At 42.7% G+C, this 288,358-nt stretch overlaps 2 protein-coding genes, 1 long non-coding RNA gene and 1 pseudogene across 5 annotated transcripts; 1 reads left to right on the top strand and 3 right to left on the bottom strand.

Moving 5' to 3' along the window:
* Positions 1 to 9,302: 9,302 nt before the first annotated feature.
* On the bottom strand, positions 9,303 to 12,086 carry ASCL1 (achaete-scute family bHLH transcription factor 1). Its single transcript, XM_040415709.1, has 2 exons — positions 10,539 to 12,086; positions 9,303 to 10,289 (listed from the first exon to the last, which is right to left on the bottom strand). The coding sequence occupies exon 1, from the start codon at positions 11,138 to 11,140 to the stop codon at positions 10,553 to 10,555; it is 588 nt and encodes a 195-aa protein (XP_040271643.1). The 5' UTR covers positions 11,141 to 12,086; the 3' UTR covers positions 9,303 to 10,289; positions 10,539 to 10,552.
* A 33,996-nt stretch (positions 12,087 to 46,082) lies between these two features.
* Positions 46,083 to 47,734, bottom strand: LOC120982090 (annotated as a pseudogene).
* Positions 47,735 to 149,862: 102,128 nt separating this feature from the next.
* PAH (phenylalanine hydroxylase) lies at positions 149,863 to 254,812 on the top strand. Of its 2 annotated transcripts, XM_040407790.1 has the most exons (14): positions 149,863 to 150,014; positions 152,468 to 152,572; positions 184,208 to 184,391; positions 214,293 to 214,370; positions 219,606 to 219,694; positions 243,272 to 243,339; positions 244,822 to 245,018; positions 247,826 to 247,961; positions 248,140 to 248,209; positions 248,294 to 248,350; positions 249,889 to 249,984; positions 250,862 to 250,995; positions 252,592 to 252,707; positions 254,627 to 254,812. In XM_040407790.1, exons 1-14 carry the CDS (start codon positions 149,994 to 149,996, stop codon positions 254,668 to 254,670), a joined length of 1,395 nt encoding a protein of 464 aa, XP_040263724.1. In that variant the 5' UTR covers positions 149,863 to 149,993; the 3' UTR covers positions 254,671 to 254,812. The 2 variants fall into 2 exon arrangements, with proteins under 2 accessions (XP_040263724.1, XP_040263733.1); XM_040407799.1 differs by lacking the exon at positions 214,293 to 214,370.
* LOC120979207 lies at positions 167,610 to 175,061 on the bottom strand. Of its 2 annotated transcripts, XR_005774257.1 has the most exons (6): positions 174,962 to 175,061; positions 168,418 to 168,545; positions 168,208 to 168,335; positions 167,997 to 168,124; positions 167,786 to 167,913; positions 167,610 to 167,702 (listed from the first exon to the last, which is right to left on the bottom strand). It is a non-coding gene; the product is annotated as an uncharacterized LOC120979207 (long non-coding RNA). The 2 variants fall into 2 exon arrangements; XR_005774256.1 differs by lacking the exon at positions 174,962 to 175,061 and having other exon boundaries at positions 168,418 to 169,173.
* Positions 254,813 to 288,358: the final 33,546 nt, after the last annotated feature.

The following is a 288,358-nucleotide window of genomic DNA, read 5'->3' as shown; positions in this document are numbered from 1 at the left end:
GGTCCATGCAGTGCTTTAGATGCATAACAGCTCCTAGAGATAAAAGTAGATGTGTTGGTTCCTATGTATTATCTATGCTTATGTCTATGTGCACATATTTACGGTATTTATTTTTTATTTTATGCACTTACAGTTGCAAGAAAAAGTATGTGAACCCTTTGGAATGATATGGATTTCTGCACAGATTGGTCATAAAATGTGATCTGATCTTCATCTAAGGCTACTTTCACACTAGCGTTCGGAGCGGATCCGTCTGATGTTTCATCAGACGGATCCGCTCCGATAATGCAGACGTTCGCATCCGTTCAGAATGGATGCGTCTGCACAGGGCCGCTGATAGGCCAGTACAGCTGGCCCAGTTGTACCGGGCCCGGCTGGCAGGGGGGCCCGGGCTGCCGACTCCCGAGCCATTTTAATTTTTTTGCTGTCAGTGGGCTGGCTCCAGTAACAGCAGGCAGTGTGGGGGCGGCGCTCACTCACTGACGTCACACGCCTGCTCCTCCCACTAGGCGGCGCAGGCGCGTGACGTCAGTGAGTGAGCGCTGCCGCCCGCACTTGTTACTGGAGGCTGGAGGGTGGAGGGAGGAGGCAGGAGCTGAATGTAAGGTAGTATTTTAGTAAAGAGATGAGCGCTGTGCCTGTGCTAAAATTAAAGTTACTGTCTGCAGCCTGCACGGCTGCACCGATTTATTAATGTATACTACTGTGAGTGGCGGGGGGGGATCTATATGGATGACGTCATGACGGCACTGTTATAGGGAGGGCGGGGGATCCGTGGATGGCACTGTTATGGGGGGGGGTCTGTCATGTGGATGACACTTATGGGGGGGGCCGGGGGGTCTGTGGATGACACTTATGGGGGGGATCTGTGGATGGCACCATTATGGAGGGGGATCTGTGGATGACACTGTTATGGGGGGGATCTGTGGATGACACTGTTATGGGGGGATCTGTGGATGACTGTTATGAGGGGGATCTGTGGATGGCACTGTTATGGAGGGTATCTGTGAATGGCACTGTTATGGAGGGGTATCTGTGGATGACACATAGCATAAGATGCTATATACGGTATGTGTCATCCACAGATCCCCCTCTATAACAGTGCCATCCACAGATCCCCCCATAACAGTGCCATCCACAGATCCCCCCATAACAGTGCCATCCACAGATCCCCTCCATAACAGTGCCATCCACAGATCCTCTCCATAACAGTGCCATCCACAGATCCCCTCCATAACAGTGCCATCCACAGATCCCCTCCATAACAGTGCCATCCACAGATCCCCTCCATAACAGTGCCATCCACAGATCCCCTCCATAACAGTGCCATCCACAGATCCCCTCCATAACAGTGCCATCCACAGATCCCCTCCATAAAAGTGCCATTCACAGATCCCCTCCATAACAGTGCCATTCACAGATCCCCTCCATAACAGCGCCATTCACAGACGACCCCCCAGCGCCATAAATATCACTTGTAGACAAATCTGCATGGTGTTTCAAGGCGGCGTCTGGGGAGGGGCCAAGGGCGGGGCCAGGGGTGTGGCTGAAGGAGGGATCAGGGGGTGGAGCTGAAGGGGGCCCCGTCATGTATGCTGTACGGGGCCCCATGATTTCTATCAGCGGCCCTGCGTCTGCATTAAAACTTAGAAAATTTTCTAAGTGTGAAAGTTGTCTGAGCGGATCCGTTCAGACTTTACATTGAAAGTCAATGGGGAACGGATCCGCTTGAAGATTGAGCCATATTGTGTCATCTTCAAGCGGATCCGTCCCCATTGACTTACATTGTAAGTCTGGACGGATCCGCTCGCCTCCGCACGGCCAGGCGGACACCCGAACGCTGCAAGCAGCGTTCCGGTGTCCGCTCACTGAGCGGAGCGGAGGCTGAACGCTGGCAGGCGGATGCATTCTCAGTGGATCCGCCTCCACTGAGAATGCATTGGGGCCAGACGGATGCGTTCGGGGCCGCTCGTGAGCCCCTTCAAACGGTGCGCACGAGCGGACACCCGAACGCTAGTGTGAAAGTAGCCTAAGTCACAACAATAAACAATCACAGTCTGCTTAAACTAATAACACACAAAGAATTAAATGTTATCATGTTTTTATTGAACACACCATGTAAACATTCACAGTGCAGGTGGAAAAAGTATGTGAACCCTTGGATTTAACTGGTTGAACCTCCTTTTGGCAGCAATAACTTTAACCAAACGTTTCCTGTAGTTGCAGATCAGACGTGCACAACGGTCAGGAGTAATTCTTGACCATTCCTCTTTACAGAACTGTTTCAGTTCAGCAATATTCTTAGGATGTCTGGTGTGAATCGCTTTCTTGAGGTCATGCCACAGCATCTCAATCGGGTTGAGGTCAGGACTCTGACTGAACCACTCCAGAAGGCATATCTTCTTCTGTTTAAGCCATTCTGTTGTTGATTTACTTCTATGCTTTGGTTCGTTGTCCTGTTGCAACACCCATCTTCTGTTGAGCTTCAGCTGGTGAACAGATGGCCTTAAGTTCTCCTGAAAAATGTCTTGATAAACTTGGGAATTCCTTTTTCCTTCGATGATAGCAATCCGTCCAGACCCTGACGCAGCAAAGCAGCCCCAAACCATGATGCCCCCACCACCATACTTCACAGTTGGGATGAGGTTTTGATGTTGGTGTGCTGTGCCTCTTTTTCTCCACACATAGTGTTGTGTGTTTCTTCCAAACAACTCAACTTTGGTTTCATCTGTTCACAGAATATTTTGCCAGTACTGCTGTGGAACATCCAGGTGCTCTTGTGCAAACTGTAAACGTGCAGCAATGTTTTTTTTTGGACAGCAGTGGCTTCCTCTGTGGTATCCTCCCATGAAATCCATTCTTGTTTAGTGTTTTACGTACCGTAGATTCGCTAACAGAGATGTTAGCATATGCCAGATACTTTTGTCAGTCTTTAGCTGACACTCTAGGATTCTTCTTAACCACATTGAGCAGTCTGCGCTGTGCTCTTGCAGTCATCTTTACAGGATGGCCACTCCTAGGGAGAGTAGCAGCAGTGCGGAACTTTCTCCATTTATAGACAATTTGTCTTACTGTGATCTGATGAACAGCAAGGCTTTTGGAGATACTTTTATAACCCTTTCCAGCTTTATGCAAGTCAACAATTCTTGATTGTAGGTCTTCTGAGAGCTCTTTTGTGCAAGGCATCATTCACATAAGGCAATGCTTCTTGTGAAAAGCAAACCCAGAACTGGTGTGTGTTTTATATAGGGCAGGGCAGCTGTAACCAACACCTCCAATCTCATCTCATTGATTGGACTCCAGTTGGCTGACATTACACTCCAATTAGCTCTTGGAGATGTCATTAGTCTAGGGGTTCACATACTTTTTCCACCTGCACTGTGAATGTTCACATGGTGTGTTCAATAAAAACATGGTAACATTTAATTCTTTGTGTGTTATTAGTTTAGGCAGATTGTGATTGTCTATTGTTGTGACTTAGATGAAGATCAGATCCCATTTTATGACAAATTTGTGCAGAAATCCATATCATTCCAAAGGGTTCACATACTTTTTCTTGCAACTGTATATAGCGCCACTATATTCCGCAGCGCTTTACAGACATTAGCATCCAACAGTCCCCAATGGGGCTCACAATCTAAGGTCCCTTTCAGTATGTCTTCGGAGTGTGAAAGGAAACGGGAGAAAACCCACGCAAACATGGTGAGAACATACAAACTCCATGCAGATGTTGCCCTTGGTCAGATTCGAACCTACGACCCCAGCGCTGCAAGGCACCATGCTGCCCACATATCTTTACATATTCACCAGAACTGTAGATTTAAGTCAAATAGTCAACAAATGGCTTGATTATTACACGGGCCGACAATCAGGGCAATCATCGGGAACAAGTGTTCGAAAACCATTCATCAGGTTAAGGCATTATTAATGCAGACACCAGTGTCAACAAAAGGGATCTGCTGCCCAGAAACAATGAATCTGTATGGGGACAAGCGATTGCAGTAGCTGTGACTGCTTGTTCCTATACAGTTTAGGAGACTGCGACATGTAAATGTAGCTCTTACCTCTGCTTATTTATCAGGATCAAATGGTGTGTTCCCAATAATGCACTAGCATTGGAGTCTATGAGAAAATTACTAGTTTCCTATGGAGCCCTATTACAGACAAGGGCACCATAGAATATACTATACAGCAGCCTTCTGTCATTCAGAAAGACAGGGTCTGCTGCACACAAGCTCCGGCTCCACCAATCGCCGCACAGGGGAGTAGGAGCATCCGGTGTTTCGTGCGCTCAGATGCCGTGGTCAGGATTGAATTGTAAAATGTCTGTGGTAGGCATTACCACCGGTTGCAGACATTAGCCGCGGGTGTCTGCTGTAAGAAACAGCAGGCAGCCCGCAGCTATGACAGCAGGCACCCAGCGGCTATGCCCGCCCGCACCATCTTTAAAGACCCAGCCAGCGCTGTACTAGTACGGCACTGGTCGGGAAGGGGTTAAAGGGAATTGCCGGAATTCCTATGCTTTTTAACAGTTATGCTCATGTAGTTGCTTACCACATGTTCATTTTCCCCTACCTTTCCATTTTCATTTTGGATTTTTCTGACCTGTTTTCACTATGTAAACCAATAACTCTGGTTTGTTTCCATCCTGTATGTAGAACTTCCTGTTACTATATCCAACCAAGCCCATGATGCACTTCTCCGTTCTCTACCACAGCTCCAGCCCCACCCCTAACAAAGCCCAGATAATTTATAGCTCCTCCCACCCAGCTAGTTACATAGACACTCCCCTATGCTGCTTGCACATGCCCATGAACATAACATCACAGGAAATAAGAAAGATCTGCATGGATATGGCCATGTGACCACAGCCGAGAATGTGAGATAGGAGCAATAAAGGTGAAAAAAAACATTAAAATATTACAGCTGGCGGTCACTAACGGGTTAATGAAGAAATATCTGCCCTTCTAATAGTACCAGTTTTCCAATATACTTTCTTCCTCACGGTTAGGGTTCAGCGAATCGAAGTATTCGAAGTGGACTTCAAACCGAATTTCAGGGAAAATTTGATTTGTCACGAAGCAAAATTTTCTTGTGCTTCATGGTAACGAATCAATTTTACCAGAAACGGCGTTAAGAAAAAATATATACACATACTGACCTCATTGAGCGTAGAGAGGCCGCCACGGCCATCTAAATTGAAGATCCTGCACAAAATCTTGCGCATGGGGATATATGACGCCACCACGCCGGCCAGCGTGATGATGTCATCACGCACCAAGCAATATTTCTTGCTGGATCCTCAATCAAGATGGCCGCAGCGGCCTCTTCATGCTCAAATAGATTAAAAAAAAATTAACTGAACCCCTGAAAGCCCAAATTTTTTATCACAGATGCCGCGATCAGCAATGAACGCGGCATCTGACGGGTTCAATGACGGGAGTCGGCGCGATCACTGTTCCCCTTCATTGCGCTCGCTACTTTCAAAGAAATGCGCTTGTCATAAAGTGAATTTCTCTGTGAAATTCGGCGAAGCAGCTGAATAAAATGTTTTCAAACTTCGCTCAACACGGTGTTCAAGATGTCTACTAGCTGAAAAAATAGGGACCCTCATTTGTGACTTCCAGTGGATAAAAATACTAATCCCGGTCTTGTGATAGACCCCCAGATATACGGCAAACCAGTTACAGTACAGTTATCAGTTCTGTCTTGTAAAAAGGGCTTTGTACCCGACATGAGCGTGAGAGATGTATATCCACTAGAAGTAAACAATGAAAGTTCCTATTCAATGACTGCAAGCAGAATTCTTGAAAAATGATACAGAATGTATATAAGAAAATTATACATATTTTACTATACCGTACAATGAATGCATCTTTTTGTTGAAACCATTTATATGTATGCTTCCTACCATCTTAAAGGGAACCTATCATCAACTGAGGGCAGCATAAAGTAGTGACCGGCGCGCTGATTTCACCAGGGTTTCATGAGCTAAAAGTATTTGCTGAGTACCAGCAGTATATAGTGGGACATGTGCATGAACAGCACATGACCACTGAAGACGGTGCCGCAACCAGGACACCTGGAAAAGTTGTGTGTTTTTTTTCCTGGTCTCAGACAACCTCTCTAAGCTTTGGATGTAATTGAAAATCATTTTGTAATTTTGGAACTATTGCACATTCTAATTTTTAACATTGTTACATTATGAATTTATAAACAGAACTCTATAATTTTGCAGTATGCAGTACACTGAATGCCTGGATTCTACAAGAGCTTAGATCACTGCTGGTTAGAGGTGAGCTAAATTCAGCACCCAAGAACTCTGGTTAGCACTGCTGCTGGCTTCATGACCATCTATAGTTGCTGGATTTAAAGAGCCAGTTCCTCTTAGCAGACTTTCGAAAATATATATTTTACTGGGATAGAAAAGTAAGGAATATCATTCATAGCTACTTCTCAGGAATAGACAACTTGGCTCTTCGACTTTCATTTTGGGTCAGTCTTGCAGCTAAATAATAAGTGATTCAATTAGTGGGGATGTTTGTTTTTGTCAAAAGTCCCTTGACAATATGCTGATCTCAAAGTTTTCTGCTGCTGAGACCCCAAAGAATCATCTGAAAACTGTGGGGGAACCCAGCATCAAACGATCAGTTTCTCTGCAGCACAACCGGAGAAAGGAAAGCATTACATGGACATGCTGGGCCCTCCAGTGGGAGAAACACTTTGTATGGCTGCTCTCCACCCTGGCTAATAGATGGCAAGGGATGACGAACCTGAACCTGGAAGTCCGGGTTCGGCGTTTGGGTGATTTTATTATTTTCCGTTATAACATTAACAAAAAAAACAATGCTATTATTTTCCGATATAACCATGTTATAACGCAAAATAATAAAGTGAAGTTCGGGTCCCCATTGACTTCAGGTTTAGTGTCAAGTTCGGGTCTCGAACCCGAACTTTGACCTGAAATTCGTACGAGCCCACAGGTTCGCTCATCCCTAATGGCAACCTAAAAGGCTACCTGTGGTACCCACTCCTACCTCTAGAGGGAGTCCCCAAAGTGAAAGCAACCCCCCTTGCATGCTATGGTCGTTCTGAAAATAGCTGAGCAAGCACACTGGGCTGTTTTTAGAAGTCGAATGGAGAGTGGCGAATGGAGAGTGCACTGCGCAAGCGCGGTTACTACTCCATTCACCACTAAGACACTTCTCGGCTACTTTTGAAACTCACATAGAAGTGAAAGTAGGGTGACTGCACATGTATAACTGCTCTTTGTTCACTTCAGGTCCCTGTTCTAGAGATAGGAGCTGGTCCCAGAGGTGGGACCTACACCTTTCTGACATTGATAGCCTATCCTAGTGATATGTACCATCAACATCTGAGACGGACCAACCTCTTTAACATAGAATATCCTCAACTTTGGCTTTCCAAAACAGACATGCCTTTAATGATAATGTTCCCATAACGGTATTAAGAATCACTTTAAAATAATATACACATATTGACGGATTATTAATTAATTAACTCAGTATAACAATATAGCAACTCCCAGTGATCTCTATGTGATACTTGCGAATTATTTAACAAATTGTTTGAGGGAAAAAAAGAAAAATGGCTAATAAAGAGTTTAGCGCAGAGATAGAAATATTCCATCTGAAGAATAGTCGCAGCCGTGTAACTGTGCGGCACACATAGGAGAAGCCCTTGATTTATGGAGTTTACAAATGCTAAGTGCACACTGTCAGGGGCTGCCTCAATAGCCTTCCCTGCTCCTAGAAGAAAGGGCTTTGTGTTGCTAAGCGATTAGAGCAGATATAATGAGATTTACCCCAATCCTGCTTTGCCCTTTCCTATTTTAAGGAAAATTGTGTGTTTTTGTGAATTTCTCAGTGTGTCTTACACAATGTTGCAAACAACAGCTTAACTTTGCTTTTACTTTAATGAGTCTGGATATTTACAATTCAAGAGGCAGCAACAGGGGAACACCTGTCTACACAGGGAAGAACCCCCCCCCCCACCCACCCCCCTTTTGTGGAGGATGAAACATTATCCTAATGTTATATTCATAGGCATAAATGACATGTTACACTTGCTTCCCCCCCCCCCCCTGCTCGCTACGCAAACTGACAAAAGGGAAAAGTAACCTGCCCTCCAGAAAAAAAATCTATACATGTGACAGTAACAAACCATCAGACAAATATCTGCATGGAGCAGAGAAGAAAAATCATTGGCCTCATGGCGTCCGATTCCTAATTTGTAAACTTAAGAAATGTGTGCGGACTATCCCTGCAAGCGCAATGGAACTGTGCTTCCTGAATGCATGAGGGCCTCTGTACAAATCTATGTAAATAAGAGGAATGGATGTACAAACAGAGCCAGGACAGATTTGGAGCTGTGTAGGGCATGCTGCCTCTGTGTCTTTTGTTGGGTTTTCTAAGCTGCATTTTGCGCTTTGCTTTCCGCTTGGCTTGGCGCACGCAAACTGAATTTGCAAGTAATTTAGGAAGAGAGCGAGTATCCAGGCAAAGAGAATAGGGCTATCATTCTAGTCACGTCCTTGCTAACTGACAACAAGCTACCCTGCCAAAAAAAAAAAAAAAAACAGCACCAATTTCTTTTTGAATCTTAGTAATTGGGCACTTTTACAGGCAGATCACGCTTTTTGGATAGAATGACATGCTTATAGATCAGTGTCTCTGATCTCGCTGCCTCCTCCTCCCTTTTAAGCTGTCTATTTCTTGAAAACAGCATGAGGAGATTTAGAAAAGTTGGATTTATTGAGAAGGGGGGGGGAGTCTATGATACCTTTGAGTTATTAAGGTCAAATCTAAAATTGTGCGTTATATCTAGATGATGTATCTATTATGCTGCGGGGTCTTGAAGGAGGGAGAAGGGGGTTGCGCTAAGTCTTCACTGGTTGGTATAGAGCGCCCTCTCCTCAGACCCTTTTTTTTTCTTTTAGCCATTCTTCCTTGGGTGCTGGTTTAAAGGACAATAAACCCATTAATCAATCCTTTTGCACAGCAGCCTTTTCATGTATGGGACGGCCAACAATTGGCCCCCATCTTTATTGTGTCTGTCTTAAATAGATACATCAGCCAGGACCTAGCCATCCATCCCTAAGCAGCATCCTGACTCTTTACAAAGGACTGGAGGACAGAATGAAACATAAAGGCAGATCACTGAATTTGTTTTTGTTTTTTTCATATAAAATATTTTATTATGAAACTATTGTGTAAAAAAAAAACACATTTGTTATGCAGGACCTTTGTAAGTTTGTAATAAAACAGTAAGAAAAGGCAGTGGTGTAAGGTTCCAAAAGGCAGCATCGAAACGAAGGACCACTATTTTGCTTGTTTGGACAATAGCTGCATAAACTTTGTTCACTGTGAACATTGTTTAAGAACACAATTAATACATTATCAAAAGTTTCTATAAAGTAAGACACGTCGGTGCGCGGTGCTTAAGTACATCCGGAGGAATTCCAACCCCACCTTAAAGGAGTGTCCTTTCACAAAACCACATACAAAATGGCAGTTGCAAGGTAATTATAGCAGGGACGGGCAGCCTTGGCATCCCCAGCTGATGCTAAACTACATACCCCCATGATGGGGATGCAATTCACCAGCAGCCAGAGCTCCCCAGGGTGACTATCGCTGAAATATATAGACTACAAGTCTAAATATGCAGAGGTAATAAGCATTACATAATTAATGTATCAAGATATACACATTTGTAGAACATTTGTACAAAAACTTCTATAAATCTCTCTCTTATATACAAAAATAGCTTAATACATCCCTCACATGTGGGATAGATAGAAATAGATTTTTATAATAAAAAAAAAATCATAAAAAGATTGGAAGCATTTTAGATGAAAGTGGTATAAAAATAGTAGTAGAGGGTTCTCAAAGGGTTCTTTGAATATCAGCATAGGTTGAATGCAACAAACTCCACAATTCAAGATCCTGGAACTGAGAACATCCTTGAACACAGGACAGGTCTGTCTCTGAAGGGCTTGAGATGAGATTTTTATTTTTTTGTTGGGGGGGTGGGGAAGCCCCTGACTTGTTCTTGGGATCATTCAGGCCAGAAAGTCTCTTGGTTGTGTGAGTTGGATGGTGTAGGCTCCACCACCCATGTCCCACCACAGGTCTGAGTCTCTGTTAGTCCTGTAGACCCAGCTGGAGTGCAATGTAGTGCTTCAGTGTTCTTGGAGGGGCTGGTAGCTCCCATGTGCTTCACTTTCTCTTTCTGAGCAGAAAGTTGAACTTGTCATCTGAGCAACAGTCCTGAAATACAAAGAAGGTGATCAGTTACTCATTCAGACACTGGCAGGAGGAAACATCAAAGCATGGTTACACATTAACATCTTTATTGTCCTGGCGGTGTCTACCCTGACACGACATGAGAATGGGGACAGTCTACTACAAAACCTTTGGGACATCTAGACAAGTTAGTGTAAGGATGATGGTACAAAGTGTACAAGGTAGTCTGATTCTCAAGTGCCAAGGAGGGGAATGAGGGAGAAGACAACTCACCTGCTCCTTAAAGCTCAGAACCAGGTGGTGAAGTCTAGCAGGTCTTGTTCCTCCGGACTCAGGGGATCATATGAACCTTCATCGGAGGAGTAGGAGGAGACAGGAGACCCTGCCATAGAGTTCATGTCATGCCCATAGTTGGGTGAGATGGTGGGTGACAGCACCCCGGACTGGAAGGCAGCGCTGACAGCGTCATGTTCATCCAGCAGCTGCTGCAGCGCCCTGATGTACTCCACCGCCGAGCGCAGCGTCTCCACTTTGCTCATCTTCTTGTTGGCAGCGCCGTTGGGCACATGCTCCCGTAGGGTGGCAAAGCCCAGGTTGACCAGCTTGACTCTGTTCCTCTCGCGCTCGTTTCTCCGGGCTACCGCCGCCGGCTGCTGTTGGGGCAGACTGTAGCCAAAGCCGTTGAAGTTGAGCCTTCTCTTGCACCTCATAAGCTCCGGGGAGGACGAGAGCTGCCTCTTCACCTGCTTTGGCAGGGACTTGGCGCCGGGCTGCCCTGGGTCTCCCGGACTGAGCGGCAAGCTCTGGGCATAGTAGCAGGCTGGCTGCAGGAAGGGCTGGCTGGAGCCAATCTCTGCCTTGGCAGTGGCGTCCATGTGGCTGGCAGTGAGTGTCCGGGCAGCGGGGGAGACTCGTGTCACTCGCGTGTGTGTCGGGCAGCTCCGTGCCGCACGTTCCCTGGATCAGCGCTCAGTACTGGGGTCGCCCGGACGCCGCCGCCTTTTGAATGGGCACAAGCTGGACGTGCGCGCCTGGCCCCGCCCCTCTCCCCAGGCTCCATTCTAGGCGCTCTGTTGTTCCAGTGCGTGCGCCTGACGCGTGCCGCTCCGAGTCCTGAATAAACAGCTCACTGACACTGAGGGACGGGGCAGACGCTGCCAGCTGTACCACTCACTGCAGGCGCCTCTGCACCAACCTGGCATTATACCACATATCCACCTGGCATCATACCACATATCCACCTGTCATGTAACCAGGCCACGACCCCGACACTGCCCGCTGTGCCGTACTGAGCCTTACCAGCGGGGAGAGGCGCAGAGAGGGACTGGTACACTGCCAACTGTACCACCAAGGGCAGCCTCACAGGAACCTGTCCCGCCAGGGGGCTGTCATTACAGAACCAGTCACTGAAGCCACCAAACTTCCGAGCCCTCACTTCAGACTGCCGCGCCTGTCATGCCAGCCTCATACCTGACAATGGAATTCCCTCATATATCAGGCGCCTGTCTATCACTATACCCATAACTTGCCATGTCCAACCCCAACATGCCAGGCTTCAACGAACTTTACAACCTGCAGCCTCCTACCATAAGCAGTGGCACCTTGTCATTACTACATAGGCACCTGTCATATCACCATGTATAGCCATATTACACCCAGTCATTACCACATAGGCACCTGTCATATCACCATGTATATCCATATTACACCCAGTCAGTATTACCACATAGGCACCTGTCATATCACCATGTATATCCATATTACACCCTGTCATTACCACATAGGCACCTGTCATATCACCATGTATATCCATATTACACCCTGTCATTACCACATAGGCACCTGTCATATCACCATGTATATCCATATTACACCCAGTCATTACCACATAGGCACCTGTCATATCACCATGTATATCCATATTACACCCAGTCATTAGCACATAGGAACCTGTAATATCACCATGTATATCCATATTACACCCAGTCATTACCACATAGGAACCTGTAATATCACCATGTATAGCCATATTACACCCAGTCATTACCACATAGGCACCTGTCATATCACCATGTATATCCATATTACACCCAGTCATTACCACATAGGCACCTGTCATATCACCATGTATATCCATATTACACCCAGTCATTACCACATAGGCACCTGTCATATCACCATGTATATCCATATTACACCCTGTCATTACCACATAGGCACCTGTCATATCACCATGTATATCCATATTACACCCAGTCATTACCACATAGGCACCTGTCATATCACCATGTATATCCATATTACACCCAGTCATTAGCACATAGGAACCTGTAATATCACCATGTATATCCATATTACACCCAGTCATTACCACATAGGAACCTGTAATATCACCATGTATAGCCATATTACACCCAGTCATTACCACATAGGCACCTGTCATATCACCATGTATATCCATATTACACCCAGTCATTACCACATAGGCACCTGTCATATCACCATGTATATCCATATTACACCCAGTCATTACCACATAGGCACCTGTCATATCACCATGTATATCCATATTACACCCTGTCATTACCACATAGGCACCTGTCATATCACCATGTATATCCATATTACACCCAGTCATTACCACATAGGCACCTGTCATATCACCATGTATATCCATATTACACCCAGTCATTAGCACATAGGAACCTGTAATATCACCATGTATATCCATATTACACCCAGTCATTACCACATAGGAACCTGTAATATCACCATGTATAGCCATATTACACCCAGTCATTACCACATAGGCACCTGTCATATCACCATGTATATCCATATTACACCCAGTCATTACCACATAGGCACCTGTCATATCACCATGTATATCCATATTACACCCAGTCATTACCACATAGGCACCTGTCATATCACCATGTATATCCATATTACACCCTGTCATTACCACATAGGCACCTGTCATATCACCATGTATATCCATATTACACCCAGTCATTACCACATAGGCACCTGTCATATCACCATGTATATCCATATTACACCCAGTCATTAGCACATAGGAACCTGTAATATCACCATGTATATCCATATTACACCCAGTCATTACCACATAGGAACCTGTAATATCACCATGTATAGCCATATTACACCCAGTCATTACCACATAGGCACCTGTCATATCACCATGTATATCCATATTACACCCAGTCATTACCACATAGGCACCTGTCATATCACCATGTATATCCATATTACACCCAGTCATTACCACATAGGCACCTGTCATATCACCATGTATATCCATATTACACCCTGTCATTACCACATAGGCACCTGTCATATCACCATGTATATCCATATTACACCCAGTCATTACCACATAGGCACCTGTCATATCACCATGTATATCCATATTACACCCAGTCATTAGCACATAGGAACCTGTAATATCACCATGTATATCCATATTACACCCAGTCATTACCACATAGGAACCTGTAATATCACCATGTATATCCATATTACACCCTGTAAGTATTACCACATAGGAACCTGTAATATCACCATGTATATCCATATTACACCCTGTAAGTATTACCACATAGGCACCTGTCATATGATCATATCACCATGTATAGCCATATTACACTGTGTCAGTCATTAGCCCATAGGCATCTGTCATATCACCATGTATATCCATATTACACCCTGTAAGTATTACCACATAGGCACCTGTCATATCACCATGTATATCCATATTACACCCAGTCATTAGCACATAGGAACCTGTCATATCACCATGTATATCCATATTACACCCTGTCAGTATTACCACATAGGCACCTGTCATATGATCATATCACCATGTATATCCATATTACACCCAGTCATTACCACATAGACACCTGTCATATCACCATGTATATCCATATTACATCCAGTTAGTATTATCACATAGGCACCTGTCATATCACCATGCCTATCCATATTGCACCCTGTCAGTATTACCACATAGGCACCTGTCATATCACCATGTATATCCATATTACACCCAGTCAGTATTACCACATAGGCACCTGTCATATCACCATGCCTATCCATATTGCACCCTGTCAGTATTACCACATAGGCACCTGTCATATCACCATGCCTATCCATATTACACCCTGTAAGTATTACCACATAGGCATCTGTCATATCACCATGCCTATCCATATTGCACCCTGTCAGTCATTACCACATAGGCATATGTCATATCACCATGCCTATCCATATTACACCCTGTAAGTATTACCACATAGGCACCTGTCATATCACCATGCCTATCCATATTGCACCGTGTCAGTCATTACCAAATAGGTACCTGTCATATTACCATGCCTATCCATATTACACCCTGTCAGTATTACCACATAGGCACCTGTCATATTACCATGCCTATCCATATTGCACTGTGTCAGTATTACCATATATCATTATTTACAAATAGTCTTTTGGACTAATAATTGCCTTATTTTTAAAAATGCCTCAATGCCCGTGCCAATGTAACTGGCAAAACATGTCTGCGGGCAGAGTTTAAGGGATTTTAGGTATAAAGGTGCAGCATTCTATAGATTATAAGTGGTGGCCTAAACTTTATAGTAGCAGCGCACAGCAACCAGCCTGCCACAGCCCATTGCTACAATAGGAGCGCTGTGCCATTATATCTGACTAATGAGAAAAAAGAATGCAACATAACTGAGAGTTTTAAACCTATTTATTAGGTCTTAAAGGGAACCTGTCACCGGGATTTTGTGTATAGAGCTGAGGACATGGGTTGCTAGATGGCCGCTAGCACATCCGCAATACCCAGTCCCCATAGCTCTGTGTGCTTTTATTGTGTAAAAATACTGATTTGATACATATGCAAATTAACCTGAGATGAGTCCTCTAGGTGAGAGGAGTCAGGGACAGGACTCATCTCAGGTTAATTTGCATATGTATCAAAACGTTTTTTTTACACAATAAAAGCACACAGAGCTATGGGGACTGGGTATTGCGGATGTGCTAGCGGCCATCTAGCAACCCATGTCCTCAGCTCTATACACAAAATCCCGGTGACAGGTTCCCTTTAAAAGACATTTTCTATATTATGTATTAAAAGTTACGTCTTAGCAATAACAAACAAGAGGCATATGTAAAAATAAGGCAATTATTAGTCCAAAAGACTATTTGTAAATAATAATATAAAGTGCCTGTATGTATGCCCTGGATCTACTTTTGTAGCAGTATATAGGCACCTGTCATATTACATCCTGTAAGTCATTATTAGGTAAAGTGGTATTACCATGCCCAGATTCATATTATGCCTATTAGTTGTCACTACCATGCTCCTACCATGTGCTGCAGCCTCTCACTATAATGACCAACTTATTAGTGTAGTGCCCTCCTAATACCAATGAATGCAACACACCAGTACCATGCCCATACCAAGTACTATGAGTTAGCATTACAATTTATATACTGTACCTGGTACTCCAACAGCCCGGTTTATCAAGCTACTTATAACTGCCTCTCACACCACCCACACACTTTTCATTGCACCAGTGTATGACAGTGTACTGAGTATCAATACCAGCCCCCATCCACTTATCAATATAATGTACATAGTATCAATAATAGCCCCCTCATTCTAATCAATACAGTGTACTGACTATCAATAACATCCCCCCATCCATTTATCAATATAATGTACATAGTATCAATACCAGCCCCCATTCTAATCAATACAGTGTACTGACTATCAATAACAGCCCCCCATCCATTTATCAATATAATGTACATAGTATCAATACCAGCCCCCCATTATAATCAATACAGTGTACTGACTATCAATAACAGCCCCCCATTCTAATCAATACAGTGTACTGACTATCAATGACAGCCCCCCATCCATTTATCAATATAATGTACATAGTATCAATACCAGTCCCCCATTCTAATCAATACAGTGTACTGACTATCAATAACAGCCCCCCATCCATTTATCAATATAATGTACTTAGTATCAATACCAGCCCCATTCTAATCAATACAGTGTACTGACTATCAATAACAGCCCCCCATCCATTTATCAATATAATGTACATAGTATCAATACCAGTCCCCCATTCTAATCAATACAGTGTACTGACTATCAATACCAGCCCCCATCCATTTATCAATATAATGTACATAGTATAAATACCAGTCCCCCATTCTAATCAATTCAGTTTACTGACTATCAATAACAGCCCCCCATCCATTTATCAATATAATGTACTTAGTATCAATACCAGCCCCCCATTCTAATCAATACAGTGTACTGACTATCAATTCCAGCCCCCCATTCTAATCAATACAGTGTACTGACTATCAATACCAGCCCCCATCCACTTATCAATATAATGTTCTGACTATCAATACCAGCCCCCCATTCTAATCAATACAGTGTACTGACTATCAATACCAGCCCCCCATTCTAATCAATACAGTGTACTGACTATCAATACCAGCCCCCATCCACTTATCAATATAATGTTCTGACTATCAATACCAGCTCCCATCCACTTATCAATATAATGTACTTAGTATCAATACCAGCCCCCATCCATTTATCAATATAATGTACTTAGTATCAATACCAGCCCCCACATTCTCATCAATATAATGTACATAGTATCAATACCAGCCCCCCCCCCATTCTCAGCAATATAATGTACTTAGTATCAATACCAGCCCCCATTCTAATCAATATAATGTACTTAGTATCAATACCAGCCCCCATCCACTTATCAATATAATGTACTTAGTATCAATACCAGCCCCCATCCACTTATCAATATAATGTACATAGTATCAATACCAGCCCCCCATCCTAATCAATATAATGTACTGAGTATCAATACCAGCCCCCCCCCCATTCTCATCAATATAATGTACTGAGTATCAATACCATCCCCCCAATTCTCTTATCAATGTAATTTAATGAGCTTCGATGTCAGCCCCCATTCTCATCCATTTATCAATATAATGTACATAGTATCAATACCAGCCCCCATTCTAATCAATACAGTGTACTGACTATCAATACCAGCCCCCATCCACTTATCAATATAATGTACATAGTATCAATACCAGTGCCCCATTCTAATCAATTCAGTTTACTGACTATCAATAACAGCCCCCCATCCATTTATCAATATAATGTACTTAGTATCAATACCAGCCCCCCATTCTAATCAATGTAATGTACTGAGTATTCATACTAGCCCCCCATCCTCTTATCAATATAATGTACTGAGTATCAGTTCCAGCCCCCTTCCCCCCAATTCTTTTATCAATATAATTAAATGAGCATCAATACCAGCCCCCATTCCCCTATCAATGTAATGTACTGAGTATCAATACCAGCCCCCCCCCCCCCATCCTCTTACTAATATGGTGTGCACTGCAGCATATTCCTTACGTATGCTTCATTTCCATCAGATAGCACCTAGTAAGCTGCTAGCCCCAGTCACAATCCCATGTTTATCCCAGTATCAGATTGTTGTTATTTTGTGTATCGGGGAAACCCGCTTCTGTATTGTCCTCACCTGACTCCTGGTAACAGCAATCCAGTGTTCACAGAAGTTGTCACTGTGTGCGATAGCAGTGATATACTACAGGGAAGTATGTATACCATTAGCGTGGCACATATAGGGGAATGATATCACTGCTATGGAGAACACAGAATCTGCTGTACACCTATCATACATATCAGCACTGGAATAGTACTACAAGTCCCAGCCCATCTGTAATGCAAACTCTTGAAGCAAACAGCCACTTGTTCTTAGTTTGGAATATATTCATATCCAGAGGTCGCCACAGGTAACATGGAGTTGAAAATGTGATGATGTATGACCTGTGCCCTATGCACCTGTCAACTCCACAGTGCCTAGATAGATTATGGGGCAAGGGTGGAGGTATAAAGGCGCTGCCGGCCCATTAGTCACACAGCGATCTGTGATCAAGCGGCCCGAGTGCTGGCAGTGCCGCCAGTCTGAGCAGCATATCTAGATAGGACCTCACTTATCAGGAGATCACCCTGTGCCTGACCATGAGGTGTCAGTCTGATGGGGTAGTAACCCCCCCCCCCCTACCGCATGTCACACAGGAACAGTCCAGGGATTAACCCCTGCACTGCCAGCACGTCATTCAGAGGAAGGGACCTCTAAATACATGTTCCAGGCAGACTATTTACCTGGTGTATGCTAAATGCATCTATCTATCTATCTATCTATCTATCTATGATATGATATGATATGATTTATTTCCAAACAATGTCGATTTCTGCACCAGATTTTCCCATATATGCAACAAATTTGCATTTGACATGATATTGCTTAATATAGAGTTCTTGCAGAAGGAGATTACATCCATACAAGATGCTCTACAGAAAGTTACAGTGGCATTGAAGGAATTAATGTCAGCTGAAGATTATGCTTTATATATTGCGTCTTGTTCACCACACTTTGATAAATTAAGAAGTGAATTGCAAGACAAAAAACGTCAAAAATGGTGACGCGACATGGAGGACTATAAACGAGGTTTTGTATACGTATGGCAACGTGATCCTAGGAGCTCTAGAACTGGTGATAGAGGACAGACCCGAGAGTGATCCCTCAATTCCACGTATCCCTTTCATTTCCAGCTTTTCGACTGACAGCTCACAAATTGCGGGCGTCATTCGGAGACACTGGAAGTTGATTGGGAATAGTTTCCCCCTTGTCGCTGAATTCCAAACTCCCCCTTTATTCTCCTATCGGAGAGGGGGGAATTTGAGTGACAGATTGATAAGGGCAGACGTGGGTAGCACCAGGGCGAGTGTGAGAACAATGTGTGGCTCCACTCGCACTGGTTGCTACCCCTGTTACCACTGCATAAATTGTAAACTAATGATCAAAGGAGATACATTTTTCAATCCGGCATCGAATGGGATGATGAAAATCACACAATTTCTGACCTGTGATTCATCCTACGTGGTCTACCAGCTTACCTGCCCATGTGGGAAGTGGTATGTTGGTGAGACCACGTGGGATGTAAAAACACGGTTGAACCAACACCGTTATTCTATTAGGAAAGAAAAATTAGATCTACCCGTGTCTAAACATTTTAAGGAAGCGGGACACACCCAGAACGATTTGAGATTCCGCATTTTGGAGCAAATTGAACTAGGGAGACGGGGGGGAGACCGACAAGCTCGCCTTAAAAAACGAGAATTATATTGGATCTACACGTTGAAAACGTTGAGACCCAATGGGCTTAATGTGGACTTTAAGGTGTGACTAGTTTATTCTTTACTGTTCACAACTAGTGTCTCTTCGGTGTGATTGCTGTAATCCGATTTCTTGCTGTGGGTCTAAAGCACATGTACATACACATACATATTTATATGTTTAATCAAGTGTATCTGTTTATGAGAATCATGCTAAAATATTCTCTTTTGTTTTTAGGTTCTCTCCAACTCTACTGCCGTGATTGGGGCTCTGTATGACACGACATATATCGTGATTGCAATTGGTCATTCCTGTTCTGCCTATTTCTGTTATATATAATATATTTAGTTTTTGATATATCGTCTATGCGTGTTGTTGTCCATTACGCATCGGAGGTCCACCCTTCCAGTCTCTATACATCTATATTTTTTGACATTTTTTGATATTTGGATTCATTTTTCCTTTTTTTCCCTTTTTTTGACATTCTTGTGAATGTGAGAGATGGTGGCGCCCCCTGATGAGGGATTGATGATAGTCCGTGGGCACTTCCCGGTGACGTTCATCTCTCCCTCCTATACTGATGGCTCTTACTTTGATCCATCACTATTGGGTGATGCACCATCTCGCCAATTTTTGTATTCAATTGCGATCGCAGTGGTGCTCGGCGCTGTGCCCAGCGGTCTCACGGACTCTGTCCTGTGGACCGGTGGTCAGCATCGCCGATGCTCCTTTCTGATCGTATGATCTGCTACCAGCGTTCATTTATATTACTTTGTTATTACCTGTTTCTATGACTACGCTAGTGTAGTGATTGCTGGGCGGCACCGAGCACTTACCGGACATGCGCACATTACATGTGAGACCGCTATGGCCATTTTGGTATAGGCTGTTTTTCCATCTTTAGCCATCGCGGCTATCACGAGACTTACTGTTCTCGCGCATGCGCAGTGTGAGAACCGGGACGCCACCGCACACGATCCATGCAGCATACAGTTCCCCACCGGACAGTGAGTTTTTTAATTGACTATTAGCACTATCACCTGCACCAATTATGTTTTCTTTCACAGTAAACAGGATACAGTATATTTATGCTCTATTATCTTTTATGCACCATGTTTGCCAGATATTGGCGCTTTAATACATGTATAGTTTGTAATCACTCTCAGATTATAAGATATATATTTATACTACAATTTATATTTATACTACAAGGTATTTGATTGATGCTAATGTATTGTGGATTGACATCCCTATTTAAATCACGTTTGTGTCACATGTGCACTATGCTTGACAAAGACAGCAACAAGCTGTCGAAACGTCGCTTGACTTTGGGTCCAATAAACCACCGTTTGCCTTTGATTTCCTGGAGTGCTGCTGGTTATTTTTTTACTTCTATCTATCTATCTATCTATCTATCTATCTATCTTTACATACTGCAATGACTAATATCTCTGTCTATATAAAGATGGATGGACAGACAGATAGATATTGGCTGGTCTATGAACATTGCATGATACTTTGTAGTTGGCCATACACCTGAGCTGCTACTGTCAGTAGTATCATGGTACAACTATATTCTAGTTATACTGTAAATGAATGTTTCCTACATTGCTTGAATACAGATGATTATAGAGCACATACATTATATCTCCTAGTGATCAATGCCTTCTCAGCATACAGAGTAGCACTTGACGATTTGTATGCAGGTGGTACCTATTTTATTAAGTATATATATATAAAAATTTTTGCAAATAATTGAAATCATCTTGCCATCATGCTCAATCTAGAGGGGGCTACACAGTTTAGATGAAACTCAAAGATGCATTAAAGGGGTTGTTTAGAGAAGAATGCTTTGCGTACTGTAGGGGTCGCAACTGTATGCCACCAATGTCTGTGATGAGATACCAATATACTGTATATTAGTCACACTGAGAAACATCAGATAACTGATGAAAAATGGATTAGACAATGTTGGATGTTTTGGATCTCTAGCTGGCCCAGCCATAAACTTTAAAGGGGTTCTACAGTTTTTTTAACCTGCTGATCTATCCTCTGGATAGATCATTAGCATCTGACACCCGGGACCCCCACCGATCAGCTGTTTGAGAAGGCAGCGGCGCTCCAGTAGCGCCGCGGCCTTCTCACTGTTTTCCGCTGGCCCAGTGACGTCACGACTAGTATCAACTCGCCTTGGCGGGGCTAAGCTCCATTCAAGTGAACAGAGCTTAGTCCCGCCCAGGCCATTAATACAAATCGTGACGTCACTGGGCCTGCGGTAAATAGTGAGAAGGCCGCGGCACTCCATGTAATGAACGAAAGCAGGAGATGGATCTGTGGGGGAAAGATTTATCAATATATTTTTGGCGGTTGCCTGATAAATACATTGATAAATATGGTGTTCACAATGAGCGCCATATTTCTGAAGCACCTCTTCCAGTTTACTCACAAATTATTGCCCTTAGCTTCGTCATAAAAGGTGAACACAGGGAAGTAGTATGGGTAGTGGGCAGCATAGTGGGCAGTGGCTACCTTTTATTTTTTTATTCATTAAAAAATTGACTCTTTAGGGTGAACGCATGTAGCAACATATACAAAATAAGCAATTTCTAACAATGGTTTTTGGTGCGGATTTGATGCAGTTTTGCAGCAGATATTACCCTTCTTTGGAAAAGGGCAAAACTGCAAACAATCAACAATTTCTGCACAGAAAAAAAGGCAGTGTACATGAGATTTATGTAATCTCATACATTTTGCTGTTACTGTACTATGCTGAGGTTTTTCCGGATGGGAATCCGTGCAGAAAAAACACACATGTGCAGGTGGTGGCCTTATAGTGCTGACCACCTAAATTCTGCCCTCAGGTGCCTAGTAGCAAATACAGCTCTGCATTAGCCACCAGACTTTACTGCACTGCATACGTGGCTTAAAGGGTAATTCCCATCAGAGACCACCTCGCCAAGTGGGATAGGGGCTGGGAGACTCAATATCTATCTATGTCTTCACCATATTTTTTAAATGCCAGACAACCCCTTTAACTTTACTGGGAGTTGTGTAGCTGCAGGCAGCTAGAGGCATATCATTTTAAAGGGAATGCCTAGACAGAAACAGCTCCATTCATGTCCCCAGGATTTGTCTCATCCCCTCTTGTTTATGAATGTGGTGGCACTCTGCTGGCTTTGCTAATGTTTTTCCAGTTTTTAAGAAGATACTCTACTGGAGTGGAACTATGCTGGTACTTTTAATGGGGTTACTCGAGAGTTGTAGCTAAGGTTTTTTTTTTTTTATCTGAGGCAAAGATTTCATTTGCCAACGTAACGCAATATCTAAGTCTCCTGGTGAAGGTACTGTACTTAGCATCCAGCAGCAGCGGCATGTTCCCTTTAGGGTGGGATCTATATAGACAGAAAATCTTGAGTGATGGTTGTACCTTATTGATATCTCAGTCAGATCCCTCTGTTTATAGGTAGGGATCCCAGATGGAGGATTCCCATGGATGTTTTATGCTATAACTTTGGAAAAAGTCCTTTAATCCTGATAACCAAATAATAACAATATAATCAGTTTTTAACTTTTTTTGTGTGAACCGGACTGTAGTATTTTAATGCAGTTTTTCCATTCTGCCACGGTAGGCATTTTTATTTCCAGCAAATCATGTTCAGCACAATTGTTCTTATTGTATTTAGAACCTCCAAAAATGAAGCGTTGAGCAGGACTTGTGGGGACAATTGTACCTCATTTTACCAGCCAGGGGTGATCCTTTTTTTTTCTTCTAGTTAATCCTGAACTGTCACAATTTTATTAGCTTAGCACCCCCCTTACCAGCTACTCTCTGCAGTCCTTTTGATGTCCGTATAGACGGCTAAGCTGTGTGTTTTTTCTCCTCTTTCTTAAAGAGCCATTTACATTAAATACCTTTTCTTGAGGTCGCCGAATAAAGTCGTTCATCGCTACACAACTCGGATCCATTAGGAGCGCCTGTACATTTGTTACACATCATTTTGTTACAGTAGAAGCGGCCTGAGTTTTAGGACAGAATCTTTTTTCTACCAGGAGGAGAGAAAATAAAATACGGGTCTTTCATGGTAAACAAATCCAGCTGATTCTCTCCACACAACACATGAATAGCTGGAAGAAAGTTCCAATAAATGGTGCATTTTTTTCTTTCTCTGCTGGGTATAGCATTCAAGATCAGGGCTGTATTCAAGATGCAGTCCATTTTTTGCTCAGCAAGAGAGTTTAGAAAAGAAGCGTGGGGTCTATTCACAGGCCTCTTCCCCCTTTCACAATTGCCTGGCTGTATGAAACCTATCTTCCATGCCTTGTCAGACTATTTCTGCAGACCAATTAATGCTTTGTTGCAAGCCTTCCTTTTCTAAATCTTTGAGCACCAAGAAAGGACTCTCTTGAGTCCCCCCTACCCCCTCCTTATTTTGACTATTTCAGTCATTACCCTGTGTAATAATTAATATGACAACTGGACGCTGTAGTTTGTATAGAAACACCTCAGCTACAGGAGAAGGGATGCAGTGGGTGGCATCAAAAGTCTCCATCAGACAAGCCTCTATGTGTAATCATTTTCTTTTATTGATCTTGCACAGATTGCACTTGGGTGTATTGAGGATAAAAATAAACTGAAGTGAAGATGTTTTAACATGAAAATGTTTGTAGAAGTAAAGGTCACCCGGATATTGAATATCCAACAGCTTTCAGGACAATTAATACAAGTTAGCTTGAATTGATCAAGTTTAGGTAAGTAATAAGGCTTATGTATACAACAGATGGTGCCTAGGCAAGAATATTATACAGGCTCCTAGACCTTAAGAAGGTATTCCAGTTGTGATCCACAAGATGGATGGGAATCTTAAAGTGGTTGTCCGGGTTCAGAGCTGAACCCTGGACATGTCTCCTTTTTCACCCAGGTAGCCCCTCTGAGATGAGCATTGAAGCATTTCATGCTCTGATGCCCTCCCTTGTGCTGAATCGTGCAGGGCAAGGGCTTTTTCATTGCATCCGGTGAAGTACCCGGTCTCTGCTAGGTGGAGGCTTCCACCTAGCAGTGAGCCCAGTGACGTCACTGGAACTAATGGGTGAGCTTTAGCTCTGCCCTAGCCTGTAAAACAAAAGCCCTCCCATTAGTGCCGGTGTCGTCACCGGGAACACCGCTAGGCAGAAGCATCCTCCTAGCTGTGTAGAAATATAAACAAAACAGCCCTTGTCCTGTGCGATACAGTGCAGGGCAAGGGAGAGCATTGGACATGAAATGCTCCGATGCTCATATTAGAGGGGCTGTCTGGGTGAAAAAGGGGATATGTCCAGGTTCAGCTCTGAACCCGGACAACTCCTTTAACGCTGGGAGAATGTGGACCACGTACTTGGTGGGTCCTTCTAAAGTGAACAGAGTGGCAGGTCAACATCTGCACTGTCTCTCTGTGGGGCTCTATGAGAAAGCCAAGTACAGCACTGAGCTATTTCTGGAACACTCATAGAGAAGAATGGTACAGCAAGAGTAGCAGTGCACATGCCTGACCTGTTTCTCTGTTCCTTTTGGAGGGGGCCCTATGGGATAGGGGACCCACATTCTCATGATCAAACTCCCAACAATCTAGTTATCTCCTATCCTGTGGATAGCGTATAGCTTGCTAAAATGGAATACCCCTTCAGCTCAGAATATTACCCCCTCCGCAAGGTTACTGCACACAGTTTTTTTTTCCAAAAAAATGCCACTTTTTTGTCTGTATTTTCTCTTAGACCAAAAAAACGCCACAACTAGGTGACATAGTTGGGTATTTTTGGATAAGCTGATTTTTATGTATAGCTAGCGTTAAGAGACTGTCCCCTATAAAGAAACCTCTTTCCACATGCCTCATAGGCTTAGGTAGCTTTTTATTCACCTGGGGCAGTGATTCAGCTCACTGCCCTAGTCATGTAGATAAACAAATTAGACAAGGCAGAGTAAACTGTTGGTGAACCCATGCCTCTGTGGTGTTTTACAGTAAAAAGGAGTTGTTTGTAATAAGGAAGCCTGTAGGGATTTCATGCTGCTCTTGGTTAGTTTAAGTCTCCTGATGGGTTCCCTTTAAAAAATGTTATCAAATGATGTATTATTTAGTTAACTTGGTGTCGATAAAGCATTTTTAATTCATTATAACCATTTAGAGTATGGCCATGTGGTTGGGATGTGGCTGCCATGTGGCTGCCATGCGGCCAAGTAGCTGTACCAGATGTAACAGGATATTAACTAATTAGAACTGAGTTGTAATTACACATTGATCAGCATATCCAAAATCCATGTCTCATTGGTTTACTAAACACATATAATGGGGCTCCTGTGACCCAAAGCCAGGTCTTTGACTATGCACCATCTATAATATTGTCTTCTTTGTGGCAGAGGAGTCTTTGGCCCCCCTCAGGAACCAGAGCACAGGTCTGACTGCTACCTCTGCACCGCCATTGTTTCACCTCTAATCATGATTACCACCAACACTTAAATGTTGTAATATGTTCAAAAACATTTTGATATGTGTTAAATGATTTTGGCTGATGGCACCTGATCATTTTGGTACCATACATGAAGCCATGTAATCAGTGTCTTGATCAACTGTCTAGTGTTATGTCTATGGTCAGATTTATTGAATGGACAGTGGATAAAACCTCTTGGAGATGTCTGGACATTCCTGCTTGGGTTTTATCAGTTATGTGTGCGTCTAGTCTAGCAGGCAGAAAGCCAAGGAACTCAATATCCTTTCTTCAAGGAGTAGCCCAGGTGTTTGTTTACTGTTTTTTACTACCTTGTTCTTCCACCTCCTTAAGAACTGGAGATTGCTTTTAGACACAGCAGTCAGTGGCTGAGGCCAGTCGTGTGTCTCCATTGTGTGGTCATATGTTCCCTGTCCATCATCTCCCTAGATCCACAGGAGACCCACCCTTCTCCTCAAAGTACTGAGCACACAGGGAAAAAGACACTTCTGATCCATAAATCATTTCTCTCCTCTCTTTTAACCCCGTATGTCAACGAATAATGGATAAATATTGACTCATTGCGCTGGAAAGGAACTGTATAGAAATAATACTTAACCTCTGTACTTTGGGCTGAGGTCCTTCAGGTGGTTTCAAGTGTTAACCCCTTCTCTGCTTTTCTGGAAATCTATGCAAATAAATACCGTAGAAAAACCAAATCACTTACTGTACACCATTTTTGTAAATATGGGAGGCAATAAGTTAAATTATTAGATTATGAGTAACGATAAAAGAAATGAGACAAAGATAAATCATTTCAGAACTTTTTTCCACCTTTAATGTGACCTATAAACTGTACCACTCAGTTTATAGTGCACACCCTCTTATAAATGGGGATGTAGCTGTGTTCAGAATTAAGCAATCACATTAAAAAATCATGTTAAATAGGAGTCAGCATACACCTGCCATCATTTAAAGTGCCTCTGACTAACCCCAAATAAAGTTCAGCTGCTCTAGTTGGTCTTTCCTGAAACTTTCTTAGTCGTATCCCACAGCAAAAGCCATGGTCCACAGAGAGCTTCCAAAGCATCAGAGGGATCTCATTGTTAAAAGGTATCAGTCAGGAGAATGGCACAAAAGAATTTCCAAGGCATCAAGTGGAGAAAATATGGCACAACAGTGATATTACCAAGAACTGGACGTCTCTCCAAAATTGATGAAAAGACGAGAAGAAAACTGGTCTGGAAGGCTACCAAGAGGCCTACAGCAACTTTAAAGGAGCTGCAGGAATATCTGGCAAGTACTGGCTGTGTGGTACATGTGACAACAATCTCCTGTATTCTTCATATGTCTGGGCTATGGGGTAGATTGGCAAGACGAAAGCCTTTTCTTACGAAGAAAAACATCCAAGCCAGGCTACATTTTGCAAAAACACATCTGAAGTCTCTCAAAAGCATGTGGGAAAAGGTGTTATGGTCTGATGAAACCAAGGTTGAACTTTTTGGCCATAATTCCAAAAGATATGTTTGGCCCAAAAACAACACTGCACATCACCAAAAGAACACCATACCCACAGTGAAGCATGGTGCTGGCGGCATCATGCTTTGCGGCTGTTTTTCTTCAGCTGGAACTGGGGCCTTAGTTAAGATAGTGGGAATTATGAACAGTTCCAAATACCAGTCAATATTTGCACAAAACCTTCAGGCTTCTGCTAGAAAGCTGAACATGAAGAGGAACTTCATCTTTCAGCATGACAACGACCCAAAGCATACATCCAAATCAACAAAGGAATGGCTTCACCAGAAGAAGATTAAAGTTTTTGAATGGCCCAGCCAGAGCCCAGACCCGAATCCAATAAAAAAATCTGTGGGGTGATCTGAAGAGGGCTGTGCACAGGAGATGCCCTCACAATCTGACAGATTTGGAGTGTTTTTGCAAAGTAGAGTGGGCAAATCTTGCCAAGTCAAAATGTGCCATGCTGATAGACTCATACGCAAAAAGACTGAGTGCTGTAATAAAATCAAAAGGTGCTTCAACAAAGTATTAGTTTAAGGGTGTGCACACTTATGCAACCATATTATTTTATTTTTATATTTTTTCTTCCCTCTACCTAAAAGATTTCAGTTTGTTTTTGAGTTGTACAGTTTATAGGTCACATTAAAGGTGGAAAAAGTTCTGAAATGATTTATCTTTGTCTCATTTTTTTACATCACAGAAACCTGACATTTTAACAGGGGTCTGTAGACTTTTTTTTATATCCACTGTATATCCAGACACGACCACCATATATGTACCTTTTTTACCTATATTGTATTTTCAATTCTTACACTGAAATTGAGCATCTGTGGTGATTTACCTTAAAACCAAATAGCCAAATAATGGCTAATAAATTTGAATTTATAGTTTTTTATGGCCACTGAAATTGGCCTGGATAGAAGTGAGAGTAATTTGCTGCTTAAGCAATACACTCAGAAGTAGAAACCAGTTGTGACAGGCTGACACGTTCTTATTCTTTTATCATTAACCTCTTTACCCACAGAACATGAGACGGACAGGTGCTGCTTCCTGAGGTATAAACAAGAGGTTGACTTTCTAATCCCTCTTTTTTTTGTTTGTATTTGATGAGCATAGAGCACCCCCTAGGGGACAAAGATATATAACTCCAAGCACCTGCTATTAGGAAAGGCTTCCTGCTTTAAACACTGCAAAGACACAAGTCTTTGCTGATTCAGCTCTTAGTTTGCTACAGTATATCAGTTTTATAACTCAAGCTGTTTAGGTCTCAGGACACTGCTTACATAGGATGTGTCCACTTCTTAGCTAAGAGCAGTGTTAAAGTATGTATGAGTTTTCTGCCTCTAAGGCCTCATGGACACGACCGTTGTGTGTTTTGCGGTCCGCAAATTGCGGATCTGCAAAACACGGATGGCGTCCATGTGCGTTCCGCAATTTGCGGAATGGCACGGATAGCCATTGATATAACTGCCTATTCTTGTCCTCAAAACGGACAAGAATAGGACAGTTTATATTTTTTTTGCGGACCACGGAACGGAGCAACGGATGCGGACAGCACACAAAGTGCTGTCCGCATCTTTTGCGGCCCCATTGAAGTGAGTGGGTCCGCATCCAAGCCGCAAAAACTGCGGCTCGGATGCGGACCAAAACAACGGTCGTGTGCATGAGGCCTAAAAGTAAGAATAATCTCATTCACTGAGAGCAAAGGAAGACTTAAAACATAAAGGAGGACATTTATTAAGACTGCTGTATTAGGTGCCGATCTTTATCCCCCCCCCCCCCAATGGCAGCAGATGCACCACAATTATTAAAACGTGCACGCCACTTAATAATTGTAGCACATCTGTTTAGGTTTGTTGACCAAAATAGAAAGATACACCAGCAAGAGTAGATTTTTTCTATACTTTATGCCAGTTTCCTTCTGTAAATTATAATAAATGTTCCAGGCTGGCTATATCCGCCTCTATACCACCCACTGTGACTTTTTGACGCAAGTTTTCTAGCGTACAGTGGTAGTACAGAGTAGTATGCTCCAGCACCAGGTGAATGACCAAATCAAGCAGTATCGTCACAGATCCACATCCAAATAAAGATGAGAAAAGATCCAATGAGTAAATAAAATTACTTCTTTATCGGCTTTAAAGGGGTTCTGCAGTTCTTTTTAACTGATGATCTATTCGCTGGATAGATCATCAGCATCTGATCGGCGGGGGTCCGACACCCAGGAACAGCTTTCTGAGTAGACACAGTCGCTCTGTTTTCCTTAGGCCCAGAGACGTCACGACTAGTATCACTGGCCTGGGCGGGGCTAAGCTCCACTCACTTGATGGGGCTGAGCCCAGACCCAGGCCAGTGATACTAGTCGTAACGTCACTGCGCCTGAGGAAAACAGAGAGAAGGCTGCAGCACAACTGGATTGTCGCTGCTTTCTCAAACAGCTGATCGGCGGGGGTCACGGGTGTCGGACCCCCGCCTATCAGATGCTGATGATCTATGCAGAAGATAGATCATCAGTTAAAAAGAACTGCAGAACCCCTTTAATAATGGACTAAAATACATGAACGCAGTAGTCACTTATATGGGAAGATATCACCATTATCACCAGCTTTCCAAAATCATCCACATCTGTGGTATAATTGAATAATGAATAGACACTCCCTACACAAGAAATAAAATTACTAGCAAACAGTATATAATTAATTCAGCATGTGTAACTGTGAAAATACATAAGATGACTCCAATTTACAGCACTATACTTCATATAATGTTAATAATTCCTTGCGGTAGTTTACACTTGCTAGAAAGCAGGCGCTTCATGTCTCCTCCTCTATGAAAGAGCTCAACCCCATATGCAGTTGTGCATCTATACCCAGGGGAGCAGATCCTGTACTTGTGGCCCATTGCTAATGGCGATCCCCAGCAAAAATGCACACAGTTTAGGATGCCCGGAGCGGACCACAAGCACCACAAAAAGACATCCTACACAAGAAAGAAAAATGTGTGAATGTAAATAGTTATATGAAATAAACATTAATAAGGAAGGTGCACTACTGTGGATGAAAACAAACAATTCTGACTAAACCCTCAAACTGGTGTTAAAATTGAGAATTTAGCCAATATATCCTTATGAAGGACATATCTTAGCCTGAGCACCGCGCCAAGGTATCTCAAGTAGCTCGGGACCTAACGCTAACCTACCTGTGACGTATGTGCAATACCAGTTTGCTGTGAGTCGGACCTTATGCTCCTGTAATTTGCCCACTGGCTCTTGATATTGCCCATATGGCACAGGTAGGTTAGCGTTAGGTCCCGAGCTACTTGAGATACCTTGGCGCGGTGCTCGGGCTCAGATATGTCCTTCATATAAGGATGGTAAGGATGTCCTGTGTATTTCCGATCACCGCCGCGCGGTGAACACCGTACAACCCCTCAGATGAACACCGTAAAAAAAATAATTAAAAAAAACGGTTTCAAAAAAGCAATTTTTTGTCACCTTACATCACAAAAAGTGTAATAGCAAGCGATCAAAAAGTAATACGCACCCCAAAATTGTCACGTCCGTGACAACCTGCTCTATAAAAATACCACATGATCTAACCTGTCAGATGAATTTTGTAAATGACAAAAAATAAAATCGGTGCCAAAACAGCTATTTCTTGTTACCTTGCCTCACAAAAAGTGTAATATAGAGCAACCAAAAATCATATGTACTCTAAAATAGTACCAACAAAACTGCCACACTATCCCGTAGTTTCCAAAATGGGGTCACTTTTTTGGAGTTTCTACTCTAGGGGTGCATCAGGGGGGCTTTAAATGGGACATGGTGTCAAAAAACCAGTCCAGCAAAATCTGCCTTCCAAAAACTGTATGGCATTCCATTCCTTCTGTACCCTGCCGTGTGACCGTACAGTAGTTTACGACCACATATGGGGTGTTTCTGTAAACGACAGAATCAGGCCCATAAATATTGAGTTTTGTTTGGCTGTTAACCCTTGCTTTGTAACTGGAAAAAATTTAACCTAAAGGGTTAATGACGTTTGTAAAATCAGTTTTCAATACCTTGAGGGGTGTAGTTTGTAAAATGGGGTCAATTTTGAGTGGTTTCTATTATGTAAGCCTCACAAAGTGACTTCAGACCTGAACTGGTCCTGAAAAAGTGGGTTTTAGAAAAATTTCAAGATTTGCTTCTAAACTTCTAAGCCTTGTAACATCCCCAAAAAATAAAATGGCATTCCCAAAATGATCCAAACATAAAGTAGACATATTGGAAATGTAAAATAACTATTTTTGGAGGTATTACTATCTATTATAAAAGTAGAGAAATTGACATTTTGAAATTTTCAAAATTTTCAAAATTTTGATAAATTTGGTATTTTTTTAATAAATAAAAATGATTTTTTTTTTACTCCATTTTACCACTGTCATGAAGTACAATATGTGATGAAAAAACTATCTCAGAATCGCCTGGATAAGTAAAAGCGTTTTAAAGTTATTCACACATAAAGTGACACTGGTCAGATTTGCAAAAAATGGCCTGGTCCATAAGGTGAAATATGGCCGTCTCCTTAAGGAGTTAAGGGGATTGATATACCTGCTTCCACCAAATATTGATTGAGGCCTGCAATATACATGCTTCCGCAAAATACTGATTAATGGGTTTGATATACCTGCATACACAAAATACAGATTGAGGGGTGCGATATACCTGCTTCCAACAAATATTGATTCAGGTGTTCTATATACCTGCTTCCCCAAAATACTGATTAAGGGGTTCTATATACCTGCTTCTACAAAATACTGATTGAGAGGTGCGATATACCTGCTTCCACAAAATACAGATTGAGGGGATTGATATATCTGTTTCCACCAAATATTGATTGAGGCCTGCGATATACCTGCTTCCACAAAATACTGATTAAGGGGTTTGATATACCTGCTTCCACCATGTATTGATTGAGGCCTGTGAGATACCTGTTTCCACAAAATACTGATTAAGGGGCTTGATATACCTGCTTCCACAAAATACTGATTTAGGCCTGCGATATACCTGCTTCCACAAAATATTGATTAAGTGGTTTGATATACCTGTTTCCACAAAATATTGATTGAGGCCTGAGATATACCCGCTTCCACAAAATACTGATTAAAGGGTTTAATATACCTGCTTCCACAAAATATTGATTGAGGCCTGAGATATACCCGCTTCCACAAAATACTGATTAAGGGGATTGACATACCCGCTTCCACAAAATATTGATTGAGGCCTGTGAGATACCTGCTTCCACAAAATACTGATTAAGCGGTTTGATATACCTGCTTCCACTGAATATAGATTGAGGCCTGCGAGATACCTGCTTCCACAAAATACTGCTCTTCTCTAGGGACTTAGGCACAGGGTCATTTTGAAAATGACAGGCAGAGGAAGAGACAGACCGTTTCGCAGGCGTGGCATGGGTCGGGCAGGTGCACCAGGCTGGAGCCTAAGTGGGAAGTTGGAGAAGATGCGTGCGATTACTTCAAAGGACGCACCAGAGTTGGTTGAGTGGCTCATTCAGCCTTCCGCTTCTGCATCCTCCTCATCCTCTGTATCTGCACCCTCCTCACTCTCTGCTGTGTGCACCCCCAAAGACACCACCACCACCACCATATCCCGTCCACTTCAGTCAGAGGAATTATTTTCCCACCATTCCCATACCTTACCAATGCACAGCCATTCTTGACATCAGATGAAGAAGAGGTGGTAGCAACAGTCACCACCCAGCGATCTGACGACAGTACACAGATCAGCCCAAGGAGGGAGGTCCCCACTGTTGCTGCCTACTCCGAGATCTCAAATGTCAGTGGTGATGAAGGTGACGATGATGATGTGTCGATGGATGTCACGTGGGTGCCCACAAGAGAGGAAGAGGAGGGGAGTTCAGAGGGAGATACGGATTAGCAGAGAGGTAGGAGAAGCAGGCAGAGCTCGCAGGGCACAGGAGGCAAAAAGCATCTGGAGCAAGCCATTCACCATGCACGGTCACTTCTGGTGCTCCCAGGACGCCGGCACATGGCTCTGCAGTGTGGGCTTTTTGTAATGTGTCAGCTGCTGACAATACAGGGAGTGCAGAATTATTAGGCAAGTTGTATTTTCGAGGATTAATTTTATTATTGAACAACAACCATGTTCTCAATGAACCCAAAAAACTCATTAATATCAAAGCTGAATATTTTTGGAAGTAGTTTTTAGTTTGTTTTTAGTTTTAGCTATTTTAGGGGGATATCTGTGTGTGCAGGTGACTATTACTGTGCATAATTATTAGGCAACTTAACAAAAAACAAATATATACCCATTTCAATTATTTATTTTTACCAGTGAAACCAATATAACATCTCAACATTCACAAATATACATTTCTGACATTCAAAAACAAAACAAAAACAAATCAGTGACCAATATAGCCACCTTTCTTTGCAAGGACACTCAAAAGCCTGCCATCCATGGATTCTGTCAGTGTTTTGATCTGTTCACCATCAACATTGCGTGCAGCAGCAACCACAGCCTCCTAGACACTGTTTAGAGAGGTGTACTGTTTTCCCTCCTTGTAAATCTCACATTTGATGATGGACCACAGGTTCTCAATGGGGTTCAGATCAGGTGAACAAGGAGGCCATGTCATTAGATTTTCTTCTTTTATACCCTTTCTTGGCAGCCACGCTGTGGAGTACTTGGACGCGTGTGATGGAGCATTGTCCTGCATGAAAATCATGTTTTTCTTGAAGGATGCAGACTTCTTCCTGTACCACTGCTTGAAGAAGCTGTCTTCCAGAAACTGGCAGTAGGACTGGGAGTTGAGCTTGACTCCATCCTCAACCCGAAAAGGCCCCACAAGCTCATCTTTGATGATACCAGCCCAAACCAGTACTCCACCTCCACCTTGCTGGCGTCTGAGTCGGACTGGAGCTCTCTGCCCTTTACCAATCCAGCCACGGGCCCATCCATCTGGCCCATCAAGACTCACTCTCATTTCATCAGTCCATAAAACCTTAGAAAAATCAGTCTTGAGATATTTCTTGGCCCAGTCTTGACGTTTCAGCTTGTGTGTCTTGTTCAGTGGTGGTCGTCTTTCAGCCTTTCTTACCTTGGCCATGTCTCTGAGTATTGCACACCTTGTGCTTTTGGGCACTCCAGTGATGTTGCAGCTCTGAAATATGGCCAAACTGGTGGCAAGTGGCATCTTGGCAGCTGCACGCTTGACTTTTCTCAGTTCATGGGCAGTTATTTTGCGCCTTTGTTTTTCCACACGCTTCTTGCAACCCTGTTGACTATTTTGAATGAAACGCTTGATTGTTCGATGATCACGCTTCAGAAGCTTTGCAATTTTAAGAGTGCTGCATCCCTCTGCAAGATATCTCACTATTTTTGACTTTTCTGAGCCTGTCAAGTCCTTCTTTTGACCCATTTTGCCAAAGGAAAGGAAGTTGCCTAATAATTATGCACACCTAATATAGGGTGTTGATGTCATTAGACCACACCCCTTCTCATTACAGAGATGCACATCACCAACTATGCTTAATTGGTAGTAGGCTTTCGAGCCTATACAGCTTGGAGTAAGACAACATGCATAAAGAGGATGATGTGGTCAAAATACTCATTTGCCTAATAATTCTGCACACAGTGTAGTGTTGCCATCTGCAGCCTGTGCTGTCAACGCATAAGTCGTGGTAAGCCCAACACTCACCTAGGGACGACCGCCTTAAGAAGGCACCTGGCCTCCCATCACCGAGCCCAGTGGGAGCAATGCCGTCAGAACCCACAAAGCCACACTCCCGGCGCTCCACGTCCTGCCTCTTCTCCTTTTCCTCTCTCCTCCCATTTGTCCTCCACTCCACCGTGCCGCCATCGTGTTCATCTGGCAGAAGGCGGGCTTCCGTGGCCCAAATATTCGAGCTTAAAAAGTTAATGACACTTGATAACCCTCTTGCCCAACGGCTGAATGCTGGCTTGTCGGAACTGTTAGCCCGCCAACTACTGCCATATAAACTGGTGGACTCAGAGGCCTTTAGAAAATTTGTGGCCATTGGCACACCGCAATGGAAGCTCCCCGGAAGGAAATGTTTCACTCAGAAGGGCATCCCAGAACTATATGGCCACGATCAGCGGCAAGTGAATATATTTCTGGCACACAGTGTCAGTGCCAAGATACATCTCACCACAGACACGTGGTCTAGCAAACATGGGCAGGGAAGGTACATAACTTTTACTGCCCACTGGGTGAACCTTTTGACGGCTGTCAAGCATGTAACCCGTGGCTCCCATGTGGATTTGGTGTTACCACCACGGATTGCATGCAGGCCTGCCTCTTCTTTTCCTCCTACTTCATCCTCTGTCTCCTGTTCGGCTGACTCCTTCTTTTACACTGCTACCACCTCTTCCGCTGCGCCCCCCAAGCTCCCCAGAACCTATTCGACGTGCCAGGTGAGACGTTGCCATGCTGTTCTGCGGCTGTTGTGCCTGGAAGCCAAGAGCCACACCGGTCCTGCACTGCTTTCAGCTCTGCAGTCACAGGCCGATCAGTGGCTAACCCCGCTCAATTTGACAGTTGGTAAAGTGGAGTGCGACAACGGTGCCAATCTGCTGAGCGCGCTGAAACAGGGCAAAATTACACACGTGCTGTGCATGGCACACGTCCTGAACTTAGGCGTGCAGCGTTTTGTTGCAAATACCCCGGGGTCCAAGACGTCTTGTGGCAGGCCAGGAAAATCTCTGGCCATTTTAGGAGATCTTACACGGCCATGGTTTGCCTTGCTGACGTTCAGCAGCGACACCACCTGCCCGCCAGATGTCTGATTTGTGACAGCCCGACACACTGGAACTCCACCTTGTATATGCTTGATAGTAGGCTCCAGAAACAACGTGCCATTAACGACTATCTGTATGAACTCTGCAGCAGGACAGGTTCTGAGGAGCTTGGTTTATTTTCACCGCTCCAGTGGCTGCTCATGCGTGACGCATGCAGACTTCTGCGGCCATTTGATGAGATCACCAAACTAGTCAGTCGCAGCCAGGGCACCATCAGTGACATCGTACCTTACTCCTTTCTGGAGCGTGCATTGCGTCGTGTCATTGATCAAGCTGTTGAGGAGCAGGAGCTAGAAGATGAGGATGTCGCAATGCTGAATGAATTCCCGGGATGGGGGCTACTCCATCTGAGACAAGTCAACAGGAGTCTGGAGAGGAGTGAGAGGAGGATGGTGGCTGGTGGGAGGAAGAGGAGGAACAAGAAGAGCAGGCTTTGAGGGGGACTTTAAACATTTTGGGGATCCCTGGTGTTGGCCGAGGACGACATACTCCTGGGCAATGAGCAGGAGCCAGGGCGCTTCACCGCTTCCAATTTAGTGCAAATGGGGGCCTTCATACTTCAGTGTTTGAAGAGGGACCCCCGTATAAAAAGCATAAAAGGCAAGGACCAGTATTGGGTAACAACGTACTTAAACCCCCGGTGCAAACACAAAAGGAGGACATGTTACCAGCATCACAGAGGGCTGGCAAAATGCAGCATTTCCAGGCCTTGCTGGAAGAGATGCTACATTCTGCTGTTGCGGGCGCAGCTAAACAGGTGCGGGTACCAGTCCTACCGCGCCTGCAAGAAGAGGGCGGTTTGAAGATGTGTTGGTCACTTCAGATATAAGATCATTCTTTCAGACAACCCATCGACAGCCGCCCTCCGGATCCAGCCTCAGGGAATGCCTAGACCAACAGGTGTACAACTACATCAGTTTAACTGCCGATGTGGACGCCCTGAGAAGCGAGGAACCCCATGACTACTGGGTGTGCAGGCTTGACCTGTGGCCAGAGCTGGCACAATTTGCCATGGAACTCTTGGCTTGCCCTTGTCGAGTATCCTGTCTGAAAGGACGTTCAGCGCAGCAGGGAGATCGTGACCAATAAGCACACTCGCCTAGCTCACGACAGTGTGGACTACCTCACATTTCTAAAAATGAATGAGGCATGGATCTCTTAGGAATTCAACACCTGTGATGACCACGTGTAATTGAATTTCCTCATGCCAGCCCACACATGTCTGCCACAACACAGAACAAAGAATGGTTCTTGTCTTATGTATATACAGCGGCATAAAACACCTTTTCTGTCAGGTGAATGCCTAATTTATGGGGCCTGTACTGGCCGACAGTAAAATTTGTATCCAGTGACCGCCTAATGTACCTCCATCCACATCATTACAAGTTCTTTTCTGTCAGGTGAATGCCTAATTTTTGGGGTCTGTACTGGCCTACAGTAAATGTTGTATCCAGTGACCGCCTAATGTACCTCCAGCCACATCATCACAAGTTCTTTTCTGTTAGGTGAATGCCTCATTTTTGGGGCCTGTAGTGGCCTACAGTAAAATTTGTATCCAGTGACTGCCTAATGTACCTGCAGCCACATCATCACAAGTTCTTTTCTGTCAGGTGAATGCCTAATTTTTAAGGCCTGTACTCCCGTGGCCTAAAATAAAAATTCTCTAGGCTCCAGCAGGGCACATTTTTGAGAGTTTCTCTTTAAGATGCATAAAAATGGCCCCTGATTAACCACTTCAGCCCCCAGTGCTTAAACACCCTGAAAGACCAGGCCACTTTTTACACTTCTGACCTACACTACTTTCACCGTTTATTGCTCGGTCATGCAACTTACCACCCAAATGAATTTTACCTCCTTTTCTTCTCACTAATAGAGCTTTCATTTGGTGGTATTTCATTGCTGCTGACATTTTTACTTTTTTTGTTATTAATCGAAATTTAACGATTTTTTTGCAAAAAAATGACATTTTTCACTTTCAGTTGTAAAATTTTGCAAAAAAAAACGACATCCATATAGAAATTTTGCTCTAAATTTATAATTCTACATGTCTTTGATAAAAAAAAAATGTTTGGGTAAAAAAAAAAAATGGTTTGGGTAAAAGTTATAGCGTTTACAAACTATGGTACAAAAATGTGAATTTCCGCTTTTTGAAGCAGCTCTGACTTTCTGAGCACCTGTCATGTTTCCTGAGGTTCTACAATGCCCAGACAGTACAAACACCCCACAAATGACCCCATTTCTGAAAGTACACACCCTAAGGTATTCGCTGATGGGCATAGTGAGTTCATAGAACTTTTTATTTTTTGTCACAAGTTAGCGGAAAATTATGATTTATTTATTTATTTATTTTTTTCTTACAAAGTCTCATATTCCACTAACTTGTGACAAAAAATAAAAAGTTCTATGAACTCACTATGCCCATCAGCGAATACCTTGGGGTCTCTTCTTTCCAAAATGGGGTCACTTGTGGGGTAGTTATACTGCCCTGGCATTCTAGGGGCCCAAATGTGTGGTAAGGAGTTTGAAATTAAATTCTGTAAAAAATGACCTGTGAAATCCGAAAGGTGCTCTTTGGAATATGGGCCCCTTTGCCCACCTAGGCTGCAAAAAAGTGTCACACATCTGGTATCTCTGTATTCAGGAGAAGTTGGGGAATGTGTTTTGGGGTGTCATTTTATATATACCCATGCTGGGTGAGAGAAATATCTTGGCAAAAGACAACTTTTCCCATTTTTTTATACAAAGTTGTCATTTGACCAAGATATTTATCTCACCCAGCATGGGTATATGTAAAAAGACACCCCAAAACACATTCCTCAACTTCTCCTGAGTACGGGGATACCAGATGTGTGACACTTTTTTGCAGCCTAGGTGGGCAAAGGGGCCCATATTCCAAAGAGCACCTTTCGGATTTCACTCCTCATTTTTTCCTGAATTTGATTTCAAACTCCTTACCACACATTTGGGCCCCTAGAATACCAGGGCAGTATAACTACCCCACAAGTGACCCCATTTTGGAAAGAAGACACCCCAAGGTATTCCGTGAGGGGCATGGCGAGTTCCTAGAATTTTTTATTTTTTGTCACAAGTTAGTGGAAAATGATGATTTTTTTTTTTTTTTTTTTTTTTCATACAAAGTCTCATATTCCACAAACTTGTGACAAAAAATAAAAACTTCCATAAACTCACTATGCCCATCAGCGAATACCTTGGGGTCTCTTCTTTCCAAAATGGGGTCACTTGTGGGGTAGTTATACTGCCCTGGCATTCTAGGGGCCCAAATGTGTGGTAAGTAGGTAAATGACCTGTGAAATCCGAAAGGTGCTCTTTGGAATGTGGGCCCCTTTGCCCACCTAGGCTGCAAAAAAGTGTCACACATCTGGTATCTCTGTATTCAGGAGAAGTTGAGGAATGTGTTTTGGGGTGTCTTTTTACATATACCCATGCTGGGTGAGATAAATATCTTGGTCAAATGCCAACTTTGTATAAAAAAATGGGAAAAGTTGTCTTTTGCCAAGATATTTCTCTCACCCAGCATGGGTATATGTAAAATGACACCCCAAAACACATTCCCCAACTTCTCCCGATTACGGAGATACCAGATGTGTGACACTTTTTTGCAGCCTAGGTGGGCAAAGGGGCCCATATTCAAAAGAGCACCTTTCGGATTTCACAGGTCATTTTTTACAGAATTTGATTTCAAACTCCTTACCACACATTTGGGCCCCTAGAATGCCAGGGCAGTATAACTACCCCACAAGTGACCCCATTTTGGAAAGAAGAGACCCCAAGGTATTCGCTGATGGGCATAGTGAGTTCATGGAACTTTTTATTTTTTGTCACAAGTTAGTGGAATATGAGACTTTGTATGAAAAAAAAAAAAAAAAAAAAAATAAGCATTTTCCACTAACTTGTGACAAAAAATAAAAAATTCTAGGAACTCGCCATGCCCCTCACGGAATACCTTGGGGTGTCTTCTTTCCAAAATGGGGTCACTTGTGGGGTAGTTATACTGCCCTGGCATTTTCCAGGGGCCCTAATGTGTGGTAAGTAGGTAAATGACCTGTGAAATCCTAAAGGTGCTCTTTGGAATATGGGCCCCTTTGCCCACCTAGGCTGCAAAAAAGTGTCACACATGTGGTATCGCCGTATTCAGGAGAAGTTGGGGAATGTGTTTTGGGGTGTCATTTTACATATACCCATGCTGGGTGAGAGAAATATCTTGGCAAAAGACAACTTTTCCCATTTTTTTATACAAAGTTGGCATTTGACCAAGATATTTCTCTCACCCAGCATGGGTATATGTAAAATGACACCCCAAAACACATTCCCCAACTTCTCCTGAGTACGGCGATACCAGATGTGTGACACTTTTTTGCAGCCTAGATGCGCAAAGGTGCCCAAATTCCTTTTAGGAGGGCATTTTTAGACATTTGGATACCAGACTTCTTCTCACGCTTTGGGGCCCCTAGAATGCCAGGGCAGTATAAATACCCCACATGTGACCCCATTTTGGAAAGAAGACACCCCAAGGTATTCAATGAGGGGCATGGCGAGTTCATAGAAATTTTTTTTTTTTGGCACAAGTTAGCGGAAATTGATATTTTTAATTTTTTTCTCACAAAGTCTCCCGTTCCGCTAACTTGGGACAAAAATTTCAATCTTTCATGGACTCAATATGCCCCTCACGGAATACCTGGGGGTGTCTTCTTTCCGAAATGGGGTCACATGTGGGGTATTTATACTGCCCTGGCATTCTAGGGGCCCTAAAGCGTGAGAAGAAGTCTGGAATATAAATGTCTAAAAAATTTTACGCATTTGGATTCCGTGAGGGGTATGGTGAGTTCATGTGAGATTTTATTTTTTGACACAAGTTAGTGGAATATGAGACTTTGTAAGAAAAAAATAAATAAATTCCGCTAACTTGGGCCAAAAAAATATCTGAATGGAGCCTTACAGAGGGGTGATCAATGACAGGGGGGTGATTAATGACAGGGGGGTGATCAATGACAGGGGGGTTGATCAATGACAGGGGGGTTGATCAATGACAGGGGGGTGATCAGGGAGTCTATATGGGGTGATCACCACAGTCATTGATCACGCCCCTGTAAGGCTTCATTCAGACGTCCGGATGCGTTTTGCGGATCCGATCCATCTATCAGTGGATCCGTAAAAATCATGCGGACGTCTGAATGGAGCTTTACAGGGGGGTAATCAATGACAGGGGGGTAATCAATGACAGGGGGGTGATCAGGGAGTCTATATGGGGTGATCACCACAGTCATTGATCACGCCCCTGTAAGGCTTCATTCAGACGTCCGGATGCGTTTTGCGGATCCGATCCATCTATCAGTGCATCCGTAAAAATCATGCGGACATCTGAATGGAGCTTTACAGGGGGGTGATCAGGGAGTCTATATGGGGTGATCACCACAGTCATTGATCATGCCCCTGTAAGGCTTCATTCAGACGTCCGGATGCGTTTTGCGGATCGGATCCATCTATCAGTGCATCCGTAAAAATCATGCGGACATCTGAATGGAGCTTTACAGGGGGGTGATCAGGGAGTCTATATGGGGTGATCACCACAGTCATTGATCACGCCCCTGTAAGGCTTCATTCAGACGTCCGGATGCGTTTTGCGGATCCGATCCATCTATCAGTGGATCCGTAAAAATCATGCGGACATCTGAATGGAGCTTTACAGGGGGGTAATCAATGACAGGGGGGTGATCAATGACAGGGGGGTGATCAGGGAGTCTATATGGGGTGATCAGGGGTGATCAGGGGCTAATAAGGGGTTAATAAGTGACGGGGGGGGGTGTAGTGTAGTGTAGTGGTGCTTGGTGGGACTTTACTGAGCTACCTGTGTCCTCTGGTGGTCGATCCAAACAAAGGGGACCACCAGAGGACCAGGTAGCAGGTATATTAGACGCTGTTATCAAAACAGCGTCTAATATACCTGTTAGGGGTTAAAAAAAACACATCTCCAGCCTGCCAGCGAACGATCGCCGCTGGCAGGCTGGAGATCAACTCTCTTACCTTCCGTTCCTGTGAGCGCGCGCGCCTGTGTGCGCGCGTTCACAGGAAATCTCGGCCATCGCGAGATGACGCATATATGCGTGACTCTGCGCAGGGCTGCCACCTCCGGAACGCGATCCTGCGTTAGGCGGTCCGGAGGTGGTTAAAATACATATTTTTTGTGGGAATTTTTGCCAATGATCCCCCTGTGGTATGTCACTATCCATGTTGTGGGACTATTTGTGCACGTCTAGTAAGTATTTGGTGGCTGCAAATATGTCCTAAAGATCTTTCAGGTTCTCCTGCCATTCAAGTCAATGGGACCCGCCGCAAACGCGCTGTTCGGGAACATTTGATCGCGAATGCGTCCTGGCCGATGTTCGTCCATCATTAGCAGAGAGATCCTTTATTTTTTCCTATATTACTTGAAATGAGTGGCCTACCTAACCCTTAGGATACCGGAGGTTTTTTTCATTTAAATTTTTCTTTTCTGTCTTTTTAATTTTTAATTTTTCTGTTCACATATCCATATAAGGGCTTGTTTTTTGTGGAACAAATTTTACTTTCCAATGCCACAATTTAATGTGGCTTACAATGTAGTGGGAAGCGGGGAAAAAATCCAAATGGGGTGGAATTGAAAAAAAAAAACATAATTCCCCCACAGTTTTACAGGTTTTGTCTCTACAACGTTCCCTATGCAGCAAGACTGACCTATGATCTTCATTCTGTGGGTCAATATGATTACAACGATACCACATATGTATATGTTTTCTATGTTTAATTACTGAAAAAAAATAACAACTTTGAAAAAAACATATCAAATTATCATATTCTGACCCCCATAACTATGTCTACTGATCTGATTGGGGCGCATTTTAGAGTGTGTGTGTCTTTTTGATCACATTTTACTACATTTTTTGGGGAAAGAGAATAGATGAAAACAATTCTGAATCGTCCATTTTCATACTTTTTTCCGTTAAGCCATTTGGTGCATTCGAAAGATATTTTTATATTTTAATAGTATGGTCATTTTCAGACACGGTGATGCCCATAATGTTTATATTGTTTATTATTTATGTATTTATTTTTGTATTCTAAGGAAATTAAATTTGGGGTGATTTAAATTTTATATATTTTTATATTTATTTTACATTTTTTACTTTTTTTAGCCCCTCTAAATACCAAAATACCCAGAAGTGCCTCCCGCTACAATGTCCACAAATTATTAAATTTTTTTATGATCGTTACTATACTCTCACAGTATAATAAAATCTCTAATTGCTGATCTCCTATGTTGGCCTTCCACCTGCTGGCCAACATAGGAACTGCAGCTTTAATACACTGCGTCTCTTCAGAGAGAAATAGCTTATTAGAAAGAATGACCAGCATTCCCGATCGCCAGATGGGGGGTACCGGTCTTAACCCAGAAGCACTTCCAGGTATTTTGGTATTTAGATACCGTGATCACACTGGAACACGGCATCTAAAGGCTGTAATGACCGTGATCAGCATTATTGAAGTCGTGGATATTAGCTGCAGGCCTCTGCTGTTTGAAACAGCAGAGACCCACTGGCTATGGTGCTCGCTGCACATGTGAGCAGTTGCCAAGTTTAAAGACCCTACCAGCGCCGTACATGTAGAGCGCTGGTAGCAAAGGGGTTAATAATGTGGAACATCCTTCTTAAGTACTTTTCCTTTAACTAGGCTTACCTGGCAAACTAATTATCACAGGTGTTTAAGATTAATTTCAGTGATCCAAAGAACCCTGAGACACAAGGCCATTCATGAGTTTAATTGAAAAGCAAAAAATTACATCTTTATGACACTTAAATCCAATCTCTAATTATATAATCCTTCCTGTGATGTACCATAGAATGAGTGGAATCAGAGAAATCTTTGATGAGCATAACAAAAGAACAGTCGCTACATGGGTATGTGCCGCATTTAAAGAAACCTGTACAATTACTTTGTAATGTTTTTGAGACACTGGGTGCTATACATTGACCTAAGGTAGGCGCTTTTTTATATATAACCTTGCACCCTTGATATACTGTAGAATTTGCTACAATTTTTCTTCCTTATATAACTTAGGTAAATTTGGAAATATAAATATATAATATTATAATATATAATATTTGGAATTTGGAGAACTGTAATATTAGATTGTAAGCCCTCACGGGCAGGGCCCTCTCTCCTTCTGTACCAGTTTGTAACTTGTCTTGTTTATGATTAGTGCAATTGTCTGTATTATGTATGTGCACCGCTCATCATATGTACAGCGCTATGGAATGAATGGCGCTTTAATAATAAATAATAATAATAATAATAAGTATACAAGCTTTAGTATCATGATAGTTTTTGCACTTTACCCGTCGCTCGGTCTGACACCAAGCAGGATAACCTCTTTTGTGCAACCTTTGTTTGATATTTTTAATTTCCTGTTGGAAAGCAGAATCCGTGCTACAGTTGCATCTAGCACGCACTACTTCCCCCATAGGTATAGCTTTAACTGTATACTGAGGATGGTTCGTCCTCGCATGTAAAATGCTATCTCCTTCATGTGAGTGTGACTTTTGTACACCCTTCAATACCCTCCTACTTTGAATCCAAAAAATAATAAAAAATTTTTGCAAGTTAGAGGTAAAACGTAAATGCTATTCATCATTATTTAATTATGAAATAGAAGATGGCACGGCAGACACATCTCCCTGCCAAATAAATAGCAGATCATCGATGTATCTACATCTTACATGTTCCACAAATGGATTCTCAGCACTATAAAACTGTACTGTAATTTAGTTTGTGATACATCGGTAGAAATGCGTCAGACAGCTTGAGGGTATACGTTTTTTTATATGAACAATGCAATAAGAAGTGATTTTAATTACTCGCTGAATCCTTTCTCATCTTTATTTGTACAGGGGATAATAAATGTCCCCCAAAGATTATTAGAGAGTTGTATAACTTTACGTTGCATGCGGTTAGGAATCAGTTACATGAAACCAGAACACTCCTATAAACATGGTTGTCAATGTAGTAGAGCCTGTATATTTGTATTTTGCACATGTATCTGCAGTGAGCCCCTGTGGAGCTAGTGCATAGGATGGTAGCGGTAATGGCCCTGATGAGATGTTGCGTCACAGTGTACTTCCTCAGGCCGTCGTTCCTTGGGGTTCGGTGCAGTGAAAAGGTGGTGTGGGAGAATCAGGCAGATGTAAAACAGCAAGCATTTTTTTTATTTTATTTTTACACCAAACTTCTTTTATTTAAAACTATACATTACACATCCTTATATTTCTGATTTGTATTCACATCCCTCACCGTACAGTTTTAAATGATGGGTTCTCAAGCATGACCAGGCAAAATTTAACCCCCTCCTCCACACCCACAACTGCCATCCTCGCACCAGAACATGGGAAACTTAGCACATAACGAAGCGAGGATGATGCTAGAAATCTTAAATTACAAACGATTCTCCCCAGTTAACGGAAACGGAACCTCTGCAGAAGAATCAGACATGTGTAGAAATAAGTATCTTCCTCCCTCGGATTTACGGCTAGTGACAGTCAGGAGGCAGGTCCTGGCGAGCAGCTAAACCACATGTGCACGGGGTTGGGGGGGGAGGGGTACAGGCGTCGGGTCTCCTGAACTATTCCTTAAAGGGAAGCTCCAGTCAAGACTGAGAAATTATCTCTCGTGATGTTTGTATGTTCCAGTATGTTGCATGTTGACCGCTCTGTGAAGGGAAGGTTCGGACGCGCTGCGTTCTATTTTTGGGAAAGCTTGCTGCACCGGCTCAATAGAAGAAAGGATCTGTGGGAACAGAGGCCTCTCCTCTCCTTTGAACTTCAGGCAATCTGCTAGAAGCCTTTTCATGGCCTTGGGGCAGCTGTTAGAGACTTAAGTGAGGTCAGGGCTGAGGTATCCACGGCCAACCATGAAAATGATCTGGTCTCTGTTGCTGATATTTGCATATGGTAGTAGTCCGGCCATCAGCTCGTACAGCACCACCCCGTAGGCGTAGACGTCGGACTGGAAGCTGTACGGACTGTGCTCCTGCATCCTTATCACTTCTGGGGCCATCCATAGGATGGAACCACTCGGCTGCTTCACCTGCTGAGACCCGCTTCACCTTGTCTTCACCGTGGCCAACCCGAAATCGCCAATCTTCACAGTCAGCTCCTCGTGCAGGAAGATGTTATTGGATTTCAGATCACGATGTATGATATTCTTGGCATTGAGGTAGTCCATCCCCTGCGCCGTTTGCCGCGCGATGTCAATCAGCTGGAAAACATCAAACCGTGTCTTTATGACGTGTAGATGGCGGTAGAGGCTGCTCCACTCGCACCACTGCGTGATTATGGCGTAGGGATTTGTCATGAAGCCCATGAAGAGCAGGATGTTGACGTGACGTGTTTTCCTGAGAACCTTTCCCTTCAGGGACCCTTTGGACCTGGGATTTCAATTATTAAGGTTCAAATAGCCAAGCGGCTAATAGGTTCCCGTTTAAGGTCTGATTTAAAATATAACATTTACTTGGTATTATTTAAAAATTACGGGAAAATAGAAAAGAAAACAATGTATAAAAGTTCAAGTGCTCTGGTGCTTAGCAGCAGTGAATACCCTATTTGGTTAATAATTACTGCTTATGTTTGCAGTCTCTATCCTTCGTATATCTACAACTCTGTCCTGAGGAATTGATCCAACTGTATTTCCCTGCTCCGGTTTGATAAGAGTATGACGAGATGTAAATCTCTGTCAACCCTGCATCGGAGTGGATCGAGTGTATATAGCTCTATCCCTTAATTCCTCTTAAAGGATTGAGTGTAACTGTTTGTATTGGCTAGCCCAGTGTCTGCAGCGCACCGGGGGCCGAACTCCAAGCACACCGCACTGATCTAAAACCTAAACTTGCAGCTCCTGAGAACCTGCATCTCGTTCTTGAAGGCCTGGATTTGTTCTGCGGTGGGATTGATCACCTTGAGGATCTTGACGGCCACATCGCCGTGCCACTTGCCTCTGTACACCGTGCCGAAAGATCCCGTGCCGATGCGTTTCAGTATCATCACCTCACTGTAGTTGACCTCCCAGTAGTAGCTGGAGTCCTGGTAGCCCAGCACTTTCTGCTCATCATCAGAGAATGATGTCCTCTGGTCTCTCAGGGCCTCCACGATGGAGACGGTTTGGGGCGTTCCCTCCTCGGGGGAGGTGGTGGCGGTGATCCTTAAGGCCTCATCACTCTCCAAGCTCCCCGCTGCCGCCTCGCTCTGCTCCGGAGGGGAGGCCTCGGCCATAGACAGCCACCAGTCGCGGATGTGGTTCTTCAGCTCGGCCGCCATCGTGTCAGCAAGCATTTTTTTTACTGAGTGCAAAGGAGGAATTATAGTACATTCAGCTGTCGTCCGTACAAGGTGCAATGTCTCTATACCCAGCTGATGAGATCTGATGGTAGACAAGATGAAAGACAATAGCACTTTAGGGTAGATCTTCTCTCTCACCTGATTTTCCTTCACTATGGCTTTAAACTGGCACCTGTGGCTGTAGGAGTCCACTTGATAAGCAAAGGCCTTTGGTTTTGCCTGAGCTGTGCTATGGTAATGGGTGTATTAACATGTTCTCCCCTCATCTGCAAAGGGATCTGTGAAGCTTTAGTTGTTGGTTATCCCACTGACTGTAGTGCTGTAGCTACAAAGAATATCCACAGTCTTGGACCTTCAGTCTCCAAGAGCACTGTTCCTCACAGTTGAGCTGATTCTGTGGCCCTAAAGATCCTGGTAGTGGGAGTAGATGTTAATGCTTCCTCACTAGGCTAGCTAGGTCTCCCTCTCCCTAGAACTCTATAAAACTCTTCCTCCTGGCAGGAAGTAGGCCAGCTTAGAGGAATGGGATGATAAATTTCATTCCTAAAACTAACCGTACCGTATCATTGCTGATATAGATAACACCACAATATAAAGTATAAATAACATTACATTACATAGAACAATTGCAGATACCACAGGTACTTCACACCCCCTTTCTGAAAATCTAGACGTCCTCAGCTTGGGATTTTCCCTGGTAACCTGGCAGTAAATGCTCAAAAAGGCAGATCAAGCTGGCTCCCTTCTAATACTGTTGGATGTTAATCACATGTTAAGCACATTAGTGCATACATACATTCACAACGCCTGAAATAAATATTAGCTACCCAGGGTTAAACAATCAATGAGAGTCCCGAGGAGCAGTCCTTGATGGAGGTAAGGGTCAGGCCTCTCTACCTAAAATAACTAATGTCCTGGCCACAGAGCTCAGCTGCATTAGTGTCCATAGAAAACTGGAGCAGGAACAAATCAATCCTGGGTCTGAGGCTGTGATGTGAGTCTTAGTAGCACAGAAACCAGGCATACCACCACTCAGATATGTTAGAGCCTCTGGTGATGAGTCCAAGCTTTAAACCATTGCTGATAAACAGGTGCAATATGAGATCTCCAACTTGTGGCTCTGTCAGTCTAGAGTCCTGGAATAACAAATGGGATCACAAGGAGCTCAAGTAGTCTTTTGAGTACATTCCTTGGGCGCAGATCTTGTAACACTACAGACCTGTCATAATGTTGGCTTTACCTGAGAAGGGGAAAGGGTGCAACAAGTGCAACTTAGATTTTTTTTTTTCTGAGCGGAGGAGTCTGTTTCACCAATAGACTACAGGTTTGACTACATAGGGCCATCTTAACACAAAACATAATAAGGGCCTAAGTTCTCACCTATTATAGTCTATGGCTCCAGTTTGCTTAGATGAGGCAGTTCTCCTTTTCTCCTCTCAGATCTACGAGAAAGAACTCTGAAGACTTCCTTGTAGCTGTAGCTCTGCCTCTTGCATACATGGAGCTTTGGTGACCTCCTATGGCCACAGGCAGAATGCAGATGCTCTGGCTGCTTGAGATGGTTACCCACTTAGCCCAAATGGTACTGCTGGAGCCTAATAGTATAGAAGCTCTGGCTCCAGAGATGGTGGTAGGTATGCTTCAGGGGGCAGCCTGGTCTCTACTGCACTCTGTACCAAGCCTGCTGATCAGGTGGCAGCTCCCATGGGAGTATATACTGTACATGTGCTTGACCCCACAATTGATGGTAATGTTACAGCTCACTGTGACTGTAGCAGCAGCTGGTTTAACAGCATTGGGGGCTCCAGCTTTTTCTGTGTTAGTGGCCTATAGTGGAGAATCCCATGGGCAGACTCCTATAGATCTTGTGGTATGAAGGGCCCCACCTGGCTGGGTGACAATGCAGAAGCTCCAACTGAAACCGCAGCATCGTCTGGTGCAGGTCATGATGATAATACGCGTGGAAGAGCATGCGCTCCAGGAGCTCCAACAATTCAGCCCCACATCATGGTAGACCACCCCTTGCAGCTATGTTTGGTGGAGCACATGCAAAAACTCTCTCTCGATCCACAAGGCTTCCACTCTCCCTTCCTGTGAGCTGTAGGACAAGACCTTAGGAGCCAGATTTCCTTTTTCTTGCTTTTTTGTGTGGCGGAATAAAGTTTTCCCGTACAGTATTAGAATGTATTGGCTCTGATGAGACAAAGTTATTACTTCACGAAGTCTTGCAAGACTTTGGGTAATAACTTAGTAAACTAATTTCGACTGTAAAAAACCTTGCTACCAAACCTTGAAGTATCCGAAGTCGATTCACTCATCCCTAGTAAACACAGCTCATACAAGCAGGCAATGATCAGGAACTAACCCTTCATTCACAATAATTGACTTGTTTATTGGCCCATGTAAATTGGTTTCCGTTATGCAGAACGGAAAAAAAGTCCTGTCGACAGGACTTTGTTTTCCGTCCTGCATAACGGAAACCAGACGGATCAGTTATGCTTGCCTATATACTTCTATTATGACGGATCAAAACGGAATGCCTCTTAACCACTTCAGCCCCCCTACCTTAAACACCCCTAATGACCAGGCCACTTTTTACACTTCTGCACTACACTACTTTCACCGTTTATTGCTCGGTCATGCAACTTACCACCCAAATGAATTTTACCTCCTTTTCTTCTCACTAATAGAGCTTTAATTTGGTGGTATTTCATTGCTGCTGACATTTTAACTTTTTTTGTTATTAATCGAAATTTAACGATTTTTTTGCAAAAAAATGACATTTTTCACTTTCAGTTGTAAAATTTTCTGAGCACCTGTCATGTTTCCTGAGGTTCTACAATGGCCAGACAGTACAAACACCCCACAAATGACCCCATTTCGGAAAGTAGACACCCTAAGGTATTCGCTGATGGGCATAGTGAGTTCATAGAACTTTTTATTTTTTGTCACAAGTTAGCGGAAAATGATGATTTTTTTTTTTCTTACAAAGTCTCATATTCCACTAACTTGTGACAAAAAATAAAAACTTCCGAGAACTCACTATGCCCATCACGAAATACCTTGGGGTGTCTTCTTTCCAAAATGGGGTCACTTGTGGGGTAGTTATACTGCCCTGGCATTTTAGGTGCCCAAATGCGTGCAAAGTAGTTTGAAATCAAAATGTGTAAAAAATGGCCGGTGAAATCCGAAAGGTGCTCTTTGGAATGTGGGCCCCTTTGCCCACCTAGGCTGCAAAAAAGTGTCACACATGTGGTATCGCCGTATTCAGGAGAAGTTGGGCAATGTGTTTTGGGGTGTCTTTTTACATATACTCATGCTGGGTGAGAGAAATATCTCGGCAAAAGACAACTTTTCCCATTTTTTATACAAAGTTGGCATTTGACCAAGATATTTATCTCACCCAGCATGGGTATATGTAAAATGACACCCCAAAACACATTGCCCAACTTCTCCTGAGTACGGCGATACCAGATGTGTGACACTTTTTTGCAGCCTAGATGCACAAAGGGGCCCACATTCCTTTTATGAGGGCATTTTTAGACATTTGGATCCCAGACTTCTTCTCACGCTTTAGGGCCCCTAAAATGCCAGGGCAGTATAAATACCCCACATGTGACCCCATTTTGGAAAGAAGACACCCCAAGGTATTCAATGAGGGGCATGGCGAGTTCATATACATTTTTTTTTTTGGCACAAGTTAGCGGAAATTGATTATTAATTTTTTTTCTCACAAAGTCTCCCATTCCGCTAACTTGGGACAAAAATTTCAATCTTTCATGGACTCAATAGGCCCCTCACGGAATACCTTGGGGTGTCTTCTTTCCGAAATGGGGTCACATGTGGGGTATTTATACTGCCCTGGCATTCTAGGGGCCCTAAAGCGTGAGAAGAAGTCTGGAATATAAATGTCTAAAAAATTTTACGCATTTGGATTCCGTGAGGGGTATGGTGAGTTCATGTGAGATTTTTTTTTACTGACACAAGTTAGTGGAATATGAGACTTTGTAAGAAAAAAAATTATAATTTCTGCTAACTTGGGCCAAAAAAATGTCTGAATGGAGCCTTACAGGGGGGTGATCAATGACAGGGGGGTGATCAGGGAGTCTATATGGGGTGATCACCCCCCTGTCATTGATCACCCCCCTATAAGGCTCCATTCAGATGTCCGTATGTGTTTTGCGGATCCGATCCATGTATCCGTGGATCCGTAAAAAACATACGGACATCTGAATGGAGCCTTACAGGGGGTTGATCAATGACAGGGGGGGTGATCAATGACAGGGGGGTGATCAGGGAGTCTATATGGGGTGATCACCCCCCTGTCATTGATCACCCCCCTATAAGGCTCCATTCAGACATCCGTATGTGTTTTGCGGATCCTATCCATGTATCAGTGGATCCGTAAAAATCATACGGACGTCTGAATGGAGCCTTACAAGGGGGTGATCAATGACGGGGGGTGATCAATGACAGGGGGGTGATCAGGGAGTCTATATGGGGTGATCAGGGGTTAATAAGTGGTTAATAAGTGACAGGGCGGGTGTAGTGTAGTGGTGTTTGGTGCTACATATTACTGAGCTGCCTGTGTCCTCTGGTGGTCGATCCAAACAAAAGGGACCACCAGAGGACCAGGTAGCAGGTATATTAGATGCTGTTTTTAAAACAGCGTCTAATATACCTGTTAGGGGTTAAAAAAATCGCATCTCCAGCCTGCCAGCGAACGATCGCCGCTGGCAGGCTGGAGATCCACTCGCTTACCTTCCAATCCTGTGAACGCGCGCGCCTGTGTGCGCGCGTTCACAGGAAATCTCGCGTCTCGCGAGATGACGCATATATGCGTGACTGTGCGCAGGGCTGCCGCCTCCGGAACGCGATCCTGCGTTAGGCGGTCCGGAGGCGGTTAAAGGCTTCCGTTTTGATTTCTGTCTTATGGATTCCGTTATTTTCCATTATAACCATGTTACAACGGAAAACAATAACGGAATGCATAAAGGTCATGTGAACTCGGCCTAAGAATGAATTGCTAACAGTTTGTAATGAAGGTCCAGCTAGGAGTTACCATTGGGGATATGTCCCTTCACAGTCTAACATTATCCAGTCAGTGCTGCCAGTAATAGACTGTGCAGGAACACCCCCCCCCACCCCCCCCAACTGGTTACACCCACCTGGACCTAGATTGTATACTATCAATTTATTCAAAAGTTTTAAAAAGAATAATAAATGAATGATACAACAGATTCATAAGAATAGATTCACCAGAGTTGTTATTACATGGGTAATGCAAGTAGGTGAGCGGTGCAGGTCGTCTTTAAAATGTACTGTTCATGAGCGGCATTTGATCAAAAACAATATTGTCCATTTTATATTTCTCATTCCACTGTTCTTTCGTGTAGTATTTCATGGTGTGTTTGTATATATTATATTTTCTGAACAGGTAAATAATATATGTTTTAAAAAGCCATCTGGAACCATTAAAACCTTTGTGACATTGTCACAGTTGCATTTTAATCCTTCTATCTCTGTTTAAGCTTCCTTTCTTTGTTAAGGAATTCCAATTGGCTTGTTTACACAGTGCACATTAACTCTATGAGAATTTGCCTGTATAATGCTGCTGTATGCCATGGCATGTTGGCTATTGACATGCAAATATTCTACAATGGAGTCATTAATGTTAGTCATATGTTATTATAGAGAGGTGGGTTGAATAACTTCAAAGCTTCATATGTTAAATAATCGCCCTCCACTTTTTCCCATAGAGGAACTATGCATCATTTGCATGTCGAATGTAAAGCACATAAAACATTTGCCAGAGACTTCACCATAGCTTTTATTAGGATAGTAAAACTAGGAAGCTAACAATCACTGATAGACAACCTCTTTTCGTATGCACCATTAGGGCTTGCATAACTAATAGTGGGATTTACCCCATTCTCCCTTTCTCTCTGAATGACCACAGATATCCAAATATCAATGGAGACAACATTAAAACGGTTTTCCAGGACTTTATGACTAATGACTTATCCTCAGAATAGGTCATCAGTACCTGATCGGTCGGGGTCCAACACCCGGGATCCCCACCGATCAGCTGTTTGAGAAGGCACAGGTGCTCCTATTAGTGGGATTTACCACATTGCTTTGTCTCTGAATGACCACAGATATTCAAAATATCAATGGAGACAACATTAAAAGTTTTTTCCAAGATGTTATAACTATTATAACCTAACCTCAAAATAGATCATCAGTATCTGATCAGTGGGGGTTCGACATCCAGGACCCCGTGGTTCAGCTGTTTGAGAAGGCACAGGTGCTCCCGTGGGAGTCCCGAATGTTGGATCCCCAGCAATCAGACATTAATGATCTGTCCTGAAGATAGGTAATCAGTATGAAAATCTCGGAAAACCCCTTTAAGTTCTTACCTGAAACTGTGGTAATAAAAAAAATAAAAAAAACCCTACTAACTTCTTATAACTTCTTACATGTTGTGTGTCTCTTTACTGTTTATCAGTGAATTTATTATTTTATTCCTAATTTGTGAGAATCCTTATTATATCCATTTACATATACACTAAACAAGGGTTCTAAAACCTGTTCCTCTCCAGCTATAATAAAATTACAATCTCAGCATGCCTTGAGGATCATGCTCTTAGAAGCTGTAGATCTGAACACCATTTCCACAAAGTAATATTTATGCGTTGTGCATGAACGAGCTGTATAACTCTAGGTAGTATTCATTACCGCCACTAGGAGATGCTAATAAGGTTGTAAAAATGATTTTGAAAGAATGCTGTAGTTCTGTACCAGGAATGAGAAGATGATAAAACTTACTTTACTCAAGGAAGTAACAAAGTTTTCGGGTGGTGGAACTGTGGAAGGACTATATCACTGAATGTAGGGTAGTGCATTAGTGATGTCGCGAACATAAAATTTTCAGTTCGCGAACAGCGAACGAGAACTTCCGCAAATGTTCGCGAACTGGCGAACCGGGCGAACCGCCATAGACTTCAATAGACAGGCGAATTTTAAAACCCACAGGGACTCTTTCTGGCCACAATAGTGATGAGAAAGTTGTTTCAAGGGGTCTAACACCTGGACTGTGGCATGCCGGAGGGGGATCTATGGCAAAACTCCCATGGAAAATTACGTAGTGGACGCAGAGTCGGGTTTTAATCCATAAAGGGCATAAATCAACTAACATTCCTAAATTGTTTGGAATAACGTGCTTTAAAACATCCAGTGTGTGTATACGATCAGGTATGATGTTGTATCGATCAGGTAGTGTAAGGGTTACGCCCGCATCACAGACATTGACAGACCAAACTCCCCTTTTAATGCACCGCAAACAGTTCATTTGCACAACCGCAAACTCCCCATTTGCACAAGGTTGGATACCAAGCTAGCCACGTCCCGGTGATGTCATTGAAGGTTTCTTCCTCCACCCAGCCACGTACAACACCAAGGGTCCCCGAAAGGTCAATTGAATTGATTTTTCGAACGGGGAGATGGTTAAAAAAACGCTGGCTCCCTCCCCTTTGTTTTTATCCACGGTGACTGCGTCTGCGCCGTGCAATTTACTGTCACACCCGATATGAGTGGTATTTTCTGTAGTACTATTCTCATCAGTTTAATCCCTCTAACGTCCCCAATCTGGGTGCCATTTATTGAATAGATTTTTCGAACGGGGAGATGGTATCAGTGGTTGGCACTGGCAGTGGGCACACTACAGTCAGTAGAAGCGGGCCTGACACACACTGGCAGCAGGCAAGCAACTGAAATTACACTAAAGTGTAAAAATTAAATGCCTTATTTATCGGCAAGCTACTGTGCCACCCGGTATGAGTGGTTGGCACTGGCAGTGGGCACACTACAGTCAGTGGAAGAGGGCCTGACACACACTGGCAGCAGGCAAGCAACTGAATTTAGACTACTGTCTAAAAATTAAATGCCTTATTTATCGGCAAGCTACTGTGCCACCCGGTATCAGTGGTTGGCACTGGCAGTGGGCACACTACAGTCAGTGGAAGCGGGCCTGACACACACTGGCAGCAGGCAAGCAACTGAATTTAGACTACTGTCTAAAAATTAAATGCCTTATTTATCGGCAAGCTACTGTGCCACCCGGTATCAGTGGTTGGCACTGGCAGTGGGCACACTACAGTCAGTTGAAGTCGGCCTGACACACACTAGCAGCAGGCAAGCAGCTGAAATTACACTAAAGTGTAAAAATTAAATGCCTTTTTTATGCAAAGTCCTGTGCCAGCCGGTATGAGTGGTGGGCACTGGCAGTGGGCACACTACAGTCAGTGGAAGTCAGCCTGACACACACTGGCAGGCAACTAACCTTAGATTAAAGTGTAAAAATTAAGTGCCTTTTTTTTAAGCAAAGTCCTGTGCCACACGGGATGACAGGGGTGGGCACTGGCAGTGGGCACACTACAGTCAGTTGAAGTCGGCCTGACACACACTAGCAGCAGGCAAGCAGCTGAAATTACACTAAAGTGTAAAAATTAAATGCCTTTTTTATGCAAAGTCCTGTGCCAGCCGGTATGAGTGGTGGGCACTGGCAGTGGGCACACTACAGTCAGTGGAAGTCAGCCTGACACACACTGGCAGGCAACTAACCTTAGATTAAAGTGTAAAAATTAAGTGCCTTTTTTTAAGCAAAGTCCTGTGCCACACGGAATGACAGGGGTGAGCACTGGCAGTGGGCACACTACAGTCTGTGGGCCTGCAGCTCCTCACACACAGGCAGGCCAGGCAACTGCAATATGTATATAAAGGAAAAAAAAAAAGCAGACTAATGTTGCAGCCCTAAAAAGGGCTTTTTGGGGTGCTGTCAGGACGCTGTCCTTACAGCAGAGATCAGATGAGTCTTTCAGGACTGGAGTGGACACTGAATTCACTAGCCTAGCTATCGATTTCCCAATTAAATCAGCAGCAGTTACAGTCTCCCTCCTCTCACTAAGACTGCAGCTTCAGAATGAATCTAAAATGGATGCTGTGCAGGAGGTGGGAGGGTCTGGGAGGGAGGGTATGCTGCTGATTGGCTGGAATGTGTCTGCTGACTGTGAGGTACAGGGTCAAAGTTTGCTCAATGATGATGTATAGGGGGCGGACCGAACATCGCATGTGTTCGCCCGGCAGAGGCGAACGCGAACAAGCTATGTTCGCCGGGAACTGTTCGCCGTCGGATAGTTCGGGCCATCTCTATAGTGCATTTCAATTGTATTGATTTTTTTACTCATTATTTAGACCTCATGCACACGACCGTTGTTTTGGTCCGCATTCAAGCCGCAGTTTTTGTGGCTCGGATGCGGACACATTCACTTCAATGGGGCCGCAAAAGATGCGGACAGCAGTCCATGTGCTGTCCGCATCCGTTGCTCCGTTCCGTGGTCCACAAAAAAAATATTACCTCTCCTATTCTTGTCCGTTTTGCAGACAAGAATAGGCAGTTATATCAATGGCTGTCCGTGCCGCAAATTGCGGAACGCACACCGACACATCCGTATTTTGCAGATCCGCAATTTGCGGACCACAAAACACACAACGGTCGTGTGCATGTAGCCTTAGACTGTTGTAAAAATACAAGGTATTAATGTATTACAGAAAGGTAAAGAAAGACAATGGACTGACTACTCTAAAAAGCATTCAAAATGGATTTATATTGCAGAAATGTAGTCACAGCTATATGATGGCATCTTTTTTTACAAAACAAATTATATCATTAAGTGGTATAATTATAAGCTAGATATATTTACAGTGGTGCTTGAAAGTTTGTGAACCCTTCAAAATTGCCTTTTTTTCAGCATAAATTTGATCTAAAACTATAGCAGTTTCTTACACAAGTCCTAAAAGTAGATAAAGATAACCAGATCAAACAAATGAGTCAAAAATATTAGGTCTGGTCATTTATTTATTGAGGGAAATGATTCAATATCACATGACCGTGAATGGCAATAGTACTTGAACCTTCAGGATTAGTAGATAATATGAAAGTGAAATTCGAGTCAGTTGTTTTCAATCAAGGAGATGAGAATTAGGTGTGAGTGGATGACCTGTTTTATTTAAAGAACAGGGATCTATCAAAGTGTGATAGACATATTTGTGCAAATGTATCACGGCACCAGATTTCTAAGGACCCAAGAAGAAGAGTTGTTGATGCTCATCAGGCTGGAAAAGGTTACAAAACCATCATCACAGTTTAGACTCCAATCAATCCACAGTCAGATAGACTGTGTACAAATGGAGGAAATTCAAGGCCATTATTACCCTCCTTAGGAGTGACTGACCAACAAAGATCACGCCTTGAGGAAGACATATAATAGTCCAGATAGTCACAAAGAAACCCAAGGTAACCTCTAAGCAACTGAAGGCCTTTCTCATATTAGCTAATGTTAATGTTCATGAGACAACCACCAGGAGGATACTGAACAACAACAGTGATGTGCTTAGCTAAGATAGAATTTTTTGGTTTAAACCCTTCAAGGCCCTGCCATTTTTTACCTTCCTGATCTTGGCTATTTTTGCAAATCTAACATGTGTCACTTAATGTGGTAATAACTTTGGAATGCTTTTACATATCCAAGCCATTCTGTGTTTTCATGACACATCATACTTTATTTTAGTGGTATATTTGAATTTGCAATATACAATATTTGAATTTCTCTGCTTTTAAGATGGATAGTGATACATTATAAAATAGTTGAAGCTTGCATAATAGAAGCCACCGATATATGACCTAATTTTAGAAAAAATACCCCTCAAATTATTCAAAACTGATTTTACAACCTTTGTTAACCCGTTACGTGTTCAGAAGAAATTAATGGAAAAATAGAGGTGAAATTTCAAAATTTAACTTTTTTTTTGCAATTTTTCAATTTTTACCCCTTAAGGACTCAGCCCTATTTCACCTTAAGGACCAGGCCATATTTTGAAAATCTGACCAGTGTCACTTTAAGTGCTGATAACTTTAAAACGCTTTGACTTATCCAGGCCATTCTGAGATTGTTTTTTCGTCACATATTGTACTTCATGACACTGGTAAAATGAAGTAAAAAAAATTCATTTTTATTTATAAAAAAATACCAAATTTACCAAAAATTTGTAATAAATTGCAAATTTCTAAGTTTCAATTTCTCTACTTCTATAATACATAGTAATACCTCCAAAAATAGTTATTACTTTACATGCCCCATATGTCTACTTCATGTTTGGATCATTTTGGGAATGATATTACATTTTTTGGGGATGTTACAAGGCTTAGAAGTTTATAAGCAAATCTTGAAATTTTTCAGAAATTTTCAAAAACCCAATTTTTAGGGACCAGTTCAGGTCTGAAGTCACTTTGCGAGGCTTACATAATAGAAACCACCCAAAAATGACCCCATTCTATAAACTACACACCTCAAGGTATTCAAAACTGATTTTACAAACTTTGTTAACCCTTTAAGTGTTCCACAAGAATTAATGGAAAATAGAGATACAATTTCAAAATTTCACTTTTTTGGCAGATTTTCCATTTTAATAATTTTTTTCCGGTTACAAAGAAAGGGTTAACAGCCAAACCAAACTCAATATTTATGGCTCTGATTCTGTAGTTTACAGAAACACCCCATATGTGGTCGTAAACCACTGTACGGGCACACGGCAGGGCGCAGAAGGAAAGGAATGCCATACGGTTTTTGGAAGGCAGATTTTGCTGGACTGTTTTTTTTGACACCATGTCCCATTTGAAGCCCCCCTGATGCACCCCTAGAGTAGAAACTCCAAAAAAGTGGCCCCATTTTAGAAACTACGGGATAGGGTGGCAGTATTGTTGGTACTAGATTAGGGTACATATGATTTTTGGTTGCGCTATATTACACTTTTTGTGAGGCAAAATAACAAGAAATAGCTGTTTTGGCACCGTTTTTATTTTTTGTTATTTACAACATTCATCTGACAGGTTAGATCATGTGATATTTATATAGACCAGGTTGTCACGGATGCGGTGATACCTAATATGTATACTTTTTTTTTTATTTATGTAAGTTTTACACAATGATTTCATTTTTGAAGCCAAAAAAATCATGTTTTAGTGTTTCCATAGTCTGAGAGCCATAATTTTTCAGTTTTTGGGCGATTAACTTGGGTAGGGTATGATTTTTGCGGGATGAGATGACGGTTTTATTGGCACTATTTTGGGGTGCGTGTGACTTTATCGCTTGCTATTACACTTTTTGTGATGTAAGGTGACAAAAAATGGTTTATTTAGCAGAGTTTTTTTTTAAAATTTTTTACGGTGTTCATCTGAGGGGTTAGGTCATGTGATATTTTTAGAGCCAGTAGATATGGACGCGGCGATACCTAATATGTATACTTTTTATTTATTTATGGAAGTTTTACACAATAATATAATTAAAAAAATAAATAAAAAAAAACATGTTTTAGTGTCTCCATATTCTGAGAGCCATAGTTTTTTCAGTTTTTGGGCGATTACCTTAGATAGGGTCTCATTTTTTGCAGGATGATATGACTGTTTGATTGGCACTATTTTGGGGTGCATATGACTTTTTGATCGCTTGCTATTACACTTTTTGTGATGTAAGGTGACAAAAAATTGTTTATTTAGAACAGTTTTTATTTTTGATTTTTTACGGTGTTCATCTGAGAGGTTATGTCATGTGATATTTTTATAGAGCCGGTCGATACGAACGCGGCGATACCAAATATGTATATTTTTATTTATTTATGTAAGTTGTACACAATAACAGCTTTTTAAAAAAAAAAAAATGATGTTTTAGTGTCTCCATATTCTGACCCATAGTTTTTTTATTTTTTGGGCGATTGTCTCAGATAGGGGCTCAGTTTTTGCAGGATGAGGTGATGGTTAGATTGGTACTATTTTTGTGGGCAAACGCCTTTTTGATCGCTTGCTGTTGTACTTTTTGTGATGTAAGGTGACAAAAAAATTATTTAGCACAGTTTTTATTTTTTATTTTTTACGGTGTTCATCTGAGGGGTTAGGTCATGTGATATGTTTATAGAGCCGGTCTATACGGATGCAGCGATCCCTAATATGTATACTTTTTTTTTCCCCTACATTTTACCAATTTTTTTTAACTTTATTTGGGGAAATTGACGGTTTTTGTTTATTTTTACTTGAAACTTTTAATTTTTTGGTGGGAAAACTTTCTTTTTTAAACTTTATTTTTGACTTAATTTTTTGTCCCACTTTGGGACTTGAACTTTTGGGGGTCTAATCCTTTACAATGCATTCCAATACTTCTGTATTGGAATGCATTGGCTGTATGAGTAATACTGTGTGTATTACTCATACAGCTTCCGGGGCCTGTGAGATCCAGGGGGCTGGATCTCACAGGCTCCTCACCGGAAGGCAGCGCAGATGCCTCAGGAAGACATTGCGCTGCCTTCCATGCCATCGGGTCCCCCGCACATCCCCATGGGGACCCGATGGCACCGCCCCCGCCGCCGCAATAGATAAAAGCCGCAAACCGCAGGTCACGGGACCCCCCCGGGCATTTAGCCGAAGTGCCTGCTCAATGATTTGAGCAGGCAGCGGCTTCCGAACACCTCCCGCTGCGCGGCGGTGATCGGAAATACACAGCTCGTACAGGTACGCCCTGTGTCCTTAAGTACCAGGACATAAGGGCGTACCTGTACGCCCTATGTCCTGAAGAGGTTACGATATGCTCTGATTGTATTGGACTTTCTGCTGAGCATTAGGGTACCTACCACCCTCTGAGATAAACCGAGACCTAGGAGGATGGACTGTTCAGTAACCAGGCTGATAGTTTGAGAGCCTGGGGTTCGGATGACTGATTGGGCCCTGCAATAGGAAGTCCTCCATCGGGGCAAACAGGATTGGATCCTCCCAGCTGAGGGATCGCAGAAGATCGAACCAGCCCCTTCTGGGCCAAAAGTGTACCACCAGGATTATGGTACACTTCGAGACCCGATTTCCAATCATGAGTGAAAGCGTCTACTGCCATGCAGGAATCCCTTGTATTGAGGGAGAAGTAATGAGGGACTGCCCCACTGAACCTGGATCTTCCGAAAGGCTGTCTGAGAAAGAGACCATTCGCCTGGATCTAGTCTCTGCCGACTGAGAAAATCTGCCCTTAGATTGAGGGGGCCCTTTAGGTGTACCGCTGTAAGGGGTTTTAGATTCCTCTCTGCCTACGAGAATATCTGTCTTGAGAGACTCTTTAGATAACCGTGCCTTGTACCCCCTTGATGACAGATAAAAGCCACTGCTGTGGAGTTGTCCGAGTGGACCAATACATGCCAGTTTCTTGACTGGGTCTGTGTTGCTTTTAGACCTTCCCATATTGCCCGAAGCTCCTTGTAATTGGATGACATCCCCCTCTGAGATTCGGACCAAGTCCCCTGGAAAGAATTTCCGGCTGCCCCAGCCCCAGGAGCTGGCATCCGTTCATCAATAAGAAAACTTCCTCCTGATTCCAGCAGACCCCCGTCTGTAGATTCTTGTCTCTGAGCCACTACTGTAAAGAGATTTTTACGTCCCTGGGTAGATATATCTTCTGGTTCAGAGTTAGCTGAGACCTGTTCCATTTCCTGAGGATCAGATCTTGCAGGGGTCTCATGTGGTATTGAGCCCAGGCAACCGCAGGGATGCAGGACGAGAGACGACCCAGCATTTTCATGCCTTCTCTGATGGAGCAAATCAGACCCCTAAGGATTTGCTGGATTCTGACCTTCAGATCCTTGACCTTTAGGGAGGGTAGGAAAGATTTTTGGAGGATGGAATCTAGAAGGACGCCCAGAAAAACTCCCTGATTGGCTGGAAGAAGGCTTGACTTCTCCCAATTGACAATCCAGCCAAGATCCTGAAGATGAGAAAGGACCACCTGGATATGTGACTGAAGCAGATCTGTACTTTCTGCTATGACTAACAGATCGTTCAGATATGGAACTATTAGTATTCCCTTCCGGCTTAAGGAGGCCACTACTTCAGCCATGACAGAAGGTGCAGAAGATATTCCGAAAGGAAGGCAGTTAAACTGATAATGATGAACCATTCCTTCCAGCTGTACCGCAAATCTTAGATACTTCCTGGATTGAGGATGGATCGGGATGTGGAAGTAAGCATCCTTGAGGTCTATCGTGGCCATCATAGCTCCTGTCTTGATGAGTTTCACTGCAGACCTCACTGTTTCCATTTTGAATCTGCGATAAGTAATATGTTTGCTCAGTGGCTTCAAAGTTATTATAGTCCTGAACTTGCCGCTTGGTTTTTGAACTAAAAATAAAGGGGAATAGTTAGTGACCCCTTCCTACTTCCCAGATGGGAACACATTCTATTGACCCCAGGCATAATAACTCTCTTATGCCGTCAGATAGAAAGGATCTGAGATAAGGGGAGCTGGGTTAAGTTGAATTTTTGAGGGGGAAGAGATTCTAGTTCTATCGCATAACCTTCTCTTATAATGTTTACAATAAAAGGGTCTGCGATGACACGCTCCCAGGTGTCTAAGATGATGCTGGGTCCTCCCCCCACCCTGATGGAATCATTGCTTGGAGGAGGAAGGGGAGGGATCCCCTTTATTGGGATTGAAGAGGAAATTTCTTCCTTTCCCCTCTTTTGTATAGGTCCACCTCCCTATGATTTTCCTCTATCTGTTTTGGTATCCTGAGGTTGTGTTTTGTTACAAAAAAACTGCCTCCTGTTTTTAGACCTGTCTTCAGGAAAACCTTTTTTGCGGTCAGTGGCGTTTTCAAGGATTCTATGCAAGTCGGGACCGAATACATACTGGCCATTGAATGGAAGAGAGATCAACTTGGACATCATATCCCCCGAAAGGACTCTTCTGATTGTATTAGACAGAACCGCTGTACGGACAGATAGTCTTACGGACTCCGCTGATGCATCTGCTAGAAAGCTAGTGGCCATCTTTAGTAGGAGAAGCCTGTGCAAGATCTGTTCCCTCAGAGTTTTATTAACTAAGTGTAACTCTAACTGTTCCAGCCATACCTTTAGAGTATGGGCCACACATGTCGCGGCTACCCCCAGTTTTAAATGGACTGCCGTGGCTTCCCATGTCTTCTTAAGAAGGCTCTCCACCTTCCTGTCCATAGGGTCCTTCAGCTGCGTGGCATCCTCAAAAGGAAGGACCGTGTATTTCGCGACCTTGGCCACAGGAGCATCGACTCTAGGGATGGACTCCCAGTCTGTGCAATCTGCTTCGTCAAAGAGATACCTTCTCTTAATTCCCCAGGGAATGAAGGAACCCTTTTCAGGTTTATCCCATTCGGCTTTAATTAGCTTCTGTACGTTACCCGGCACCGGAAACACAGACCTCTGTCTTTCCCCCAGACCGCCGAATATCTCCTCCTGAACTGTTCTAAGCTTCTTGGGAATTTTCATCCTGATCGTGGCCCTTATAGCTCTTATTAACACTTCGATATTTGCAGGGTTAAACTGAAACCTCCTGTATTCGTTATCTTCATCGGACTCCTGGGTCATATCTAAAATCTCAGGATCCGAAAGATCAGGATTTACTGAATCGGAATCACTTCCCACACTAATAAGATCTCTAGAGATTCCCGGTCTAGGGGGAGGGGGCCTTGGGCTGGGGGAAGCATCCCTACTTTGTGAGGCCAGAGCAGATTTAACCTCATCCCTAACCATAGACTTGATGTCTTTCAACAGGCTAGAGGACTCAGATTTCACAACTGATGCAGTACACTCCTTGCACAGCGGTTTAGACCCAGAAGAGGGCAGACGCTTTAAACACAAGCCACACTTCCTGGCCTTAACTTTAACAGAGGAGGAAGACTCCTTTTCTCTCTGAAAATATATAAGGGAGGGAAGGGTCAACCACTACAGGGTAAGATATTACATGAAGGGTGCCTGACACAGGCTACTCACTGGACCCTGGGCAGTCAGGGGCTCTGATCCTAAGCCAGGTGTGGTAGGGCACTCATGCTGAACAAGTCCTATCCACCAGGAATGCCAGAGGCACAACAGGGGGTGAAGATCCGCTGCGCGCCATCTTACAGCTGGCATTGCCCTCTTTTTATCCACTGGGCATACACCGGACGAGCGCCTGCGTGACGTCACGATGCAAGCCACGCCTCCCATGCGTCTGACGTCATCACCCGGTGGCTAGAGGGAAGCATGTCCTAGCGTTGCTCCAGCCGCCATTACCACTCTGCATCTAGTCCTCCTGGACGGCCACAGGAGGGAACTTCACCGAGGCCACCATCGATCACCAGGGGCCCGGGACAGACCCTACTGGAGTAGGGAGAGCCGAACCCTCCGGTCTGTAAAGAATACATCCTGAAGAAAACGATACTGCCAGGAACCCCATAGAGCTCCCAGCACCTCTCTGGATCTTCCTTCCCTGGCAGGACAGGAAAAAACACTGGCGATGAGGGGAAGTGGTTTTTAACCTCTCAGTATTTTTTCCTGTCCTATCAGAGGAAGTCAATCTCTCTGAGTGTGCTGTCATGGAGACGACTGGGGAAATATATATATATATATATATATATATATATATATATATATATATGAACTGGGCACTCTCAGGATACAGGGATCACACAGATATTTATTAATATATACGGCAATAAAAACGACAATAAAAGAGAGAATATGGCCCTCCTGTAGGAAAGCTATGTATAAAACAGCACTTGCTCACTGTAACTGGCACTCTGACTCTAGATGGATATTATAAACTACACATGGCATATTCCTGCAATAAAACGACAATAAAAAGGTACATCATAAATTATTCACACAATAAAAAAAAATCGCACAGTTAAAACGCATACATATCGCAGATGCTGAATGTTCACTGGGAAAACTACAAATGTGAGTTGTTCCCCAATTCACTGGCAAAGTTCTGAAGCTCCAAGGTAACAGTTAGAGGCACCGTGACGTGATAGTCCCACAACAAACAGGTATAGCGGCGTCCCGCTCTATATTCAACCAGTAGCGTCCCACTGGGCTAATAGCATTTAAGTCTTGTTAAATCTCCTGTCAGCAAATATTTGATGAAAAAGATAGTCTTACCGGAAAGGTTCTCCTCACCACTTCGCTGCACACCGTCGCTCTGCTGGGTCGTGTTTTTAATTACCTCCATACTTTTTTGAGCGGTCAGGTTGTTGAAATCCCACGTAGGTAAAAGTTTGGCATGTGCAGCCCGGTCTCTGCTGTAGGCTGTCACGGATTCCTTATACTTGAACCTTATCGTGGTGTTGAGCAGTATGGTGCGAGGTTCCGGCACTATCTGTTGGTCCTCACTCCTTAAAAATTCGGGGTCCTGTTAGAGCTAGACGCGTTTCAGGGCTTAAGATTGCCCCTTCCTCAGTAGCTACCAGTCCCCCTAAAAATGCTTCCTTTTATAGTCCTAGACTACTTCTTCAAAACCCGGCATGGATCCTGACCGGAATCGGGACCCACAGTTTACTGGAGCTGATGTTTGCTCCTAGAACACATGGAGCTTTATTTCTTTTATGCTTCCAGCATATTGAGTTTATAAATAATAGTATTCAATAACCTACATCATGTTTATACAAACACTATTAAAAACACATCAAAGCAATATCAGTTTAAAAAAATATTCATACCAGTGACTTATCTCTCTCTGCTGGTTGTATTGCACCAAAAAACGTATCTGCACCCATTCGGTTTTGGTGCGTTTTTCATGCGTTTTTTGCACACCAATTATTATAAAAAAAAATTTATAAAATAAAATAGAATATAATAAAACATCTGTTCATGTTCCCTACTGTCTGTTGGGTAGTGGACAATACATAACAATTAAGTCTATAACTTCAAAGTGATAAAAAACAGTTGCTTGAGAACATACTTCTAAAAAATACAAAATTCATCAATCAATACTACTAATGAGCAGTTTCAATATAACTATTTGGGTCTTGCCATTCGATATTTCCAATATTTTCAATATTCCGTAAAGCTCCAGTAAACTGTGGGTCCCGATTCCGGTCAGGATCCATGCCGGGTTTTGAAGAAGTAGTCTAGGACTATAAAAGGAAGCATTTTTAGGGGGACTGGTAGCTACTGAGGAAGGGGCAATCTTAAGCCCCGAAACGCGTCTAGCTCTAACAGGACCCCGAATTTTTAAGGAGTGAGGACCAACAGATAGTGCCGGAACCTCGCACCATACTGCTCAACACCACGATAAGGTTCAAGTATAAGGAATTCCTGACAGCCTACAGCAGAGACCGGGCTGCACATGCCAAACTTTTACCTACGTGGGATTTCAACAACCTGACCGCTCAAAAAAGTCTGGAGGTAATTAAAAACACGACCCAGCAGAGCGACGGTGTGCAGCGAAGTGGTAAGGAGAACCTTTCCGGTAAGACTATCTTTTTCATCAAATATTTGCAGACAGGAGATTTAACAAGACTTAAATGCTATTAGCCCAGTGGGACGCTACTAGTTGAATATAGAGCGGGACGCCGCTATACCTGTTTGTTGTGGGACTATCACGTCACGGTGCCTCTAAGGGCTCATTCAGACGGCCGTATGCTGTCCGCAAGAATACTGAATGCTATCCGTTTTTTTGCGGATCCGCAAAAAAACGGATCTGCAAAAAAACGGATAGCATTCAGTATTTTTGCGGACCCATAGACTTCAATGGGGCCATGTCCTGATTTTCACGGACAAGTATAGGACATGTTTCATTTTTTTTGCGGATCCGCAAAAAAACGGATAGCATTCAGTATTTTTGCGGACAGCATACGGCCGTCTGAATGAGCCCTAACTGTTACCTTGGAGCTTCAGAACTTTGCCAGTGAATTGGGGAACAACTCACATTTGTAGTTTTCCCAGTGAACATTCAGCATCTGCGATATGTATGCGTTTTAACTGTGCGATTTTTTTTATTGTGTGAATAATTTATGATGTACCTTTTTATTGTCGTTTTATTGCAGGAATATGCCATGTGTAGTTTATAATATCCATCTAGAGTCAGAGTGCCATTTACAGTGAGCAAGTGCTGTTTTATACATAGCTTTCCTACAGGAGGGCCATATTCTCTCTTTTATTGTCGTTTTTATTGCCTTATATATTAATAAATATCTGTGTGATCCCTGTATCCTGAGAGTGCCCAGTTCATTTATCACAAGTTTCACGTTATTTTAGTGGACTGGGTGAGTCCACTTTACTGAGTGCACCTCTGCTTGGTCCTTGTGTGTTCCTGTGCGCCTCATTTACCTTTTTTATATACAGGGAGTGCAGAATTATTAGGCAAGTTGTATTTTTGAGGATTAATTTTATTATTGAACAACAACCATGTTCTCAATGAACCCAAAAAACTCATTAATATCAAAGCTGAATATTTTTGGAAGTAGTTTTTAGTTTTAGCTATTTTAGGGGGATATCTGTGTGTGCAGGTGACTATTACTGTGCATAATTATTAGGCAACTTAACAAAAAACAAATATATACCCATTTCAATTATTTATTTTTACCAGTGAAACCAATATAACATCTCAACATTCACAAATATACATTTCTGACATTCAAAAACAAAACAAAAACAAATCAGTGACCAATATAGCCACCTTTCTTTGCAAGGACACTCAAAAGCCTGCCATCCATGGATTCTGTCAGTGTTTTGATCTGTTCACCATCAACATTGCATGCAGCAGCAACCACAGCCTCCCAGACACTGTTCAGAGAGGTGTACTGTTTTCCCTCCTTGTAAATCTCACATTTGATGATGGACCACAGGTTCTCAATGGGGTTCAGATCAGGTGAACAAGGAGGCCATGTCATTAGATTTTCTTCTTTTATACCCTTTCTTGCCAGCCACGCTGTGGAGTACTTGGACGCGTGTGATAGAGCATTGTCCTGCATGAAAATCATGTTTTTCTTGAAGGATGCAGACTTCTTCCTGTACCACTGCTTGAAGAAGGTGTCTTCCAGAAACTGGCAGTAGGACTGGGAGTTGAGCTTGACTCCATCCTCAACCCGAAAAGGCCCCACAAGCTCATCTTTGATGATACCAGCCCAAACCAGTACTCCACCTCCACCTTGCTGGCGTCTGAGTCGGACTGGAGCTCTCTGCCCTTTACCAATCCAGCCACGGGCCCATCCATCTGGCCCATCAAGACTCACTCTCATTTCATCAGTCCATAAAACCTTAGAAAAATCAGTCTTGAGATATTTCTTGGCCCAGTCTTGACGTTTCAGTTTGTGTGTCTTGTTCAGTGGTGGTCGTCTTTCAGCCTTTATTACCTTGGCCATGTCTCTGAGTATTGCACACCTTGTGCTTTTGGGCACTCCAGTGATGTTGCAGCTCTGAAATATGGCCAAACTGGTGGCAAGTGGCATATTGGCAGCTGCACGCTTGACTTTTCTCAGTTCATGGGCAGTTATTTTGCGCCTTGGTTTTTCCACACGCTTCTTGCGACCCTGGTTACTATTTTGAATGAAACGCTTGATTGTTCGATGATCACGCTTCAGAAGCTTTGCAATTTTAAGAGTGCTGCATCCCTCTGCAAGATATCTCACTATTTTTGACTTTTCTGAGCCTGTCAAGTCCTTCTTTTGACCCATTTTGCCAAAGGAAAGGAAGTTGCCTAATAATTATGCACACCTAATATAGGGTGTTGATGTCATTAGACCACACCCCTTCTCATTACAGAGATGCACATCACCTAATATGCTTAATTGGTAGTAGGCTTTCGGGCCTATACAGCTTGGAGTAAGACAACATGCATAAAGAGGATGATGTGGTCAAAATACTCATTTGCCTAATAATTCTGCACGCAGTGTATATATATATATATATATATATATATATATAGTATCCAAAGGATGAGGCAGCACTCCAGTGGAGTGCTGCCTCATCCTTTGGATACTATACTCGTGTATAGCCGTTTGAGCCTGCGGCTGAGGGGACTTGCACCCGCAGTTTTGGTCTTGTGCTGCTGTGATTCTTTTTTGGTTTATATATATATATATATATATATATATATATATATATATATATATATATACACAGTGGATATAAAAAGTCTACACAGCCCTGTTAAAATGGCAGGTTTCTGTGATGTAAAAAAAATGAGACAAAGATAAATCATTTCAGAATTTTTCCACTTTTCATGTGACCTATAAACTGTACCACTCAAACAAACTGAAATTTTTTTAGGTGGAGGGAAGAAAACAAAAAAAAAAAAAATAATGTGGTTGCATAAGTGTGCACACCCTCTTAAAAATGCGGATGTAGCTGTGTTCATAATTAAGCAATCACATTCAAAATCATGTTAAATAGGAGTCCGCATACACCTGCCATCGTTTAAAATGCCTCTGATTAACCCCAAATAAAGTTCAGCTGCTCTAGTTGGTCTTTCCTTAAATTTTCTTAGTTGCATCCCACAGCAAAAGCCATGGTCCACAGATAGCTTCCAAAGCATCAGAGGGATCTCATTGTTAAAAGGTATCAGTCAGGAGAAGGGTGCAAAAGAATTTCCAAGGCATTAGATATACCATGGAACATCATTAAGTGGAGAAAATATGGCACAACAGTGACATTACCAAGAACTGGACGTCCCTCCAAAATTGATGAAAAGACAAAAAGAAAACTGGTCTGGGAGGCTACTAAGAGGCCTACAGCAACATTAAAGGAGCTGCAGGAATATCTGGCAAGTACTGGCTGTGTGGTACATGTGACAACAATCTCCCGTATTCTTCATATGTCTGGGCTATGGGGTAGAGTGGCAAGATGAAAGCCTTTTCTTACAAAGAAAAACATCCAAGCCAGGCTACATTCTGCAAATACATATCTAAAGTCTCCCAAAAGCATGTGGGAAAAGGTGTTATGGTCTGATGAAACCAAGGTTGAACTTTTTGGCCATAATTCCAAAAGATATGTTTGGCGCAAAAACACTGCACATCACCAAAGAATGCCATACCCACAGTGAAGCATGGTGCTGGCAGCATCATGCTTTGCGGCTGTTTTTCTTCAGCTGGAACTGGGGCCTTAGTTAAGCTAGAGGGAATTATGAACAGTTCCAAATACCAGTCAATATTGGCGCAAAACCTTCAGGCTTTTGCTAGAAAGCTGAACATGAAGAGGAACTTCATCTTTCAGCATGACAACAACCCAAAGCATACATCCAAATCAACAAAGGAATGGCTTCACCAGAAGAAGATTAAAGTTTTGGAATGGCCCAGCCAGAGCCCAGAACTGAATCCAATTGAAAATCTGTGGGGTGATCTGAAGAGGGCTGTGCACAGGAGGTGCCCTCGCAATCTTACAGATTTGGAGTGTTTTTGCAAAGAAGAATGGGCAAATCTTGCCAAGCCAAAATGTGCCATGCTGATAGACTCATACCCCAAAAGACTGCTGTAATAAAATCAAAAGGTGCTTCAACAAAGTATTAGTTTAAGGGTGTGCACACTTATGCAACCATATTATTTTATTTTTATATTTTTTTACCTAAAAGATTTCAGTTTGTTTTTCAATTGAGTTGTACGGTTTATAGGTCACATTAGAGGTGGAAAAAGTTCTGAAATGATTTATCTTTGTCTAATTTTTTTACATCACAAAAACCTGACATTTTAACAGGGGTGTGTAGACTTTTTATATCTACTGTATATATAGAGAAGAAAAAGTCCAGTGGGAGCACCAGCCAGCATGTGGGTGCAAGGTCCAACGTAGGGTAACGGCAATCCCCAATGGTATAGAGAACAAAGAAGTAGGACTGCACTCCAAGATAGTGATAAAATCAGCAAGTGGTTTATTCACCCATAATATGGCAAGTCTTGCGACGTTTCGGCTCACAAAAGCCTTCCTCAAGCATGGTAACAGTGAAAGTGAGAGCATTATAAAGGCATTTACAAAGTGTCCAACCCATAAGGGTGTGGTTACAATCAATTACAATTGCAAACATACGATGCATAGCAATACAAATAAAGTGCATGTGCATAAAGTGAGCAGTGGTATACAATTCATGACTAAGGGATGCCATCCCTACAAAGTGTATTAAAATGTATGTGATACTTCATCTAAGCTAAAATCACAATTATATAAGTGATAATATGATGAAGGTGGATAACAGAAGTCAAACCGTAGGAAGCAATGGGGCCCGCACATACCATGGCGCTCTTTGTGCGTCTCCAGGTCCTCATTGCGCATGACCACACTGACATCATCCGATGCATCACAGTGTAAAGGTCAAGCGCTCGCGCTCTGCCTGGGTCGACATGAGAGCGCCATTTTACATAAGGGAAAGACACCTAAAGGTTACGTACAGGTTATCTATTTAACTGTTGTCCACACGGAACAATCATATCTCCGACCGCTGCAGGGATCTCCTACATATATCAGCAAATGGACAGGGGTCCCGTCCAAATGGGCGGGACACCTGACCAAAGCGCCACTACAAGCACAATTGCCAAAAAAATAGCAGTCGTAGAGGGATGATCCCTCAATTGTACCAACAACCTTATCTTGTTAAAATATAATGACATATCTGGAGTAACGCATTAATAAAAGAACGCTGATGTCCACCTCGGGTCGCATAGCTTCCAAAGGGTCTGATTCTAGGATCCACATCCAATTTAGTGAAAATATAAAATCCTAAAAAGCAGAGAAAAAATATTTTAGTTTCAAAATAGATCGTTTTCATAATTGTAGATAAATCTTTCACGGTTATCAAGCACCAATATACAAAAATGAGAAAGACAAAGCGCAAACATGCCAAGGGACCGGGGGTCAGCCACAGATCCTAGGTCTCTCACCTAAACTCAATATTGAGACCCCTGGGATGCAGGCTATCCAGATCATATATCCAGCGTAACTCTCTTTTCTTCAAGAGTGTCAGGCGATCACCACCTCTTCTAGGAAGCCTGACCTGATCAATGATCCAGCATCTTAGATCACGCTCGGAGTGTCCGAGGGATCCAAAATGTCTGGACACTGGTAGGTCAGTACGTTTCTTCCTTATTGAATTCCTGTGGTTATTCAACCTTACTTTCAATTCTGTGGAAGTTTCCCCGACATATAATAGGTTACAGGGACAAGCCAACACATAAACTACATATGACGAGGAACAGTTTAGATGGAACTTTATCGGATACTCTTTGTTGGTAAGCGGGTGTGTGAAAGATCTAGTTTTACATATATATCGACAATTGACACAACCGAGACACGGATAACATCCAAGTCCCGGCTGTGTCAATGTCCGCTGTATGCTGGTTTTCTTTGGACCTGCATCCGCTCTGACCAAGTGGTCTTTAAGATTTTTGTTTTTACGGTACGATAAAAGGGGCGGAAGCTTAAACTCTGGTACATCTTTAATAGACCTGCTTAGGATACCCCAGTTGTCCTTCAGGATACGTCCTATCTCCATACTACATCCAGAATATGTGGACATAAATGGTATCCTCTGAGTTTTTTTAGAGGTGGTATGTGTTATTTCAGTATTCATATGTAGGATTTTGTTCTTATGTGCATCTAATAATCTGCGAGGATAACCCCGCTCCCTAAACTTATCTGACATCGTATCCAGTGTAGTCTCCAACTCAGTGTGGTCTGAAACAATGCGTTTCGTACGGAGGAACTGCGAATGGGGGAGGTGTTTAACCAGGCTGCGTGGATGATTACTTTCATAACGTAGGATAGTATTTCTATCTGTCGATTTGACATATAAGCCTGTGCCAACCATACCATCAATTAGCTTGACGTTCGTGTCTAGAAATGACAATTGCGTTTTAGAGTATGATATAGTATACTGAAGATCAGGATCTATATCATTCAAATATGTGTGAAACTCCCTCAATTGTAGTTCAGTGCCCGACCACAGGAGGAAGACATCATCTATGTACCGCCACCATCTAACAACATGTTGAAAGTGGTGGGATACATAGATAAAGTCCTCCTCCATGTGGCGCATATAAATATTTGCGTACGTTGGGGCCACATTGGACCCCATCGCAACGCCGCGTTTCTGATTAAAGAAGATATCTTGAAACAAGAAATAATTGTTTTCAAGAACCAATCTCAATAGGGTATTTATAAAACATTTTGCATTCTGTGTTATGGGTGAACCATCCAAGTATTCATTGACTGCAGAGATGCCCTTCTCATGCCCTATTGACGTCTATAAGGAAACAACGTCAAAGGACACGAGAGTGACACCGTGCAAGTCACCAGCTTCAACTGACCTCAGTTGTTGTAGAAAATCGCCTGTGTCTTTAATGTAAGACTTTCCGGCCATTGAAAAATCCCTCAATATCCTATCAAGAAAGATGGATTTATCTACAATTATGAAAAAGATCTATTTTGAAACTAAAATATTTTTTCTCTGCTTTTTAGGATTTTATATTTTCACTAAATTGGATGTGGATCCTAGAATCAGACCCTTTGGAAGCTATGCGACCCGAGGTGGACATCAGCGTTCTTTTATTAATGCGTTACTCCAGATATGTCATTATATTTTAACAAGATAAGGTTGTTGGTACAATTGAGGGATCATCCCTCTACGACTGCTATTTTTTTGGCAATTGTGCTTGTAGTGGCGCTTTGGTCAGGTGTCCCGCCCATTTGGACGGGACCCCTGTCCATTTGCTGATATATGTAGGAGATCCCTGCAGCGGTCGGAGATATGATTGTTCCGTGTGGACAACAGTTAAATAGATAACCTGTACGTAACCTTTAGGTGTCTTTCCCTTATGTAAAATGGCGCTCTCATGTCGACCCAGGCAGAGCGCGAGCGCTTGACCTATACACTGTGATGCATCGGATGATGTCAGTGTGGTCATGCGCAATGAGGACCTGGAGACGCACAAAGAGCGCCATGGTATGTGCGGGCCCCATTGCTTCCTACGGTTTGACTTCTGTTATCCACCTTCATCATATTATCACTTATATAATTGTGATTTTAGCTTAGATGAAGTATCACATACATTTTAATACACTTTGTAGGGATGGCATCCCTTAGTCATGAATTGTATACCACTGCTCACTTTATGCACATGCACTTTATTTGTATTGCTATGCATCGTATGTTTGCAATTGTAATTGATTGTAACCACACCCTTATGGGTTGGACACTTTGTAAATGCCTTTATAATGCTCTCACTTTTACTGTTACCATGCTTGAGGAAGGCTCTTGTGAGCCGAAACGTCGCAAGACTTGCCATATTATGGGTGAATAAACCACTTGCTGATTTTATCACTATCTTGGAGTGCAGTCCTACTTCTTTGTTCTCTACTGTATATATATATATATATATATATATATATATATATATGTGTAAATACAGACGCATATATATATATATATATATATATATATATATACACACACACACACACAACCTGGGGGCATAAATATACTGTGCAGCAACAGGACTTGGGTGTGACGGTCACATACACTACACACAGGGGGGAGAATAGTGACCACTGTGCTCCACCCTCACCCCTGGCCCTGCCTACTTGACTCGCAAGTCCTAATGACAGGGGACAACTAGACGGCAGTCCCTAACTTAGGATACGTGCTGGCAAGACAGACAAGACAATTAACGGAATGTGAACGGACCGGGTCACAACCAAGAGAGCTACGCAGTACAAAGGGTTAAGCAAAGAATGGGCAGGAGAAGCCAGGGTCAAATACCAGGAGAGTAGAGAAGTACCAGAGGAGTCGCAAAGAGTAGTCATGTGGGAGCCGAGGTCACAATACCAGGAGGGAGGAGCAGGCAAAGGATCATCAGGGAACAGGATCAGGTGAGTAATCAGTAGTCCAACAAATAGCCAGGAACCTAGAATTAACAGGCAACCTGTGGCCAGCAGGTTGCCTGTATTTATAGTGGGGTCTGAGGGTCATGTGACGTGGCCAGCGTCACATGACCGACAGACAGACAAGTCGAGCACCGAGTGATCAGCTCGGCGCTCAAGGCAGACCTAGGAGCAGGGAGCCTCCCAGCTAGCAAAGCTGCCCTGGGAACGAGGCCAAACACAGCTAAGCAGCAGGTCTGCGGCTGATGGGAGACCGAGTGCGGCTTTGGCGGCCCATGACATTGGGGGAAATATAAGCATATACAGTACAGACCAAAAGTTTGGACACACCTTCGCATTCTGAGAGTTTTCTTTATTTTCATGACTATGAAAATTGTAGATTCACACTGAAGGCATCAAAACTATGAATTAACACATGTGGAATTATATACATAACAAACAAGTGTGAAACAACTGAAAATATGTCATATTCTAGGTTCTTCAAAGTAGCCACCTTTTGCTTTGATTACGGCTTTGCTCACTCTTGGTATTCTGTTGATGAGCTTCAAGAGGTAGTCCCCTGAAATGGTTTTCACTTCACAGGTGTGCCCTGTCAGGTTTAATAAGTGGGATTTCTTGCCTTATAAATGGGGTTGGGACCATCAGTTGCGTTGAGGAGAAGTCAGGTGGATACACAGCTGATAGTCCTACTGAATAGACTGTTAGAATTTGTATTATGGCAAGAAAAAAGCAGCTAAGTAAAGAAAAACGAGTGGCCATCATTACTTTAAGAAATGAAGGTCAGTCAGTCAGCCGAAAAATTGGGAAAACGTTGAAAGTAAGGGCTATTTGACCATGAAGGAGAGTGATGGGGTGCTGCGCCAGATGACCTGGCCTCCACAGTCACTGGACCTGAACCCAATCGAGATGGTTTGGGGTGAGCTGGACCGCAGAGTGAAGGCAAAAGGGCCAACAAGTGCTAAGCATCTCTGGGAACTCGTTCAAGACTGTTGGAAGACCATTTCAGGGGACTACCTCTTGAAGCTCATCAAGAGAATGCCAAGAGTGTGCAAAGCAGTAATCAAAGCAAAAGGTGGCTACTTTGAAGAACCTAGAATATGACATATTTTCAGTTGTTTCACACTTGTTTGTTATGTATATAATTCCACATGTGTTAATTCATAGTTTTGATTCCTTCAAAGTCATGAAAATAAAGAAAACTCTTTGAATGAGAAGGTGTGACCAAATTTTTGGTCTGTACTGTATATATATATATATATATATATATAGACATGTAGATTACAGGGGCCTACATATCTATCTATCTATATATATATATATATATATATATATATATCCATATACTGGACACATTGGGGAATATATATGTGTATATATTGTAAGGGGTTACACTCTCAGGTAGGGCGGCGATGACAGATTCTCTTGCAGACCACAGGGTTAAAGTCCAAATGTTGCTTTATTTATAAGACTTCAGCAATACAGGCAACCCCAGTTATAATTCACTGGGTAAGGTGAAGGGCCAGCACCACAAAACATAAACCAAAATAAACACCTGCCCGTCTGGGCTCTGGCTAATACAATGAAGTTCCTAACTCACCTATTGAACACAGGTCACACAGAGAATTCGGCTTCTCTAGCCAGCAGGGCAGCCAGTTTCCCATACTTTCTCCAGGCATTACTCTCCCCAGACTGACAGCCTGGACTGTGCTTTATTTCCCCTTGACGATCCCAGCTGGCTTCAGCTGGGGATCCCTCAGGCTAGGGGAAAACCTGTCCCGGAATGGGGTGGACTGGGGAGGTCCCTCTACCAATCCTACCTTCTCCCAGTCCAATAAAATTCAGCCCATAAACTTAACAAAACTGTCTCAGCAACCTACACATTGCTGAGACCATTCTAACCTTCTGGATTTTATTTACCTCACCCAGTTGAGGAAGCTGGATGGGATATACACCCCTTCCAGGACTTTATCATACACTTTTCTGTTCACCTTACCACAATATATATATATATATATATATATATACACACACACACACCTGGTACTTCCCTCTACACGGTGATACCTAATAGGTCTATTTTTTTAATTGTTTGGTTTTACAGCGTTCCCTAAGCAGTAAAACTGACCTGCTACCTACATTCTCTTGGTAAGTATGATTACAGCAATACCACATTTATTTCTTGTGTTTTAATACAGAAAAACATTTTTTTATTGCTTTGCATCTGTATATTCTGACACCCATAACTTTTTTATAGTTACAGTACATCTACAGAGCTGTGTGAAAGTACAATTTTTGCGGAGTGATCTGTACTTTTTATTGGTACCACTTTGAAATGTGCATGACTTTTTGATTACTTTTCTTTTCAGTTTTTTTTTGTTAGGTGAAGTGGCAAAAAAAAAAAAAAGAAAATCGCCCATTTTGATTTTTGTGCTTTTACGTCGTTCACTATATGGGATGACGGCCACCTCAGATGCTGTAGTCACAATTGAGGGTTAATTGTCTGAGTTATTGCTGATTGAAGACTTTAGCCCAAGGTGTCTGCTGTGTAGCACCCACTCTACTCTGGCATGGGTGTCACCTTTAAGACCAGACTTCCACCATACATGTACTGTGAAGGTCCAGAAAAAGTTAAACAGTAACTCAAGTTTTAAACAACTTTATTTAAAAATATTGCAAATGTCCGAAAAGTAATTTTTCTATTATACTTTATTTGCCTTTTTACTAAGCAAACTTAAGCTCTCCTAAGCGATTTAGAATCAGTCCATTTGTACACTGTTGCCATGTCAGCTGTGTATGTGTGTACAGACTCCACTGTACTAGTGGAGTGGAGCTGCATCGAGTGCTGTATGGATCGCTGCTCCTGAGCTTGGCTAGGTCCTGGCACAGCACTTACCAATGTGAAATGCCAGAATCTCTCCTGTAGATCCAGCCTGCAGTCTCCAGCCTGCTAAATCCAGGTATAGCACATTGACAAGTGCTGTTACAGGATTTAGCCAAGCTCAGGGGACACAGGCAGGAGCAGCAATCTGTACAGCGCTATACATGTCAGCGGTGTATGAATGTACTGCTTCTAAAGCACTTAGGAGTGCTGACGTTCAGGTGCCTACTTCTTTACTAAAAAGGCAAAATCCATTAATAAAGTACAGTATATTAGAAAATTATTTTTAGGACATTTGCAACACTTCTAAATAAAGTTATTTAAAACAGAATCATGCTGACATAATGCTGTCAGTACGATTCTGTTACAGAAAGGTCAGGCAGAAGCACATAGCATTATCAATCATGATATTGCTGTGCCGTCCAGAATGCAGGATTGCTCTCCCACATGGAGCGTGATTCCCGCAAGGGACACGCTCGTGTGAAAGAGCCCCTAAGGCTTCTGTTTGCGGTAAGTCTTGGTGAGTGACTTTGGTGAACCATAGCAATAGCAGGGTGCTGAAGTGTACCCACTCTGCTTCTACACACACCAGCAGAGGGGGTGTAATCACATCCAGTGTCCTAAAGTTGTCTGAAATGCAGAGGCTATGTAATTTCATAGAAATACCACCAGATGGCAGTGGTAAGATTTTTTTTCCCCCATAGCGACTACAACATGAGTGATACACACAAGAGTACACACAAGTAGCAGTAGCTATATTGTAAATGAAATAAATACCACCAGGTTGTGTAGGAAAAGCATCTGCTTTGAGCTTGGATTTGTACTATGTTTACCAGTAGACTGAGTGGCTATACATTACCACAGAATCCCCTGGTGAGCCCGGAGACCAAGTAAGCAACTGGAATGTTTCTTATAAAAGAAAATCCTAAAAGAAATGAATTTAGGCTACTTTCACACTTGCGTTCAGAGCGGATCCGTCTGCTGTCTGCACAGACAGATCCGCTCCTATAATGCAGACGTTTGGATCCGTTCAGAACGGATCCGTCTGCATTATATTTTAGAAAAAATTCTAAGTGTGAAAGTTGTTCAAACGGATCCGTCCAGACTTTACATTGAAAGTCAATGGGGGATGGATCCGTTTGAAAATTGTGCCATATTCTGTCAACTTCAAACGGATCCGTCCCCATTGACTTACATTGTAAGTCTGGACGGATCCGTTTGCCTCCGCACGGCCAGGCGGACACCCGAACGCTGAAAGGTGCGTTCAGGGGTCCGCTTGCTGAGTGGAGCGGAGGCTGAACGCTGCCAGACTGATGCATTCTGAGCGGATCCGCATCCACTCAGAATGCATTGGGGCAGTACGGATGCGTTCGGGGCCGCTTGTGAGCCCCTTCAAACGGAACTCACAAGCGGAGCCCCAAACGCTAGTGTGAAAGTAGCCTTACTGTGTCTCTCGGTCAAAACTGAATTGAGGCTAGCTAAACTGAGGTGTATAGGCGATTCCATGGTCCCCACCCTTATAGAGCACAGCCACATGGTCAGAATTCATGCAGATGCAGTTTTGGAAGCCAAAATCTAGAGTAGATCATAAATGTAGAGAAAGTGTAAAGGACAGATAAGACTTCTCTTTTTTAAAATTCACTCCTGATTTTGGCATCCAAAACTGCATGCAGAAGCCTGACTGTGTGGCCTGAACCACAGTATGGAGAAGCTGTGTAGGGGAAGAGCGTTCCACATGTGAACGCCGAGTTCACATGTGGGACGCTCTTCCCCTACACAACTTCTCCATACTGCGATGAATTGAAAAAGGTCTGCACAGACCGAAACGTCTAGATTTCGGACATTGCAATCAAAGATTTCCTTTGAAACAATATATGGAGATATTTATGCTCAACTGGCACATATTTAGATATTTTTTTTTACACTACTTTATTATATGTTTGTGCATGGAGCTTCACATTAAAACCCCTTTTGCATAACATAACCACTTGAGAGTGCGTGGCTTCAATCTCTTCAATTCAGCAAATGGCATTTATCATGTAGAGAAAGTTAATACAAGGCACTTACTAATGTATTATGATTGTCCATATTGCTTCCTTTGCTGGCTGGATTCATTTTCCCATCACATTATACACTGCTTGTTTCCATGGTTACCAACACTCTGCTATCTATTAGCGGTGGCCGTTCTTGCACACTACAGGAAGAAGTGCTGGCCTCTCTAGTGGCCGGGACAATGGGAGCTCACATAGGCCAGTGCTTCTTTCTATAGTGTGCAAGCGCTGCTGGATTGCAGGGTGGTCTGTAGCCAAGCAGTGTATAATCTGATGGAAAAATGAATCCAGCCAGCAAAGGAAGAAATATGGACAATCACAATACATTAGTAAGTGGCTTGTAATTACTTCCTCTACATGATAAATGCCATTTGCTGAAGTGACAAAAACCATTTAACATATCTCTTACACAATAAAATGAAAGCCACAAAAACACAAACTGCAGTGATAGATATTTATTTTAACACCTTACAAAAAAGTAATAATAAAGCTACTAAATACATCAAATATGAACCAAAATAGTACAATTAAAAATACTATTTGTCCCCAAAAAAACAAGTCCACACGTGGATATGTTAATGGAGAAAAATAAAAAACTAACTATGGCTCTTGAAATTAGCAAAAAAACTAAAAGAAATGAAAAATCAAGGCAGCCTAACTAGACTGCGTCATTAAAGAGGATCTGTCATCACCTCTCCTGACATCCTGAAATTTCTCTTTATTATTTTTGTGACTACTTGCATTCCCTGTCCATTCTTATGACATTTTTGTGCCATTTCTCTATTATTCCTGCTAGACATGTAATTAAAAGGTACAACTGGGTGCTACCAGTAAGGGTTGTGTCTTTTCACAGTCTGACACTGGCAGCACTGATGTAATAGCATCAAACTATGCAGGGACATACCCCCAATCGGTAATCCCTAGTTATATATTTTTCATAAAGTTCTAGGAGTATCAGTGAGTAACTGGCCTTCATTGATAGGTAAATATATTATACAGATCTTTTTTTCTACCATAACATTCACATAAAGTAAAATGATACATTTTACAGTTCAGACCTAAGAGGCATTTCCCATAATTACCTACAAAAGAGATATAGTGTATTGACTTGATAGTTCTCTATGTAGCTGGTATGCAGTACCATCTTTACGTATATGCATACATCTGACTCATTGCTTTATACTGTAGCCTGAGAGGTTTTTACCTTCATTTTAATGAGCTTTTTATCATGTTTTCCTTCCTTTTTATATATTTTCTGGTTGAAACCTAGAACACATTGGGGGTGATATTGACACTAATGCTAGTTTAAATAGGATCTGGATTGGGCCCCCATGCCCTATCCTTGGCCCCTCCTACTACCTGCCATTGGCCCTCCCACTATTTGCCATGGCTTATCCTTGTCATGACCCTTTTCACCTACAAACAAGGCAAAAAAAATGTACCATTCAGTCTTATCAACCACCACCTAGCCATTCATGTACTCCAAGTCCGGGGGTGGAGTTCCGGCGGAGGCCCGGCAGCGCACGGCGAGAGGCTGCCGGAAGAAAAATACGACATGTCCCACATTTATTCCGGCAGCCTCTCGCCGTGCGCTGCCGTGCCTCCGCCGGAACTCCGCCACCGCCCCCATTATAGTCAATGGGGACGGAATGGCAGTCCGGGGGCACACGGTCACTAGCGGCAAGACGGATCCGACAGGCTGTTCACCCGAAAAATAGCCTTATTGGTAAAATACCCCCACTCCGTCATGGACTGCTACAAACTTACCAGCCACTTTCCCTCACTCAGCATCATGCACATCTTAAATGCTGCAGAACAGTATAATATTCCAAATAAACCTGCCAGGCTCCATGATGGAAACCGATCTCCTCTCATCATAGTCAGAGGGATCCGCCAGACGTCATCCGCGATGTGCCTGATCCGGCACTATCGTTATTTTCATTGTTGTGCTCCTATGACAAAGCTTAATAAACACCTCATATGCTTTAGAACATCATAAAAGTGACAAGAGAACTACAATTCTCATCGTGACCAGGTTGTTTTATTGGAAATTAGAGGGCACTACATGATGGGAGTAAAAAAAGAAGAAAACTGCAACACCCAGCATGTCAAGGCTTTTATTATGGGACACCAGTGGACATTACAGGGATGGAGTCTAAGAGAACTACAACTTCCAGTATGCCCAGACGGTTTTTATAGGGCATCAGTGGACATTGCATGGAGAAAGATATAATAGACGAGAACTACAACTCTCAGCATTTCTATGATGTTATTATGCTCTATCACAGGATAGTACAACTTATAGAGGAATAGAGACCGCAAACCCCTCCTCCACAAATCGCACAGGAACTCCGCCTCCTCACATCGTGACATCACACAAGCCCTTCACCACTTCTCCTCTGCACTGCTGAGCTCTGTCTCTTCCTACATTATTCACATGACATCGCACAGGCCCTTCTTCACCTGGTATCTTCTCCTCTGCACATAGCTTGCCAACTGTAATTAGGGGGTGGACCTTTCATCCGTGGTCGGGCCCACTTTCAGCTGTATGGTCTGCCTCCTTTAGAGGTACACCACTGAATTTAGCTGTCTGTCTATGGATTCTTCTTTCTAGGAATTCCAGTTCCAAATAAAATAAAATAAAATCACTGACGATAAGGTGAATATGTGACATACATTACACTTATGTTAGTAGCGGAGATGTTGCTGGCCTTCAGACAACTTCTTTTGTAATATTATTTTCAGGCACGAGATAGATCAGATCTTCGTTAGGCCACATGGTCAGTACTTGGCCAGTATTTTTCATCAGCATTTGTAAGCCAAAATCAGAAGGGGGTCCAAAACACAGAATAAGCACAAATCTTCCCATTATACATTTTCTCTGTATGGCTTACAAATATGATGCAAAATACTAACTATAGATGAACAAATTTTTGAATCTGTTTCATGTCCAGGTTTAACAAATCAGTCAGTAGATTCATTTCGGGTACAAATAGAATTGACTACAATTAAAAGTGCTCAGATTGCCCGGAAACGTTGTGCATAACACCTTGAGATCACCTAGGACTCTATCCAACCCCTTTTTAGCTCCGTAATGCCAAGATAGCATTAGTAATGTCACAGTGAAAGGGACATATATGACAATGGGTAAACGGATGGCAACCGGAGGTAACAAACAGTCTGTTTAATAACACACTACACTGTCGGATTGTATTCTTAAATTAAAACATAGGCCATGCCCATGAGTTATTCTTTTTTGATGACAAATGCTTTGTTCTCTGTCTTCTGACCGGTAAAATGGTGGCTGCCATTTTGAGACATTCGTACATATCAAATATCAAAAACATTCAGATTATACTGAAATCCATATTTTTGCCAATTGAGGACCTGACAAATTAGTAAATTTGGCAAATTTTGTTATCTCTGTGTAGGTTCCACACTTACTCTTGGCTTAGGCCTCTTTCACTTGGTCAGTATTTGTCATCAGTATTTGTAAGCCAAAACCAGAAGTGGGTTCAAAACAGGGAAGAGGTACAAATCTTTCCATTATACTTTTCTATATAGATTTTAATCCTGGTTTTGGCTTAGAAATACTCATGAAAATACCAACCAAATACTGACCATGTGAAATGGCCAAACTGCTGTAATACTGACCAAAATACTGTTGTGTGAAAAGAAGAATTGCTTACTGATTTATCTGAAGAATGGTTCAAAGTGGCTAGATGGGGGGCGGAGCTTGGCAGCAGAGAGAGATACTCATGGCGATGTGAGCTCTGCTCTGGGTTCAGTGGATTTGAGCACAAAAAAGCAATCCAAACCTGTCAAAGATGGGCAAAAGCACAAGGGATAGGTCCAGAGACACCTCCGGTCCACAGAAGACTGGCCCTGGCCAAGGAGAAATGGAAAAATTTGGATGAAAAGAAAGCGATACCGCTGGAAAGCATGGAACCAAGATGGCGCCGAAAGAAGATTTACCTGCAGCCTTTAGAAATGTCTGCAGACTCGGACAGAGAAAGTGAACAGGAGGCAGAAAAAGGAAGTGAAGACTTACTCATCTCCAGACAATTCATGAAAGATCTACTTACAAAATCTATAGCACCCCTCCATATGGATTTGCTGGACATTAAGCGCGACCTCAGGCAAATCAAAGAACGGGTAGACAAATTAGAGGGACAGCAGGACACAATTATAAATCATAATTCAGCAGTGGCACACAGTCTGGACAAAACCTAGGCCCACATTAACCATCTATGCAACTTGGCAGAAGACCAAGATAATCGCGGGCGACGCAACAACTTACGACTGAAAGGCCTGCTAGAGACGGTAGGACCAGATGCTTTGAGAGGCACAGTAGGAGAGATCTTCAATACGCTTCTAGGCCCTGATTTCGAGAAAGACCTCACCATGGACAGGGTACATAGAGCTTTAAGGCCTCCTCCAAAACAGGGAGAACCCCCTAGAGATGTGGTCTGCTGCCTCACGAGCTTTCTCACTAAAGACCAAATACTAAGGGCTGAAAGAGCCAAAAAATCTATTCAATTCGGGGATTCAGAAGTATTAATTTTTCAAGATTTATCACCAATTACCCTTCAGAAACGCAGGTCATTCAAGCCCTTACTAGACACCCTAAGGAGGAAAAATATAAATTACAGGTGGCTCCATCCATTTGGCTTACTCATTAATGCTCCGGGCCGCAAAATGGTGGTGCGCTCACCAGCAGATTTGCCGACAGTGTATGATGTTCTGGAGATCACTTCCTTAGATATTGGAACTCAGCAAAGGACTTAACTGATCTCCCGGCTTTTCCAGGAGTAGCCCAGTGGACAAAAGTTGATCGCTCAAAGGAACAACAAAGAAAGAAGAGAGCAGGAGATATATCACCAAAGAGACTGTCTGTTGATATGGAGTGACTTTGCACTTTTTGCTTATATTCCCAAGCAGTTTCCATGGTATTCCAGCCCGGGATTTACCAACTCACTTTAAATGGGCCTGGAGAAATAGGAGCTGCACAATTGTATAGACACTTGAGAGATAAGTTAACTGAAATTACTGTGAATTACTGTCACCTTTTCTCATATGTTCATCTCTCTCTCCTTTCCCTGTCTATTATGACTTTCTGAATAGAAGGGTGAACCCTTAGAAATCAGACGCAAAATAGATATATACATAGAAGAGGCAACCATGCTTTTATTCCCATCTCTATGTTACGGGCATTAGTTAACACTAGAGATGTCGCGAACATAAAATTTTCCGTTCGCGACCGGCTAACGCGAATTTCCGCAAGACTTCAATATTGGCCACAATTGTGATGGAAAAGTTGTTTCAAGGGGACGAACACCTGGACTGTGGCATGCCGGAGGGGGATCCATAGCAAAATTCCCATGGAAAATTACATAGTTGACGCAGAGTCGGGTTTTAATCCATAAAGGGCATAAATCACCTAACATTCCTAAATTGTTTGGAATAACGTGCTTTAAAACATCCAGTGTGTGTATACGATCAGGTATGATGTTGTATCGATCAGGTAGTGTAAGGGTTATGCCCGCTTCACAGTGACAGACCAAACTCCCCGTTTAACGCACCGCAAACAACCGCAAACAGTCCATTTGCACAACCGCAAACTCCCCATTTGCACAAGGTTGGATACCAAGCTAGCCATGTCCCGTTCCTTGTCCTCACTGACGTCATTGAAGGTCTCTTCCTCCACCTAGCCACGTACAACACCAAGGGTCCCCGAAAGGTGACAACAAGCCCCCTGGGACGCCTGCTGTGGTTGGTCTTCCACCTCCTCAAAGCCACCTTCCTCCTCTGACTCCTCTTCTTCAGACTCCTCTCTCTGCATTGCCGCAGGTCCAGCAATCGACGACGACAAGGCTGCTTCTGGTGGTGATGGTGACCACAACTCTTCTTCTTCATGCTCATCTACGGCCTGATCCAGCACTCTTCGCAGGGCATGCTCCAGAAAAAACGCATATGGGATGAGGTCGATGATGTTGCCTTGTGTTTGACTGACCAGGTTTGTCACCTCCGCAAAAAGGACGCATGAGCCTACAGCCATTGTGCATGAGCGTTCAGTAACGCACCCAAAAAATACCCAGCTCCGCAGAGGCTGTCCTCTTTTTTTTTAATTAAAAAAATCTGTTATTACCAGTTTAATCTCTGTTTTGTCCCCTATCAGGGGCCGGTGTATGGAATAGATTTTAGGAACTGGGAGATGGAAAAAGATGGTTGATCGGTCCTCTTACTTCCAATTTGGGGCACTGCACGTGCGCCGTGCAATGTACTGTGCCACCCTATATGAGTGGTGTGTTAAGTAGTACTATTCCTATCAGTTTAATCCCTGTTACGTCCCCTATCAGGGGCCAGTGTATGGAATAGATTTTAGGAACCGGGAGATGGAAAAAGATGGTTGGTCGGTCCTCTTACTTCCAATTTGGGGCACTGCGCGTGCGCCGTGCACTGTACTGTGCCACCCTATATGAGTGGTGTGTTAAGTAGTACTATTCTTATCAGTTTAATCCCTGTTACGTCCCCTATCAGGGGACGTGTATCGAATAGATTTTAGACAACCGCAAAGAGTTGTCAATAGTTGACACACTCATGACATAAATTTTATTCCTCTATGCGTCAACCTTGGTGTAGTGATGACTGTGCTCGTGCGCACGTTTGGGAGATTGCAGACGATGGTGGTTTTTCAAAGCCTATAGTCGTGCTGAGGTAGTTCAGTGACAGTTAAGTGACCCAGAAAACAATGATTCTGCAGTGTGGGCCCATTGTTGGCCTAGTAGGCTTTAATGATCACCTTAGATGATCAAAAAGAAAATTAATGTTTTTTCTGTGCAAAATTTTCCAGCCGATCGCTTTTGGTCTGTTCACAATGAAGCAACGACCTTATCATCTGGGGTGTGCCAACATTGCCAACACACTCATAGAGGTGATCGCTTCATTGTGATACGCAAGCCCCTTCACCACAACAAGGTAACGATCACGAAGGGGAATTGACACATGTATGTGCCTTTTTTTTGTTTTGTTTTTGCAGCCACAGTGCAGCACCAGAGGCCAGAAAAATTAGGCATGTACACATGCCTGAAAAATTTGTTATTGTTGCAGCCGCTGCTGTAGCAGCGGATGGAAAAATTGATGTTTTCCAGGCAGAAAGTGTACTAAAACATTGCGGCTTGAACCCTAGTTGGAGAGGAGAAGTCACGCAATTCATTCGGCATGCAGAGATTAAATACAACAGCGTGTGGACCATTTTTAGCCCAAGGCATCTCATCAGGCCTTTTTTAGTCAAATGCCTCCCCCACTGTCAGTCCCTTCGGGATCCATGCCTCATTCATCTTAATAAAGGTGAGGTAATCTAGACTTTTTTGACCTAGGCGACTTCTCTTCTCAGTGACAATATCTCCTGCTGCGCTGAAGGTCCTTTCTGACAGGACACTTGAAGCGGGGCAGGCCAGAAGTTCTATCGCAAATTGGGATAGCTCGGGCCACAGGTCAAGCCTGCACAACCAGTAGTCAAGGGGTTCATCGCTCCTCAGAGTGTCGATATCTGCAGTTAAGGCAAGGTAGTCTGCTACCTGTCGGTCGAGTAGTTCTCTGAGGGTGGACCCCGAAGGGCTGTGGCGATGCGTAGGACTTAAAAAGCTCTGCATGTCCTCCATCAACAACACGTCTGTAAAGCGTCCTGTCCTTGCCGCTGTGGTCGTGGTAGGAGGAGGATTAATTTCACCTCTTCCCCTGTTAGATTCCCGTTGTGCTGTGACATCACCCTTATACGCTGTGTAAAGCATACTTTTTTAACTTGTATTGAAACTGCTGCATCCTTTCCGACTTCCGGTAATTCGGTAACATTTCAGCCAGTTTCTGCTTATACCAGTGGTCTAGTAGCGTGGCCACCCAATACAGGTCGTTCTCCTTCAGCTTTTTTATACGAGGGTCCCTCAACAGGCATGACAGCATGAAAGACCCCATTTGCACAAGGTTGGATGCCGAGCTACTCATGTCCCGTTCCTCATCCTCACTGATCTCATTGAAGGTCTGTTCTTCCCCCCAGCCAAGTACAACACCACGGGTACCAGATAGGTGACAACGAGCACCCTGAGATGCCTGCTGTGGTTGGTCTTTCTCCTCCTCAAAGCCACATTCCTCCTCTGACTCCTCTTCCTCAGACTCCTCTTCCAGCATTGCCGCAGGTCCAGCAAGCGATGATGATAAGGCTGTTTCTGGTGGTGATGGTGACCACAACTCTTCCTCTTCACGCTCATCTACGGCCTGATCCAGCACTCTTTGCAGGGCACGCTCCAGGAAGAAAACAAATGGGATGATGTCGCTGATGGTGCCTTCGGTGCGACTGACTAGGTTTGTCACCTCCTCAAAAGGACGCATGAGCCTACAGGCATTGCGCATGAGCGTCCAGTAACGTGGCAAAAAAATTCACAGCTCTGCAGAGGCTGTCCTAGTACCCCGGTCATACAAATACTCGTTGATGGCCTTTTCTTGTTGGAGCAGGCGGTCGAACATTAGGAGTGTTGAATTCCAACGTGTCGGGCTGTCGCAAATCAAGCGCCTCACTGGCATGTTGTTTCGCCGCTGAATAGGAGTGTAGGAACGCCTGAAATGGCCACACACCTTCCTGGTCTGCTTGAGGACGTCCTGTAAGCCTGGGTACTTATGCAAAAAGCATTGTACGATCAGATTTAACACATGTGCCATGCACGGCACATGTGTCAACTTGCCCAAATTCAATGCCGCCAATTAATTGCTTCCGTTGTCACACACCACTTTGCCGATCTCCAGTTGGTGCGGGGTCAGCCACTGATCCACCTGTGCGTTCAGGGCGGACAGGAGTGCTGGTCCGGTGTGACTCTCTGCTTTCAGGCAAGTCAACCCCAAGACGGCGTGACACTGTCGTATCCGGGATGTGGAATAGCCCCTGGGGAGCTGGGGGGGCAAGGGGGGGTGCAGTTGATGTGGAGCAAGACGCAGCAGCAGAAGAGGACTCAGCCGAGGAGGTTATCGAAGAGGATGGAGTAGGAGGAGTAGAGGAGGTGGCAGCAGGCCTGCCTGCAAGTCGTGGCGGTGTCACCAACTCCTCTGCAGAGCCACGCATTCCATGCTTGGCAGCCGTCAGCAGGTTTACCCAATGCGCAGTGTACATGATATACCTGCCCTGACCATGCTTTTCAGACCAGGTATCAGTGGTCAGATGGACCCTTGCCCCAACACTGTGTGCCAGACATGCCATGACTTCCTTTTCCACAATAGAGTACAGGTTGGGGATTGCCTTTTGTGAAAAAAAAATTCGGCCGGGTACCTTCCACTGCGTTGTCCCAATAGCTACAAATTTTTTGAAGGCCTCAGACTCCACCAGCTTGTATGGTAAAAGCTGGCAGGCTAAGAGTTCCGACAAGCCAGCTGTCAGACGCCGGGCAAGGGGGTGACTCTGTGACATTGGCTTCTTACGCTCAAACATTTCCTTGACAGACACCTGACTGTGGGCAGATGAGCAGGAACTGCTGAAGGTGAGAGGCGGAGTGGCGGATGTTTGAGAGGGGGCAAGGAGTACAGCAGTGGTTGACATGGCTGAAGATGCTGGACCAGGAGGAGGATGGTGGCTTTGAGTTTCTGTGCTGCTTGTACTCATCATGTGTTGATCCCATAGGCATTTGTGATGTGAGATCATGTGCCTTCGCAAAGCAGTTGTACCTAGGTGGGTGTTGGACTTCCCATGACTCAGTTTCTTTTGGCACAGGTTGCAAATGGCATCGCTGTTATCAGAGGCAGACACACCAAAAAAATGCCACACTGCTGAGCTTTGCAATGACGGCATTCTTGTGGTGGCAACAGCATGCGTTGATTGGCGTGCTGTCTGGCTGACCCCGGGTGCCGATACATGCTGTCTGACTGTGCCACTAGATCCTTGCGACGATCTCCCCCTGCTTCCAACTCGTCTCCTCCTCCTCTCTGTCTCCCCATCTGAACTTTCCCCCTGTTCTTCTTCTCTTCGAGCGGGCACCCACGTGACATCCACGGACACATCGTCATCATCAACCGCTTCACTTGTATCTGACAACTCAGCAAAGGAAGCAGCAGCGGGTACAACATCATCATCATCACACCGTACGTCCATGTGTGTAATGCTGCCTGACTGAGACATATCCCTGTTATCTACATCCTCTGGCAATAATGGTTGCGCATCACTCATTTCTTCCAACTGATGTGTAAACAACTCCTCTGACAGATCAAGTGAAGCGGCTATGGTGCTAGTGTTGGTGGTGGCAGCGGGCTGGCGAGTGGTAACTTGAGAGGTGCCCGAAGCTGAGCTGGAGGAGGATGATGCGTCAAGGTTCCGAGCGGAAGCTGTAGAAGATTGGGTGTCCTGTGTAAGCCAGTCAACTATGTCCTCAGAACTTTTCGAGTTCAGGGTACATGGCCTCTGAACACTGGGTTTTATTCTAGGGCCAAAGGAAATCACAGCACCACGACCACGACGGCCCCTGCGGGGTGGCCTGCCTCTGCCTGTCATTTTTTTTTAGATCAGTGGTACTATGCGTGCAAGGTACTGTGCCACCCGATATGAGTGGTGGGCAGTGGGCATAGTACAGTCTGTGGGCCTGACACTCACTGGCAGGCAACTGCAATTATATTACAGAGAAAAAATTTTATGACTTTTTTATCTGCAAGGTACTGTGCCACCCGATATGAGTGGTGGGCACTGGCAGTGGTCCCAGTACAGTCAGTGGGCCTGACACACACTGGCAGGCAACTGCAATTATATTACAGAGAAAAAATGTTATGACTTTTTTATCTGCAAGGTACTGTGCCACCCGATATGAGTGGTGGGCACTGGCAGTGGGCACAGTACAGTCAGTGGGCCTGACACACACTGGCAGGCAACTGCAATTATATTACAGAGAAAAAATTAAATGACTTTTTTATCTGCAAGGTACTGTGCCACCCGATGTGAGTGGTGGGCAGTGGGCACAGTACAGTCTGTGGGCCTGACACTCACTGGCAGGCAACTGCAATTATATTACAGAGAAAAAATTAAATGACTTTTTTTATCTGCAAGGTACTGTGCCACCCGATATGACTGGTGGACAGTGGGCACAGTACAGTCTGTGGGCCTGACACACACTGGCAGGCAACTGCAATTATATTACAGAGAAAAAATTAAATTACTTTTTTATCTGCAAAGTACTGTGCCACCCGATATGAGTGGTGGGCAGTGAGCACAGTACAGTCTGTGGGCCTGACTCTCACTGGCAGGCAACTGCAATTATATTACAGAGAAAAAATTAAATGACTTTTTTTTATCTGCAAGGTACTGTGCCACCCGATATGAGTGGTGTGCACACAGTACAGTCTGTGGGCCTGTGGCATCTCACACACGGGTAGGCAACTGCAATATATATATATATATATATATATATATATATATAAAAAAAAAGTAGACTGATGTACCAGCCCTAAAAAGGGCTTTTTGGGGTGCTGTCAGGACGCTGTTCTTACAGCAGATGAGTATTTAAGGACTGGAGTGGACACAGAAAACTGGCCTAGCTAACGATTTCCCTATTAATTCAGCAGCAGCAGCACTCTCCCTGCTCTAACTAACACTGCAGCTTCAGAATGAATCTAAGATGGATGCTGTCCTTGCTTTTTGATAGCAGGTGGGAGGGTCTGGGAGGGCGGGGATGCTGATTGGCTGGAATGTGTCTGCTGACTGTGAGGTACAGGGTCAAAGTTTGCTCAATGATGACGTATAGGGGGAGGACCGAACATCGCATATGTTCGCCCGCCGCGGCGAACGCAAACAAGCGATGTTCGCTGGGAACTGTTCGCCGGTGAATAGTTCGGGACATCTTTAGTTAACACTTGTTTTTCACCTATCACCCCCCTCATTCCTAAAACCATACCCTTTTCTCAGTGTAGGTTACAGAAAGGGAGGATTATCAATGCCAAATGTAAGATGCCTTTATATATATTTCTATGGCTGACATAAAAATATGCACTTATAATGTTCGGGGGTTGAATGCGCCACATAAGCGTACTCAGATATGTCAATTTCTAAAAAAACTGAAAATAAACATTGCTTTCCTGCAGGAAACTCATTTCAGAAAGGGGCATGTCCCGTGGTTATCTCATATGGTGTATAACCAATGGATACATATTACATCACCATCGGGTGCCTCCAAATGAGTCTCAATTCAATACACAAAAATACCCCGCTAGTGATGCATTCAATGCTCACGTACGATGGTGGACGCTACTTGTTCCTCAAGGGGTCACTGGACACACAAAGAATTTACTCTGGGCAATATGTACACTCCAAATACATCACAAGTTGATTGGTTGGAAAACACATTGTCACTTTTTTAAGCATTTGCTGAGGGTATTGTAATCATAGGAGGGGACATAAATGTCGCTTTATATCCTTTAATGGATACGTCAACAGGGTCCTCCGCGATCTCCCAGACAGCATTAAGAAAGATAAAGCTAAAATTAGCTGATACAGGCCTGGTAGATGTCTGGAGAGCAATACAGGGAGTGCAGAATTATTAGGCAAGTTGTATTTTTGAGGATTAATTTTATTATTGAACAACAACCATGTTCTCAATGAACCCAAAAAACTCATTAGTATCAAAGCTGAATATTTTTGGAAGTAGTCTTTAGTTTGTTTTTAGTTTTAGCTATTTTAGGGGGATATCTGTGTGTGCAGGTGACTATTACTGTGCATAATTATTAGGCAACTTAACAAAAAACTAATATATACCCATTTCAATTATTTATTTTTACCAGTGAAACCAATATAACATCTCAACATTCACAAATATACATTTCTGACATTCAAAAACAAAACAAAAACAAATCAGTGACCAATATAGCCACCTTTCTTTGCAAGGACACTCAAAAGCCTGCCATCCATGGATTCTGTCAGTGTTTTGATCTGTTCACCATCAACATTGCGTGCAGCAGCAACCACAGCCTCCCAGACACTGTTCAGAGAGGTGTACTGTTTTCCCTCCTTGTAAATCTCACATTTGATGATGGACCACAGGTTCTCAATGGGGTTCAGATCAGGTGAACAAGGAGGCCGTGTCATTAGATTTTCTTCTTTTATACCCTTTCTTGCCAGCCACGCTGTGGAGTACTTGGACGCGTGTGATGGAGCATTGTCCTGCATGAAAATCATGTTTTTCTTGAAGGATGCAGACTTCTTCCTGTACCACTGCTTGAAAAAGGTGTCTTCCAGAAACTGGCAGTAGGACTGGGAGTTGAGCTTGACTCCATCCTCAACCCGAAAAGGCCCCACAAGCTCATCTTTGATGATACCAGCCCAAACCAGTACTCCACCTCCACCTTGCTGGCGTCTGAGTCGGACTGGAGCTCTCTGCCCTTTACCAATCCAGCCACGGGCTCATCCATCTGGCCCATCAAGACTCACTCTCATTTCATCAGTCCATAAAACCTTAGAAAAATCAGTCTTGAGATATTTCTTGGCCCAGTCTTGACGTTTCAGCTTGTGTGTCTTGTTCAGTGGTGGTCGTCCTTCAGCCTTTCTTACCTTGGCCATGTCTCTGAGTATTGCACACCTTGTGCTTTTGGGCACTCCAGTGATGTTGCAGCTCTGAAATATGGCCAAACTGGTGGCAAGTGGCATCTTGGCAGCTGCACGCTTGACTTTTCTCAGTTCATGGGCAGTTATTTTGCGCCTTGGTTTTTCCACACGCTTCTTGCGACCCTGTTGACTATTTTGAATGAAACGCTTGATTGTTCGATGATCACGCTTCAGAAGCTTTGCAATTTTAAGAGTGCTGCATCCCTCTGCAAGATATCTCACTATTTTTGACATTTCTGAGCCTGTCAAGTCCTTCTTTTGACCCATTTTGCCAAAGGAAAGGAAGTTGCCTAATAATTATGCACACCTAATATAGGGTGTTGATGTCATTAGACCACACCCCTTCTCATTACAGAGATGCACATCACCTAATATGCTTAATTGGTAGTAGGCTTTCGAGCCTATACAGCTTGGAGTAAGACAACATGCATAAAGAGGATGATGTGGTCAAAATACTCATTTGCCTAATAATTCTGCACGCAGTGTACACCCAACGTCAAAGGATTATACATTTTATTCTGTGGCACACGTTTCTTACCAGAGGTTGGATTATTTGTTTGTACCCCACAGTTGTTGGGTGAGTGCTCTCGGACCTCGATAGGCAACATATTATCTCTCCCCAAAACTCATTTTACTTGGAGACTGGATGGGACTCTGTTAAGCAACCCAGAGCATGTCAGAACTATACTTAACCATTTGGAAGAATATTTTGGACTTAATGAGAACGCTTGCGTGTCTCTGGGTCTGGTCTGGGAGGCTCACAAAGCGGTGGTTCGGGGCCATTTTTTACTGCTGGGTTCCCACATCAAAAAACATAAAGAGGCCTCAATGTTAGCTATACAGAGACAGATACAAGAATTGGAATCACTCCATAAAAAATATATTTCCCATGAAGTATTGGAAAACCTCAGTCAGTTGAGATCAGAACTAAAACACATTCTGAATTCTTGTACAAACACATTCTGAATTCCTGTACAACTAAACTTTATCTGTCAGCTAGATACAGATACTATGCCCACGGGGACAAAGCCTCAACATTTATGATGGCAAGTCTGAAAAAACATAAAATCAGATCATATATAGGGATGAGCGAACCCGAACTGTATAGTTCGGGTTCGTACCGAATTTTGGGGTGTCCGTGACACGGACCCGAACCCGAACATTTTCGTAAAAGTCCGGGTTCGGGTTCGGTGTTCGGCGCTTTCTTTTGGAAGGCTGCAAAGCAGCCAATCAACAAGCGTCATACTACTTGGCCCAAGAGGCCATCACAGCCATGCCTACTATTGGCATGGCTGTGATTGGCCAGTGCACCATGTGACCCAGCCTCTATTTAAGCTGGAGTCACGTAGCGCCGCACGTCACTCTGCTATGATCAGTATAGGGAGAGGTTGCAGCTGCGACGTTAGGGCGAGATTAGGCAGATTAACTCCTCCAAAAGACTTCATTCTGTGATCGATCTGCAGCTGTGGATCATTGAAGTGCTATTATTGACTTGCTCACTTTTTTGAGGCTGCCCAGAGCGTTTTTAGATCACTTTTTTTCTGGGGTGATCGGCGGCCATTTTGTGACTTGTGGTGCGCCAGCACGAGCTATCACCAAGTGTATTTAACCATCGATAGTGTGGTTATTTTGTGCTATATCCTACATCAGCTGCAGGCTGAGCCTGTGTCACCGAAGTGCATTTAACCATCAACAGTCTGGTTATTTTTTGGCCATATACTACATCAGCTGCAGGCTGAGCCTGTGTCACCCAAGTGCATTTAACCATCAACAGTCTGATTATTTTTTGGCCATATACTACATCAGCTGCAGGCTGAGCCTGTGTCACCCAAGTGTATTTAACCATCGATAGTGTGGTTATTTTGAGCTATATCCTACATCAGCAGCAGGCTGAGCTTGTGTCACCCAAGTGCATTTAACCATCAACAGTCTGATTATTTTTTGGCCATATACTACATCTGGTGCAGGCTGAGCCTGTGTCACCCAAGTGCATTTAACCATCAACAGTGTGGTTATTTTTTGGCCATATATTACATCAGGGGCAAGTTGAGCCTGTCACCCAGCGCCTAAAAAATAGACCTGACATTTCTATTCAACCAAATCTGTACTGTTTTAGCTGGTCAAGTTATTTGTAGTGACCGTAAAAGCACACTTTTTTTTCTGGGTTGAAAAAGCATTCCCAAATTTGCCATTCTCAAAATAACTAGTTTCTGGTATTTGAGGCCTACTTGAAATCTATCCCAAAAAGAAAATCTTACATTGAAGGTATTGATAGTGTCATTCAGAAAAACCTAAGACACACGCTAGCGTGCTGATAGAAGTGTGATTCTGTGATTAAACCTATACCTGTCACACAGCGCAAAAAAAAACAGGTCTCACATCTCTATTCAACCAAATCTGCACTGTTTTAGCTGGTCAAGTTATTTGTAGTGACCGTAAAAGCAGACTTTTTGTTCTGGGTTGAAAAAGCATTCCCAAATTTGCCATTCTCAAAATAACTAGTTTCTGGTATTTGAGGCCTACTTGAAATCTATCCCAAAAAGAAAATCTTACATTGAAGGTATTGATAGTGTCATTCAGAAAAACCTAAGACACACGCTAGCGTGCTGATAGAAGTGTGATTCTGTGATTAAACCTATACCTGTCACACAGCGCAAAAAAAAACAGGTCTCACATCTCTATTCAACCAAATCTGCACTGTTTTAGCTGGTCAAGTTATTTGTAGTGACCGTAAAAGCAGACTTTTTGTTCTGGGTTGAAAAAGCATTCCCAAATTTGCCATTCTCAAAATAACTAGTTTCTGGTATTTGAGGCCTACTTGAAATCTATCCCAAAAAGAAAATCTTACATTGAAGGTATTGATAGTGTCATTCAGAAAAACCTAAGACACACACTAGCGTGCTGATAGAAGTGTGATTCTGTGATTAAACCTATACCTGTCACACAGCGCAAAAAAAAACAGGTCTCACATCTCTATTCAACCAAATCTGCACTGTTTTAGCTGGTCAAGTTATTTGTAGTGACCGTAAAAGCAGACTTTTTGTTCTGGGTTAAAAAAGCATTCCCAAATTTGCCATTCTCAAAATAACTAGTTTCTGGTATTTGAGGCCTACTTGAAATCTATCCCAAAAAGAAAATCTTACATTGAAGGTATTGATAGTGTCATTCAGAAAAACCTAAGACACCCGCTAGCGTGCTGATAGAAGTGTGATTCTGTGATTAAACCTATACCTGTCACACAGCGCAAAAAAAAACAGGTCTCACATCTCTATTCAACCAAATCTGCACTGTTTTAGCTGGTCAAGTTATTTGTAGTGACCGTAAAAGCAGACTTTTTGTTCTGGGTTGAAAAAGAATTCCCAAATTTGCCATTCTCAAAATAACTAGTTTCTGGTATTTGAGGCCTACTTGAAATCTATCCCAAAAAGAAATCTTACATTGAAGGTATTGATAGTGTCATACAGAAAAACCTAAGACACACACTAGCGTGCTGATAGAAGTGTGATTCTGTGATTAAACCTATACCTGTCACACAGCGCAAAAAAAAACAGGTCTCACATCTCTATTCAACCAAATCTGCACTGTTTTAGCTGGTCAAGTTATTTGTAGTGACCGTAAAAGCAGACTTTTTGTTCTGGGTTGAAAAAGCATTCCCAAATTTGCCATTCTCAAAATAACTAGTTTCTGGTATTTGAGGCCTACTTGAAATCTATCCCAAAAAGAAAATCTTACATTGAAGGTATTGATAGTGTCATTCAGAAAAACCTAAGACACACGCTAGCGTGCTGATAGAAGTGTGATTCTGTGATTAAACCTATACCTGTCACACAGCGCAAAAAAAAACAGGTCTCACATCTCTATTCAACCAAATCTGCACTGTTTTAGCTGGTCAAGTTATTTGTAGTGACCGTAAAAGCAGACATTTTGTTCTGGGTTGAAAAAGCATTCCCAAATTTGCCATTCTCAAAATAACTAGTTTCTGGTATTTGAGGCCTACTTGAAATCTATCCCAAAAAGAAAATCTTACATTGAAGGTATTGATAGTGTCATTCAGAAAAACTTAAGACACACGCTAGCGTGCTGATAGAAGTGTGATTCTGTGATTAAACCTATACCTGTCACACAGCGCAAAAAAAAACAGGTCTCACATCTCTATTCAACCAAATCTGCACTGTTTTAGCTGGTCAAGTTATTTGTAGTGACCGTAAAAGCAGACTTTTTGTTCTGGGTTGAAAAAGCATTCCCAAATTTGCCATTCTCAAAATAACTAGTTTCTGGTATTTGAGGCCTACTTGAAATCTATCCCAAAAAGAAAATCTTACATTGAAGGTATTGATAGTGTCATTCAGAAAAACTTAAGACACACGCTAGCGTGCTGATAGAAGTGTGATTCTGTGATTAAACCTATACCTGTCACACAGCGCAAAAAAAAACAGGTCTCACATCTCTATTCAACCAAATCTGCACTGTTTTAGCTGGTCAAGTTATTTGTAGTGACCGTAAAAGCACACTTTTTTTTCTGGGTTGAAAAAGCATTCCCAAATTTGCCATTCTCAAAATTGTGGTGAACGGGAACAATGAGGAAAACATCTAATAAGGGACGCGGACGTGGACATGGTCGTGGTGGTGTTAGTGGACCCTCTGGTGCTGGGAGAGGACGTGGCCGTTCTGCCACAGCCACACGTCCTAGTGAACCAACTACCTCAGGTCCCAGTAGCCAGCAGAATTTACAGCGATATTTGGTGGGGCCCAATGCCAAGGATGGTAAGGCCTGAGCAGGTACAGGCATTAGTCAATTGGGTGGCCGACAGTGGATCCAGCACGTTCACATTATCTCCCACCCAGTCTTCTACAGAAAGCGCACAGATGGCGCATGAAAACCAAGCCCATCGGTCTGTCACATCACCCCCATGCATATCAGGGAAACTGTCTGAGCCTCAAGTTATGCAGCAGTCTCTTATGCTGTTTGAAGACTCTGCTGCCAGGGTTTCCCAAGGGCATCCGCCTAGCCCTTCCCCAGGGGTGGAAGAGATAGAATGCACTAACGCACAACCACTTATTTTTCCTGATGATGAGGACATGGGAATACCACCTCAGCACGTCTCTGATGATGACGAAACACAGGTGCCAACTGCTGCGTCTTTCTGCAGTGTGCAGACTGAACAGGAGGTCAGGGATCAAGACTGGGTGGAAGACGATGCAGGGGACGATGAGGTCCTAGACCCCACATGGAATGAAGGTCGTGCCACTGACTTTCACAGTTCGGAGGAAGAGGCAGTGGTGAGACCGAGCCAACAGCGTAGCAAAAGAGGGAGCAGTGGGCAAAATCAGAACACCCGCCGCCAAGAGACTCCGCCTGCAACTGACCGCCGCCATCTGGGACCGAGCACCCCAAAGGCAGATTCAAGGAGTTCCCTGGCATGGCACTTCTTCAAACAATGTGCTGACGACAAGACCCGAGTGGTTTGCACGCTGTGCCATCAGAGCCTGAAGCGAGGCATTAACGTTCTGAACCTTAGCACAACCTGCATGACCAGGCACCTGCATGCAAAGCATGAACTGCAGTGGAGTAAACACCTTAAAAACAAGGAAGTTACTCAGGCTCCCCCTGCTACCTCTTCTGCTGCTGCCGCCTCGGCCTCTTCTGCTGCTGCCGCCGCCTCGGCCTCTTCTGCTGCTGCTGCCGCCTCGGCCTCTTCCTCCGCCTCTGGAGGAACGTTGGCACCTGCCGTCCAGCAAACATGGGATGTACCACCAACACCACCACCTGCGTCACCAAGCATCTCAACCATGTCACACGGCAGCGTTCAGCTCTCCATCTCACAAACATTTGAGAGAAAGCGTAAATTCCTACCTAGCCACCCTCGATCCCTGGCCCTGAATGCCAGCATTTCTAAACTACTGGCCTATGAAATGCTGTCATTTAGGCTGGTGGACACACACAGCTTCAAACAGCTCATGTCACTTGCTGTCCCACAGTATGTTGTTCCCAGCCGCCACTACTTCTCTAAGAGAGCCGTGCCTTCCCTGCACAAACAAGTGTCCGATAAAATCAAGTGTGCACTGCGCAACGCCATCTGTGGCAAGGTCCACCTAACCACAGATACGTGGACCAGTAAGCACGGCCAGGGACGCTATATCTCCCTAACTGCACACTGGGTAAATGTAGTGGCGGCTGGGCCCCAGGCGGAGAGCTGTTTGGCGCACGTCCTTCCGCCGCCAAGGATCGCAGGGCAATATTCTTTGCCTCCTGTCTCCTCCTCCTCCTACTCAGCTTCCTCCTCCTCTTCTTCCACCTGCTCATCCAGTCAGCCACACACCTTCACCACCAACTTCAGCACAGCACGGGGTAAACGTCAGCAGGCCATTCTGAAACTCATATGTTTGGGGGACAGGCCCCACACCGCACAGGAGTTGTGGCGGGGTATAGAACAACAGACCAACGAGTGGTTGCTGCCGGTGAGCCTCAAGCCCGGCCTGGTGGTGTGCGATAATGGGCGAAATCTCGTTGCAGCTCTGGGACTAGCCGGTTTGACGCACATCCCTTGCCTGGCGCATGTGCTGAATTTGGTGGTGCAGAAGTTCATTCGCAACTACCCCGACATGTCAGAGCTGCTGCATAAAGTGCGGGCCGTCTGTTCGCGCTTCCGGCGTTCACACCCTGCCGCTGCTCGCCTGTCTGCGCTACAGCGTAACTTCGGCCTTCCCGCTCACCGCCTCATATGCGACGTGCCCACCAGGTGGAACTCCACCTTGCATATGCTGGACAGACTGTGCGAGCAGCAGCAGGCCATAGTGGAGTTTCAGCTGCAGCACGCACGGGTCAGTCGCACTGTGGATCAGACCCACTTCACCACCAATGATTGGGCCTCCATGCGAGACCTGTGTGCCCTGTTGCGCTGTTTCGAGTACTCCACCAACATGGCCAGTGGCGATGACGCCGTTATCAGCGTTACAATACCACTTCTATGTCTCCTTGAGAAAACACTTAGGGCGATGATGGAAGAGGAGGTGTCCCAGGAGGAAGAGGAGGAAGAGGGGTAATTTTTAGCACTTTCAGGCCAGTCTCTTCGAAGTGACTCAGAGGGAGGTTTTTTGCAACACCAGAGGCCAGGTACAAATGTGGCCAGAGAGGGCCCACTACTGGAGGACGAGGAGGACGAGGATGAGGAGGATGTGGAGGAGGATGAGGATGAAGCATGTTCACAGCGGGGTGGCACCCAAAGCAGCTCGGGCCCATCACTGGTGCGTGGCTGGGGGGAAACACAGGACGATGACGATACGCCTCCCACAGAGGACAGCTTGTCCTTACCTCTGGGCAGCCTGGCACACATGAGCGACTACATGCTGCAGTGCCTGCGCAACGACAGCAGAGTTGCCCACATTTTAACGTGTGCGGACTACTGGGTTGCCACCCTGCTGGATCCCCGGTACAAAGACAATGTGCCCACCTTACTTCCTACACTGGAGCGTGATAGGAAGATGCGTGAGTACAAGCGCACGTTGGTAGACGCGCTACTGAGAGCATTCCCAAATGTCACAGGGGAACCAGTGGAAGCCCAAGGCGAAGGCAGAGGAGGAGCAAGAGGTCGCCAACGCAGCTGTGTCACGCCCAGCTCCTCTGAGGGCAGGGTTAGCATGGCAGAGATGTGGAAAAGTTTTGTCAACACGCCACAGCTAAGTGCACCACCACCTGATACGGAACGTGTTAGCAGGAGGCAACATTTCACTAACATGGTGGAACAGTACCTGTGCACACCCCTCCACGTACTGACTGATGGTTCGGCCCCATTCAACTTCTGGGTCTCCAAATTGTCCACGTGGCTAGAGCTAGCCTTTTATGCCTTGGAGGTGCTGGCCTGCCCGGCGGCCAGCGTTTTGTCTGAACGTGTATTCAGCACGGCAGGGGGCGTCATTACAGACAAACGCAGCCGCCTGTCTACAGCCAATGTGGACAAGCTGACGTTCATAAAAATGAACCAGGCATGGATCCCACAGGACCTGTCCATCCCTTGTGCAGATTAGATATTAACTACCTCCCCTTAACAATATATTATTCTACTCCAGGGCACTTCCTCATTCAATACTATTTTTAATTTAATTTTACCATTATATTGCGGGGCAACCCAAAGTTGAATGAACCTCTCCTCTGTCTGGGTGCCGGGGCCTAAATGTGTGACAGTGGCCTGTTCCAGTGGTGGGTGACGTGAAGCCTGATTCTCTGCTATGACATGAATACAGATTCTGCGCTGACATAGGGCCAGATTCTCTGTTACGGGACCGCTCTCCTCTGTCTGGGTGCCGGGGCCTAAATGTGTGACAGTGGCCTGTTCCAGTGGTGGGTGACGTGAAGCCTGATTCTCTGCTATGACATGAATACAGATTCTGCGCTGATATAAGGCCAGATTCTCTGTTATGGGACCTCTCTCCTCTGCCTGGGTGCCTGGGCCTAAATGTGTGACAGTGGCCTGTTCCAGTAGTGGGTGACGTGAAGCCTGATTCTCTGCTATGACATGAAGACAGATTCTGCGCTGACATAAGGCCAGATTCTCTGTTACGGGACCGCTCTCCTCTGTCTGGGTGCCGGGGCCTAAATGTGTGACAGTGGCCTGTTCCAGTGGTGGGTGACGTGAAGCCTGATTCTCTGCTATGACATGAATACAGATTCTGCGCTGACATAAGGCCAGATTCTCTGTTACGGGACCTCTCTCCTCTGCCTGGGTGCCTGGGCCTAAATGTGTGACAGTGGCCTATTCCAGTGGTGGGTGATGTGAAGCCTGATTCTCTGCTATGACATGAATACAGATTCTGCGCTGACATAAGGCCAGATTCTCTGTTACGGGACCTCTCTCCTCTGCCTGGGTGCCTGGGCCTAAATGTGTGACAGTGGCCTGTTCCAGTGGTGTGTGACGTGAAGCCTGATTCTCTGCTATGACATGAATACAGATTCTGCGCTGACATAAGGCCAGATTCTCTGTTACGGGACCTCTCTCCTCTGCCTGGGTGCCTGGGCCTAAATGTGTGACAGTGGCCTGTTCCAGTGGTGGGTGACGTGAAGCCTGATACTCTGCTATGACATGAAGACAGATTCTGCGCTGACATAAGGCCAGATTCTCTGTTACGGGACCTCTCCTCTGCCTGGGTGCCTGGGCCTAAATGTGTGACAGTGGCCTGTTCCAGTGGTGGGTGACGTGAAGACTGATTCTCTGCTATGACATGAAGACTGATTCTGCGCTGACATGAAGCCAGATTCTCTGCTATGGCATGAAGAGACTGATTCTCTGCTGACATGAAGCCAGATTCTTTGCTATGGCATGAAGAGACTGATTCTCTGCTGACGTGAAGCCAGATTCTCTGCTATGGGACATCTGTCCAATTGATATTTGTTAATTTTTATTTTTTTAATTTTAATTTTAATTAATTTCCCTATCCACATTTGTTTGCAGGGGATTTACCTACATGTTGCTGCCTTTTGCAGCCCTCTAGCTCTTTCTTGGGCTGTTTTACAGCCTTTTTAGTGCCCAAAATTTAGGGTCCCCATTGACTTCAATGGGGTTCGGGACGAAGTTCGGATCGGGTTCGGATCCCGAACCCGAACATTTTTGGGAAGTTCGACCAAACTTCTCGAACCCGAACATCCAGGTGTTCGCTCAACTCTAATCATATATACACGCCATTAAAAACACACTCTCCCAGACATTAATGTCCACAGAACAAATAGCCAAAAGGTTCAGTGAATATTACCATTCACTCTATAATCTTAGAGAATCTGGAAGCCCACAAGAAATCAAAAAGAGGGTGGGAAAGTTGGAACAGTGGCTTTCCCAGATACATCTTCCCTCCCTCAATCGAGATCAGGCCGCATCCCTTGTTAAGCCTTTCTCCCTACAAGAATTGGAAAAAACTCTTAAAACAACTCCCATGCATAAATGTCCCGGTCCAGAAGGTTTACCTTCTAATTATTATATAATTTTTTCATCCTTACTACTGCCAAAACTATTAGCAGTTTATAACGGGGCGTTAAACAACAACCCTTTACTATCACAAATGTTATCGGCTTTTATTACTATTTTGCCAAAGGAGGGTAAGGACCCTACCTCTTGTGCCAGCTACAGACCCATTTCATTATTAAAGGGCTTCTGTCACCCCACAAAACTCTTTTTTTTTTTTTTGGATAGTTACATTCCTTATAGCGCGATATAGGAGAATATAATCTTATCACTTACGGCCGTTTCTTTAGAAAACAAAGTTTTATAAGATGTAAATCCGGTCTCTACCAGCAAGTAGGGCGTCTACTTGCTGGTAGCCGCAGCAGAAAACCGCCCCCTCGCCGTGTTGATTGACAGGGCCAGCCGTGATCTCCTCCTCCGGCCGGCCCTGTCAGTATTTCAAAAATCGCGCGCCTCTGTTCATTCGGCGCAGGCGCTCTGAGATGAGGAGGCTCGTCTCCTCAGAACTCCCTCAGTGCGCCTGCGCCGATGACGTCTTCTCTTTCGGTGATGTCATCGGTGCAGGCGCACTGAGGGAGTTCTGAGTAGACGAGCCTCCTCATCTCAGAGCGCCTGCGCCGAATGAACAGAGGCGCGCGATTTTTGAAATACTGACAGGGCCGGCCAGAGGAGGAGATCGCGGCTGGCCCTGTCAATCAACACGGCGAGGGGGCGGTTTTCTGCTGCGGCTACCAGCAAGTAGACGCCCTACTTGCTGGTAGAGACCGGATTTACATATTATAAAACTTCGTTTTCTAAAGAAACGGCCGCATGAAAGTAAGTGATAAGATTATATTCTCCTATATCGCGCTATAAGGAATGTAACTATCCAAAAAAAAAAAAAGAGTTTTGTGGGGTGACAGAAGCCCTTTAAATACTGATTTGAAACTATATGCCAAAATGCTCGCATTAAGACTACAACCACTCCTACCGCACCTCATTCATGCAGAACAGGTGGGTTTTGTGGCTGGCAGGGAGGGAAGGATGAATACTAATCGACTGGTGAGTCTTATACACCATGCTAGGAAAAAAGCAATTCCCTTGGTTCTTTTAGGAACCCATGCCGAAAAGGTATTCGACCGTATTGACTGGCTATTTATGCAACAAGCCTTATTAAAGTTTGGAGTGCCCTCCCACTTTATAAAGGCCATCATGGCTATGTACGATACTCCCACAGCTCAAGTGATGGTAACGGTACTTTATCCCCTTCATTTTCTATTAGAAATGGTACACGTCAAGGATGCCTTTTTTAAATGATAAGTCAAGATGGGAAAATTAAGGGTATACATCTTAGAGGTGCACATCACCAACTTGCTGCATTTGCTGATGACCTTCTAGTTATCATTACTAATCCTGATGAGGCATTTCTGACGATACATGCATTATTTCACAGATTTGGAGAATCGTCTAAGTTTTTAATTAATCCTAACAAGTCACAAGTACTAAATGTAACCAGATTTATGCAAGGAAAACTTCCAAAATCTTCCAAAGATCATTCAAAATACTATTGAATCATGGGAAATCCTTTTGACATCTTGGTTTGGGAGATATACATTAATCAAATCCATTCTAGTACCCAAAGTACTATACTATATGCAAATATTACCTATCCCACTTCCAAACAGTTTTTTTCCACAACTGAAACAATGCTTTTCTAAATTTCTCTGGAAAAAATCACATCCTCGTCTCCCTCGCTTCACACTAATCCAACCGAACAGACAAGGGGAAATGGGCTTGCCAGATATCGCACATTATTGTAGAGCAGTTCATGGAATGGCTCAGAAACATGGAAAACAGATTAGATATACAGGCGGAGGCAGAAGACGTAAGACTGCCCCTACGTACGTATTTATTTTCTCTACCAAAAGATATGACCCAGTATACGCTCTCACTGAATAATATGACAAGATCTACAATTAAGATATGACACACTAATCTGTCTAAAGTACTACTTTCTTCTATAGCTTTATCCCCTGTTTTACAAGTGGAAGATGTCCTATGGAATTCAACACCTGCCTTGATTCATCTCTACACAATCTGAAGTAAACTTAAAGATGTCCCGACCTATGGTGGATTTACTAGATGAAGCAGGTTATCTAAGGGAGAATTTGGAATCCCATCCTAAGCTATGTACACTTACTTTCCTACATAAAATGCGCATGAAAAAATACATAGGCAAGGGTAAGCCCGAGCCTTATACCCCCATAACACAATTTAAATAGATGACTTTATCTACTACAACACTGAAAAAAAAATATTGCTGTGATATACTGTATACTGACCTGATCTCCTAGTCCAGACCCGAGACATATAGCTTTATTCAAAAATGGGAGAAAGACATAAGCTCCCAACTCTCAACCACTGATATAGCACACCTTCTTTCACTAGCCCCAAAGATATCTAGATGTGTAAAATTACAGGAAAACTCCTACAAAATAATCACGAGATGGTATTATACTCCACAACAATTACACAGCATCTACCCTGAGTGTGACCCTAAGTGCTGGAGATGTCAAATTAATACAGGTAAATTTATACACATATGGCGGCAATGTCCCAATATCGCTGCCTATTGGCAACAAATGTGTACAACTCTTTCACACATAAGCAAAATGTGTATCATGCCCTCTGAGAGCTGTCTGCTAGGCTTACTAAGAGATATTAAATGCAATAGACAAATTAGGTCTTTACTTTCTATTTTGTTGGCCGCTGCCAGAATCTTGATAGCCTCTAAATGGAAATCTACAGAAGCCCCAACCCTCTCACAATGGCTTATAAAATGTAATGATATATATAAACTGGAACAAATAGCAAGTTGGGAAACGAAAAAGACTCACGGGTTTGAAGCTGTCTGGTCACCCTGGAAAAAGTTCTGAAACTTCTCTTAATGACTCCTCTTGCTCTCAAAAAATAATTCAATGATCAACGGTAAAAGACCTCTACTCCTCCCCCCCCCTCACCTTCCCTCTACCCCCCACCTATACTTTTTATGTTTATATCATCGGATCTTGGGTTGTATTGCAATACTGTATGTGCAACATTTTTGAAATGACTATCTACGCTATCTACTGCATTGTACTGTATTGAAAAATATTTAATAAACCGTTTAAAAAAAAAATAAGTGGCTAGACAGTTGTATTTACCTATAAGATGTTACTGTTAAAAAAATCCATGTCAGCCTGAAATTCAATGCGTTTGTTTCTTCAACCCCTCTGTGCCCCATGCTGTAACACATGGCAATTATTAGCTTAACGCACCATGTCATATATTTAGGGCATAGTGATGGCAGTGACTCAGGATCTGAGTTGCCTTCAACTGCTGCAGGTATCAGATGTAACATACAGCTGACACCTGCAATGGCCAAGATCAGTACTCATGGCGCTCCTGGCCTTTTAACACATTAGATGCTATGGTCAGTAGTAACCGCTGCATCTAAGGGGTTTACAGAGGGAGCGAGCTCTGTCTCTCGCCATCAGGCCGACCACAGGGTCACAATGGTTGCTATGGAAGCCGGTGGCCTTAGAAAGCCCACGGGGTCTGCTGTGCATAGAAGCCTGCCAGGCTCTGCCAGAGGCAATATCTCATAGGCTAAGTGTCAGTGTAAAACTGACATGTACAATACAATACAATAAATAACTATTGCAGTGTATAGTGATCAGACAACTGTACGTTCAAGTCCCCAAGTAAGACTTTAAAAAACAAACAAATAAAAGTAATGAAACCACCACTCCCCCCCCCAAAAAACAAAAAAAATTATTATAAAAACTACACAAGTTGGTTTTGCAGCATGCATTACAACCCGATCTATATCATGTTACTTATCCAGCATGGTGAATGCAGTAAAAAAAAAAAAAAAGAAGAAAAACAATGATGGTATTGCTGTTTTTGCCACTTCACCCTCCACAAAGTGATATAGAAAGCATCAAAAAGTCAATCCCAAAATGGCACCAACAAAAACTACAGCTTGTCCTGCAAACAAGCCTGACACAGCTGCCTCAACAGAAAAATAAAAAAATTATGGGTCTTAGATATGGACATACAAACTAAAAAAATGTTAATATAAAAGTAATTTTTATGATGCAGAAGTAGTAAAATATTAAATAAACTTATATACATTTGGTATCGCCGTATTTGTATAGATCCACGGAACAACGTTATCATATCATATATACAGCATGGCGAACCCCAATGACATAATAGTGATCAAAAAGTCATATGTATCCCAAAATGGTGCCAATAAAAAAAATGCAATCCTCCCCTACAAAGCTACATTGATGGAAAAATAAAACTTTTATGGATGTTAGTGTGTGTTAGTATATGCCAAATACAACAGATTTTAAATAAAAACATGATTTTATAATGGAAAAGTAGTAAAATGTGAAAAACCTAAATAAATATGGCTTCACCATAAGGCCTCATGCACACGACCATATGTATTTTGCAAATCTGCAAAATATGGATACCGTCCGTGTTGCATTTACATTTTTTGCAGATCCATTTACTTTTGCCGTTTGTGGACTGCAAAATGTATACAGTAGTGTGAGGCCTAACAGTATCAACTTGCAGAATAAAGTTATCATATATATACCTGTCAGGATTCTAACCCATGACCAGCCATGTCACAGGCAGTAGCTCTAGCCATTAGGCTACCAACCCTTCTGGACTTTTCCTTCTACTGAACTCTTTGATCTACCTTGTTCCAGCCTTGCCTTGTTAATCTCTGTGATTCCTTGCACCTGCTACTTCCTCTTTATAAGCCCAGCCTCTTGCACCTGACCCCTGCTGGTTATTGTTCTTCTAAACTTGATCCTGCTGTATCTACCGCTGTTCCTCTGTTGCTACTACTACCAACTCGACTGCTGCCAACCTCGGAATCGTCCCTGACTACTCTTTTGTCTGATCCTCTACTACCTGTCTGCTTCCAACCTCGGAATCGTCCCTGACTACTCTCTTGCCTGATCCTCTACTACCGTCTACCTGTCTGCTGTCGACCCGGACGCCTCCACCCCACCTCTCTCCTTGCGGTCTCCCGCTACTGGACTCCACCGGGTACACTGCCCGGTGCCCTCCCACGCAGGTAAGCTAGCACCCTTAACAATACCGTATGGTGAACCCTGTAAAAAAAAAAATTGCATAACAATATTTATGGCGCCTTTTCTCTTGTTTAACCCTTGTAAAAATTTACATTTTTTTGCAAAAACTATATATTATTGATAACATGTAATATTTGATTTTAATGCCCTAATTGTAGTAAATACTATAAAAACACCTGAGGGGGTCAAAATGCTTACTGCACCATTATGTTAATTCTTTTAGAGGCGTAGATTCCAAAATAGGGATTTTTAGGGTGTTTGATATGTTCTGGCACCTCAAGGCCTCTGCAACCTGAAGTGGTGCCTAAAAAACTTCCCCAAAAAATGGAGACCACAAAATTCACAAGGTGCTCCTTCAATTCTAAGGTAGCCCCCTTGGGACACATACAGTATGGGAAATGTCTAAAAACTGCTGAATCAGGGTAATACCTTTGGAGTATTAGTTCTATTTTATTACCTGCTGTGTGCCAAAAAATCTGTAAAAAAAGAAATTTTTAAATTTTACCTCCATTTTGCATTAGTTCCTATGAAACACCTAAAGGGTTAACAAACTTAACAAATGCTCCTTTGAATACTAAGAGGGGTGCAGTTTTTAAAATGGGGTGATTTGTGTGGGGTTCTAATATATAGTCCTCTCAAAGCCATTTCAGAGATCAATTAAGCCCTAAAAAATAGGATTTGGAAATGTTCTTGTAAACATGGTGCATGGGGTAGAATCCATAGAGCGAACATGATGATCAGGACCATCCCACAGATACTCAATTGGATTCAAGTCTGGGGAATTAGGGGGCAAGGTTAGTACTTGGAAGTCTTGATCCTACTCTACCAAACAATGTTGGACATTTCTAGACATGTCACATATTGCATTGTGGAAGATCCCATCTACCCCAGGCAAGGCAATCAGCATGTATGGGTGTACATCTGCAAGTATGGATTCATACCCAAATTGTCAGTGAGGACCTTCTACATTGATGACTGAGCCCAGATAATGCCACAAAAACATTCTCCAGATCATAACGCTGCCACCACCAACTTGTGTTCTTCTAGCAATGATCGCTGGGTGTTTGTTCTCTGATAGTGTTGATCGAGCACCAAAGTGCACAGAGCACAATGGAAGAACCCCAGGCACCCCCTGCTCTGAAGAGAAGAGGGTGTCTGGTTCACAAAAGAAAGTTAGAAATTGATGGAAATCCCTTCAAAATAGTTTGGAAACAGCATTGGAAGGATGTCTGGATGTATCTTGGACTCCCATTACCTATGACACACAATAGACAACCACACGAGGGCTATATGCCAAAAGCTGGGTATGTGCAAGCCAACAATCTATCTATGAGACATTCCAAACCAGCTTTCATCTGACTAAGAGCCAGTAAGCCTCAAAGTTGCTTCATATCTGTTGGATGGCTTGGGTGGACCTGCGCACCTAGATTAATATCATTAGGATGACAAAAAGTTTTCTAATTGTCCTAACATAATATTCAATAACAATTCTATACAGTTTTATCATGTAAACTCATTAAAATATTCGCAATCTAAACTTCTCATAAACCGCGCCATCTATTGGATTCATAGTCTTGTCAAAAGACTATGAAACCAATAGATGGCTGCTGTTCATGATTCATGTCTTGTGACAAGACTATTAGACTACAAGTCTTATGACAAGACTATTAGTCTTGTCATAAGACTATGAAACCAAAAGATGTCGCTGTTTATCTTGTTGGGGCGCTAGTAAGTGGGACACCCTGCTCAACAGAGTCCACACACTGTGTAGACTATGAAACCAATAGATGGCGCTATTCATGAGTCATTACAAACAGAGCAATAGTCCTCAGATACACCCTAGCAAGCTTATATTTCCGCAGATAAAGTGCTAGAAGATGTGTGAATGATAGCAGCAATCCAATATACACCTCAGTGTTAGCGCTACACGGTGTGTGGACTCTGTTGAGCAGGGTGCCCCACTTACTGGCGTCCCAACAAGATGAACAGCGCCATCTATTGGTTTCATAGTCTTATGACAAGTCTATGAATCCAGTAGATGGCGCTGTTCATGAGTAGTGTAGATCACGAATATTCTAATCGCTAATTTTTCATGCCTTTCCCATATGCCCATGTTTATGCAAATTAGTTTACATGACAAAACTGTATAGAAAGGTTATTGAATATTATGTTAGGACAATCAGAAAACTTTTTGTCACCCTAATGATATTGATCTAGGTGCGCAGGTCCACCCAAGCCTCCCAACGGATATGAAGCAACTTTGAGGCTTACCGGCTCTCAGTCAGATGAGAGCTGGTTTGGAATGTCTCATAGTGCACATGGCTACCATTGTAAGGTATGCTGACTGTTATTTGTCTCATGGATAGATTGTTGGCTTGCACATACTTGGCTATCGGCATGTAGCCTTTGTGTGGTTGTTAATTGTATGTCATAGGTAACGGGAGTCCAAGATGCTGTTTCCAAACCGTTTTGATGGGTTTTCCATCAATTTCTAACCTTTTTTTGGTGAACTAGACACCCTCTCTTCTTTAGAGCAGGGGGTGCCTGGTTTGATGCTTGGGTCTCCCATTGACTTTCATTGTATTAAATTGTACTCAAGCCCAAACCTAAAAAAGATCCCTTATCCCCCACTAACTATAGACCGATATCCCTGTTAAATTTGGATACTAAACTTTTTACATCTATACTAGCGAGGCGCCTTAATATTCTTCTCCCCGGCCTCATCCATAAAGATCAGGTGGGTTTCATACCAGACAGAGAGGCACCAGATAACATCAGAAAGGTACTCAACGTAATACAGGTAGCCAACACTAGTAGGACCACTCTGGCCATTTTGGCGCTGGATATAGAAAAGGCCTTTGATTCTGTTAGATGGGATTATTTGTATAATGTGTTGCACAACATGGGCATTACAGGTCCTTTTGTGAAAGCGATTCAGGCGATATACTCAGCCCCCAGTTGCATACCTTAAACTCCCAACAACTCATCCCTCACCAATCCAAATTTTTAGAGGCACTAGACAAGGCTGCCCACTTTCCCCTGCATTATTCGCCTTGGCCATGGAACCCCTCGCAATCTCTATCAGGAACGACCCCAACTTATCAGGCATTAAATTAGGAAACACTGAATATAAACTGAGCTTATTTGCTGATGACCTCCTGTTATCTCTGACTAACCCTCTCATCTCACTATCGAACCTCTTACAGCTATTAAACACCTTTTCCTCAGCCTCGGGACTCAAAATTAACCAAAAGTCAGAACTCCTGTTGTGCAATTCCCCATCGTCCCTCCAAACTTCACTTGCTCAAAATTTCCCTTTCACCCAACTAACCAATCACATCCAATATCTAGGAACCTTAATATCTGCGAAGTTGTCCTCAATCTACAAACTCAACTATATGCCACTCTACCGTAGAATTAGAGAAGATTACAAAACTTGGAGCTCACTACCAGTTTCATGGGTAGGGAGAATACATATTGTTAGGATGGTGGTACTGCCCCGCATTCTATACTTATTCAGAACCGTTCCGGTTCAGATTCCCACCAGGGACCTCCGAAATTTACAGGCGGACACCATGAAATTTATATGGGCTGGAAAGCGGGCTAGGATCTCCAGGTCCACAATGTATAGACACAAATCCCAGGGAGGTCTTTCTGTTCCAGACTTCATCAAGTATTACAAATCAGCAGGCTTAGCTCAATTATTCTTGACCCACTTAAAGCCAGAGGTCTTCCCTCTATGGGTATCTTTGGAACAGACCCTGTGCGCACCCTGGACCTGGAGATCCCTCCTCTGGAATACCATTCCCTTGCCTTCAGCTATACGAACAGCTTCACCATTGTCGTACCATTCTCTGATCCTTTGGCGATCTGTTAGATTTAAAGCAGGCTTTCAATCTAAACATACGCCGCTTTTTTACTTATTTGGGAATCCATTATTTCACCCTGGCCTCCGGATGGAGACTTTCCGGTGGTGGATTTCCAATAATTTCACCACCCTTTATAGGTTCCTGGTTAGGGGAAAGCTTATGTCCATAACTGACTTTAAAAACAAATACAATTTGCCGGATTGTGAATCATTTAATGCACTTCAGATTTTTATCGTGCCTCCAATCCCTGAAGATCAATGACACAACTGTGGAATTTACTCCTTTTGAAAGATCTCTTACTTACTCGCTATATAAGCAGGGGTTATTATCTAGGATTTATGGTTTACTTAATACCTTACCGGAGGGACTTAAATTGCCATATATGCTGGAGTGGGAGGGGGATATCCAGGAAGACCTTACGATTGCAAAATGGCATCAATGCTCACAGACTTTGAATAAGACCTCTTGGCAAATTACATTAGCGGAAACCTCAATCAAGGTTCTTCATAGGACATATTTAGTTTCTTATAGACTTCACCGCATCTACCCGGAGGTCTCTCCTCTGTGTTTCAGGGGGTGCGGGGTGGATGGCGCGGTCTATCACATTTGGTGGTCTTGCCCAGTGGTGCAGGGATTTGTGACCTGATCTCCTCTGTGCTGGGCTGTGCCTTTCCCCTGATACCCACTTTATGCCTTCTAGGCGATAAATCCTCTAGGATGCCATATTCCAAATTTAAGTTGTCTCAACATATGTTATTAGCAGCCAGGATCCACATTGCATATAAATGGCGGTCGGCCGACCTTAGCTTTCAAGCCGTAGTTGATAGAATTAATAAAATATTACTGTATGAGAGATTGAATGCTATCCGTCAAGATACATACGAGGCCTTTGAGAAGTTGTGGGAACCCTGGATGTCCTCCTCATATTTAACGGCTTCGCAGCATAGTCTGACTTATTATTGATCGTGATCCTTAGAGCACATGTCATGATAGTTTATATTTAAGGGTGGATGTGTGTATCTAAATATTTTTCAACATTGCATTGGTCTAATTTGGCTCATGGATGTGATCTCCATATGTTAATTTATTTTATTTTATTTAATTTTGCTTTATTTTTTTGTAATATTTTTGTTATTCTCATTATTTACTTTTCATCATATTCCATTTGGATGTAATGATACCTGCTTAGCATATATGACATGCCTATCGTGGTGCATTTTTCTCCTGTACCATTTTATGTATCCTATATGATGTGCACAATTACTTTCATTATGAATAAAATACTTTGAAACATAAATTGTACTCAAGCACGCTCAGTATTCGGCTGAACACCTCGATGTGCCGAGCATAGCGATGCTCGAGCCGAATGGCAGTTTGGCTGAGCATGCTCGCTCAACACTATTCTCTGATGTTTGCCCCCTGACATGCCAATGTCCATCAGTTTGATGAAGCAGAAAATGTGACTCATAGAAGAAGGCAACCCTTTGCCAATCAGTGGTGGTCCAATTACGATAATGCTGCAAAAATTGAAGCCTATTTTGCCAATGCAGCTTTGTTAGCAGAGGTGTAGTGACCATCCATCTGCTTTGGAGCCCCATACACAGTAGAGTTAACTTGTTTTAGACATACTTCTGGTAGCACCCTAATTCATTTTGGTGATCAGTTGCTCCACTAAAGCATGCCGTCTGCCCTTGTGCACCTTCGTAGCTGACGTTCACCTCTGACATTAATGGCATGCAGTTTCCACTTCGCTTTTTGGCCATGGGGCCAGTTGTACACTTTCACTACTGCAGCATGCAAACATTTCACAAACACTGACACCCTTGGACTGAAAGCTAATAATCATTCCTTTTTGCCTTTTTACCCATGACAGCAATAAAGGATACAGTATGTGTGCAGACTACCTATTGTACACCCTATATACTGTACCCATCAAGCCAGCTCTTGACACGTGACACATGAGTGTCTCGCTGCCGACATCAAAAGTAGGAATTGGTCATCAGAATGTGACTTCTGATTTCAGCCAGTGATAAAAAGGCCTATGTGAATGTTCAGTGTTTTAGGCTATACCCCAGGAGCTGGCATGCAGTCAGTAGGTGTTACCCATGCCATTAGAGTGATGCCTGTTGGAAAATTCAAATGGATAGCACTAATGAAGCATGCAGCATGTTTAATCACAAGTCATGGCTTAATGTGTTACTATTGTCAAGAATCTATGTATGGTAATTAAATGTTTAATTACTTTTCCTAGCCATTTACTTGTTAGATGATGTGTTCGCAAAATTTCTTCTACTGATTATCATAATTAGGACACATGGGAAAGTCAGTAAACAAGAAAGCTTGCTTTCTCCTTTGCTCCAGGGACGCCTTTAGATTAGTCACAATGGCGGCAAGGATATCCCTAAGGGCTTATTTCCTGAAGGCAGAAATGCAGACAGTAAAGAGAGATCCTTTATTGTGGGAATGATTTACTTGTGCCATTTAAGATCTGGCAGTAGGCATCGTTTCGTAATGGTGTATTTAACTGACTCAATAGACAAAATAATGTAGATGCTCACTCTGGGTTTAGATAATGAAGAAGGGATAAATAGGGCAAGTGGCTGCCAACACTTAATTTGCATATTATTTGCATCTCATCTTCACAAACATATTGTAATATGTCTTAGGATATAAGACCACAGATGAGGAATCTGGTCTACAAGCCCTGCACGTTGAATAGAACAAAGTTATTGGTGCAATAAATGTGGACTAAAATGTCAGATCACATAAAGAATGAAGTCTAATCTGCTGGGAGCTATTCTGTCTGGCAGTCATCTAACCAAACCCAATATGCTCAGTGTATGGTAGAAAGCAAACAATAAGGCACAGGACTGTAGAGCTGCATTTTGTATATATTTTTTGCATGCATATTTTGGCCCACATCTACTATAGCTGAGCTTCTAACAAGTTTTATTTCTTCACCCTCTGTACAGAAAAACTAGAAGCCGCGTGAGTTTCATCATATGTGTTGGATACTACATTACAAAATCAACAGTTCCTACAAGATGGAATTGGGACAAGATACACTCTCTAATAAATATCCTGTCCTAAACCTGCAGACAAGTGTGTGTCCATGATTGCTGGCTGTTATGCAAGCGGGTGTGGACCCACTGCGCCACTTACTGGGTATACTCCGGGGGGCGTAACTAAGCAGCTACCTGGTATTCACTAGAGCCCCTGATGGTGGGGATAGGCTTGGGCCGTAGGGTAGCTGCCAGGTGCCAATCCAGAGTAGTCCCCAAGTCAGTGGCAGCTGACCAGGGGGTCAGAGTGCTCGGTGCAAGCACCAAGGGGACGTACGAGGCCGGAGGTACAGGTCAGGACAGGCGGCAATCAAGCAAAGTCAGCAAACAAGATCCAAAGTCCGGGGCAGGCGGTAAACGGGCAAAGTCCATAAACGAAGTCCGAGGTCAGAGGCAGGTGGCAGAAAGCAAAGTCCAGGAGTACAATAGCAGAATTCGGTACACAGGAAGGCAGACAGATAAAAACCTTTGCACAGGGACTAGACAGGCTAGACACTGAGGTTGCTCAGGCAACTTCCTGTATTAGGAAGTGCCTTTAAATACCTGCTGCAATCCAGCCATAGGCTGCTGAGACAGAGGGCGTGTGTGTGTTGCCTCTTATGTAAAGAGAGACACACCCATGCAAGCTTCAACACTAATGCAAGTCTCCAGCAGGAAGGAAACTCTGGCATGGAACATATGTAGCAGAGTTAAGTTAGTTGCTGCCCGTGTTTGTCAGCTGGGCGGCAGGAGGGAAAAGAGGGAGCCCGGCGCCTGTGCCGCTGGGCTAACACTGGCATTCTCCTATATACATGGGAGTGATAATCCCACAATATAGGAACTTCTTGTACAGAGGAGATGAAATGTCTAGGATGTTCACTTGTTCCCAAGTTTTCATGTCTAATAACGTAACCTCTTGTATTCAACAGGTATAGGTTTTCTACCTGACATGTTTCTTCCTTTTTCTGTAATAGGGTTACAGTGGCTCACCAGAATATGAAGGGATCCACTTTAAGGCTCTTATACAGTTGCAAGAAAAAGTATGGGAACCCTTTGGAATGATATGGATTTCTGCACAAATTGGTCAGAAAATGTGATCTGATCTTCATCTAAGTCACAACAATAGACAATCACAGTCTGCTTAAACTAATAACACACAAATAATTAAATGTTACCATGTTATTATTAACCCCTTAAGGACCTAGGGCGTACCGGTACGCCTTGTTTCCCGAGTCCTTAAAGGGAACCTGTCATGTGGATATTTGATTATAATCTAACTAATTATATACAATCATTAACTACTAAAAAGTGCCTTAGATGTATTCACTTACTGGTGTGACAGATGGTTATCTCATAATATACACACAAAGATGCTGCATGCTAATGAGCTGATTGGAGTCCGGCGTGATGTCATTGAGTCCAGCGTATATTTAATTCAGAGCTATAGCCACTCCCATGCCCACCTGCTGCTGATTCATATGCTGATTCATACTGTCATTCAGCAGCAGGTGGGTGGGGAGAGTCAGGAGCTCATGAATATTCATGACTCATCATTATCAGCTGGAGCTTTTCAATACAAGATGTTGGCAGATTGACTGGGTCAATTAAAGAAAGTGACCCAGCATTGTGCTAAGAGAATCAGTCACTTATTTATGTTGCCCTTAGTTAGGACACCATAAAACTAGTGACAGGTTCTCTTTAAGGACCCAGGGCGAACCGGTACGTCCTGTGTAGTTTTGATCACTGCCGCACGGCCGGTAGTGATCGGAACAGGGTACCTGTTGAAATCATTCAGCAGGCACCCTGTGACAATGCCTAGGGGGGTCCTGTGACCCCCCCCCCCGCATTGCCGATCGCTACAAACCGCAGGTCAATTCAGACCTGCGGTTTTTAGCGCTTATGCAAGTTTTTAATCCCTGAGGTCCATGACCGCAGGGATCAGAAACCTCAAAGTGCCCATATTTTTTAAAGTTAACCCCCCCTGCAGCCCTCTGTGTTTTTGTGCCTGCGGGCGCAGCGGGGGGGGAGGTTTGCGGGCGTGTGCGGGAGGCGGGCGGGAGGCGTGCAGCAGTGTGGGGGGTGGGTGCGCGATCTTCCGCCCGCCCCCCGTTTATTTTCAGGATGGCCGAGCGGTTGAATCAGAGTGTCAGCTCATTGCTGACACTCTGATTCAAACGGCAGACATCTGTGCAGATGTCCGCCGTTTTAACCCCTTCCATGCCGCGGTCTGTAGGGACCGCTGTATGGAAGAGGTGAAGAGAGAGGGAGCTCCCCTTCCCCGTCTGCTCAGTTGTGGCAGACGGGGAAGGTTCCCATGGCAGCAGGACGCATTCTCAGGCATCCTGCTGTCCATAGGGCTGAACAGATCTGTGCTAAAGGCAGAGATCTGTTCAGACAAAGTGTACTGTACTGTATTATACAGACATCAGACCCACTGGATCTTCAAGAACCAAGAGGGTCTGGGTAAAAAAAAAAGTTAAAGTGAAAAAAAAGTAAAAATGAAAAAAACACATTTATCCCTGATTAAAAAAATAAATAAAAATTCCCTACACATGTTATATATCACCACGTCCGTAACGACCCGATCTATAAAATGGTCATGTTACATTTCCCGCACGGTAAACGCCATAAAAAATAAAAACTATGATGAAATTGAAATTTTGCTCACCTTCCTTCCAAAAAAAGTTAATAAAAGTGATCAAAAAAGTTGTATGTACGCCAAAATAGTACCATTGAAACCGTCGTCTCACCCCACAAAAAATGAGACCCTACCTAAGATAATCGCCCAAAAACTGAAAAAACTATGGCTCTCAGAATATGGAGAAACTAAAACATGATTTCTTTTTTGTTTCAAAAAATATATTATTGTGTAAAACTTACATAAATAAAAAAAAAGTATACATATTAGGTATCGCCGCGTCCGTATCGACCGGCTCTATAAAAATATCACATGATCTAATCCCTCAGATGAACACCGTAAAAAATAAAAACTGTGCTAAATAAACAATTTTTTGTCACCTTACATCACAAAAAGTGTAATAGCAAGTGATCAAAAAGTCACACGCACCCCAAAATAGTGGCAATAAAACCGTCATCTTATCCCGCAAAAATCATACCCTACCCAAGGCAATCGCCCAAAAACTGAAAAAATTATGGCTCTCAGACTATGGAAATACTAAATCATGATTTTTTTTGCTTCAAAAAAGAAATCATTGTGTAAAACTTACATAAATAAAAAAAAGTATACATATTAGGTATCGCCGCATCCGTGACAACCTGGTCTATAAAAATATCACATGATCTAACCTGTCAGATGAATGTTGTAAATAACAAAAAATAAAGACGGTGCCAAAACAGCTATTTCTTGTGGCCATGGGGCCACTTTTTTGGAGTTTCTACTCTAGGGGTGCATCAGGGGGGCTTCAAATGGGACATGGTGTCGAAAAAACCAGTCCAGCAAAATCTGCCTTCCAAAAACCGTATGGCATTCCTTTCCTTCTGCGCCCTGCCGTGTGCCCGTACAGTAGTTTACGACCACATATGTGGTGTTTCTGTAAACTACAGAATCAGGGCCATAAATATTGAGTTTGGTTTGGCTGTTAACCCTTGCTTTGTAACTGGAGAAAAAATTATTAAAATGGAAAATCTGCCAAAAAAGTGAAATTTTGAAATTATATCTCTATTTTCCATTAATTCTTGTGGAACATCTAAAGAGTTAACGATGTTTGTAAAATCAGTTTTGAATACCTTGAGGGGTGTAGTTTCTAGAATGGGGTCATTTTTCGGTGGTTTCTATTATGTAAGCCTCGCAAAGTGACTTCTGACCTGAACTGTTCCCTAAAAATTGGGTTTTTGAAAATTTCTGAGAAATTTCAAGATTTGCTTCTAAACTTCTAAGCCTTGTAACATCCCCAAAAAATAAATCTTTCCCAAAATGAGCCAAACATGAAGTAGACATATGGGGAATGTAAAGTAATAACTATTTTGGAGGTATTACTATGTATTATAGAAGTAGAGAAATTTAAACTTGGAAATTTGCAATTTTTTAAAAACTGTTGGTAAATTTGGTATTTTTTTTATAAATAAAAAAGCTTTTTTTGGGTAAGTCAAAGCGTTTTATAGTTATCAGCACTTAAAGTGATACTGGTCAGATTTGCAAAAAATGGCCAAGTCCTTAAGGTGAAATAGGGCTGAGTCCTTAAGGGGTTAAACACACCATGTAAACATTCACAGTGCAGGTGGAAAAAGTATGTAAACCCTTAGACTGACATCTCCAAGAGCTAATTGAAGTGAGGTATCAGCCAACTGGAGTCCAATTAATGAGATGAGATTGGAGGTGTTGGTTACAGCTGCCCTGCCCTATAAAAAACACACACCAGTTCTGGGTTTGCTTTTCACTAGAAGCATTGCCTGATGTGAATGATGCCTCACACAAAAGAGCTCTCAGAAGACTACGATTAAGAATTGTGGACTTGCATAAAGCTGGAAAGGGTTATAAAAGTATCTCCAAAAGCCTTGCTGTACATCAGTCCACGGTAAGACAAAATGTCTATAAATGGAGAAAGTTCAGCACTGCTGCTACTCTCCCTAGGAGTGGCCGTCCTGTAAATATGACTGCAAGAGCACAGCGCAGACTGCTCAATGAGGTGAAGAAGAATCCTAGAGTGTCAGCTAAAGACTTACAAAAGTCTCTGGTATATGCTAACATCCCTGTTAGCGAATCTACGATATGTAAAACACTGAACAAGAATGGATTTCATGGGAGGATACCACAGAGGAAGCCATTGCTGTCCAAAAAAACATTGCTGCACGTATACAGTTTGCACAAGAGCACCTGGATGTTCCACAGCAGCATTGGCAAAATATTCTGTGGACAGATGAAACCAAATTGGAGTTGTTTGGAAGAAACATTCAACACTATGTGTGGCGAAAAAGAGACACAGCACACCAACATCAAAACCTCATCCCAACTGTGAAGTATGGTAGTGGGGGCATCATGGTTTGGGGTTGCTTTGCTGCGTCAGGGCCTGCACGGATTGCTATCATCGAAGGAAAAATGAATTCCCAAGTTTATCAAGACATTTTGCAGGAGAACTTAAGGCCATCTGTCCACCAGCTGAAGCTCAACAGAAGATGGGTGTTGCAACAGGACAACGACCCAAAGCATAGAAGTAAATCAACAACAGAATGGCTTAAACAGAAGAAAATACGCCTTCTGGAGTGGCCCAGTCAGAGTCCTGACCTCAACCCGATTGAGATGCTGTGGCATAACCTCAAGAAAACTATTCACACCAGACATCCCAAGAATATTGCTGAACTGAAACAGTTCTGTAAAGAGGAATGGTCAAGAATTACTCCTGACCGTTGTGCACATCTGATCTGCAACTACAGGAAACGTTTGGTTGAAGTTATTGCTGCCAAAGGAGGTTCAACCAGTTATTAAATCCAAGGGTTCACATACTTTTTTCACCTGCACTGTGAATGTTTACATGGTGTGTTCAATAAAAACCTGGTAATATTTAATTATTTGTGTGTTGTTAAGTTTAAGCAGACTGTGATTGTCTATTGTTGTGACTTGTGAAGATCAGATCACATTTTATGACCAATTTGTGCAGAAATCCATATCATTCCAAAGGGTTCACATTCTTTTTCTTGCAACTGTAAGTATGAGATCTAGTCACTATAGGATCCATGAGGCTGATGAAAGGACTACTTCCGCATCAGTTGCTGCTGGGCTCTATTAGGATTATTTTATAGTTTATTAACCATTGTGATTGATTAGGCTAGGGCTACACGACAACAGTTTGTCGCACCAATGTTGAGCGACAATGTTTATAATGATAGTTTATGGTGTCGCCCTGCGACATGCGACACAGCTGCGACTGCGACACACCAGTCGCAAAAAATCCATTTGAAATGACAGTTGCAGTGTGACACCATAGACTATTATTATAAACATTGTCGCGTGACACATGTCGTTGTGTAGCCCAAGCCTAATATGACCTGTATGTACAGGATTTATAATGTAGTTTAAATGTTTCATGCATTTTGAAGCTGAAGGATAAGCCCTCATTTTCCCTGGGCCAAGGCACCAAAATCTTTACCTGGTCTGATAAGTGTATAGCTGTTTTCTATGTGCCAGACTGTAAAAAAACTGATATCAGAAGGTCATATTTTGGTGCACGTTGATTTAAAAAGACTTGAATGGTCACTAACCTTTCAACAAACTACATACATCAATAGTACAAACCTCATTAGTACATGTTAATATAAGAATCTTTGTAATATATATTATCAGAGAAAAATGCATTTTTCTCCATCTAGCACCTCATTTTTTCTCCACCTCTTCTCTCCCTAGACATCTATACGTCTATAGTGTGTAATCTGATCCTTCAACGAACTGACTGGCTCTTTCATTTCTCAAGTCTGACTTAGCATAGAATGTTAGTTTAGGGAGTGAAGGGGAAGACTGAGGAATTTTTCTCTGCTAAAATATATTACAAAGTTTTTAAAATTCACCTGCACCATTTATTTAAGAAAAGTTTGTTGAAAGTACAATGAGTTTAGTGCTGCACTATTTTATCTAGTAAAATGTTAGACCACATAATGGAAACCTGAAGGACCCAATGGAACCTGTTAGGTATTGTTGGTGTCCCTAATGTGCCACATAATGATTTTTGTTTCTCTGTTCTTATGACTGTATTTTCATAGAAGCATTATTTAAATTGACCAGGCACGGCTAGGAACAGAAAGTAATACATACTGCTATGTCAATGGCCCTTTCCAGCCATTGCCCTGCTACTTTGGGCAGGCACTGCACCACTTAGGCTACTTTCACACTTGCATTGTTGTTTTCTGGTATTAAGATCCGACAGAGGATCTCAATACCGTAAAAAAAAAATCTGTTTATTCCTCATGCACTCTGAACGGAAAGAGATCCGTTCAGGATGCATCAGGATATCGTCCGTTCTGGCAGCATTCCGTTTTGTGACCAGACACAAAACTGCTGCATAGCTTTGGTTTTGTGTCCGGTCATAAAAACAGAAAAAAACGGATCTGGCACTGAAAACCATGTCAATGTCAATGGTGAAGGATCTGTTTTTTTATGGAACCTAAAAAATCGGATCTGTCACCCATTGCCTTTCAATGTACCGTATTTAGTGACGGATTTTTTTTTACATTTTGATTTTACACAACTGCATCCTAACGGAACAGATGCATCCTGATGTGCAAAATCAAAACGGACCCGTTTAATTCTGGTATTGAGATCCTCTGCAAGATATCAATACCGGAATTAACAACACAAGTGGGAAAGTAGCCTTACTCTGTCTATCACAATTCCAGTGCTCCAGCATCAAACTGCTCATTTGTGCCAGTGATGTCACCGGGATTTCTGCTAGGCAGAGTCCTCTGCCTAGAATGGTGAGGATGTAAAAAAAAACAGACCTTGCCCTGTGCAATGCAGTGCAGGGCAAGGGGGAGCATCGGAGAAAGAAATGCTCTGATGCGCCGCTTAGCCATGCTAAGTGAGTGAAGAAGAGTTTTTTTTTGGGGTTCAGCTGAACCCAGACAACCCCTTTAATCAGTTCTGATATATATGCTGTGCTGTTTGTCTCACTTTCTGCTTGATTAATATGTTTGCTAGTGTGCCATCATCTGCTTGTCTGCCCATGTACTGACTTTTGCTTGATTCCTAGATTTTGGTTCTCTGCCACCTGACCTGGCCTGTGCTTCATGACTGCACTGACCCTGAGCTGCCTGCCCTGGTCTTTGGATTTGTTGCACAGATTTCCATGAACTCTAAATTCTAACCACAATGGACTACTCCAGGTGGTAGTGTCATGCCCTGCTCTGACTATGTGCGGAGGTCGGCCAGAATAGCAGCACGTGTTTAGTGTTTTGTTTTGGAGTCGTGCTGCGTCCGCCTCCCTTCAGGTGCACTGGGTGGGGTCATTGGTTTAAATCCCAGTGTTCTGTGCGGGTTATAGAAATCAGTCTGGCCTTGGAAGCAAGGAAGGAAGGATTGTCTGTTCCAGCTCAGATAAGATAAGTTTGGTTTCTGTTTTTGTTGTTTGCTGTCTAGGTTGTTTTGTGTGTCTTCTGTCCCCTCCAGGTTCTGAGGGAGCAGGCTGCTCCTATTCCCCTTTTCACCATCTCAGGGATTCTAGGGTATTTTAGCCCAGGCACGAGGACACATTATTCCTACCATCAAGGTCTGAATGTGGGCTTAGCAGTGTAGGGAGAGAAGTCAGGGATTTGCTAGGAGGTGACCCTTCCCCTGCTTCTCGCCTAGATACTGGTTTGTTGGTTTATCTGTGTATCTGAGATCCCGTCCGCTGTGACAGGTAGAGGCCTGTTGTCTCTCATGCAGCGAAGTTCAGCTCCCTGTATGGGAGTTAAAAGGTGAATATCAGGAAACTGTCAGGATAATGCCCTTAGGTTTACCCAAACTCAAATTGGTTGATTGACACAGTAGTTCAACACCCGCTGGTTGTTACACATACCTTTGTCACTGTTTTTAATCAATGGAGCACAGTTACTCCTGTAGTTAGTGATGACTGTAGCTTCCAAGCAGGAGATCGCTAAAGCAGGGCTGTGGAGCTGCTCATATACTGGGCCTGAAGCAATGCTTCCCTTCCTGGTTTTTAAATACATGCTGCTTTGGGTCCCATGGACTGGTTAGGTATAATTGAGGCTTGGCGATAAAGAGGTATTAACTCTGTTAAGGACATAATGAATAATGAGAAGGGACACTGGTTGTCTTCTGTGGAAATAAAATGCTAATTTTCCTTTGAAGATATTTGTATTTTTTGTATACTGCCGGTATTCAATTTTTTTTAATCCTGATTGCTAAATTGAGGTATGAGGTTCTGAACCACTCTGTGGACAATATGATAGGGCCAGATACACACAGGGTAACCGTGTCCCAGTTATATATTGGTCTTACAAATCGCTTTCTCAAAATAGATCCCAAGAAGTTATTTAGATGGCAAAAGTGGATGGCAGACCAAAATGTTCCAGACACAATGCTACAAGGTTGGCTACCATTATAAACCTGCTTTAATCTTATGAATTCTGCATTATTTGCCAGACATCTCACACTAACGTGTGGCATAAGGTATGTCCACTGCCTGTTTGCAAACTGGTTAGTCTTCGATCCTCCCAACATAGGGATGGTCATTTCCCAACAGAAACTATTAAGGTAGTTAGATTGCATCAAATGTGAAGGGCATTTAGGTAGGTTTTTAAAAAAATAAATAAAGAACTTTTATTGAAACATACAGTGGGATGCAAAAGTTTGGGCAACCTTGTTAATCGTCATGATTTTCCTGTATAAATCGTTGGTTTTTACGATAAAAAATGTCAGTTAAATATATCATATAGGAGACACACACAGTGATATTTGAGAAGTGAAATGAAGTTTATTGGATTTACAGAAAGTGTGCTATAATTGTTTAAACAAAATTAGGCAGGTGCATAAATTTGGGCACTGTTGTCATTTATTGATTCCAAAACCTTTAGAACTAATTATTGGAACTCAAATTGGCTTGGTAAGCTCAGTGTCCCCTGACCTACATACACAGGTGAATCCAGTTATGAGAAAGAGTATTTAAGGGGGTCAATTGTAAGTTTCCCTCCTCTTTTAATTTTCTCTGAAGAGTAGCAACATGGGGGTCTCAAAATAACTCTCAAATGACCTGAAGACAAAGATTGTTCACCATCATGGTTTAGGGGAAGGATACAGAAAGCTGTCTCAGAAATTTCAGCTGTCTGTTTCCACAGTTAGGAAAATATTGAGGAAATGGAGGACCACAGGCTCAGTTCAAGTTAGGGCTCGAAGTGGCAGACCAAGAAAAATCTCGGATAGACAGAAGCGACGAATGGTGAGAACAGTCAGAGTCAACCCACAGACCAGCACCAAAGACCTACAATATCATCTTGCTGCAGATGGAGTCACTGTGCATCGTTCAACCATTCGGCGCACTTTACACAAGGAGATGCTGTATGCGAGAGTGATGCAGAGGAAGACTTTTCTCCGCCCACAGCACAAAAAGTGCCGCTTGAGGTGGGCTAAAGCACATTTTGACAAGCCAGCTTCATTTTGGAATAAGGTGCTGTGGACTGATGAAACTAAAATTGAGTTATTTGGCCATAACAAGGGGCGTTATGCATGAAGGAAAAAGAACACAGCATTCCAAGAAAAACACCTGCTACCTACAGTAAAAATATGGTGGTGGTTCCATCATGCTGTGGGGCTGTGTGGCCAGTGCAGGGACTGGGAATCTTTTCAAAGTTGAAGGGCGCATGGATTCCACTCAGTATCAGCAGATTCTGGAGATCAATGTCCAGGAATCAGTGACAAAGCTGAAGCTGCGCCGGGGCTGGATCTTTCAACAAGACAACAACCCTAAACACTGCTCAAAATCCACTAAGGCATTTATGCAGAGGAACAAGTACAACGTTCTGGAATGGCCATCTCAGTCCCCAGACCTGAATATAATTGAAAATCTGTGGTATGACTTAAAGAGAGCTGTCCATGCTCAGAAGCCATTAAACCTGAATGAACTAAAAAAGTTTTGTAAAGAGTAATGGTCCAAAATACCTTCAACCAGAATCCAGACTCTCATTGGAACCTACAGAAAGCGTTTAGAGGCTGTAATTTCTGCAAAAGGAGGATCTACTAAATATTGATTTCATTTCTTTTTTGTGGTGCCCAAATTTATGCACCTGCCTAATTTTGTTTAAACAATTATAGCACACTTTCTGTAAATCCAATAAACTTCATTTCACTTCTCAAATATGACTGTGTGTGTCTCCTATATGATATATTTAACTGACATTTTTTATCGTAACAACCAACTATTTATACAGGAAAATCATGATGATTAACAAGGTTGCCCAAACTTTCGCATCCCACTGTATTACAAATGTCAGGAAATACTGTAGAACCGCTGATAAAACTATTTAGATAACTAAATGGCTGCCCATGGTTGCCATAGCAATCAATCATAGCCCCTTGGTTTCACGGTGGATGCTGTGGACAATAGCAACCGCAGTATCTGAGGGGATTGAAGTCATCTCCGATTCCAGTCACTGATAGCGAGTGTCAACTTGTGAGCCTGCTCCATATATCCGTTTAACGCAAATGACATACAGTATAAGTACCTGATTTTTTGTTAAGGGGTTAAGACTAGTGTTGAGCGAATCAAGCTTTGAATGATAGATCTGAAGTCCAATTATTCTAACACTTTATTGTCTCTATGGAGGCAAAATTAGTTTCACCCGAAGTTTAAAAACAAGTTTAAAAATATTTCAGATTCAGAATCTGAAGTCAATGTTTTTAAAGATGTAGAAATGATTACGGAATTCATTCACAAAGTCTTGTGAGACTCTGGGTGAAAATAATTTTGCCTCCACGAAGGCAATACAGGTCTCTGTACAGTATTAACACGAAGTGTTAGAACGAATCGACTTAGGATCTTTAATCCGAAGCTCAATTCACTCAACAATAGATCACATAGAATACAAATCTGCATCATTCTCCCTGTTAACCTGTGTCCAGCAGCCCCTCCCTTCTTCTTCTCTCCCCTCCCTCTCAGTGAGCAGGCAGCCCATCTTAACTGAATAGGAATCTGAACAGTGAATTGAGAGTTAGGAAAGAGGACGGGGGTGCAGGAGTAGAGCCTGATGTAATTAGAGCCTTATGCAAACTAAGGCTGGTTTCACATCACCGTTTCTTTTTCCTTTCTTCTGATTCATCAGAGGATCAGAAAAAAAACAGGATCATGCACATTTGGCATCCATTTGAGCCATTTCCGACTGAGATACGTTTTTGTAGTTTGCATGCAAGACTTTATTTCCATCTTAAAAAACGGAAGAAAATGGCTCAAACGGATGCCAAATGTGCATAACGGATGCACAGGACCAGTTTTTTTACAGGAACCATTTTTTTTTATGTTCTTCTGATGGATCAGAAGAACGGAAAAAGAAATGATGACCTTAAACCAGCCTAACTGTATTATTAAAGGGTTGCCCCATCACACACATTAGTGGCATATTGCTAGGATATCCCACCAATGTCTGTTACCACCGTTGTGACCTACACCTGTTTCTAGAACAGAGCCCACAAAGTGAAGGAGAGCGGACCTTGCATGGGCAGCCAGCCACCATTCATTTATTTCTATGGCACTGCCAAGATTAGCCCCATAGAAGTGGATGGAGTGCTGACGGATCTTACAAGGTGCGCTTCCCATTCATTTCTATGGGACCTCCGAAAATAGCCAAGCACGCTGCCCAGCTATATTCGGTATAGAAATGAATGGAGGGCTGCCGGGCATTCTAGATAGATGCAGGTCCCAGAGGTGGGACCCACACCTCTCAGACATTGGTGGCATATCCCAGCAGAGACTATTACACAAACCATTGTCCAGAGAAACATATCCTTGTATTCTTAGCAATTAAGTGATAATCGTTTACCTTTTGCTATAAAATCATAGGAAAATAAGTCACATATTATAACTTACAGTCACCACTGAAAGATACAAAACATTCCATGTGAAAGGAACATATTATACACAATTCTACAGCCTTCGGCAAAAGGAAGCAATCTGCACAACCATAATAGGTTCAATTTGTCGCTAACATTAATTACAACATGCAATATGTTTTTTCCCCCTTAAAATAATGCCTACGTTTGTCTTAGATTGCTCAACTTCCATGGAGCAAAGTGACTTGTGGCTAGTGCTGTAGACATCTGTCTCCTTGCTTATGTAACATTATGTAACTTTTTTTTTCATGTTTTAAGAACCATGAAAATATTTGAAAACCAGCTCTGTACTTATGTGATTTTTAAAGGGAAGCTGTCACATTGAACATGACGTCTAATGTGCACGCAGCATGGTATACAGTGGTGCATGAAAGTCCATGGACCCTTCAGAATTGTGTATATTTCTGCATAATCAATTTTACCTAAGGCTACATCAGATTTTCACACAAGTTCTAAAAGTTGATAAATAAATCAAACAAATAAGTTAAAAATATTAGACTTTTAGTCATTTATTATTGGAGGAATATGATCCAGTACCATTTCTGTGAGCGGTGAAAGTTTGTGAACCTTTAGAATTAGCAAATAAATGTGGTATTTTCAATCAACGGTATGATAATCAGGTGTGAGTGGCTGACCTGGTTTATTTAAAGAACAAGAATCTATCAAAGTCTGATCTTCGCCACATGTTTGTGAAAGTGTTTCATGGCAAAAACAAAGGAGATTTCTGAGGACCTCAGAAGATTTGTTGTATACTCAGACTGAAAAAAGATTACAAAACCATCTCTAAACAGTTTAGACTCCAACTCACAGTAAGACAGATTGTGTGCAAATGGAGGAAATTTAAGACCGTTATTACTCCCCAGGAGTACTCGACCAACAAAGATCATGCCAAGAGCAAGGCATGTAATAGTCCGCAAGGTCACAACAGAACCCAAGGTAACCTCTAAGCAACTAAAGGTCTTTCTCATATTACGTAATGTTAATGTTCATGAGTCCACCATCAAGAGGACACTGAAAAACAATGGTGTGCAGGGCAGGATTTCGATGAGAAAAACGCTGTCCTCCAAAAAGAACATTGCTGCCCATCTACTGTTTGCTAAAGATCACCTGGACAAGCCAGAAGGCTATTGAACCAATGTTTTGTGGATGGATAGGGCTAAAATATAACGTTTTGGTTCAAATAGTTTTTCTTGGATTTTGATACTGATGACCAGTCCTCATCAGTATCTGATTGATGGGGGTCCAACACCAGGGACCCCTGCCGATCAGCAGTTTGAAAAGGTACCGTCACTCCTGTAAGCGCCTTGGCCTTCTCCATTCTTACCAAGCACAAAGCCGTACATTGTATAGCGCTCAACCCTATTCACTTCAACATGTTGATAATTTCTTCATAGCCAGTGCCTGAGGAAAGGAAGAGATAGCAGTCTCAAGCATAGAATGGAGAGAGACTACTGTCCAGGGCAGCCTCTGTTATGTACCTGGCCCTGGTGCGTGTCATAAATGAAGATGGAAGAGCCTCTGGGAGTTTCTTGAGGACCCCTCTCTCTGGCCTTGGCACTGTTCAGAAGCCAGCAGTTGACACACTTGCGGCAGAGTGATCCGGCAAGCAGTTCCGTCACCGGAACTGCCTGGCAGATCAGGCAACCTGCATGCATACAGACAGTATTTGTAGACGGATCCGGATGCGGATCCATCTCACAAATGTATTGCAAGAACGTATCCGTCTCTCCGTTTGTCATCCGCACAAACGGATCCGTTTCAAAAATTTTTCTCATTTTTACCGCATTGCGGTATTTCTAATGCATTAATACATTTCAATGTAAATTAATGCTGGATCCAGCATTCCGGAAACTGATCCGGAATTTTGGATGGAGATAATACCGCAGCATGCTACGGTAATTCTTCCATCCAAAACGCCGTTCAGTCACTGAACTAATGATATCCTGATGTATCCTGAACGGATTTCTCTCCATTCAGAATGCATGGGGATAAAACTGATCAGCTATTTTCCGGTATTGAGTCCCTATGAGGGAACTCAGTGCCGGAAAAGAAAAAAGTGTGAAAGTACCCTTACATGTGGCCGGAGAGTTTTGTTTCATTTTCTGTCAGAGGACAGCTAAGGAGAGTGACTGAGAGGACACGCTCTAGAGCTATTAATGTTTCTAAAAATTTGCAGCAGAAGAAAATAAGTAGTTAGCTAAAAATGAAAGGCCAGTGCCACTCCCAGTAGTTGAGTAGAAGTCATACTAGGGAATAACACACACATGCAACAGTATATTATCTCCACAGAAAGGTTGATGCAAGTATATAGAAATTACCTCAGTTCAGATGTTTATAACCAAGTCTAACTCTGGATAAAAGTTCCTAATACCACAAAGCAGGGCTGCGGAGTCGGTAAGCCAAAGTTCTGACTCCAACTACAATTTCTGTGTTTTTACACAGTCTGACTCTGGCTCCAACTCATAAATGGCCAATAAGTTAGTAATTACTGTTGTAAAATGCTAACATCAGTTTTTTCTCACCATGTATAGAACATAAACCATATTTACTGGAATAAAAGTTTGGACATTTTTTAAAATTCCTGTAAGTAAATATGCAATGCATTACGCAGTTAATAACTCAAAACACTGTTATACACGTAATTATTATAAGAAATCTATTAACTTCTCCTCAGAAAAAGTTAGAAAAGATCTATGTATATATATGTTCTGGAAATGCAGAGAATCCTGTATAAGTCTAAATGGGAATAAAAGAAATATAAAAAGTGTAGCTGCTATATTCGGCGCTTGAAAGGGTTGTCCGGGAATAGATAACTTTTCACAGGCGCCCCCAGCATTGCCTTCATTATGGAAATATACATACTTAACTGCTCCCTGCAGCTCCAGTCCTACGCACTGGCTCTCATGTGTCTATATTCCGGTCGATGGCTTGTTTACTTCCTCTACGGCATGGGCATGATCATCTGCTTCACTGCAGCCAATGATTTAGCAGTGACGTGTCCACAATAGAAGCATCACCACTGAAGCCAATCATTGGCTGCAGCAGAGCAGATTATCATGTCTGTGACAGGGACGAATTAAGCAAACTGCAGACCAGAAGATGGACACGAGAGCCAGCGTGCAAGCTTCTGGAAAAGTTACCTTTTCCTGGACAACCCTTTTAATACTGTCTTCCTGTTCTGTCTATCAGTTTGGAGATGTCTGCAGGGATGCCTAGTAGTGAATTTCCTCCTCACTAAGCATCTTGGAGTAACATGAAGGCATGAAGTATAAAAGACAGGGGAGAACACAGGAGAGGCGAGAACTAATTCTCAATCACCAGTAGAACACCCTGCTTATCACTAATAAAGTTTCTGTGTGATACCAGGAATAAATGAGCAGCAGTCCCAAAAAGTCGGAGTGAGTCCCTTCCCTAATAAAATCCAAAATAGTGCATACATATGGGTCCGCGCTAAACTTGAATGGGGAGTGTTTCACAAACAGGAAGTCTTCACGGAGATTTCGCAGCTTCACAGATGCATCCCCGGTATATGGTCTCGATACCAACCAGCAAAGCGACTTCCTTCAAGAAGAACAGATCATAGTGCAATACCCAAATCTTTTTTAAAAGGTATAATTTATTGTACTTACAATAAAACAACTTGCATATAGCGTGTAAACTTGCCCTAGTTTACACGCTATATGCAAGTTGTTTTATTGTAAGTAAAATAAATTATACCTTTTAAAAAAGATTCGGGTATTGCACTATGATCTAATCTTCTTGAAGGAAGTCGCTTTTCTGGTTGGTATCGAGACCATATACCGGGAATGCATCTGTGAAGCTGCGAAATCTCAGTGAAGACTTCCTGTTTGTGAAACACTCCCCATTCAAGTTTAGCGCGGACCCATATGTATGTACCCTGCTTATCACTGTTTATGATAAATAGATGGTAATGGTGGATTTACACCGCACAATTGTGGCACCAATAATAGGCCCAAGTAAATGTGTAGCGGATGCTCATTCATCGGGTGAGTTCATCGTTCATGCAGCACACTAAATCATCATTTCTGAGCAGCAGATTGTGCTGTGTGAATGGAGATCTGCTGTCCAGAAACAATGAAACTGTATGAGTGTAACACCTGCTAGTGGTGTTGCTACTCCTACACCCTGCTACTGTCCTTAATGGTCTAACATAAAGTCATCTATGCATTATGTTCCAGGTCCTCTCCATAACGTGCATCTATAATAATGTTTGCAACTGTTTATAACATGTAATATGCCTGGTTCAGAGTGAAGCACAGCATTACTAAGAAAGCAAAGACACTAATTAAACTTGTCAGGAAAGCAGAGTCAGATATAGCAGAGTTGAGTTTGCCTGCCATTTTAATGCTAAAGCCTGCTGCAACCTAGATAAAGCCTGAAATCTGTTTTGGAAAAATGTCCACTCCGCCGCCCAGGAAGAGTGGTTCTTTCTCTCAATTGAACCCCATGGTCCCGCTGGAAGTTACAGCCCACGCCCAGACGATGTGGGATTACAAAAAAAGCATCGAAGACTGGGTGATCCACGTCCTAGACCACCCACGGCCGTGGGATCTGTATCTAGAGAGATGCCAGGGCACCGTCTTAGGGTTTTCGGTGAAACATGGCAGCGGATTCCTGGCCGATGACGAAGAAGGGGAGGAACTCTTTATGGGTCGTCGGTCTGTGAAACGCCTCTACCTCCCTCAGGCCCACCATAGCCTATATGTGAGGGACCACATTGAGTATACCCCCATGAACTCTCTCAAGGGACCCTTTGCCACTGGGGTGACCCTCCTCTCCAAACCACTTGTCCCTATGCCAGCAGCTGGGAGCTGGCAGGAGGATCCAGCAGCCGCAGGCCACGTTCGCTGCCTTCTAGAGACCGCGGAGGGAGTCCTCCACTTCCAAGAGCTACTCATCCCTGGTCTGCCACCGCCATCTACTTTCTAGCTGCGATACCAAGTGACCACCGCCTTATCCTACAACCCGATGGTGATCAATTACCAATTGCCCTGCAAGATGGCGTCGGTGGCAACAAAAGGTCCCCGGTTCCCGACACCATCAGCTGAGGCCCAACTACCACAGCCCCTGCAGCCGGAGATCCTTAGGCCCCTTGCTCTGGCAGGAGGTTTCGGCAACCTGCAGAAAAATGTGGCTGCCGCCATAGCCAGTGTGGCCACCCTGTCACTATCAGAGTCTTTCATTAGAGGTCAGCGGAGCACCACCATGGCAGCGAGCTTGGCGTACAAGAGGCAGGAGCGCCCTCTTATGTACTTCAGCAGCAGCAGTGAAGAGGACTTCAGGTTTCTCCTTCAAGGAGCCCCTCTACTGCATCCTTAAAGAAAGGGAAAATCGTGGACTAATGGGAGCCACAACATGGAATGGACCTGACGGGTGAGGACATGTTGGCCCGTTTGCTGTTTTGTTGCCCTGAGTTATCTCTCTCCCAGATAGACATGGATTGTCAGGAGTCCACCCATCTGAAGATTTTTCCCAAGTTACGCGCGTCTGGGCCCATTCCTTTTTTCCACCTTCTCAGGTTAAGTGGGAGCCCCCTTTGCAAAAAAAGCCACTCTTCTAGTTGTGGGCTTTCATTGCATAGTGGTGGGATTACAGAGTAAAGACACCCCCATGTTTCCTTTGGTATTCATGGCCAGTATACTCTAAAGGAAGCCAGGAATGATCACTTGGTGCATTCTTTTGGTACTCTGGTTACTACCGAGAGGGAAACTGTAAATGGACACCTTACTCATACGGGCAGAAACCTAGTGGTAGCCATTGCTATACCAGTATATGTATGCCATAATAGTAAAAGAGTCTTATGCAGCACTTTAACCTTACTTGGGTAACTTAGAGCACAATCTTAGCACAAGCCGATGGCGGCTTGGTTTTAAATAAGGGGGAATGTAACACCCCCAAGTGGTGTTGCCACTCCTTAATGGTCTTACATAGGGATGAGCGAACCCGAACTGTATATAGTTCGGGTTCGTACCGAATTTTGGGGTGTCCGTGACACGGACCCGAACCCGAACATTTTCGTAAAAGTCCGGGTTCGGGTTCAGTGTTCGGCGCTTTCTTGGCGCTTTTTGAAAGGCTGCAAAGCAGCCAATAAACAAGCGTCATACTACTTGCCCCAAGAGGCCATCACAGCCTTGCCTTCTATTGGCATGGCTGTGATTGGCCAGTGCAGAATGTGACCCAGCCTCTATATAAGCTTGGGTCACGTAGCGCTGCACGTCACTCTGCTGATTCAAGCATAGGGAGAGGTTGCTGCTGCGACGTTAGGGCGAGATTAGGCAGATTAACTCCTCCAAAAGACTTAATTCAGTGATCGATCTCCAGCTGTAGATCATTGAAGTGCTGATATTGAATTGCTCACTTTTTTTAGGCTGCCCAGAGCGTTTTTATATCACTTTTTTCTGGGGTGATCGGCGGCCATTTTGTGGCTTGTGGTGCGCCAGCACAAGCTACCACCAAGTGCATTTAACCATCAATAGTGTGGTTATTTTTTGCTATATCCTACATCAGCTGCAGGCTGAGCCTGTGTCACCCAAGTGCATTTAACCATCAACAGTGTGGTTATTTTTTGGCCATATACTACATCAGGTGCAGGCTGAGCCTGTGTCACCCAAGTGCATTTAACCATCAATAGTGTGGTTATTTTTTGCTATATCCTACATCAGGGTCAAGCTTTCATCAAGTGCATTTAACCATCAATAGTGTGGTTATTTTTTGGCCATATACTACATTAGGTGCAGGCTGAGCCTGTGTCACCCAAGTGCATTTAACCATCAACAGTGTGGTTATTTTTTGGCCATATACTACATCAGGGGCAAGTTGAGCCTGTCACCCAGCGCCTAAAAAATAGGCCTGACATTTCTATTCCTCCAAATCAGTACAGTTTTAGCTGGTCAAATTATTTGTAGTGACCGTAAAAGCACAGTTTTTGTTCTGGGTTGAAAAACTATTCCCAAATTTGACATTCTCAAAATTAGTAGTTTCTGCTATATCAGGCCTACTTTAAATCTATCCCAAAAAGGATATCTTAGATTGAAGGTGCTGATAGTGTCATTCTAAAAAACTTAACAGACACGCTACAGTGCAGATACAAGTCTAATTCTGTGATTAAAGGTATATCTGTCACACAGCGCGTAAAAAATAGGCCTAACATTTATATTCAACCAAATCTGTCATTACTTGTGTGACTGTATTAGTGTAATTACGGTACCTAAATAGATAGCCAGACAGTGTTAGGTGTCTGTAAAAAAAGGCCTGAATTTTAATTCAATACATTGGCCCGAATAATATTTTTCTTATTGTGGTGAATGGTAACAATGAGGAAAACAACTAGTAAGGGACGCGGACGTGGACATGGTCGTGGTAGTGTTAGTGGACCCTCTGGTGCTGGGAGAGGACGTGGCCGTTCTGCCACAGCCACACGTCCTAGTGTACCAACTACCTCAGGTCCCAGTAGCCGCCAGAATTTACAGGGATATTTGGTGGGGCCCAATGCCGTTCTAAGGATGGTAAGGCCTGAGCAGGTACAGGCATTAGTCAATTGGGTGGCCAACAGTGCATCCAGCACGTTCACATTATCTCCCACCCAGTCTTCTGCAGAAAGCGCACAGATGGCGCATGAAAACCAAGCCCATCAGTCTGTCACATCACCCCCATGCATATCAGGGAAACTGTCTGAGCCTCAAGTTATGCAGCAGTTTTTTATGCTGTTTGAAGACTCTGCTGCCAGGGTTTCCCAAGGGCATCCACCTAGCCCTTCACCAGGGGTGGAAGAGATAGAATGCACTAACGCACAACCACTTATGTTTCTTGATGATGAGGACATGGGAATACCACCTCAGCACGTCTCTGATGATGATGAAACACAGGTGCCAACTGCTGCGTCTTTCTGCAGTGTGCAGACTGAACAGGAGGTCAGGGATCAAGACTGGGTGGAAGACGATGCAGGGGACGATGAGGTCCTAGACCCCACATGGAATGAAGGTATTGCCACTGACTTTCACAGTTCGGAGGAAGAGGCAGTGGTGAGACCGAGCCAACAGCGTAGCAAAAGACAAAGAGGGAGCAGTGGGCAAAATCAGAACACCCGCCGCCAAGAGACTCCGCCTGCTACTGACCGCCGCCATCTGGGACCGAGCACCCCAAAGGCAGCTTCAAGGAGTTCCCTGGCATGGCACTTCTTTAAACAATGTGCTGACGACAAGACTCGAGTGGATTGCACGCTGTGCCATCAGAGCCTGAAGCGAGGCATTAACGTTCTGAACCTTAGCACAACCTGCATGACCAGGCACCTGCATGCAAAGCATGAACTGCAGTGGAGTAAACACCTTAAAAACAAAGAAGTCACTCAGGCTCCCCCTGCTACCTCTTCTGCTGCTGCCGCCTCGGCCTCTTCTGCTGCTGCCGCCGCCTCGGCCTCTTCCTCCGCCTCTGGAGGAACGTTGGCACCTGCCGCCCAGCAAACATGGGATGTACCACCAACACCACCACCTGCGTCACCAAGCATCCCAACCATGTCACACGGCAGCGTTCAGCTCTCCATCTCACAAACATTTGAGAGAAAGCGTAAATTCCCACCTAGCCACCCTCGATCCCTGGCCCTGAATGCCAGCATTTCTAAACTTCTGGCCTATGAAATGCTGTCATTTAGGCTGGTGGACACACACAGCTTCAAACAACTCATGTCGCTTGTTGTCCCATAGTATGTTGTTCTCAGCCGGCACTACTTCTCCAAGAGAGCCGTGCCTTCCCTGCACAACCAAGTGTCCGATAAAATCAAGTGTGCACTGCGCAACGCCATCTGTGGCAAGGTCCACCTAACCACAGATACGTGGACCAGTAAGCACGGCCAGGGACGCTATATCTCCCTAACTGCACACTGGGTAAATGTAGTGGCGGCTGGGCCCCAGGCGGAGAGCTGTTTGGCGCACGTCCTTCCGCCGCCAAGGATCGCAGGGCAACATTTTTTGCCTCCTGTCTCCTCCTCCTCCTACTCAGCTTCCTCCTCCTCTTCTTCCACCTGCTCATCCAGTCAGCCACACACCTTCACCACCAACTTCAGCACAGCCCGGGGTAAACGCCAGCAGGCCGTTCTGTAACTCATATGTTTGGGGGACAGGCCCCACACCGCACAGGAGTTGTGGCGGGGTATAGAACAACAGACCGACGAGTGGTTGCTGCCGGTGAGCCTCAAGCCCGGCCTGGTGGTGTGCGATAATGGGCGAAATCTCGTTGCAGCTCTGGGACTAGCCGGTTTGACGCACATCCCTTGCCTGGCGCATGTGCTGAATTTGGTGGTGCAGAAGTTCATTCGCAACTACCCCGACATGTCAGAGCTGCTGCATAAAGTGCGGGCCGTCTGTTCGCGCTTCCGGCGTTCACACCCTGCTGCTGCACGCCTGTCTGCGCTACAGCGTAACTTCGGCCTTCCCACTCACCGCCTCATATGCGATGTGCCCACCAGGTGGAACTCCACCTTGCACATGCTGGACAGACTGTGCGAGCAGCAGCAGGCCATAGTGGAGTTTCAGCTGCAGCACGCACGGGTCAGTCGCACTGCGGAACAGCACCACTTCACCACCAATGACTGGGCCTCCATGCGAGACCTGTGTGCCCTGTTGCGCTGTTTCGAGTACTCCACCAACATGGCCAGTGGCGATGACGCCGTTATCAGCGTTACAATACCACTTCTATGTCTCCTTGAGAAAACACTTAGGGCGATGATGGAAGAGGAGGTGGTCCAGGAGGAAGAGGGGTCATTTTTAGCACTTTCAGGCCAGTCTCTTCGAAGTGACTCAGAGGGAGGTTTTTTGCAACACCAGAGGCCAGGTACAAATGTGGAAACTAAGAAGACAGGTTGGCATCAGCAGGAGCTGCTCAAACCCACATGCAGTTGTGCATATATATAGGGGAGCAAATCCTGCACTTGTGGCCCGTTGCTAATGGCAATCCCCAGCAAAATGCATACAATGGAGGATGCCCGCGGCGAACCTCAAGTACCACAATAGACATCCTACACAAGGTAACAAGTGCGGATGTGATAATTAATATAACAATATAACAAAACAATAACAAACATAGGTGCACTCTGCAGTCTCACTAATTCTCAAACTGATTTTAAAATTGAGAGATTAGTCAACATGTCCTACGGTGTAGAACATGTCTTAAGCCCGGACACCACGACAAGGTTTCTCAAGTAGCCCGGGACCCTACACTCTCCTACCTGAGCCATATGGGCGATACCAGGAGCCAGTGGGCAAATTACAGGAGCATAGGGCCGACTCGCAAACAACTCACCAGTTACCTCCAGCATGTGGCCATGCTTGCAATGGGAGGAGGGAGGAGTCTGTGAGTCCCACTCAAGACTTGCTGATATAGCCCAGGCTTCACAGGTGCACCTAAATGTGACCTGTAGATGGAAAACAGGCACATTTAAATAGGAGTTTATACACCTCCAGGAATCTATATATACAAACTAAGAAGACAGGTTGGCATCAGCAGGAGCTGCTCAAACCCACATGCAGTTGTGCATATATATAGGGGAGCAAATCCTGCACTTGTGGCCCGTTGCTAATGGCAATCCCCAGCAAAATGCATACAATGGAGGATGCCCGCGGCGAACCTCAAGTACCACAATAGACATCCTACACAAGGTAACAAGTGCGGATGTGATAATTAATATAACAATATAACAAAACAATAACAAACATAGGTGCACTCTGCAGTCTCACTAATTCTCAAACTGATTTTAAAATTGAGAGATTAGTCAACATGTCCTACGGTGTAGAACATGTCTTAAGCCCGGACACCACGACAAGGTTTCATTTTGCTGGGGATTGCCATTAGCAACGGGCCACAAGTGCAGGATTTGCTCCCCTATATATATGCACAACTGCATGTGGGTTTGAGCAGCTCCTGCTGATGCCAACCTGTCTTCTTAGTTTGTATATATAGATTCCTGGAGGTGTATAAACTCCTATTTAAATGTGCCTGTTTTCCATCTACAGGTCACATTTAGGTGCACCTGTGAAGCCTGGGCTATATCAGCAAGTCTTGAGTGGGACTCACAGACTCCTCCCTCCTCCCATTGCAAGCATGGCCACATGCTGGAGGTAACTGGTGAGTTGTTTGCGAGTCGGCCCTATGCTCCTGTAATTTGCCCACTGGCTCCTGGTATCGCCCATATGGCTCAGGTAGGAGAGTGTAGGGTCCCGGGCTACTTGAGAAACCTTGTCGTGGTGTCCGGGCTTAAGACATGTTCTACACCGTAGGACATGTTGACTAATCTCTCAATTTTAAAATCAGTTTGAGAATTAGTGAGACTGCAGAGTGCACCTATGTTTGTTATTGTTTTGTTATACAGGTACAAATGTGGCTAGACAGGGCCCACTACTGGAGGACGAGGAGGACGAGGATGAGGAGGAGGTGGAGGAGGATAAGGATGAAGCATGTTCACAGCGGGGTGGCACCCAAAGCAGCTCGGGCCCATCACTGGTGCGTGGCTGGGGGGAAACACAGGACGATGACGATACGCCTCCCACAGAGGACAGCTTGTCCTTACCTCTGGGCAGCCTGGCACACATGAGCGACTACATGCTGCAGTGCCTGCGCAACGACAGCAGAGTTGCCCACATTTTAACGTGTGCGGACTACTGGGTTGCCACCCTGCTGGATCCCCGGTACAAAGACAATGTGCCCACCTTACTTCCTACACTGGAGCGTGATAGGAAGATGCGCGAGTACAAGCGCACGTTGGTAGACGCGCTACTGAGAGCATTCCCAAATGTCACAGGGGAACCAGTGGAAGCCCAAGGCGAAGGCAGAGGAGGAGCAAGAGGTCGCCAACGTAGCTGTGTCACGGCCAGCTCCTCTGAGGGCAGGGTTAGCATGGCAGAGATGTGGAAAAGTTTTGTCACCACGCCACAGCTAACTGCACCACCACCTGATACGGAACGTGTTAGCAGGAGGCAACATTTCACTAACATGGTGGAACAGTACCTGTGCACACCCCTCCACGTACTGACTGATGGTTCGGCCCCATTCAACTTCTGGGTCTCCAAATTGTCCACGTGGCCAGAGCTAGCCTTTTATGCCTTGGAGGTGCTGGCCTGCCCGGCGGCCAGCGTTTTGTCTGAACGTGTATTCAGCACGGCAGGGGGCGTCATTACAGACAAATGTGGACAAGCTGACGTTTATAAAAATTAACCAGGCATGGATCCCACAGGACCTGTCCATCCCTTGTGCAGATTAGACATTAACTACCTCCCCTTAACAATATATTATTGTACTCCAGGGCACTTCCTCATTCAATCCTATTTTTATTTTCATTTTACCATTATATTGCGGGGCAACCCAAAGTTGAATGAACCTCTCCTCTGTCTGGGTGCCGGGGCCTAAATGTGTGACAGTGGCCTGTTCCAGTGGTGGGTGACGTGAAGCCTGATTCTCTGCTATGACCTGAAGACTGATTCTCTGTTATGGGACCTCTCTCCTCTGCCTGGGTGCCTGGGCCTAAATATGTGACAGTGGCCTGTTCCAGTGGTGGGTGACGTGAAGCCTGATTCTCTGCTATGACATGAAGACTGATTCTGTGCTGACATGAAGCCAGATTCTCTGTTACAGGACCTCTCTCCTCTGCCTGGGTGCCGGGGCCTAAATATGTGACAGTGGCCTGTTCCAGTGGTGGGTGACGTGAAGCCTGATTCTCTGCTATGACATGAAGACTGATTCTCTGCTGACATGAAGCCAGATTCTCTGTTACGGGACCTCTCTCCTCTGTCTGGGTGCCTGGGCCTAAATATGTGACAGTGGCCTGTTCCAGTGGTGGGTGACGTGAAGCCTGATTCTCTGCTATGACATGAAGACTGATTCTGTGCTGACATGAAGCCAGATTCTCTGTTACGGGACCTCTCTCCTCTGTCTGGGTGCCTGGGCCTAAATATGTGACAGTGGCCTGTTCCAGTGGTGGGTGACGTGAAGCCTGATTCTCTGCTATGACATGAAGACTGATTCTGTGCTGACATGAAGCCAGATTCTCTGTTACGGGACCTCTCTCCTCTGTCTGGGTGCCTGGGCCTAAATATGTGACAGTGGCCTGTTCCAGTGGTGGGTGACGTGAAGTCTGATTCTCTGCTATGACATGAAGACTGATTCTCTGCTGACATGAAGCCTGAATTTCTGTTATGGGACCTCTCTCCTCTGCCTGGGTGCCTGGGCCTAAATATGTGACAGTGGCCTGTTCCGGTGGTGGGTGACGTGAAGCCTGATTCTCTGCTATGACATGCAGACTGATTCTCTGCTGACATGAAGCCAGATTCTCTGTTATGGGACCTCTCTCCTCTGCCTGGGTGCCTGGGCCTAAATATGTGACAGTGGCCTGTTCCAGTGGTGGGTGACGTAAAGCCTGATTCTCTGCTATGACATGCAGACTGATTCTCTGCTGACATGAAGCCAGATTCTCTATTACGTGACCTCTCTCCTCTGCCTGGGTGCCGGGGCCTAAATATATGACAATGGACTGTTACAGTGGTGGGTGACGTGAAGCCAGATTCTCTGCTATGGCATGAAGACTGATTCTCTGCTGACGTGAAGCCAGATTCTCTGCTATGGTACCTCTCTCCAATTGATATTGGTTTATTTTTATATATTTTATTTTTATTTTAATTCATTTCCCTATCCACATTTGTTTGCAGGGGATTTACCTACATGTTGCTGCCCTTTGCAGCCCTCTAGCTCTTTCCTGGGCTGTTTTACAGCCTTTTTAGTGCCGAAAAGTTCGGGTCCCCATTGACTTCAATGGGGTTCGGGTTCGGGACGAAGTTCGGGTCGGGTTCGGATCCCGAACCCGAACATTTCCGGGAAGTTCGGCCAAACTTCTCGAACCCGAACATCCAGGTGTTCGCTCAACTCTAGTCTTACATAAAGTAATATACGCATTATGTTTTAGGTCCTCTCCATAACGTGCATCTATAATAATGTTTGCAACTAGTTATAACATGTAATATGCCTGATTCACCACAGGTGGCAGCAAACGCGGCTGAGCTGTAATTATGTAGAATGGATCTGACCATTCCATTCTAACCCCCCTCTGGAGAGAAGTGGGCGAGTCCTATTTCATGGAGGAAGGGTAGGGACCAGTTAGAACTGGTTCTAGTGCTAGTGGTAGTGTGTGTGTGCTGGTAGGGCCCCCATGTTGGAGCTCACCGGATTCTACCACATCCCTTGACTGAACATAAGCCTGACCAAAGAGTGAAGCACAGCATCACGAAGAAAGCAAAGACACTAATTAAAGGATAACTGTCACATTTAGACCCTAATTTCAATTTTTATATATGTAGTTACTAATAACATGATATTCCAGAATCAGTTACTATTAGACTGACTTACCCCATATTTAATAAGATTCAGCCCTTAGCAACCAGTCTGCATAAAACTGCAATTTCACTATTCAGTTAAGATGGCCGCCACTGCCCTCACCCTGAGGCTAATCCCGCCTGCCCTCACTAGCCAGTAACAATAGCCCCCCAAAAGTGTCAGTAACCAGAGCCCCTCCCCCTAAAGGGTTAATCTCCTGCAGCACAAAGGGGTCCCCTTACCACATGTTGCTTTCATTTATACACTGAGCAGATGGCAGATCTCCCTTCCTTGTTCTGCGCTGGTTCAACTCTGCATGCTCCAAGTCTGCTGAGTGAGGGAGCGTCTGCCAAGCGCAGGGACAGGGAGAAGTGCACACAGCCCAGGCACTGTTATCAGCTGCTGGGAAGGACCTGGCTTTAATCATTTACTTACAGTCTCTGGCTGTCAGTAATGTGACCTTGCACGTAGCCTGCTTCTGCGTCCTCGGTCCTTCAACAAATAGACGGACCATGCCTAGCAACCCTATTTTAAGCACAGGTAAATGTAGGCAGTACAGGGAACAAAACTGTGGAATTAAGGGGTAATTGAATATACAGTGAAAAGTTTAAATTGGGCCACCAAGGTGATATTAATCACCACAATCCAATACTCCCCCCAAAAAATATACGACAGTTATCCTTTAAGCTTGTCAGGACAGCTATAGCAGGGTTGAGTTTGCCTGCCATTTTAATGCTAAAGCCTGCTGAAACCAAGATAAAGCCTGAAATCTGTTTGGGAAAAATGTTTATTTAAGTAAAGCTGCCATTGAACTTCATCTCAATGTCTGGACTCAAATTCTTCCTTAATCCCTCAATTATTCCCCCTATTTATTGCTTTGGAGCCAAAGCCTGGGGTCCAGCGGTATCCAGGTAGGAGCACCGTGACACACATAAAGAGACATTTGGGCCGCACCATTACACCACTCGGTATTTCCTACACCTGGAACGTGCGATATATGGAGGGCCCTGGAAGCGCTGGGGGAGGCGGCCAGGTGCATGAGTAGCGATCATAGTCCCCTTTACAGTGGAGGTGATCACTGCATCGGTCCCTTCCCTTATTGCCTGCTCAGTCTTAGCATGTAAATGCACCTTTAGATTGATAGAACATAACATATATTTATGGTTAACATTTCTAAACTTTTCTTAATTCCTATAAAAGTTATATTAATACACAATATTATTAGATAATAATTTTTAAAAACTGAAGAGTCAATACTTTTCTACCAACTCTGACTCCAGCTTCACCCTAAACTAGCTTTGACTCCAGCTCCATGACTCTGACTCCACAATCCTGCCACATAGTTGCCCTGTTTTGATAAAGATTCCATTTTATATTAGGCTACTTTCACACTAGCGTTTTTATTTTCCGATATTGACATCCGTCATAGGGTCTCAATACCAGAAAGAAATGCTTCCATTTTGTCCCCATTTATTGTCAATGGGGACAAAATGTAAGTGAAAAGAACGGAATGCTCCAAAATGCATTCCATTCCGTTTGGTTGCATTCTCATACCGGAGAGCAATCCATCATGACCCACAATGCAAGTCAATGGGGACGGATCCGGTTTCTTTGACACAATCTGACACAATAGAAAATGGATCCGTCCCCCATTGACTTTCAATAGAGTTAATGACGGATCCGTCTTGGCTATGTTAAAGATAATACAACCGGATCCGTTCATAACAGATGCAGATGGTTGAATTATCAGTAATGGAAGCGTTTTTGCTGAACCCTGCCGGATCCAGCAAAAACACTAGTGTGAAAGTAACCCTAGTTACATTTATTTACAACCATCTGCAAAGCCATTCCCTACTTAGAGGTTGGCTCTCCAGTGCACTTGTAACTTTCATTTGCAGCATAATTGCTAAGGATTGCCAATACATGATATGGCCTCGGCAACAGACTCTGCATGCATCTCACTGCTAATTGCCGAGCTCTACTGTATTTGCTCTTGTACATGCTATTTGCAATGAATAATATACAGGTGTCGGCTGACAATTACAGTGGTGCGCCGGATGAGGATCCTACTGCTGGGGTGCATTGTGTATGGGTAGCCTCATGCTTCCTAACTGAAGTTTAAGTGACTTGGGGTTATAATTTGGTGCTTAACCCTTAAGTGACCAGTTTGTTTTGGTTGTCAGTGACCAAAGCATTTTTTTTTTTCATTTTCTCATCTTCACATTCCTAGAGCTATAAAGTTTTTATTATTCCTTTGATGTACTTTATGAGGGCTTGTTTTTAGTCGGACAAGTTGTAGTTTTTGATGGCAACATTTTGAGGTACAGATAATTCATGTATTACATTTTATTTAATCTTTCTCTTGAAAAAAAAAAAACAGCAATTCCACCATTGTATTTTTAGGTTTGAAATTTTAGGATGTTCACTTTGTGGTGTAAATAGCATGATCACATTATTCTCTGGACTGGAGGTACGATTACAAATATGTATAATTTTTTAAAAGGAGGCCCTGACAATAAAATCTTTTGTTTCTCCTCCTGGGTGGGACCTTTCTGAGTTTGGGCCCCAAAGCAGCCGCTTCCCCTTCTTCCCCTATAGTTATACCCCTGCATAAGACTTTTTGATTGCTTTAATTTTGTTTTTGCGTACAAAAAACATAAATTCTGTCTTTTTTTTTTCAACGTACAGGATAAATTATGATATACAGTAGTTCAGGTTGCTACAGATATGGCAAATATGTGGAGGGGATTTTCTTCTTTCATCTTTTTAAATTGAAAAGCATTTTTTTAATGGAAAAGGTGGATTTTTTTGACTTGGAATTTTAGTTTTGTTTTTAACAAAACTATATTTAATTCTTACTTTGATCACTTTTTAGTCCCACAAGGGGACTTTGATATGTGATCTTGTTCGCTTACATAATGCATGTGTCACAGTGGGGAGTGGGGGAAACTCTCCACTGAACACAGTGGAGAAACGGGGATTACAACTAGGCCTGGACAGAGGGAAAAGGGAGCACTGATTTGTAGTTCCATAGACAGACCAGACATGGAACACCAAACAAGACATCACAAGACCCACCCATACATAAACAACACCATACCACAAAACGAATAGTGAAGGAAAGGAGAAAACGGGAAGACATCGGAGAGACATCGATGTCCCAGTAGGTGGCCCTCAAGGACTGCGCAGATGGAACACCCAGGAAAGGAGAAAATCTCCAGTACCAACAAAGGCTGGAGTACAACTGACTCCATCCTGAAAGCCACAGGCGATATAAACCCCCAGTGGCCACACCCAGCCAGGTAGTTAACCCCACCAGTACCAGACAGGGAAAGAACTAGGAGAAAGGAGGAAGGTAAAAACATGCTGCAACAACAACACATTGCCGCTGGCAACCAGTATGCATGGCACACGTGTCACAGCGAACAACAACAATACCGTGACACAGCCGTGACAGCATGGTGCTACTTATATAGTATAGTGTATTACGCTGATGGTGTAAAACTGGCAGGCAATCTATTCATCCTAATTGTCATACAATGAATGCAAACCTGGGGGCCTTCACTAGACCCCTGGCTGCCATGTAAAGACATTGATACCTCACAATCCCATTTGTGGGAGTGCTATTGGGTGACAGAGGGAGCCTGCTCCCTCTAAAACCACTTAAATGCCACAGTCACTATTGACTGCTAACTCCAGGTTGTTAGAGCAGAAGTCCAGCTGTCATAAGAGAGCTGAGCTCCTTCTCTTCTCTGTATGAGAGAGCTGTTCAGAGCTTAGACGAGGCCGTCATAAAAAAAATCTGCGACTTAGCTTAAAGCCCCTTAGTGACCACTGTAAAAAGGCATATTGGTGGTCACTAAGGGGCTAAGTATTCCCTTAATGTTTTTGAATCGTGTGAATATAGGCTTACAGTTGCATATTCCTGAACAAACGTTAAGCAGTCCAATACCAAATAGTCCCGCTGAAAGTAAACACCAAACAAGGGGTGAATTTAGCCTTATTAGAACTGTTACATGAAAACAGAAACTTGTCTGCATACCAAAAAGCCTGGTACAATACCTGAAAATGGCACTAGCGTGAATTTGGATGTTGTGGCTATGTCATAGATTGGTGGCGTACATTCCACACCAAAAGTCCACTACAATTGACAATAGATGAGGATGGTGCATTGTATAGGGTTAAAAAATCCAGACCTGATGTTCTCCAGGTGGAACCTACCATGTCCATGAAAACAAGTACAAAGAACAGCCGTAAACAACAGGCAAAAAATATTATACACCCCATATTTTCCCTATCATAACTCCCTGGACTGCTACAACTACTTCACTTTAATATATATTATTTAAGGTAATAAGGATAGCTATAGAGGCCATTTATAAATTACTTCTGTGTTTGGTTCTGTGTAAGTGTTCCTACATCCTACCCTATCTCCAGTCCAGTGCTATCTTAAATCCTGTTCCCTTCTTATATATCTATTCCACGTTACACCCCATACACATTAGAATAGTGTCCAATGAACCTGCCGTTTATCATAGGGCCAGCCAACAATCTAATGTGTATACAGTTGCAATAAAAAGTATGTGAACCCTTTGGAATGATATGGATTTCTGCACAAATTGGTCATAAAATGTGATCTGATCTTCATCTAAGTCACAACAATAGACAATCACAGTCTGCTTAAACTAATTACACACAAAGAATTAAATGTTACCATGTTTTTATTGAACACACCATGTAAACATTCACAGTGCAGGTGGAAAAATTATGTGAACCCCTAGACTAATGACATCTCCAAGAGCTAATTGGTGTGAGTTGTCAGCCAACTGGAGTCCAATCAATAAGATGAGATTGGATGTGTTGGTTACAGCTGCCCTGCCCTATAAAAAACACACACCAGTTCTGGGTTTGCTTTTCACAAGAAGCATTGCCTGATGTGAATGATGCCTCGCACAAAAGAGCTCTCAGAAGACCTACGATTAACAATTGTTGACTTGCATAAAGCTGGTAAGGATTATAAAAGTATCTCCAAAAGCCTTGCTGTTCATCAGTCCACGGTAAGACAAATTGTCTATAAATGGAGAAAGTTCAGCACTGCTGCTACTTTCCCTAGGAGTGGTCGTCCTGTAAAGATGACTGCAAGAGCACAGCGCAGACTGCTCAATGAGGTGAAGAAGAATCCTAGAGTGTCAGCTAAAGACTTACAAAAGTCTCTGGCATATGCTAACATCCCTGTTAGCGAATCTACGATATGTAAAACACTAAACAAGAATGGATTTCATGGGAGGAAACCACTGCTGTCCAAAAAAAACTTTTCTGCACGTTTACAGTTTGCCCAAGAGCACCTGGATGTTCCACAGCAGTACTGGCAAAATATTCTGTGGACAGATGAAACCAAAGTTGAGTTGTTTGGAAGAAACACACAACACTATGTATGGAGAAAAAGAGGCACAGCACACCAACATCAAAACCTCATCCCAACTGTGAAGTATGGTGGTGGGGGCATCATGGTTTGGGGCTGCTTTGCTGCGTCAGGGCCTGGACGGATTGCTATCATCGAAGGAAAAATGAATTCCCAAGTTTATCAAGACATTTTGCAGGAGAACTTAAGGCCATCTGTCCACCAGCTGAAGCTCAACAGAAGATGGGTGTTGCAACCGGACAACGACCCAAAGCATAGAAGTAAATCCCCAACAGAATGGCATAAAAACAGAAGAAAATAGGCCTTCTGGAGTGGCCCAGTCAGAGTCCTGACCTCAACCCGATTGAGATGCTGTGGCATGACCTCAAGAAAGCGATTCACACCAGACATCCCAAGAATATTACCGAACTGAAACAGTTCTGTAAAGAGGAATGGTCAAGAATTACTGCTGACCGTTGTGCACGTCTGATCTGCAACTACAGGAAACGTTTGGTTGAAGTTATTGCTGCCAAAGGAGGTTCAACCAGTTATTAAATCCAAGGGTTCACATACTTTTTCCACCTGCACTGTGAATGTTTACATGGTGTGCTCAATAAAAACATGGTAACATTTAATTCTTTGTGTGTTATTAGTTTAAGCAGACTGTGATTGTCTATTGTTGTGACTTAGATGAAGATCAGATCACATTTTATGACCAATTTGTGCAGAAATCCATATCATTCCAAAGGGTTCACATACTTTTTCTTGCAACTGTAGCTGTAAGGCTGTAATCACACATGCAGTATTTGTGGCGGTCTTTGAGTAAAACATAGGAATGAATTTTAAAGAGTAAAGCATAAGTCTTTCCTTTATTCGCGGGTGCACAACGTTTTCTAGTTGAGGGCCACATTGTCAGACTGAACCAATCCAAAGGGCCAAAAATATAAGTTAAACAGGTATTACCAACTGAAATAATTATGGTATATCAAACATACATACCATAAATGTCTAGTTACATTTCCAGGACTTTCATCTAATGGGAGAATGCATGAAAAATACAGGTGGGCAGCCACTAGACACAAACAGGTATATCTGTTACCAGATGGTTGGGGGCAGCACAGAATGACATTGGGGCTGCTGGTTGTGCACCCTTTATGCAGTCCTTCTTTTTGAATCCATTCCTGGCTTTTGGGTCAAAATACTGCATCAGAAAACCTTCATGTGTGATTCCAACCTAACAGTGTGGGCCATAGTGCTCCAAAGCCATGAGCATGTAAACATTTAACATGTTAGAGCAGCCTTAACGCAGACAGTAAATACTGGGGCCATTGACACACTTATCTATTACATATGTTTTGGATGAAAACCAGGCTACAGTGACTGCTGTTTGTTGGTTTATGAGAACCACATGTACATTTCCATGAAACTAGATAAGTACGGAGGCGATGGCTGGATCCAGCCACTCACATGATGGAAAAGCAGTGGTTTTATTGACATAGATGATTGCGATATTGAGAGAGGAGGAGGGCTTTAAATACACTCCTGTTGGCTTTGGCATCTCAACCTTCACATAGGTGACGTCTGCTCTGCTGAGTGAATCATTTCTCAAACAAGAATTAGTACAGATACCTGCAAAATGAATGGGACACACACATATGTAAGTAGGAATAACTATGGGTTTTTGCATGCAAAGTAGGAAGTTCTTATGTTTTAGTTTTATTTTTTTGTAGACAATTTGCAAAAACTTCTTATGTTACACTCAGTATCTGTACAATAGCATGTGTGTGTACTGTAATTTTATTTCACCTAATATGTACAAAAGGTTACATAACAATGAACAGAATGGATTCTGTGCTATAATTGTCACTATATTGGATACATTTTGCATGCTGTACACTGGATTGTCCATCATTTATTGAATATGAGGTAGTTGTTTTTGTGTTTTTACTAATACTGTCAGGTTTTAGTAGTTTTAGTAAGTTGAAATGTTTGTATGTGGGTTTAAAACGAGTACGAGCACAACTCTGTATAGCCCTCAGTAAATAGGTAGCCGCATATTTACTAATTAAACACAAACTGCAAGTTGACTGGTGTACTGAACTTTGTATTAAATAGCTGAAACCCAGTAAGAAAACTGATTTTTCTGTCCTTTATTTGTAGGTACAGATGAGTGAATTTCTTAAAATTTGATTTGCTCTGATGGTGCCAAATCAGCCTACTGATTTGATCTGGGTCCGAATAAATAAAACCCGAACTAAAAGTGTCCCAATTGCCTAGAAAACTCTCTAATATTTATTCGACCAATTTTAATCATGCAAAATTTGTGTTTGTTAGAATTAGAAATTTTTTAAAAATTTGGGTCGTTTCAGAATTTTTGATTCGATTTGCGGCTCATTTTGTTTGAAATGGTATACAAAACGTGTGCACAACATCTTCAAGTATTATGTTATCATTGTGCACATAGGTCATATGATTAACATCAGATGGATTTTCCAGTACTTTTATAGAGGGCCTGTCTTCACGATAGGTCATCAATATTTGTTCAGTTGGGGTCTGACAACCCGCAACCCGCCAATCAGCTGTTCTGTAGTAGCCCTAGTGGCAGAATTCAGTGGCAGAACTACACAAGTCCATCCACTGTGGAGCTGGTTACCGTAACGCTCCTTACATTAAGAGCATTGCTGTAATAACCAACTCCATGCACAATGGACTTGTGTAGTTTTGCCACCGATGTCCGCCACCAGAGCTACTGCAGAACAGCTCTTCAGTGGCGTGCAGAGTGTTGGATCCCTGCCAATTGGAAATTGATGGGCTATCCTGAGTGTATGCCATCAGTATAAAAATGCCAAAAACCCTCTTTAAGTAAAGTTTTATGTGTAGTCTTTTCTGAATGTACACATCACAATCATTGTTGGCTAGAGCTAGGAAATACTTTTATACTGGAAAATTGAAGAAAAGAGTCAGCTAAGTGTGATGACTTAGATCTTCTCATTAATTTACACAGTGTAAACGGTAACTATTGTTGGGTAGAGCTATGGAGCAGATATATATATTTTTTTTTTTTGATGTTTAAAGGAAATGTGTCAATGTGTCACCAGAAAACGACTTAGGGGGTCATTTACTAACAGATATACGCCACTTTTTGGCATATATCTATAACAGATTGCAGAGCAAAGGCTATGAAAAAAGCAACAATTTATTTGATTTGAAGCATTTTCTTAGGGTACTTAGATGCTACTTCTACTTACTACAGAGCACCTTCCATTACATACTTAAAAACTTTTACATATTAACTCTCTGCAGGTTATTTTCACCTTTAAGGTGTGACCACATGGCACAATTGTGTCATGGTTGCACTATTGCCGCTCTGGGATCGATTACCATGTGGCCATACAGGCTATAGCGAGCCCTAATTGTATGGGACACTAACAATACAGACTGACTAAACAGTGCGGTCCCAATTAGTTTAACTAGAGCCCACGTGGGCTATGTGAAACTTAAATGCAGAGAGCTTATGTCACAACCATGACACGACCATGCTGTGTGGTATGATCACTAACTTCTATGCAGTCTATCCTTTTCATATGAATAGCATCCATAAACGTGTATATTGATCGGAGACCTTACTTGTGGAAGGTTCTCCTATAGATTTCAAAACATGATTGTCTGAATATTGGTTTGTAAAAAAAATGGAGCAATATAGGGGTTTTCCAAGACTTTTCTACAGATTAGGTCATCTTTATCTGATAGGTGGGTGTCTGACACCCAGGACCCCCGGTAGTATTATGACCTTCTCTCAGCTCACAAAGCACAGCGTCGTACATTGTAGCACTGTACATTCACGTCAATAGGACTGAGCTGCGGTTAGGCTGATGACTGTGACTGATGAAGATGATGTCACATGGCTTAGGCTGAGCTGCCTTCTCAAATAGCTGATCGACGGGGGTCCTAGGTGTTGGACCTCAACGATCAGATACTGATTGTAATTATTGTAATTCTCCTATGTGAACCATGTTCAAATGTAACTTTCTAAGGAAATAAATATTAAACAGTTTCTTCTTACATTCATAAGGTCTTCCCAGTAGTTAATAAAGCATCCTCTTTACACAGGAGTCTAATTATATTGAAGAAAGTACTAAAGACAACAGGATCTCTTTGATCTTTTCCCTCAAGGAAGAGGTTGGAGCACTGGCCAGGGTGCTGCGCATATTTGAGGTATGGATACATGTGCTCTTCTTCTTGTCCATATGTATGTAATGCCTCTAGCTGCAGATTGACAGATACATTTACTGGTGAATGCCATCTAATTGTGGCTGATTACTACACTTCCAAATTGTGGTTGTTTGGATGGTAAATATGGAGAAATATTTTTTTTTTAAATCTCATTAATAAGTTCTGACAACTTTCCGGTCAAGTTTTGCTGATATGCAAATATCCTGTTATGCCATGAATTCCACCTATGGATCTGAATATTCCCAGCAACAAATACAGCTTTGCAGTGGGAAATTAGCTGATTGTCAAAATGCAGGTCATTTTTCCAATTTTTAGAAATCAAATATTTGTTTAATGTTGGAGGATATTATGCTGTGAATGCCATTTACTGTATTGTGTTATATGGATGTGCTGTCCCAGCTAATGGTTTTCAACTACAATTCATATTAGCTCTTGTGGTTAGGCCCAAATAGAAATATAGAAAACAAAATAAAGATATCACTAAAGAGTATCCTACAACTTAAATGTTATGTGGTTACTACAAAATACTGACTTGAAAAGAACATCTACCAGGGGTCAGCAACCTCTGGCACTTCATCTGTTGTGAAACCTCAAGCCCCCAGCATGCTCTACTGACTTCTGTGGAAGTTTCAAGAGCTGAGCAAGTGTGCATGCTGAGAGTTGAAATTTCACAACAACATGAGTGCCGGAGATTACTCATCCCTGGTATATACTATGAAGAATGTAGATTACTTTGGAGAAATTACATTGGCATTGAAGGCTCTGTTGCAGATCTGTTGCATGCTGCCCTGTTTTTCCCATCAAAACAACTGTCACCTTGGCAAAACCAAATGGAGTCAATGGGGTCCGTTGGCACCACAAGCTTTTGCAGCTAAAACATTTTATAAACAGAAGCACAGCGCTGATGTGAAGCAGGCCTTTGTTTTCCTTAGCGCTTTAAAAATAATGTGTCATACAGGTAAAGGGGTTGACTCTGATCAGAATAAAATCTAGCCAAGGGGAAGGGGGGAGGCATAAAATAATAAAAGACCCAATACTCATCTATCATTCCAGCAATGCTGCTCCCTGCTTGGCTCTGATTACGTGGCTGAGGCATTGACGTGATCAGTGTCGGACTGGGGTACTTAAGGCCCACCAGTATAACTGATTCTGGGGGCCCACCTTAGGGCTTCTGCACACAAACTTATTTTTTTCCATGTCCGTACTGTTCACTTCACTTCAATAGGGCTGTAGAAAAAGAAAAAAAAATATGACTCTGTGTGCATTCCGTGTCTGTATGTCCGCATGGCCGTTCTGCAAAATGATAGAACGTGTCCTATTATTTTCCACATTACACACAAGGATAGGACTGTTCTATTAGAGGCCGGCTGTTCTGTTCCGCATAATGTGGAATGCACACACCCGGTATCCATGTTTTGCGGATCCGCAATTTGCAGACTGCAAAACATCCAACGGTCTTGTTCATGAGCACTTACAGTGATAACAGAAATATTAAAGATGAAGTATGCTGGCAGACATTCACAGCAAAATGCACAAACATACATGTGGCAGAATTCACACATATATGGATATCCTGCACTTAAGTCAGTCAGAAACAAGACACATGCAGCGCACACCAATCACTCATTGGACTGATGTGGGACACAAGACACTTATACGTGGCTCACATGCCACTGATGCATACTGCACATACACCACTGATCCATAGATCATATATAGCACACACCAATCACACATAGGAAACACGCAATGCACACACCAGACATTTATGCCTAACCCTAATAAATGTAGCACATTTAAAGGGATTAAAGGGGTTAAAGGGGTTGTCTCACTTCAGCAATTGGCCTTTATCATGTAGAGAAATTTAATACAAGGCACTTACTACAATGTACTGTGATTGCCCATATTATCTCCTTTCCATCACATTATACACAGCACATATCTGTGGGTATTACCACAGTGTAATCCAGTGTAATACATTAGTAAGGTCCTTGTATTAACTGCATGATAAATGCAATTTACTGCAGTAAGACAAACCCTTTAACCCCTTTAAGCATAAATGTCTGGCATGAAATTTACCAAATCTTAACCTCATCAGATTGCACATAATCTACAGTATATTTAAAAGGGTTGTTCTACCATAATGACCTATTGCCTATCTACAGGATAGGTGATAAATATCAGATTGCTGGGGTCTGACTGCTGGAACACCCACTGATGATGAAAAAAGGGGTCCTGAAACATTCAATTACATTACCGCCAATCTATGTATACAAGGGTCTTAAGACCACGTTCCCTTGATCATGGGGTTCCCAGCAGTCAGACCCTCATCAATCAGACACTTATCACCTGTCATGTCATAGCTGTTGGACCTTTTCACATTCCCTATCCTTAAAGGTTTTCTTTGGGTGTAAAAAATATATAAATATCTAAATAAATAAAATAAAAATTTAAAATCTTGCCCAAAATATGTGTCAAACTAAAATAGAAATACTCGCCTGTTATAGAACCTGTGTCCACTTTTATAGTTATCCTCTATCCACAGGATCGGGGATAACTAAGTGATCCATGGGGGTCTGAACGCTGGAGCCCCCACTGATCCCCCTTCTTGATTGAATGGCAGGTCGAGCATATTCCCTGCCTCTCCATCCACTGGCTATTTCCAGTGGTCTCAAAGAGAATAAACGGAGCTGCAGGGCATATGTGTGGCCTGTCACACGATCAAAAAGGGGGAACAGGACCCGTTCCTGGGATCAGTGGGGGTTGCAGAATCGGACCGTACTAATCATATAGTTATGCCCTATGGTGTGGAGAGTATAACTTGAAAACCTAGACAACCCCTTTAAATCCTCCACCACTCCACCACCAGTATCTCTTTACATGGCAGCAGTGATGCCTGTCAATACGGAATATTATCAATGCCACCATGTAACCCATACGTGTCAATACTGGAGAATATGACGCACTGTGCAGAATTTTTCGGGCATAAGTCCAACCCCCTTTGCAGGTCACAACCTATAACAAAGCCCAAGCAAAGGTGCTAGAGGAGCAACGTGAGCAAAGGGCACAAATGGAGGGTCATAACTGAAGCAGAGACTTTAGGGTCACCCGAGGCAGGGTAATAGTGGGGATCCTGGAGCAGTGGTAACTGGAGAAGAGGCAATATTAGAGCAGGCTGTACTGCAGTCAGGATCCTGGAGCTGCTGGGGGTGACAAGGCCCAGCTACTTTGTAGCTGCAGCCTTATTAACATTCACTTCAGTGCAGTGAATATTAATTAAGTGGTGTGGCATGGGTTAGGCTTTTTTTCTTTTTTTTTTTTCTAAAGAAACAAACTTACAGGCTTCTGTTGGCATCACTAACCTAATCAATCACAGTTTTTGGTAGAAATGATATTTCTACATGGCAAATAATTGACTAGCAGGTGTAGTAGAGTAATAGAAACCCAACAGACCCAACAGTCATGACATGCATGCTGCTGATTCCCTGTAATTCAATCACTTATTGAAAGGGGCATGTTCAAAATAATAGCAGTGTGGAGTTCAATGAGTGATGTAATTCATTCTTTGAAAAACAGGTGGCAATTATTTCCCTTATTTAAGGAAGGAAGGCAGCAAATGTTGTACAGTGCATTTCTCTCTGAAATTCTGAGGAAAATGTGTCGTTTCAGACATTGTTCAGAAAAATAGCGTACCTTGATTAAAAAGTTGATTGGAGAGGGGAAAACATATAAAGAAGTGCAGAAAATGATAGGCTGCTCAGCCTATGGTTGCAAATTCTTTAAAATGGCAACCAAAACCTGAAAGAAGTGAAAGCGAAAAACTACCATTCGAATGGATAGAAGTATAGCCAAAATGGCAAGGACTCAGCCAACAATCAGCTCTGGGAATATCAAAGAAGGTCTAAAGTTACCTGTGAGTACTGTTACAATTAGAAGACGCCTATGTGAAGCCAAGCTATCTGCAAGAAGCCCCGGAAAAGTCCCACTGTTGAAAAAAAGACATGTGCTGAAGAGGTTACAATTTGCCAAAGAGCACATTGACTGGCCTAAAGAGACATTTTGTGGACTGATGAAAGTAAGATTGTTCTTTTTGGGTCTAGTGGCAGGAGACAGATGACACCCAAACACTGAATTCAAGCCACAGTACACTGTGAAGACAGTGAAGCATGGTGGCGCAAGCATCATGATATGGAGATGTTTCTCATACTACGGTGTTGGGCCTATTTATCGCATACCAGGGATCATGGATCAGTTTGAATACATCAGAATACTTGAAGAGGTCATCAGAATGCCCTTGAAATGGGTGTTCCAACAAGACACGACCCCAAACACACCAGTAAACGTGCAACATCTTGGTTCCAGACCAACAAGATTGACGTTATGGAGTGGTCAGCCCAATCCCTGGATCTTAATCCAATAGAAAACTTGTGGGGTGACATCAAAAATGCAGTTTCTGAGGCAAAAACAAGAAATAGAGAAGAACTGTGGAATGTAGTCCAATCATCCTGGGCTGGAATACCTGTTCACAGGTGCCAGAAGTTGGTTGACGTCATGCAACACAGATGTACAGCAGTTCTCAGAAACAGTGGTTATACAACTAAATATTAGTTAAGTGATTCAAAGGAAAGCAAAATCTTCTACAATTTTTCAGTTTAAATAGTGAATGTTTGAGTTTGTAAAGAAGAATACAAACACTGCAATTTTTTTGAACTGTCTAATATTCACTTTTCTTAAAAAAAATTTAGAGGAACAACACAAATGTTATATATTTTTCTTCATGTTTTGATTTGGAATAGAATGTGTAGTGTTCCCAATGGATTTGTGTGTATGGAAATAAAAGCTATTAGAAGGATTTTGAGCTTTATTCTCTTTTTTAAACACACTGCTATTATTTTGAACACAACTGTAGATCCATCCTCGTGCACCTTCATAGCTGATGTTCACTTTTCACATCAATGGCACATGGTGCGCCACAGTTTCCATATAGCTTATTCACAATGGTGACATTTGTCTACTCCCAATACACTTTCAGTACAGCAGCACACAACAGCTCACAAACTGCACAGTTTCAGAAATACTGCCTCTTCTGGCCTAAAAGTCAGTAATCATTCTTTTTTGCAACTCTGATAAATCAGCCCTTTTACCCATGACCGCAATGTGGGATATGTGTGCAGACAGCCTATCATACACCTTATACCTGTATACCCCCCAATCTAGGAAGTGATAAAAATTATAGTTATTATCAGGGGCGTAACGATTTTTATTTAATTTTTTCTCCCCCTTTTTTCCCCCTTTCACCCTTCTAGTATTAATACCCTTCCTTTTAAACAACTTACATCTTCCGGCTGTAGTATACGGGTGTGTTGAATTTGGTGGATAGTCATATTTAGGTTGTTGTATGTTATAGATTTAACCTTACATTTGTATACACGAGTAACGGTCGGGAAGGGTGGAGATTGTGCCCGGATAAGTGAGAGGAGGATAGGGGGGAGGGGAGGGATAGGGAAGAGAAGGAAAAAGGTAGTGGAGGAGGCAGTGAGGAAGAGGGAAGGGGAGGAAGGAGTATTGGAAAGGGAAAGAAAAAGATAACAGTAAGCTTAAAGATCCCCCCCAAGAAAAAGGAGGAACAATGTGCCCCTACCGGTGCTAGTGGTAGGAGGTCAGCGACAGGACTAGAGACTGGGCCCAAACAACAGGGATTAAGTAAATTTTTGGTTCCAAACTCCCCAGGTTTTAGCCCCCTACAGAAAGAAAAAAATATAGAGGTAGAGTCCCATGTTTTGACACAGGAGAATGGATTTTCGGGTGGAGTAGGTGAGCGGGGATCCACTGTAGTATTTAAAGAAATAGATGTAAAAATGATGAAGGATATATTTTGCACTGTCTCGAGGATGGAGAATCTAATGGGGAATATAGTGATACAGATCGGGGCAGTGCAAACTGATGTCAGTGTAATAAGGGATGAGATGGAGAAAATAAGGCAGAGACTGCAGGAAATGGAAATGAGGATTCCTGCTCTGGAGCTCTCTGTTCAGAATCTAGAGAAGCAGGTCGTATCTTTAAAACAGATGAATAGCAAAATGGAACAAAAAGTAATAAATCAAGAAGATAAAGCGAGAAGAATGAATATAAGATGTGTAGGGATCCCAGAACGGGCAGAAGGGGATAATTGTACCGAATTTATGGAGAGATGGATAAAGGAGATTTGTAGAGAGGGCACCCTTTCCCCTTTGTTCGCTATTGAGAGAGCACACAGGGTACCCACATAAAAAGGGCCACCAGGGGGATACCCCAGACACATGTTGATTAAATGCTTACTGGCTAAGGATACAATATTGTCGGATGCTCGAACTTCCGAAAAATATCAGATACATGGCGAAAAGATAAGACTCTTCCCGGATTACTCAGCTGATACTAATGCTTGCAGAAAAGAGTTTATAAGTGTTAAAAAGAGATTAAGAGAGGCAGGTCTGAAGTATAGTTTATTTTTTCTGGCAAAATTAAGGGTGGAACATAAAGGAAGGGTAGAATTCTTTCAGACGCCACTGGAGGTCAGTGAATGGGCGGATGGGTTGGGTCTTTGAGGGTGAGGTGTAATGGGGGGGGATAAGGAGCAATATGCATAGTAATGGAGTCGCCCCGACTGCTGATGAGCAGAGAGGGGGGCTATTCAGGGGAGGGGGAGGTAGTTTGGAGAGGAGGGAGAGAGGGGACGGGAATTATTATTTTTTTTTTCTCTCTTCCCTCTCTGCTAGATGGTTAGGATCCTTTCATTGAGCGTGAGAGGTTTAAGAGAGAGGGTAAAGAGATATGCTATCCTTGATTGGATGAAGAGGTTCTTGCCAGCCATTGTTTGCCTCCAAGAGACACACCTAGATAAAGAATCCCTAAGGTGGTTAGAGAAGAGATGGATAGTGGAGGGGTACCACTCGGTATATACTACTTATTCAAGAGGGGTCTCAATTCTGATACATGACAAGATCAAATTTGAGTGTGTCGCATATGAGGCTGACGACTGTGGCAGGTACCTCTTTTTGCAATGTAATATAGAAGGGGTGGTTAAAATAGTAATTGCAAATATATATATTCCACCACCATATAAGCCAGATGTTTTGTATGAATTACATAGATTTATGTTGAACAGACAAGAATGTATAATGGTAGCGATAGGAGACTATAATGCTGTAACGGACCCACTCAAGGATAGAATGTCTAGCAGAGGGGGAAGAACACAAAATGTAGATTTGTTTAAATTGGCCTCGGAATTCAAATGGATAAATGTGTGGCGTTATCAGAACCCGGAAGAAACCATGTATTCTTGCTATTCTAAAACGCATCAAACATGGTCAAGAATAGATATGGTCTTGGGAAATAAAAATCTAATGTCTCAAAATAGGATTAAGATAAAGTATTCACCCATGGCTCTATCTGACCATAGTGCAGTGGTAATGGAACTGGATTTGAATAGAAAGAACAATCTCCTATTGTTTAAGTTTAATGCTCATTTGTTATCATTGATTTCAGACAAAGAGAGTATAATGGAGGGACTAAAAAAAAATTTCCAGGAGAATAATAATTCCGCTAACAGATTGATAGTCTGGGATACCGCTAAGGCATACTTGAGAGGACTCTTGTTTAAAAAGGTGAACTACTGGAAAAAAGTAATAAGGAAAGAGGCAATCTATTGGAAAAGAAATTAGAAGAAGCAAGAATAGCATGGATAATGAACCCTACTGAACATAATAGGAAGGAATGGGAGGAGGAACAGGAAAAGCTAAAAATACATCAGCTAGAGAAAAGTAGGAAAGAATTGTTCTTCCAAGGGTTTCGGTTAGCTTCAAAGGGAGAAAAAGTTGGAAAAATTTTGGCAAGCATTGTAAAAAGTCAAAGAGGGAAATCTTGGATAGGGGCAATTAGAGATAATAGGGATAAAATAATTAGTTCACCGGAAGGAGTTAAAAATGTTTTTATGGATTATTTCCAGGAACTCTATAAATCTAGGGTACAATATTCAAAAACAGAGTTGGACTCATATTTAGACCAGATTGTCTGGAGAAAGATATCCCAGGCCCAAAAGGAATATTTGGATAGAGAAATATCAACCTCAGAAATTAATGAGGTTCTGGAGAAGGTAAACCCTGCAAAAACACCAGGGTGCTACGGCCTTCCCTTTGAAATATATAAGACCTTTGCCCAGGTGTTAATATCTGAATCAAAAATGACATTGAATGAGGCACAAAAAATAGGGGACTTACCAGATTCCATGAAAGAGGCAATTATTACATTAATTCCAAAAAAGGGCAAAGAACAATTAGATCCTGGGTCATATGGACCAATATCTTTGTTAAACACGGATGTTAAAATTTTGGCAAAAGTCCTGGCAGGGAGGCTCTCTAAGGTGATTAAAGGTATAATCCATGAAGACCAGACTGGCTTTATACCCGGTAGAACTATATATACAAATATAAGACTGCTGTACCTTAATATTGAGGCTAATCGAACAGAAACAGGGGAGAAAGCTATACTTTCATTGGATGCTCAAAATGCATTTGATTGTATTGAATGGGAGTATTTATGGGCAGTTTTAAAAAGGGTTGGTATAGGGGAGGGGTTTATAAGATGGATTCAGCTCATATATTCCAACCCAAGGGCAAGGGTGATGGTGGATGGGAGCCTGTCCCTGCCTCTTGCCCTCTATCGGAGCACTAGGCAGGGATGTCCTCTCTCCCCATTACTATTTGCTATAGCGATTGAGCCCCTTGCAAGTATAATAAGAACTGATAGGGAGTTTAAAGGTTTTCAATATGCGGAAGGAGATTAAAAATTATTAATGTATGCCGACGATATTTTATTATTTATGCACAATACGGGGGATCAGTTTAGTAGAGTAATAGATAAAATAGATAAGTTTGGTTCTTTTTCTGGTTTAAATATTAACTGGGGGAAATCCCATATGATGTTATTGGGAGATGGGCAATCACAGAGGGACTGAAGGGTGCATGTGCTTGAGAAACACGAGAGTTTCAAATATTTAAGTATACAAATATCCGGCAATATAGAAGAATATGAAAAATTAAAAGTACTTCCCGTAATAAAAGAATTTAGAATTAAAATACATATTTGGAAAATATTACCACTCGCAATTCAAGGTCGGGTAAATCTAATAAAAATTATTTTTCTCCCAAAAATACTTTATGTTTTACAAAATGCCCCAATAAGACTGCCACGTAAGACTTTTAGATTATTGGATCGCCTAATGGGGGAATTTATTTGGAAAGATGCTATCCCTAGGATACAAAAAGAAGTGCTCCAGCTCCCAGTAAGAGAGGGTGGTTTGGCGGTTCCTAATTGGTTCCTGTATTATTTGATAACACAATATAGTCAGATAAGAGATAGTTTGAACGGTTTAGTGGGAAGACAGGAATTAAATAAAATGGGTTGGAGAGGGGAATTCAATCACCTAGAGGTATTGGAATCCGGTATACTAGGGAAAAATATTATAGTAAATAGAATATTGAACTCACTGGATCACATATGGGTGCAGATTAAAAAATATTGGGGATTAAAGGTTTTTTGCAATATACCCCTATTTGGAAAAAATGTAATTTAAAGGAATTGAAATATCTAGGTCAAGTATTTGCAAAAGATAAATTGAAGGACTTTAATACACTTGCTAGGGAGTTTGGGATCCCCAAAAGGATATTTATAAATACCTCCAGCTTAACGCTTTGAGGACAGTGGTAAAGGTAGACAAATATAGGAAGGAACAATCAGACAGAATATATAAATTCACTAATGGAGGAGAAAAAAGAGGCATAACAAAAAAAAAAACATACGGGATATTGATGGAGGGAAAGAAAGAACGGATTACAATACTTGCTAGAAAAAAATGGGAAAAAGAACTTCAGTTTTTCTTCACGGAAGAGAAATGGAAAGATGCTCTTAGAAGCTATGCTATGGTGTCGGATAGGGGTTCACATAAAATGTCACAGTTTTTTATAGTACATAGATTACATCGATCTCCTATGATGCTAAAGAAAATGGGTGTGAGAACTTCAGATAAGTGCCCAAAATGTAGGGGAGAGAATGCAGATCTAATACACTGTTTTTGGAGATGCCCCAGACTTTTTAGATATTGGAAGGAGATAGCAGAGATTGTACTTGTATTCCTGGATGTTCAGGTGCTCGAAGATCCAGTAGTTTGTATATGGGAGCAACTGAACATTTGAAATTAAAGAAAGAAGTACGATTGGTTCTAGGTAAAGTACTATTTCAAGCTAGACTCCTTATACTTAGGAAATGGGTAAAGGAAGATCTGCCTACAGTGGGACAGTGGCGAGAAGCAGTCCTTAATCTCATTAAAATTCAACGGGTGACTATACAGTGCTATACAAAAAATTCAGAAGAAATGGATGAGATATGGAAAAAATAGCCATATTAGGTCTAGAACCTTTTTTTTTTTTTTCCCAGCTCCTCTCTCTCTCTCTCTCTCTCTCTTTCTCCAAGGGGTGGTGGGTGGGTATTCGGGTGATAAGGAATAAGGATAATATTTATTAAAGTTGTAATATGGATTTTTTGTAATGCGGTATTGATGTGATGATTGTGTATACGTTTTCAAAAAGAAAAGAATAAAGTAAAAAAAAAAAAGGCTCATGGGCCCTGGTGCAAGAGTTCAGTGCTTTGTGGCCAGGAGAAGAGAAGCACATAGCCTGCATGCTGCCTGAGGCATATATTGAAACGGCACCCCCCTATGCCAAATTCTTGACCTAACCCCTTCACTCCAGCCAGAGGTGTAACTTGACCACCATGTACTTTCTATAATTCTGGTGTGTTCTTATGCGGCACAAGGGTCTTTGGGACCCTCAGGCTCCTGGGCCCATTAGTGACTGCTACCTCTGCACCCCCTATAGCTAGGCCCATGGTTATAATAATCATAATAATTTGACTGGACTGTGCATTATGCCTGTAGAGTAAACAGTAATACTATTTATGCACAGAAAAGTAAATGTTTAGGATAGTAGTGGGTTAGCTGTTGCCTGCTATACAGAAAGTCTGAGGTTTTACTCCCAGAATATACTTGTGAAAGATTTTGTTTATTAAAAGTTATTGGCCAAAAATTGAACTTTTATTTAGTAGCTTTTGTACTACGGTAAAATTTACATTTTTCAGCAAAGTTAGTTGCTAAAATAATAGTGCAAAAAAAGTTAAATAAAATAAATTTGTAAATTAATTTATAAATTAATTAATTTGTAACTTACTATAAAATATTACAAAACAGTATTTGGTATTCCTGTAATCATAATACTCCATACAACATAGTAAGGACATCATTTTTGCAGCGTTTTTTTTTTTTTTTTTTTACGTGAAACACAGGGCTCTATTAATCCCTTTTGTAGATATTTTTTTTTCAAACTATAACTTTATTCTTTAAATCTCTAAATCTAAAATAAATGTTTACATAGTATATAGTTTTGTGTGAATGCAAGAGCTATAGTGCTATCAGGTTAACCCTTTAAGGACCCCAAACATGGCTCCCGCACGCACGTGCAGCGGGCGCCATAGCTGCCGGGTTTCTGCTATTTTACCCAAGGTGACTTAAAAAAAGTAAAAAAAGAAGTAAAAAAAAGTTCTTACAAATATAAATGTAATGTAAATGTAAAAAAAAGTTAAAAAAAAATTCTTACAAAAATAAAAAAATAAAAAACCTAAAAGTTCAAATCACCCCCCTTTTCTTAAAATAAAAATACTAGAACAATAAAAAAATAAACATCATGGCCTGGGCATTGCCGCGTGCGAAAAAATGCCCATACAATTAAAATATAACAATATTAATGGCATACGGCAAATGGCGTAACGGGGATAAAAATAAAAACAGCCAATTTGCCATTTTTTGTCACTCCAACTACCCAATAATTTTTTTATAAAAAGTGATCAAAAAGTCGCACACACTTCAAATTGTTATCACTGAAAAGAACAGATCATCCCACAAAAAATGAGCCCTCACACAGCTCCAGTCAGAATATGGTTATAAAATTATAATTTTTTCCTCAAAGGTTTTAATTTTTTTTCAATATTAAAACGCCTAAAAAATTATACAAGTGTGGTATCGTTGTAACCGTACTGACCTGGAGAATGAAGATAACAGGTCAATTTTATTGCATAGTGTACAGTGTAAAATAAATAAAAATAAAAACCTTTATCAGAATTGCATTTTTTGGAATTTTACACCATTTGGAATTTTTTCCCCGCTTCCTACTACATGGTATGCAACAGTAAATGGTGGCATTAGAAAGTACAACTTTTTCTGCCAAAAATAAGCCCTCATAAGGCTATGTGAATTGAAAAATAAAAAAGTTAGGACTATGGGAACGCGGGGAGTGAAAAACACGCAAAAACACATGGCCGAGCATTTGATTTTGAAATCAGTTCTGTTTATGTGCAATGAAGAAATTTCCTTTAGAAGAAAGTCTGCAAACTCTAAAGTAAATATTTGTGTTGTAAATCAGATATTTTTGAAGGACATTAAAAAGGTCATTCCACTATCTGCAGCACTCTCAAGTCTACTGACTGCATGGTAAAAAGTAACTTCAAAGCATGTCACACTTGAAATCTGGATATTAAATACATTATGCCCCAGTTGTGAGAACTGGTGCTAAATATTTTTAAAACTGCAAATTTTTCATGCAAAACCAGAACTAGATACAAAAAAAACAGAAATATAGTTCCCATTAGATACAGTAGTGCAACAATGCTGTAGTCATTTACAGTTAAAGACAAACTGTGACTACAAAATGTAGTGCAATCTGCATGTAGTATGTTGTACAGCAGGTGTCATGGTCCCGCCTCTGACAGGGACTAGAACATCGAGGAGACTGGCTGGATGTGATTGACAGCCTCTTTGGATTCACCTTTCTGTGATGTTGCTGTGGATGACCACACCTCTTGTCTCAGGTGTAGCTTAAGTGGTAATTCCTTCCCCTCTATTTAGTCCGGCCTCACCCATCATGCTATGCGGTTGATAGCTCCTTGTTTGTGCAAGTCCTGGTGTTGGTTCTGTCTGAGTTTCTGCTCATCCACATACTTCTGGAAGTTAAGTTTATCTTCTTTGTTGTTTGTTGTTTTCCCCTACCTGCTAATATTAGGCCTGAGGGGGAGTCTCTTATTCCTTCATTTGGGAAGAAATAGACCATCCGTGTCCTGACACTATCTGCAGGGCCCTGTTAGGGTTAGATAGGGCTTAGGTTCCTGCGTATGAACATTTCTACCTTCTAGGTCTGTTCATACTGATAGCAGTCATGGCTCGGCGTAGGGACTCACTAGGTGTGACCATTTCCCTTTCCCTCGGTTCCAGGCCTAATACCTTTTCCCTTCCCTTCTGTGTTCAGTGTAGAGTGTATTTAGCACACTGCGCCGTGACAGCAGGAGGAGCTGAGCAGATTGATATATAGCTTTCTAATTTATACATTTAAATCTCTTCTGAGATCAGTTTTACAGTTGTACTGCAGTTCAGTAACAGTCAAGAGAGCTACAGTACCATGCAGCACCCAACTCATATGTGCTGTCCCTTGTAAACAATGAAGGGACCACTCGTGCATCATCAGAAAATTAACTATTGTATTAATGGTAAATATATTATTTTAGAATTTGGTATTATCTTTTTTTACGGGACACATTTGTCAGCACTCCAGAATTCTGTCTTCAAAAAGTCACAAAATTGGGCTTCTGTTACTTTTGGGGGTCAATTGCACACAAAAGTTGCAACCTGCATTTTTTCACCACTCACTGCAGTTTTGAAAAGTGGGTTGGAAAGTAGGTGTGGTTAGCTATGTTAATTAGCTTAACTCCAGATTTATTACTAGGACTTTTTTTAAAAAAAAAAGTCCTATAGTCACTCCAGTAGGGTTCCAGTAGGGGGTGGTGTAGAAAACTGGAGTAATATTTCTAGACAAAAGTGTAAGACTTTCAGACTTATGCAGACTTAAGCAAAACTGACTTCAAATAGTCCCCCCATGATATCCCTCCCCCCCACACCACTATACATATAAAAATATAAAACATTTTTCTTAGAATTTTTGGATTTTCTTTTTTCATTTCCATAGTTCTCTACCACATAAAAGTATATGCAAAATATTGTCCTTCTGTAGCAGTCAGTACAGAGTGATAAAACTTTTCTATATGGTAGATACAGTTGGTAATCCATTGTCAGTTTACTGCTGTTGTGAAGGGAAGATGTTAAATGCTAGTATAAATAGCAGGTTTATCACCAAGCAAAAATGCCAACACAATGCAAATTGTAATCAAATCATAACTTTATTATATAGCCAGCCAGAAAAATACATTAGAGATGAGTAAATCAATTCTAAAAAAATTAATTTAAATCGAATATTCCAAAAATTCAGGTCAAATCCAAAAAAATCAGAAAACAGGAAACTTGAGGAAGGAGGATCACATGACTCTAGGCATCGGCAGGCATTTGTTGCTAAAGCAAAACTTTTCCAGACCACTTTTTAAGTAAAAAAATCCTATAGTGCAGAGGCTGTTTGTTACCACTAGCAGTCATGACTTTATCCATAGCCAGTGGCGTAACTAGAGTTCTATGGGCCCCAGGGCAAACTTTAAATTGGGGCCCCCCCGCCAAGACTCCACCCCCGCCAAGACTCCACCCCTGCCAAGACTCCACCCCCGCCAAGACTCCACCCCCGCCAAGACTCCACCCCCTCCCGGTTTGAAAGTGTTGTAGTTGAATATTAAATAGAAGGAGATAGGGGTTTTAATTTTTTTTTTTTAATGTTACCATATAAAATATAGAAAAAAATGTTAAAAGCGTTCCAGAACAAAGATTCTCCACATAAGGCATAAAGCTTCTTGACCCATATCTTGGTAAATCACCTACAATTAAAAAATATAATAATCACAGAATATTGGCTGTCAGTTTGGTGCCTAATTAGATAAGAATTTCAAATATAATAAATTTTTTTACTTACTGAAATTTGATTGTGAATAAGTAAGAGTCGTGCTTCTTAACAAGAACAGAAATCCAAATAAAACATCAAAATTAACCAGCCAGGTCCAACGAGGAGGCATCAAGTAGAAAGGAACCAATTTGTTCTCACTGTAAGAAAGGAGATGGTAGCATTTATTAAGTGACATAATTAGATATGTTAAATATAAAATTATATACATTTTTTTACTTACCAAAATTTGAATGTGAAAAGGAACGAGTCATGCTTCTTAACCAGAACAGAAATCCAAATGAAACATCAAAATTAACCAGCCAGGTCCAACGAGGAGGCATCAAGTAGAAAGGAACCAATTTGTTCTCACTGTAAGAAAGGAGATGGTAGCATTTATTAAGTGACATAATTAGATATGTTAAATATAAAATTATATACATTTTTTTACTTACCAAAATTTGAATGTGAAAAGGAACGAGTCATGCTTCTTAACCAGAACAGAAATCCAAATGAAACATCAAAATTAACCAGCCAGGTCCAACGAGGAGGCATCAAGTAGAAAGGAACCAATTTGTTCTCACTGTAAGAAAGGAGATGGTAGCATTTATTAAGTGACATAATTAGATATGTTAAATATAAAATTATATACATTTTTTTACTTACCAAAATTTGAATGTGAAAAGGAACGAGTCATGCTTCTTAACCAGAACAGAAATCCAAATGAAACATCAAAATTAACCAGCCAGGTCCAACGAGGAGGCATCAAGTAGAAAGGAACCAATTTGTTCTCACTGTAGGAAAGGAGATGGTAGCATTTATTAAGTTGCATAATTAGATATGTTAAATATAAAATTATATAAATTTTTTACTTACCAAAATTTGATTGTGAATAAGCACGAGTTGTGCTTCTCAACCAGAACAGAAATCCAAATGAAACATCAAAATTAACCAGCCAGGTCCAACGAGGAGGCATCAAGTAGAAAGGAACCAATTTGTTCTCACTGTAGGAAAGGAGATGGTAGCATTTAGTAATTATGTTAAGTATTTTTGATGTTGGTAACATCTGCCTTCTTTTTGATATTAAGCTTTTGTTGTGCAGAAACCAGTGCTGTATTCAAATAGTTCAAAGGCGGTCGTTGTGTTTTAGAGTCTAACAACATCAGAATTGTTTATTAATCTGCATCATTGTTACCAAAAAGAAGGCAGCTAAAATAGAACCAAACTAGTTAACTGTTTAGTACAACCAAAGTTGAATAAATTGAACTGGGTTAGTATGAACTTTGATAATATAACTCCCTGTACCCAACAAACTGCTCACTTACGCAAAATACATATTACTAGAAGTTGCGCCGTCTCGCTTTAGACTCAGCAAATTTGTCAACAATAGCTGGAATGTCCAGTTTTCTTGCTCTTTCATTCTCAATGCTTAGAAGGGCAAGGCCAGAAAGCCGTTGTTGTGACATGCTGTTTCTCAAGTAATTTTTAATCAGAGATAATTTGGAAAATGATCTTTCTGCAGATGCCACCGTCACTGGTAATGTGAGGAAAAGTATTAAAGCTGTACATACATCCGGTAGGGTAGATGACAAAGCAGCATTGTCAATTATAAGCAGGTGTGCCAAATCTTTAACTGTGTGGAGCTCAGAGATCTCATTTTGCAGTGCGCTCCGAAAACTAACCAATTGCCCTGCGAAATCGGAAGATATATCATCTTGGTAATAATGCTGAAATTGCAGTGCAGCTTGAAACAAGTTATCCTCTGATTCAGTCGCCAGCACACGTGGCTGAATGATCCGAAATCTTTCAACTACAGTGTTCATGCTACCAAATCTGCTTGATAACTGGGATGTTATTACATCTAAAGTAGCATAAAAAATAGTAGTTTTAAATCTCTTCTCTGGGTCTTGCAGTCTTTCGTCCAAACATAGCTCCCCACTATGGCGCTTTACTTTGGGCACTCTTTTAATTACAAACATTGCAGGAATTCCCCACTTCTCAGCAAGTTTGATAGCTGTTGTTTTAGCATCTTCAAATTGCTTCCTGTAGCTGCTAAGAGCTTCAATGGCATTATGAATTAAATGGGCTGCATTGCACAGATCCATATGTTCTGACTGCAGAACCTTTGATATTGCATTTATATGCTCCAGAACTTTACTCTGTAGAACAAGTAGGAAGACAAACTCAAAAGATTCAATTTTATTCCTAAGGACCCTGGCCTCTTCCCTCTCTTTACTTTTGGTCGAAGTCAATATTAATTTAGACAGTGCTTTAAGGACATCAACAAACCGAAAGCGTAGGGCAAGCAGCGAGTCATAACGGGATGACCATCGTGTTGGGCACAGTCTTTTTAGGGTCACAGAGGATTCAGTGGTTAGTGACTGAAGAACAGACCATCGGGTGATACTTTCTCCAAAAAAAACATACAAACTCTGTATCACCTCAAAAAATCTTGACACCTCAGGTACGTGGCTCACGGCATCTTGTAGAACTAAATTAAGGTTGTGGGCTGCACAGTGAATGTACAAGGCATTTCTTTCTTTCTTTTGAATGCGAGTTTGAACACCCGAGTATACTCCACTCATGGTGGCAGCACCATCATAACCCTGCCCCCGACATTTTGATAGCTGTAAACCTCTACTTTCTATACATTTTATAATGTCATTTTCAAGTCCTGCAGCACTAGGGTCTTCTACGACATGAAAACCTAAAAATGCTTCTTGTATAGCTATAGCAGTTGCCCTTTGGGTTTTGTCTCTGCTTACAGTCACATATCGGAATATTTGACTTAATTGGTCAACTTTAGAAACATCTTGTGTTGTGTCCATAATTATTGAATAAAAATTGGAGGCTTTAATTTCACTCACAATGCCTTCTTCTACTTTTTTTGAAAGGATATCTATTATTTCATTTTGTATTTTGGGGCTTAGGTATTTAGCTGTCCCCTGCGGTAACTGGAGTAGCTCCTTCAAAACATGGTCATATTCTGCGAGCAGCTCTACAATAGAGAGAAAGTTGCCATTATTACTCTCGCCTATTTTTTCGACATGACCACGGAAAGCTAGATTAGACATTGCCATGGTTAAGGTCACATTGGTTATTCGATGAAGGACTTGTCGCCAAAAGTTTTTCTCTTTTAAAATTTGTCTTTCAGTCTCTGCATCTATGTTTTTTTTTCTCCTCCATTGATCATACACAATACAAGCGTCCATGTGAGCTTGGGAAGCTTCATGAATCTGTATTTTTGCTGAGAGCCTTTGCCATTTTTTTATTCCTTTAGCCCATGCAGGTTCAAAGCCTAATCTTTTACGATCACCAAATAACCAGCATGGCTCGCAATAAGCAACGTTTAGCTTTGGAGAGTAGCATAACCACATGACAGGAATCTTATGGCCTGCTTTTGTAATTCTGTCATAGTACTTCTCAGAGAAACACCTGTTATCGTTATCTCTGGGAAATGGCCCGTTAGGTCTGCAGGGGCCATTAGAAAGAATAAATTTTTTTATGTTGGGGTCTTTTATTGTAATGGGAAAATGTCCCCTATCTGTAACATACTTTTCTCCAAGTAAAGTACGTTCTATACAGACAGTGCCAGCATCTTCACTTTCTAAACTTTCTTGTACTTCAGATATACTGGCACTTGTATGCGGCTCCACTTCTTCAATGCTAGGACTGAAGCTACATGTTTCACTGTGGATACTATCCTCCTCCATCAACGATTGAGAGCTTTCAATAACTGTACTATTAGAAGGTCTCTCAGTCTCACTTATGTCCTCACACTGACCAGTTATGGTCTCAGTAGTTGCAGAACCACCAGAAGCACCAGCAGCCTGTGAAAAATAGCTGCTTATTTTTGGGAGTTTCTGAGTTTTTTTCTCATCTTCCCTTTTTCTTTTGCGTTTTTGTGAGCCACTCATATGATGGTAAGACGACATTATGGTGGATTAGGTTAGTTGCTGCGACACAAATTTATTTAATCTGCAAATTAAATATGAAAATTGCCTGAGTTTTAAAGACTTTGAGATTGAAAAAACGGCAACAATGGCATAAAACAGTTCTTTTCCAACTGAAATACAAAACTCACTAGTGAGGCACACCCCAATTGTTGGGGAGACACTACTCCATTATTGGTACAGAAGAACGAAAAGGACAGATTTGTTACAAACCTGAGCCGAACTGAGCCTACAGACCCGTCACATGCCGGAGACCTAAGCGCACCTTTGTGACATCAGGCATAAAGAAAACAGGCGAAATGGATCAAGGGCCAGGGAATTTTAATACAAGGTAACAGACGTACAAGACAATAACAGGAGTGCCTCAGTTACTGTTACAGATCAGCGGGTGTGGACCCACTGCGCCACTGACTGGCTATACTCTGGAGGGGCGTGACTAAGCAACTACCTGGTCTTCACTAGAGCCTCTGATGGTGAGGATAGGCTTGGCTGCAGGTAGTTGCCAGGTGCCACTCCAGAGCAGTCCCCGAGTCAGTGGCAGCATTCATACAGTATAACGTGTCTCCTTGTGGCCTCAAGTGTCAAAATACCCATTTCTTTTAACCACCTCAGCCCCCAGTGCTTAAACACCCTGAAAGACCAGGCCACTTTTTACACTTCTGACCTACACTACTTTCACCATTTATTGCTCGGTCATGCAACTTACCACCCAAATGAATTTTACCTCCTTTTCTTCTCACTAATAGAGCTTTCATTTGGTGGTATTTCATTGCTGCTGACATTTTTACTTTTTTTGTTATTAATCCAAATTTAACGATTTTTTTTGCAAAAAAATGACATTTTTCACTTTCAGTTGTAAAATTTTGCAAAAAAAACGAGATCCATATATAAATTTTGCTCTAAATTTATTGTTCTACATGTCTTTGATAAAAAAAAAATGTTTGGGTAAAAAAAAAATGGTTTGGGTAAAAGTTATAGCGTTTACAAACTATGGTACAAAAATGTGAATTTCCGCTTTTTGAAGCAGCTCTGACTTTCTGAGCACCTGTCATGTTTCCTGAGGTTCTACAATGCCCAGACAGTACAAACACCCCACAAATGACCCCATTTCGGAAAGTACACACCCTAAGGTATTCGCTGATGGGCATAGTGAGTTCATAGAACTTTTTATTTTTTGTCACAAGTTAGCGGAAAATGATTTTTTTTTTTGTTTTTTTTTTCTTACAAAGTCTCATATTCCACTAACTTGTGACAAAAAATAAAAACTTCCATGAACTCACTATGCCCATCACGAAATACCTTGGGGTCTCTTCTTTCCAAAATGGGGTCACTTGTGGGGTAGTTATACTGCCCTGGCATTTTCCAGGGGCCCTAATGTGTGGTGAGTAGGTAAATGACCAGTGAAATCCGAAAGGTGCTCTTTGGAATATGGGCCCCTTTGCCCACCTAGGCTGCAAAAAAGTGTCACACATCTGGTATCTCCGTACTCAGGAGACGTTGGGGAATGTGTTTTGGGGTGTCTTTTTACATATACCCATGCTGGGTGAGAGAAATATCTTGGCAAAAGACAACTTTTCCCATTTTTTTATACAAAGTTGGCATTTGACCAAGATATTTATCTCACCCAGCATGGGTATATGTAAAATGACACCCCAAAACACATTCCCCAACTTCTCCTGAAAACGGAGATACCAGATGTGTGACACTTTTTTGCAGCCTAGATGCGCAAAGGGGCCCAAATTCCTTTTAGGAGGGCATTTTTAGACATTTGGATACCAGACTTCTTCTCACGCTTTGGGGCCCCTAGAATGCCAGGGCAGTATAAATACCCCACATGTGACCCCATTTTGGAAAGAAGACACCCCAAGGTATTCAATGAGGGGCATGGCGAGTTCATAGAAATTTTTTTTTTTTTGGCACAAGTTAGCGGAAATTGATATTTTTTATTTTTTTCTCACAAAGTCTCCCGTTCCGCTAACTTGGGACAAAAATTTCAATCTTTCATGGACTCAATATGCCCCTCACGGAATACCTGGGGGTGTCTTCTTTCCGAAATGGGGTCACATGTGGGGTATTTATACTGCCCTGGCATTCTAGGGGCCCTAAAGCGTGAGAAGAAGTCTGGAATATAAATGTCTAAAAAATTTTACGCATTTGGATTCCGTGAGGGGTATGGGGAGTTCATGTGAGATTTTATTTTTTGTCACAAGTTAGTGGAATATGAGACTTTGTAAGAAAAAAAAAAAAAAAATCCGCTAACTTGGGCCAAAAAAATGTCTGAATGGAGCCTTACAGAGGGTGATCAATGACAGGGGGGTGATCAATGACAGGGGGGTGATCAATGACAGGGGGGTGATCAATGACAGGTGGGGGGGTGATCAATGACAGGTGGGGGGGTGATCAATGACAGGTGGGGGGGTGATCAATGACAGGGGGGGGGGGGTGATCAATGACAGGGGGGGTGATCAATGACAGGGGGGTGATCAGGGAGTCTATATGGGTTGATCACCACAGTCATTGATCATGCCCCTGTAAGGCTTCATTCAGACGTCCGGATGCGTTTTGCGGATCCGATCCATCTATCAGTGCATCCGTAAAAATCATGCGGACGTCTGAATGGAGCTTTACAGGGGGGTAATCAATGACAGGGGGGTGATCAGGGAGTCTATATGGGGTGATAACCACAGTCATTGATCATGCCCCTGTAAGGCTTCATTCAGACGTCCGGATGCGTTTTGCGGATCCGATCCATCTATCAGTGGATCCGTAAAAATCATGCGGACATCTGAATGGAGCTTTACAGGGGGGTGATCAATGACAAGGGGGGGTGATCAGGGAGTCTATATGGGGTGATCAGGGAGTCTATATGGGGTGATCAGGGGCTAATAAGGGGTTAATAAGTGACGGGGGGGGTGTAGTGTAGTGGTGCTTGGTGCTACTTTACTGAGCTACCTGTGTCCTCTGGTGGTCGATCCAAACAAAGGGGACCACCAGAGGACCAGGTAGCAGGTATATTAGACGCTGTTATCAAAACAGCGTCTAATATACCTGTTAGGGGTTAAAAAAAACACATCTCCAGCCTGCCAGCGAACGATCGCCGCTGGCAGGCTGGAGATCAACTCTCTTACCTTCCGTTCCTGTGAGCGCGCGCGCCTGTGTGCGCGCGTTCACAGGAAATCTCGCGTCTCGCGAGATGACGCGTATATGCGTCCACTCGGAATGAATCAACCACCTCCAGGACGCGTCTGTGCGTACAGCGGTCCGGAGGTGGTTAAATGGGTATTTTTCATGATATACAGTGGGTACGGTACGGATAATTATTACCGTCCACTGATGATCCATCCATCGGCCCCACTCCAGCCCTGATTTCAGACGATAATAATGTCTGAATTCAGGGGGTGTGTGGCGGATGGATGGATGATCAGGGGACAACATGGATGAATCATTGCATTACTAATACTACCTACCAGTCTATAGACCAGTCCAGCAGGCAGTGAGGCAGGAGAAGATGGTCCTGGAGTGCAGTACTTCTGCTGCAATGCCCAGCGCTCGCCCTTGGTGTCTGTCTGTCGGTCGGTTGGTCGGTCGGTCCTCTTCTTTCTTCCTCGGAGAATCGCGCCCTGAGCCCTCTAATCTGTGCTGGCACAGGCACACACTGCTGGGGGGCGGGGCTCTGCCTCTTTTAAATCTGTTCTGGCGGGCTTTTGCGGCGCCTGTGCGCCTAGAGTCTACTCTCCTGAGTCCTCCTGACGTCAGACGGTCAGAGACTCTCATCTCGCGTGAGCGGAGGGACGGGTCACGCGGCCGTGGTCATGTGGGTGTATTGTGGGCGTATTGTGGGCGTGTGTAGCTTGAGGGAGGGCCCGGCAGAGGAGCGGCAGCAGCTGAGTGAGGGAGAACGGTGCACACAGGCAGCGCAGGTGAATCAAGCACAGTCGCACAGATCAGTTTCGCAGGGCCCGCCTGCCGCCGCAAGCACTCTGCAGCGGGCGGCGGGCCCCCCCTCCCGCCGGGCCCGGTCGCAGTCGCACTCTCTGCGACCGCGATCGTTACGCCCCTGTCCATAGCTGTATATATTGCTGTCACTTTAAGATAGCTAATGATGGCTTGGTATTAAAGCAGTTGAAATGAGTTGCATACAGTCCTAGGAGACCCCAGAATGCCATCCATAACTTTTTAGGGCAATTGGAGCACTTTGGATTGGGGTTGAATTTACTGCTCACTGCCTTGCCACTGCCTGGCCTTGTCAAAGCGGTGAGGGAGGGTCTGGCCACAGAAAGCTGTGGAGCTTGGGTGCAACAAAAGCAATGATGATGCCCTCACTGCACCAAAGGCCTAATTTGCATATCAAGAAAAAGTATAATTTGAGAATGAAGCAGTGGCTCAAAATAATGTTTTAATTAGGTAAACCATAGCTATGTTTATGCAAACAATTTAATAGGGAGGTGGTGAAAGATTTTGTTTAAGGGTCCCGCAAAAAAACCAAAAACTGATGACATCCTTGTGAGATCCGTGTTGCATCGTTTGTTTGTTTGTTGTGGATTCATTCTAACAATACCTGCCCTTGTCCACAAAACAGACAAGAATAAGACATGTAATTTTTTGCGGAACGGACATGCGGACATGCGGAAATGTCAGTTTTTATTTGCGGACTCATTGAAATGAATGGTTCCACATACGGACCTGTAAAAAAAAGAACATAAATGGAAAAAAATAGCAACGCCCCCCACACTGCCCCCATACAGTAATTTTCCACACACTGCCCACATACAGTAATTTCCCCCACACTGCCCCCATACAGTAATTTCCCCCACACTGCCCCACATAGTAATTTGCCCCACACTGCCCACATACAGCAATTTGCCCCACACTGTCCCCACACAGTAATTTCCCCCACACTGTCCCCACACAGTAATTTCCCCCATATAGTAATTTCCCTCACACTGCCCCATATAGTAATTTTCCCCACACTGCCCCCATATAGTTATTTCCCCCACACTGCCCCATATAGAAATTTTCCATAAACTGCCCTATATAGTAATTCCCCCCACACTGCCCCCACACAGTAATTTTCCCCACACTGCCCCATATAGTAATTGGCCCACACTCCCCTATATAATAATTTTCCACACACTGCCCCATATAGTAATTTCCCCCACACTGCCCCCATACAGTAATTTCCCCCACACTGCCCCACATAGTAATTTGCCCCACACTGCCCACATACAGCAATTTGCCCCACACTGTCCCCACACAGTAATTTCCCCCACACTGTCCCCACACAGTAATTTCCCCCATACAGTAATTTCCCTCACACTGCCCCATATAGTAATTTTCCCCACACTGCCCCCATATAGTTATTTCCCCCACACTGCCCCATATAGAAATTTTCCATAAACTGCCCTATATAGTAATTCCCCACACACTGCCCCCACACAGAAATTTTCCCCACACTGCCCCATATAGTTATTTGCCCCACACTGCCCTATATAGTAATTTCCCCCACACTGCCACCATATAGTAATTTCCCCCACACTGCCCCGACACAGTATCTTTCCCCACACTGCCCCATATAGTAATTTTCCCCACACTGCCCCCACACAGTAATTTTCCCCACACTGCCCCATATAGTAATTGGCCCCACACTCCCCTATATAATAATTTGCCCCACACTGCCCCATATAGTAATTTGCCCCACACCGCCCCCACATAGTAGTGCCCCTACACAGTAGTTTCCCCCACACAATTATTTTCCCACACACTGCCCCCACACAGAAATTTTCCCCACACTGCCCCATATAGTTATTTGCCCCACACTGCCCTATATAGTAATTTCCCCCACACTGCCACCATATAGTAATTTCCCCCACACTGCCCCGACACAGTATCTTTCCCCACACTGCCCCATATAGTCATTTTCCCCACACTGCCCCCACACAGTAATTTTCCCCACACTGCCCTATATAGTAATTTGCCCCACACTGCCCCATATAGTAATTTGCCCCACACTACCCCATATAGTAATTTGCCCCACACTGCCCCATACAGTAGTGTCCCCCACACTGCCCGCACACAGTAGTGCCCCCACACAGTAGTTTCCCCCACACTGCCCCATATAGTAATTTGCCCCACACTGCCCCCATATAGTAATTTGCCTCACACTGCCCCCATTTAGTAGTGTCCCCCACACTGCCCCCATACAGTAGTGTCCCCCACACAGTAGTGTCCCCCACAGTAGTTTTGCTGCTGCGTCCCGACACAGGTGCGTGCAATGATGTTTTGCGTATGCCTGCGCTGGGATTTCACTACCGCATAGGCCTCAGGCCTACTAGGCCTGAAGCCTATGGCGGTGATCGGCGCCAGGGCAGGCAGGGAACTATGCGCTCTATCTGCGCAGTATGTGGGCATCAGCGCTCTATCAATGAGCGCTTCCATCTGTATTGATAGAAGCGCTCATGGCTTCTGGGCCTGGCACCCCCGTGAGAGTCGCATCCCCCCCCCCCCCCCCGCCCCTCCCTGGGCACGCCACTGTGACCTTGGTTCAGTATTAGGGAATGCTGTGAGTGCTATCATACATTGTATCCTACAATACATTCATAACTGTCCATGTTTACTATGTCCAAAAATGGTTACTATAAGGGCTCATGCACACAAACGTGCGGTTTGTTTCTGTTCCGGTTTTATTGCGGCCCGTATGCAGAACCATTTATTTCAATTAGTTCGCAAAAATAAACGGAAGGTTCTCCGTGTGCATTCCGTTTCCGTAAGTCCATACTTCCGTTCCGCAAAAAAATAGAACATGTCCTATTATTGTCCGCATTACGGACAAGGATAGTACTGTTCTATCAGGGGCCAGCTGTTCCGTTCCACAAAATATGGAATGCACACGGACATCATCTGTATTTTTTGCGGATCCGGTCGTGTGCATGAGCCTTAATGCTGATGTCACAGCTAAATTTATATGAGAGTTTTGATATATTGGTAACAGTTGATATTTTTCATGGATATTACAACATTGTAATAAATGTTTTCCAGATGTAACAAATGGATATGAAAGATTAAAAATACAATGTGTTTTTGGCAAATATGTTACAGATGGACTTGAGCACAGCCCAGGGCTTAAGCAATTCATTAAAGGGGTTATCCCACTTTGCGTTTTTATACTTACCTGCTTCCACCGCGCGTTCACTTCCTGGACTCTGGCTGGGGGCGGGCTTCATCTTGATTGAAGTCTTCTCCCGGCCGCGCCGCGCGCTGGACTGAACGGGAAGAAGTCACCGTCGCGCATGCGCGGCAGCGTGCGCGTTCAGGACAGCGAGTGGCCCGGCCGGGAGAAAAGAAGAAGTCTTCTGGGCAAGCGCGACCATCGGGATTTTGCGGAAGAGCGGTGGTCGTAACCAGGGGAGACCGAGTCACAACAATAAGGTAAGTGGGGATGAATTTTCTCCTAATCGGTGGGAATTTGTTAATAAAGTATATTTACAAAAATGATCACTGTCAAATCATTAACAGATTTAACAGTGATCATTATGATGGGATAACCCCTTTAAGGGAGGTTCTTAGCTTTACCAAACATGCTGCTTGGGAGGCTGTTTGAATGATCCGAGTCTACTCACTGGCCTATGAGCGTTTGGAATGCACATCCACCCCTTTGTTTATTTGTAAGAAAGAAAACTCCAAATGTCATTCGCTTTCTGCACCCTCTTAACCAAGCTGAACATTGTCAACATTCTGATTAGCACTTGTTTGGATAAAGCCTGAGCATGTTCTGCTGTTTGCATTGGAAATTGCTTTGGATCAAGGGTCGGGTTTTAGTATAAAGCTACTTTCACACTTGCGTTTGGGGTTCCGCTTGTGAGATCCGTTTGAGGGCTCTCACAAGCGGCCCCGAACGGATCCGTTCATCCCCAATGCATTCTGAATGGATAAGGATCCGTTCAGAATGCATCAGTTTGGCTCCGTTCTGCCTCCATTCCGCTCTGGAGGCGGACACCAAAACGCAACTTGCAGCGTTTTGGTGTCCGCCTGTCACGACCATGGTCATGCTCGTGACTCAGGATCCGCATGCAGTTGCCTGCGGTTTGGTTTTATTGTCAACCACATGGTGAGGGCTGCTGGTAGGTTGCCTCATGTGTGGTTGCCGCTGGTAACATGGTTATACTTGGCAGTATAGCAGCCTGAGCTGTTGCTGGGCAGCTTGCTGTCAAGTGCATGCGGTAACTCCTGGTTGTGTGTGTGTATGTATGCACTTTGAATGTCTGGTATGCACGAGGTTTATGTAGGTGTGCACTGTGACACTTCCCTTCACTGTGGCTGCCCGTGGCAACGTTTGGTATGGTGTACATGTGCTGGCAGTGTCCCGGCCTTCAGGCTGACTCCTAGGACATGGTTGCCACGCATGTCGTTGCCTGCGGTAACAGCTGCAGTGTGATGTTCATTTGGACACTTTCCCCTTTAAGTTGAAGTCTTCCCTTCCCTGGTGTTGGAAGGGTTAACTTCCTTCCTAGTGTGTGTGCACTGGGTGTGTCTGTGTGGGTGTGGCTACATGGGCTATAAAGCCTCAGTGGAGACCTGAAGCTGAGAGGTACTCCAGCCTTGTTTGTAAGCTGGAGGGACCCTCCTGGTTTATACCATCTGCCACTGAGAGCCACCCTTGTGGTCATAAATCTAGTTTGATGTGATGAAGATGTGTCTGTTGTATGTTTATTATTGCAGCTTATGGTCCTGTGTTAGGACAGCAGCACTTGCGCATGGGTTCCAGGCTTTGTGTCTGTGGCAGGTGGGTGTTGTGCTTATGGCATTTACCTGCCACTGCCATGAGTTGTATATGTTCCCCTTTATTGTAGTCTGGCCTGTGAGACTCCTGTTACTCCGTGTCTAGGAGGAACAGGTCGTCTTACCCTGCTCCTAGCGTTAGGGATCTGCGGAGGGTTACTAGGGATCCGAGGTTCCGGAGCATGAGCCCTCCTACCTTCAAGGTCGGCTCATGCAGCTAGGAGTCAGGGTCAGATTAGGGATGCGTAAGGAGGTGACCTGCTCCCTAATTCTGTGCTCCTGGCCAAGCAGCGACCACCATCTTCCGTCATCGCACGGCTGAGGGTTTTCCCCATCCTCAGCCGTGACACCGCCTGGCCGTGCGGAGCCAAACGGATCCGTCCAGACTTACAATGCAAGTCAATGGGGACGGATCCGTTTGACGTTGACACAATATGGTGCAATTGCAAACGGATCCGTCCCCCATTGACTTTCAATGTAAAGTCAGGAGTCCCTATTAATATACCATCGGATTGGAGTTTTCTCCAATCCGATGGTATATTTTAACTTGAAGCGTCCCCATCACCATGGGAACGCCTCTATATTAGAATATACCATCGGATTTGAGTTAGATCGTGAAAACTCAGATCCCACAGTATATTCTAACACAGAGGCGTTCCCATAGTGATGGGGATGCTTCAAGTTAGAATATACTAAGAACTGTGTACATAACTGCCCCCTGCTGCCTGGCAGCACCCGATCTCTTACAGGGGGCTGTGATCCGCACAATTAACCCCTCAGGTGCCGCACCTGAGGGGTTAATTGTGTGTATCATAGCCCCCTGTAAGAGATCAGGTGCTGCCAGGCAGCAGGGGCCAGACCCCCCTCCCTCCCCAGTTTTAAATTCATTGGTGGCCAGTGCGCCCCCCTCCCTCCCTCCCCACTATTAAATTCATTGGTGGCCAGTGCGGCCCCCCCTCCCTCCCTCCCCAGTATTAAATTCATTGGTGGCAAGTGCGGCCTCCCCTCTCCCCCCCCTAATTAAAATCACACCCCCATCATTGGTGGCAGCGGAGAGTTCCCATCGGAGTCCCAGTTTAATCACTGGGGCTCCAATCGGTTACCATGGCAGCCAGGATGCTACTGCAGTCCTGGCTGCCATGGTTACTTAGCAACTTTAGAAGCATTATACTTACATGCGCTGTCTGTGGCCGGCCGGGCGCTCCTCCTACTGGTAAGTGACAGGTCTGTGCTATAAGCAATGCGCCGCACAGACCTTTCACTTACCAGTAAGAGGAGCGACCGGCCGGCCACAGACAGCGCAGGTAAGTATAATGCTTCTAAAATTGCTAAGTAACCATGGCAGCCAGGACTGCAGTAGCATCCTGGCTGCCATGGTAACCGATCAGAGCGATTAAACTGGGACTCCGATCGGAACTCTCCGCTGCCACCAATGATGGGGGGGTGATTTTAATTAGGGGGGAGAGGGGAGGCCGCACTGGCCACCAAGGAATTTAATACTGGGGAGGGAGGGGGGGCCGCACTGGCCACCAATGAATTTAATACTGGGGAGGGAGGGGGGGCCGCACTGGCCACCAATGAATTTAAAACTGGGAAGGGAGGGGGGTCTGGCCCCCTGCTGCCTGGCAGCACCTGATCTCTTACAGGGGGCTATGATACGCACGATCAACCCCTCAGGTGCAGCACCTGAGGGGTTAATTCTGCGGATCACAGCCCCCTGTAAGAGATCGGGTGCTGCCAGGCAGCAGGGGGCAGTTATGTACACAATTCTTAGTATATTCTAACTTGAAGCGTCCCCATCACCATGGGAACGCCTCTGTGTTAGAATATACTGTCGGATCTGAGTTTTCCCGATAGGGAAAACTCCGATCTGAAAAAGCTGTTATGCAGACGGATCCGCACTGAATGGATACCATCGTTTGCATTTATAGGTGCGGATCAGTCTGTGCAGATACCAGACGGATCCGCACCTAACGAAAGTGTGAAAGTAGCCTAACTCAACCATGTGTACAATAATCTGGAGTACTAAATAATAGCTATATAGCTAAAATAATCATGAAAGTAATCCAAACTGGAATAAACTACAGTATTCAATAACCATCAGGCGATGACATACTGCTAAAGAGGTTGTCACATCAGGTCAACCACATCTAAAAATCAGCAAACAGAGGCAAGTAGCATACTGCCATTCATTTTTCTTTCTACAGAAGAAGAGTAGTATAACATGGTGCCCATTATATTATTGAGCTGGTGTTGGTGGGGATGCCAGACGATGAGTGCTTACCATGCACAGTTGTCCGACCAAACATCAGTCCTGACCCCTCAGCCAATCAGAAGTTCTAGCTGGCCCACCAGTCAGGGAACTCAGCAGGTAGATCAGTCAGTGAGCTAATAGGGTGGCCAATCTAAATGCTCTATTTAAATTTGCTCTGTATAGTCATCTGCACCAATTATTGTGTCTCTACAACCTTGAGAGATTTTGAATGTAATTTTGATGTCTTTGATTACTGAGCCAACTGACTATTCTCCTGGATTAATGCTTCTTTGTATTGATTCTGACATCACAGTCACTGACCTTCCATGTGCCTTTTCGCTTATCACCACCTAGTTTTACCCTGCCCTGCCTCTGAGATTGGACTCTGTTAATGCTGAATATGTTCTCTGTTTACTTGCTTTCTACTGGACTTTGATCTAGTTTTTGTTTACCTGCTTGCACCACTGGCCTCCAACTGCTCTGCAGCAATCCCCCAGCAATGGAGTCCAGATCCTTGTATAGGAAATTCTAAAAACCTGGGGGCAGGAGTATATGGAAATGAGGAAGATTTACACCATTAAAACACTTCCCTTGCAACCATTATTGGATTTCTTTAATGCCCTGTTGGCTGGCTGAACACTGTAGACACACAGCTGGACAGACTGGAAAAGGCCCCTTGAAGAAGCTGATAAAATTTGCAGGATACTAGCTCAGCAGAATGATAGGGAGAGTACATTTGCAGCCAGAGGCTAGACTGGACTAATTCCATAAATAATACCCAGCCTGTGATGATAAATGGGGACATCCCTACAGAGATTCTCCCATGATCCCAAACTGCTGCTACTGCTTCCGTTAATAAGCACTTGCTGATTGGTATAATAAAGTGTTCAGTCTCAGCCGAGTGGTGCTAAAATCCAGGGGCATAATTAGGAAAGAATTGATCCCATAGCAAACTTTTGAATGGGTCACCTCGTAAGAAATGTGTTATTCTCTGGGTCAGTACAATTTGGCAATATCAAATATGTGTAGTTTATTTATGTTTTACTACTTTTGTACAATAATAGCACATTTCAAGGAAAAAAGGATCGGAACAGTGTACAATATAAACTTTATTGATGTTTGTGTGAGTGTGGTGCAAGTGTTTGGTGTGACTTATTTTACACTGTGATCTTGGCACTGGTAAACTTTTGGGTTATGGTATTAATAAACTAAGTAATTAGGCATAGAAGTGGTAATTAAAAGGGCAAGTGTTTTGAAACCAATGCTGTCTGAAGGGTTGGGTTGTTTTGACCTGTTTCTATCTCAGGCTCTATCACAGCTAAAGATATGAGCCAGATCTTGTTTTAAAGCTTACATTCTAAGCAGCCATACATTCAGAAACAAAACCTTTAGAAAACAAATTAGATTATACTGTCAACTTTGAAACAAGGTCTAGCTGCTATACAGCCTGAGATAGAGCAGATTAAAGCAGCTCCCCTTCAGCCAGTTATGGTCTCTGCTACTGAAAGGAAATTACTGCCTGCTATCCCCCTCCCCCCACCTCCAAAATATTCAGGCCCTGTAGCATCTACCGTGGCTTCTACAGTGGTAGTTGTGCTCCTGCTAAAATTCACTTACTAAAGTTTGCCTAGCTTTGACAAATAACCTCACTACTGTTAACGACATGCAATCTTTCACATTTTAGGAGAGAGGTGTTAGTCTGATCCACATAGAGTCCAGACCTTCCCGGCTCAACAAAGATGAGTACCAGTTCTTCATTGACTTGGACAATAAGAGCACTCCAGCTCTGGATGAAATTGTAAAATGTCTGAGGTTAAACATTGGGGCTACTGTGCATGAACTGTCCCGAGACAAGAAAAAAGATGCTGGTAAGGGCTTAGTTTTACTGCTCTTCTAATTGCTACTTATTGGCCTTACAAGCAATGTTTTTGAAGATTTTATACCTTTTACATGTGATTTTGGTGCAATCTGGTTTTCTTGGTCAGTATATGTGTAAACCAAGCCTTGCTATCACTAGCTGCAAGTTATTGCATGATGTTCATTATACCAAACGGTTGGATAGATTCAGGTTCCTGTTTACATATAAGGGTATCTATGCCATATATGGTGGTCACGGTATACTGCTGCTGTAAAAAAAGGAACTAGACATGTGGATTTCTTAAAGGGCAAGCATATATAGGTTAAGGATGCTACTTTATATAATTAATGATGTTGTAGTAACAAAATTACCAATCTAACCATAAAATGGCTTAAAAAATGTTATTCTCACCCCTTACACCACTGAGGGCAGTGATTGGCTGCAGCAGACACTTGCCTTATCCCATTATTTTGCCGATACTGTGACATGCAGAATGGAATGTCACCTCTACTGGCACGTCCATGCAGCAGTTTGTAAAAGAACAGTTGTAGGAGAACCAAACCAGCACAGCAGAGAAATACGCTGGAGAAAGGGGTGAGTATAAGCTGATTATTTTATTTTAAAGAGAATGTGTCTAGGGTTGAGCAAATCAAAGTATCTGAAGTGGACTTCAATACGAATTTAAGGGAAAATTTGATTCTCTGCGAAGCCTAATTTCCTTATGCTTTGTGGTAATTAATCCGTTTTCCCTGAAATGGCATTAAAAAAAAAAAAAACATACTCCAGAGGCCGCTGCCAAGGTGGAGCTTCACGCTCAAATGGAAAAGGTGAGTATTTTTTTATTTTTTTTCAACTGATTAACACCTGAAAGCCCTCATTTTTAATCTCAGATGCTGCAATCAGCTACTGTATGAATGCAGCCTCTGAGGGGTTCAATGATGGGGGGGGGGGGGGCGCTATTGCCGCTCTCTCTCATTGTTCCCGCTACTTACAAAGAAATGCACTTTGTCACAAAGTGATTCACCACAAAGTGAATTTCTTTGTGAAATTCAGCAAAGCAACTGAATTGAATTTTTGTAAACTTCCCTCAACATTAAATGTGTTATCATAAAATGACCTATTGTTTAAATCACATTTTTATATTTAATGTATTTTTAAAGAATTTTTGGTGCTGTTATTTTAAATTTTTTATTTAAATATCTTTATTTAAACAAAATACATAAATTCCAACAGTTTTTGCACTGGCCACTAAGGCTACTTTCACACTCGCATTTTGGGCGGATCCGTCATTTATCTACAAAAACGGATCTGTTACAATAATACAACTGCATGCATCCATCATTAATTGTAACATAGCCAAGACGGATCCGTCATGAACTCCACTGAAAGTCAATGGGAGACGGATCCGCTTTCTATTGTGCCAGATTGTGTAAGAGAAAATGGATCAGTACCCATTGACTTACATTGTGTGCCAGGACGGATCAGTTTGGCGGCAGCGTTTTGGTGTCCTCCTCCAGAGCGGAATGGAGACTGATCGGAGGCAAACTGATGCATTCTGAGCGGATCCTTATCTATTCAGAATGCATTAGGGCAAAACTGATCCGTTTTGGACCGCTTGTGAGAGCCCTGAACGGATCTCACAAATGGAAAGCCAAAACGCAAGTGTGAAAGTAGCCTAAGCCTAATAAATGGCACCACTTCTTGGTCTGTACAAATCACGTTACTGCAGTTATATATTATTCTAATCCTGCCTGAAATTATAAGGAGATATCACCTCTGTGTATAGATAAGACAGGATCCATCACTCACAATAGGTGATTGTCAGAGCTCATCTATTCTTTCCTTGTACAATGACCTCTGCACAGGTCACAGAGCATGCCCAGAAAACTCTCCCATAGAAGTCAATGAGGTCCCCTCCTGTCCATTGTGTCTATGGACCATGGGGCTGCTATAAATTAATAATTTGTTTAATGCTTTGTAAATGCTGTTAAGAACAGCTCAGGCAAGATGGCTGCCCAAAAATCATGTTCAGCAAAAAAAATAAAAATAAAAATTTGGTGACACATTTCCTTTCAGCTATTCTAGGGCTTCTCTGAAATGCTCTCTGCAGAGTCTGGTCTAGCAATGCATTCATTATTGATATATTCTACTGCATTGCTCACCTAATCGTACTCCACTTAAAGGGGTTATCCAAGCCTGGAAATGCCCCACCATGTGCCTGGGCCCCTCACACTGATTCTACTTACCTGGTATCCGCACCGCTGCCACTGCTTCTCCCCGTGCGCGGATTAAATCATCTGGTGTCGGCGGGGAGGCAGCCAATGGCAGACGGTGACGGGGATGAACTTCCCTATTGTCACTCGCGAAGAGTGCATGTAAAAGGGTAATATTAATTATTAATAGAGATGGCCTTGCGGTTCGCCTGGTGGTCATTTTGCAACGAACTTTGGGCGTTCGCAACTCGCCGAACATGCGAAGACATGGCGATGTCCGCCGGCGCCATATTCTTTTGCATTGCACCGAACTTTGACCCATGACACATCCATCAGGTGGGACAGGACAGCCAATTGACACGTTTCAGCACATGTACACCCCCCTATAATAGAACCCGATCTGGAAGCCATTTTACATTCTGTGTTTTGCCAGTGTAGGGAGAGGTTGGTTTGTGGAGCAGGGACAGGCTGTTAGGGACACCAAATTCTAGCAAATAGGGCCACAAAAGTCCTTTTAAGGACTGGTATAAGTGTGCTATTGAAAGGTGTGATATACTGAGGGGAGTGATAAAAGTATATTATAGTATTTGTATTGTGTGCAGTTGTGTGCGGTTCTGCCTTGATACCGTAGCTATATAGAGGGACAAGCACTATTGGAACAACTATTTGCGGGTGTGATATACCTGTTGCCACCAAAAAAACTGATTGAGGGGTGTGATATACCTGCTTCCAGAAAATGCTGATTGACGTCTGCGATATACCTGTTGCCCCAACTAAACAGGGTGGTGTGATATAACTGCTGTGGCAAAAAACAATAATTGAGGGGTGTGATATACCTGCTTCCACAAAATACTGGTTAAGGGGTTTGATATACCTGCTTCCACCAAATATTGATTGAGGCCTGCGATATACCTGCTTCCTCAAAATACTGATTAAGGGGTTTGATATACCTGTTTCCACCAAATATTGATTGAGGGCTGCGATATACCTGCTTCCACAAAATACTGATTAAGGAGTTTGATATACCTGTTTCCATCAAATATTGATTGAGGGCTGCGATATACCTGCTTCCACAAAATACTGATTAAGGGGATTGATATACCTGTTTCCACCAAATATTGATTGAGGGCTGTAATATACCTGCTTCCACAAAATACTGATTAAGGGGATTGATATACCTGCTTCCACCAATTATTGAGTGAGGCCTGCGAGATACCTGCTTCCACCAAATACTGATTGAGGGCTGCGATATACCTGCTTAGATAAAATACTGATTAATGGATTCGATATACCTGTTTTCACCAAATATTGATTGATGCCTGCGATATACAGTACAGACCAAAAGTTTGGACACACCTTCTCATTCAAAGAGTTTTCTTTATTTTCATGACTATGAAGGCATCAAAACTATGAATTAACACATGTGTAATTATATACATAACAAACAAGTGTGAAACAACTGAAAATATGTCATATTCTAGGTTCTTCAAAGAAGCCACCTTTTGCTTTGATTACTGCTTTGCACACTCTTGGCATTCTCTTGATGAGCTTCAAGAGGTAGTCACCTGAAATGGTCTTCCAACAGTCTTGAAGGAGTTCCCAGAGATGCTTAGCACTTGTTGGCCCTTTTGCCTTCACTCTGCGGTCCAGCTCACCCCAAACCATCTCGATTGGGTTCAGGTCCGGTGACTGTGGAGGCCAGGTCATCCGGCGCAGCACCCCATCACTCTCCTTCATGGTCAAATAGCCCTTACTTTCAAAGTTTTCCTAATTTTTCGGCTGACTGACCTTCATTTCTTAAAGTAATGATGGCCACTCGTTTTTCTTTACTTAGCTGCTTTTTTCTTGCCATAATACAAATTCTAACAGTCTATTCAGTAGGACTATCAGCTGTGTATCCACCTGACTTTTCCTCAACGCAACTGATGGTCCCAACCCCATTTATAAGGCAAGAAATCCCACTTATTAAACCTGACAGGGCACACCTGTGAAGTGAAAACCATTTAAGGGGACTACCTCTTGAAGCTCATCAAGAGAATGCCAAGAGTGTGCAAAGCAGTAATCAAAGCAAAAGGTGGCTACTTTGAAGAACCTAGAATATGACATATTTTCAGTTGTTTCACACTTGTTTGTTATGTATATAATTCCACATGTTTTAATTCATAGTTTTGATGCCTTCAGTGTGAATCTACAATTTTCATAGTCATGAGAATATATAGAAAACTCTTTGAATGAGAAGGTGTGTCCAAACTTTTAGTCTGTACTGTATATATATATATATATATCTAAAACACACCTATATACACCACCTGGGGGATATTATTGGGTCACATTAATTATATATATACAGTCAGGTCCATAAATATTGGGACATTGACACAATTCTAACATTTTTGGCTCTATACACCACCATAATGGATTTGAAATGAAACAAAAAAGATGTGCTTTAACTGCAGACTGTCAGCTTTAATTTGAGGGTATTTACATCCAAATCAGGTGAACGGTGTAGGAATTACAACAGTTTGCATATGTGCCGAAAGTAATGGGACAAGTGGCTTCTCAGCTGTTCCATGGCCAGGTGTTTGTTATTCCCTCATTATCCCAATTACAATGAGCAGATAAAAGGTCCAGAGTTTATTTCAAGTGTGCTATTTGCATTTGGAATCTGTAACTGTCAACTCTTAAGATGAGTCTCAAAGAGCTGTCACTATCAGTGAAGCAAGCCATCATTAGGCTGAAAAAACAAAACAAACAATAGCAAAAACATTAGGCGTGGCCAAAACAACTGTTTGGAACATTCTTAAAAAGAAGTAACGCACCGGTGAGCTCAGCAACACCAAAAGACCCGGAAGACCACGGAAAACAACTGTGGTGGATGACCGAAGAATTCTTTCCCTGTTGAAGAAAACACCCTTTACAACAGTTGGCCAGATCAAGAACACTCTCCAGGAGGTAGGTGTATGTGTGTCAAAGTCAACAATCAAGAGAAGACTTCACCAGAGTGAATACAGAGGGTTTACCACAAAATGTAAACCATTGGTGAGCCCTTAAAAACAGGAAGGCCAGATTAGAGTTTTCCAAACGACATCTAAAAAAGCCTTCACAGTTCTGGAACAACATCCTATGGACAGATGAGACCAAGATCAACTTGTACCAGAGTGATGGGAAGAGAAGAGTATGGAGAAGGAAAGGAACTGCTCATGATCCTAAGCATACCACCTCATCAGTGAAGCATGGTGGTGGTAGTGTCATGGCGTGGGCATGTATGGCTGCTCAATTTCACAGCCAACTGAATGCTTATATATTTACACCAAGCTGGCGGCCGTATAGTATGCTGGTTATCCGGACCTACGAAGTAAGTAGCGCGTCTCTTACCAGCCTCCCGATGTGCTGCGTCTCTTACCAGCCTCCCGATCTACAGCGTCTCTTGCCGGCATCCCGATGTGCAGCGTTTCCCGCTGTCATGCGCCTCACCATTCACGCGGCGTCCCACATGGTCCTAGCTAGTGAGCCAACTTTATTGATGTATACCTAAAGACTGTGATGTATAACACAAAATGACAGGCATGTTTGTGAACGACCACGGTACAATCCGGACACCAGGACCCCGACTATTACCAGCGCTATCAACATACCGGCGAGTAACTCCCCTTCCGGGTCACGTGAGACGACGCGCTGATGCCCGCAACACCACGTGGGACGCCGCGTGAATGGTGAGGCGCATGACAGCGGGAAACGCTGCACATCGGGAGGCCGGCAAGAGACAGTTTCCTTTATTTTCATGACTATGAAGGCATCAAAACTATGAATTAACACATGTGGAATTATATACATAACAAACAAGTGTGAAACAACTGAAAATATGTCATATTCTAGGTTCTTCAAAGTAGCCACCTTTTGCTTTGATTACTGCTTTGCACACTTGTTTCACACTTGTTTGTTATGTATATAATTCCACATGTGTTAATTCATAGTTGTGATGCCTTCAGTGTGAATCTACAATTTTCATAGTCATAAAAATAAAGAAAACTCTTTGAATGAGAAGGTGTGTCCAAACTTTTGGTCTGTACTGTATATATATAAATCTCCCCCTTCCCTCTACAGTGCATTAGGCCTCATGCACACGACCGTTGTGTGCATCCGCGGCTGTTGTTCCGCTTTCCATTTTTTTTCGCGGACCCATTGACTTTCAATGGGTCCGTGGAAAAATCGAAAAATGCACCGTTTGGCTTCCGCGTCCGTGATCCGTTTTTCCAGTCCATCAAAAAAATATGACCTGTCCTTTTTTTTTCACGGACCCATTCAAGTCACGGATGCACACAAGATAGTCATCCGCGTCCGTGATCCGTGTCCATGATCCGTGTCCGTTTTTCCTATCATTTTCAATGCAAACTTGACTTAGTTTTTTTTTTCACTTTTCATGTCCGTGGATCAAGGAAGACCCATGGATGAAAAAACGGACACGGATCACGGAACAACGGAAACCGTTTTTGCGGACCGCAAAAAAAAACGTCCGTGTGCATGAGGCCTTACCCTTTGAATTATTTCTGTGCTGTAACATCGATGTATTTCATGTTCTGAACTTGCTACTGAAGTTGGTCGTGGTGGAGTGGGGCCCCATTACAATTTTTGCTAGCAAACCCTATGAGTCGTTGCTATGCCCCTGAATAATGTGTATCTGTATCATATTAGGCTTTTTAAGCAAAATTGCTTGCAGACTTTTAACAGTCACTGTGCATTCCTTGCCTCTTGTCAGGTGCTGCCCATATTTAGTCATGATTAAAGACATATCTATCTATCTATCTATCTATCTATCTATCTATCTATCTATCTATTTATCTATCTATCCATATGAAGGTAGCTTTCTTTGCAATATTGCATTATAGTTCTTGCTTGAGAAAGCATGTAAATGGAAATGCTAGATTTTTATGGTTATAATATACCAGTTTTATGCACATCTGTACTTTATTCAACTTACAAATGAAAGTCATGGGTTATTGGAATAAATGGGATTCCTAGCAGTTTTTTTTAGCACCTTATAATTCCTAGTAGCCAAAAGGGTACAGTGCTTAACAGAGTTCCATATGCCCCTTCACTCTATTGGTAGGGGCTCGAATCAGTGATGTAATTGTAAATGTTTGACATGTCCTAAAACCAGGAAGGGCACTTTACACATACAGTTTAGTGGAAATACTCATGCTTAGTATTTATCTTCAGAATATGGCTTTTATGGAGTCTGTCATCAACATTTTTCATATGTAATCAAGCATGATGTCTGGTTGGGCCTAAATACAGTCTTAACTATATTCTAAGATAGAGCTTAAAAATAAAACAAAAAAAAACTTTATTTAAATCTCTGATAAAAACCAGTGTTCAAAGGGCTGACTGCCGATCTAAAATACATCAATGGGGAAACCCAGTACACCGCCAACCTTACAATTACCCCTTATTCAAATTAGGTGTAGGTTGGTGGTGTAATCCTTTTGGTTGTCCCTGTACTATAAGGGTAAGGGATAGTCAGCACACCCGACCAGAACATAGCCAGATACCAGAATATGCCCACTATTGATCACCTGTGCCTATCTCTGAGTCAATAGGCAACAAAGGTTTGCTACTTATAACAGGTGTGTCCTATGCTACATCCCTATTGCAAACCCCTAATGCACATCAGGCTACATATATAACTAATCTCCTATCCGCGTCATACTCAACGTTTCCTTGTTGGACCACGGCAGTAATTCATCAGGAGTAGGCGTGTGGAGAGGAACAAAATAACAAATCAAATGGATGCTGCACGCCTCAGATGTCGCGCGTGCAGCTAGTGTAGCCACCGGCACTATGACGTGTGCAGCTCCTAATAATAAAAAAGCCACTCCCTCCAGGCGGAGTTATCCAGCAAAACGTCCAACAGGACGAGTGTAGCGATGCTCCTCCCCCTTCTGTCTCTGTAAACGCTAGGTGCCTGAGGGTAGGAATAGATATGAAAATGATATAGTGATCAAAACTGTGGCTGTAAAATGTCATCTTAGGGACATGGTGCAATAACACGCCAGGTATTGGATCAATGTAAGCATTCGTCACCTGAAAGCCTGCCGCCCAATGAAAGATCAGTGATACCTTGTAATGACGGCATAGCTACATATGTTACCTCCAAAGAAAAGGGGACATTAAAGTAACATGGTGTATACCTCTAACCTAGTTTGCACATGTGGTGTATGCACATCTGGCATGGCCTAAGCATGACCTGTTACATAAAAAGAGGGAGTGAACATCAAATGTGGGGAAAATTAATAAATCAATGGTAATGACACTATGCATGATGCACCAATAACATGGTGAGTGCACATACTGTGTACAGATGGATCTAGTCAAGATGCAGACAAACATTGAAGCATAGTTGGCATCGAAGATAGATCATTTCATATCACACATTAGCATTGGGTAGGCAGATAGCGTGGCCAGATAGACAATAAGCCCACATCTGTGAATAAACACATAAAGAATATAATAAAGAGTAGAGATAAAAGATGTTAAGGAAGGGGGGGAGGGACCTAAATACAGCATTAAAACTGTAGCTGTATTGTGTTAGTTCATTGCTGCATTGTCCCAAAACTCCTTTTTAATCCAATAAGCAGATGAGCTCTTACATTCACACCCCAGTCCCTTGGTAGACCGAATCTCTACCCCAGGACTGATGAAGCCCATTCTTCCCTTTGTTAATTAACAGGGCCAGGTGTCTTCATTCTGCTCTCATCTGGCACTGTAATCTTGCACCAGCATCGACGCATGCGCAGTACATGAGCTGACTGACTCCTGCTTAGTTGAAAAGAACTATACTGAGCATGTGAACCAGGTTATGTAATGCTCCTGAGCTGAGGTTGTAATGTACAGAGCAAGTGCAAGATTACAGAGACAGACTCCAGAATTTAAATGGTGAAGCTTGGGTGCACCAAAGTGTTAGAGCAGGGATCTCAAACACATGGCCCACAGGCCACAGGCACTCCCAGAGGCAGTATTGTGTGGTCCACAATACATGAAAGGTCCCTAGTCATCTTCACCTGGCTCTGCCCTATGTTCTGAAAGCGTAGAGTTTCAGGATGTAGTATACATGGGCGCTCACTATGACCTGATGCTGTGTGATGACAGGACACAGTGCAGTGCTTGCACCAGAACATAGTGCTTGCAGCATCCGGAGGAATGGGGATCATTTTTTTTTTTTTGCTCTGAGGTCTGCATTTAGGGGACAGAGGGTTTGGATGGGGGTTATAGAGTCTGCAGTGGTCTGATTTGAAGTATGTATACATTTTGTGTCTGATCTGGGGTCTGTATGAATTTGGGGGCTGTTCTCATGGCTGTATAAATTTGAGGTCAGATCTGGAGCCTGTATGAATTGAGGGTCTGATCTGGGGGTCTGTATAAATTTGGTTTCTGATTTGGGGTCTGTATGAATTTGAGCTCTAATTTTGTGTGTAATGTGGGGTCTGTATACATTTGGGATCTGATCTGGGGTCTGTATAAAAGTGGGGGCTGATTTGGGGTATAATCATGAGGTCTGTATAAATGTGGTCTCTGATCTAGTGTCTGTAAGAATTTGGGGTTTTATCCGGGGTCTGTATAAATTTGGGTTCTGATCTGGGGTCTGTATGAATTTGGGGGCAGATTTAGGAAGCAGTCTAGAGTTTGTATGAATTTGAGGCTGATCTGGGATCTGTATTTATGTATTTAGGGGTCTGTATTAATTTTAGGGTCTTGTCTGGGAGTCTGTATTAATTCTGGGGTCTGGTCAAGGAGTCTCATCTGTGGTCTACATTAACAAGGGATTGTCCAGCCATGTGAAATTTATTTTTTAAAACTGATTAGAATGCCACAAAAAAAGTAGTGGTACCTCTCTCATCCCACTGTTCTCACCCTTAGGGGAGCTTTTGGCATCATTCCCAGGCACGGTCGGTTTAGATGAAGCTTGGGGTCATGAGCGTGACACACGTGTAATTGAAAAGCATGCGTCCCGTCTATGTGTGGCCCTTATTGCCCACCAAGTTTGAGACCCCTGGGTTTGCCCTTGTTGCCCTGAAGAGCTCAATTGGATTAAAAGGGTTTTTCATTCATAATCATAGACCACCATCTTCCTACATATACCTATCACATCAGAAGATTTTGCGACTGCATTTCTCCTACTTTGAACTTCACGTTACAATGGTAAAAATAAAACTACCTGCACCTTTAAAACATTATATTTTTTAATCTTAAACTTGGAAAGATATTTAAAATCACCATCAATACTTTTCTTGTATTGACCCACTAAAAAAGTGATTTTTACGAGGTTACTTATCTATTTGATGTAAAATATTATTCCTGGCACTCTGACCAACATATAGACAGTAGAAATGTCAAACAGTATTGTCTTTCAGGAACAAGAACACACATTCCATTTATTCACAATTGCCTCATGTTCTGCTTTAACTTGATTATTTGTAGGAGACAGAATTCATTACATCCACCCTACAACCATACTAGACAGTACTTCCAGGCTACACTTATATACCAGAGCAGTGACATTTAAAGCAGATCTATTTCAGCCAAACCAGAAAGTTTTTGCCTGGTTCAGGTGAACCATCCATGTGTATGGAAAGCTTTCGAGTCTCCCCCAATGGCTAATACAGAGGGAGATAAGGATTGGGCTTGTTAGATTTTAACAGCCCAATCCTTTATTTCTCAGGAAATAGGTATCTTTCTTCCCTCTGCCCATTCACTTGGCTAAGCAAAGCATGCATACAGTATGTATGGGAGAATTGTGAGAGATAGCTGTTGGCTGATAGTACCTTATGTGTATGTCCGGCTTAAATCTGTCTTAGGCCTCTTTCACACGGGAATCGAGTGTGAGGGCCGGACAAGATGTGGGTGTGTTGCGGGAAAATGCACAATTTTTCAGCGGGAGTGCAAAGCGTTTTAATGCGTTTGCACGCGCGTGAGAAAAATCGGCATGTTTGGTACCCAGACCCGAACTTCTTCACAGAAGTTCGGGGATCGGTGTTGTGTAGATTTTATTATTTTCCCTTATAACATGGTTATAAGGGAAAATAATATCATTCTTAATACAGAATGCTAAGTAAAATGTCCATTGAGGGATTAAAAATAATAAACAAATTTAACTCCCCAACCTATTTTCTTCAGGATCTGGCTAAAGGACCTTTGATGACGGCACTGCGCTCATCACATGGTCCATCTCATGGTGATGGACCATGTAATGGACCATGTAATAAGCGCAGTTATGTCACCACAGCTCCTTTTCATCAAAAAAGAAAGAAGACATGCCAGGCTGAGCGTTCAAGTGGATTAAGGTGAGTTTATTAATTGTTTTTAATTTTTTTAACCCCTCCATCACTATTTTACTAAGCATTCTGTATTAAGAATGCTATTACTTTCCCTTATACCCATGTTATAAGGGAAAATAATAAAGATCGGGTCCCCATCCCGATCGTTTCCTAGCAACTATGCGTGAAAATCGCATCGCATCCGCACTTGCAGGATAAATTCTGAAGTGTTTCGGGCAATATTATCTGCTCATATTCAGTCAAATGCTTCAGAACTCATTGGATGGCGCTTCACAGTGCAGATGGACAATGACCCAAAGCATACTGCAAAAGCAACCAAAGAGTTTTTTAAGGGAAAGAGGTGGAATGTTATGCAATGGCCAACTCAATCACCTGACCTGAATCCGATTGAGCATGCATTTCACTTGCTGAAGACAAAACTGAAGGGAAAATGCCCCAAGAACAAGCAGGAACTGAAGACCGTTGCATTAGAGGCCTGGCAGAGCATCACCAGGGATGAAACCCAGCGTCTGGTGATGTCTATGCGTTCCAGACTTCAGGCTGTAATTGACTGCAAAGGATTTGCAACTTAAGTGTTAAAAAGTGAAAGTTTGATTTATGATTATTATTCTGTTCCATTACTTTTGGTTCCTGAACAAGTGGGAGGCACATATGCAAACTGTTGTAATTCCTACACCGTTCACCTGATTTATATATAAATACTCTTAAATTAAAGCTGACAGTCTGCAGTTGAAGGACATCTTGTTTGTTTCATTTCAAATCCATTGTAGTGGTGTATAGAGCCAAAAATGTTAGAATTGTGATGATGTCCCAATATTTAAGGACCTGACTGTAGACATAGATTAAAGAGGTTTTCTGAGAGTTTAATATTGATGGCCTATACCCTCCCAATTAGCGGTTTGCAGAGGTCACGGCACTCCAGTGAACCTAGGCGCAGCTCTGTCCCATTCAAGTGAATGGGTCTGGGCTGCAATACAAAGCACAGCCACTATACAATGTATGGCACTGTGCTTGGTATGCTATAAAGAAGCCGTGATGCTCTTCGGAGTGTCACAGCCTCTTCAAACAGCTGACAGGTGGGGATATCTGGTGTTGGAATTCTACCAATCGGATATTAATTGCCTATCTTGAAGATAAGTCATCAATGTTTTCCACACGAAAAACCCCTTTAAAAGATAATATGCTGAGCACAGAAGCATACTATATACTAGGTCAGATTTACTAATGGCAACGGACAGTGGGTGTGGAACCAATATGCCAACTAACCTTTTTTTACTTTGGGCTAGACCTAAGGGTGTTGGGCTGACAGCCCTCTGGTTTTCATCCTTAGTATCTGGCCTTCACTGCAGTGGAACCACTAAGCCATTATGACTTGGAATAGTTCTAGTAGTTTGCAGCTGACTCTCAGGGGTTGTAGACACCTCTGACAGAGGCAGACAGAGTTCTAGTGAATTTGTAAAACAGGTCTGAGGGCAGGCAGCTGAGCATTAATACAGTAAACAGGCAGAAGTCAGGACAGGCAATAGAGAATCAGAGTCTGTAAACAGGCAGAGTTCGGTACCAGGAGCAGACAAACAGAAATGTACACGTTTACAAGGACTAGCAAACTAGAATATGTAAAGTTCAGACACCTCTCCCTTAGAAAAGGTGCCCAAAGCACCCACAGTTGTCCAGCCATTAGCTGGTGGACATTGGAGTAATTGTGTATTGGCCCTTTTAGGGGAATGAAGCACAGATGTGTCCTACAGGAGACAGGAAGAGATCTTGCAGCCTGGTGCAGACTGCAGACTCCAGCAAAGGACAGAAGATTTTGGCATCTGGCCGAGGACCGGCCGCTGAGCAAGGGCTAGGTTCCAGCTTGGTCTCCCCTGTTCTCCAGCAGTGCTAGGCCCAGAAAGAGGGGCAGCAGCTGGCACAGAACTCTGCCATTACAGTAATCCTACAGATGACATAATAAAGGCTGTCTAGACATGCAACAAATTTAACACAATGCCTGATGGTGAATGATAAATGGGGTGCAGAGCTAGACACCTTTGTCTAATGCTCTGTTGATGGGCTAGGGGGCAGATACTTTCTCTAAGCCTATTATGGCTTAATTTACACCAGAATATAATTGTAGGCACATTAGTAAAAGCGGACCTATGTGTTTTTATTAAGGGGTTGTCCCATGACAAACATTTATCTCCTTTCCACAGTATAGGGGATGAGTGTCTTATAGATCGGGGTCCAACAGCCGGGGCCCATGACAATCACAAAAACAGATGTCCTTTGTTCCACCTTTTGAAAAGAGCATCAGTTACACAGGCTTCACTGCACTAGACCACAAGAAATTCCTGACATTAATCTCTTTACTGATCTAGACCACCAGGGATCTGGATATTAATCCCTTCACTTCCCAAGACAGGGAATCTGCCATTAACCCTTTTCACTGATCTAGACAACCAGGGATCCTGACATTACATCACTGCAATAAAACACCAGTGATATTAACATTAAAACCTTCTAGGCCCTAAACCAGCTAATTATTAGGGCTCTATGCATTAATATGTATTTCATGCTCCATTTATTCTCCATTTCCGACTTAGGACTGGTTCACATCACATCAGAGCCTTCCATCAGAGCTACTGTATATGTGAGATATTGCATATCCTGATGTGTACCTAAAAGAGAAAGCTCCGTTATATGCCACTGTATAGATATACTGTACATGCAGAAGCATACGCCCTCCATAGACATCCCATTGTAAAAAAAAAAACGATTTGATCATTTACTGTATTAAGACCGGGGTCTTTATTAAGACCCAGCCTCTACATAACTTAGTCACATCCACCGCTGGCACCTAACAGCCTTAGGCTACATGCATACAAATGTTGTTTGTTTCCGTGTCCGTTATGTTTTTTTGTGGATAGGATGCAGACCTATTTATTTCCGCAACAGTATGTCCATTCCGTAGCCCCACAAAAAAAAAAGAACATGTCCTATTCTTGTCCGTTTTAGGCATTGTTACAATGGATCCGCCCCCCAAAAAATGGATGGCATACAGATTATTTTTTCGGATCTGTAATTTGCGGACCGCAAAACACATACGGTTGTGTGCTCGTAGCCTTAAATCTACACCAGTAGATTTAGATCATGTTCTATGCCAAAAACTGATGCAGAAAATGATAAATGAGATGGGCCTACAGGCCCGCCCTCTTACTCGCCTATGCCACACCCCCTCTTTTAGAACTGGCATAAGTGGCGTGGAAGGAGAAGATGTCACTGATTTGGCCACAAATCCCCATTGCGACTGAATCTGCGACAGATATATGCTAAAAAGTGGCGTATATCTAATCATAGTCTAAATGCTAATGACAGCCTCTATTATAGAAGGCATTATGGCAGTAGGCATGGGGAGGTGAGGGCAGCACTGCACTAGCTGTACTCACCTTCCCTGGTCTTCTTCCAGGTCCTGCTGTGGTGTCCTGACAGTGCACAGCGGTAGGACGTGGTGCATGTAGACACGTACTGTGACCTGATGCTGTGGGCCATCAGGTCACAGTACACAGCAGGAGCCGGAAGAAGCTATGGAACAGTGTGTCCTAGATCTGCAGTGCCATCCAGAGCAAACAAGGTAAGTTTAATTATTTATTTTTGGTAACGTCTGATCTGAGGTCTAATGGAGGTGCGATCTGAGGCTGATGGGGGCTGGGGAAGGGGTGTTATCTGAAGGTGATAGGGTCTGATTGGGGGTCTGATGTGAGTCTGATTGGGGCTGGGAGGTTCGATCTGAGGCCAATTGGGTCTGATCTGAGGCTTACTGGGGGTCTGATCTGAGTCTAATGGGGGCTGGGGGGGTTATGGGGGCTGATCTGAGGCTAATGGATTCTGGGGGGGTCTTATCTGAGGCTGTGAGAGGTTGGGTGTCTGATCGTAGGCTGATGGAGCTTGGGGGTCTTATTTTGGGGTCTGATCTGAGGTTTGAAGAAGAATGGGGGTCTGATTTGGGGGTCTGATGAGAATTGGCGGTCTGATGATGGTCTGATCCGAGGTCTGATAAAGAATGGGGATCCAATTTGAGGTTTGCTCTGAGGTCTGATGGAAAATATTTTTTTTCCTATTTTCCTACTCCAAATCCTAGGTGCGTCTTATAGTCTGAAAAATATGGTATTTCTAAACTTTGCTATCTATCTACATACATAAGAGAGAGACAAAAGAGTTTCTCTTGTTAACAATGGCACATTATACTTACTGGTAAAACCCATTAGTCATGCTGGTACATACAGGAAATTCAGCATGAAAGGGCAAATCTGTTTACCAACAATCATACTTATATGACATAGGAAGTTACACTGGAAGCAGTTCTCCAATATCACTTTAATTTGGAGATTCTATCCAGCTGTTCGCCATTCTTGTTCATAAAACTTAGAATGCAAATCTGTTATTTTACAGTTGAATCCTTGCTTTGGCTTTTACTACTACTGAACCAATAAGGTTTAAATGTGTGCAAAATGGCCTGCAAAATATTAGCATTGCATTCTATACAAAGAGGTTCATGCTAAGTCAAGAACTGCAGCCTTCAATAGGAGACATTAATGAATGATCTTTTTAACAAGATGCCATGGCCAATCACAATGAAAACTGAAAAGCATAAGTATTCTAAAAATTGGCACGCTTTGTCGAATAAAAAAAAAAAATCTTGCCTGTCCACATTTCTTCTATTTTATAACTGTTGGCACATTCCTACCCACTTCAGTCCCTGCCACTGCAAGTAGCTCTGGGCATTAAGGCCAGTAGTTGGCTGCAGCGGTAATGGGACTAAAGTGGCTGGGAATTAGGCGGCAACATAGTAATGGTGGGACTGTGAACAGGCAAGGTTTTTTTTTTTAAACTTGGCATAAGTTACTACTGTTGGGATTGTCAGCTCCTAGGCTGGGCAACCCCTTTAAGTTGGATCAATGCATGCAAATAATGTTATTCTCCGGAAAGGAAAAAAAACAATCTATTATTAGATATAATAAAATTGTTGTCTCAAGTGTAGAGGAGAGCTAATTTGCCTCCTTTTTCTCATGAAGCACTGCCAATAGCAATTCAACTCGATCACTTACCACCACGCTCCAGAGCTAAATTGGATCAAGAAATGTTTTCTTACTATTCCAATCAGGCTTTATTGCTCTTTAATGTTTTTGCGAGTTTATGGAAATCTTTAATATATATACACTACTCACGAAAGGTTAGGGATATTTGGCTTGTGGGTGAAATTTCAGGATGAACCTAAAATGCACTCTAACCTTTACAGGTGAACTTAATGTGACCTCCTCTAAGCTTTTAAATAAACATGTCCAACTGTCTAATGTTTCTAACAAGGACCTTAACGGCAAAAACAGGTGGTTAATCCATGAATCACCCAATAACTTTCCTGGTTCAATTAGAATTGGAATTTAAACAGTTCTCCTCATCATGCTGTTCACATTTTGACATCATGAGACCAAGAAGACCAAGAAGACACCTAACAATTGATCAACAGTACCTCGCCATTGGGATGCTTCAAGCAGGATGTTCTCTGACAGAAGGGGCCACTAAGCTTAGAGTGTCTCAGCAGGTTGCAACAGAGATACAGAGAGACTGGAAGAGTCACAGAAAGGCAAAGAGGTGGACATCCTTTGGCCACATGCCACGCTGATGACCGCTTCATTGTGAACAATGCCCCGAGGAAGAGGATGATGAATGCCACACAACTCCAGGCACATTTAAGGAAGGTGAGAGGCACCCAAGTGTGACAGCAGACCATTCAAAACCATTTACATCTGTGTGGTCTGCGTGCTAGATAACCTGCAAGGTTACCTGACCACACCACCAGGTACAGGCGTCATTGTCTTACATGGGCCAGGGTTTATCTACGCTGAACGAGGCACCAGTGGGCCTCAGTGCTGCGCACTGATAAAAGTCGATTCACGCTGAGCTTAAATGATGGCCACCAACGATGTTGGAGACGTCAAGGAGAGTGCAAAATGTCACCAGACGAGCCTTTGGTGATGCCGGTGTCACAGTATGGGCAGGTGTGTCTAGTCAAAACAGAATTGCCCTACACTTTGTGAATGGTACAGTGACAAGCCCATACTACTTGAATAAAATCATTAATCCAGTTGTTGTATCTCTGCCACAACACAGGCCTAATTTCATCTTCATGGACGACAATGTGCCAGCTTATTGAGGTCCCGTCATTAGGGAACGGCTGCTGGAGACTGGAGTACCTCAAATGGAGTGGCCTGCACTTTCTCGAGACCTGAATCCCATTGAAAACCTATGGGATCAGCTCAGTCGCCATGTAGAGGCTTGTAACTCTATACCCTCGAACCTCAATGACCTGAGGGCCGCCGTTTAAAAAGAGTGGGATGCCATGCCTCAGCAGACAATAAGTCAATTTGTAAACAGCATGAGACATCGTTGTCAAGCTGTAATTGATGCTCAAAGCCACATGACAAGTTATTGAGACATTGACATTTTTTGGGCCAGGTTTCATCTATGCTAAACGAGGCATTACTGTTGGCTTTTGTTTCAATAAATAGTTTGAGATGAGAAAATCACCATTGCATGCTTCGAATTAAATGCCCTACTTTCATGATATAATATGACAGTAACGTGAACTTCTTCCATTTTTGATAAATTTCACCCAAATGCCAAATATCCCTAACTTTCTGTGAGTAGTGTATATCTATCTATCTATCTATCTATCTATCTATCTATCTATCTATCTATACAGTATGTCACAAAAGTGAGTACATCCCTCACATTTTTGTAAATATTTTATTATATCTTTTCATGGGACAATACTGGATATGATACTTTGATACAATGTAAAGTAGTCAGTGTACAGCTTGCATAAAAACCTCATGTACACGACCGTTGTTTGTGGTCCGCATCTGAGCCCGCATTTTTTGCGACTCGGGTGCGGACCCATTCACTTGGGGCCGCAAAAAAGATGCGGACAGCACTCCGTGTGCTGTCCGCATCCATTGCTCCGTTCCGTGGCCCCACAAAAAAATATAGCATGTCCTAATCTTGTCCGTTTTGTGGACAAGAATAGGCATTTCTACAATGGGCCGCCCGTTCTGTTCCGCAAATTGCACAAGGCACACGGTGGCTTCCGTTTTTTGCGGATCCGCAGTTTGCAGACCGCAAGAAAACGGTCGTGTGCATGAAGCCTAACAGTGTAAATTTGGTGTGCCCTCAAAATAACTCAATAACAAAAGTGAGTACACCCCTAAGTGTAAATGGCCAAATTGAGCCCAAAGTGTCAATATTTTGTGTGGCCATAATTTTTTTCCAAAGAGAGATCTGCAGCACTCCTTCATTTCAAAGCAATGTTATTTGTTTATTAACCAAAAGGCATAATTACAGAACACAACCTTTTCGACTTTCCTGAGTCTTTTTCAAGTGAAACATTGCATTCTGTAATGATGCCTTTTCCTACTAATAGGATGTACCTACAGTATTTAGGTAACGTAGTGCTGCTCTACTGTGAACCATTATTTTCCAGCACTGCCTTATCTCACTTGGGCATGGAGTTCACTAGAGCTTCACAGGTTGCCACTAGAAACCTCTTCCACTCCTCCTGTAATGATCTAGGTTCAGGCTCGGAGTCCAGTAGCTGGAAGCAGCAATGCAACAGCAGAGGTAGATAGGCAGCAAACAGATGGAAGTCCGGACATGAAGTGAAGGAGCACGAGCAAGCGTAGTAGGATGATACAAGCCACGGGTCGGTGCATGGATGATAACGTCGATTTGACAGGAAGCAGCGAGGAGCAAGATATTGGCAGAGAGCACAATAATCTGGCAATGAAACAGAGCAAGGACATGGCTTTTAAAGGAAGTACATGGGAGGAGTTCAGAATTCAGCAATGAACTGGGAAGCAATGTATCTAGTACAAGAGATCCGACAAGGTAACAAGTCAGGAGTGAATGTGGCTCAGCAGACAGAGCTGCAGCCAGGCACTGAAGCATTACTGGGTTCAAATCCTGACATTACCCCCCTCCTTTCAGGACGGCCACTGGACTTCTGAGGACCTGGTTTGTGAGGAAACCTTTGATGGAATTCCCTTTTTAGCCTGGGGGCGTGCACATTTTCTTCGGGTTCCCAAGAATTTTCCTCTGGACCATATCCTTGCCATTTAACAAGATACTGAAGCTTGTTCCTATGAATACGAGAATCCAGAATATGTTCCACAATAAATTCCTCTTCACCCTGGACATCGACTGGTGGTGGGGGTGGCAGAATTTCTTCCAGAAATGGGTTTTCACAAAAGGTCTTGAGCAGGGAGACATGGAAGATGGGATGAATCCTCACACCGTTAGGGAGTTGCAGCCGGAAAGTTACTGGATTAATCCGAGCGGTAATTGGAAAAGGTCCCAAATACTTTTGTCCCAATTTAGATGAAGGACATGTGTCTTCAAATGCCGAGTAGACAGCCAGACTTTGTCACCAGTTTGAAAAGAAGGGGCTGCTCTGCGATGTCTATCAGCAGTCTTTTTGTCTTCCCGTAAATAACTCAATCAACTTTTCCTGAATTTCCTTTAGAGCTGTTATTCAATAGACACAGCTGGTATAGGGGTTTGAGACTGGCAGGTTAGGGGTAAAAACTGGATGATAACCAGAGTTCAAGAAAAATGGGGTCTGGGCAGTGGAGCTGTGCTTAGAGTTATTATAAGCGAACTCGGCAGTGGAGAGGTAATCCATCCAATCGTCTTGAAGGTAACTTATGAAACACCGCAAGTATTGCTCCAGAGTCTGATTTGTTCTTTCCGTCTGACTGTTAGCCTGGGGATAAAAAGCAGAAGACAGATTAACCTCTGCAGCAATGCTGGCAGCACTCATATGTCTATTTTGAAAATACAACCTCTGGATATGATGCTGAGCACATGCACTCAACTTCTTTGGTCGATCATAGCAAGGCCTGTTCTGAGTGGAACCTGTCTTGTTAAACCACTGTATGAGCTTGGCCATCATGCTGCATCTCAGTTGTTGCCAATCTTCTTATAGCATAGGCCATCTTTATGTAGAGCAACAATAATTTTTTTCAGATCCTCAGAGAGTCCATTTGCCCCGAGATGCCATATTGAAACGTCCAGTGACCAGTGTGAGAGAGCGTGAGATAACACCAAATTTAACACACCAGCTCCCCATTTATACCTGAGACCTTGTAACACTAACAAGTCACATGACATCGGCAGGAAAATGGCTAATTGGGCACAATTTGACATTTTCACTTAGGGGTGCAATCACTTTTGTTGCCAAGCAGTTTTAGACATTCATGGTTGTGTGTTGAATTATTTTGAGGGCAAAATTTACCCTGTTATACAAGCTGTACACTGACTACTTTACATTGTATCAAAGTGTCATATCTTCAGTGTTGTCCCATTCAAAGATATAATAAAATATTACAAAAATGTGAGGGGTGACTTACTTTTTGGAGATACTGTATATATCTATATACACAAAAGGCAAAATTGAAATTGATATGCTCAAAAAAATTATTTCAGCAGTGTTCAAGTAAACCTTTTTGTAGGTTTACTGAGATATACAACAAGCAGATATGATCAGATGTATGTAGAGGACATATTATGGGCTGTAAGCAAAAAGTTAATATTTTATATTTCCGAACAGGAAAGTCCCCAAAGAGAGGTGCCTTTCTAGCAAATAAAAAACAAAACAAAGCTAGGTCTCATGCCTCCAATCAGCCCTCACTTGCAGGAGAGAGGTATGCCAGCATTAATCTCATACCTCTTGATTTGTGGTAATAGTTGATGCTAGGAGTCCTCCTCCTCCTTTTTTTCCTTCTGCGATCTATACAGATAAGGCTAAACTGGAATCACACCATGTGTTTGGGTCTCATAGATGACTGGGGGCAACCCATGGGATTCAGGGGTCTCTTGGACAGTCGCACTACATTTCCCACGATAATTAATAATGCGTTACAGTGGAACTTGTAAGGAAATGGCCATATATCTGTATGAGGCATGCAAGTGAACAGTAAGATTCTTTAGGGGATGTGTTGGAAAAGTATAAAATGGACAAAGTGTAAGATCTGGATGGTTCTGACAAAAATGAATTGTGTGTAGGTCAGAAAATCTCAAAACACTGGGAGGAATTGTGTGTGTGGGTGGGGGGGGGTGTGGGGGGGGGGGGGGGGGGGGATGTCCCCAATATGTAGTGGGTTAGTACCAACACAGATAAGCATGTGAGCATCAGAACAGAAACATTTTGAAGCAGGACTGGTCCTGATGATCAACATTGGGGCATGGAGAAAGATTTAAACAGGCTGTCTAGACCTGCACCAGATTTATCGCAGTGGCCAGGCTGGATGAAAAATGTCGTACAGAAAGATACTTTAACTTTTATATCAACAATTGGTTGGTTTATTTTGAGTTAGAATTGTATGCAGAATTCTAGTGCAATTTTGGCACATCTTAGGCCGTGACCCCTCTCAGGCTAATAGCAGCATACTTTCTCTAAAGTTAGAGAAACATTTGGTGTTATTTGTGCCTAACTCTAGGGTGCAATACCATGGGTAAATGTGGGTCATTGTCTTGTACATCGAGTTATAGCTAATGTCAGTGTAATGCTTATGTGGAGAAGAGAGTTGGCACCATGATACACTATGAAGACAAGCCAGACAAGGAAGTGTGATGCTTCTGGACAATGCTCTGTGGGGAACCTTGTGTCCTGACATTCATGTGGATGTTTGATATGTACCACGGGAAATGGTATTTCCTAACCTCAGTGGTGTCTGTCAGAAGAAAATGCAACCTGTAACTGTCAAAAATTTCTTGGAAATTGTTTGAGAAATATAACATAGTTTAAGGTGTTGACAGATTGCTCAAACTTTAAGCTTGCTGAGTCCGTGGGATGTGCTGGAAAAATAATTCCAGTCCATGGAGGACCCCTGTCACACTCACAACTTTAGGACTCTCATAGCTATAAAAGTAGTCATTGTTGTTAATGTTAATGCTCTTATTACCAGGTTGAATCAGCTGAATCATTCTCACATACTTGATATTTAAAATCATGACTATCAATGCTAGAAAACAAACTAAATCAAATAAATAAATCAAATCTATATGGATAGATAAATAGATAGATAGAAAGATAGATAATAGAATATATAGATTAGATAAAATAGATAGATAGATAATAGATAGACATGAGATAGATAGATAGATAGATAATAGATAGACATGAGATAGATAGATTAGATGATATAAACAGATTCACTTCAATAAATGTTAACTGTGACCTTTACTAGAGTTCCTGACCAATGACAAGGACTTTTGATTAGTTGTCCAACATTTCCCAACAATAGCCAATGTTACCAATTATATTCATTTTGACCCTTGCATTAATTTGGTTACAATCTGCGGTGTTCAGCATGCCTTAAAATGAATCCTTTATTCTGAAAAAAAATACAAATCAATATTTATTGGTCAAGAGACACAAGACGTCCCTCAGTTTTCTCTGGGGGTTAATGTTAAACTAGCTCCTGTCTTTGATTTATAAGTAGGCAGGAAGACACCCAGTCTGTCTACATTCAATTAAGTATGTAGCAGGACCCCTGACAGAATGTCACTTAATGGAAATTTCAAATTATTTAGATTTATGGAGTGCGACCATAGGCTGCATGTCCTCATTTTATACTGGAGCTATTGCTCAGCGCTGTTTTTAGAAACAGAGAGAAAGGCTTCCTTGTCTCAATTGAGATAATGTTTAATGGTGGAATGTAGGTTCATAAATAGCAACTAAAAGCTAAGTGGATTTTGTTGGCGCATACATTATAATAATAGCAGCATAAAATATTTAAAGCCCAACAAAAGAAATAATATAGGCCACCAATTCATGTCATTCTCAGGAGGATAATCTCCCTCTCCTGCCAAAAATTTCACTTTACAGTGCTTGGGATTTTGCAACATGAAAGTCTCATGGGCCTTTACAGCATTACACATCACTATCTGCACTTTCTTAGAGTGATGTCTTGGCCCAACCAGGCCAGACCTCTGTGTATAGAAATAGTCCCTCTTCTAGACCTGTTTTCGATTGGAGGACAAGGCAGATCATAGCACAACTCTGTAAAGGAGGCAAGAAGTCCTGAGAACTTTGCAATGACTCAGTCTGGTAATTTAGATTAATACAGTGCTGCCCATAATTATTCATACCCCTGGCAAATTTTAAAATAAAGTTACTTTTATTCAACCAGCAAGTAATTTTTTGACGGGAAATGACATAGGTGTCTCCCAAAAGATAATAAGACGATGTACAAGAGAGATTATTGTGGAAAAAAAACATTTCTCAGCTTTTATTTACATTTGAGCAAAAAGTGTCCAGTCCAAAATTATTCATACCCTTCACAAACTGTCAGTCTGTGGGAAAATCAAAAGTTCTATACCATTCCAAATAGTCCAAGCTGTTCTAAAGCATCCTAATTACCCTGATTAATTGGGAACAGCTGTTTTAATCAACTTAACAGGTAAAAAACAGCAGCTCTCTGCATTTGGTTTGTGGACAGTCATGGTTAAGACAAAGGAGCTCAGCAGGGCCGGTGCAAGGATTTTTGCCAACACAAGCGAAGCTACATTTTGGCGCCCCCCCTCCCCATGGCACATCACCCCCCCCCCCATCCGGCCCTGGCACCATCCATTATCACCCCCTATTGTGCGGGGGGGGCGAATGATGTGCCATGGGGGGGGGGGGGGGAGAAATGTGACACAATAGGCTATTGTGTCACATTTCTCCCCCCCCCATGGCACTTAATCCACCCCCCCCGCCCGGACAGCCCTGGCCCCATCCATGATCACATCATTACCCCTTATTGTGTCACTTTTTCCCCCCCCCCCATGGCACATCATCCCCCCCCCCGGACGACCCTTCCTGGCGGCCTGGCCCCATTCCCATACTCAGAGTACTGTACAACTGTACAGACATTTATATTGTCCCCCCTCCCTCCATCATGTCACGGTCACACAAACTAGCGCCAGAGCAGAGGTGCTTAGGCTTAGCACAGCATTCAATGATGTGTTTAAAAAAGGTAATTACAAGAGAACAATCATTAATATTGGGGGGGGGCAGGGTGTGTGACACACCCCGCCCCCAATATTAATGATTGTTGTTTTGTGATTACTTTTTTTAAACACATCATTGAATGTCGTGCTAAGCCTGAGCGCCTCTGCTCTGGCGCTAGACTAGTCAGTGTGCGCTAGCCTAGCCTAGCGCTTATGCGCTCATTTTATCATTTTGAAATAATTTTAAATGATCATATTAATTATTATATACCATTTATTCAATTCGGAACAGTTCAAACTTCAAGTGACCTACCCTAACAAGTCCTGAGTCCACTCCTGACCTGTCCTGACTCCTGCTGCTGCTGGCTGCCAGTGTGTCTGGTGGTCTAATCTGGCTGACGGCTGTATTAGTCCCTGCGATACCCGCCGCCGCGGCTCACTACCAGTCAGGCCCCCGTGGCAGACTGAGCCTATGTGACCGTGTGTTGCCGTGACTCAGAGCGGCCGGTACAGGCAGGCTGGGGGTGGGCGGGCGCAAGTTCAAGAAAGTTAAAAAAAAAAAAGAAGGGCATTTAATTTTCCGCCCTGCGCAGGGCGTGCCCTAAGGCAGCCGCTTGGCCTGCCTTATGGTAGCGCCGGCTCTGGAGCTCAGTGAGGACCTGCGGCTGCGCATTGTGGCTGCTCACAAGTCAGGAAAGGGCTACAAGGCCATTTCTAAATGTTTTCAAGCTCCAGTGGCTACAGTGCAAAGTATTATTAAAAAATACAAGATGTTCAGCAGTGTGGAAAATCTCAGAGGACGTGGTCGGAAGCCAAAAGTGACACCTGTGCTGGCCAGGAGGATAGTTAGAGAGGTGAAAAAGGCCATCCTGGTGAATCTGGGCTCTGCTGGTGGCAATGTCTCAAGGCAGACAACCAACGAACACTGCACACTTCTGGGTTCCACTGTGCAGACCAAGGAGGACGCCACTTCTCTCAGATAAGGCACACAAAAGCTCGCTTGGCCTTTGCAAAAGCTCATCTGGACAAAGAAGAAGACTTCTGGTCTTCTGTGTTATGGTCAGATGAAACAAAAATTGAATTGTTTGGTCACAATGATGTTTCCTTCATTTGGCGTAAAAAGGAGAAAGCCTTCAACCTGAAGAACACCATCCCCACTGTCCAAACATGGTGTGGGAACCTAATGACTTTGGGGGTGTTTTTCCACCAATGGACCAGGGAACCTAATCGCAGGTAAACGGCACCATGAAAAAAGCCGCCAATACATGAGGATTCTCAACGACAACATCAAGCAGTCTGCAGAGAAACTTGGCCTTGGGCCCCAGTGGACATTTCAGCATGACAATGACCCAAAACACACGTCAAAAGTGGTGAAGAAATGGTTAGCAGACGACATTAACGTTTTGGAGTGGCCCAGCCAGAGTCCAGACTTGAATTCAATTGAGAATCTGTGGAGGGAGCTAAAGATCAGGGTGATGACAAGAAGACCCTCCAACCTGAAAGATTTGGAGCTCATTGCTAAAGATGAATGGTCAAAAATACCTGCGGAGACATGCAAAAAGCTGGTCTGCAATTATAGGAAGCGTTTGATTGCTGTAATAGCTAATAAAGGCTTTTCTATTGATTATTGAGAAGGGTATGAATAATTTTGGACTGGACACTTTTTGCTCAAATGTAAATAAAAGCTGAGAGAAATGGTTTTTTTTTCCACAATAATGCCTCTTGGTACATCATCTTATTATCTTTTGGGAGACACCTATGTCATTTCCCGTCAAAAAATTGCTTGCTGGTTGAATAAAAGTAACTTTAAGTCAAAATTTGCCAGGGGTATGAATAATTATGGGCAGCAATGTAACTACCATGCAAAAAGTTCACAAGACAAGGAAACCTCCAGGAATTGAAAATGACTGAGGTCTTACTTTGTGGTCCACTGGCGTCAGATGGGTCACAGTTTTTAAGAGGCACGTCTCGTAATAATTGTGCCAAATCTCAGGCCACCCATGTATTAGAGCTTAAATATACGTTAGCTAGGAGCTGATGTAGAATCATGTTACTGTACATGTGAAAGGAAAATGACACTTTAATTTATTATTAAAAGATATTTATATAGTGTATTCAACTTCCATAGTGCTTCACATAGCACAATATTGGGATTGTATCGTCTGCAGAAGACAGCATGGTACAGACATCAAAAGAGTGCTTACAAGATATATTATCTATCAGCAGATTTGTACCTATTACACTGACTGACCTGTTACATGTGCACTTGGCAGCTGAAGGCATCTGTGTTGGTCCCATGTTCATGTGCCCGCATTACTGAGAAAATGATGTTTTAATATATGTAAATTAGCCTCTAGGAGCAATGGGGGCATTGCCGTTACACCTAGAGGCTCTGCTCTCTCTGCAACTGCTGCACCCTCTGCACTTTTATTGACAGGGCCAAGAATGATGATGTCTTCACTGCCTGGCCCTGTCAAAGTGCAGGAGGCGCAGCAGTTGCAGAGAGAGCTGAGCTTCTAGGTGTAAGGGCAACACCCCCATTGCTCCTAGAGGTTTATTTTCATATATTAAAACATCATTTTTCTCAGCAATGTCTTCAGCTGATAGATGCCTTCAGCTGCCAAGTGCACATGCAACAGGTCAGTCAGTTTCATAGGCACAAATCTTCAGATGACTTTTAAATGGGTTTTCTGGGACTTAACTATTGATGACCTATCCATAAATATCAGATTGGCCTGGGACACTTGGTGATCAAGGTGTTTTCAGGAGATGCAGGGCTGGAACAAGACACTGGAACTGCACAGCTTCTTACACTGTCAGACCCCTGCCAATCTGATATTGATGACCTATCCAATAGCCAAGTTCCAGAAAACCACTTAAAGGGAACCTGTCATCAACTTTATGCTAACCTCACTGAGGGCAGCATAAAGTAGTGACAGAAATGCTGATTTCAGCTGAGTGTCACTCATGAGCTAAAAGTAAGTGGTTGCCGAGAACCAGCATCATAATCATTGCAGCCCGGGCCTTGGAAAGAGTCAAATCTACCTGAGAAGAGTCCTGGTTATTCCTAATCTCCTGCTCTCTCACCCATGTGCTGATGATTGGCAGTTCTCTCCTAGAGAGAAAGGGAGAAAACTAGGTAGAAGACTGTCAGTCATCAGCAGGTGGGCAGGGAGAGCAGGAATCCATGAATAACCAGGACTCTTCTCAGGTGGCCGTGACTCTTTTCCAGGCCCAGTCTACCATGATTGTGATGTTGGTTCTCGGCAACCACTTACTTTTAACTTATAAATAACAGACCGCTGAAATCAACTCACCTGTCTCTACTTTATACTGCCGTTAGTATGGGCAGCATAAGGTTGATGACAGGTTCCCTTTAAATGCTTATTGTTAAAACTGCAATAGCAAAGAGTTAAAAAGGAGCTTTTTCAAGCAAGTAATACCTTTCACTTTTTGCATGTATATAACTACAGTAGAAATGTAACTTCTGTGTGTGGGTGCCCATGCCTATTAATGTGTCTTATCCAGACATAGTTATGCACTTTCTGTTATGACACCAAAATCAATGCACTTTCATGACCCTTCTTGTCTTCTTCTTCACTACTACTGCTACTACTACTGGCTTTTATAATTCGTACAAGTAGAATATAAAGATAATGGCAATAATTGTTATAACAGCAATAATTAAGTAAAGCTGATAAACCATCTTTGCTTATTATTATTATCAAACTTAAAGGGGTTTTGTCACTTCAGCAAATGGCATTTAAGATTTAGAGAAAGTTAATACAAGGCACTTACTAATGTATTGTGACTGTCCATATTGCTTCCTTTGCTGGCTGGATTCATTTTTCCATCACATTATACACTGCTTGTTTCCATGGTTACAGACCACCCTGCAATCCAGCAGCGGTGGCCGTGTTTGCACACTATAGGAAAAACACTGGCCTATGCGTGCTCCCATGGACCCAGCCTTTTTCTACAGTGTGCAAGCATGAACACCGCTGCAGGATTGCAGGGTGGTCATAACCATGTATATAATGAGATGAAAAAATGAGTCCAGCCAGCAAAGGACACAATATGGACAATCACAATACATTAGTAAGTGTCTTGTATTAACTTTCTCTACATGATAAATGCCACTTTCAACCCCTTTAATAGTCAGTAGTGTCGATATAAAATCATCATTAAAAGATAGGTGAAGTTTTACACCCGGCACCCTTATCCATCAGCTTCTAGCAGGAGCTGCGGTCATTGGTACTAGCTGGAAGCATGGAAGGAGATTTCCAAAGGATAAATGGAGTTTAGAAAACTAATTTTTAAATAGTCAAACGAGGAAGGGTGTCCTTTATTCAGGATCAGTATCTATTACAGTGAAGAGCAGCTGAAAAGAGTGTACATCACTTTAGAGAAGCCATTTTTATTCAGTCCAATACACCTTAATAACAAGGCTTGAAAAACGTATATTGAAAAACGTATATAGTATACAACACTGTAGGTTTCAGAGTATTTATCTAGAGCTGTTTCTAGAATTATAGAGTCATAGGTTGTGTAACACATTGTAGTTTTGGAATAAAATTTCCCTTTCCTTTATGATCCACCCCTGCTTTTAGCTACAAAACTGGACAAAGTAGTGAAAACCGCTCTGCTAGAACATATAATAGATAAAATGTGGCTGGTAGATTCAGTCAATATATTCAGTGAATATACATTCACGCAGTGCCACCTTGTGGTGATATTTTGAAGTGACATCTCTAAGTATGGAGCAACTGAATAAACTGCACGCATGCTGGAGTTAGGCCTGTGTTAGTTGATATACCATGCACATTTATATACAAAAACTATTAAAGATTTGTTACTAAAAGAACAACAATAATTACATTGCAATTTTTAAGGGGATTTTCTGGATCTGATGATATTATGACTATCCTTAGATAAATTACAAAATGAGTAAAGAATATCAAACTGCTCGAACGCTGGATTCAGATACATACTACACCTAGTCCTTAGGCTAGTTAAAGCTGATTAATAAGGTTGTCTGTTAGCACAGAGGTTAACGCTTCATTGGGAATCTCAGTCTGAATCCAGCATGCATTATAATCCTTGAATATATTTTCTAAACCAAGCTGTGTCCTGCTGCCCAGGTTTTAATTCTTGCTTATATATGTTATGTATATGATAATATGCATATGATATATTATTGCACATTGTATCATTGCATATCTGTTTGTATTGATTGCTTTATTATGACTTGATAATTAACTTGATACATATTGCTCTGCTTTTCTTTTCTCATTTTTACCTGTGCTGCATTCTTCTTCTTCCATCACTTGATTTCAGGTCCCAGTTCTGCTTTTTTGCTTCATGACAGCTTGTCCTCCACAGCATCTGTGCTGAATGGGAAACATGTGATTGCTGGTGAGTGATCTAAAGGTGCAGCTGCCATAAGGGTGGGATCTTCTGTGAGGCCTGATTCACACGACATGCTGGTCTATGTGTCGGCCACATCTCCTGGACCGGACCGTGGCTTGCCCTCATCAGCACTGACGCATGACTACTGATTTATGATACAATCATTCCTATCTGATTGTAGTCTGTTGTAACCGTACTCACATCATCTTGAGTGAAGTGTCTAATATCAACCAATATTAGCTTTTACTGCAACATCAAACTCATAAAACTGATGGAACACTTTTACTATTGTGGCTACACTGAATTTTGGCAAAATATGGCACAATTTGGCGCTAAATTTAGACATATTTATGAAGTAGGTAAGTCAAAAGGAATAATCTACTATTCCTTGTCTGCCAGTGTGGCTTAGCAGGAAAAAAGACATGGCTTAAGAAGTGACATTTTGATCCCAAATTTTGCCACAATTTTTTTTTTTCAAAGTAAGTGAACCAATAGATGCTATAAGTTTAGATACAAGTTAAAAGTGTCTGTCCTTGCACCTAATTTATCATTCAGCATGAGCCACTGTGATAAATGAGGCACATATTTAGACTGCCTAAGTTTACACTATCTACCTTTTAGGCCCCTTTCACAAGTCAGTGAATCACAATTCACGGGCAGCACATGTACTACCGTATTTTTCGCCCATAAGACGCACCTAGTTTTAGAGGAGGACAATAAGAAAAAAATATATTTTTCATTAGACCTCAGATCAGCAATCAGACCCCCAATGTTAATCAGACCTCAGCTCACAGCCCCAATCAGATCTCCAATGTTAATAAGATCTCAGATTAGACCCCAATGTGAATGACCCCCAATGAGACCTCAGATCAGAGCCCAATATAAATAAGACCCCCAATCAGACCTCCGATGAGACCCCCATGCCTCATATCAGTCCCCAGCCATATGTGATCAGCCCCCAGTCATATAATCAGCCCCCAGCCGTTTGTACTCAGCCCCCAGCCTTATGTGAGCAGCCCCCAGCCATAATTCAGCCTCAGATCACAAAATAAAAAACCCACTTACCTCTCCTGCTCCAGGACGCCGCCGCTCCTCACATCGCGATCCTCTTCCTCTTGTGGTCGGCTGTCGGCTGTGAACTGGAGCGCACAGCGTGAGGTACCAGAGCGCCCTCACGCTGTGTGCAGCCTTCACAGCCGACAGCCAAGGACCAGGAAGCGGTGAGTACAGAGCCTTCACCGCTTCCTGCCTTCTCGGTACTAATGAGCGCTTCCACAATCGAAGCGCTCATTAGTATTCGCACTATAAGACGCAGGGGCATTTTACCCCCACTTTGGTGGCGAAAAATACGGTAATTGATTTTAATGTGTTTATTCACAAATCAGTGATTTTCCACTGACCATGAGTAAGTGGAAAAACCACGGAGACATGCTTGATTTTGTTCCGGAATGTGGACCAAACACATCCATTGAAGTCTATGAGTCCGCGAAAAACCATTGACACAACATGGATGGTGTCTGTGTTTTGCCTCTATTTCATGGATTGTTGGTAAAATAAGCTCTGGAAGTTAATTTTCAACCTAGCAGTGTACGTGGAATAAGAACGACACATGGAAGGCAAAAAACGGACACATGGACCAAACATGGATCCTTTACATACATCTTCATGAATGAATCACAATCTTGTCACTGATGTCACCACAGAAATGGATGTGTGAAAGAGGCCCTAGAGAGGATTAAGAAATCTTCCCATTTACAATAGATTCTTATATGTGATCTAATATAGAGAAGGAACCACTATTATTTTTTCACCCCTTTGCCTACAAGGCCCCGTGCATAGGGCTTTTTGAAATTACCAATATATTTGCTTGTCCTGCACACTGCTAAGTAGCGTGCGGTATTCTGCCAATCAAGTAAAGACACAAGCTGTCACAAAGCCTGACAGCTGTAATCTGCATCTGCAGTGCTTTTAGTCAGATTTAGATTACCATATGTACAGATGTGTCCACCGTTAACTGATCTCTGTAATTTGTCATGAAACCCATCCAGTACAATATCAAGACATCTTATCTAAACTCTGGACCTGCTGCAATTCACATCACAACCACTGGGTGTCCAGTATACCACATTCAGCTCAGTTAGGTTGAGTTCATACTTCAGTTATTTGGTCAGTTATTTCCATCAAATAGGGCTCATTCACATGACTGTATACACACTTACTTGACTGTTCTAGTAACTCCAAAGGCTACTTTCACACTTGCGGCAGAGTGATCCGGCAAGCAGTTCCGTCGTGGGAACTGCCTGCCGGATCCGGGAAAACGTATGCCAACTGATGGCATTAATAAGACTGATCAGGATCCTGATCAGTTTTAAAAATGCCTGAACAGTCCAAAAAATGTAATCCAGCAAAACGGATCCGGCATTTCTTTTTTTCACCTTTTTTTCACTTTTTTTTCGGTGTGCGCATGCGCAGACCGGAAGGACGGATCAAGCATTCCGGTATTTTGAATGCCGGATCCGATACATTCCTATGGAAAAAAATGCCGGATCCGGCATTCAGGCAAGTCTTCAGTTTTTTTCGCCTGAGATAAAACCGTAGCATGCTACGGTTTTATCTCTGTCCTGATCAGTCAAAATGACTGAACTGAAGACATCCTGATGCATCCTGAACGGAATGTCTCCATTCAGAATGCATGGGAATGAAACTGATCAGTTCTTTTCCAGAAGTGAAAGAAGGATTCTGGGAGTGTTTTGTGGACCTGCAAAAAGTGGAAATCGGCCCTTTACACAGGCCGACAGTTGAACAGATCATCGCTAACCAGTGTTAATAGTAATGCTCATTAGCGATGATCTGGCAGGGTAATCTGGTATTATATGCTACATAGTGGTATCGGATGCTGCTGGGAGGTATTATATGCTACATAGTCTTATCGGATGCTGCTAGCAGGTATTATATCCTACATAGTGTTATCGGATGCTGCTGGGAGGTATTATATGCTACACATAGTGTTATCGGATGCTGCTATGAGGTATTATATGCTACATAGTGTTATCGGATGCTGCTGGGAGGTATTATATGCTACATAGTGGTATCGGATGCTGCTGGGAGGTATTATATGCTACATAGTCTTATCGGATGCTGCTAGCAGGTATTATATGCTACATAGTGTTATCGGATGCTGCTGGGAGGTATTATATGCTACAAAGTGTTATCGGATGCTGCTAGCAGGTATTATATGCTACATAGTGTTATCGGATGCTGCTGGGAGGTATTATATGCTACATAGTGGTATCGGATGCTGCTGGGAGGTATTATATGCTACATAGTGGTATCGGATGCTGCTGGGAGGTATTATATGCTACATAGTGTTATCGGATGCTGCTGGGAGGTATTATATGCTACATAGTCTTATCGGATGCTGCTAGCAGGTATTATATGCTACATAGTGTTATCGGATGCTGCTGGGAGGTATTATATGCTACAAAGTGTTATCGGAATGCTGCTAGCAGGTATTATATGCTACATAGTGGTATCGGATGCCTGCTGGGAGGTATTATAGCTACAATAGTGGTATCGGATGCTGCTGGGAGGTATTATATGCTACATAGTGTTATCGGGATGCTGCGGGAGGTATTATAGCTACATTAGTCTTTATCGGATGCTGCTAGCAGGTATTATATGCTACATAGTGTTATCGGATGCTGCTGGGAGGTATTATATGCTACAAAGTGTTATCGGGATGCTGCTAGCAGGTATTATATGCTACATAGTGTTATCGATGCTGCTGGGAGGTATAAATGCTACATAGAGGTATCGGATGCTGCTGGGAGGTATATATGCTACATAGTCTTATCGGATGCTGCTGGAGGTATTATATGCTACATAGTTATATCGGATGCTGCTGGGAGGTATTATATGCTACATAGTCTTATCGGATGCTGCTAGCAGGTATTATATGCTACATAGTGTTATCGGATGCTGCTGGGAGGTATTATATGCTACAAAGTGGTTATCGGATGCTGCTAGCAGGTATTATATGCTACATAGTGTTATCGGATGCTGCTGGGAGGTATTTGAAATGAACAAAGCCTAAAAAGAAAATCTGTGGGCGGCCCATATATTTGACAATTTTGAGACTCCCGATCTACATGTACAGTATAAAATGTTTCTGCTAGGTCTTATGCTCATGTCTCAATTTACAGGTTTTAGCTAGAAACACAATGCGCCACCTGCTGTGTGACCTGTTGTATTGTAGGAACTTTTGGTATTGCAGAGAGTCACAAGATTGGATATTGTGTTGAAATTAGTTTGGTCATGTGTTGAGATAAATGAACAGTTAAGTGTGGACACATCTGTTACAGCTGGTATTCTGCTGCACATATTGTTAGGGCCCATTCACAAGGCATTTTTTGCCAGCAGAATTTCGGTGCCGACACCCCCGCCCAGATTTTTTCTGCGGCCGTGTGATTTCTGTCTCCCATTACAGCAGTAGCCACGCTGAGAACTGACATGTACCCTCTTGAAACTCTCACTCCACAATCTTCAGCGCAGCATCCCATTGAAATGAATGGGAGACAGAAACCACATAGCTGCTGGTGAAATTTCAGCGCGGGTGTTTGTGACAAAATTCCGTTGGCATAAAACACATGGTGCATGGGACCTAAGTTTCTCCATAGTGCTATATATTAGCATGAAATCATTTCCACGTTTAGAATGAGTATTTCCAATAAAAAACTTTTTATTAGGGAATTATGATGCACTCCAAAAAAGTGTAACTTTAAATGAAGAGATATTTATATATATTAGGTTCATAGCAACTGAATATTAGCAAGTTACTAAAGCCTGTTGTGGTCACTTCATTACTATAACAGAAAAAATATATATATTTTTGTCACATTAAAATTGTGTCGACCATATTCTTCTGGAAAATCAACAACATTTTTTATTTCTATTACTTTAGTACAATGTTAATAAAAATTTCAGCTGCCTATTGTCACCACTAGGGGACCTATCTGTATGAAGAACCTATTCAGGTCAATAGAAGCAATACAGAACTGTATACACATTAGCCTTTTAATGCTAACAGAAGGCAGACAAGAGTTGTGAAGTAGCACAATGTACTAAAGAAAAGAAACATCACAGCCATATTATGTTTATCAGGAAAACATAAATGTCAATATATACATTTATTACATTATTATAAATGGTGTCAATTGTTATTGCTTTTCTCTTTTGTTTTAGTCCCATGGTTTCCAAAAACCATTCAAGACCTTGACAAGTTTGCAAATCAGATCTTGAGCTATGGAGCGGAACTTGATGCAGATCATCCTGTAAGAATGCGTTCCTATTTGTTTATTATAGTCACTGCTATTTGTTTTACTGTCCTGTCTCAGAGTGAGTGACGTGAAAATTATGCAGGCAGATATTACAAGGATTAGTCTTTTATAGAATTGAGCAAATTTCAGAATTTGTCATGAATTTAAAAAAAAATTCAGATTCTAACAAACTTGATTTTTTTTTAGATTTGTTTTAGCCGAATCAAAGAGAGAAAAAAACTGCCAATGCATAATGTTCCCCTGGGATAGAGACATGCAAATCTATTTTCTTCCAAATGGAAAGAGTATTGTGCACCAACAGGTGTAAAATAACTATCCAAAAGCAATGTATAATGTAGATAATAGCCAATCTAGCATCTCATCTGCACACAGCTTTCTAGATGATTACCTTTTCTTTCACACGGGCGAGATTTCCACGCGGGTGCAATGCGTGAGGTGAACGCATTGCACCCGCACTGAATCCAGACCCATTCATTCTATGGGGGCTGTGCACATGAGCGGTGATTTTCACGCATCACTTGTACGTTGCGTGAAAATCGCAGCATGCTTCTCTTTGTGCGTTTTTCACGTAACGCAGGCCCCATAGAAGAGAATGGGGTTGCGTGAAAATCGCAAGCATCCGCAAGCCAGTGCGGATGCGGTGCGATTTTCACACACGGTTGCTAGATGACGATCGGGGTGGGGACCCGATCATTATTATTTCCCCTTATAACATGGTTATAAGGGAAAATAATAGCATTCTGAGTACAGAATGCATAGTACAATAGGGCTGGAGGGGTTAAAAAAAATAAAAATAATTTAACTCACCTTAATCCACTTGTTCGCGCAGCCGGCATCTCTTCTGTCTTGTTCTGTGAGGAATAGGACCTTTGATGATGTCACTACGTTCATCACATGGTCCGTCACATGATCCATCACCATGGTGATGGATCATGTGACTGGCCATGTGTTGAGCGTAGTGACGTCATCAAAGGTCATTTTCCTCACAGATGAAGACAGAAGAGATGCCGGCTGCGCGAACAAGTGGATTAAGGTGAGTTAAATGATTTTTTATTCTTTTTTAACCCCTCCAGCCCTATTTTACTATGCATTCTGTATTCAGAATGCTATTATTTTCCCTTATAACCATGGCTCAGTAGAGGCTGTCCTCTTTTTTTTTTTTTATAAAAAAAATCTGTTCTTACCAGTTTAATCTCTGTTTTGTCCCCTATCAGGGGCCGGTGTATGGAATAGATTTTAGGAACCGGGAAATGGAAAAAGATGGTTGGTCGGACCTCTTACTTCCAATTTGGGGCACTGCGCGTGCGCCGTGCAATGTACTGTGCCACCCTATATGAGTGGTGTGTTAAGTAGTACTATTCCTATCAGTTTAATCCCTGTTACGTCCCCTATCAGGGGCCGGTGTATGGAATAGATTTTAGGAACCGGGAGATGGAAAAAGATGGTTGGTTGGTCCTCTTACTTCCAATTTGGGGCACTGCGCGTGCGCCGTGCAATGTACTTTGCCACGCTATATGAGTGGTGTGTTAAGTAGTGCTATTCTTATCAGTTTAATCCCTGTTACGTCCCCTATCAGGGGACGTGTATCGAATAGATTTTAGACAACCGCAAAGAGTTGTCAATAGTTGACACACTCATGACATAAATTTTATTCCTCTATGCGTCAATCTTGGTGTAGTGATGACTGTGCTCGTACGCACGTTTGGAAGATTGCAGGCGATGGGGTTTTTTCAAAGCCTATGGTCATGCTGAGGTAGTTCAGTGACAGTTAAGTGACCCAGAAAACAATGATTCTGCAGTGTAGGCCCATTGTTGGCCTAGTAGGCTTTAAAGGGTTTCTATCACTTCGTATGACATAATTAGCTGTCAGACACTAGCGATCCGCTAGTGTCTGCTCTGGCCAACCATCCTAATATAACAGCTTTTGGGGCAGCCGTTTTGCTAAAAAAAGAACTTTTATAAATATGCTAATGAGCCTCTAGGTGCTATGTGGGCGTCATTAGCACCTAGAGGCTCCGTCTACCTTCATAAACAGCCACCGCCCAGCGCGTCCCTCCAGCCCGCCCATCTCCTGCTGAATGCGATCCTCCGTGTGACACAGCAGACGAATTCTCGCGCATGCGCCGTGCACGGCTGTATTCGGCGCATGCGCAGTGAATGTCTGACCGCTTCCCTGCTCAGACATATCCACTGCGCCTGCGCCGATGACGTCTTAGTGCTCCAAGGAACAGGCGTAGTGGAGATTTTTTGCCCCTTTTTTAGTTAGTTGTTTTTTTTTTTCTGTTAGTTTTAGGTTGAGTTCGTGAACACCCGAGCCCCCACACACACGCACACAAAATAAAGAGTTACACACACGCGCATATACACGCAGACACACACTCCCCTATGGCCCGCCGGATGTTCTCGGCCGAGGAGGCATACGCCCAGCTTGCCTCCGACTCCGAGAGTCCCAGTGAGGACGAGGATGATCCCACTTTCCTGTTGTCATCCGCGTCCTCCTCATCATCTAGCGATGATGATGAGCCCCCAAGGCGGCGGAGACGCCACCAGGCGGAGCAAGGGGACCGCCATGTTAGGGACCCTGTGGCCCAGCCTAGTACAAGCAGCTCTGGGGCTCGTACTGGTTTCCCGGCCCACCAGTTAAATCCACCGGAGCACCCTGCCGGTGAACTTGTCTGGTGTAGCCCAGAGCGATACGAGCCCGTGATTCCTGATTTTGTAGGCCAATCAGGAATCCAGATTTCCACAGTGGGCTACACTGAATATGACTTTTTTCGTCATTTTTTCAGTGACCCACTGGAAAATCTGATGGTGGAGCAGACGAATCTGTACGCCCAACAGTTCGTCGCTCAACACCCGGGCTCCTTTTTGGCCAGGCCCGGTGGCTTTACGCCGGTCAGTGCAGCCGAAATGAGGACATTTTGGGGCCTCGTGCTGCATATGGGCCTGGTCAAGAAACCCAGTGTCAGGCTGTACTGGAGTGGGGACGTCCATATACCAGACCCCACTTTACAGTACGGCCATGACACGCTCCCGGTTTGAGGCCATCCGGAAATGTCTGCATTATTCCGATAATGCAGCATGTCCACACCCGAGGGATCCTGCCCATGACCGTCTGTATAAGAGACGGCCGGTCATCGATCACTTTGGGGCCAAATTCATGGAGGCCTATGTACCTGGAAGGGAGGGTCGCAGTTGTTGAGGCTCTCATTGCGTTCAAGGGGGAGACTCATTTTCCTTCCGCCAGTATGTGCCCTCCAAGCGGGCGAGGTATGGCGTAAAGCTATACAAAACTTGTGAGAGTACCTCAGGGTACACTTACAAATTTCGTATATACGAGGGGCGAGATTCCCGGATTCAAACCACCAGAATGTCCCCCCTCTCTGGGTGTTAGCGGGAAACTTGTGTGTGGACCTTATGTATCCACTGCTGGATAAGGGTTACCACCTGTACGTGGATAACTTTTATACCAGTATCCCCTTGTTCCAGTCCCTTGCCGCCAGATCCACGTTCGCTTGTGGGACCGTGCGGAAAAATCAACGCGGCCTTCCTGCCCTCCCCCTCCAGGTACCTATCCCAGGGGTGAGACCCGTGCCCTTACACTGGAAACCTGTTGCTGGTCAGGTATAAGGACAAGAGGGATGTCCTTATGCTGTCCACAATTCATGGTAACGGCATCACCCCTGTCCCTGTGTGCGAGGTACCGCGGCAACGGTCCTCAAGCCCGATTGTATCGTCGCCTACAATCGGTATATGGGAGGAGTTGATCTCTCGGATCAAGTCCTCAAGCCATATAACGCCATGCGCAAAACCCGGACATGGTACAAAAAAGTTGCGGTCTACTTGGTGCAGGTTGCCATGTACAACTCTTTTGTACTATCCCGAAGCGCTGCAGCACAGGGACATTTCTTCCAGTTCTATGAGGCAGTCCTCAAGGCCCTGATCTTTTCGGACCGGAAAGAGCAGGCCGGAGTACCTCGGGAACAGTAGGGGTGCCCGGATCGTCCCCTGGCCAACACTTTCCAGGTGTGGTCCCCATGACTGGAAAGAAGGGACGAACCCAAAAAAGTGCAGAGTGTGTCACAGGAGGGGGATACGGAAGTGACACCACTACACAATGTGACACGTGCCCGATCATCCGGGCCTCTGCATTATTGGTTGCTTCAGGGAGTATCACACTTCCATGGAGTACTAAATTTAGATCCCAATTTAGCACTGACATCGGAAAAAAAAACTGGTCTCAGACTTGGAGGACACCAAAAAAATGAAATAATTTATTAAAAAGTAGACATATTAGGTATTGCCGTGTCGGTAATATCTCCTCTATAAAAAATACCCCATGACCTAACCCCCTAGATTAACACGGTCCAAGGAAAAAAAAAAAAAAGGTGCAAAAAAAGATTTTTTTTGTCACCTTAAATAACAAAAAAGTTTAATAGCAAGCGATCATAAAGTCATATAGCCCCCAAAATAGTGCCAATAAAACCGTCCGCTCGTCCCGCAAAAAATGAGCCCCCACATAAGATAATCAGATAAAAAAAAAATAATAAATGACACCTAGACTTTAGAGATACAAAATATTTTTTTTTGTATCAATAAGGATAATATAGTCTAAAACCTAAATAAATGTAAAGAAAAGTAGACTTATTAGGTATCGCCGCGTTCGTAAGAATCTCCTCGATAAAAATACCCCATGATCCAACCCCCCAGATTAACACGGTCAAAAAAAAAAAGGGCAAAAAACTATTATTTTTTGTCACCAAACATAACAAAAAAATTTAATAGCAAGCGATAAAAAAGTCATATAGCCCCCAAAATAGTGCCAATAAAACCGTCCGCTCGTCCCGCAAAAAATGAGCCGACACATAAGATAATCGGATAAAAAATAAATAAAAAAATGACACCTAGACTTTAGAGATCCAAAAATTTTATTTTTGTATCAAAAAGGATAATATAGTCAAAAACCTAAATAATTATAAAAAAAAGTAGACTTATTAGGTATCGCCACGTCCGTAAGAATCTCCTCTATAAAAATATCCCATGACCTAACCCCCCAGATTAACACGGTTAAAAAAACAAAAAAAAACGGTGCCAAAAAAAGCAATTTTTGGCACTTTTCCATTTCAATCCGTTTTTTCCGGTAACAAAACAAGGGTTAACAACCAAACAAAAGGTAATATTTATTACCCTGATACTGCAGTTTACAGAAATGCCACATTTGTGGTCGTAAACTGCTGTATCAGTAAAAGGGAGGCCGCAAAAGGAAAGGACCGAATGGTTTCTGGAAGGCCGATTTTGATGGCCTTTTTTATTGACACCATGTCCCTTTTGAAGCCCCCCTGATGCCCCCCTAGAGTAAAAACTCCCTAAAAGTGACCCCATCTAAGAAACGAAACCCCTCAAGGTATTCAAAACTGATTATACAAACTTTATTAACCCTTTAGGTGTTCCTCAACAGTTAATGGCAAATGGAGATGAAATTTCAGAATTTCAATTTTTGGTAACCTTGCCTCACAAAAATGTAATATAGAGCAACCAAAAATCATATGTACCCTAAAAATAGTCCCCCAAAAAATGCCACCTTATCCCCTAGTTTCCAAAATGGGGTCACTTTTAGGGAGTTTCGACTCCAGGGGTGCATCAGGGGGGTTGAAACAGGACACGGTGTAAATAAGCCGGTCCATAAAAATCAGCCCTCCAAAAACCAAATGGCGCACCTTTCACTCTACGCCCCACTGTGTGGCCGTACAGTAGTTTACGGCCACATATTGGGTGTTTCTGTAAACGGCAGAGTCAGGGCAATAAAGATACAGTCTTGTTTGGCTGTTAACCCTTGCTTTGTTAGTGGAAAAAATGGGTTAAAATGGAAAATTTGGCAAAAAAATGAAATTTTCAAATTTTATCTCCATTTGCCACTTACTCTTGTGCAACACCTAAAGGGTTAACGACGAAAGTAAAATCAGTTTTGAATACCTTGAGGGGTGTACTTTCTTAGATGGGGTCACTTTTAGGGAGTTTCTACTCCAGGGGGGCATCAGGGGGGTTGAAACAGGACACGGTGTAAATAAACCGGTCCATAGAAATCAGCCCTCCAAAAACCAAACGGCGCACCTTTCACTCTACGCCCCGCTGTGTGGCCGTACAGTAGTTTACGGCCACATATTGGGTGTTTCTGTAAACGGCAGAGTCAGGGCAATAAAGATACAGTCTTGTTTGGCTGTTAACCCTTGCTTTGTTAGTGGAAAAAATGGGTTAAATGGAAAATTTGGCAAAAAAAATGAAATTTTCAAATTTCATCCCCATTTGCCAATAACTCTTGTGCAACACCTAAAGGGTTAAACGACGTATGTAAAATCAGTTTTGAATACCTTGAGGGGTTGTACTTTCTTAGATGGGTGTCACATTTAGGGAGTTTCTACTCCAGGGGGGCATCAGGGGGGTTGAAACAGGCACGGTGTAAATAAACCGGTCCATAAAATCAGCCCTCCAAAAACCAAACGGCGCACCATTCACTCTACGCCCCGCTGTGTGGCCGTACAGTAGTTTACGGCCACATATTGGGTGTTTCAGTAAACGGCAGAGTCAGGGCAATAAAGATACAGTCTTGTTTGGCTGTTAACCTTGCTTTGTTAGTGGAAAAAATGGGTTAAAATGGAAAATTTGGCAAAAAAATGAAATTTTCAAATTTCATCCCCATTTGCCAATAACTCTTGTGCAACACCTAAAGGGTTAACGACGTATGTAAAATCAGTTTGAATACCTTGAGGGGTGTACTTTCTTAGATGGGGTCACTTTTAGGGAGTTTCTACTCCAGGGGGGCATCAGGGGGTTGAAACAGGACACGGTGTAAAAAACCGGTCCATAAAAATCAGCCCTCCAAAAACCAAACGGCGCACCTTCACTCTACGCCCCGCTGTGTGGCCGTACAGTAGTTTACGGCCACATATTGGGTGTTTCTGTAAACGGCAGAGTCAGGGCAAAAAAAGATACAGTCTTGTTTGGCTGTTAACCCTTGCTTTGTTAGTGGAAAAAATGGGTTAAAATGGAAAATTTAAATAAATGAAATTCTCAAATTTCATCCCCATTGCAAATAACTCTTGTGCAACACCTAAAGGGTTAACAACGTATGTAAAATCAGTTTTGAATACCTTGAGGGGTGTAGTTTCTTAGATGGGGTCATTTTTGGGTGGTTTCTATTATGTAAGCCTTGCAAAGTGACTTGAGACCTGAACTGGTCCCTAAAAATTGAGTTTTTGTAAATTTCTGAAAAATTTCAAGATTTGCTTCTAAACTTCTAAGGCCTCCTGCACACGGACGTTTTTTTTTTCCCGTTTACTGGCCGTTTTTTGCGTTCAGTATACGGTCCGTATACGGAACCATTCATTTCAATGGTTCCGCAAAAAAAACGTAATGTACTCCGTATGCATTCCGTTTCCGTATTTCCGTTTTTCCGTTCCGTTTTAACATAGAACATGTCCTATTATTGCCCGCAAATCACAGTCCGTGGCTCCATTCAAGTCAATGGGTCCGCAAAAAAACGGAACACATACGGAAATGCATCCGTATGTCTTCCGTTTCCGTTCCGTTTTTTGCTGAACCATCTATTGAAAATGTTATGCCCAGCCCAATTTTATCTATGTAATTACTGTATACTGTATATGCCATACGGAAAAACGGAACGGAAAAACGGAACAGAAACGGAAACACAACGGAAGCAAAAAACGGAACAACGGATCCGTGAAAAACGGATCGCAAAACACTGAAAAAGCCATACGGTCGTGTGCAATAGGCCTAAGCCTTATAACATCCCCAAAAAATAAAATATCATTCCCAAAACAATTCAAACATGAAGTAGACATATGGGGAATGTAAAGTCATCACAATTTTTGGGGGTATTACTATGTATTACAGAAGTAGAGAAACTGAAACTTTGAAATTTGCAAATTTTTTCCAAATTTTTGTTAAATTAGTATTTTTGGTGCAAAAAAAATAATTTTTTGACTTCATTTTACCAGTGTCATGAAGTACAATATGTGACGAGAAAACAATCTCAGAACGGCCTGGATAAGTCAAAGCGTTTTAAAGTTATCAGCACTTAAAGTGACTCTGGTCAGATTTGCAAAAAATGGCCTGGTCCTAAGGTGTAAAAAGGCTGTGTCCTTAAGGGGTTAATGATCACCTTAGATGATCACAAAGAAAATTCATGTTTTTTCTATGCAAAATTATCCAGCCGATCGGTTTTGGTCTGTTCACAATGAAGCAACGACCTTATCATCTGGGGTGTGCCAACATTACCAACACACTCATAGAGGTGATCGCTTCATTGTGATACGCAAGCCCCTTCACCACAACAAGTTAACGATCACGAAGGGGAATTGACAAATGTATGTGCCTTTTTTTTTGTTTTGTTTTTGCAGCCACAGTGCAGCATCAGAGGCCAGAAAAATTAGGCATGTACACATGCCTGAAAAATTTGGTATTGTTGCAGTCGCTGCTGTAGCGATGTTTTCCAGACAGAAAGTGCACTAAAACATTGCGGCTTGTACCCTAGTTGGTGGCGGATAAGTCACACAAGTCATCCGGCAGTCAGAGATTAAATACAGCAGCGTGTGGACCATTTTTAGCCCAAGGCATCTCATCAGGCCTTTTTTAGTCAAATGCATCCCTCACTGTCAGTCCCTTTGGGATCCATGCCTCATTCATCTTAATAAAGGTGAGGTAATCTAGACTTTTTTGACCTAGGCGACTTCTCTTCTCAGTGACAATACCTCCTGCTGCGCTGAAGGTCCTTTCTGACAGGACACTTGAAGCGGGGCAGGCCAGAAGTTCTATCGCAAATTGGGATAGCTCAGGCCACAGGTCAAGCCTGCACACCCAGTAGTCAAGGGGTTTATCGCTCCTCAGAGTGACGATATCTGCAGTTAAGGCGAGGTAGTCTGCTACCTGTCGGTCGAGTCGTTCTCTGAGGGTGGACCCCGAAGGGCTGTGGCGATGCGTAGGACTTAAAAAGCTCTGCATGTCCTCCATCAACAACACGTCTGTAAAGCGTCCTGTCCTTGCCGGCGTGGTCGTGGTAGGAGGAGGATTACTTTCACCTCTTCCCCTGTTAGATTCCCGTTGTGCTGTGACATCACCCTTATTACGCTGTGCAAAGCATACTTTTTTACTTGTTTGGAACTGCTGCATCGTTTCCGACTTCCGGTAATTCGGTAACATTTCAGCCACTTTCTGCCTATACCGGGGGTCTAGTAGCGTGGCCACCCAGTACAGGTCGTTCTCCTTCAGCCTTTTTATATGAGGGTCCCTCAACAGGCATCACAGCATGAAAGACCCCATTTGCACAAGGTTGGATGCCGAGCTACTCATGTCCCGTTCCTCATCCTCACTGATCTCATTGAAGGTCTGTTCTTCCCCCCAGCCACGTACAACACCACAGGTACCAGATAGGTGACAACGAGCACCCTGGGATGACTGCTGTGGTTGGTCTTCCTCCTCCTCAAAGCCACATTCCTCCTCTGACTCCTCTTCCTCAGACTCCTCTTCCAGCGTTGCCGCAGGTCCAGCAAGCAATGATGATAAGGCTGTTTCTGGTGGTGATGGTGACAACAACTCTTCCTCTTCCTCTTCTCACTCATCTACGGCCTGATCCAGCACTCTTCGCAGGGCATGCTCCAGGAAGAAAACAAATGGGATGATGTCGCTGATGGTGCCTTTGGTGCGACTGACTAGGTTTGTCACCTCCTCAAAAGGACGCATGAGCCTACAGGCATTTCGCATGAGCGTCCAGTAACGTAGCAAAAAAATACCCAGCTCTGCAGAGGCTGTCCTAGCACCCTGGTCATACAAATACTCGTTGACGGCTTTTTCTTGTTGTAGCAGGCGGTCGAACATTAGGAGTGTTGAATTCCAACGTGTCGGGCTGTCGCAAATCAAGCGCCTCACTGGCATGTTGTTTCACCGCTGAATATCGGAAAAGTGCGCCATAGCCGTGTATGAACGCTTGAAATGGCCACACACCTTCCAGGCCTGCTTGAGGACGTCCTGTAAGCCTGGGTACTTATGCACAAAGCATTGTACGATCAGATTCAACACATGTGCCATGCACGGCACATGTGTCAACTTGCCCAAATTCAATGCCGCCAATAAATTGCTTCCGTTGTCACACACCACTTTGCCGATCTCCAGTTGGTGCGGGGTCAGCCACTGATCCACCTGTGCGTTCAGGGGGGGAACCGGAGTGTGCTGGTCCGGTGTGACTCTCTGCTTTCAGGCAAGTCAACCCCAAGACGGCGTGACACTGTCATATCCGGGATGTGGAACAGCCCCTGGGGAGCTGGGGAGTGCAATTGATGTGGAGCAAGATGCAGCAGCAAAAGAGGACTCAGCCGAGGAGGTTAGCGAAGAGGATGGAGTAGGAGAGTAGAGGAGGTGGCAGCAGGCCTGCCTGCAAGTCTTGGCGGTGTCAACCAACTCCTCTGCAGAGCCACGCATTCCATGCTTGGCAGCCGTCAGCAGGTTTACCAAATGCACAGTGTAACTTGATATACCTGCCCTGACAGTGCTTTGCAGACCAGGTATCAGTGGTCAGATGGACCCTTGCCCCAACACTGTGTGCCAGACATGCCATGACTTCCTTTTACACAATAGAGTACAGGTTGAGGAATGCCTTTTGTGAAAAAATAATTTGGCCGGGTACCTTCCACTGTGGTGTCCCAATAGCTACAAATTTTTTGAAGGCCTCAGACTCCACCAGCTTGTATGGTAAAAGCTGGCGGGCTAAGAGTTCCGACAAGCCAGCTGTCAGACGCCGGGCAAGGGGGTGACTCTGTGACATTGGCTTCTTACGCTCAAAAATTTCCTTGACAGACACCTGACTGTGGGCAGATGAGCAGGAACTGCTGAAGGTGAGAGGCGGAGTGGCGGGTGGTTGAGAGGGGGCAAGGAGGACAGCAGTGGTTGACGTGGCTGAAGATGCTGGACCAGGAGGAGGATGGTGGCTTTAAGTTTCTGTGCTGCTTGTACTCATCATGTGTTGATCCCATAGGCGTTTGTGATGTGAGATCATGTGCCTTCACAAAGCAGTTGTACCTAGGTGGTTGTTGGACTTCCCACGACTCAGTTTCTTTTGGCACAGGTTGCAAATGGCATCGCTGTTATCAGAGGCAGACACACAAAAAAAATGCCACACTGCTGAGCTTTACAATGACGGCATTCTGGTGGTGGCAACAACATGCGTTGATTGGCGTGCTGTCTGGCTGACCCCGAGTGCCGATACATGCTGTCTGACTGTGCCACTAGCTCCTTGCGACGACCTCCCCCTGCTTCCAACTCGTCTCCTCCTCCTTTCTGTCTCCCCATCTGAACTTTCCCCCTGTTCTTCTCTTCGAGCGGGCAACCACGTGACATCCACGGACACATCGTCATCATCAACCGCTTCACTTGTATCTGACAACTCAGCAAAGGAAGCAGCAGCGGGTACAACATCATCATCATCACACCGTACGTCCATGTGTGTAATGCTGAGACATATCCCTGTTATCTACATCCTCTGGCAATAATGGTTGCGCATCACTCATTTCTTCCAACTGATGTGTAAATAACTCCTCTGACAGATAAAGTGAAGCGGCTGTGGTGCTAGTGTTGGTGGTGGCGGCAGGTGGGCGAGTGGTAACTTGAGAGGTGCCCAAAGCTGAGCTGCAGGAGGATGGTGCGTCAAGGTTCCGAGCGGAAGCTGTAGAAGATTGGGTGTCCTATGTTAGCCAGTCAACTATGTCCTCAGAACTTTTCGAGTTCAGGGTACGTGGCCTCTGAACACTGGGCATTATTCTAGGGCCAAAGGAAATCACAGCACCACGACCACGACAGCCCCTGCGGGGTGGCCTGCCTCTGCCTGTAATTTTTTTTTTTAGATTAGTGGTACTATGCGTGCAAGGTACTGTGCCACCCAATATGAGTGGGGGGCAGTGGGCACAGTACAGTCTGTGGGCCTGACACACACTGGCAGGCAACTGCAATTATATTACAGAGAAAAAATTTAATGACTTTTTAATCTGCAAGGTACTGTGCCACCCGATATGAGTGGTGGGCAGTGGGCACAGTACAGTCTGTGGGCCTGACACTCACTGGCAGGCAACTGCAATTATATTACAGAGAAAAAATTAAATGACTTTTTTAACTGCAAGGTACTGTGCCACCCGATATGAGTGGTGGGCAGTGGGCACAGTACAGTCAGAGGGCCTGACACACACTGGCAGGCAACTGCAAATTATATTACAGAGAAAAAATTAAATGACTTTTTTACCTGCAAGGTACTGTGCCACCCGATATGAGTGGTGGGCAGTGGGCACAGTACAGTCTGTGGGCCTGACACTCACAGGCAGGCAACTGCAATTATATTACAGAAAAAAAATTAAATGACTTTTTTATCTGCAAGGTACTGTGCCACCTGATATGAGTGGTGGGCACTGGCAGTGGGCACAGTACAGTCAGTGGGCCTGACACACACTGGCAGGCAACTGCAATTATATTACAGAGAAAAAATTCAATGACTTTTTTATCTGCAAGGTACTGTGCACCCAATATGAGTGGTGGGCAGCTTGCAGTGGGCCACAGTACAGTCTGTGGGCCTGACACACTCTGGCAGGCAACTGCTATTTATTACAGAGAAAAAATTTTAAGACTTTTTTTATCTGCAAGGTACTGTGCCACTGATATGAGTGGTGGGCAGTGGGCACAGTACAGTCTGTGGGCCTGACACTCACTAGCAGGCAACTGCAATTATTTACATGAGAAAAATTAAATTACTTTTTTATCTGCAATGTACTTTGCCACCCGATATGAGTGGTGGGCACTGGCAGTGGGCACAGTACAGTCAGTGGGCCTGACACCACACTGGCAGGCAACTGCAATTAATATTACAGAGAAAAAATTAAATGACTTTTTTATCTGCAAGGTACTGTGCCACCCGTATGAGGGGTGTGCACACAGTACAGTCCGGTGGGGCCTATGGCCTCTCGCACACGGGCATGGCAACTGCAATATATATATATATATATATTATATATATATTATATATATATAAAAAAATAACAAAAAAGAAGACTTATGTACCAGCCCTAAAAAGGGTTTTTTGGGGTGCTGTCAGGACGCTGTCCTTACAGCAGATAAGTATTTGATGACTGGAGTGGAGCACAGAACACTGGCCTAGCTAACGATTTCCCTATTAAATTCAGCAGCAGCAGCACTCTCCCTGCTCTAACTAACACTGCAGCTTCAGAATGAATCTAAGATGATGCTGTCCTTGCTTTTGATAGGAGGTGGGGAGGGTCTGGAAGGAGGGTCTGCTGCTGATTGGCTGGAATGTGTCTGCTGACTGTGAGGTACAGGGTCAAAGTTTGCCAATGATGACGTATAGGGGGCGGTCCGAACATCGCATATGTTCGCCCGCCGCAGCGAACGCGAACAAGCGATGATCGCCGGCGAATTGTTCGGGACATCTCTAATACTAGGTACTCTCCATAATGTGCAAGAGTATCCCCACAGACCCCAACCATGGCCTCTCAGCTAGTGAAGTGAATTTTTGCTGCTCTCCTCTGATAAAGGGTAATCACCCAGAAAGAGCAGTGTACAGATGTGATGCCGGCCTGGCTATTATCTAAATTGGGCTAAGTGTTGATTTTAGATAGCAACAATATAGTTGGTGAGTACTTTTCCTTTGGAAAGAACGAAAACTGATATACATGTTGATTTCTTAGGAGAAGTATTATGTATTGTCCTGGCCTACAGAATCCTATAAAGAATTCAGATTTTATTAAATTGACTTGCTCATCTCTAGACTGTGAGATTGCAACCACATGAATGTGGCCATGCATTGACCTCACATTGAGAATTACTGTACATGTACAGTACAGACCAAAAGTTTGGACACACCTTCTCATTCAAAGAGTTTTCTTTATTTTCATGACTATGAAGGCATCAAAACTATGAATTAACACATGTGGAATTATATACATAACAAACAAGTGTGAAACAACTGAAAATATGTAATATTCTAGGTTCTTCAAAGTAGCCACCTTTTGCTTTGATTACTGCTTTGCACACTCTTGGCATTCTCTTGATGAGCTTCAAGAGGTAGTCACCTGAAATGTCTTCCAACAGTCTTGAAGGAGTTCCCAGAGATGCTTAGCACTTGTTGGCCCTTTTGCCTTCACTCTGCGGTCCAGCTCACCCCAAACCATCTCGATTGGGTTCAAGTCCGGTGACTGTGGAGGCCAGGTCATCTGGCGCAGCACCCCATCACTCTCCTTCATGGTCAAATAGCCCTTACTTTCAAAGTTTTCCCAATTTTTCGGCAGACTGACTGACCTTCATTTCTTAAAGTAATGATGGCCACTCGTTTTTCTTTACTTAGCTGCTTTTTTCTTGCCATAATACAAATTCTAACAGTCTATTCAGTAGGACCATCAGCTGTGTATCCACCTGACTTCTCCTCAACGCAACTGATGGTCCCAACCCCATTTATAAGGCAAGAAATCCCACTTATTAAACCTGACAGGGCACACCTGTGAAGTGAAAACCATTTCAGGGGACTACCTCTTGAAGCTCATCAAGAGAATGCCAAGAGTGTGCAAAGCAGTAATCAAAGCAAAAGGTGGCTACTTTGAAGAACCTAGAATATGACATATTTTCAGTTGTTTCACACTTGTTTTTTATGTATATAATTCCACATGTGTTAATTCATAGTTTTGATGCCTTCAGTGTGAATCTACAATTTTCATAGTCATGAAAATAAAAAAAACTCTTTGAATGAGAAGGTGTGTCCAAACTTTTGGTCTGTACTGTACATGTACGGATAGCAGCTGAGGAATGTGATTTTTTTTAATGCTTCATAAATGCTGTTAAGAACAGCCCAGGAAGGATGGCTGCCCCCATAATCATGTTTAGGAAACAAAAAAATATGTAATCAGAAGATAAAAGCAGATTAGAAAAAAGGATATAGGCTGCTATCTGATTTTAACTGGCCGGTAAAATTTTTGGTGACACATTTCCTTTTATCCCCCAAGGATATTTTGTCCCCAAAACAAAGATCCAGAATGATTCTCTGTTGAGGAGCTTTCTGAAGCAATCATCCCCTATAAAATAGACACTTTTTGCTGCCCTTAAAAGAAAAATCTTTCTAACCAACAGATGCTTATTAACGTGTGTTTTTGAAGGTCCAGCTATGCATCCAATATAGGGGCAGATTTATCATAGCTTGGCGGCGTACAGGCTGCCAGATGCTGCCCCTGATTTATGACGAGGCGTATGCCTTGTCATAAAGTAGAAAAAGCATCCAGCAGTCCGTGTGCTTGAACTGAAATCTACACCAGCCCCAGAAATGCGTAGTTTTCAGTCTTCTGCCACCTCAGAACACTGGTGTAGAAGATGATAAATGCCACCACCCCAAACTCGCCCCGCCCCTTTTCAGGAAAATGGTGAGGCTTCTGCGGTAACGGCAGTGCCACTTCCACAAAAAATTTTGCACAAGTGCCGTTGAAAAAGTTGCAAACACACAGTTTGCCACTCAGCTTATCAACACTTATTAGGAAGAATACCTTATGGAATGTAGAAAATGGTGCAGAATGTCACTATGCCTTATAGTCATTTTACAAACATGTTGTTCAAAGGAAGGTGTCGCGCTGCCTCACTTGGCTGTGATTCTAGGGGCTTGATCAAGATAGGATACGACAGCTTTTTGGTGATGCCAAACAACGAGGTTCCACAGGAGGATAATCTCGGTCACAAAACCACCCCTCTGTAGATATAAAGGGAGAGGCACATAGTGAAGGTCCACCAATGTTTCCAATGGTAATAGCTTTTATTATACTCACAAAGGTATAAGATCAATAGGCATAAAACAGAATAAAATCTCTGTGGTTATAACACCGCTCGACCCAGGTTTCGCCACACCAGCTTCATCAGGAGCGGATGATACACCCACATATGGGTGTTCCTTTTATATGGGTGTCAAAATAACATTCAATCTTCTCCTATCCCCCTTCCATTATAAATCCACAGATTTTTTTTTTAACAATTAAAATCCACTTTTTTTCCCTTCCCTTTCCTTCTCCACAATCACAGAAAAATCCATATAAAAATAGAATAAATATTAAAAAAAAATTATTATCAATATAAAATAGCAATTTTTTAGTCACAATACTAATTCCTCTCATAATGTCTGAATAAAATTTGAACAAAATATATAATGATAATAAATCTTTCTCCACCTAAAATAACTTCATTTATCCAATACATCATAGTTCTTGTCTCAGATGATATATGATCAAACCATTATTCACAAGGAGCATTAACCCTCACAATTAATACCAGCAGTAAAAATTAGCAGTAAAAAAAAATGTAAAATTACTATTCCACCAAACAAGGTTTCAAATCTAGGTCGATGTTCAGACCATCCGACTGTAGAGACCGCATTCTGAAGATCCATTCCACCTCCCGGCGGTTAATTGCTGCCACCGGATCTCCTCCTCGCCAGTTCTGTTTGACCCTTTCTTTCCCCATGAACCACAACCCCTTAGGATTTTTTCCATGCATTTTTTTTAAAATGCAGGGACACGCTATGTGTCTCAAGCCTTTTTTTGATATTATTTATATGTTCTTGGATTTTTTCGTTTACGTTTTCTCAAGGTCCTCCCAATATAGATTAGTCCACATGGACACTTCAGGAGATATATAACCCCCATACATTCACAGGAGATTTCTCCTTTGATATTATAATTCTGACCATTTTTTAATTACACTTTTTGAACATTTCTCATCTTTTTGTCTTCAATGGTGCGGTTCTCTGCACGCAATGCAGAAGCCGCCCCATGTAAATTGGTTCTTACTCTACTTCCCAGCCTTCACTGGAATTTGGCTATGTACCAAAGTATCTCTTAAATTTGGTGCTTTCCTAAAGAGGAGTTCTGGTTTATCAGGGATAATATCCCCCATTATTGAAGAGATTACAAACAGATTGTGGCCAACCCCTTTATAGCATCCTTGCAGGAAACCTAATGCAGGTGTTTTTCTCACTACCATTACCATCCCAGGAGCAAGTATACAGAGCTGCATTCTGCATCAAAACTGGAAGATTTTTTTTTACTTTATTTTTTATCCAGAGGCATAGCTAAAGGGTTATGGGCCCTAGGGCAAGAGTTCAGCTTGTGCCCCCCCCCCTTCCCTCAGTGCTTTGTGGCAAGAGATGCACCTAGCCTTTATGCTGCTCTTGAAATGGCAACCCCCACGCCAAATTCTCAACCTAACCACTACTTCCCTCCAGCCCTACTTTTAGGCCAGACACAGAGGTGCAAATTGAATGTGTAATCAGTATAAGAAAATAGATTTCAGGAATCCAAGAGTTACACAGCATTATAAATTAGTATAAGGGCTCGTTCACATGAACATGTGATGCCCGTTGCCGTATTGCGGACTGCATTTGCGGATCCGCAATACACGGGCACCGTTCCGTGGCCATAGGTCCGCAAATCCGGAGATGCGGAACAGAAGAACGGAGCGGAACACTACGGAAGCACTACGGAGTGCTTTCTGGGATTCCATTCCGTGCTTCCGCACCACAAAAAGGTAGAACTTGCTCTATCTTTTTGTGGAACGGAAGGATCGCGGACCCATTCACGTGAATGGGTCTGCGATCCCCATGTGCCTGCTCCACGGACAGTGCCCCTGCATTGCGGACCTCAATTTGCGGTCCACAGAACGGGCACGGGCTTAACACGTTCGTGTGAACGAGCGCTAATGCTGTGAGATCCTGTCAGAGGAGCAGAAACCAGAAAGGGACCTCTCACTGACACATCTTCGAGTTTATTGCATTCAACTCGCTTGTGTGTGTCTGGTCTTAAAGACATACATGGAAAACATTACATATAGTGCTACAAAACATACAGGGTAATACAGTGCCACATATGTACCTCTTACATCCAGTGATGTCTCCTGTGATGTAGATGTTCTCATTCCTCCTATTCTCCATTCGGACCAGACCGCCATGATAATTATTTTTTCACCTTCTCTTGTCTCTCCAGAGTTTGACAATCAGACATCTTATTTTCCTACTTTTCGACCATCCTCCCACCTTCTGAACACCCCATACTGTGACCCCTGTGCTCCCCAATACTATACTGCAGAAACAGTCCCCCTGAAAATACTAGTACCACACAGATAGTGACTCCTTCAATATTTATTAACACACAGTACCCTAAAAATTAACTGTGCCCAGTAAATAGTGTCCCTGACACTATTAGTGTAAACATAATTGTCCCCCGAAATAAATGCGCTAAGCTAGTGCCCCCCACAGTAATAGAGCTCCCCAATGTCTCCAATATAAATAATTAGCAGTTAGTGTTATAGGGGTTGTCTCACTTCAGCAAATACATATCATTTATCGTGTAGAGAAAGGTAATTCAAGCCACTTACTAATGTATTGTGATTGTCCATAATGCTTCCTTTAGTATCTGGATTCAATTTTTCCATCACATTATACACTGCTCGTTTCCATGGTTACGGCCACCCTGCAATCCATCACTGGTGGTAGTGCTTGCACACTATAGGAGAAAGCAGTAGCCTATATGCGATCCCATGGTACTGGCCACCAGAGAGGCACGGCACTTTTTCCTATGGTGTGCAAGCACGACCACCAGTGATGGATTCCAGGGTGGTCGTAACCGTGGAAACAAGCAGTGTATAATGTGATGGAAAAATTTATCAAGCCAGCAAAGGAAGCAATATGAATAAAAATAATACATTAGTAAGTGCCTTGTATTAACTTGTTCTACATGATAAATGCCACTTGCTAAAATGAGACATCCCTTTTAACAGTGTCCCCAATAGTAATAGTGCCCCTACTAGTAATCATATTACCCATAGTCCTCCAGTAGTAATAATTCTCCTAATTATGTGTACCTGTAGAAAAATGCAGTACAAAATCCCCCCTTATAACATGTGCCAGTACAAAAAATACTCACTTATAATATGCGCCAGCACATAAAATACCCCTATAATGTACACCATTGCAAAGAATACCCCCTTATAATGTGCACAAGTACAAAAAATACCCCCTCATAATGTGTGGTAGTACAAAAAATACCCCCTTATAATGGTTGCCAGCACAAATATCCCCTTATAATAAGTGCCAGTGCGAAAAATTCCCCCTTATAATGTGCGCTAGTACAAAAAATACCTCCTTATATCGTGCACTAGTACACAAAATACCTCCTTATGATGTGCACCAGTACAAAAAATACCTCCTTATAATGTGCACCAGTACAAAAAATACCTCCTTATAATGTGCGCTAGTACAAAAAATACCCGCTTATAATGCATGTTAGTGCAAAAAATGCCACCTTATAATGTGTGCCAGTGCAAAAAATGCACCCTTATACTGTATACAAGGGCAAAAAATGCCCACTTATGTGTGCCAGTGCAAAAAATGCCCCCTTAAAATGTGTGCTAATACATAAAAGTCCCCTTGTGTGCCAGTACAAAAATGCCCTCTAGTAGAACCAGTGTCCCCATAGTGCCTCCCATAATTTATGCCAGTACAAGAACATGCCTCTTTATGTGTGCCACTACAAAATGCGTCTATTTAGTGCCCACAGTAGATGCCCCCATGGTGGCCCAACAGCATGGTGCAAAATAAAAAACAATAAAATAATTGGAGGACTGCCACTGACAAGGGGGTTCCTATGGGCTCCCCTGGCTTAGGGGCCCAGCTGCAGTTGCAACCGCTGCAACCACAAAAGCTACACCACTGTTTTAATCTGATTGAACTGGCAACTGGATCTGATGGCAAATGCGGTATTCTGTTATGTATATGTATTTTCGATCTGATAGCTTCCTTCATTTAAAATCTGGCCTTTTTTGCTTATTAAATTTTGATTTCATTTTGACACCATGGCACAAGCAGTATGCATAAGAGATTCAGAATACTCAGCTGTATTTTCCTCCATGTATTTTCTTCACAGTCTAACCCATTCCCCATAGAATATGACTATGACTAGAGATGAGCGAATTTCGTTTGGTGGCAAAAGCAGAATTGCGTTATGGATTCCGTCACCATAATAGAAGTCTATGGGCTGCATAACGGATCTGTCCCGTTTCCGTTATGCAGGAGAGGACTCCCCTGCATAACGGAAATGTGACGGATCCATTTTGCAGCCCATAGACTTCTGATAAGGATAAGCAAATTTAATCAAATTCATTTAGTTTAACTTTATCTAAATTTGCAAAGAAATAAAAATTAGGATAGAAGGAATAGGTCGGCCAACACATAATGCTCCTCTGGGGAAGAGATGTGCAAACCAGCTTTCCTTGCAAGAGGAAAAGAAAACTGAGCATCTCACTCTACCAGCTGTAATGTTGTCCATAGTCAGTGCCTTTTAAACAGACCGTCACCCCTTTTTACCCTCTGCAAGAAGTCTGGTCTTTGAAGATGGTGTCCGCACCAGGCTGTATCAGGCACCATAGGCACCAGGTTCTGCTGTCCAGACGCCAGTTGCTAATGTCTGTGGTCGGTGTTAATGTCAATCACAGACATTTAGCCCCTCATATGCCATGGCCAGTTGTGACCGCCGCATATTGGAGCACCACTGGTTAAGTCATCATTCATATAACCATATATATAGTACAGTATATTACAGTGGAAGCCCATATCAATACGCCATTACACACCTGCCCCAGTATACTGCATTTACAATTCATATGTGTCAGAGTGCTCTCATCTGCTCTGTTATTGCCATAGTCTGGGCTCAGGTGTTTTTTATGTAATATACTCATTGCTTGGGAAAGTTTTCATGTACAATGAAATAGACAGGGCACATTCAATGCTGAAAATGTTTCTATTGCTTTAAATGATTAGGTGTAATTATAGATAATTGGTCACTTGTCCTCTAGATGAATCCAATATGCATAAGGCATTGTATGCTCTGATTCATAAAGTTCTGAGTAATATTTTCAAAAGAGATATAAAAGAGACGCAGAAATAAACATTATTATACCCTTGTGTCATTTCCTCCTAATGACAAAGCACTTGTCCCTTTATAGTTCATTGACATACGCTATGAACTAAGCCTTTGTCCTGCTGAATATTAATAGGGCTTTATATCGCTATATGCAGTTCTTCTTGCGTCCTGCTTACAATGATTAAGTGTTGCCAATATTTTTCTCTGAAGTTTCTTATTATGATGACACCCTGAAAAAAAATACTTAATATAGACTTAAAGAGGTTGTCCGGCATAGAACCAACAGTGGCCGGACCATGTGCCCAAAGTAAAAACACACTATTCACCGGTTTATGGTCCTGCTGTTCAAGCTCCATATCTCTGTCCCCGTCTGTTGGGTCCCTGTCGCCCATATAACAGCTGAGGGCATTGATGGGTGGCAACAGTAATGGGACCTCACCACTTCCAGTCCAGCAGGGATTGAAAAAGCCAGGTGTGGTGCTGTATCGGCTTCTGCATATGAAGGCACCCTTAAAGTGTATACACATTACAATGTATATAGAGCCATAGGGGGACATTTTTTTAGATTAACATTTTCCATGCCAATCTCAAGCCCTTGCAATGCTAGAGGAAGCACCAAAGTGATGCAGAGGCTCTTCATCAGGCAGGCTGTGCAAAAGACTTAGGCCGCGTTTGCATCTGTGGCAGGAGGATCCGGCTTCCTGATCTGGCACAAATACCATCTGTCGGCTTGACCAAAAAATGCTGCAATAGTTTTTGTTTGGCCAAAACCCTGCATTTATGCAAGAGAGCAGCTGTATCAGTGCTGAATCCCATTATAGTCAACAGGGATCCGTTGGTGATCGGTGAAAAACCACACCACGTCCCCTTTTTCTCGTCGCTTTGGAATAGTAACGGGAGCGGGGAAAAGTCGCAAATTCTACCTCACAAATGGCATGCAACAAAATGTGTGACCTATTTACGCCACAAACATGGCATAAATGTGTTAGTAAATGTCCCCTAAAATATACAGGTGAAACTCGAAAAATTTGAATATCGTGCACAGTTCATTCGTGCCTAGAATATTGAAGCTTTTCACAATATTCTAATTTTAAGTTGCATTAATGCAATTCCTTTTAATTTGCATTACTGAAATAAATAGACTTTTGCACGATATTCACATTTTTCGAGTTTCACCTGTATGTATAACAGTTGAGTAAATTTGAAGATAAATTATGTTACTGATCGAAACTTACAGCCTGCATTATACTCAAAAACTTTATTCCGAATTTCCATATTCTTTTGGTTAATATTGGAAATAGTCTACAACTACAAGCTTGTTCCTCAGTCTACTTTCACAATAGCGTTTTGGCTTTCCATTTCCGAGATCCGTTCAGGGCTCTCACAAGCGGTCCAAAACGGATCAGTTTGCATTCTAATGCATTCTGAATGGAAAAGGATCCGCTCAGAAAGCATCAGTTTGCCTCCGTTCTGTCTCCATTCCGCTTTGGAGATGGACACCAAATCGCTGCTTGCAGTGTGTCCGTCTGACGAAACTGAGCAAAACGGATCCGTCCTGTCACACAATGTAAGTCAATGGGGACGGATCCGTTTTCTATGACACAATCTGGCACAATAGAAAACGGATCCGTCCCCCATTGAGTTTCAATGGTGTTCGAGATAATCCGTCCGTGTTAAAGATAATACAAACGGATCCGTTCTGAACAGATGCAGATGGTTTTGCTGTCCAACATAATGCATAAGGAAATGTCACAGGACTGGGATAGTGCACACACTGATGTTGCAAGATAATGAGAGAGATCGCTAACGCAATGTATTTGCCATTCAACAATCATGCACATATTGATGTCACATAACGGTGGTAAAGCACACAGTGATGACACTATATAGTGAAGTCACAGTAGAGGGAGGATGTAAAAAGTGATGTTGCAAAAGAAAGATGATTCGCACAGCAGGGTTTATATTTAGGGATGAGAGAACTTGTGTTTTTAAGTTCGGCGTACAAGGTTCGTGTTATCTAAGAGTTCCGTTATGGATTCTGCTACCATGGACAATAAGTTATGGTCCGTGGTAGTGAAATCCATAACAGAATTCTTAGATGACACAAACCCGAACCTTGTACGCTGAACTTGAAAATGCAAGTTCGCTGATCCCTATTTATACAGTATTTAGTCAAACACAGCAGCTTCTAGGTATGGTGTTTCTCTGATGTTTTCTATATAAGCTTCTCTTTGGAGTCCCAAAGTGCCAGAAAAAACACCTAGAACATGCTACATAAAAAAAAAACTTGGTAAAAGGATGCCAGAAAAAACACATATAGAAATTGTCAAAAAAAGAAAAACACTACCAAAATGCTTGTCAAAAATCATTAGTAGACTCGTTTACTCTTTATGACATGCTTTTTTGAAACGTTTAAAAAAGTGTGCCATAAAAGCCCCTACAAGCCTTTTTTCGTAGGACTGCAGAAACCTCATACTGTTTAATCTGTAGCTACATGTGAAATAAAATTCTATCATATGAACTCTAAAGTTTCATAAATGCATTTGTGTTTTTGTTGCTTTAGGGGTTCACCGATCCTGTTTATCGTGCCAGACGTAAAGAGTTTGCCGACATTGCATTTAATTACAAACAGTGAGTTTTCTTTGTCTTTGCCTGTTCTGGACATATGGCTTCATACCAATGATCAAAATGGTCCCCTGTTATGGTGATGAATTTTGCATTTTACCCAGAACAGAATGCAGGGGACAGTTGTTTCTTTACCTTCCACACACACATTCCATGGCTCTTGGGACAATCCCCCACCCTATTTATAGTATGTCCTCTGAAGAGGAGAATGTTGGACAGTTTCTTGCCACCTAGTACCAAAAGGTGAGGATCAAACCAGAGCTGGACCTTGTTTTTCAAAGGCCCAGATCAGCTGCATGCTGTCCCTCTATGGTGTATACGGTCTTGCATTTCACCTATTTCATTTGAATGGCGGATATCACCATTTGAATTCACATGTGAGTTTGCATGCAAAAAATGCACGATTAGTAACAATGTGAAGACTTGCACTGTGGCCATCCTCAATATGCATAACGGGTTGTTCATCCCTTGGGGGCTTTTTGAGTAGAACCCTCAATGTGACCAGACCTGCAAAGGGAATCATACTTATCTGATTCCCCGGGTCAACATTCAGTTTGACACAGGTCATGTGTCTTCTGCAGCTGATGACTGGCTGCAGTGGTGATGTACCCCTTATGCATCATGTCACTGGTTCACATGATGTATGGAGGACACATCACCACACCACACATCACTATGACAGCCAAAGATCGACAAGTGGCAGCTGTGTAAGGTGAAGCAAAAGTGCTGGAACCCAGCAGCAGGTTTACTTCCCTCCACAGGTGCAGCCACATTGGGGGGTCTGCTTGAAAGGCCCCTGTAAGGTTTGTATATTTATTGCAGAAAATACTGAATCTGCTCCATACATCTGAATGTGGATATTTCAGCAGCATGTGTATGGATTTTTACTAACATTCAAATGTATGGGATGGGTTTCTGCTGCCACAGAAATTTTCTGCCATATATGATATTTCTAAACTAATTGTTCTAAAGTGACACTTCAACCATGGCTTGTATTTGTTATATAGCATGAACATGTCAATCCTTGAATACTTTTCAATTTCATTGTTTATTTTCTATGTCAGGGGTAGGCAACCTCCTGCACTCCAGCTGTTGTGAAACTACAACTCCCAGCATGCATACTTGCTCTGGCTCTTCTCAGAACTCTCATAGAAAGGAATGGAGCATGCTGGAGTGCATGAGGTTGTTGATCCCTGTTCTAGGGTAGGGTGGATTTTGTAGTGGGGCCCAGAAGCTTCAATAACACCTAAACAAACACCAAAATAGTCTGAAATGAATACCTAATACTAAGTATTAATTACAATATGTTAGGCATTAATGAGCAAAGCTGCAATGTATGAACTCAGAATACCAAATAAGACACAGTACAAATAGCAGGTCTGTTCATTGCAGCTTGCCTATGATCCAGGTAGAAACGGCAACGTTTTTTTTTACACTATATGTTGAACACATATAATGGAATGACTGCTATTTTTTCCTTCTTTTTAGTGGTCAACCTATTCCATGGGTTACTTACACTGAGGAGGAGAAAAAGACTTGGGGCACAGTGTTCAAAGAGCTGAAATTGCTGTATCCCACACATGCTTGCTATGAACATAACCATATTTTTCCTCTGCTAGAAAAATATTGTGAATATAATGAAAATAATATTCCTCAGCTGGAAGATGTCTCCAATTTTCTTCAAAGTAGGTGCTAAGATAAAGTTATATATATATATATACACTGCCTGTCCAAAAAAAAAGTTGCCACCTAGATTTAACTAAGCAAATAGTTATGAGCCTCCTATTAAATAATTACTGCATGGGCGATTATCTTTCACATGGCAACAAGTTATTTAACCCCAACTGGTGCAATGAGTTGCTTCTCATTTCTTAAACAACCATGTTGAAAGACACATCTCATGGTCGTGGAAAAGATGTCAGTTTGAGAAGGGTCAAATCATTGGCATGCATCAAGCAGAGAAAACATCTAAGGAGATTGCAGAAACTACTAAAATGGAGTTAAGAACTGTCCAACGCATTATTAAAAACTGGAATGATAGTGGGGACCCATTGTATTCGAGGAAGAAATGTGGCGGGAAAAAAATCCTGAATGATCGTGATCGGCGATCACTTAAACGTTTGGTGAAATCAAATTGAAGAAAAACAACAGTAGAACTCAGGGCTATGTTTAATAGTGAAAGTGAGAGCATTTCCACACGCACAATGTGAAGGTAACTCAAGGGATTGGGACTGAACAGCTGTGTAGCCGTAAGAAAACCACTAATCAGTGAGACAAACCAGAAAAAAAGGCTTCAATTTGCTAGGGAGCATAAAGATTGGACTCTGGAGCAATGGAAGAAGGCGATGTGGTCTGATGAGTCCAGATTTACCCTGTTCCAGAGTAATGGGCGCATCAGGGTAAGAAGAGAGGCAGATGAAGTCTCATCATGCCTAGTGCCTACTGTACAAGCCTGTGGGGGCAGTGCTATGATCTGGGGTTGCTGCAGTTGGTCAGGTCTAGGTTCAGCAACAGTATGTGCTCCAAGAATGAGGTCAGATGATTATCTGAACATACTGAATGACCAGGTTATTCCATTAATGGATTTTTTCTTCCCTGATGGCACGGGCATATTCCAAGATGACAATGCCAGGATTCATCGGGCTTAAATTGTGAAAGAGTGGTTGAGGGAGCATGAGACATCATTTTCACACATGGTTTGGCCACCACAGAGTCCAGACCTTAACCCCATTGAGAATCTTTGGGATGTGCTGGAGAAGGCCTTGCACAGCAGTCAGACTCTACCATCATCAATGTAAGATCTTGGTGAAAAATGAATGCAACACTGGATGGAAATAAATCTTGTGACTTTGCAGAAGCTTATCGAAACAATGCCACAGCGAATGCGTGTCGTAATCAAAGCTAAAGGCGGTCCAACTAAATATTTTTGGTGGCGATTTTTTTTTAGGACGGGCAGTGTATAATTGCAAAATAATGGGGGGAAAACTGAGCTACTTTAGTGTGCAGGTGGTGCAGGAGCTCACATTGCATACAAAGTATTTACGGTAAGTACACCCACTTACACCTCATTAAGAATTTTGTACTTTACATATTGATATATGATTCAGTTGAATGACGGTGAGACTGTTCATTTACATATGAACCTTCATAAGTATTGATGAACCCTTCAATATTTGAAAGAGCAATAAGGTATGAAAATGGTTATCAAGCAGGTCAACTGTTTGACTCACATATATTTCTGCTACTGTATACTATACAGTGGCCTAACACAATACATAAGTCCCATGTGAAAGAATGAAGTAAAAAAAAGAAGTTATGCTGCATGGTATACTGTCCTGTACAGTTAAAAAAAAAATGGTATACTGAAGAATACCAGCTTGGCGGATGCCAAAAGGACACTTGCTTGGTGAAGCACTTGCTTAAAGTACTCTGTAAACACAATGTGAACATTGCCTTAACCAATGCAAAATGTATAGCTGACCAATTATGTCTATGGAGTACAACTTCTAACATCAGAGGTACAAAAACGAGTGCAGACAAAGGGGCAGCATCTACCTACAACAGAACATTTTCTAGCTTACCTAAGGGCTCATGCACACGGCTGTATGTATTTTGCGGTCCGCATACAGTGTGCATGAGCCCTAAGAAAAATTAGAGCCATAATCGAATTAGCCACTGCGCTAAAAATTTCTGTTTGCTCTAGTTTTAATACACGAGGCCCTATGGGGAAGCTTGATCAAAATCACTCTTGCCAACTTGTAATAATCATTTTTGGTGAGAAAATAATGTTTTTCTATGTAAAATCTACCCATGCTTAAAATGATTGTCCAGGGAATAAAAATAATTGGGAAAGTCTTCAGAGTGGGTTAGATAAAAAAAACAAGGCTTACTGGGTCCACACGGGTCTCTGTCTTTCAATCCCATCTTCACACGCAGGAAAAGCCTGCTCAGCCAATCACTGCAGGGCAAGTGCCTTCATTCACCGTCAGTGCCAGTAGAGGGGCTAAATAAACAGTGCCAGTAGACTATCCACATAAAGAATAGTGCAAGTAAAGTGTCCTGCATAAAAGGGTGCCAGGAAAGTACCCCTATACACAATAGATGCCAGCAAATTTTCCCATGTAAACAGTGTCAACAGAGACTCCATCCCTCTAAGAAACAGTGTACCAACTACCAACAACTTTTGAAGCAAATTTGCAAGCTTTGCAATGAGTCTGGGAGATCATCTTCATTTTGGGTTGATCCTGGGCAACCTGAAAGATTAGTCAAGTATGATCAAAATGGTGTTAAAGGGGAGTAGAGGAATCATTCATAGTAGCCATTAAAAATTCAGCTCTCGTTTGCCTGGAATTTTTCTAGCTTATTGTCTGGTGGGTTGCTTTCTGATTACGAATTACGGTAGTAGTTCTTTACATGTAACCAGACCTATTTGAATATATAATGAAATGGTCATGACCATGTTACACAATTTATTCTTGTATCTTCCGTAAAGCTTGTACTGGTTTTCGTTTACGTCCTGTTGCTGGTTTGCTGTCATCAAGAGATTTTCTGGCTGGCTTGGCATTCAGAGTTTTTCACTCAACTCAATATATTCGCCATTGGTCAAAACCGATGTATACACCTGAGCCGTGAGTGCATTTCTTATTCTTTTACTGCTTTGCTTTAGCTCTGTAATATGATGTTAAAGGGATTTCCAGGATTTTTATATTGATGGCCTATCCTAAGGATAGGCCATCAATATCAGGATGGCACAATGTAAGAAATCTGCCACCTGCACATGACATGTTGTCTGATTTTGCTCTACAGTGATATTTGCCATGAGCTTCTAGGACATGCACCCCTCTTTGCAGATCCAAGTTTTGCCCAATTTTCACAAGTAAGGACTACATATTAATGCACAGTAGATAGTTTAGGACAAAGTATGTAGTTCAGAATAACCTGATACTGAATTTGTTTCCAGGAGATCGGATTGGCATCACTTGGGGCACCAGATGAATACATTGAAAAGTTGGCTACGGTAAAACACTTTTTTTCTTATTACATCGACAATTTCTGTTTAAATCCTTTCTCTATTTGTTGCACAGCCTCCAACTCAATGCATAACACATCATTTATAATCTTGTCCCTAGACATATTCCTTCATTTCATTCAAAAGCTGCATTTTTTTATTTATTTTTTGAGGGAGGGGGTGTTTCATTTCATGCTTCCTGTTCCCTCAGTGTGAGGAACAGAAAACAAGCCTGTGTAGTATGAAGAGGCAGTGTATTACATAGCAGATAGAATACAGCTGCTTCAGTACACATGGTCTGAACGTCAAACATGGTCTGAATGTCGAGATGCCATGCAGAATACACTAAGGAAAAGCAGCAAGATAAACAAATATACATGCTGCATGGAAATTGTGATTCACCTTTAGGCCTACCATCAAAGATTTCGGGGCTCCATGCAGTCTGCATGTGTGACCACTACTGACAGTGAAAACTCTGCTGCCCTGATTGCCTCATAGTCTTCAGTTTTAAGTTTTAAAGGGAGTCTGTCACCTCCATATGGGCATATACAGCGCTTACATTGCCCTATAGCACACCCATACCTGAATGTTATGGTACCTTTGTCTTTACACTTGCAGAAGCTGGAAAAACGAACTTTGATTGATATGCAAATGAGCACTCGCAAGTGCCCAGGGGCGGCGTTCACTGTGTTGGTGCCCAGGCTGCCCTGCCTTTTTTCATTGTTCCCCCGCCCCAGCCTCTGCATATGCCCGCCCTCCTATTCCCTTGCGTCATCCTAAGGTCCGGCCAAGATCCCGCGACTGTGCACTACCTCGCCGGGCCGGAGCATGCGCACTGCGATGCCCATTGTTGGCACGGCATCGCTTTAACTACTGCGCATGCTCCAGTGAACGGCGCAAAACCAGTGGCAATGTGGCATTTGCCGACGCAAGCGCAGTAGTTAAAGCAATGCAATGCCCACAATGGGCATCACAGTGCGCATGCTCCGGCCCGGCGAGGCAGTGCACAGTCGCGGGAACTTGGCCGGACCTTAGGATGACGCAAGGGAATAGGAGGGAGGGCATCTGCAGAGGCTGGGGCGGAGGAACAATGAATAAAGGCAGGGCAGCCTGGGCACCAACACAGTGAACACCGCCCCTGGGCACTTGCGAGTGCTTATTTGCATATCAATCAAAGTTCGTTTTTCCAGCTTCTGCAAGTGTAAAGACAAAGGTACCATAACATTCATGTATAGATGTGCTATAGGGCAATGTAAGCGCTGTATATGGCCATATGGAGGTGACAGATTCCCTTTAATCTCCCCAGGGTACCATCTGCACAGAGTTTGTATGTTCTTCCTGTTTTAGTTTTTTTAGTTTTTTAGCAAAAGGCAAAAATACGGGTAGGTTGATTAGCGCCCTATGAAATTGACCCTAGCGTGTTGCGTATATCTAAAATATCGCAATGGGTGACTATACTGCAGATTGTGTTGAAGTTTAAGACCTAGGTATTTGCTGCTGCTGCTTTCTTGGAATAAAATACTTTCTTTTCTCCTCTTAATCTTAAGTTGTACTGGTTTACTGTTGAATTTGGACTTTGCAAACAAGATGATAAAATAAAGGCTTACGGAGCTGGGCTGCTATCATCATTTGGAGAATTACAGGTTTGAAAAATCTTTTAATATTTTATAATTTTATTACTGTCAATTTGCCAAACATGAAACTACAGATACTTTGTTTCTCAAAATAAGACTGTGTGGTAAAGTCTCTATGCTCTATGCCTTGTGTACAAACTAAAGGGGTTTTCATAGGTCATGATCAATATCTAAATGGTGGGGGTCCAACTGTCGGCCCCTTCCCAGCATACCAAGCACAGTGTTGCCACTGTATAGTGGCTTTTGGTATTGTCGCCCAGGTCCATTTACTTGAATGGGACTCAGTTGCATGTAGGCCATGCCACTGATAAACATGGTGACATTGGCCTAGGAAGAGGCTGCAGTTTTTACTGCAGCCTTGTGGTCTATTCAAACAGCTGACTGGCAGAGGTGCCAGAAGTTGGTCCCCCACCAATATGATAATGATGACCTATGTGGAGGGTAAGTCATCAATATTGTACCCCTTTAACTGTGACCAGTATCACAAATCTGCTCCAGCCTTAGTAAATTTCCACTATGCATCTTGACTTGTAATGTATCTATCTGGTCAAACACCTTAAACTACAGCAGAAGGAGGTAGACCCTAACGTCAAGGGTGTAAGTTTAAGCTCCTGGGCATCAATGCTCAGACAAGGTCCCTCGTCAACCATGGACCATTTATACTACTGGTGTTTGCACATACAATATTTTTGTTGCACAGTTTTGGTTGCGGGATTTTCAGTTTTGTGTACAGTACAATTTAAGTAAATGGGATTTCAACAAATGTCACTCACTTACAGCATGAATGACCACAGTATACATGCTGCCCTCTGTTGTGGAGCTGCTGATATTTGCTATGTGCTTCATGTATTATTTCTCACTGTATTTTTGCTTTTAATTTCTACAGTATTGTTTGACAGACAAACCAGATCTGAAGCCATTTGACCCGGAGAAGATTTCTCTGCAGACATACCCAATAACTGAGTTCCAGCCTGTTTATTTTATTGCTGAAAGTTTTGAAGATGCAAAGGAAAAATTGAGGTGAGAATATTATTTATAGGAACTCTGTCAGCAGTTTTGACTAGCTGAACTGCTGATAGAACTACGTAGCGGCTGGGGACAGCAATACAAACATAACTTTTTCAGAGCTTTTATTTTCAGTAGTAGTGTGAATAGGAACTTTTATTCTGCCAGGTTCTGCTCCTTAAAGGAGTTGTCCAGGTTTTGTTTAATCTCCCCCACCCAGTGGTACCTGTGAAGAGATCTATACTGTACCCCATCAATCCATTCCAGCTCCATGGCTTCTGGGCTGTCTTTACTGGCTTTCTGGTCCCCACCTGTCAAATTCCAGGGTCCGTGTGCACCACTGTAGCCAGTCACAACTGTTGAAACCTCCTTAAATAAGGATGTGTACATATAACACTGATTATAACTTACAATGGCCATATGATTTTCACACTTTTGACATAAAACCTGGATTATAAAATAAATAAATAAATCACAAATATGTCTACATACCCAAACATTTTCAGGCACATTGTAAAAACACCACTAGCACTTTACATTCATAAGCAGTGTGATGTGTCCACAAGAGACAAGTCACTGCTGAAGCCAGGTGACCCCGTCCATGGTGAGGAGGAAGAAAAAAAAGATGGAGACGCGGGAGCCAGCGCTAAGGACTGGAGTGGCTCAAAGCAGGTAAGTATGATCCTTTTCAGTAGGGATGGCGGGCTACCGGCACCTATTATGTATTCCTGGACAACTCCTTTAAATGCTGAATCTAGACCATTAGTCATAATGGAGACATGCTATACAACGCATTGGGGAATTTGAGCATTTTTAAGTCAGTCACATCAGACATTTAGAATATAGAAAATTGTATCAAGTATGATATTATCAAACAAAAGATTTTAATAGATCTGGGTATAATTTACTTGGAACTGGAAAGTTTTTACTTGAAAACTGGAGTTTCCTATTTTTAATTATTCTCTTTGGAAGATGGCTTAATAACAGTGGATTTGGCCAGTGGGTCAAAAATCATCTTGCTCTTTAGGTGAGAAACTGGGACCCAGTGTTGGATTGTGTTCATAAATTACACACTAAGCCAATATAGAAATCAGCCATGGGAAATCCTAAAGGGGTTCTCTGAAATAATAAAAAATCTCGGACAAGCCCTAAAATGGTTTCAAATGAAAAAGCATGTTATACTCACGCCTTTCTCCAGCACTGTTCTCAGCACTGCTGGCCCGGTCCTCCTGCCACAAACAGCAATGGTGAAAGGCCAGACTGTGATTGGTTGCAGTGGTCACGTGCCATATTATGGCATGCCACCGATGCTGGTTGTAAACAAACAGCAGTAGGACAACTGGACCAAACGCTGCAGAGAACAATGCTGGAGAAAGGGGTGAGTATAACATTTTATTTCATGTTAAACAGTTTTAGAGCTTGTTAAAAATGTATTATCATCTCAGACAACTCCTTTAAAGGCATTATTTTTTTATTTTTTTTTATATAGTCTGGCCATTTGGAGCAATAACGTAATTGTATTTGTAAAATTTAATCACTCATGTTGGGATTTAATAGTGTACAATCCAATCAACAGTAATTTATATCCTATAATGTTCTGATATTTTACAGGAAATTTGCTACCACAATTCCTCGTCCTTTCTCTGTGCGTTATAATCCATACACACAAAGCATTGAAGTTTTAGATAATGTACAGCAGTTGAAAAATCTTGCTGACTGCATTAACAGTGAGTAGTAATTTACTGTATTATAACTCTGGGGTGAATTTATTTACACCAATTAATTTTTACCAATTTTTCTGACCTTTACAGTCCAGTGAGTTGAGTAGGACATACCTAAAAATATTTCCAGTAGGAAGCTATTGTAGCACATTTAGTAATGCAAATATGGCACTTTTCTTGCATCACTAAATTGAACAGAATCATGTTCATGTTGAATGCCCTATTTATCAAGCTCCCAGAACATTTTCCAACACCTACAATATTTTTCTAGTTGTTAGGAAAAAATAACAGAATTTACATTTTACGGTTGACAAAATACATAAGTCTATCAAGTTCAACCAAGGGATGGGAGGGGATGTGAATTAAGAGAGAGGAGTAAGAACCAGAGTTCTAAACCAGAGTTCTAAACATTTTCATAAGGATTAATATTATTTAGTTCTAAGAATTTATCTAAGCCTTATTTATAACCATCAACTGTGCCTACCATTACCACTTCCTGAGGTAGATTGTTCCACAGATTCACAGCTCTTATGGTATAGAAGATTCGTCACCCCTGGAGACTGAACTTTTTCCTTCTCTAGATGAAGTCCGTGCCCCCTTGTCTTTTGTGGGGATTTTACATGGAACAGCTTTTTACCATATTTTTTGTACAGCACATTTATATATTTCTATAGGTTAATCATGTCCCCTCTCAAGACCAAATAAATGTAATTAATTTAGGAGGTCATTTATCATTTGAGATTGTTTTTATGTCACTTCGAAGTCTGGTTTTGCATTGTGTGGTTGGATCAAATTTATGAAATGGTGCACAGTTTTCATGTATTTGGTGCAACTCCATTGTGTTGTAAGACTCAGTCCTAAAAAAAAAAAGGGGCTTCCTGGCATAGGATGCAACTTTTTTGCAACATTTCTGCGACATTTCAAGTTTTGCAGACAGTTAATGTACCATAATCCAAGGCTAATCTCACTTTTCTGCCTTAAAACCAAAGTTGCAATTGTCCTGTCGTGCAACATTTTTAGACCAAAAACCTGACATGTCTGGTTTGATAAATGATCCCATTAATCTTTCCTCACAACCAGGGGTAGAACTACCGCAATGGCTGGGGGCCTGGGCTGTAATGGATATCTGTCATTCATAGTGACCTAGGCATCATTTCCCAGCCTGTGCTCTCCTCATCTGGCACAATGCAGTGACATCACTGTGTTACAGACTGGCGTATCACTCATTGTTTGCATTATATGTTCCTCATTGTGTTCCCTCCTGGTAACCTCCATAGAATATCCCACATACCACTATAAAAATGTTTTGACCTAGTACTACCTACCCCTAGCAATGTTAAGGGTGGGTTCACACTATCGTTAAGGATTCCGTTATGGCTTTCCGTTATAACATGGTTATAATGGAAAATAACGGAATGCCCAGACAGAATGGAAAACGGAAGCCTTTAAAAGGCATTCCGTTTGCTGTCCCTCCAATTTGCATGGCATTATGGGTGATCCCTCATTCCCGGGCTTCTTACTCATTACCATAAATCGCCAGGAAATTGTGACAAATCAAATTTTTCCTGAAATTCGGATTGAATTCCACTTCCGTCAATGATTCACTCAACACTAAGAACAAAGGTTTTATTTTATTTGTCATTGAGGAAAATGATAAAAAATTACTAAACTATATAGCACGGTTGAAAGACACATTACATAAGTCAGTTAAGTTCAACCAGGTGAGGCAAGAGGATGTATATGATAAGGAAGAAGGAGGAGTGAAGCTTTTTTAAGTCATCGGTGTAGATGAGAGCTGAAAAAAAAACTGTACCAAAAAAGCCAATTTAGGCAACCTTCTATCAAACAAAGCTGTACTTTCAGTTTTTACATGCAATGTTGTAAACATATATTATATGCTTATAATTGTATTGCTTCCTGTACAGGTGAAATCGGGATCCTTTGCTGTGCTCTTCGGAAGCTCGAGTGAAGTTATTCTCCACCTGCACTTACAAGGAATGAAATCGTCTGAAGACGTTACACGGAAGAGATTACCATAAAGAAAAGTATTATTGATATGACATTGGGGTTACAGATATCATATAACAACAAAATATCACAATGTTTATATATATATAGTCAGGTCCATAAATATTGGGACATCAACACAATTCTAACATGTTTGGCTCTATACACCACCACAATGGATTTGAAATGAAACTAACAAGATGTGCTTTAACTGCAGACTGTCAGCTTTAATTTGAGGGTATTTGCATCCAAATCAGGTGAACGGTGTAGGAATTACAACAGTTTGCATATGGGCCTCCCACTTGTTAAGGGACCAAAAGTAATAGGACAGAATAATAATCATAAATCAAACTTTCACTTTTTAATACTTGGTTGCAAATCTATAGCTCTTCTTGCCTTTCAAAATAGACACAATATGCATGATTTATTGAAGCAACACATATCTTTCTATGTAATAAATAAGACAGATCAATTCAACAAGTACGGTATATGGTTTAGTTATTGCAGTAAAATGAATTTTAAATATTTAAATTTTATCATAAAACCAGACGTAATTGTTTACTATAGTCTGGAATATATTATTGTGTGGTAAACTATTCGCAATACTATGAATGAATTCTGAATTCTCTTTAAAAGGTGAACTTTGTGCGAAATTAGTTGTCCTTCTGGTTATCTTTTTCAAAGTCAATTGGATGAGTAGAACCCTAGAAGCAGTTTTGCTGAATTTCAAGTAGCAAAAAGAAAGGAATGAGGACTTATACATTTCTTAAAGGGGTTGTCCATCAGGGAAAAATTATTGGTAAATGATTCAGAGTTTGCAAAAATAAGCTAAAGTAATAACTCACCAAATCTCTGAAGCTCCCATTCTGCTGCCTATCAGGTCTCGTCTTGACACACAGAACAAGCCTGCCCAGCCAATCACCGGCTGAGGCAGGTTACCACTGTGGCCAATTATATGCATTGCAATTTTATGTTATGTACTCTAAATAGCAGAGAATCAGTTAACAGTCAAAGTAAAAAATTTAGGTTGTCGTTTATCATTTGAGGTTGTTTTTGTGTCAGTTATAAGTCTGGCTTTGCTTTGTGTGCCTGCACCATATTCATGAACTGGTGCACCTTACTGATATATTTGGCATGAGTGCAATGTGGTTTATACCCTTATGTGTGACAGTACACCAGGGGGTTGTCTGCCATGGGTTGTGAATTTTTTGCATATAGTAAATGAGCTATAATCCAAGTCTAATCTCACTTTTAGCACTTTTATTCTCACTTAAAGGGGTTGTTTGAGTTATTTTTTTGTTCTTTGTATGTTTCTTACTAGTGCACTTAGTGCACCATGCACTTGCTACATCTATAGTTGCTCCTTTCTCAGATTTCACTGAGGGTCACATGACCTGTGATGTCAGCTTCTCTCCCTGCTCTGATGATGTTTCGTGCACAAGCCTGAGAGAGCTGATCTGTATCTGTACACAAGATGTCACTGTCCTGGCCATGCACCCTTGCACTGCCTGCTGCTGTCTGCTCTCCCCCTTCAGTAGCACAGACTCAGGGCTGAAGGCTTTACTGAGTAGCTGCAGGCAGTGAGGAGACATATGCTGGGCACAGGAGCTGACATACTAGAGGAGTTCTGCAGAGCATTGCACAAGAACAGGTAGGGGGAAGATCCTGTGTGTATCAGAAGTATCATTATACAGCTGGGACTTTTAGTCCTACGCATACAACATGCTGCTGAGTCTCCTAGCAGGCAGACATGTCACTCCCTTTGCAGAGCAGGGTGAGGGGCAGAGATTGTTATTATGGCAGGTAAACAAAGAGCCAGAAGAGAACCAGGGAAATGAGGAAATAGATTTTTTTTTTTTATTAAAACTTGCTTAGCTTAGTTATATATTGCTGCCCATCAGCTTTACAGTGCATAATATTTTTTTTAAGAACTCGGACAATCCCTTTAAACATAGACCAGTATGATAAGTGGTGAGAATGAAATTTTAACCAACAATCGCATAAAATGTGGCAGTTGCTATGACTTGAGACTTTTTTAGACCACAAAACTCACGTATCTGATTGATAAATGTCCCGACTAATCTTTATGTAAATATTTAGCTTCAGATGTAATAGATATATTGGCATATAATAGTTTCTGTTCTGCAGTCATAACTTAATGTAACCCTGCAGTTTAATGGCAAATCACTAATAGAACACATATGTAATCATCATATAACATATTGCATCATTATTAATATTTAGCTGTGTTGCTGATATTATATAACATACCTTTTAAATTTGTGATGTTCTATTTACATCATTTGTAACTATTCTGAGTTTTATGATAAGCAAATAACGTATTATATTATGAACATTATTTCATGAATTAGTGATAGTAACCTGAGAGATCTGTCCCGTGAAATATTAGATACAGTACATCTGTAGTTATAAGAGCATTATACACTATGGGGGTCATTTATGACTAGATTTAAGCCAATTTCTAGCGTATCTGTCGCAGATTCAGTTGCAAAGGGGATTTCTTCCCCATCCACGCCGGCCGGCCCGTCTCATTTATCATTTTCTAAGCCTATTTTAGGCATAGAAAATTATGTAAATCTACGCCAGCAAGAGAGCTGGCGTACATTTAGGCCAGCGTTGGATACTCCTAAGTTATATAGGCCGGCGCCTCTACACAACTTAGGCGCAACAAGTTCCAGCACAGGGTTATTAAGACTGGTGTCTAAAACGCTGATCTTAATAAATGTCCCCATATGTGACTGGTTTCACAACTAAAGGTAACCTTACACATTAGTCTAAAGTTGATCAAAACAGACAATTTCAACCAAAATGAAATGTTCATCAGTTGAAATTTAACAACAAATCATCATTTTAGCCAACTGATTACAGACCATCATTATCTGAAAAGAAGTCGGCCATGTTTAACATTTTCAGCAGTCGGATGAAAAATATTTTTTTGAAAGAACATTCCCAGAGAGATCTTTCATCCTTCCTCCGGTTTCATTGAAGATGTATGGGAAGTCTGAACAACTGTAACGGCCAATATGGGATAAAATGTGTATAACCATGTCTGCAAAAGGAATGTTCACCAGATGTTTGTTCAACTGCTGTTCAATCATCAACCAACTTCTATCTAATGTGTATGGCCACCTTAAAGAGGTTGTTATGCCATTTATATTGATGTCCTATCCTCAGGATAGGTCATCAATATATGATCGGTGGGGGTCTGACACCTGGAACCCCACCAATCAACTGTTTGAAGAGGAGGAAGCGCTCCATACATGCTCTGTTTCCTGTCAGTTGTTATGGCGGTGCAGTGTAATGACAAGTACTTGCTCCATTAGCTTAGTGTAGTGAAGAGGAAGCAGCACTCAAATGGAGTTCTGTCTCCTCTTCAAACAGCTGATCGGCAGGGGGGCCGATCAGATATTGATGACCTGTCCTGATGATAGGTCATCAAGATAAGTGGAAGGACAACCTCTTTAAAAGCTGTGGCAGATATTTGTGCTGATTAATATAAAAGAGAAACTGTATGATAACTCCACTTTATATGTGTGATTACTCATGATATAGCTCCTTCACCAGTATCAGGGCTGCCCCAGAAACAGAATCTAAGGCTTTTTCTGGTATTGTGCCCAGATGTATAACCATTATTAGTGGCAGGAGTAAGTATTCAGCATCAAGGGATGTTTTTCATTATATATGTTTTTAATAAGATATACAATACATTATTTAATAAAAAATGATATTGTTCTAGAATAATAACCGAATTTTGTCAAAATCATCCAATATTTTAAATATATTGTATGTCTGTAATTGTTGTACTATTAATAAAGCTCTATGTAATAAAAAGTTTATGTTATTCTTATTATTTTCTTGAAAAAAAAATAAAGTACCGCTATTATATAATGCATTTATTTCTTGTACTTTATCTATAGCACTAACACAGTATATTCCACATCACTTTGTAAGGATTGCTATCACTCACATAAGTCACTGTTTCTACTGGGGTTCACAATCTATTTTCCCTTTCTCACATACAACAAGGTCATTTTCATAGGAGGACAATCTGTACAATTTTGGAGATTGGTAGGAAACCCAGACATACAGTATACGTGGAAGCCACCACTGTGCCACCAAAAAATTTAGGTAGGGTACTGGGTCTCCTTAAAGAGACAGCCCTGAGTGGAGACTTACTGGAAGTGCTCCATGGTATGAGATCATATTGGAAAGTTCCATGGGAAAACCACTATTGCTAGTGTGGATCTCTAAGGAGATGCCTCTTTGCTTATTGTTTTCCCATGGAACATTCCTAAAAAGTCTCCATACCATTTAGCATTTTCAGTAAGTCTCCACTCAGGGCTGGTATTAAGAAAAGCCAGTACTCAGCTGTCTACGGATGGATATCTGGCTTGACTATTTCCCCTTTTTATGTCTCAAGGCTTGTTAAAATATCAGATTATGACTCATAGGGAGCCACTTCTACAAGGTGGTTCTAGCGAGATGGTTCTCTATTCTCAGGAGATACCACTCTGCATGTAGCTTAAGAAATACACATGTGCTATTACATAATTTTTTCTGTCTCAGTTACGTTGCATTTGCTGATGTGACCTGTAATCTGGTACTGGAGAATGTTATGTTTCATGGAAAGACAGCAATAAGGACTGTAAAACTGCTCTCATTTAGGTGGCAAGGAACATTTTTTTTTTTAAATTTCTCTTTGTTCTCTTGTTGTTTTAGCTGCAAATGCTAGGCCGGGGAATATTGCTTAATATTCTTTAACCCATTCCGCCCCGGAGGTTTTTTTCGTATTTGCATTTTCGTTTTTCATTTCCTGCCTTTCTGGGCCCATAACTTTTTTATTTTCCAGTTCACATAGCCATATACAGGCTTGTTTTTTGCGGGGCAAGTTGAACTTTCTAATTTCACCATTTAAGTTGCATACCATATAGTGGGGAGCTGGAAAAAAAAAATCCAAATGGATTTTGTTTCCTATACGGTAAAACTGAGCAGTTACTTATATTCTCCAGTTAAGTATGATTATGGTGATACCACATATGCATAGTTTTTCTTGTGTTTATATACTGAAAAAAAAAATTGCTGCACACTGTGGCACACTGCAGTGGCCGGGTGGTTTGGGGTGCCCCCAATGCTACGCTGGGTCCCCCGGACACCGTTGAGGTGTCACCACGTGTTGCTTCTCTCTGGAAGGGATGGTAAGGCATGGTGCACTCCAATGGGAAATAAGTCCAGAGAGTTAGGGTCTGCAGTAAACCAGGGTGCTTCTTTACTGGAGGAATTCAGGTACAAAACAATACAGGTGAGGCATTGGGATTGGGCTGGATTCTCCAGTCTCCTCCCTGGCAGAAGAAGGGTTTTATGCTAAGGAACGGCCTGAGCTAGCTGTCCCTCTTTATCTTCAGAAGGCTGGTACCCTGGTCCAAGGCTGGTGATCCAGGTTCTGTGGCAGCATATCTCCGTCTCAGCATCTTCTTCTTGTCACTCAGTAGTCTGACAGAGTCTCTCCTCCAAGCACTGTTAACTAACTGCAGCACACTAGGGGCTCTGACTGCTCTCCTTATATACAGTTTTTGCTAGACTAGAACCTTCTAGTGGGAGGGTGGAGTGGAGAAACTCAGCACAAACAGATACATTGTTTCAGCCCATCTGGTATAGACTTACATTAGAGCTTCAATGATACTCAATGGCAATGATATAGCAGGTTTTCCAGACAGACAAAAACAAGTTTCCAGACATAACAGCATAGCTAAAACCAGACATTAAAAAGGACAGGCTGTCTGCTTTTTGGTGGTAAACAAGTCTAGGGTTTTCCCTCCAAAACATGGTCTTCTTTAAACCCTATGGCAGCTGTGGAGAATTACTGTCATGAGTTGGAGATCCCAGGAGAGACCTCCGCATCGTCAAGCAAAAACAAATGGAAATCAGGTACAGACACACAAGAGTTTATTGCACAAACAGAATCCAGGGAAGGCAGCACAGACAAAACATGAGCTCTATGTACCGTCCGCACAGTGGGAGAAAACCCCCCACTGCGCCACTGTCTAGTAATACTCCAGAGGGGCGTAACTAAGCAACTCCTGGTATTCACTAGGGCCCCAGATGGTAGGGTTAGGCTTTGCCGCAGGGAGTTGCCAGGGTCCACTCTGGAGCGTGAACTAGACAGTGACAACAGGAGCAAACGGACAACAGGTACCAGACGGTACCGACGGCACATAGGCAAACATAACATAGACAGGCAAATAGAAATAGGGCAACTAATAACACAAGCAGGAGTACATAGCAAGGAAACAGGAGTGACAATGAGCAGAGAAGGACTTGCTCCACCAGTAGTAAATTGATGGCCTTGCTCATGGCACTCTGCTGCAAAGAAAGGTGCAGCAAGAGCTTGCTGAACAGAGACATATAAATACACACAAGGTAACAAACATAACTGGCAGAACAGATAACAAAACACAGAAAAAAGGACAGGAAAGAGGACGTCAGTGAACAAGTAGGAAACCCACAGCCAGAGGTAATGACTGACAATTACCAGCTTCTTAATCAAAGCCCTAACAGTCTCTCAGTATTCATTAGCCCCTTCAAGACCAGGCCTATTTTTATTTTTACATTTTTGATTTGTCCTCCTCATGTTCCAAAAGCCTTAACTTATTTTTTTTCCGTTCACATAGCTATATGAGGGCTTATTTTTTGTGGGATAAGATGCATTTTTTAATGCCACCATTTAATTTACCATGTTTTGTATTAGAAAAAAGGAAAAAAATTATCTGTGTGGCAAATTTGAAAAAAATACCAAATTCCACCAAGGTTTTTGGGGTTTTGACATCACAGCGTTCACTATGCACTAAAAATGACCTGACATTCTTATTCTGCGGCTCAATACAAATGCGGCGATACCAAACTTTTTGTTTTGTGCCCGTCCGGTCATAGACATCGCAGCTCGCAGGTAAGTATAATGCTTCTAAAAATTGCTAAGTAACCATGGCAACCAGGACTGCAGTAGCGTCCTGGTTGCCATGGTTACCGATCGGAGCCCCAGCGATTAAACTGGGACTCCGATCGGAACTCCAATGATGGGGGAACGTGATTTTAACTAGGGAGGGAGGGGGGGGGGAGAGGTGAGCCCGCACTGGCCACCAATGATGGGGGATTCGGAACGTGATTTTAACAAGGTGGGGGAGATGTGAGGCCGCACTGGCCACCAATGATGGGGGATTCGGAACGTGATTTTAACAGGGGGGGGGGAGATGTGAGGCCGCACTGGCCACCAATGATGGGGGATTCGGAACGTGATTTTAACAAGGTGGGGGAGATGTGAGGCCGCACTGGCCACCAATGATGGGGGATTCGGAAAGTGATTTTAACAAGGGGGGGGGGGGGGTGTGAGGCTGCACTGGCCACCAATGATGGGGGATTCGAAATGTGATTTTAACAAGGGGGGGGGAGATGTGAGGCCGCACTGGCCACCAATGATGGGGGATTCGAAACGTGATTTTAACTGGGGGGGGAGAGGGGGGGCCGCACTGGCCACCAATGAATATAATATTGGGGAGGGAGGGGGTCTGCCCCCTCCTGCCTGGCAGCACCTGATCTCTTACAGGGGGCTATAATACGCACAATTAACCCTTTAGGTGCGGCACCTGAGGGGTTAATTGTGCGGATCACAGCCCCTTGTAAAAGATCGGGTGCTGCCAGGCAGCAGGGGGCAGTCATGTACACAGTTCTCAGTATATTCTAACTTGAAGCGTCCCCATCACTATGGGAACGCCTCTGTGTTAGAATATACTGTCGGATATGAGTTTTCACGAAGTGAAAACTCATATCTGAAAAAGCTTTTATGCAGACGGATCTGCGATCCGTCTGTGTGAAAGTTGCCAACGGCCACGGATCACGGATGTGGATGCCAATCTTGTGTGCATCCGTGTTTTTTCACGGACCCATTGACTTGAATGGGTCCGTGAACCGTTGTCCGTCAAAAAAATAGGACAGGTCATATTTTTTTGACGGACAGGAAAAACGGATCACGGCCTCGGATGAACAACGGTGCATTTTCCGAGTTTTCAACGGACCCATTGAAAGTCAATGGGTCCGCAGAAAATCACGGAAAACGGAACAACGGCCACGGATGCACACAACGGTCGTGTGCATGAGACCTTATTCAAATGTTTTTTGGGACAAAATGACAAAAAAATCGCGTGTTTTCAATTTTTCTTTCGGTTCAGACATTTTTGGACGTGGCGATACCCAATATGTTTTTATTTTTATTGTTTATGTAGTTTTATATGTAAAATTGGGAAAGGGTGGTGATTCAAACTTTTAATATAGTGGTGTTTTTTTAAACTTTATTAAACATTTTTTTTTACAGCAATTAGCCCCTATAGGGGCCTCGTACATGGGATCTTTTGATCCCCTCTCCTATTCACCATAATAGAGATCTATTATGGTGAATAGGATTTTTACACACTCTATTCTGCACTATGCCTCGTGCATAGTGCTTCAGTTTCCATGGCAGCATCCAGGCTGCCATGGCAACCGATCGTAGCACCGCGATTTCACTGCAGGGGCTCCGCTCGGAAGGAAGATGGAGGCGCATCACGTCACAGGTGCCGCGATCAGCCTTGATCGCGGCACCTGAGGGGTTGAATGGCAGGGGCGGCGCGATCGCCGCTTCCTGTTAGTGCGGCCGGATGCCCGCTGTATCATACAGCCGGGAGATCGTGCGTATGGAGCGTGCTCACTGCAGAGACCCGCTCCATACTTCCCCTGTCACGCAATGACGTACCTGTACGTCATAATGCGTGAAGGTATTAACCCTTTCCACAGAGCCATGTAAATACAGTGATAATGAACAGGATATATATCACAACATATATATATATATATATATATACAGTATCTACACAGTCCTGATCAAAAGTTTAAGACCACTTGAAAAATGGCAAAAAATCATATTTTACATTGTTGGATCTTAACAAGGTTCCAAGTAGAGCTTCAACATGCAACAAGAAGAAATGAGAGTGAGACAAAACATTTTTTGAGCATTCAATTAATTGAAAATAACATGTAAACTGAAACAGGCTGTTTTTCAGCTGATCAAAATTTTAGGACCACATGCCTTTAAAAGGCCAAATCTGTGCAAAGATGTAGATTCATTGTCATTTTCTGTCAGGTAGTCACACGTTGTGATGGCAAAGGCAAAAAAACTCTCCCTTTTTGAACGTGGTCGGGTTGTTGAACTGCATAAGCAGGGTCTTTCACAGCGCGCCATCGCTGCTGAGGTGGGACGCAGTAAGACAGTCATTTGGAATTTCTTAAATGATCCTGAGGCTTATGGAACAAAAAAGTCAAGTGGAAGACCCAAAAAAATGTCATCAGCACTGAGCCGGAGGATCCAATTGGCTGTCCGTCAAGACACTGGACGATCCTTGGCCCAAATTAAGGCCCTTACTGGTGCTGACTGCAGCCCCATAACCATCAGACGGCATCTGAGACTGAAGGGCTTCAAAAACAAAAAACGTCTTCAAAGACCTCGTCTCCTTGAACGCCACAGAACTGCTCATTTGGACTTTGCAAGAGAGCACCAAACATGGGACATTCAACGTGGAAGAAAGTTTTATTCTCTGATGAGAATTTTTTTTACCTTGATGGTCCTGATGGTTTCCAACGTTACTGGCATGACAAGCAGATCCTACCTGAGATGTTTTCTACGCGCCACAGTGGAGGGGGCGCCATAATGGTCTGGGGTGCTGTTTCCTTCAGTGGAACAATGGAGCTTCAGGAAGTGCAGGGGCGCCAAACGGCCGCTGGCTATGTCCAGAGAGCATTCCTCATGACTGAGGGCCCTGGTCTGTGTGTTAACGACTGGGTTTTTCAACAGGACAACGCTACAGTACACAATGCCCACAGGACAAGGCACTTCTTACAGGAGAATAACATCACTCTTTTGGCCCATCCTGCGTGTTCCCCTGATCTAAATCCAATTGAGAACCTTTGGGGATGGATGGCAAGGGAAGTTTACAAAAATGGACAACAGTTCCAGACAGTAGATGGCCTTCGTGCGGCCGTCTTCACCACTTGGAGAAATGTTCCCACTCACCTCATGGAAACGCTTGCATCAAGCATGCCGAAATGAATTTTAGAAGTGATAAACAACAACGGCGGAGCTACTCATCACTGAGTTCATGTTTGGAAGTTGGATTTCTGTTTTGGGGGGTTTAGTTTTTTTTTTGGAGGTGTGGTCCTAAACTTTTAATCAGCTGAAAAACAGCCTGTTTCAGTTTATTCGTTGTTTTCATTAAATTGAATGCTCAAAAAATGTTTTGTCTCACTCCCATTTCTTCTTGTTGCATGTCGAAGCTCTACTTGGAACCTTGTTAAGATCCAGCCATGCTAAATATGATTTTTTTGCCATTTTTCAAGTGGTCTTAAACTTTTGATCAGGACTGTATATATAAAATGCAGTTACACAGTATTAAACAGTGCAAGTTAACCCTTTTAGGTGAAATAAAGTAAGAAGTTTTAACTGCATAGGGGAAATAGGCAAATATCCAAAAATGTCCAAATGTCAAAGTACTCCCTGCTCCAGGGCACTACACATCCACCTCCTCCGATCCTCGCCGTTTCAACGTTTCCAGGTGTGCTTCGTTTACCACAGCATCTGAGGGTTAAAAGTCATCGACTGCCATTATCTGTCACCGCCAGCTCTCTGAGAAGGTCTGGCAGACATTCTTCTATACCTCTTGCATGATGTTCTTTGTTTTGGTTTCACTTTGTCATCTCCTTTCCTTCTCCCAGCTGTTACCTATTTACACTAATTGCCTCCCTTTATATTCCCTCCCATACTGCCTCACTTTGCGGTTTATACTACTTCCTGGATTGAAGTGAGCACTGCTGGAGACTTCTGTTACTGCTTGTTTAGATAAGTCCTTTCATGTTGCTGGCTTGATTCTAGGTGACCCTGACTCCCTCCGTATTAAGTGCAGGGAGCCGGTGGTCGTGTCCCCTCACTATTATAGGGTTTTCAGGTGTTGCACAGTCTAGGTACGAGGGCATGCAACTTCTACCTCTGAGACCCTTGTATGTGCTTAGCAGTCAGGGTGAGCTCTTAGGGTTTTATAGGGGTCACCTTTATGCTCCTTAGTTTGGGATCAAGCCAGTCGGATGTTTATCCATAACTTCCAGCTATCTGCAACATCATCCGTGACATTATCGCTGGTTGCGGACATTATGAAACAGCAGGCACCCAGTGTCTATGGCACCCGCCATGCTTGCAAGCGGATGCCATCTTTAAAGTCTTAGCCAGTGCTATACATGTACGGCACTGGCCGGGAAGGGGCTAAGTGTAGTCGAAAGGAAATTCAGAAATAAATACAGGGAAGGGTTCTTTACAGTGAGAATCGATAGAGAGATGTTGTCCAACCATGAAAAATAATTGTAAAATCAGCTTAGGCTTGTTTCAAAATAGTGCTAAAATCTTCCACCAGGCTGTTCTGGCAGAGAAACAGCTTGCTGGAGTTCATTGTATCTGGCATAGCCAGATACTATACCTTTCCCTACAGGAGCCCATTGACTATAATAGGACCTGGCGGGGATCCAGGCCTGCTTCTGGCATTAGTGCTGGGATTCAGCTGGCTTGCAGCAGTTTTTGTGGGTCGAATCCTGCACTAATGCCAGACACAGGCCGGAATCCCGCTGGTTCCCATTATAGTCATTGGGCTCTGCTGTGCCAGATACTGTACAATGAACTTCAACAGGCTGATCCTCTGCCAGAACAGCCTGCCAGATGATTTTAGCGCAAATGTGAAAGAAGCCTTATAATGTTATCAGACAATAAATGAAGTCATACTCACTGGTTGTAGCAGGTCACTGCAGTGATCAGTATTTGCCTACAATGGTCACATGTCCATATCAAGAGGAAGTAGGGAGTAGAGATCTGAGGATGACCCAGGAAATGTCGGAACCGAAGTGGCAATGGGAAAGCTAAGATTAGTGTAACTTTGTTATTGTATAATAATTTAAGCTACTTTTAACATATAGTATTTTTTAATAGCTGGAAAACCCCTTTGAACTATGGAATGTGGAACCCTAAAACTTAAGTAAAAACAGATACTATGAATGCGTTCAAATAATGCTAGATGCTTATCTAACAAAATATAATTGAGTGGTTCAAGTAATTCAGAAATTAATTATATAGAAATTGACCTAAAAAAAAAGTTGATATTGTCTCATGTAGGACATTAGTGGCATATCCATAGGATATGCCATAAATCTGATAGGTGTTGATTCCACCTCTGGAAAGTTCCCTGCTGTGAACAGAGAGCAGTATCCTCTCTATTCACTGCCATGGGACTTCCAAAAAAAGCCAGTATCCTTGGCTATTTTCAGAAGTTTTATAGCAGTGAATGGAGAGCAATCCATTCATGCTTGGCCACCCCTCAATTCATTTCCACAGGAATTCCAAAAGCAGTTGAGCCAGCACTCAGCTATTTTTGGATGTCCCATAGCTGTGAATTGTGTATGACCAAGCATGCAAAGCTTGCCCTCTATTCACTTTGGGGGCCTAGTTCTTGAGATAGAAGCAGGTCCCAGACCAGAGGAGTAATACCATACCAATTGAAAATTTATGCCATATTCTTTCAATTTATAAATCACCGTATGTATATGTCATGTACGTATATCACTGTCCTGATGAAGGGGGCGTTCTGCCCTTGAAACGCGTCGACTGTAAATAAACCATTTGTCTGCTGAGCTCTTTTTTGGGACGGAGCTCAGGGCTCACATATATACAGCCAGGTCCATAAATATTGGGACATTGACACAATTCTAAAATTTTTGGCTCTATACAGCACCACAAGGGATTTGAAATGAAACAAACAAGATGTGCTTTAACTGCAGACTGTCAGCTTTAATTTGAGGGTATTTACATCCAAATCAGGTGAACGGTGTAGGAATTACAACAGTTTGCATATGTGCCTCCCACTTGTTAAGGAACCAAAAGTAATGGGACAATTGGCTTCTCAGCTGTTCTATGGCCAGGTGTGTGTTATTCCCTCATTATCCCAATTACAATGAGCAGATAAAAGGTCCAGAGTTAATTTCAAGTGTGCTATTTGCATTTGGAATCTGTTGCTGTCAACTCTCAAGATGAGATCTAAAGAGCTGTCACTATCAGTAAAGCATGCCATCATTAAGCTTAAAAAAAAATATAAGAAATCTGAGAGATAGCAAAAACATTAGGCATGGCCAAAACAACTGTTTGGAACATTCATAAAAAGAAGGAACGCACCCGTGAGCTCAGCAACACCAAAAGACCTGGAAGACCACGGAAATAACTGTGGTGGATGACCGAAGAATTCTTTCCCTGGTGAAGAAAACACCCTTCACAACAGTTGGCCAGATCAAGAACACTCTCCAGGAGGTAGGTGTATGTTTGTCAAAGTCAACAATCAAGAGAAGACTTCACCAGAGTGAATACAGAGGGTTCACCACAAGATGTAAACCATTTGTGAGCTTCAAAAACAGGAAGGCCAGATTAGAGTTTGCCAAACGACATAAAAAAAAAGCCCGTTGTAGAACAACATCCTATGGACAGATGAGACCAAGATCAACTTGTACCAGAGTGATGGGAAGAGAAGAGTATGGAGAAGGAAAGGAACTGCTTATGATCCTAAGCATACCACCTCATCAGTGAAGCATGGTGGTGGTAGTGTCATGGCGTGGGCATGTATGGCTGCCAATGGAACTGGTTCTCTTGTATTGATTGATGATGTGACTGCTGACAAAAGCAGCAGGATAAATTCTGAAGTGTTTTGGGCAATATTATCTGTTCATATTCAGCCAAATGCTTTTTTTAAGGGAAAGAAGTGGAATGTTATGCAATGGCCAAGTCAATCACCTGACCTGAATCAGGTGATTGACTGAAGGGAAAATGCCCCAAGAACAAGCAGGAACTGAAGACAGTTGCAGTAGAGGCCTGGCAGAGCATCACCAGGGATGAAACCAAGCGTCTGGTGATGTCTATGTGTTCCAGACTTCAGGCTGTAATTGACTGCAAAGGATTTGCAACCAAGTATTAAAAAGTGAAAGTTTGATTTATGATTATTATTCTGTCCCATTATTTTTGGTTCCTGAACAAGTGGGAGGCACATATGCAAACTGTTGTAATTCCTACACCCTTCACCTGATTTGGATGTAAATACCCTCAAATTAAAGCTGACAGTCTGCAGTTAAAGCACATCTTGTTAGTTTTATTTCAAATACATTGTGCTGGTATATAGAGCCAAAAATGTTAAAATTGTGTCAATGTCCCAATATTTATAGATCTGACTGTATAATGACCAGCAGTTGATGCACTGGGTAGGGGACGAGTGTCATATCAGGGAGTCCGTCCCATGGTAGGGATATATATTCTATTCATGAAGAAATCAGCAATGATGGCTGAATGGAGAGGGGCTGTGTGTGAGTGGGACTATCGATGGAGGTAAATTGCGGTATCCAAAATATGTGATTAAAACTTATATAGTGTTCACATGGATGTTTTATTTTGAAGGTGCATATATGAGGTACCTTATTTATAGAACATGATTGATATACCGTATTTTTCGCTTTATAAGACTCACCTGATGATAAGACGCACCTAGGTTTTTGAGGAGAAAAACAAGAAAAAATATATTTTGAACCAAAAGGTGTGTTTTTGGTGGGTTTTGAACTATTGGTGGTCTGTGGATGACACTATTATAGGGGATCTGTGGATGACACTGTTATGGAGGGGATCTGTGAATGACACACTTATGGTAGATCTGTGGATAACACTGTTATGGGGGATCTGCGGATGACACTGTTATGGGGGATCTGTGGATGACACACTTATGGGAGATCTGTGGATGACACTGTTACGGGGGATCTGTGGATGCCACGGTCATGGGGGGTCTGTGGATGACACTTATGTGATTATAACACCGATCATCCTAAAGAATACACTGATGTACTGTAGGTACTGTACATTGGTGTATTCTCAAGGATGAGGGGAGTTAGTCAGATTAAATATAAACACTATCCAGGGACTGTTCTGTAATTGGCATGTTTTTAAATTAAATATGACTATAACTCTCCTCATCCATAGGAATCCACTTATATACTGCAGTACATGGGTGGATTCCTATGGATGAGGGGGGTTATAGTCATATTTAATATAAACACATGCCAATTACAGAACAGTCCCTGGACAGTGTTTATATTAAATACTATAACCCCCCTCATCCATAGGAATCCACTCATACACTGCAGTACATGGGGGGTGTATGAGCAGAGAGCAGCAGGGCTGGAAGGCACAATAACAGAGGCGCTGGAGCGCACAGTCTGACAGGCATCCAGCACATAGACAAGAAGACCGGGACCCTGGAGCTCAGGTCAGTGCCGGGGTTCCCCGGCAGCAGCTGGAGGAGGGGACAGGGGGGAGAAGATTATACTTACTGGAGCTGCAGGCTCCAGTCCCGGGTACGCACCAGACGCGCGAACTGGCGGTTGAAGGAGGGGACAGGGGGAAAAACTTTCACTTACAGGAGCTGAGGACTTCGGTGCCAGGTGCGCACCAGACGTGCAGGCTGGCGGCTGGAGGAGGGGACAGGGGGAAAACACTTTCACTTGCTGGAGCTGCGGGCTCCGGTACCGGGCGCTGGCGGTAGCGGAGCATAATAAGTGAAGCCGCCAGCCTGCCCATCCCTGGTGCGGTGCCGCCAGCCCACCCAACAGTTTAATGGCCACCTAATTTGCATCACATTCGTTTTATAAGACGCAGTGACTTTTTCCCTCCACTTTGGGCGTCTTATAAAACAAAAAAACACTATATATATTGTTGAGGGAAGGGACATATTCAGGTGTGCATGTGTATATATATATATATATATATATATATATATATATATATGTATGTATATGTATGTGTATATGTATGTATATATGTATATATAGGCCCTTCTTCTGGGCCCGTCCAGTTGTGATGTGTTGCACACATAGAGATGTATGTGTGCCCCCTGGGCGGCATGCATCTCTATGTGTGTAAGCCATATGGGTACATATATATCTATGGATGTGGCCCAGACATCTATGGATGTATATGGGCCCCTATAATATAGGAGGGCTTATTCCTGCCCCTATGTTAATATAATGTCCGTTCATATATGCGTATAGATGTGCCCCAAGCATCTATACGCATATATGCCGGAATCCCGCCGAAGTGCGCCTGCCAGGTGGGTGGAGGAGACCGACAGTTGGACAATTATGTCCAGCGTCGGCCTCTACAAAGGACAGAGGATCAATAAGATCCTCTGCCCTTTGTCACCATCTCCGGCCGCGCCGGAGATGGTGCGCCTAACAGAGACATGGGAACAAAGAGTTCCCATGCCCCTGTGAGTGGCTGACCTCCGGCGCTGTAATTACAGCGCCGGAGGTAAGCGTCCGCTTCACAGGCGGGAGGATCAAAGGATCCCCCCCCTGGAAGCGCGCTCCGAGATCCTCGGGCCGGCGCGGTGACGTCACATCACCACGCCGGCCCACGGGTTGAGGCCGGCGGTGCGCATGCGCACGGCGCCAAGAGGAGGACTGCGAGCGGGCGCCGCGAAGTTTAAATAGACCGGCGGCGCTCCGCTCTGCAGTCGGGTTAGTCCAGCACCACCACCAGCAAGCGAGGCATCCCCTGGACAATGAGCCCCCCTGGACCAACGAGCATCAATCCTAAATACCCTCCGGACCCCCCCCTGCAATATACTCTCTCTCTATATACCCCCTACCACTATATACCCCCTTATTACCATATATATATACCCCCCTATTACTCTCTCTCTCTATATACCCCCTACCACTCTATATATATATCCCACTACTACTATATATATACCCCACTATCTCTCTCCCTATATACCCCCTACCACTCTATATATATATATATCCCACTACTATACTCCCCTGGTAATCCTATCCTCCCCTGGTAATCCTATCCTCCCCTGGTAATCCTATACTCCCCTGGTAACCCTATACTCCCCTGGTATACTCCCCTGGTAATCCTATATACCCCCAATAACCCTTTAATGCTTTGAGGTCGGCTTACACCCGTGTAAGACCACCGTCAACCTTCGTCTATCCCATAGGGACAGTTTATAGTACTAGGTGGGTGGGCTGTTAATATTGAATGTGTGTATCGTATAGTTAGTTTATGGGTGGAATTGGGAACGTGTAGTGTAGTTGAGTACTGAATAATTAATGCTGTATTGTTAGTGTATTGCGCAGTGTATTGTTAATAAATACTGTTATATTTGTATCTATCTGTGTAACGTGTAGTTATTGGCAATAGTTAGTAAGGCGCATGCAGCTAGTGTAACGATCAGTGTAAGGCATAGTGAAAATATTGTTATTGTTATATAAAGGCATAAATAGGCGGAGTTATCAATAGCTGACTCCCCCTGTTTATGAATATTAATTACCGATATTTACATAAATATTGGTGATTAATATCCCCCTTTTACATATATATATATATATATATACACACACTCACCTAAAGAATTATTAGGAACACCTGTTCTATTTCTCATTAATGCAATTATCTAGTCAACCAATCACATGGCAGTTGCTTCAATGCATTTAGGGGGGTGGTCCTGGTCAAGACAATCTCCTGAACTCCAAACTGAATGTCAGAATGGGAAAGAAAGGTTATTTAAGCAATTTTGAGCGTGGCATGGTTGTTGGTGCCAGACGGGCCGGTCTGAGTATTTCACAATCTGCTCAGTTACTGGGATTTTCACTCACAAACATTTCTAGGGTTTACAAAGAATGGTGTGAAAAGGGAAAAACATCCAGTATGCGGCAGTCCTGTGGGCAAAAATGCCTTGTGGATGCTAGAGGTCAGAGGAGAATGGGCCGACTGATTCAAGCTGATAGAAGAGCAACGTTGACTGAAATAACCACTCGTTACAACCGAGGTATGCAGCAAAGCATTTGTGAAGCCACAACATGCACAACCTTGAGGCGGATGGGCTACAACAGCAGAAGACCCCACCGGGTACCACTCATCTCCACTACAAATAGGAAAAAGAGGCTACAATTTGCACGAGCTCACCAAAATTGGACTGTTGAAGACTGGAAAAATGTTGCCTGGTCTGATGAGTCTCGATTTCTGTTGAGACATTCAAATGTTAGAGTCCGAATTTGGCGTAAACAGAATGAGAACATGTATCCATCATGCCTTGTTACCACTGTGCAGGCTGGTGGTGGTGTAATGGTGTGGGGGATGTTTTCTGGGCACACTTTAGGCCCCTTAGTGCCAATTGGGCATTGTTTAAATGCCACGGGCTACCTGAGCATTGTTTCTGACCATGACCATCCCTTCATGACCACCATGTACCCATCCTCTGATGGCTACTTCCAGCAGGATAATGCACCATGTCACAAAGCTCGAATCATTACAAATTGGTTTCTTGAACATGACAATGAGTTCACTGTACTAAAATGGCCCCCACAGTCACCAGATCTCAACACAATAGAGCATCTTTGGGATGTGGTGGAACGGGAGCTTCGTGCCCTGGATGTGCATCCCTCAAATCTCCATCAACTGCAAGATGCTATCCTATCAATATGGGCCAACATTTCTAAAGAATGCTATCAGCACCTTGTTGAATCAATGCCACGTAGAATTAAGGCAGTTCTGAAGGCAAATGAGAAATAGAACAGGTGTTCCTAATAATTCTTTAGGTGAGTGTATATATACAGTTGCAAGAAAAAGTATGTGAACGCTTTGGAATGATATGGATTTCTGCACAAATTGGTCATAAAATGTGATCTGATCTTCATCTAAGTCACAACACTAGACAATCACAGTCTGCTTAAACTAATAACACACAAAGAATTAAATGTTACCATGTTTTTATTGAACAAACCATGTAAACATTCATTGTGTCAACAATTCTTAATTCTTAACCACTTTCCGTCCGCCCATAGGATATAAACGTCCTATGGGTGGACCTCTATTTCTGAAAAAACGTTTTAAAACGTCCGTTCAGAAATCGCAGCTGCACGCTAATCGTGCAGCTGCTGATCGGGTTGCCCGCTGTCAATGACAGCAGGGCATCCCAGAGAGGAGGCAGGGACAGTGCCCAGGTGTCACTGCCTTCAGGATCGCTGCAGACACAGCGCTCACCGAGCGCTGTGTATGCAGAGCAGGAAGCGCTGTGCGCTTCCTGTTCCGGCCCGGCGGTCATGTGACCGCCGGGACCGGAGAGTGCAGGGGCTGTGTGAGGTCTCTCAGAGACCTCGATCAGCCCTGCTCTGAGGCTGTACAGCGCTGGATTGCTGCTGTACAGCCTCTCTAGGGGTGCATTTCTTCTGTAACTGGGGCTACTATGTCAGCCCCAGTTACAGGAGAAATCAACAGTGAAAAAAAAAAAAAAAAGTAAAGTAAATGTCCCCCAGAGGTCTTGTATGACCTTATGGGGGACGAAAAGTGTAAAATAAAAAAAATAAAAATAAAAGGTTGAAAATAAAAAAATAAAAAAAAGTTTCACATGTAAAAAAAAAAAGTCCCCAAGTAAGGAATGAAAAAAAAATGTTAAAAATAGAAAAAATAAAATAAAATAGACATATTTTGTATTGCCGCGTCTGTAAAAACCAGCTCTATAAAAATATCACATGACCTAACCCCTCGGGTGAACACCGTAAAAAAAAAAAAAAAAAAAAACGGTGTCAAAACAAGCAATTTTTGTCACCTTGCATCACAAAAGGTGCAACACCAAGTGATCAAAAACGCGTATGTCCCACAAAAGGGTACCAATAAAACCGTCACCTCGTCCCGCAAAAAATGAGCCCCTACATAAGAAAATCTCTCAAAAAATATAAAAACTATAGCTCTTAGAACATGGAGACACTAAAACATCATTTTTTTGGTTTCAAAAATGCTATTATTGTGTTAAAGTGAAACAAATAAAAAAAAGTATACATATTAGGTATTGCCACGTCCGTAAAAACCAGCTCTATAAAAATATCACATGACCTAACCCCTTGGGTGAACACCGTAAAAAAAAAAAAAAAAAAAACTGTCAAAACAAGCAATTTTTGTCACCTTGCATCACAAAAGGTGCAACACCAAGTGATCAAAAATGCGTATGTCCCACAAAATAGTACCAATAAAACTGTCACCTCATCCCACAAAAAATGAGCCCCTACATAAGAAAATCTCTCAAAAAATAAAAAAACTATAGCTCTCAGAACATGGACACATTAAAACATAATTTTTTTGTTTCAAAAATGTTATTATTGTGTAAAACTTTAATAAATGAGAAAAAGTATACTTATTAGGTATCGCCACATCCGTAACAATCTGCTCTATAAAAATGTCACTTGACTGAACCTCTCAGGTGAACGCTGTAAAAATAAATAAATAGAAACTGTGCTAAAACAACCAATTTTTTGGTCACCTTGCCCCATAAAGTGTTATAATGAATGATCAAAAAATCATATGTACCCAAAAATAGTACTAATAAAACTGGCACCTTATCCCCTAGTTTCCAAAATGGGGTCACTTCTCAGGAGTTTCTACTGTAAGGGTGCATCAGGGGGCTTCAAATGGGACATGGCTTCTAAAAACCATGTGGAGTTCCTTTTCTTCTGCGCCCTGCCGTGTGCCCATACAGCAGTTTATGACCACATGTGGGGTGTTTCTGTAAACCGCAGAATCTGGGTAATAAATATTGAGTTTTGTTTGGCTGTTAACCATCGATGTGTTAAAGAAAAAAATTGATTAAAATGGAAAATCTGCCAAAAAAGTGAAATTTTAAAATTTGATCTCCATTTTCCTTTAATTCTTGTGGAACGCCTAAAGGGTTAACAAAGTTTGTAAAATCGGTTTTGAATACCTTGAGGGGTGTAGTTTCTACAATGGGGTCATTTATGGGGGTATCCACTATGTAGGCCCCACAAAGTGACTTCAGACCTGAACTGGTCCTTAAAAAGTGGGTTTTGGCAATTTTCTTAAAGATTTGAAGAATTGCTTCTAAACTTCTAAGCCTTCTAACGTCCTAAAAAAATAAAATGACATTTCCAAAATGATGCCAACATAAAGTAGACATATGGGGAATGTTAAGTAATAATTATTTTATGAGGTATCACTTTCTGTTTTAAAAGCAGAGAAATTGAAATTTAGAAAAATTTTCAAATTTTTGGGTAAATTTGGGATTTTTTCATAAATAAAGGTGAAATATTTTGACTCAAATTTATGACTATCATGAAGTACAATGTGTCACGAGAAAACAATCTCTGAATGACTTGGATAAATAAAGGCGTTCCAAAGTTATTACCACATAAAGTGAGATATGTAAGTTTTGCAAAATTTGGCCTGGTCAGGAAGGGGGCAAATGGCCCAGATGGCAGGTGGTTAAGAATTGTTGACTGTGATTGTCTATTGTTGTGACTTAGATGAAGATCAGATCACATTTTATGACCAATTTGTGCAGAAATCCATATCATTCCAAAGGGTTCACATACTTTTTCTTGCAACTGTATATATAAAAGCCCTGATTTTTATCCCAAAAAAGAGCTCAGCACTGCCTTTAACTCCTTAAGGACCTTAAAAAATTGTTATTACTTTACATTTCCCATATGTCTACTTCATGTTTGGATCATTTTGTGAATGCCATTTTATTTTTTGGGGACCTTAGAAGGCTTAGAAGTTTAGAAGCAAATCTTGAAATTTTTCCGAAGATTTCCAAGACCCACTATTTAGGGACCAGTTCAGGTCTGAAGTCACTTTGTGAGGCTTACATAATAGAAACCACCCAAAACCACCCATTTTAGAAACTACACCCCTCAAGGTATTCAAAACTGATTTTACAAACTTTGTAGACCCTTTAGGTGTTCCACAAGAATTAATGGAAAATGGAGATAAAATTTCAGAATTTCACTTTTTTGCCAGATTTTCCATTTGAATCAATTTTTTCCACTAACAAAGCAAGGGTTAACAGACAAACAAAACTCAATATTTATTGCCCTGATTCTGTAGTTTACAGAAACACCCCATATGTGGTCGTAAACTGCTGTACAGGCACATGGCATTGAGCAGAAGGAAAGTAATGAAATATGGTTTTCGGAAGGCAGATTTCGCAGGGGAAAATTTTAAGCTGCCATGTAACATTTGTAGACGCCCTGATGCACCCCTAGAGTAGAAACTCCAAAAAAGACCCCATTTTGGAAACTACGGGATAAGGTGGCAGTTTTGTTGGTACTATTTTAGGGTACATATGATTTTTAGGTGCTCTATATTACACTTTTTGTGAGGCAAGGTAACAAAAAATAGCTGTTTTGGCACCGTTTTTATTTTTTGTTATTTACAATGTTCATCTGACAAGTAAATCATGTAGTATTTTTATAGAGCAGGTTGTTACGGACACGACAATAGCAAATATGACTACCTTTTTTGGTTGTTTCAGTTTTACATAATAAAGCATTTTTGAAAAAAGCCATAGTTTTTATTTTTTGGGGGTTTTACGTAGGGGCTCATTTTTTTCATTATGAGATGACGGTTTGATTGGCACTATTTTAGGGTGCATATGACTTTTTGATTTATTTAAGTTTCACACAATAACATTTTTGAAACAAAAAAAAAAGATGTTTTGGTGTCTCCATATTCTGAGAGCCGTAGTTTTTTTTTATTGTTTGATTGGTATGCTTTTGGGGTGCTTATGACTTTTTGATCGCTTGATATTACACTTTTTGTGATGTAAGGTGCCAAAAATTATTATTTTTTTAGACGGCTTTTATTAGATTTTTTTTTACGGTGTTCATCTGAGTGGTTAGTTCATGTGATATTTTTATACAGCAGGTTCTTATGGATACGGCGATACCTAATATGTATACTTTTTTATTTATTTACGTTTTACACAATGATATCATTTTTGAAACAAAAATCAAATCATGTTTTAGTGTCTCCATAGTCTTAGAGCCATATTTTTATTTTTTTTTGGGAAATTGTCTTAGGTATCATTTTTGCGTGATGATATGACGGTTTGATTGGCACTATTTTGGGTGCGTATGAATTTTTGATCGCTTGCTATTACACTTTTTGTTATGTCAGTTGACAAAAAATGACTTTGACACTGTTTTTATTTTTTTACTGTGTTCTCCTGAGGGGTTAGGTCATGTGATATTTTTATATAGTTACGGATGTGGCAATACCTAATATGTCTACCTTTTTATTTTTATAAAAGTTTTACACAATGATATCATTTTTGAAACAAAAAAAAAATAATTATGTTTTAGTGTCACCATAGTCTAAGAGCCATAGTTTTTTAATTTTTTGGGAAATTGTCTTAGGTAGGGTATAATTTTTGTGGGATAAGATGACGGTTTGATTGGCACTATTTTGGGGTTTGTATGACTTTTTGATCGCTTGCTATTAAACTTTTTATGATGTAAGGTGACAAAAAATTGCTTTTTTGACACCTTTTTTTTTTTATGGTGTTCACCTGAGGGGTTAGGTCATATGGTATTTTTATAGAGCAGGTTGTTACAGACACGGCGATACCTTTTTTTTACATTTAACACAATATAAGCATTTTTGAAACAAAATAAATCATGTTTTAGTGTCTCCATAGTCTGAGAGCCAAAGTTTTTTTTATTTTTTGGGTGATTGTCTTAGGTAGGGGCTCATTTTTTGCGTAATGGAGGTGACAGTTATATTGGTACTATTTTTGGGGGCATACACCTTTTTGATCGCTTGGTGTTGCACTTTAAGTGATATAAGTTTTTTTTAGCACAGTTTTTATTTTATTTTTTGGACGGTGTTCACCTGAGGGGTTAGGTCATGTGATATTTTTACAGAGCCGGTCGATACGGACACGGCGATACCTAATATGTCTACTTTTATTTTTTCCCAATTTTTGACAAATTTTTTTACTTTATTTTGGTAAAAGGGCGCATTTTTTTTTTTTACTTGAAACTTTTAATTTTTTTTTGTAAAACTTTATTCTTTGACCTACTATGGGACTTTACCATTTCAGTCTGTCTGATCCCTGTTTCAATACAGCGTCACCGAGGCATTCAGGGGGTTAATCTTCCGGCATTGGTGTTTTCACCGTGCTGGCAGATACAGCAGGGGCCCGGCTGTCAGTATCAGCCAGGCCCCTTCTGCTGATCGCGGCAGCGCGTGTGGGGCAGTGCATTAACCCTAGGATGAGAATGCTCGTCCTAGTGCCTGAAGTACCGGCCAGTTAGGACGAGCATTCTCGTCCAAGGTCCTTAACATGTAAAGCTGTATGCACGGCAAATGAATCCTTGGAGTTTGAAACTATGTATACTGCCCCATATAAACTTTTATAAACTTTGTAACTACCTAGCCAAACACAGAAAAGGTTCAGCATCCATCCTTTAACCTGCACACAGTGGAGCGCAGCATCTACTGTGTAAACATCAGCAAGACGCGATTGCGCTTGTTCCACTAAATGCAGAGCAGGTTCATCATCGACTCCTGAACCTACATATAGTGGAGCACAGCATCTGCTGTAAAATATGAATAACAAACGACAGCGCATGTCCCTTATAAATATACAGTTGCAAGAAAAAGTATGTGAACCCTTTGGAATGATATGGATTTCTGCACAAATTGGTCATAAAATGTGATCTGATCTTTATCTAAGTCACAGCAATAGACAATCACAGTCTGCTTAAACTAATAACACACAAAGAATTAAATGTTACCATGTTTTTATTGAACACACCATGTAAACATTCACAGTGTAGGTGGAAAAAGTATGCGAACCCTTGGATTTAATAACTGGTTGAACCTCCTTTGGCAGCAATACCTTCAACCAAAGGTTTCCTGTAGTTGCAGATCAGACATGCACAACGGTCAGGAGTAATTCTTGACCATTCCTCTTTACAGAACTGTTTCAGTTCAGCAATATTCTTGGGATGTCTGGTGTGAATCGCCTTCTTGAGGTCATGACACAGCATCTTAATCGGGTTGAGGTCAGGACTCTAACTGGACCATTCCAGAAGGCGTATTTTCTTCTGTTTAAGCCATTCTGTTGTTGATTTACTTCTATGCTTTGGGTCGTTGTCCTGTTGCAACACCCATCTTCTGTTGATCTTCAGCTGGTGGACAGATGACCTTAAGTTCTCCTGCAAAATGTCTTTATAAACTTGGGAATTCATTTTTCCTTCGATGATAGCAATCCGTCCAGGCCCTGGTGCTGCAAAGCAGCCCCAAACCATGATGCCCCCACCACCATACTTCACAGTTGGGATGAGGTTTTGATGTTGGTGTGCTGTGCCTCTTTTTCTCCACACATAGTGTTGTGTGTTTCTTCCAAACAACTCAACTTTGGTTTCATCTGTCCACAGAATATTTTGCCAGTACTGCTGTGGAACATCCAGGTGCTTTTCTGCAAACTGTAAACGTGCAGCAATGTTTTTTTTGGACAGCAGTGGCTTCCTCTGTGGTATCATCCCATGAAATCCATTCTTGTTTAGCATATGCCAGAGACTTTTGTAAGTCTTTAAATGACACTCTAGCTTTCCAGCTTTATGCAAGTCAACAATTCTTAATCATAGGTCTTCTGAGAGCTCTTTTGTGTGAGGCATCATTCACATCAGGCAATGCTTCTTGTGAAAAGCAAATCCAGAACTGGTGTGTGTTTTTTATAGGGTAGGGCAGCTGTAATCAACACCTCCAATCTCATCTCATTGATTGGACTCCAGTTGGCTGACACTTCACTCCAATGAGCTCTTGGAGAGGTCATTAGTCTAGGGGTTCACATACTTTTTCCACCTGCACTGTGAATGTTTACATGGTGTGTTCAATAAAAACATGGTAACATTTAATTCTTTGTGTGTTATTAGTTTAAGCAGACTGTGATTGTCTATTGTTGCGACTTAGATGAAGATCAGATAGCATTTTATGACCAATTTGTGCAGAAAACCTTATCATTCCAAAGGGTTCACATACTTTTTCTTGCAACTGTAGATACATGTTTAATATCCAGGACTGAACCTGCACACAGTGGAGCACAGCATTTGCCGTAAAATAGGAGAAATGTACAATCACGCTTGTACTATATTAAGTAGGCATACAGACAAAATTTATTATTAATAAGAATAAATGAAATATGTTTTATGATTATAAATGTTTATTATAATGAAGATAACCCCTCCATCTGGTCATCAACACATGTACATGGAAGATTATGCAAAACACGCCCAGGTCTGTTTCCCCAGCTCCCCTTCCTACTCCTTGGCCTGCGCGCCAAAAATGGCTTTATAAATCACCGTATGTACAGTGCTGCCCATAATTATTCATACTCCTGGCAAATTTTGACTTAAAGTTACTTTTATTCAACCAGCAAGTAATTTTTTGACGGGAAATGACATAGGTGTCTCCCAAAAGATAATAAGACGATGTACAAGAGGCATTATTGTGGGAAAAAAACATTTCTCAGCTTTTATTTACATTTGAGCAAAAAGTGTCCAGTCCAAAATTATTCATACCCTTCTCAATAATCCACAGAAAAGCCTTTATTGGCTATTACAGCAATCAAACGCTTCCTATAATTGCAGACCTTTTGGCATGCCCATTCATCTTTAGCAATGAGCTCCAAATCTTTCAGGGGGTCTTCTTGCCATCACCCTGATCTTTAGCTCCATCCACAGATTCTCAATTGGATTCAAGTCTGGACTCTGGCTGGGCCACTCCAAAACGTTAATGTTGTTGTCTGCTAAGCATTTCTTCACCACTTTTGCTGTGTGTTTTGGGTCATTGTCATGCCGAAATGTCCACTGGTGCCCAAGGCCAAGTTTCTCTGCAGACTGCCTGATGTTGTCGTTAAGAATCCTCATGTATTGCTCTTTTTTCATGGTGCCGTTTACTGTGATTAGGTTCCCTGGTCCATTGGCTGAAAAAAAAAAACCAAAGCATTAGGTTCACACCACCATGTTTGACAGTGGGGATGGTGTTCTTTGGGTTGAAGGCTTCTCCTTTTTTACGCCAAATGAAGGAAACATCATTGTGACCAAACAATTGAATTTTTGTTTCATCTGACCATAACACAGAAGACCAGATTCTTCTTTGTCCAGATGAGCTTTTGCAAAGGCCAAGCGAGCTTTTGTGTGCCTTATCTGGAGAAGTGGCGTCCTCCTTGGTCTGCATTGTGCAGTGTTCGTTGGATTGTCTGCCTTGAGACATTGCCACCAGCAGAGCCTAGATTCACCAGGATGGCCTTGGTGGTGATCCTTGGATTCTTTTTCACCTAACTATCCTCCTGGCCAGCACAGGTGTCACTTTTGGCTTCCGACCACGTCCTCTGAGATTTTTAACAGTACGGAACATCTTGTATTTTTTGCTCAAATGTAAATAAAAGCTGAGAAATGTTTTTTTTTTCCACAATCTCTCTTGTACATCGTCTTATTATCTTTTGGGAGACACCTATGTCATTTCCCATCAAAAAATTACTTGCTGGTTGAATAAAAGTAACTTTAGGTCCAAATTTGCGAGGGGTATGAATAATTATGGGCAGCACTGTGTATATGTCATGTATAACACTGTCCTGATAAAGACAGCATTCCGCCCTTGAAACGCGTTGACTGTAAATAAACCATTTAACTGCTTTTACCAATACTTACCTGATTCCAGACTCCTGCTCACAGCGCCGATACAGAGGTTCCCCTTCTTTTCAGTTTTTCTCTACTGATCATTTTATCCCAACGACCGCATCACCGGCAAGGGTAGGAACCTAGGCAGCAGCACAGGCATCCCGCAAGCTGATCGGGCAATTATCAGCAAGGTGAAATACAGTCGTTGTGAACTTGTGACTAGTGATGAGCGGGAGGTGCCATATTCGATTTCGCGATATTTCGCTAATATTCGCATGAATATTCGTGTTATATTCGTCGAAATCGAATATTCGCAATTATTCCAATTATCGCGAAATTATTTTTTCGCATATTGCGAAAATTTATCTTGATAGTATAAGGCAACGTTTCTATGCTAATGACTATGGCTAGGCTAATATGTGTATTTTACGAAATTTCGTAATATTGCTCTAACTTCGTCTCTTAGAATATTACGAATATTCTAAAAGACGAAGTTAGAGCAATATTAAGAACATTTGCAAAAGTCAAAATTGCGATGCGAGTAATATAACACGAAATAGTCGCATGAAGATTTAAACTTAGCACTGCTATATTCCATATTGGGCTAGAATATGGAATATAGCTGTGCTAAGTTGAAATCTTCATGCGACTATTTCGTGTTATATTACTCGCATCGCAATTTCGACTTTTGCAAATGTTCTTAATATTGCTCTAACTTCGTCTTTTAGAATATTCGTAATATTCTAAAAGATGAAGTTAGAACAATATTACGAAATTTCGTAAAATACACATATTAGCCTAGCCATAGTCATTAGCATAGGAACGTTGCCTTATACTATCAAGATAAATTTTCGCAATATGCGAAAAAAAAAATTCGCGATAATTGGAATAATTGCGAATATTCGATTTCGACGAATATAACACGAATATTCATGTTATATTACTCGCATCGCAATTGCGACTATTGCGAAATTTCGTAAAATACACATATAGATTAGATTGTAATTTAGCTAATATGGAATATAGCAGTAAGTTGAAAACGCCACTGACTGGAGCAGCCAGGAAGCCAGGAATCCAAAGGACAGGTAAGAACAACTTTAGGGAAGTGGGAAAGAAAAAAATATAATAAAAAAAAAAAGAAAAAAAAAGAATATTCGATTTTGCGAATATATAGAACGATATTCTAAATATTCGCGAAATATTCGCGCAACTATTTTTTATGTCATTTTCCTAATCAAACAGCACCACTCATGAGGCACTGCCTCCTGTCTTTTTTCTCCTCTTGAATATTCTTTTAATTTGCCATAAATGTCCCAGATAGGGCAACTATGTAACTATGATGCTATTGCAGTAGCTGATTTTCTCATGCAAAGTTTAAGGTTCTTGTTAAAGACTACATAGCCAAGATCTTATACATCTTAATTTTCTCATAGTTGTAAACAAGCCAAATGTAGGCAACATGGGTCTAGCAGGTAAGGGGCCACTGCCAAATTAAAAGCAGCAAGATATCAGACTGCATTAAAGGAACTATGCTGAAACTTTTTTATAGTATGAGATGCTGGGGGCAACAGGTAGGATCTCATTGGTGACACTGCAGCAAGAACCTTTGGCTATGGATCCCTATATATCCCTCAGATAGATGTTTTAGCTTTATATATAAACAATAACCACACTTTGGGACTAGAATGCACATAAGTGTTTTCATGGTGCCATATGAAAATCAAATCACCTATGAATAATGACCACACTTCTAAAAATATAAACATTTCCATATTATAAGAGAAACATACAATTATACCTCATTTATCACTTGTTAGGGTGTCCTGACACCATATTTGCTAGGTTTAGTGCATAGATATGATGACAAAACTAAGCCTATTGCAAAGATGCAGTAACAGATCAAAGCTCGACGGACAGTGCAGTATCAAAATAAAGCTCAGTGCATAATTAGGGTAACTAATTGAATACAGTGCCTTTAAAAAGAATTCACACCCCTTGAACTTTTCCACATTTTTTCACGTTACACCCACAAACATAAATGTATTTTATTGGGATTTTATTTAATAATATAACATTTGCAAAGACAGGTGCACTCTGCGGTCCTACTAAACCCTCATACTGATGTTAAAATTGAGAGATTAGCCAACATATCCTACTGTGGAGGACATGTCTGAGCCCGAGCACCGCGCCAAGGTTTCTCAAGCAGCTCGGGACCTAACACTCACCTTCCTGTGCCATATGGGCAAAGGTAGGTGACAGTTAGGTCCCGAGCTACTGTACTTGAGAAACCTTGGCGCGGTGCTCGGGCTCAGACATGTCCTCCACAGTAGGATATGTTGGCTAATCTCTCAATTTTAGCATCAGTATGAGGGTTTAGTAAGACCGCAGAGTGCACCTGTCTTCGCAAATGTTATTATATTATTATATTGGTTATCACATCCACATAACTGCTATCTTGTGTAGGATGTCTATTGTGGTGCTTGTGGTCTGCTGCGGGCATCCTCCACTTTATGCATTTTTGCTGGGGATTGCCATTAGCAACGGACTACAAGTGCAGGATTTTCTCCCCTGTATACACATGCACAACTGCATATGGGTTTGAGCACTTCATGCCTGTTTAACACCACACCATTTTTTCTGTTGGTTTTATATAATAGACCAACACAAGTAACAAGTATGCATGAAGGGAAAAGAAAATGATACATATTTTTCAACATTTAAAAAAAAAAAAATCAGAAAAATGTGGCGTGCATTTGTATTCAGCCCCCTTTACTTTGATACCCCTTAATAAAATCCAGTGGGGCCAATTACCTTCAGAAATCACCTAATTAGTAAAACCTGTCCACCATTATTCTCAGTATACAGTGAGGAACAGAAGTATTTGAACACCCTACGATTTTGCAAGTTCTCGCACTTAGAAATCATGGAGGGGTCTGAAATTCACTGGAGGGGTCTGAAATGCACTGTAGGTGCATTCCCACTCTGAGAGACAAAAAAAATAATCAGAAAATCACATTGTATGATTTTTAAATAATTTATTTGTCTTGCACTGCTGAACACAAGTATTTGAACACCTGAGAAACAGCAACAATTCTGTCTCTTAAAGACCTGTTACCGTGCCTTTAAAAAGTCCACCTCTACTACACTCATTAATCTAACTTAGTAGCACCTGTCTGAGCTCTTTAAAGACCCCTGTCCACCCCACAGTCAGTCAGATGCCAACTACTACCATGGGCAAGACCACAAGGCTGGAAAGGGCTACGGGGCAATTGCCAAGCAGCTTGGTGAAAATAGATCAACTGTTTGAGCAATTGTTAGAAAATGGAAGAGGCTAAAGACAACTGTCAGTCTTCCTCGGACTGGGGCTCCATGCAAGATCTCACCTCGTGGGGTATCACTGATGATAAGAAAGGTGAGTAATCAGCCCAGAACTACAAGGCAGGAGCTGGTAAATGACATGAAGAGAGCTGGGATCAGAATTTCAAAGGTCACTGTCGGTAGAACACTACGCCGTCATGGTTTCTAATCATGCACGGAAGGTTCCCTGCTCAAGTCATCACATGTCCAGGCCCATCTGAAGTTTGCCAATGACCATCTGTATGATCCAGAAGAGGCATGGGAGAAAGTCATGTGGTCAGATAAGAGCAAAGTAGAACTTTTTGGTCTAAATTTCATTCGTGTTTGGAAGAAAAAGAAGGATGAGTTGCATCCCAAGAACACCATCCCTAATGTGAAGAATGGGGGTGGTAACATCATGCTTTGGGGGTGCTTTTCTGCAAAGGGGACAGGACGACTGCACTGTATAAGGGAAGGGGATGAATGGGGCCATTTATTGGGAGATTTTGAGCAACAACCTCCTTCCCTCAGTCAGAACATTGAAGATGGGTCGTGGCTGGGTCTTCCAACATGACAACGACCCGAAGCACACAGCATATCAAGGTTCTGGAGTGGTCTAGCCAGTCTCCAGATCTAAATACAATAGAACATCTTTGGAAGGAGCTGAAACTCTGTGTTGCTCAGCGACAGCCCCGAAACCTGACAGATCTAGAGGAGAGTTGTGTGGAGGAGTGGGCCAAAATCTCTGTTGCTTTGTGTGCAAACCTGGTCAAGAACTACAGGAAACATTTGACCTCTGTAATTCCAAACAAAGGCTTCTGTACCAAATATTAACACTGATTTCCCCCAGTGTTCAAATACTTATATTCAGTAGTGCAAGACAAATAAATTATTAAAAGATCATACAATGTGATTTTCAGATTTTTTTTATTTATTCTGTCTCAGAGTGGGAATGCACCTACAATGTGAATTTCAGACCCCTCCATTATTTCTAAGTGGGCGAACTAGCAAAATTGCAGGGTGTTGAAATACTTCTGTTTCTCACTGTAACTACAGCTGCTCTGTGAAGGCCTCAGAGGTTTGTTAGAGAACATTAAACCAAGGACGCCAGACAGGTCAGGGTAAAGTTATAGAAAAGTGTAAATCAGGGTTAGGTTATAAAAAATATGCCAAGCTCTGAACAGCTCATGGAGCGCTGTTCAATCCATCATCCAAAAATGGAAGAAGTATGGCACAACTGCAAACCTAATAAGACATGGCTGTCTACCTAAACTGACAGCCGAGGCAAAGAGAGCACTAATTAGAGAAGCAGTCAAGAGGCCCATTGTCACTGGAGGAGCTGCAGAGACCCACAGCTCAGGTGGGAGGATCTGTCCACAGGACAACTATTAGACGTGTACTCCACAAATCTGGCCTTTATGGAAGACTTAGGCCTCTTTCACACAATATTATTTTTTTCCGTTTCTGTTCCATTTTTGCAGTTTCCGTTTGCGGTCCATATGCCTAACCATTAATTTCAATGGTTCCACAAAAAATTTCATGTACTCCGTGTGCATCGCGTTTCCGTATTTACATATATCCGTTCCGCTAAAGGATAGAACTTGTCCTATTACTGTCTGCAAATAACATTCCGTCGCTCTATTCAAGTCAATGGGTCCGCAAGAAATACGGAATGCATACGGAACACATCCATATGTCATCCATATTTTGCGGATCAATGCCCACTTTGCCCATGTGTTTACTCTTTACAAACATTACAGTACATTACAGTAATGATTACAAACTTTCTATTTCCGTTTGCGATTCGCAAAAAACAGATACGGAAACCATACAGAGATCTTTTTGTGGAAATACAGAACAGAAACGGAAACACAATGGAAACAAAAAACGGAACAACGGATCCGTGAAAAACGGACCGCAAAATACAGCAAAATACATATGGTCGTGTGAAAGAGGCCTTACAAGAAAAAAGCCATTTTTGAAAGCAAGCCATAGGAAGTCCCGTTTTCAGTTTTCCACAAGTCATGCAGCAGACACAGCAAACATGTGAAAGAAGGTGCTCTGCTCTGATTTCCTATCTTCAGGTAATACTTCATGATCTATCTTGAGAAGGCACTGGTGCTCTTGTGAGCACGACAGCCTTCTCCGTGCTTACCAAGCACAGTGCCGTACATTGTACAGTGGCTGCGCTTGGTATTGCACTCAGCCCCATTGAAGTAAAAGGTGCTGAGGGCAATACCAAGCACAGACGCTATACAATGTACAGTGCTGTGCTTGGTAAGCTGAGAGAAGGCTGCGGCTCTCACAGGAGTGCCAGTGCCTTCTCAAGCAGCTGATTGGTGGGGGTCCCAGGTGTCGGAATAGAATAGTTGAATAGAGCACCAGCACACATGCCTTTCCACCACTCCATGGAAACGGGGGAACACAGGCCCCCATTATAATGATCGGCAGGGGCCCCAACTGATCAGACACTTATCCTCATTGTTGTAATGAGATAACATATAGATCAGCACCATGGAGAGCTCTAAGTTAGCTCTTATTCAGTACCTTATACTGTACTTTATCGCAATATACCTTGACTGCTGCAGTAACATCTATAATAAGTGAGACAACACAACTGGAAATATAGCCAACCAGATACATATTATCACTTTCTTGTGATGAGAAGAAGT

The sequence above is a fragment of the Bufo bufo genome, chromosome 1 (genome assembly GCF_905171765.1).
Source record: "Bufo bufo chromosome 1, aBufBuf1.1, whole genome shotgun sequence".
In the NCBI taxonomy this organism is placed as follows: domain Eukaryota; kingdom Metazoa; phylum Chordata; class Amphibia; order Anura; family Bufonidae; genus Bufo; species Bufo bufo.
This window is presented reverse-complemented; position numbering and strand designations above follow the sequence as displayed.

Excerpts from the sequence above, each read along its gene's own strand:
- ASCL1 (XM_040415709.1), bottom strand. The coding sequence starts at position 11,140 with ATGGACGCCACTGCCAAGGCAGAGATTGGCTCCAGCCAGCCCTTCCTG.
- PAH (XM_040407790.1), top strand. The coding sequence starts at position 149,994 with ATGAATGGGACACACACATAT. Across the intron at positions 150,015-152,467 it reads TGAATGGGACACACACATAT|GAGTCTAATTATATTGAAGA; the intron begins GTAAGTAGGAAT and ends CTCTTTACACAG. Across the intron at positions 250,996-252,591 it reads GATGCAAAGGAAAAATTGAG|GAAATTTGCTACCACAATTC; the intron begins GTGAGAATATTA and ends GATATTTTACAG.